Source organism: Muntiacus reevesi, chromosome 1, assembly GCF_963930625.1.
Source record: "Muntiacus reevesi chromosome 1, mMunRee1.1, whole genome shotgun sequence".
In the NCBI taxonomy this organism is placed as follows: domain Eukaryota; kingdom Metazoa; phylum Chordata; class Mammalia; order Artiodactyla; family Cervidae; genus Muntiacus; species Muntiacus reevesi.
In genome coordinates, this window is record NC_089249.1 from 88,863,991 (window position 1) to 89,152,348 (window position 288,358).

The 288,358-nt window shown below is 45.4% G+C and overlaps 2 protein-coding genes across 4 annotated transcripts; both read left to right on the forward strand.

The window, feature by feature from the left end:
• The first annotated feature begins 37,764 nt into the window (after nucleotides 1-37,764).
• IGSF3 (immunoglobulin superfamily member 3) lies at nucleotides 37,765-149,384 on the forward strand. 3 transcript variants are annotated; one of them, XM_065906239.1, is made up of 12 exons: nucleotides 37,765-37,871; nucleotides 38,599-39,191; nucleotides 102,499-102,876; nucleotides 105,304-105,714; nucleotides 110,358-110,747; nucleotides 112,122-112,181; nucleotides 114,914-115,315; nucleotides 118,749-119,153; nucleotides 133,409-133,819; nucleotides 137,479-137,886; nucleotides 143,181-143,663; nucleotides 146,242-149,384. In XM_065906239.1, exons 2-12 carry the CDS (start codon nucleotides 39,149-39,151, stop codon nucleotides 146,490-146,492), a joined length of 3,642 nt encoding a protein of 1,213 aa, XP_065762311.1. In that variant the 5' UTR covers nucleotides 37,765-37,871; nucleotides 38,599-39,148; the 3' UTR covers nucleotides 146,493-149,384. The 3 variants fall into 3 exon arrangements, with proteins under 3 accessions (XP_065762311.1, XP_065762301.1, XP_065762321.1); XM_065906229.1 differs by having other exon boundaries at nucleotides 37,773-37,871; nucleotides 38,525-39,191; XM_065906249.1 differs by lacking the exon at nucleotides 112,122-112,181 and having other exon boundaries at nucleotides 37,773-37,871; nucleotides 38,525-39,191.
• Nucleotides 149,385-151,584: 2,200 nt separating this feature from the next.
• CD58 (CD58 molecule) lies at nucleotides 151,585-202,764 on the forward strand. The gene is made up of 7 exons (XM_065902307.1): nucleotides 151,585-151,612; nucleotides 153,119-153,415; nucleotides 180,850-181,146; nucleotides 185,681-185,956; nucleotides 192,099-192,170; nucleotides 194,533-194,573; nucleotides 199,646-202,764. Exons 1-6 carry the CDS (start codon nucleotides 151,585-151,587, stop codon nucleotides 194,571-194,573), a joined length of 1,011 nt encoding a protein of 336 aa, XP_065758379.1. The 3' UTR covers nucleotides 199,646-202,764.
• Nucleotides 202,765-288,358: the final 85,594 nt, after the last annotated feature.

The following is a 288,358-nucleotide window of genomic DNA, read 5'->3' on the forward strand; positions in this document are numbered from 1 at the left end:
CCCGGAGCTTATTCAAACTCATGTCCATAGAGTTGGTGATGCTATCCAACCATCTTATCATCTGTCGTCCCCTTCTCCTCTTGCCTTCAATCTTTCCCAGCACCAGGATCTTTTCAAATGAGTCAGTTCTTCGCATCAGATGGCCAAAGTACTGGAGTTTCAGCTTCAACATCAGTCCTCCCAATCAATATTCAGGACAGATTTCCTTTAGGATGGACTTGGATTTCCTTGTAGTCCAAGGGACTCTCAAAAGTCTTTTCCAACACCACAGTTCAAAAGCATCAGTTCTTCAGTGCTCAGCTTTCTTTATAGTCCAACTCTCACATCCATACATGACTACTGGAAAAACCATAGCCTTGACTAGATGGACCTTTGTTGGCAAAGTAATGTCTCTGCTTTTTAATATGCTGTCTAGGTTGCTCATAACTTTTCTTCCAAGAAGCAAGTGTCTTTTAATTTCATGGCTGCAGTTACCATCTGCAGTGATTCTGGAGCCCAAGAAAATAAAGTTTCTCACTGTTTCCATTGTTTCCTCATCTATTTGCCATGAAGTGATGGGACCAGATGCCATGATCTTAGTTTTCTGAATGCTGAATTTTAAGCCAACTTTTTCACTCTCCTCTTTCACTTTCATCAAGAGGCTCTTCAGTTTTTCTTTGGTCTCTGCCATAAGGGTGGTGTCATCTGCATATCTGAGGTTATTGATATTTCTCCCTGCAATCTTGATTCCAGCTTGTGCTTCATCCAGCCCAGCATTTCTCATGATGTACTCTGCATGCAATTTAAATAAGCAATTAAATAAGTTAAAAAGCTTCAGAGGGATCAAACTGATCTGAAATTAAATGAACTTCTTATCTGAATAAAACTCAACACTCTTGAAAAGAACACAAGACAATGTGACAATGTAACATTTACAATAGTCAGCATCTAATCAATAACTAGACATGACCAAAACAAGAAAATATAACCTATAATGAAGGGGGAAATCAGTCAATAGAAACAGATCTCAAAATCACAAAAATGGAATGAATAAACAAGGACTTTAAAATAATCACTATAAATATGTCTAAGGAATTAAGGGGACACATGAACATAATGAAGAGGAAATTATAAAATATAAATAAATAAATCTTCTAGAGCTTATTTAAAAATAAAACCCAACATCTGAAATAAAAAACGCATTAGGCAGGCTTAACATGAGTTTGTACATTTCAGAAGAACATATCAGTGAACTTGAAGAAAGTAAGCAGAAAATATCCAAGTTAAAGCACATAGGGGGGAAAATCTGAAAAAACCAAATGAACAGATCTTCAGTAACCTATAACACAAAATTCCCAGAAGGAACAGATATGAGTGGCAGTACAGGGGGAAAAAAACTTCAAGAAAAAAAGACTGTGATCTTCCAAATTTAGTTTAAAAAATGTAAACTTACAGATCTAAAATGTTCAATGAAACCTGGACAGAATAAACTCAGTGAAAACCACACAGGAAAGTGGAAAGGAAAATAAGTAGTTTTCTACATTATATGTAAAGTGATAAAGTATTTAAAGGTAAACTATGATATGTAAAAATGTAATCTGTGAACCCTTTTTTGAGCAAACTAAAAAAAAAAAAGTTATGGCTAATAAAACAGTAGAAATAGACTGAAATACTAAAAAGTTTTCAGTCCAAAAAAAAAATAAATAAATAGAAGGGAAAAAAGTAATAGATGGGACAAATAAATCATTAACTGACAACAGCCATATCAATAATTATATGAAATATAAATACACTAAAATAATATATTAAATGGCAAATACTGTCATACTGGGTAGAAAAGCAAGGCCCAACTACATGTTTTTTAAGACTTTTTCTTTTACCATTAAGATACATATAAAGGCTACAAAAAGACGAATCAGGCAAATACTAATTTTAAGAAAGTTGGAGTGGCTACTTTGATATCACAAAATATCCACACAGGAGAAAACATGACAAAATATTTACTCTTAATAAAAAAGATAATATTACTCTAAATCAAAAAGATAAAGAGAAATATTTCATCATGATGAAAGGGTCAACTCATCCAGAAGATAAATAATATTCAAGGTGTATGCATCACAATGTAGGATGAAAATGCTGACAGGACTCAACGGAGAAACACACAAATACAAAAATGCATTTGGAGATTTTAACACTCCTTCCTCAGCAATTTATACAACAAGGAAACAGAAAATGAGTCCATACATAAAGGAGTTGAACAACATTATTATTATTGATCCTAATTGATATTGGTACAACACTCTACACAGCAACTGCAAAATACACATTCTTTTCAAATATACAGAATATATTTATCTTGGAGTTCACAGAAGAGTACGTAATAGGTCACATAATGTGTTTCAATAAGTTTAAAAACATCCATGTTACACAGAGTATATTCTCTGGCCAGGCCACATTGGAATTAAATTAGAAATCAATAACCAAAAAACTCTGCAAAATCCACAAATATTGCAACTGAAACAACACAGTTCAAAATAACCTATGCATCCAATTAGAATATATTTGGGGAAATTAGAACATGATAATTATATTTAATAGGTATATAGCTCCAGATTTCAAAATACATGGGATGCAGCTAAAGAAGTGTTTAAAAGAAAATTTGTAACTTTAATGCCTACGTTAGAAAGAAAAGAAGGTCAGTGATCTAAGCTTCCACCTTATGAAATTAAAATAAGGAGCACATTAGGGACTTCCCCTGGTGGTCCATTGCTTAAGACTCTGTGCTTCCACTGCAGACGGCACTGGCTCATTCCCTGGGGAAGGAACTAAGATACCACATGCCATGCAGTGTGGTCCAGAAAAAAAGACTAAATTAAAACTCGGAAGAATGGAAATTATAAAAATAATAAAGGAAATAAGTGCAATAGAAAACAGGCAAACAATAAAGAAAATTGAAAAATCCAAAAATGATTCCATTGGAAAAAAAAGCAGTGAAATAAAAAAGCTTCCGGTGAGACTGATCAAGGTGGAAAAAAAGCAAAAACACAAAACAAGTATCAGTGCTGAAAGAGGGGGCACCACTACAGATCTTCTAGACATATAAAAAACAAGAGAATATTATGAACAACTTTATGCCAATAAATTTGATAAATTAGTTGAAATGGACAGTTTCTTCAAAAACACAAATAACTAAAACCGACACAAGAAGAAATAGGAACTCAGAGTGGTCTTACATATGTTAAAGAGATAGGATTCATCATTTAAATCTTCTGATAATATAAAGTCCAGGCCTAGATGGATTAAACAAGGAAGCATCAAGGGAAGAAACAGTACCACTCTTAAACAACATCTTTCAGAGAAAAAACGAGGAGGAAACACATCCCAATTCATTTTACAAGGTCACCATTGCTCTGATACCAACACTGGACGACGACATTAATAGAAAATTACACATCAGTTAATTAAAAATAAATAAAAACCGCACCATTTTTAAACAAGAAAACTACAGATCAACATCTCTCATGAACACAGATTTTAAAATCCTTAAAATATTAACAAGTCAAATCCAGGAATATAATTTAAATGATAATACATTATGACTGAATGGGTTAATTTAACGTTTGAAAATCAATCAATATAACTTACTATATTAACAGAACAAAGGTGAAAATTCATACAATCATTTAAATCAATGTAGAAAAATCATATGATGAAATTCAATGTCCCGTAGCAGTTAAAAACAAACTTCAGCGAAAAAAAAAAAAAAAAAAAAACATACCTCAGTCTAATAAAGGAATCTAAAAAATCTGAGCAAACCCTACAGTTTAACATTGAAAGACTCAATACGTTCTCACTAATAATAAGTTTAAGGCAAAATGTTTACTCTCTCCCTTCTTCTCAACATCATATTGGTGTCCCAGCCAGTGGAAGAACACATGGAAGAATAAACAAAGAGACTTACAGACTGAGAAGACAAAAGTTAAACTTTCATTCACAGAGGACATAACTGTGTACCTAAAAAATACTAACAAATCTACAAAAAAATTTCCTACATTAATAAGTGAATTTATAAGGTTACAGAATACAAGATCAGTATACAAAATAAATTGAACATATTTCTGTTATACTAGCAACAAATGTGAAACAGGAAATTTCAAGTGGGATTTGCAATAGCACCAAAAATGTAAGATACTTAAGAATGAATTTAACCAAACATGTATGTGACCTGTACACTAAAAACTACAAAAAAGAAAAGAAAAGAAAACCCTCAGCAACAGAGGGGGCAAACACACCAATAGGCAGGCTCTGGGTCCCCCAGCTGGCCCCCACAACTACTTCAAAGGAACTCGGTGCTGTGTGATCCCAGGATCAGGGAAAACTCTGGGTGGGAGGAGGTGGCTCTTGGTGTTAATACCTGTGAATCCTCCCAACTCCCCAAAGCCTAGCCCTGACGAGGCCAAGGCAGCTCAGAACTGCCCTGGAGCTCAAGGCCCCTTGCCTCTGAGCTCTTTGAAGTCCATGGCAGAGCTGGCATCCTTCAGTTCCCGCATTGCCTACGCTGCATCCAACCGAGCAAGACATCATTCCGAGCAGCACCATGGCAGTTCCATGGCTGTTGCTGGGTGTGTGTCCACCAGGGTTTGCAGCCCTCACCACAGAGAGCTCAGCCAGCAGGAGAACCCACCTGGCACCACATGCCCCACCCTCCAGACTGAGCCCATCCCACAGTCTTTGCAACCCCAGGGACTGTAACCCACCAGGTTCATCTGTCCATGGAATTCTCCAGGCAAGAATATGGAGTAGGTTGCCATTCCCTTCTCCAGGCGATCTTCCCAAATCAGGGATCGAACCCGGGTCCCACCACTTTGCAGGGAGATTCTTTACCATCTGAGCCACCAGGGAAGCGTCTTTCCCCTGGAGCTGCTGACGGAATTCCCCAGCACCAGCAGATGCTGCCCCGGCACTTAACGCTGCAGAGTTCTACCAGTGCCTGTGAGCGGAGATACTCTACTTCATCCTCTTCTATCCAGAGGGCCCTAAGGCGCAGTACCTGGCAGCCAAAGTCCTAAAAAAAGCAGCCATGGAAGTTCCACACCAAATCCACAATATGGTTCCAGAGGCACGAGGAGCCCAAAGCCATCACTGTTGAGTTTGGGCAGGGCACCTCTGTCTGTTGATAGTCCGGCTAGGAGAAGTGGCCTCTACGGAAGAAGGAAGGTTTCACCTTTGAGTACACTCGTCCCTCCCTCCACCCCACCCCTCTCCCTGGCATGCTGATTCTTCTGCCCAGGTGAGGGCCCTGGCCTGGAAAATTGAGGGGAGGTCCAGGCCATGGGAGTCCCCCTCCCTTAGAAAGCAGGGAAGGGGCCCGAGGTTTCCCCATCCTGATGCCGCAGGAGCAAGGGCTCTCCCCAGTTAGGGACACTTTTCTGGCAGACTTATTTTCATTTTGGAAAACATTTATAAATAAAAAATTTATGAGAGAAAAGGAAAGAAACACCATGCTTGTGAATTAGAAGGCTCAGTATTATTAAGCTGTCAATTCTCTTTAAATTGAATCAATACAATCCCAAACAAAATATGAGCAGATTTTTAAAGAGAAATTGTCATGCTAAACCTAAAATTTATATAGAAATGCAAAACTAAATTGTATAGTAGCCAAAACAATTTTGGAAAAGAGATTCAAATTTGGAGGACTGAAACTATCTGAGTTCAAGGCTTGTTTTAAAGCTACTGTAATCAAGATATATTGTCTACGGCTACTTTCTCACTATAATGGCAAAGTTGAATAGCTGTGACAGGGACCATATGGTTCACAAATCCTAAAATGTTTACTATCTGTCCTTGTACAGAGTTTTCTGACCCTTGTGATGCTGCTGATGCTAAGATGCTTCAGTTGTGTCCGACTCTGTGCGACCCCATAGACGGCAGCCCACCAGGCCCTTCTGCCCCTGGTATTCTCCAGGCAAGAACACTGGAGTGGGTTGCCATTTCCTTCTCCAATGCATGCATGCATGCTAAGTTGCTTCAGTCGTGTCTGACTCTGTGCAACCCCATGGACAGCAGCCCACCAGGCTCCTCTGTCCCTGGGATTCTCCAGGCAAGAATACTGGAGTGGGTTGCCATTTCCTTCTCCAAGGATTTTGTGATAGATGATGTTTATATATAAGACATACTCTTATATACAATTCCTGGTCCAATAGGTATTATTCCACCAATTTCTCTGTATATTTCTTTTATAGCACATTAGAATAATTTTAGAAATAATCTTTAATCCCATCTAATATATTGAAGAATATAAATTATTTGTAAATTATGATATCTTATAATTAACAATATATTGTTTGCAATATCCCTTACAGCTGCTCACAAAGCTGTGGCTGAAAATGCTCTTAGCAGGATGAAAATAATTGAACATTAAATGTGTATAGTATGTAAATATGTAAATTAGGCATAGTACTATTAGGCCTGTTTTTTTTAATATTTATTTTAATTTATTTATTTGACTGTGCCGGGTCTTAGTTGCAGCATGCAGGATCCAGTTCCCTGAGCAGAGATTGAAACCCACCCCCCCTGCATTGGAAGAACAGAGTTTTAACCATTGGACCACCAGGGAAGTCCCTAGGCCTGCTCTATAAATGAGTAGCATTTGCGATTGTTAGAGCCTGCTCTAGGTGATTAGGAAAAGCAGACCAATGAATGAGACAGTGGGATGATTAGGTACCAATTGGAGATGGACTGGATATAGGTAGGAAAAACAAGTATTGAGAAAAATAGAGCTGAGTGTTATTGTGAGTCTGAGCTTTTAGATGTAGTTGCTTTTGACCTCATGGGACAATTGTGAAGAAATATTTATTTAGTTGTCGAGAGCAGAAAGGCTATATGTGATCAATTAGCAATTGCTTAAAGCAATGTGTTTCAGTTTAATGAACTTGCCAGGTCATCCTGCTGGAATGTAGATTGATTCAGTAGTTTTGGGACAAGTCCCAAGTTTCTGCAGCTCTCAGAAGTTTCCAGGTGATTCTGATATGGCTGATTCAAGGAGCAAGCTTTGAGTAGCTAATAGAAATTTATGTGTAGATTTCTTCTGGAAGATAATGGGAAGGTTGAGATAGCGAGTGATTTTTATGCATGGAAGGAAGGACTCTATGGTCTCTTCTAGGCAAGACTGTAAAGGGCCTTCAGTCTTAAGAAAATCTTAATTCAGAGAAGAGGAGGATTCAGGGCAACCAAGGAGACAAAAAATTAGAGCTGTAAGGGAGGAAAAAAAGAATCAGGAGGATTTAGTTGCATTAAGGCATAAGTGGCTTAAGTATTCCTATGGAATACTGAGCTTCAAGTAGGAGGTTAGTGGAATTCCAATATATAATTCATTCATCACATTATCCTCCGTCATCTTTTTTCCAGTCTTCTCTTGGCTGTAGTAATGTTGATGGATTGTCTGTCAAAAGCTTATCCATTCCTTTTGTTAAAAAGGCTTCTCCTTATCGATATGAGGTCCATGAGAACTGCCATGTTTTTATATGACGCCATGCCCCCTCCCTACAGGTCGAGGCATGAACATTGGATCCCAGTTGGGTCAGTCATAGTTCTTCCCTGAGATAACTTTGGCTTCCCAAGTGGTGCTAGTGATAGAAAACGCACCTGCCAATGCAAGAGACATAAAACGTGCAGGTTCAATCCCTGGGTGGGGAAGATCCCCTGGAGGAGGGCATGGCAACCCACTCCAGTATTCTTGCCTGGAGAACCCCATGGGCAGAGGAGCCTGGCGGGCTACAGTCCATGGGGTCACAAAGAGGTGGACACAACTAAAACGATGTAGCACGCATGCATGAGATAACTTGAAATGGGACTTGATCAGGGCAAAAGTACTTCATACAGAATTGTTTATAGTGGTAAAGGTGTTAGGTACAGAATCTGCTAGTTGTTGTCAGCCATGCTAGAACCAGCACAGAGGAAAATTAAAGACAAGTGATAGAAAAGAGCCCTGGCAGTTCTCCAACTCTTCCAACTATTCCCAAGCCCAGCTACACCCCCTTTCATTCCCCATGATTTGGTTATTAAACACTCCCTTCTGTGACCCTGAAAATTCCCCTCTTGCTTAAGTGAGTTTGAGTCACTTTCAGCAGAACTCTGACTAATAGCCAGCAAACCTTTTCCCAACACGTTTCCCCGTGTACACTTCCCTGGGGCTTCTGCACCCCGTTGACTGAAGCCTTCCCCAGGCGCTTCCCCAGCGTGACACCAGGCCAGAACCAGCTTCTGGACAAGGACCATAAACCCCAGCATTGGTCTGGATGGGTGTGAATGTGTCACTGAACACCAGTGTACCAGATCCATGTGTTCATGGCAGCAGCCAAAAAGAGCCCACGAAAGTCTAATATTCAGCTCACTGGGCCTCTCCTGGCAGATTGTTAAGACCCCGGGGCAGAGCTTAATGTGCATGACTATTTGCGATGCACGATTTCCATTTAACTCATTTTGACTAAATTAAATTCATTTTGGAATTCTCAGAGTTATTGCTTGTTGATTTTTCCCCACTCCCACTTCATATTCTAGGCACATGCGTGCTTAGACCCTCAGTTATGTCCAACTCTTTGTGACCCCATAGACTGTAGCCTGCCAGGCTCCTCTGTCCACAGGATTTTTCAGGCAAGAATACTGGAGTGGGTTGCCATTTCCTCCTCCGGGGGACCTTCCCAATCCAAGGATTGAACCCACGTCTCCTGGGTCTCCTTCATTGCAGGCAGATTTTTTTTAACGTGCTGAGCCTATGAAGAAGCCCATTTAGGTACATTTCCCCAAAAACTGAAAGCCACCCCCATCTCTAGGTTCCTCAGTGCCTCAGATCCCTGCAGAGTTTTCTATCCCTTGGCAGTTTGCTAGGGTTTCTGGAATGAGTTAGCTCCTTCACTGCTGGGAAATTAAAAACACACACATACACACACACAAAACCAAAAAATAAAACCTGGTATTCTACAAAAAGGCAAAGAATTTCCCGCTCCCTCCACCATCTCCAACACACACACATACATACACACACACACACACGCACACACACACACACACACACACACTCTCCAGGCCTGGCTGAGGGCAAGAAACCCATCTCCCACCACCCTTCCACAGGCAGAAACGCTGGCATTCGTAAGCTGTCACTCCGAGGAAGACAGCAGCTGTGTTATTCTATGATTTATAGAACAGATTTGCATTTCCTTGCCTTTGAAGCTTGCCTATAATCTGCCACATAAATATTTGAAAGACAGGATGGTGGAAACAGACCTAAGCAGCTTAATCGAACGCTTGGCAGGTAGAGGACTTAGGCTGGTGTTCATTTCCAACGCCCCCACTGCCCCAGGGCCTCTTGGTGAGTGTGTACAAAATTGAAATTCAGTGTTTAAACCCAATCCTACAGTCAAAAATCCCACTTGAAGGAAAAGCCAGAAGAATGCCATTGGAAAACAGGTTTCATTTCATGTCTGGTCTCTTGGGCCAAAAGCCCATTTGGCTTCCTGAAACTCGGCTCCAAGGAACAGGGGGCAAGGAGTAGGAGCTTCAGGCACTCCAGAAGGCCCACCTGTGGAAATGGGGTGATCTGAGCCCCACCCTTCCCTGCAGCAGCCCTGAAGCCAGGTCAGAGGCAGAGCTGGGCTACAGAAAGGTGGGAGAGATCGCTACGCCAACACTTCCTCATGGCGCGGAGCTGGCACACCCAGCAGCAGGCTTGTCCTGCCTCCACTTGTGGGAAGAGCAGCTGGGCCGGCCCTGCCACGAGGGGAAAGCCTGTGGGCCCGTGGGAGACACAGAAAGCAGTTCTATGTTTACCTTGCCCCTGTCTGTTCATACCCCATCCTCATGTCCGCAGGGAGATGTGGCCAAGGAAGTCTCTGCTACACAGTTTAGGCAGACACCTCGGGTGGGTCCCTCATCATCGTCACGGTGGCTTTCCCTCACTTCACAGGCGGGGCCCACAGCTGAGCCTATTGTCCTGCGGCCTCAGCAGCTGTGCCTCTGACCTGGGAGGGGCTGCAAGTCTGGGCAGGAGAGGCTTTGGGAAGCCGGAGTTGTTGCCAATGATCTGTTTCCAGCCGGGGGGGAGAGCCGGGTTGGGTTCCAGGAAGAACATTTGATCAGCCATTAGGCACAGACCTTGCTTCTGCCAGACACCTCATTCCTGCCTCAGGGCCTTTGCACTTGCAGCCTCTGCTCCAGGACTCCTCCTCCTCCTGACTTTCCCCCAACCTGTGCTCCGTGTTCGTCAGATGTCACTTTCTCAGAGAGGCCCTCCTGACCACTCAGGCCACTGTAGCCCTTGTTCTCTCTCTGCTCCACCGCCCTGTTTATTTCTTTGTTGACACTCCCAACAATCTGTAATTCTCCTATTTATCTGTTGACATGTTCACTGTCCTCTTCCCCACTGCAATGGTAGCTCTCTGCAGGGAGAGGCCTTTTGTTTCTTGTTCACAAGTGTTCACAGCTTCCAGCACCATTCCTGCTACATGGTAGGCACCTAACACGTATCTGTCGAAAGAATAAATGAATGAATGGACGCCTCTGCAGCGGCTCTGTGGTCACTTATCCACAGTAACCGTGCCCCTATGCTTCTCCCTTTTCCCCGGAACCTCAGTGTTGTCTGACAGCCTTTGCTGCTCACTAACATGAGTTATGAGCTGCTATGGTGTCCCTTAACCCAAGCCAGTAATTGGCTTCAGAAGGATAACTGACAGAATTTTGACCAGAAACTTGAGCAGAAGTCTATTAGGTGAGGGCCCGAGGTGCTGAAAAAGGTTTTTCCTTCATTAAAAAAGAGCAGCAGATCCTGTTGTTTGATCTAAATACCATGCCTTCTGCAGCTGAAGGTCCAGGGTCCTCCATGGCACTACTGAAGAACAATACTCCCTGTTCTGGGGCAAAATAAATGTTCTCATTTTTAAGTCACTGTGAGCGGTGTCTTTTGTTACTTGGTGCCAAAGGCTTTTGAACCATAGAGACTATGGCATATGCTGTTCCTCGGTCCTAGTGGCTGCCCTAGGTGGAGTGTCAAGTGGACATGAATGAAGAACTAGTCTTTCCTTACCTCATCCATACAACCGACAAACTTCATTGAAAACTTCTGTGCTGGGTTTTGTCCTGATGGTTCAGAGACGAAGTCTCTGACCTCCCAGTGCAGAGGGCCTGGGTTCGATCCACAGTCAGGGAACTAGATCCCACGTGCCACAGTTAAGAGATCTCATGCCGAAGCTAAAGATGCTGTGTGCTGCCACTGAGGATTCTGCACAATGCAACAAAGATTGAAGATCCTGCGTGCTGCAACTAAGACCCGGTGCAGCCAAATAAATACACATTTTTTTTTTTTTTAAAGAAAGAAAACCTCTATGCTGGGAAGAGAGATGGATGAGGCAAGGTCCTGATCCTGAAGGAGCCTAGAGCCCGCAGGAGGAAGGCTTGTGAACAGACTGGCAATCCGAAAGGTACCTGCTATGCAGGGATACATGAGATGCCACTCGGGGCTGAGAGCAGGAGGAACAGAGCGTCTGGAAGTGGGAGATGGGAGGGTGACGACAGAAGAGGTGGTATGCGAACGAGTCTTGAACGAAAAGCATGAGCTGCCCAGATGGACAATATGGCAGAGGGAACGATAATATCCCACATTCCAGAGAAGTAAAACCATAAGTGGGGCCACTTTTAAAATACGTACAATGAGCCGGCACTGTGCTAAGTGATTTAACATACATTCCCCCTCTCATCCTAAGGATGTGCATTCAAGGCAAATATTGTTTTACTATATGAAAACTGAGGCTCCAAATAGTTGGGACTTACTCAATGTCATGCAGCCAGAAAGTTGCAGAGTCAGGTTTCGAACATGGTGTATCTGGCTCTAGATCCCATATTCTTTCTATCATCCATCCCAGCACTCTTCCTGCAGAAACGAACCCTACACAATTGTATTTCGACCCAGTAACCCACATGTGAAAGAGACACAGCTCCGTGAGCAGAAACAAGAAGCAATTGGTAGAAGGTGTGCTCTGGATGGGGTAGTGATGAAGTGGGTGTTTGACAGAGACAGAAAGAAGAAAAGAGAATGTAGGTGACCTGGAAATACCTCTCTCTCTTATACTGGGTTTATTTTAAGACTCTAGTCGGGGTTGCCATCTCCTAACAATTTCCTTATAAATCACCCTCGCAGCTAAATATTATCCTAAAAATTTACCAGCCCACAAATTTTTGTTAACCAGTGTGCTACAAATATTATACAGATAGCAAACTAAATAAAACACATCAGTAGTTAAAACTAGCCTCCCTGAAATGGTAAGTGGCCTTGGGCTTACAGGGACTCAGCTTTGAGAAGACGGCCTTAAATAATGAACAGGAAGATGAAACAGACACTCTGTCTCCAGACACTGCGTGGCCCTGCAAGTTAGCACCCCAGATCCTGACGATACTCTCGGTTTGCAAACTCTCTTTTTCATGAAACAAGGGGTAGGGCAGACACCCATCATCGTAATAAAATAATGGAACCAGCTAATTTCCCGAGGCTTCAATCTCAGCAGGGAAGGATATAATATTGCAAGCCAGCAGAAGCAAACCAAGTGGTGATACAGTAGTTCTGTTTTACATTACATTAAATGTTACTATTTCTGAAGGGAATATCTGTGGAGCACTGGTGTAACCCATAGCAACCAGCTAATAAATTGTAACTTACACTGCTTCAGCTTATTGTAGGGGTGGAGAACAGCAGGAAAAAAAAGACCAAAATAAAAAAAAAAAGGCAAATGCTGGCAAAAATGCCACATTTTCCCCCCTCTTGCTACCTCCCCCACCCCACACATGTACCCCACCACCACAAATACAGACTGCATCAGCAGACTCTACTAAAACTTAAAGGGAAATGGGACAATTAGCAGCCAATGGTTTAGAATTCTTGACTTTCGTGTTTAAATATATGGTGTCTCTTTTAAAGCTCAGAAGATGTACTTTAAATGCTTCTGACTCTGTGCCCTGCGTTCACAAAGATAACCCTGTGCCTCATTTTGCAGCCTCTGTTGAGGGTGACAATTCTTAGCATCAAGGCTGCACCTGGAACTGAGCTGCTGGGCTCACCTTTTCTCTGTCTGCAAATAGCTCAAGCCTAATTGCCCCTGTACTTCAAACTCACAGCTGGTCGCTGAGCTTTACTCTTTGCTACAGTGAGCCTACTCTCCCGCCCCAAGACCAATAGATTCCTCCCACCCATTAACTCTATTCCTGGAGCCGCTCAGTTGTTTGTTTTTTTTTTACACACCCATTCAGTCAATCCAAAACTTAGGCGTTGGATTTGTGTTTACACAGGGCACTTCGTGACCTTCAGATAGTCTGTTCTTGTGCGGGCTGATCAACTGTGTAACCCCACCCCTACCCCGCTGCATCCTTGTGAACAGTGCAGAGCTTGAGGAAATTGCTCCCTGCCCTGAAATGCCCATCACGCAGTGCCTGGAAGGCAGTGACTGATGCTCATACCGCCTGAATAAGTACACCTTCTGTCTGGCCATCTCTGCTCCGCATGCCGAGGAGGGGAGTCAGGGAGTGCACCAAGGCTCAGACCACAGGAGATCCTCTTGTCTCTTCTCTTAGGGGACCAGCATAGAGGTGGGGCTTGGGATCAGGCCCCCAGGATCAAGAACCACGCACTTATAAGTGAAATGTCCTTTGGTCAAACTGTTTTACTTCTGGGGGCTTAATTTTCCCATCTGCAAGTGAGGCTACTGTGTCTGGTAGCACACATTTGGCAACAGTAACGGAAAACCCAACTGAGGACTCTAAAGGGGAAGAAACTTGTTTTCCCATGTGGCAATGGCCAGGGCAGGCTGGAGGCTCCCCTCCCACTTGCCTGGGGTTCTCTCTTGTTGGGGGGAGAGGGGTTTCCTTTCCTCCCCACCTTCTACACACCAGAGCATGTCTCTCTACTGCGGTTTATGCATTCATCGCCTCACCTAGTCCTGATCCCCTCACTCATCTCGGAAAGTCCTCTGCCTCTAGCTCAGTGCCTGGATGTGACTGTGATGAAGGGATGGGTGGGTGAATGAACGAGTGACTGATTCTAAACAGTCTCCTTTCTTATTGAAGGAAAAGGAAATTAGGGGAAAATAAAAAGCTGTAATATGTGTGAAAATGCTCTGTAAACTGCAAAATGCTACAAAAACTTAAGGAAATGTTATGAGTATTCATTATCACAATCATGAATCTTCCTGCTATAGGAGCAGCCTCTTGGATACCTATGAGTTCACCAAACTGTCAGTGGGGGGTTTTGATGGGACAATTGAGGGGAGACTTTTTTTTTTTAATCTGGGAAAAGTAGATGGTTTTTGGCTTCAAAATAGAAAAAAGACTTTAACACCCACAGTGTAATTATTAATTACAAAGGTCAAAAGTTGTCTTTACAATGGAGAGAGCTAATAGATGTTCCCTTAGCCAAATTATTAAACTTGGCATCACAAACATTGAGGGTAACTGATGTTGTGGCCTCCTGTTGTGGGCAGTGGGGTTCATGGAGCTTCACCTTGTAGTATTCTTGCCTCAAACATTCAATCTAAATATAATGAAGAAGAAGCAATCAACAAAACCCAGACCGTGGGACATTCCACAGGACAACCAGCTGAACCCTTTGATAATACGGTGTCATTAAGACAAAGAAGTTGAAAGGCAGAGGTCTCTTTCAAATTAAAGGAGATTCAGAAGAGACAAGAGCCAAATTGCAATGAGTGAACTTGATTGGATCCTGGATTATAAAGATGCTATAAAACATTTTTTAGACAATTGGGCTCTATATCGGATACTACTATTGCATTAATGTCAAATATCTTCAGTATGATAATGATATTTTAGGAGCGTGTCATTATTCTTAGTGTTACATAGTGAAGTGTCATGGTATCTATAACTTACTTCAAAATAGTTTAGAAAAAAAGCCCCCACACAGACACAAATACACTCATGATAACACACAAACCATCCACAACAGTCAGGCACACACATACCCGAAAGGAAAAAGCAAATGTGGCAAAATGCTAACTAGTGAGGGGAGGGGTACATGAATATTCACTGCACTACTCATCCTAGTTTTCTGTAGCTTTGAACTTTTTCACTATAAAATATTGGGCAGAAAGACATCAGCAGAGAGCATGAAAATCCTATTTACTCATTTAGACATTATTCTAGTTAGACGTTTACCTTTCATTCATTTCTATTCTCTCAGTTTTCATTATTGCCCACTTGTCTTCAGACTCCTTTTACGTAGGCTAGAGTAGAAAAATTGGGAGACTATATCAGAGCCCACAAACGTGTAAGGAGACATCATTCTTTCAAAAACATCAGCTGGGCTCCTGTTCTGTATTCCTGCTGTGCCTCCTCCCTCTCTCTCTTTCTCCCTTCTCTTGTCTTCCCACCAGTGACCTCAAGTGCCCTATGCATTTAAATGGCCTTGGTCCCTGCCCTCCAGCCCTGCATACCCTAGATAAGACTTCCTTTGAGCAGGAGCAAGCAAAAAAGCAACTAGTCAGTCACAGGTCCAATGCCTCCCTCCCACAAACCCACACCCGAAACTTGAACCCAAAAAAGGACAGTGAGCCTAAAATTTAGCCTTAGTTTATCCAGTTCACAATAGGGGTGGGGGTGGGGGTGGGTGAGATTGTGGTGGAGGGGGGCTCTGAACTGAAAGCTTTGTCTGGCCCTGACCGATGAAATGTAGATCAGGCCAAGTCCAGGATGCTAGACCATCTGGCAGACTTTCTAGGAAGGGCTGGTCCCTGCTGCTTCTTGTCCCTGAAGCCGGAAGAGGCCAGTCTGTCCTACTGGCCATTGACAAGTGGCACTCTGCCCTCTGGGGTGTCCAGTCTTGGCTGTGCTCATTTATCAGATCCACACGCCTCTCTGGGATCTGGCCATCTTGTCACTATTCCTCACCTTTCCTCTGCTACACTCCTGCTCCTCAGGCAGGACTGGATTTTGCCATAGGCAGAACCAGTGTGGGCCGGATGATGCACTCCGGCGCCCTGTATCACTGGATGTTGCCCCCAATTTTAGGACTGTCAGGCCTGATTTATCCATTAGGCATAGTGGACAAAGTTCCCTAGGCCTGCAATACTTTTAGGGGCCCACAAAAATGTTTAAATTTCTTTTAACATCAGAGGGAAGAGAGTGAGCATTTAGGGTCAAAGGTTATAATCTTTATACCAATACAATCATAAAATATAATTTGTAATAATTTTATAGAAGAAGCCCTGCTCACTTCACTACCCCCTCACCCCTCACCCCTCACCCCTCACCCAAGGAAAGCATGTCCAGGGCCCTGGAAGGTCATGACGCAACCTTGGGGGCTAGGTTGCCCCACATCCCTCCCCCAAACCCAGGGAGCCCAGAAAGATGAGATCCCAGCACCTCAGCGCCTCTGTCCCAGTTGCTTTGCTCTGCGGCAGTGCCTCATCCAGCTTTTCCCCACTGCAGCTCTAGGACTCCTGCTTTCATGAATCTGCAGCAAAATGAGACAAATAAGAACAATGTGATGAGTTCTTCGCAAAGTTAAAATTATACCAAGTATAGGACAATCCTTTTTTCTGAAGTTATGCACTTCCAAATTCCTTTTCTTTCTTTTTTTAAAGTTCGGGTACTAAAAGGCTATTTCATCTATAAAATTATGAAAATGGCAGACGATATTCTGAATGATCATTACCTCCCCAAGTGTGAAAGTTGGTAACCCAGTAGTGGCCCTGCCCTCCTGGATGGTTCCATGAACATTGCACTGTTCTCTGCCCAGCACTGGCTGAGATAACCTGAGCCTGTTTTCAAGACTTGCCTCTTCGGACTTCTCTGGCAATCCAGTGGTTAAGATTTTGGGCTTCCACTGCAGTAGGTGTGGGTATGATATCTGGTCAGAGGAATTAAGATCCCCCATGCCAAAAGGCACAGCAAACAAATAGATAAATGCAGATTAAAAACAAAGAAAGAGTTACCTCTCATGGCTCATCCTCCAGGATGTCTTGCCTGGCCATGGGCTCTAGGCTCCTTACGGTCTCTGCTCTGTTTCCACCCCACTATATACTTCCTCTTGTCCCGTTAGCATTTTCTCGACCGTAGCCACAAAGAGACATCTCCTGGAAGGCAGGCTTGCGCCTTACCTCTGTCTGTCTCCTCCACTTGGCATCCTGCCTGGCATACAGTAACTGCTCAATCAATCTTTGTTGAATAAATGAAGAAATAGGTTAATTCCCAGAAAAATTAAGTTAATGGATAGAATTTCTCCAGCTTTTTGTGTTTTTTTTCTTCTCTACATTTTTATTAAATCTTTGGCACCTGTTATTGCTTGTCCACTGGCCAGTGCTAGCAGATGACAGAGAGAATTAGCAAGTAGCGAATGAATATTAATGGACCCAGACATAGCCGCCAGTGCTGAGCTTGACAGCTTGTTTTTTCTATGGACAGGTGTTTGAGCTTATGGTTGTGGTTTTATATTGTGTGTTAGTGTCTGGAAATTTAATTAAATTTAACATTTCTAAGCAACTTAAGCATATAGGAGCTAAATACATGATTTTGTGCTAAACCATAGGCTGTATCTTGAACTCAAACACATCACTATTTCATGATGTTCTTCAAAGGGTACCATGATCGATAGGAGGAAAGTGAAAAGTGTTAGTCTCTCAGTTGTGTCTGATTCTTTGCAACCCCATGGACTGTACCCCACCAGGCTCCTCTGTCCATGGGATTCTCCAAGCAAGAATACTAGAGTGGGTTGCCATGCCCTCCTCCAGGGGATCTTCCTGACCCAGGGATCCAGCCCAGGTCCCCTGCATTGTAGGCAGATTCTTTACCATCTGAGTCATGGGGAAGCCCTCCACTGTATAAAACATTAGAGTCTAAAAAATAGAGAACCACTGTACCCCTGATGTCAGCATGGGCTCTGGGGGCAGATTTTAAACAGAATGGGGACTCCTTTCTATTATAGGGAGTTTAAAAGGGGGTGGTGTCAAGGAAGGAGGGTTGGAAAGGTTTGTACAAGGTGAGGATAAATGACCTCCCTCCCACTGCTTGGGTCTAAGAATGTAATTCTCTCATTTGTTCTTGCTGAGGCTTTAAGTGCATCTATGTTAATTAATGTCTGTGAGTATTGAGGGTGTGGCAAGTAATTGAAACAGTTATTATTGGGTAAAAAATGGAACAGGTTTTGGTCCCTTTACTAAAAATGGATCTTCCCATACTCGGCTCTGATTCTGTCACCTGTCTATTGAGAAAATTTCCAGAGCCCGCCATTTGCAAACTAAGCAGACCCTCATTTCTTGGCTTGGTATTTATTTATTTTTTAAATTTTTATTTTATATTGGAGAATAGCCGATTAACAATGTGGTGACAGTTTCAGGGGCACAGCAGAGCACCTCAGTCATATACATACATGTATCCATTCTCCCACAAACTCCCGTCCCATCCAGGCTTGGCTCGGTATTTAAGGTGTCTCAAATCTGACCCAGTGTAATTTTTCAACATTATTTCCTCTCCTTCTCTACATGGGCTCCATAAGCCAGCTGATCCAAATGTACTACTTGGCTTTCCAGACCAGTTCCCTTTAGATTCAGTTCACCAGACTCTGCCTTTCCTGGTACAGTTTCCTATCTTTCCCAAACTGGGAAGCTCTTCACACTGTCTCCAAAAATCCTACTACTTTTCAAGACCCAGCTTCTATTCTACTTCCTTCATGGAGACTAACCCAGTTTCCCCCAACTGATATTATCAATATCTTTTTTGACCTCCTATATCTCTTTCAAGGCACTTATATTCTGTTTCCTAGAATAGTAATTTTTGTATTTTATTATCCCCTTCCCCTAATACAGACACACATAGATTTGTTATGAGCAAGTTACAGTAAGGGAGTTTTATTCATCTGTGTCTAACACTGTGCCTGGCACATTGTTCTCATTTTATCGATATTGCATTGAATTGAATTGATATCCTCAATACGGCCATGCTGCATTCTGTATCTATTTTGCTGATATACTGGGTATTGGAATTCTTCCAGTGGCAAAACACAGATGAACCAAGACGAAAAGGCAGCATCAATAAGGAAAATAGATAATAATACCTCACGTATTAAGATGTCAGGAGGTAGGGAGGCTCCCAGGTTGAATTCAGTGGCGTCTTGAAAGAGCTCCCCTGTTCCCTGTGGACCATCCTTAGACCTGGCCTCAGTGCGACTGCTACAGTCCCAGGTTCTACACACAGACAACCCTGGGAAGCTAGGAAGAGGAATCATTCTGCCCATGAGTCTCTCTCTTTTTAAGCTTTTTATCTTGTACTGGAGTATAGCCAACTAACACTGTTGCGATATTTTCAGGTGAGCAGCAAAGGGACTCAGTCACACGTGAACAAGCATCCGTTCTCCCCCAGACTCCCCTCTCATCCCAGCTGCCATATAATATTCAACAGAGTTCCCTGTGCTACACAAATAAATCCTTGTTGATTCTCCATTTTATTTTTTTTAAACTTTTTGTTTTGTACTGGGGTGTAGCTGATTAGCAATGCTGTGATAGATTCAAGTGAAGAGTGAAGGGACTCAGCCACATGTATACTGCATCCATTCTCCCCCAAATTCCCTTCCCATCCAGGCTGCCAGGTAACAGTGATTGGAGTCTATGTTGCTATTCAGTAGGACCTTGCTGGTTATTCATTTTAAATATCACAGTGTATACATGTCCATCCCAAACTCCCTATCTCTTCCTGTTATCCTTTCTCTGGCAACCATAAGTGCCTTTTTGAAGTCTGTTTTTGCTTTGTAAATAAGTTCATTTGTATCATTTCTTTTTCAGTTCAGTTCAGTCACTCAGTTGTGTCTGACTCTTTGCAACCCCATGAATTGCAGCACACCAGGCCTCCCTGTCCATCACCAATTCCCAGAGTTTACCCAAACTCATGTCCATTGAGTCAGTGATGCCATCCAACCATCTCATCCTCTGGCGTCCCCTTCTCCTCCTGCCCTCAATCTTTCCTGGCATCAGGGTCTTTTCAAATGAGTCAGCTCTTTGCATCAGGTGGGCAAAGTATTGGAGTTTCGGCTTCAGCATCAGTCCTTCCAATGAACACCCAGGACTGAGAACTGATCTCCTTTAGGATGGACTGGTTGGATCTCCTTGCAGTCCAAGGGACTCTCAAGAGTCTTTTCCAACACCATAGTTCAAAAGCATCAATTCTTCTGCGCTCAGCTTTCTTCACAGTCCAACTCTCACATCCATACATGACCACTGGAAAAACCATAGCCTTGACTAGACCTACCTTTGTGGACAAAGTAATGTCTCTACTTTTTAATATGCTGTCTAGGTTGGTCATAACTTTCCTTCCAAGGAGTAAGCGTCTTTTAATTTCATGGCTGCAATCACCATCTGCAGTGATTCTGGAGCCCAGAAAAATAAAGTCAGCCACTGGTTCCCCATCTATTTGCCATGAAGTGATGGGACCAGATGCCATGATCTTAGTTTTCTGAATGTTGAGCTTTAAGCCTACTTTTTCACTCTCCTCTTTCATCAAGAGGCTCTTTTAGTTCTTCTTCACTTTCTGCCATAAGGGTGGTGTCATCTGCATATCTGAGGTTATTGATATTTCTCCCAGCAATCTTGATTCCAGCTTGTGCTTCATCCAGCCTAGCACTTCTCATGATGTACTCTGCATATAAGTTAAATAAGCAGAGTGACAATATACAGCCTTCATGTACTCCTTTTCCTATTTGGAACCAGTCTGTTGTTCCATGTCCAGTTCTAACTGTTGCTTCCTGACCTGCATACAGGTTTCTCAAGAGGCAGGTCAGGTGGTCTGGTATTCCCACCTCTTGAAGAATTTTCCATAGTTTATTGTGATCTGCACAGTCAAAGGCTTTGGCATAGTCAATAAAGCAGAAATAGATGGTTTTCTGGAACTCTCTTGCTTTTTTGATGATCCAGCGGATGTTTGCAATTTGATCTCTGGTCCCTCTGCCTTTTCTAAAACCAGCTTGAACATCTGGAAGGTCACGGTTCATGTATTGCTGAAGCCTGGCTTGGAGAATTTTGAGCATTACTTTAGTAGCGTGTGAGATGAGAGCAATTGTGTGGTGGTTTGAGCATTCTTTGGCATCACCTTTGTTTGGGATTGGAATGAAAACTGACCTTTTCCAGTCCTGTGGCCACTGCTGAGTTTTCCAAATTTGCTGGCATATTGAGTGCAGCACTTCCATAGCATCATCTTTTAGGATTTGAAATAGCTCAACTGGAATTCCATCACCTCCACTAGCTTTGTTCGTAGTGATGCTTCCTAAGGTCCACATGACTTCACATTCCAGGATGTCTGGCTCTAGGTGAGTGATAACACCATCGTGATTATCTGGGTCATGAAGATCTTTTTTGTACAGTTCTTCTGTGTATTCTTGCCACCTCTTCTTAATATCATCTGTTTCTGTTAGGTCTGTACCATATCTGTCCTTTACTGAGCCCATCTTTGCAAGAAATGTTCCCTTGGTATCTCTAATTTTCTTGAAGAGATCGCTAGTCTTTCCCATGCTATTGTTTTCCTGTATTTCTTTGCACTGATCCCTGAGGAAGGCTTTCTTATCTCTCCTGGCTGTTCTTTGGAACTCTGCATTCAAATGGGTATATCTTTCCTTTTCTCCTTTGCTTTTTGTTTCTCTTCTTTTCACAGCTATTTGTAAGGCCTCATTTCTTTTTAGATTCTGCACAGAAGGGATCTCATACAATGTTTCTCATTCTTTGTCTGATTTATTTTATCTTATGAAGATCTTTTCTAAGAGACTGCTAGCAGGTCTCCCCTCACATGTTATTGATCAGAAATTGCAATACATGTCCAGCCCTAAAACAACTGCTGGTAAAGGGAACAGAATTATCTTGATCGACTCACGCTAATTAAGATTCATAGCATTGATTGGGGAAAAGATACCCCCTGGGTTGAAGAACATGGTCCCCACAGAGCTGAACAAAACTGGGTTTTGTGTCATGGAGGAATTAAAAAATGGCTTTGTCTGGGCACTAGAGTTCCCGCCAAAGTCACTTGACATTAGGCTATACAAAGCCTGGCTCTCCCAGAATCCTGAGCTAGTCCTGGAAAGTAACAGGAAAGATGAGAACCTTCACTTCCCACAGATATATCATATAATGGCCACCATTCATTTCTACACATCTCCTTCTTGACCTTCTAACACCTCTTCCCTTATCCTCAAGTTCAGCCAATGACCTTGCTGAGGAAACATGAGCAGTGAAATTCCACATACTTCCACCAACATCTACTCACCAGCTTACATCAGTACCCATGTATTCTGCCTTTCTTTCCGTGGTATATGTGACCCATTCTTGTTCCCAGCTAAGACCAGTGCCTTTACTTATACGCTGCATCTCAAGAACATCATGTGGCAAATCTGTCTCCTGTATCACTTGATTTTCCTCTCTCAACTAAATCATTCCCATCCATAAACAACATGCTCCCAACCTTAAGACATCCTCCTTGACTGCACATCCTTCTACCACTATGAACGCATTTCCCTATTTTTCTTTCCCTCAGAATCTCTCAACAGAGATATCTGTAGCCATGGCTCCAATTCCTCTCTTCCCACTCATTCTTCAACTCCTTGTAAGCAGGCTGCCACTTACCACTCCACTAAAACTGTTTCTCTCATGGTAACTAAAGACATTCCTTGACTAAATCCCATGATCAGTTCTCAGTTCTCATCTTATTGAATCAGTTAGCAGTGTTTGACATAATTGATTTATTCTTTCTACCAGTAACACAATCAGTTATTTGGCTCCCAGGACACCATACATGCCTGATTCTTCTCCTTTTGCACCAGTTGATCCTTCTCAATCACATTTGCAACTCCTTTTCCTTTCTAGATGTTCTGGTGTCCCAGAGCTCAGTCCTTGGACTCCTCCTCTTTTCTACTTATATTCACACCCTTGGTGCCTTTACCAGTCTCATGGCATTAACTACCATAGATAACGCTGATGATTCTCAAGATGTGTTTGCAGCCTGGAAATCCCCTGGATTCTAGACTCAACTGCCTACTTGACACCCCAATTTGAATGTCTATGTGTGTGTGAGTGCTAAGTCGCTTCAGTCGTGTCTGACTCTTTATGATCCTATGGACCGTAGCCTGCCCAGCTCCTCTATCCATGGGATTCTCCAGGCAAGAATACTGGAGTGGGTCATCATGCTTTTCTCCAGGAGAGGAGAATTCTCCAAGGATTGAACCTGCATCTTTTATGTCTCCTGCACTGGCAGGTGGGTTCTTTACCATTCATGCCACCCATAAGACATTTCAAATTTCACAAGATTATATCAGTTAACTGTTATTTGTCAGAAACCCTTAAGCTTAGTGGCAGTTTGGACTGGACCAATGGATCATTCATGAGACTCAAGTGCTCTGGAGGTTTCACTGGGACTGGATGGTTTAAGATACCCTCACTTATGTGTTTGGCCATTATTTGGAGCTCTTGGTTATCCTCCCCATGCCTCTCCAGCAGGGCAGCCTGGGCTTCTTACATGTCTGAGACAGTCTTTGAAGAGGGCAAGCTCCAGTGTACAAACCTCCATGCATGACTCATCGGAACTATTGAGGCAATAGTCTCTCACAATGTCCAAAACAAAACTCATAGCATTTACTCAAAAGGGCAAATTCATCCAGGCCCCAAATCTTACAGACGTTCTAGAACTCCTCCCTTATTTTCACACTCCTCATGGGATCCATCATCAAAATTCTGTCAGCTTCTCCTTAAAAAACTATATCCTGAATCCAACGCACTTCTCACTACCTCCTTTCTACCACTGGGTCAAGGCTACCACCACCTCTCACCCAAACTACTGCACTGGACTTTTACTGGTTTCCCTGCTGCCACTCTGACCCCACTGGTTTATTTTCAACCCATCAGCCCAAGCACTGCTATTAAAATCTTAATCAGATTGTATCACCCCTCTCCATAAAACTCTCCCAAGTTTTTACAAAGGTCAACAAGTCCCTACGTGACTGCACTGCCTGCTACCACTGTGCCCTCCTGCACACACGTACCTCTACCTCTCTGACCTCATTTCCAACTCTCCTCCCACCCCCGTTTAACTGCAGCCACACCAGCCTCTGAGATGCGTCTCCACCACACCTGGTGCACTCTGGCCTCAAGGCCTTTGCACTCACCATTCCCCCGCCCAGAATATTCTTCCCTCAGACATCCACAGCCTGGGCTCTTCAACCTCCTTCAGTGCTATATTTTCACATCACTTTCCAGGAGGATTGGTTGTTCAATTTAAAATTGCAATCCCACCTTCCATCTCCCCACTCCAGCACTCTTATACCCTCCCAGGTTTTATTCTTTCCACAGACCTTCTCATCATCTGACATCCTGTTTTACTTACTTGTTTCTCATCTCCTTTTCCTCCGAGAAGGTTAACTCCACGAGAGTGGAGTCTTGTTGTTGTCTGTTTTGTTTCCCCAGCACCTGGAACAGAGCCTGGGATTTAGTAGGCGTCTAATCGTGTTCGTTAAATGACTGAATTCATTGAGCGTTTGCTACATGCTACAGATTTCCGTCAGCATCTTACCCCTGAACGCTGTGCTGACCCTGTGAACGAAGCATGATGAGAGCTCCTCACAGGAACCAGGTGCTCTTATCTCCATTTTGCAGATGAGGAAACTTTTTTCTTGCATTTTCTTACAGATCAGGAGTGGGGCTGGCAGTTCTCTGTGGGGTGAGCCTTCCACCCGCCTTGCTGGAGTCCCATGGTTATTCTCAATCTGCAGTGTGTATGGGAAAAAGAAGGAAGAAGAGAAGGAAAAGAGGAAGAGGAGAACAAGAAAGCATCCAGAGAGAAAGCGATGAAGGAGGTGGTGGACGTGGTGGGGTCCAGAGCCGTCCAACTGCCTCTGGCTTGGACAGTAGGACACGGGACCACCGGGGAAGACCCATGGGAGGAGGACTCCTGCGTGCTCCCTTCCACGTCCGCAGCTCATGGTGCTTCTTTAAAGCTGTCAACGAGATCTGTTCTGGTTTTCCTTCATGGTAAGGACTGGATTCCTAGGTTGAAAACAAGCCTTTTAATAAGCAGCAGTGGCTGAACTTTGAGAACAATCTAACCCACCCCATCTCCATTCCTAGGAGGCTTTGCTCCTTTTTTTTTTTTTTTAATTAATTTATTTATTTATTTTTTAAATTTTATTTTATTAGTTGGAGGCCAAATACTTCACAACATTTCAGTGGGTTTTCTTTAGCCTCCCCCTCCCCACAGCGGGCCTCAGGCAAGATCAGGCCTCCCTCAGATCTGGGGTGGAGCTTGCAAAGGGTTGTCAGCCCCCACCACCGCACAGACCAGAACGGCTCTGCGGTGGGTGAGGATGAAAGAGAACCTCTGGCTGGCTGACATCTGGCAGCCAGGAGTGGGCTGTGGGCTGGGAGAGCCCAGCTGAATTCCACAGGGCGGCCATTGTTGCAACGGAGGCTACTTTGGTCTTGTGACTGATACACACACACACACATTAAAAGAAAAAAAAAATTTTTTTTTTAAACAGTCTAGGACCAAGACAGACGGCTGTGGTTGATAGTGTCTGGAGAAAAACAGCAACTACTGTGTTTTGGGTTATCATATGACATCTCACAAAGAAAGGGGCTTTGTTCTATGATTGCTTTCTTTAGTCAATTAAATGTGTAATATCTGCCATGAGGTCCCCGCTGTTTAAGTAGAGATACTGCAGATATATGCCTCAGAGACATGTGTGGTTACTTATTTTCAGGGTCTCTTTCTTTCTGTTTTCCTTTTTTCTTTGTCTCTCTCCCCCTTTCTTTCTTTGTCTCTCTCCCTTTCTCTCTCTCTTCTTTTCTTTCTCTTCTGCTTCTTCCTTCATTCCTCCGGCTTCCCTGTTTTTCTTCTTTGATTCATTCTCTCTTTTTCAAGTTCTTTTCTTCCCTTTCTGCTGCTCCCCATTCCCCTTGTCCAAAAATAGAAAATTATAAGCAAAGAAAAGTAGGGAAAGAGGACAGGGGGTCACAGAAGTGGTGTAGAAATCACAAGTGATTATGAAGTAAGCTTGTTAACATCCATGTTTGGTCATTTGTGCTGTGAACTAAAAACACATACATGGGCTCCTAAACACGGTCAGCTTCGCCCAAAGCCTTACTGGAGATGCTGTCCTTCATTGAGTCCCAAGGGCCATGAGGTCTGGACTAGACAAAACTTGGGGAATTCCAGGGAAATGGGCAATGGAAGAGAATACAGGTGATAGAGGTATATGGCCCTTGCCAGAGGACTTTGTGGATGGAGCTAAAGAGGAAGGCTCTTGGGCACAAGTAGAGACAAAAAAGCTGGGACTTCCCTGGTTGCCCAGTGGATAAGAATCCATCTGCCAGTGCAGGGGACACAGGTTCAACCCCATCCAGGAAGATTCCACATGCCACGGGGCAATTAAGCCCATGTGCTACAACTACTGGAGCCCATGCGCCTAGAGCCAGCGCTCTGGAATGAAATGAGAAGCCCACACTAGAGCAGCTCCTGCTCACTGCAGCTAGAGATAGTCTATGGACAACAGTCAAGACCCAGCACAGCCAAAAATAAATACATAAAAATTTTTAAAATCTTAAAAAAAGAAAAGACAGAAAGCATGAAAACAGGAATACACAGGTTTTTTTGTGGGGAGAAGGGTTACACTGCAAGGGGGATCTTAGTTTCCCAACTAGGGATTGAACCTGTGCCCCCTGCACTAGAAGTAGAGAGTCTTAACCACTGGACCACCAGGGAAGTCCATCGAAAATACAGGTTTAAAAGATGCTTTCCAAGTTACCAGTTGCACATGGAAAGTGAGGAGTCTAAAATTAATCCCTATGTTCTGACTTACATGATCGAGTGAAAAGTAGTATCATTAACTGAGGAAATTGATGAGAAAAAAAATAGTTCAGAGGGTAAAATAATGAGCTAAGTTTGGGGCATGTTCAGTCTAAGGTCTGGTGACATCCAGGCAGAACATTTCAAAAGGCAGTTGGCTTCATTGGGATAAAGCTCAGAAAAAAGAACTGGGCTGAAAATTACAATTAGGAAGTTGTCTACTGAGAGAGAAGGAGAGATCATGTGTGGATGGGGAGAACAGGGTCATATAGAGAGTACACAGGGGTAGGGAGTTATTCTGACATTTTCCTCACATCCCATGCCCAATCCGTCAGGAAGAGCTGTCAACTCTCCCTTCAAAGTATATCCCAAATTCACCTGGGACTTCCTTGGTGGGGCAGTGGCAAAGAATCTGCCTGCTGATGCAGGAGACTCAAGAGACGCAGGTTCAAAAAAAAAAAAGAGAGAGATGCAGGTTCAATCCCTGGTCCTTGGAGAAGGAAATGGCAAACTACTCCAGTAGTCTTGCCTGGAAAATTCCATGGGCAGAGGAGCCTGGTGGGCTACAGTTCATGGGGTCACAATGAGTGGGACGTGACGTAGCGACTAAACAACAAACACTTCTTACCACCTCCCTCTCCCCCACCCTAGACTAAGCCTCTATCATCTGTCACCTGGACCTTGCAATGATCTACTAATTGGTCTCCTTGTGTCTATATTTCCTTCCCTATAGCCTATTTCCTATACAACAACCAAATTAACCTTTAAAATGTAAATTAAATCATGTCACTTTAATGCTGTAAACCTTCCAATAGTTTCGCTTGACGCACGGAATAAAACCCAAATTCTCAGAACTTCCCTGGTGGCCCAGTGGTTAAGACTCGGCCCTTCCAATGCAGGGAGCAAAGTTTCGATACCCTGGTCAGGGAACTAAGATCCCATATGCCAAATGTCACAGCCAAAAATTCTAAAAGAAAGAAAAAAAACAAACCATAAAATTCCCATCCCCCTTGTGATTTGCCTGGGCCTTCTTTCCTGAACTCATCTTCCACCTTTCTCTCTGTCATGCTCACTCTGCTTCTGCCACGCTGATTTTTTCTCTCAAATCTGCCACAGGACCTTTGCACTTGTTTTCCTCTCACCCTGGGCTGCTCTTTCTCTAGATCTTTTTACAACCTCCAGTTCTCTGACAAAATTTTCAAGTTTTAATTTTATTTTTTGAGAAAAGTAAGCATAGTTATTCTATTGGCTATGTCAGAGAACTCCAATATCTTAAGGATTTGTGGTCTGTTTTAATTTTCTGCTGATTCTTACTCATATGGTGTTATTTTCTGGTTATTTCTGATTACACGTTGAAAATGTCACTTTAAGATAATTGAGGCCCAAGGTGATAGGATCTGAAAGGATTGTTATTTGCTTCTAGAAGCTGCCTGGTGCTGGTCTCCATCTGTAACCCCTTTAACAGAAGTTCTAGGCTCAAAGTCTCCCCAGCTTCAAGCTCAAAGCCCCCACCTTCTTCCTGAGCTTTAGCATTTGTCCCCCTTGGCTTTTGAGGCCACCAAAATCTCAGCTCACTTTGGCAGATGTTATTGCACATTCACAGGTGTCCTCTGAATAACAATAGCTCTGAGTAGCGGTTGTCTTCTTCTCCTACCTTTTGCCTAGTAATTCCTTGCCGCTTTGATAACTCTATTTTTAATACTGTTTAAATTTTGTCCAGGCATTTTAGTTGACTGTGGGAACTTTGGTCCAGATATCCTGGTCTGACACCAAAAGCGGGAGCCCTTCTTCTCAGACCTCTTCCCTGAGTCAATTTCGCCTTCAGATCTCCATGCAAATATCATTTCTTCAGAGAAGACTTTCACAGCCATCCCATGGAAAATAGTCATCCCCATCCCTGAACTCTCTGCTTTATATTCCTTCATAGAACTTATTATCACCTGACATTGGTCACACATGTACCTGCTTACTTGTTTATTGTCTATCTCTCTGACTGGAATTTATTTACTCATTCATTCAACAAATGTTTATTGAGTACATTCTTTGCGTCAGGCATTATGGTAGGCGTTGAAGCATACACTAGAGGACAAGGCAGACCAGATTCCAGCCCATGGGGAGCTTACATTCTCAGGAGAAAACAGACAATGAACAGAAAAATCAAAGCAAGGTAAATTCCCCTGAGGATAGGAAGCAGGCCTGGTTTCTCTAGCACTTCAGGGCATAGAACAGTGCTTTGTGTTAACTGAATACTTGCTACATTAAAAAAAAAAAAAATCCTTGTTCCAGTGTTATTTTTCAGTATTATTTAATCCCTGGTGTTTCAACTGTATTGTTGGTTGGCTGCTTTTTTCCTCTTAAATATGTAGCATTTGAAGCATATAAAGGGTTAAATAGACTTGTGTGTTAGCCTGGAAATATAATCACCATTTATTATTTTATTCTTATAGGGAAATATGTTCTGAGTTTCAAATAATTAACTTCCAAGTGAACTTTTGGAAACTGTCAGCTAGGCTCATATATATTTGGGTGAGATTTGCCAATGTCTTTGCACTCTTTTATAGAAACAGGCTACATGCCAGACAGATCAGGCCAAACAGCCTGGGTGATCAGTGGAATAACAGATGTCTCAGAAAGAGCACCCCCACATCCAGAAGGCTCTGTTCTGCTCTAAGATCATGGTCCATCTCATTCTTTGAATCTTAGATCTCTGGTGACACACCTTCCCCTGTAAGAGACGAGGCTCTATGATCAAACTAACATTGTTTTTTTACACCAGAGAGGCCAAGCCAAATTCTTTAGAGTCTTCCACCTGGGCAACAGCGTGCTTGAAAGTGGCAGCCAGCCCTGGCAGCCAGCCTGGCTGCTCTGAGACACTGAGAAAGTGAGAGAGAGATTGGGGTCAGACAATCTAGCTCAGAGGAATCACTCCAACACAAGTGCCATGGCATTCAGCCTGAGCTCAGAATCTTTGCCTGCCCACAGGCGCTGGGTTATTTCCATTCTTTAGCAAAGGGAGGGAATGCAGACACAGAAAAGCACAGGCGGTGAGCCAGAACTGAGTGTAAAAGGCCCATCTAAGGCTGTTGTTGGGTTAAAAAAACAATTAGGATTTGCTGAGACTTTTGGAAAGGAGGAATGAAGAGCAATGAAATGCTCAAGGCTTGGGGTGAGAAGGATGCGGGGGCTGCTCTCGAAATGGTCAGGGTTAGGTTTAGGTCAGGACTGGTCTTTTCTGATGGCTCAAAGGGTAAATAATCCGCCTGCAATGCTGGAGACACAGGAGACGCAGGTTCTATCCCTGTTTGGGAAGATCCCCTGAAGAAGGAAATGGCAACATTCTTGCCCGAAAAATTCCATAGACAGAGAAGCTTAGCAGTCAACAGTCCAAAGGGTCGCAGAGAGTCAGACATGACTGAGCAAGTAAGCACACACACGCAAGTTTAGAGTAGAACAGTGGTAGAAAGGATGAGCTCTTCTACTTTTTTGAGCTAGGTGTCAAGCTATTGTAGTGGAGAGTCCTCCCAGCCAAAATCAGAAATGGACTTAGAGGAGATGGCATCATGAATTTGTGAAAATTCATCATAGAATTTTGAGCTCGAAGAGCCCTTAAAACTCACCTAGTCCAGTTTCGCAGCAACACTTGGAGATGGAATTGCCCGGTTGAGGCCGGAGAATCTGTATTTTAATGCTGCTGGAGAAACTCATGCACGGCATTTTGGGACCTTCTGACTAATCTGACCACTCTCATTTTACAGAAGAAATTTGGGTCCAGAAACGTCAAAAGACAGCATAAGCAGTAGAGTCTGGACTGAAAGCTAGAATTTCTGGCTCCTGGTTTGCGGCTCCTTGGACTGTGTGAGGTTCATGATGAGAGACGAGAGTAGCTAATGTGTACTGAGAACTAAGTACCAGGCATTTTGCTAAGTTCTTTCTTTAAAAAAAATTTTTGGCCACATTGTGCAACATGTAGGATCTTAGTTCTCCGAGCAGGGATCAAACCTGGGCCCCTCTGCGTGGGGAGCACAGAAACTTAGCCATTGGACCACCAAGGAAGTCCCCACTAAGTTCTTTCTATACATCAGCTCGTTTAATCCTTACAAGCTCCTTGTGAAGACAGGCGCTATTGTGATCCCTTTTTACAAACCAAGAACCTAGGGTGAGCGAAACGAAGTAACTTGACCAGAGTTGAGTGTCAGTAAGTATAGATCACACAAACCCAGGCATTCTTCTCCAGACCCACTGTTCTCTGTCGGCCGGAGAATAAGCGAGCACAGCTGTGGGGTTTTGTGGAGGAAGGAGAATGTTTGCTGAATAGAATCTTATTTTTTCCCTGTGGAATAAACCAGCCTTTGGAGTTCCGTAATAAAAGGAACAAAGTAAAGTCTTAGTCGCTCAGTCTTCTCCGACTCTGCAATTCCATGGACTATAATCCCCCAGGCTCTTCTGTCCATGGAATTCTCCAGGTAAGAATACTGGAGTGGGTAGCCATTTCCTTCTCTGGGGTATCATCCCAACCCAGAGACTGAACCCAGGTCTCTTGCATTGCAGGCAGATTTTATTTTTTTTACCATCTGAGTCACCAGGGAAGCCCATAGAAAGTGAAAGTCGGTCAGTCATGTCCAACTCTTTGCGACCCCATGGACTATACAGTTCATGGAATCACAGGCCAGTATACTGGAGTGGGTAGCCTTTCCCTTCTCCAGGGAATCTTTCCAACCCAGGGATTGAACCGAGGTCTCCCGCATTGCAGGCGGATTCTTTACCAGCTGAGCCACCCGGGAAGCCCAAGAACACTGGAGTGGGTAGCCTATCCCTTCTCCAGCGGATCTTTCCGACCCAGAAATTGAACCAGGGTTTCCTGCATTGCAGGAGGATTCTTTACCAGCTGAGCCACCAGGGAAGCCCGTGGGGCTTGGGGGGCAAATTCAGACTCTTCTCTATCACTAGATGGCACCCCTGGGGTGCTGAGCATTCGTGCATGCTCAGTCATGACCGACGCTTTGCAACCCGATGGACTGTAGCCTGCCAGGCTCCCTTGTCCATTGGATTTTCCAGACAAGAATACTGGAATGGGTTGCCATTTCCTTCTCCAGGGGATCTTCCCAACCCAGGGATCGAACCCACATCTCCTGTATTGGCAGGCAGATTCTTTACCACTGAGCCCCCTAGGAAGCCTCTCTGAGCACCCACCTGTGGAGAAAGTTTTAGGGGGCTACCCCTTTGCCAGCCTGATCTCAAGATATTAGAGTCAACTGTATTTTTTAAAGACAGATGGTGCCTTGCATAAGCTATTCCTAGTCTTCAGCTCTGGGGATCCTCACCTGCGTAGAAGGGTATTCACCGAGAAGGAAGCTTCTATCAGGAGGGCTGTTTAGTGGCACTTTGAGCCCTGGCTTGGCTGTTCAGTGAGTTGGGAGCAGTGCTGTTTCCACCAGGATTCCTGACATATTAGGAACAATTAACGTCACTGCTTATGAGCACACAGTGTCAGGCTATCTTTAAGCAAAATGCCTTGCCCTCAACTTTCTTTCAGTTGACAAAAGACAACTAGGTTAATGCTGCCTTTCTTTTTTCCTTTCACCCCCCCCCCCTTTTTTTAAGCAGAACTTTCTATCAATTATGGTTTTATATTAGTCTTTTTATTGCAGCCACAAAGGGTTTGGAGACGTCAGAGAGAACAGATAGAACCACTTGTTCATGTTTTATCCACAAACAAATTTGCTGCTGTTGTGCTCTGCAACAACATTTATTTTTAAACACTGGCTTCCAACGAATACAATCAGGAAGAATTCAACTAAGGTCTGGATTTCCTGCTTTTCCTGAAAAGTAAGAAAATCAGGCAACACTGGACCTTTGTTCCTGAGAGCAGCCTTCTGCAGGCTTCAGCAGGGTCTGTCTCCCTGAGGGGGAAGATTACGGTCTTCAGAAACGTTCCAAATATTCGCCCGGTTCCAGGCCAGTCCAGATGCACGCGGCTCCTGTTTAGCCTGGGAACTGGACAGATTTGCTGACTGGGGACTTCTGTACTCACTCCTCCTTGGGTGCTTCTCCTCCTTACGACTTGAGCCTTTCTCTATGTGAGAACTATCTCCTGAAAGGGCAGCTCTGCAGCGCTTACTTAATACTTGCTTGCTCCTCCGCTCAAAGGGCAAAGTCATTCTTTTAATTGTACTTTACTCTCCCCACCTTACAGTTGGCACTGTCCTTTGAAGGTCTAAGATGGTCCATTAGCGTGGAAATTGGAAAGATACGAGGCTGGGAGCCGGCCACAATGTACCTGGGGTGGAGATGGAAATCCAAAGTTGACAGATCACCCAGAGGGATGTGATACCATGCGGGGCCCTGGGGGGCTCCTGGCCACAAGATCTTGTGCCCCTATTTCTTTGATTCTAGGAAACAGCCTTCATTCAACCTCCATGATCTTTCCTGAGTTCCAGTGGGCAGATTTAATCTATTGTTAATTAGGGAAGGGAGGGGATGCGAGATCAGGGAGAAACAGTAAGAGCAGCCTTGGGACAATGTCCTGTTTCCCCATCAATGGATACACACAACATCTTTGAGCTATTTTGCAGATACTGATACCTCTTGCAGGTGGGAGAAGTTATGGTATGCTGCCCTTAAGCATGTAGACCCCAGACTAGTTGGACTTGAAGGCTTATGATGTTGACTCCTACTTACCTTACCACCAACCCTTCAGAAGAATGTACACAAGCTGATCACACCCTCTTTTACTATAAAACTGTCATTATCTTCCCCAAGTTGGGATCTTTGGTTTTGAGGGCATTAGCCTGCTGTGTCCTCCTTTGCTTGGCAAAGCAATAAAGCTATCCTTTTCTACTTCACCCAAAACTCTGTCTACAGGATTTGATTTGGCATTGATCACAGGGGTCTACGTGGTAGGAGGTGGACTAGATTGAGAAGGGATAATTGAGTATAGGGTTCAAGGATGGAAGAAGTGGCCTGGGCAGAGGCCTGGGGAGAGAGTGCTTAGGAAGTACGGCCTTGGAGAAGGAGTTGGGCAGCCTGGTAGGGTCCGACATCTCTGTTGCAGACTTAGGTGGATCTTCTGGAAGATTCCTTGACTCTCCTGTTTCTTGCTCCCCTCTGAAACCAAGTAACTCAGATTGGGACCCACGGTCTTTTAGCTGAGATCACACACCTGGTTTCAGGATTTAAAGAAGTTGCAGTTATTGATGTCTCATCTCAGAAAGAATTTAGTGAGAGACAAAATGATAGGTAAGAAGTGGATTTATTTAGAGAGAAACACACTCCACAGATAGAGCATGGGCCTCCTCAGAAGGAGAAGAAAAATGATGGGTTTAGTTTTCATGAGCTGGGTAATTTCATAGACTAATGAGTGGGAGGATTATTCCAACTATTTCTGGGGAAGGGGCAGGGATTTCCAGGAACTGGATCACTGCTCACTTCTTGGCCTTTAATGAATGGCTTCAGAACTGTTATGATGCTGGTGGGTGGGTCATTTAACTTGCTGATATGTTACAATGAGAATATGCTGAGGCTCAAGGTCTAGTGGAAGTTGACTGACTGCCATCTTGAATTAGTGGTTCTACTCAGTTTATGTCATGTCCTGAGCTATGCCATTCTTTTAAACTTTGTGCCCTGCCCCTTTTCCTCCTGTTTTACTTCCATATCTAGAACTCCAGAAAATTCCATTGAATTTATTTTCAAAATGCTTTCAGACACCACCCATTCCTCACAACCTGTATCTCTACTCCTTAGTCTGAGCCATGGTCCTCTCCCACCCTTTCAGTGTCCATCTTCCACTTCCACTTCCCAACACTAAATTGTCCCCAAGCCTGCAAAGTTGAACAGGATTTAGCCTCTGCAACCTCCCTGCTCATATTTCTCCTTCTCCTTCTCTCCCATGCCATTTCAGGCACATGAACACACCTTCTATTATCAAAGCATGTTAAGGAGCCAGTACTTGCTATTCCCTATGTTTGGAATGCTCTTTCTCTAGAAATCTCCATGGCTTATGCACTCCTTCTAATCAGCGTGCTTGTATGCTAAGTCACTTCAGTTGCAGCAGACTCTTTATGACCCCATGGACTATAGCCCTCCAGGCTCCTCTGTCCATGGGATTCTCCAGGCAAGAAAACTGGTGTCAGTTGCCATGCTCTTCTCCAGGGGATCTTCCTGATACAGGGATCGAACCCGTGTCTCTTATGTCTCCTGCATTGGCAGGCAGGTTCTTTACCACTAGCGCCACCTGGGAAGCCCTTCTAGTCAGCTGCAGCAGCAGCTGCTGCTGCTAAGTTGCTTTAGTCGTGTCAGACTCTGTGCGACCCCATGGACTGCAGCCTACCAGGCTCCTCCGTCCATGGGATTCTCCAGCCAAGAGTACTGGAGTGGGGTACCATTGCCTTCTCTGCCTTCTAATCAGATCCCTGCTCAAATGTCACTTGCCTTAAGCCTCACACATACACACATAATTCCCTTATCTCACTTTTCCTCAGAACACACACTGTGTCATCTATTTGTCTCATTGTCTGTCTTTCCCCTGAGAATGTAAGCACCATGAGAGCGGAGAGTTTTCTTGACACATAGTAGATGCTCAGTAAATAAAAGGTCTCTAGCAGATAAGGAGAAATGAGAGATGCCGGAGTCATGGTTATCTTGGGGGGAAAGAGGTAATATTTAACACAAGAAGAGATTTTCCATACAACACTTGGCAGATGTGATGAAAATTTAATTTAATTCAATTCAGTTGAAGTATTTATAGTGTAATTATTGTATGCAGATCACAATGCCAAGAGTTGTTTGGGATAAATGATAATTAAAGGGCAGATCCTGCCCACAAGAAATTTACAGCCAAGAGAGAAGGGTGAGGGCAAATAAGACTCCTTAGTTATTTTTGCATGTCCTTCATTGCCTGCACCCTGGAGAGGGGAGGGGTAATTAACTTTTGTTGGGTTTTTTTTTTTTGTATCAGTGAACTATCAGACTATTTCTTCACTAAATACTTTTACTGTCATACTGTCCAGTGAGGTGAAAAATACCTTACAAACCCATATCCATTTCTCACTTTGGAACTCCACTCTACCATCATCCCACCCCAGTTACTTTTTGGACATCTTCATTGCATGCCTCTTGAATATTTCTAATGCAGTACATCCACCCTGATCCTACATATTCTCATCTCAGTTGCTGAGATTGCACTGGTTTTTCTTCCCCATTCCTCACCCTCAACCTGGTATTCCACAGAACCTAGCTCCTGACCCACTCATTCTTCAATTTCTATGGTCCTGGCCACCATCATCTCTTGTCTGGAGATGGCTAGCCTCCCGTAGAACTCCCCTGCCCTCCATCCTCCACACCTAGGCCAGAGTGGTCTTTCTAGAATGTACATCTGGTGTCAATACTACCTGATTCAAAATTTTCAGGGGATTTGCTATGGCTCTGGGCTATAGTTGAAACCCGTTAACACACCAGACAAAGCCCTCCAGGTTCCGACACCTGATTTCTTCTCTTCCTATTTCTTGTCGCTTTCTTCTTCTTCTTTTTTTTTTTTTTTGTTATTTTTGGCTGCACTGGGTCTTCCTTGCAGGATGCCGGCTTAGCTGCCCTGAGGCATGTGGGATCTTAATTTCTTGACAAGGGAGTCTACTGGTGCCTCCTGACAGAGTCTGACACGACTGAAGCGACTTAGCAGCAGCAGCCGCCTGCATTGGCAGGAGATTGCATAACCACTGGACTGCTAGGGAAGTCCCTGTCACTTCTTTCTTACAGACAAGTTTGGTCCTAACAAAGATTTCTGATACCCTAACTGGACCACTGTCTCTCCACTCTGGCCCCCCGAGATTATTGATTCAGTGGCCTGTCAGCCCTCCCCTCCCCACTTTCTCTGCCCCTGGTGCCTCCTTCTGCTCCTTTAGACTCTACCTGGTGCTCATCTCCTCTGAGAAGCCTTCCCTGCACCCGACCTGATCAACCCTCCACCCTCCTCATGCCCTGACCCCTCAACACAAGTTCAGGGACCTTGCAGGGGCTTCTTCAACACTCTACTTTTCTTGCCGTACCTGTTCTATGATCTCCTTACTAGACTGCAAGCTCCAAGAGGGCAAGACTGTCCTATTCCACGCTGGTCACCTTTAGTCTGAGCTCACCCAGTGTGTATGTTGGACAAGTTTTGAATGAACGAAAATGTGTTTGCTTGGAGTGTTCCTCATAAAATAATTATAGCTTACATTTTACTGAGTGCTTAAGATGTAGCAGGCACCATCCTAAGTGTTTTACAAGTGTGTCGTCTCATATAACCCTATTACGCACAGGCCATTTCCTCATATAACAGGTGGGGAAACTGAGGCACAGGGCTGTTAGATAACTCAGCGGAGATCCGCAGCAGGGAAGTGGAGGAGCCGGGGTTAGAATCCAGACTGCTTCCAGAGTCCAAGTCCATCGCAAGGTCTAGGAAATTCTGTCTCAGCGTGAAGTGCAGTGTGGGGATCCACTACATGAGCAGATTCAAGTCTCCTGCAAAGGGCTTTGTTTATGTTTCCCGGGGAGGGGACGCGCTCCCGGCCGCCCTCTTGCAGGCTCCGGGGTCCTTTGCTGGGCTTTGGGAAGGGCCTGTGCATACTGCCGGTGGCGGGTAGTGTGTGCGTGAGCTCCCTGATTAACTTTCAGAGCTGCTCGGTCCCCACGTCAGCTGCGCCCAGGTTCTCGGGTGGCCTTGGCCACCCGCACGTGCGGGTGAGGCGCCACCAGCCGCGCGCGGAGCCCCCAAGCCGGCCCCCAAAGCTGTAGCCGTTCTCCGCGGGTCGGGGGGTGGGGAAGGGGTGGTGGGAAGGGGCGGGCCCGGGGGCGGTGCCTCTCGCCGAGGCCACCGCCTTCACCCCGCGCTCTACTAGCCCGGGTGCCGCGGGCAGGGCGGAGGGGGCGGGGCCTGGGGAGGGGCCGGAGCGCGGCTGCCGGTGCCTCTGCGGGAGCAGAGGAAGGAGGCTGTGCGTCCCCAGAGGCGTGCGCCGGGACGGAAGGACAGACGGACCCACGCGCGCGGCGAGAGGGCCGGTGGCGAGGTCGGTATCCGGTGGGCGCGCGGGCGGCGCGGGGAGGGGCGGCAGCGAGGGGAGCCGGAGCCCGGGGAAGGGTTGCGGGAGGGGCGGCGGCGGGCCCGGCGCCGGCTGCGCTCGGGGGTAGGCGCGAGACCCCTCCCCGGGCCGGTCGGGCGCGCGGCGAGCGCGCCCCGGCAGCGAAAGCGGAGCCCCGGTATCTCTTCTCCCTCCTCTTTTCTTTCCAGTCAGCGAAAAATAAACACCCGGGAAGGTAAAACAATAGCGGGGCCACCTGGGACGCGGCGCGAGCCGAGCTCCCACGTTCGGGGCGGGTGCCGAGGGTGGAACCGGGAGTGGCGGCCCCGCCTCGGAGCCCCTTCCAGATTTGCCCCCGCGGAGGGTGGGGCTACCCGCGGCGCCGGGGCTCGGTGGGAGGCGGAGGGAATTCCCTGGAGTGAAGCATTTGGTGAAAGTATTGTGGGAACGATCGGGCTTCCCACGATTGCTCTACTCTGGCGGGGAAACTGAGGCGGAGGCGAAGGTAGCGACTTAGCCAAGGTCAGACCGTAAAGGTGGACCGTCCTGATCCCGGATCGGTACCCAGGTGTCGCTCAGTCCCTCTCGGTTGTGCGGCGGCCGTGCTTGCCTCGGATAAATCTCTGTTGTGTTTGTTTTAGAAATCTGCTGGCATTGTGGGACCGCTTCAGGGCTGCCGAACGAACGCCAACTTGCTTCGTTGTGTTTCGGGCAGGTCTGGGGCAGGTGGCAGCCCCGTCATGGATGGAGACGGACTTTTTGATGAAGAAACCCGAAGCAGGTGATGTCAGCTAGGGCGATTTGGCTGTCAAAGGTTTTGACAAAACCTGCCGTGTTCCCTTTCGGGGAATCCGAATGAGGGAGATTACAGACACCTTCACCGGGAAGCCAAGGACATTTCTGTATAATCAGTGGATGAAAGGATTTTCTCAGACTCTCTTTTTCCTTTTCCTTGAGGATTAAACCACCGCAATCTACAATTCCAGTGGAAGCCACAAGGCACAAGATGTGGCAGGAGCCTCGAGCGCCTTCCGAATTGTTCTGGACCCTTCCTTTGGCATAGAGGAGTTTAACACTTGCCACCCACCGCAACTCCCCGCCCCCACACTCCTTCCTGATGAGCTCCTTAACCTGTTCTCATTCCCTGAATTGAGTTCTAGTTCCAAAACTGTCCTCTGGAGCTATAAGTGGATTGCCAGAAAAGAGAGATTAAGAGCTGGGAGAAGAGGAAGCGCCCTGTGTTGTGTCTCCTCTTGGCTGCCGACATGAAGTGCTTTCTCCCGGTGCTGAGCTGTCTGGCTGTGCTGGGTAAGTGGTGGTGCTTATCAGCGCGATCGATGGAAAGTTTAACCTGCTCCTGGTTCCTGTAATTCCTTGTGGTTCTTTCCCATCAACGCTCGACTTTGGGGGACCCCAGGAGACGGCGGTGTGTGTCACAGGTTGGAATAGAGTGCCCAGAGCCCCATTTCTGACCCGGGAGGCATATTGTTTGTTGTCTTTAAGAAGGACATTTGCTGTCCTTGGTGTCTGTCCTGGGCCTTGCTGTGGGGCCCACCCCTCCCGGACCCTCCTCTCCTCTGTCTCAGTCAATGTTTAGGCACTTCCATGTGGATTATGGATTGGTCTTTTGTATTTTACAAACATGGTGCTTCAGTGTCTTCCTCTTCACATCTGTGTTGCTCCACGTCAATTCCTAATCTGAAGTGGCGACATTATTCCCACTCTTGGGAAAGTTGGTTTGGAAAGTTGACAGTGATGGTGGGTTTTTTGAGGGGGGAAGTAGGAATGGGTGGAATAAGGGTTGAAGCTTTGCCTCATGTGAGTGATCTGTAGGAAAAATGTTTGAGGGTCTAGTCATATGTCCCCTCCCCAAGGAAGTTAAGATCATAGTTCTGGGAGGAAGAGAGACTAGAGGCATGGTGCCTGGTAGGGGCTGTGCTTGGATTGGGTTTTGTGCCCCCACGGAAGGTCAGGATGCTTGGATTGGATGGAGAAACTCTGGCTTGAGGCGAACCCTTGACACCTTTCTTAAGGATTCTCTCCCATTGAAGAGCCCGCCCCACCCCGACCCCCCAACATTCTCAGATTCAACAGTGCTTTCCATGCCCTTGAATGCTGTCTTAATCTTAAATACAGTATCTTGGGTTGAGGATAAGCTCCCTGGCCAGAATGTGGTACATCCTCTCCATCTCCTTAGACTTCACAGGTGAGCACACCCTCTGCTCTCTGGGTACAGCTCAGTCCCCTGTATTCAGAAGAGGGCATCACTGCTGCTTGTGGTGTTTCCATCTCAACATCTTGGTGTCTTGCATTTATGGGACTTGTGACCTGCTCCCAGTGGAGATTGCTTTCATGCACTGTCTACGCCCTTGCAAGAGTTCACAGAAGGGCAGAAAGAGAGTGGACTTTGGAGATGGGAGAACCCGAGGTCAGATCTCAGCCTGACAGTGATTGATGTCTGAATCTCAGTAAAATCGAGTGATACCTCTAAGGATTGTCCTGACAGTTAAAGGTTATAAGGTATTGTAAATATCTTGATTGCTTTGAAAAATGTCTAGGGCATGTAATGTATGCCTGTGTGTGCTCAATCGTGTTCAACTCTTTGGGGCTCCATGGACTGGAGCTCACAAGTTTCCTTTGTCCATGGGATTTTCCAGGCGAGAATACTGGAGTGGGGTGCCATTTCCTTCTCCAGGGGATCATCCCAACTCAGGGATCAAACCCAAATCTCCTGCATTGCAGGTGGATTCTTTACCATCTGAGCCACCTGGGAAGCTCAGAATTGCTGGGAGAGCTTTAAAGAAATTTCGATGTCCAGGCAGCAACCCCAGACCAGTTAAACCAGGTTCTTTGGGAGGGCGACCCAGGCATGTATCTTTTAGCTGTCCTAGGTAACTCCAATGTGTAGCCGAGTTAGGGAACCAGCGAGTGAGAGTGAGTTCACCACGGCCAGCTCTGCACTCCCCTCCCCAGCACTCACACAGACACCCAGTCTGGCGGCAAGTTTAGTCAGTCTTCGGCTCAGGCGTGGGTCAGTGTCTCCCTGTCTCTAATGTGCTCAGGCGGAATTAAGAAGACGGATAGCTCTCCATTCACCAGTACTCAATATTGTATTGGTATTTGCATTTCACTTAGTGTCTGGGTTTAAAATCAGTAATTAGTGACTCATGTGGATTCAAGAGGCAAGCCGGGAAAGCCCTCCAGGAGGCTTGGGTGTGGGGTGGATGGTGTGGCTAAGGCAGGAAAGAGGGCTGAGTGGAAGGGTGGGGCCCAGGGCAGGAGATGGAACCACCCGTGGGCAGACAAGGAAATGTGACATTTGTGCCTTTTGTTTCTCCTGACTGCTCCAGAAATGTGAGGCTGCCAGCTGGTCCCCCTGCTGTTCCCCTCTGGGCTACTCTGTGGAGTGGAGCTTGGGCCACTTTTGCCTTCTACTCCCAGCCTCAAGCGTGAACAGGTGCTATGGAGGAAGATGACTGGTGCTGAAGGGGTGTGGTGGCAGAAGACCACACCTGGGTGAGGGTGGGGAGGTTTCCAGCTGTGGAGGGCCCTGGTTTTTTTGATCCCTACTGGGGAAATCTCGCCTTTTCTCATCATTCGATGACTGGCTGCATGGTGGGGAGGGGGCATGACTACTACTTTTTAACCTTGGAGACGAGCAGGTCTTTGTGGAGGGAACAAAACCCAGGTGGGGGTCTTATATCCCGCTTGCAGCCTGGTGTGGTCTGAATCACGTGTCAGCATTCTTGCTGTGTAATGAAAATTAATGTGTAATATGAATTGAAAATAGCAAAGCTGCTCAAGGTTTTGTGTCCAGGTGGGTCACATGGCTTGGAATAAGATTTTATTTGTAAAAAGTAGGATCAGGTTAAGTGTTCTGCAAAATGAGACTGATCCAGGTGCTGCCAGCCTCCAGAAGTGGCAGTTTGAGTTAGAAAACCCTGTGACAGTCTGTAAGGGGTAGACAGGGTAAATCCAAGATGCTTGTCTCTCCCTCGCCATCATCAGACCCATGTTTTCTGCTCCCTTCCTTTGCCACTGTCCAGGATTTAGGTCGAGTTTCTCCTTTTCTGCCTGCCTGGGTACCAATTCCTGCCCCCTGGACCACTGTGTCTTATTTCTTCCTTTTGCACCTCTGGGTGCCCACCTTACTAGGGAACCATCAGCTGCTATGGCTACCCTTGTCCCAATTCTAAAGCCATCTTAAGCATGGGCCTGACTGAGCCACGAGGATAGTGAAGTTTCCGCTACTGAGAATGGATAGAGCCAGAGGGGTCGAAGAGGAGAGAGAGTAGGGGCTGGTGTGGATGTGGCTTGAGTGTGAAAGAGGGAATGAGGAGACTGCAGCTGTGCCCATGCCTGGGAGCAGCCTACATGAGTGACAGAGACATGGGAAGGTGACCACAGTGTGGGGAGACAGAATAGGATTTGTGGCTGCGAGAGCAGGAAGGGAATAATCAGGAAAGATGAATATAAGCTTTAGGCACATAAAGCACATTTTGATTTTGCATAACCATGAAGAGTTATGCCTTCTAGACCAGTGCTGATGTTGCAAACAAGATGAAATAGCTTTGAAAGTGTTCGCAGTGAAAAATGTCCCAGGAGACTGGGACATCCCCGGATGGACACACACAACTAGTGGATGGCTCATGGTCATTCTTGCTCTTCTCCAGTGGGAGAGAGTTTTCACTTGTTAGAGTTTGAAAAGCCTCTTGTTTGAATACCGTGGCACTGAGGAAGCCATCACTTCTTTCCCACTTAGGGAAGGCTTCTTAGGGGGGAGAGGCCAGAGAGTGCTTTCAAAAGAGATTGAAAGGAACTTTGATGTTCTGGTGGGAGTGAGCTCAGAGGCAAGACTGGGGTGATCAAAGGCAGAGGAGAGGGAGGAGGCAGAGGAAAGGAGCACGGTCGCTAGGGGCATCGACGAAAGGGTTCCGAAGGAAGAAGACGAGGATTGTGATTTATGGATGAGCCAACACCACTGTCCCAACAATTTTCCCAGAGACAATGCCTTTCCCGTTCCTGGGCACCATTTGACAAGGGTGCCAGAGAAGGGAATTCTTGTCAGGATTAGTCTAGCTAAGATGCCTTTCAACTGTATGAGTCATTGAGCCACCCCTGGGTACCCAGGGTTGTGTTAAGATGTCCTAGTCTCCTATGTTTGTCGTTGCAGCAAGAGAATAGTAGAATTACCACCTCTCCAAACTCTAGCCCTTACTGTGAAGCAAGTCCTTTCTCTTTGATTCCTCAGTCTTGCCAGATACAGACCTTATATTATCATCTTTTTGTAGTTGGGGATATTGAGGTCCAGGAAGGTTAAGGAACTCACCTGGAGGTAGATGACTGTTTACCTCTTTACGACTGTTGTTTAGTTGCTAAGTCGTGGCTGACTCTTTGCGACCCCATGAACTGCAGTGAAGGACAACCCCCTGTTCTTCAGTGTCTCCCAGAGTTTATTCAAACACATGTTCATTGAGTCAGTGATGCCATCCAACTGTCTCATTCCCTGTTGCCCCCTTCTCCTCTCGCCCTCAATCTTTCCCAGCATCAGAGTCTTTTCCAGTGAGTCAGCTCTTTGCATCTGGTGGCCAAAATATTGGAACTTCAGCTTCAGCATCAGTCCTTCCAATGAATAGTCAGGGTTGATTTTCTTTAGGATTAACTGGTTCGATCTGCTTGCTGTCCAAGGGACTCTCAAGAGTCTTCTCTAACACCACAGTTCAAAAGCATCAATTCTTTAGATGACTGTACTAGCTTGAAATGGTGCTCCACAGAGATAGGAACCCAGTCCCTTTCTGTCTTGTTTCAAGTGCGTACCTTTGTTCTCAAGATCATCTCATGGTCCAAGATGGCTGTGCTAACCCCAACCATCAGGAAGGAGGAAAAGAATTGGTAAAGGGTATGCCCTCTTAATTTAAGGACATTTCCCAGAAGTGTTCCCCTCATTTCTGCTTACATCCCCATTGGTTAGAACTTGGTTACATGACCATAACTTTGCTGCAAGGGAGACTTGGAAATATCCTTAATTCTCAGTGTCCAGTCAAAAACTGGGGTTCTCTTGTTATAGGGGAAGAAGAGACCAGATTTAGCAGGGACAGGTGCTGGTCTCTGGCACACTTACAAAGCTAGGAAGTGGCAGAACAGGGTTTTGAAACCAGGACCACTTGGTTCAAATCCCATATTCTTTCATCCTACAAGTTGCCTGAGTATGAGGCCCTTCCCCCAGCCTCTTAGAATCCTTATTGGGAAGACAAGAGCTAGATAAACCAGCTGTTACGTGAAGCAACATGAGTCAGCATGTAATTGGACACCCAGAGTTGTGGTTTTAGTGGTAGTATTGTAGTGTTTATAGAATGCTTAGATGCCATCACTGGTAAACACTTTCTCTAGCATGACCTTCTGTATAAAGTGCTTAGAGACCATCTCTGTCATGTTCACTACTGTAGCCCCAGAACTCAGCCTTGTGCCTGGAGCAAAGTAGCTGTTCATTTAATTTTTTGATGACTGAATGATTTCACAAGGTAGGTGTTGTTTCCATATCAGCTCCCTTGATCAAGATGAGAAAATTCAAAACTCAGGGAGTTTAAATCATTTTGCTCAAAAGGAAAGAGCTCGAAATTGACAGAGCTAAGATTTGAATCCAGCCTTGTCTGGCCATAGTGCATGTGTTTTTACTCCACCAAACAGGGGTTATTAACCTTTTTTGTGCCATGGATCCTTTTGGCAAGCTGCTGAAGTCTATGGACCTCTTCTTAGGATAACATTCTCAAATGCATAAATAAATAACGTAGGATTAGAGAAAATAATTTTTTTTTAAATACCCTCACCAAAATATTAACAAAAACAAATTGATATCATAGCACTAAACTTCTTTAATAACACATTAAATAACAAGATCTAACAGTTGTGTAATTTTGGTGTAGTGAAGGGTGCAAATGATATTTTGAGGTATCTGCATCCATTGTGATGTGATATGAAAGTATGTATTGTGACAGAGTCACAAGTCTTGAATATATTACCATGATACTTACCTACATCCATAATCAAAGGAACAGCTATTTACTTTGTTGTTGTTTAGTCGCTAACATGTATCTGACTCTAGCGTCCTCATGAACTGTAGCCCGCCAGGCTCCTCTGTCCTTGGGATTTTTCAGGCAAGAATACTGGAGTGGGTTGCCATTTCCTTCTCCAGGGGATCTTCCCAACTCAGGGAATCAAACCCATATCTCCTGCATTGCAGGCGAATTCTTTACCGCTGAGCCACCAGGGAAGCCCCAACATTCACTTAAGAGATTAGCAAAAGTAAGGATGCAGTTTTTTTCTCATTCAAATTCTTCTATCTCCTGAATTCTGTCCACAGACCCCTGTGAAGTTCAAAGTAAAGTTCAATGTAATGAGTGGTTGTCAGCAAAAACCCTGTGGAAGAAGTCTTGGGCTGGGCTTTCAGAAAAGGGTGGGCTTTGAATGGGGAGGGTATTCTCTTCCCAGGGGAGTCCTGCTAATGCAGAGGCGTCAGCAGTCATAATGATGGCAGAGTGGCCCTTTAGGGAGTGGATAAATGACTGTCAGTGGTTTTAGGGACCAGTCCATGTGGGATGATGCCGGACACAGAGATTTGGTTTGGATTGTAATTGAGTTTGGGATTTGGGCTTAGACTGGGTCCCTGGAGCCCAGGCAGACCACTTCTAGTGAGCCCTGGCCTAGGGACTGGGTGACGTGGCTCTGCTTGGTGGGCTCTCACGGCCCCTGGCCGCGTGCGGTCTGAGCTACGGCGCCTTGATTAGTGTCTGTGGGTTCCCTTGGGGGTTCCTTGCTCACCGTGATTAGACACCTGCTTCTTTGCTGCTTCACCGTGAGCCCAGCTATTCCTTGTAAAGGCTTGGATTTTAATGTAAGGAAATTTAGGACACCTGTGTGTGAATGCCCCTAATTTTCAGAGAAATGAGTGGTTGCATCAAAATCAAGCTTGTGATTTGTAGAAAATCACATTTTGCCAAATTCCCTCATCAAGACCCCTTTATCTAGTGACTGATCATGGACCCCAGTGGCAGACACTTAACAAAGGCCGTGGCAGTGGGCCTCCCTTAGCTGGAACCCCAGTTAAGTGGGATTTTGTTTTTATTTTTGAACTCCCCTTTCAGGAAGGTGAAAACCCCAGGATGGCAGCAGCAGGGATTGATTCTAAAAACTGGCTTCCAGGTCAGTGTCAGCCCAGTCTCTCCATCTTCCACAACTATAATTATCGTAGCAGAAGAGAAGGGTGAGCCTAGGGGCCCTGCAAGATCTGAATCAAAGATTAAATTATATTAACTCCACTCAGGCTGGGAAGTGGTCAGATGGATCTTAAAAAGCTTTATAATAGGCTTTATGGTAATGAGAGCTGAAGCAAAGTTTCTACCCAACCCACTCATGAAACTCATCCGAATACTGTGTTTCCCTTGGTCCAGGTGATCCAAGTTTTGCACATGTTCCTGCCCTTGAGGAGGTGGTAATCTAAAGCCGGGGGTTTAAAAAAAAAAAAAAAAAGGGTGGTAAATCACTTTGCAAGTGGACAAGAAGACAGTGATATATACGACAGGCTGTCCAGGGACGGTTGTCTTATTGGGGAAGGAGAGGCCAGGCACGTTTGTTCTTGCTTTCAGCTAAGCAGGAGGAGTAAAGGGAATTCTTTGTCCAGGGAAGGGATGTGACTGGAGCAGCCCTCAAATGCTCAATCTGGAAAGGTTTTCTGGATGGGCTGGAATTTTAGGCTTTGTTTTTTTTTTTTTTTTTTTTTTAATAATAAGTGAGTGAGATCCTGGCAGAATTGTGGAGTGGAGGACAGCAGGACACAAGGGGATGCTTTGAGATGACTTCTTATTTGTTTATTTATTTAGCTGCACTGAGTCTTAGTCGTGGCATGTGAACTCTTTCTTAGTTGTGGCATATGGGATCCACTTCCCTGACCAGGGATGGAACCCGGGCCCCCTGCTTTGGGAGCACGGAATCTTAGCTCCTGGACCACCAGGAAGTCCCGAGAAGACTTCTGAAGGGGTGGGGAAGCCCTAGTGTCAGTGGGCCTGGGTCCTGAAGCTGCTGGTTGGAAGAATTGGAGTTGTCGGTTGGTGTAGGTATTCGGGCCAGAGACAGATGGCAGATACCAGCGAGCTGTAGATGTGTGTAGATGGGAGAAGTGACAGAGAGGGTAGGGGGCATTACTGGAGGTGGGGGTCCTGAGTGGAAGTAAAGGGGACCTGTTTCTGTACCGAAGGAAGAGCTTTTGTTCATCAGAACATCATCAGAGCAAAGACAGCCTAACAAAACTGAACTCAAAGAGATCAGTGTCTAGTCTTCTTGTGGGGACCTCTCGCCATCAGTTTACAGGTCCCCAGACCTTTCCTTTATGAAAGCAGGGAAGAAATCTGATACCAGCTATGTGTTCTTTTCCATTATAATTCTTTGATGTAGTGGGATCTGTTCAGGATTGCCTTAAGTTGGTGTCATTTTCAGGTATTTGATTGTTTTGTTTGTAACACCCATTTCCGCTTACTCTGGGGTATGGTCTGCTCTTCCTTTTCCACGGCGACCTCTGCAAACACCTTCTCTGCTCTCAGCTGGGCCTTGGATCCTGTTTGTATTGTTGATAATGGAGCCATGTCGTGAGATGGGCTGCCTGTCTTCTCAGGGATCCTTTTCATTAACTCCCCTTACCCCAAGAGTCCCATAAATTTGAAATCTTCTGTCTTCTAGAAAGGCAGCATTTATTAAGTAGTATTAATCTGTTTTTTCTACATGATAAGCAGTGTGATCCCTCACATTTGGTACAGTAGTCCGGTTTTAAAGCAAAATTAGCTTGGTGCTCACACATAGCCTGGATCCATTAGGTACCTTAGCCCTGTGTCTGTACCTTAGGGGAAGTGGTATCATGGTTAGGTGTTTTTGAAACCTATAAGGTGGCCAGCTTCTCCACCCTCAAGTGTTACTTTGAGAGCTGTAAGGAGCTTGGGTAACTTAACCAGGATGTGTTTGCTCCTAGGTAAAATTAACTGATTGCATTGGCGACCTTGATTTGACTTTGGTAGGAAGGGCTTTGAGGAGGAGGAGGAGGAATGGGAGACATTTGTGTGAGTAACTATTTGTTGCTGCAGGGCAAACCTTTCACACCTGTCCTGGCCAGGTACCCTCCCCCCCACATTTTCTAAAGACCTCCAGAGAAGGAAACTTTGCAACCTTTTAGATGCAACACATACATTGGGAAGGAAGTCTTGATTTTCACTGATTTAAGTCATAATTTAAAACACCAGATAAAGTGCTTCAGGGTAAAATGTTATATGAAAGAAAGGTGATGAACTATTGGTTGCAGTCTCACAAGATAGCTTATATATGCTTGCTTTATTTCTTTGACTTTTAATTTTTGGATGGCGTGCCATATGAATATAGTTCTGTTGTAAAAATCTAGCGAGTACAGACAGAAAGCTTTCCTGGTGGCTCCGATGGTAAAGAATCTGCCTATCAGGTGGGAGACCCAGGTTCCTGGGTCGGGAAGATAGCCTGGAGAAGGAAATGGAGAGCACCCCACTGCAGTATTCTTGCCTGCAGAATCCCATGGACAGAGGACCCTGGTGGGCTGCAATCCATGGGATCACAGAGAGTCGGACATGACTCAGCGACTATCACTTAGGAGCACAGACAGAAAGTAAAATGTGGGAGTTCCCCTCCCTGACCCTTGTCCCTCATTGAGTCTGAAATACATTCTTTATAGTTTGATACACTCTATTCTCCCAGGCTTTTCCCTATCATTTCTATTCATATACTCACACAAATATAGATTTTTTGACATAAATGGACTCACAAGAACATATTGTTCAACAACTTGATTCTCAAGGAGTGATTTATTCCACTCTTTTTTCAGTCTTAATTTTATACCCTTATCAGAACTGATTCTGTTATTTTATAGCTAGTAGAAGCTGTAATTGGTGAAGTCATTAGGGAACAGCAAGTCTTACTCAATAGCCATATAACAGAATAATTTTGTCTTGTGGTATCAAGAGCAACAGTCATAATGAAAACACTGCCCTTAAGTTTTAATGTACTTAAGAGAAATAATTGACTTGTTTATTCTGAATATTTTCTCTAGAAACACATACATTTAACAAATTAAGCACACCCATATTTTATTGACTGTCTTAGTTATAATCTTGAATTAAATAAAGCCCATTTAAAACTTGTTGAGAGGACAATTGTAAATACTGGATTTTGTGTCCAAGTCAATCAATTGCTGTTATTTGTTCATAGACTAGGGAAAAAATGAGAAGTTTTTCTGCATTTTCAGCTCCCAAATGATGCTTCCATTTAGAGTGAACTGGACTGGAGTAACCTTTAAGGTTGCTGGCTACCAGACATTCAAGACTTTAACCCAAAAGAAGATAATTTTTTTTTCCTTTAGTCCTGCTGGAGCAGCTATTGCTGTAAAAAGATTATCATTTCAAAGCATTGGATTACTTCTCAAGTTCACTAGTATGAACTTTCTTTAAAACCTCGGGAGCAAAAAACAGATTTCTTGGATGGTTCACCTTTAGACCTGATTTTTAAAATAGTTGCTATTTTTGAGGGATGGTTGTTGGAGTCACATATCACAGCCAACCCTTCTTAAACGTCAGGGTTTGACCTGCTGCCACCCATCCAGAGAGCTCTGTTGTGTTACAGTCTCCTTACAGTCCTTTCCTGAAAAGACTTTCATCTGTTCCTTCAACAAATACTTGAGTGCCTTCTACAAGCACTCATTGTTCTGTTATCTCAAATACCAAGAACTAAAAGCTAACATCATAATGACCATTTTAAGTAGTCACCTGGTATGTATTTTAATCTTTGATAAATAGAAACATTAACTAAAAACACCTCTGACATTAGGGAACTCTCTTCTGTCCCTAAGGTAAAGTCTTTTTCTTGCTGTTTCTTAAATCTTCTTGTTTTGTTCTCAACTCTTCTTTAGCAGCCATGAATTACACATATCCTGGGCAGTCCTGGTGAAGAGCCCTTTAGAAGTAAGAGATCATGCCAATGCTGGTGGGAGACTGGGGCTGGGGGGGAGTTAAGGGCAAATTCTTTGTTTTGAAAATACGCAAATATCCCGAGTCCTAGATTTATGGCATGTCTTCATTAACTGATGGGAATTTTGTATTGGAATTGGGATGTTCATACTTGCCTCTGAATTCCTATTGTTGCAGTGCTCAGTCACTTAGTTGTGTCCAACTCTTTGCCACTCTGTGGATTGTAGGCCCCCCAGGCGCCTCAGTCCTTGGAATTTCCCAGGCAAGAATACCAGAGTGGGTAGCCATTCTCTTCTCCAGGGGATCTTCCCCACCCAGGGGTCGAACTGTCACTAGCGCTACCTGGGAAGCCCACCAGAACAGACCAAAAGAGAACTAGAATGATCACATACTTTGCCATCAGATAGGAGATAGCATCCATACCAGACTTCCTCCTGAGGACTTTGGTGTTGAGGCTGTGGTGACGCTAAGATTGGGCCTATCCCTGGTGGTTCGAAAGGTACAGAATCTGTCTGCCAATGCCAGAGATCTGCATTCTTTCGCTCCCTGGGTCAGGAAGATCCCCTGGAGAAGGGAGTGGCAAACCCACTCCACTATCCTTGCCTGGAGAATTCCATGGACAGAGGAGCCTGGCGGGCCACAGTGCATGGGGTCCCAAAGAGTTAGACACGACTGAGCGACTCCACACACACACCTGGTCCTCACACCCAGAACCTGGGGCTGTCTCCACTGTTGTTTTCCTGAAGCTGCTGGGTCAGCTCAGTGGGAGGCAGGTGGGGCAGACTCTTCCAGGTCTGCTCCTTCTCAGAGGCCCTCCCTTGACCTGGGATGACCCCTGAGCAGCACTGGTCTGCACTCCTCTCTCCTGTCCCTACTGTTTCTCCCCACTTCATCCCCCAAGTCTGCAGGTCCTTCATCCCCCAAGTCTGCAGGTCCTTCATCCCCCAAGTCTGCAGGTCCTTCATCCCCCAAGTCTGCAGGCCCTTCATCCCCCAAGTCTGCAGGTCCTTCATCCCCCAAGTCTGCAGGTCCTTCATCCCCCAAGTCTGCAGGTCCTTCATCCCCCAAGTCTGCAGGTCCTTCATCCCCCAAGTCTGCAGGTCCTTCATCCCCCAACTCTGCGGGTCCTTCATCCCCCAAGTCTGCGGGCCCTTCATCCCCCAAGTCTGCGGGTCCTTCATCCCCCAAGTCTGCAGGTCCCAGGCGGGTTGTAAGCTCTGCCTGGTGGCCTTGGCCTGAGCCCCATCGCAGGCGGTACTGCTCCTGGGACCCCGTGTGCCGGGCCACCCTTCTCTCCACCAGCAGCCCTCCTCAGAAGCCTTTCTAGTTTTCCCCAGGGATTTTGTTCTGCGTTGATTCTGTGTTGGTCTGGAGAGGGATGGTCTGTTGGGGATTCTGCCTCACAGATGGACACGTCTGTTAGTATATTAGAGGAGTGATTGTGCAGATAGATTTGTTCTCGGCTCATTCCCAAGCTAGACAACCCTCTGTGACACTGTTTAGAGATGATCTGCTGAGCAGTTTCTTAATGTCTTCTGATGTTCCAGTACAGTAAGATAGCTTGCTGACGAGTTTTGCAATCTGTCTGCTGGTATTGCATTACAGGAAAGCCCGATTGCGTTCGGAGCTCCGGCCGAGATCGCCCTCCTTCCCTTCATCAGGATGGGGGGGTGGCTTTTAGCTGGGTGTCCCTGTACCTCTCAACTGGGAGGAGAGGCAGTCCTTTTCTTTCTCACACTCTAATCTGAATCCTGGTCCATCCACCCCACTCCCCACCCTGAAAGGGTGGATTTCTAAGAAGGTGGAAACTAGGTAAGACAATGATTGTGCCTCTAGACTTGAATTCAGTTTTGAAAAATCTTCGCAGATCTTATGCACAATCCCCTTCTTTTAAAGGGGAATTATTTTGGAGGTGAGGGAGAAACTGAACGCCTGCGTGGGGAGAGAGTAGAAGGAGGCCTGGAAAAACTCTCCCAGCAGAAGAAAGAGAGGCTCTGGGGTACGTCACCTTTGTTTTAATTAAAACACTGTGCAATACAAACATTTGCCTTCCCCTTCTTACCCCACCGCAGAAGAGCTGTAATTTCCCATATTTGGAATCTTGGGAGGGCCAGGCCACGTCTGAGGACAAGGCCAGACTCAGTCTATGCTTTGGGGAAAAGTAAGTAACTATAAGCGCCAAGAGGGCTGTGGTATTTACGGCGCATCTATGGTTAATGTATGTGCTTCCTTGTCATCATTTATTCAGCAGCCCCTGATGTCCTGGAGCTGATGCTGTGCCCATCAGTAATCTGACTCTTGTTTTCTTCTGCATATTTTCCCGTTTTCAAATGTGTAGGCATTCAGCTTTAATCAAGTAGGCTTTGCCTCTGTCATCTGTAACGGGGATGACTGAAGTCATGCGGAGGATTTTAAGTAACTAATCTCTTAAGACAGTCAGAGCATAATCTCCGCTGGTCCCTGATCATCCTGCCTGCATCCCAGAGATTGGCGAGGTTCTGCAGAGGAGACCGGATAGGGCCTTGGCATCTTTTGGAGAGACTGGGCATCCTTCTTGCTGGCGACAGGTTTTGTTTGCCTTTGGCATGGGAACAGGGCCTGCTGATCATTTGCTGTGTCAAGAGAGTTCAAGATGTTCCATGAATGTGACTAGTGTTTTACCGAATCTCTGTGCTGGTACAGCTAACAATGACAGGCTGAACTCGTGTGAAGATGCCGCCCAAGCTCATTGATGTCTGTATAACATGTGCAGGGCTGGCTCTCACGGAAATGCAACAGAGTAGACAGGAGGCCTGCTGGTTAGTGTTGTTCACTGATGTTTTTAGTAAATTACGTCAGATCAATCAAAAGATCAGGGGTGCAGGGTCTAAAGTTCTCATGTGCTTTGCTTGGAATTCCAGTGTAACTTTATAGAGGTGTCATGTATTAGACTGAATTGGATTACAGCTGCTTTCCCACTTGTCACTTCTTTTTTTCCTCCACCCACTTTCTTTCTTTCTTTCTTATTTATTTATGGGTTTATTTAAATTTTTTTAACTTTTTATTCATGTATTTACTTGGCTGTACCAGGTCTTGGTTGCAGCACATGGGATCTTTAAGTTGAGGCATATGAACTCTTAGTTGCAGCATGTGGGATCTAGTTCCCTGACCAGGTATCGAGCCTGGGCCCTCTGCTTTGGGAGCACGGAGTCTTAGCCTCTGAACCACCTGGGAAGTCCTTCTACCCACTTTCTGAGGTTAGCTCTAGTTCTCACTACCACAAGTGTCCTGTAGAAGAATTTGGTGAATATTACACCCTGTGCAGTCTTTGCTACTTTCTCTTAATAGGATGGTAAAATCCCTAACAACATAGACTAATGAGAGAAGATTAGTTTGAATTAGGAAAGTGTCTGAGTTACCAAATATTTCTCGAGAACTTCACTGTTGGTACTTTAAAGTAAATACCATAACTCAAGCTAGGCTAACAGAACACCTAATAAAGATCCTTGGGGGATGCTGCTTTAAGAGAGAAACAAGAATGATTTGCAATTAACATACCAATTGTTTATGTAAGTGGTGTTTTTGAGATACTGGGATTGTGCTTGAAAACAGTTTGTTCTCTTAAGTATTTTAAATAGGGCCCATGAAACCCCATGTGTATGCTGCTGGCAGTTTATATGTGGTGTGAGGACCTGCTTTTCAAGGACCTAAATCAGAATTATCAGCAATATCAGAAATCCCAAGTTGGTGTAGTCACTGACCTTTAACTTCCCAAAATCAGTTAGATCAGTTAGCCAAATGTTTCCACAGCACCAGCACTTGTCTCCTGTAACACAAACTAATAAGTTTAACAATATGTTTGTGTGTTATATGGAGGAGGCGCAGCCATCCTTGGGTGGTTCGTGTGTGTGTGCATGCTAAGTTGCACATGCAACTATGATCTGGCTTCCCTGGTGGCTCAGAGGGTAAAGAATCCACCTGTAATGTGGGGGACCTGGGTTCAGTTCCTGGGTCAGGAAGATCCCCTGAAGAAGGAAGTGGCAGCCCACTCCAGTATTCTTGTTTGGAGAATTCCATGGACAAAAGAGCCTCGCGGGCTACATGGTGTTGCAAAGAGTCAGACACGACCGAGTGACTAAGCACACACATTTTACATATAATAGTATGGTATGTGTCAATCTCAATCTTCCAATTTATTGCTTCCCTGCGCTTCACCCCAGGGTAACCATAGTTTGTTTTCTACATCTGTGAGTCTAGTTCTGTCTTATAAAGAAGTTCACTTGTACCCATTCTTTTAGATTCCACATATCAGTGATATTTGATATTTGTCTTTTTGTGTCTGACTTACTTCATTCATTGTGACAGTGTCCGAGATGACTTTTTAATTAATAATTAGACTGTAGGTTCCTTTGGGACAGGAATTATGGCTCTGTAGTTGGTCCTGGGGTCCCAAGCCCGTCCTTAGCCTGTTGCCTGGCATAGTGTAAATATTAGGTTGAACAGTGTAAAATTGCCATGTTTAGAGGTCAAAAACACTCAAATATCAGCAATTAGGTCACACAGTTCAACCTAATATTGTGCTATCTTTGTGTATTGAATGTTGAATACGTGTCATAATTGATGAGTTCTTAGATGCCTGTATTTAACACAGTTTTCTTTCCTTTAAAAAAAAAAATTTTTATTTACTTGGCTGTGCCAGATCATAGTTGCAGCATGTGACCTCTAAGCGTTGCAGCATGAGGGATCTAGTTCCCTGACTAGGGATCAAACCCAGGCCCCCTGCATTGGGAGCGCGGAGTCTTAGCCACTGGACCACCGGGGAAGTCCCCAACACAGTTTTCTGTAGCCAATGAAATCCTGGCTACAGTATTTGAAAAGGAACTCTAAAACTTCTAATAACTAAAGACTTGTGGACTCGTGATGCAGAGGTAGGGCATCCATGAGACTTTAGAGCCTTGGATTCAGTAGATTTTCTCTGCAGTTCTTGGTGCATTTTCCAGCCAAAGATGGAGGCATGTGCCTTGGGGTCTGGAGTGCTGTCCGTCGCCTGGAGAATCAGGGAGAGTGTGCTGGAAAGCTGGGCTGGAAGGCAAAGACAGGAATAACGTGGCCCGAAGAAGGCAGAGAGACCCATGAGCCCTGCTGAAGGAGCCGCATCTGATCTGAGTGAAGGGAACTCTTGTTTTCCCAGCCCAGACTTCCTGTGCTCAGGTGTTCATGGGCCACGGGTTTGTGGCGCCACAGTGTGCTCAGTGACTGGCCACTACAGACCTCGCTGGGAGCCTGCTTTGTGCCTGAGCCCCTGCGGGCTGGATGTAGACCCTGGCCCGGTGGAGGCAAGGGTTGAAATGAGGAAAGAGCCCAGCTGGGCCCTGCTGGGAGAGGCCCAGCACTCTGGCCTGGGGCCTGCTCCCTGGCTGTGGAACTGGGAGTCAGGCCCATGCTAGGGTTTGGACTAGGGCTTCCCAACCTCCTCTGCTAAGTACTTTTTTTTTGCATCTGTTTGGATTTCATGGCTCTCTTTCCAGTTTCTATGCACAAATGTCCAATTGTGCCACACTATTATAATGCTCACTGTTTTCTCACACCCACAGGATAATTCCTCGTTCGGCTCAGTTCCACCACTATTTGTCGAGCAGCCATATGTGCCAGCACAGGATGGGGGTGGCAGGGGAGGGGAAGCACAGAGATGGGTGACGCTGGGTCCTGCTGTGGCAGGCACTGTTGGTTATCTACATGGCACCTTTTTTTTTTCCCTCTCTCTCTTCTTGTTGACAGAGCCCTGATTTAGTTTGAATGTCACGCCTCCCTTCTCGACCCCCATCCCCCACTCAAGGAAAAGTGGCTCTGCTTCCAGCTCTAGGGTAAAAGGTGATTGATTCAAGCCATGCCCATGGTCTAGATATGGGCATGTGAGATATGCCCAATCTCATATTAGCCAATGAGATATGAGAAGTCCTCTGGGGAGGGAAGGGAGTGGATTCTGGGAAAGATGTCTTCTCTATTAAAAGTAAACACAGAAGGGGCAACGTCTTCCATTAGATTCTTGGAAATGAGCAGCCATTTTGTCACCATGAGGAAAGCGAATCTGTTGAGGCTGTCAGAGGGGAAAAGATGGGAAGAAACAGGGTCCTTAATGACAGAGCCCCTGAAGGCTGAGTAGGCCGATCTTTGCACTTTCTGTTGTCACTGGGTCAGCCATAGGAATTATAAGCAGATAGACTAGGGGCTCACCAGAGAAAGAGAACCAGGCATGGCTTTCTTGACATAAGAGAAGTCATTTTTGGCCTGGGTTATTTTTGGATCTAAGCCTGGCCACAGTGCTTGTTCTGGAACAGATCTCAGTAGTTAATGATCACAAGAGAACAAAAGAATGCAAGAACTGTTATCAGGCAAGAGAAGTAAGGGTAGCAAAGATAGTATATCAGTTAAAAAGACTCCCAGTTCTCTTTCAGTAGTGAAGATTAGCCTGAAATGCTTAACCTCCAGATCAGCTGGAATCTAAGGGATAATGTTGTTGTTGTTCATTCACCAAATCATGTCAGACTCTTTGCGACCCCATGGACTACAGCTTGCCAGCTTGACTTCCTTATCCTTCACTATCTCCCAGATTCTGCTTAAACTCATGTCCATTGAGTCAGTGACACCACCCAACCATTTCATCCTCTGTCACCCCCTTCTCCTCCTGCCCTCAATCTTTCCCAACATCAGGGTCTTTTCCAATGAGTCAGAGCTTCACATTAGGTAGGCAAAGTATTGGAGCTTCAGCTTAAGCGTTAGTCCTATCGATGAATATTCAGGGTTGATTTCCTTTAGAATTGACTCTTTTGATCTCCTTGCAGTCCAAGGGACTCTTAAGTCTTCCCCAGCACCACAATTTGAAAGCATCAATTCTTTGGCACTCAGCCTTCTTTATGGTCCAAATTTCATAGAAAGACTATGACAAACCGAGGCAGTGTATTACAAAGCGGAGATATCACTTTCCCAACAAAGGTCCATAAGGTCAAAGCTATGGTTTTTCCAGTGGTCACTGGAAAATACAGATGTGAAAGTTGAACCAAAAAGGGATGATGGTGTTGACCTTTCCTAATCCTTGTGATTTCAGTCCACTAAAACTTGGACTTTCAAGCCTCCGTGAATATGTATGTACTCTTAGCTTAAAACTAGCCTAACTTTGCTGTTCAAGGTGACACTGCCTTGGGAAAGACCCCCGGTGTTCTCCTTACTTGCTGCAATAATAATTTCTTTCTTCTCCTAATCTTTGGCATGGTTGTGTTTGTCTTGGCTCAGCATCCACCAAGAAGTAAACCCAGTTTTTCAGGTAACAGAATTGATGTTTCCCACTGCTTACAGTTGAAGGCAACCTGTATTAGATACTCCCTCAAAGGAGCAGGAAATAGGATTTATTCTTATAAAACAATAAAAGTTTCTTTCTCTTATAAAACAAGGTGGGTCCTCATCACAAGGCACAGTGTTTGGAGCCAGAGCTTACCCTTGTGGTAAAGCAGAGGAGAGAGAGGTTAAGTATGTTAGTAGGAAGGACTCGAGTGGGGAGATTGTATTTGAATGGACCCTGAGGGAGGATTAGGATTTGTGTAGAAAGAGTGAGGAGCGGGTGGCATGAACAGACCTGTGGAGACAGGAGTGGATGAGGCTCTGGCAGAGAACAGGGAGATTATGTCCTAATTCCACAGGCAGATTCTAGAGCACTGCAAATTGCAGGCTTAGAAGGTGACCCTTGATTTATGCAGTGTGGGGATTGTGGGCTTTTGAGCAGAGAAGAAACTAAGAAAGCGGCCGTTGGAAGGAAGGATTTGGCAGGTCGATCAGAGGGAAGAAAATAAAAGCTGAATGACCGGTTTAAGCTCCTGGAATGATTCAGTTATTAGTGATGAGATGTGAGTTGAAAGCAGGAGGACATGGCAGAAGATATCAAAGGAAAATTGTAAAGGAAAGTAACTGTTAAAAGAAGGGAGGATTGAATGAAGGGGTAATTGAATCTTACATCTAGAAGATGACTGTAAAAGTTTGAGTGTGATGACTTGACATAAAATGGAAATTTGGAAGAGGGGATCAAATTTAGGAAGATGCTGTGTGGGGTTTGAGGTAATGATGGAAGCTCTAAGTAATGAGACTTTGAATTCATATGAAAATAGGGGCTTGACCTTGGGAATGAGAGGTCAGGACTTCAGATGAGGTGGTGGAGGCAACAGCTCACCAGGTGTACACACCTTCCTTCAAACTTTGGCAGATTTGTTGAGGCCGTGTGACTAATGTGAGCCAATAAAATGGGTGAGGAGGTAGCAGGTGTCATCTTCTGGCCGAGGCAGCTAAAAGCCTATATTCCTTCACTTCTTCCTCCCGTGCCATAGCACTCTTGGGGTCAGGGGCCAGGGGCTGGGGATGTGGCCACAAGGGGAAGAGAGCCATTCCTCCAGACTTGCATTGCTTCACCTTTAGTCAGGGAATCCTTGTGGAATCCTTCTAGAGCTGCGACAGGGTGGCCCTCTAACTGCTATGTTTGTGAGCTGGGTAAATAAGTGATCTTTAGGTTATACTTTTTCCACCGACTTCTGACTTAATTTGCTCAGAGATCTCTGTTGGAGGGGCTAGAGCATGCTGGCCGACTTTCCTTCTCTGGGGCTCTTGGTATTTCTGGAGGGTGAATTTACTTACCCCCACCCCCTGCCTCAAGGCCCTTTAGCTTTCCAGGGAGGGGATCCCTGTCTCTGAGCCATGCCAGCGAGATGACTGCTCTGCCCGCTGGTCACCAGGATGTCAGTGGCTTTCAGAGGGGAATGTTTTGGTGACTGGCATCTAACTGGTGACCAGCTTGAGCATCTCAATCACCTGGCTAAAGGTGAGAGCTTTGGGAAAAAGTTCCAGACTTCCAGACTAGACTAAGAATGAGGTCTGAAGTCCTTTTCACCTTTCCTAGTCTGAAAAGATTCCAAATGTGCTTTGCTTAAAGGCTCAGGAGTGCCGAGCTGGCCCTGAGAGCACAGGCGCACTTTGTTCGGGGCTGTGTGCACTGGCCTGGCTGACTCAAGTTGTTTTCCTAAGGGCAGGGGCCCGGTGCAGAGCTGGGAGGCATTTGGCATCTGGTTTTCGTCAGGCAGCGAGTAAAAGTGCAGATGCTGAATCTGATCTTGCTTTAAACAAAGCACAGTTAGACACAAAGGAAGGGCCTTTGTGCAGGACCTCTTCTGCTTCGATGTGATCTCTGCTGTTTCCTGTTCTCCTTTTACTGGAGACTTTGACTCTACAGATGCTTAGAAGAAAACCCTTCAGACCTGGGGACAGCTGGCCTGGGCCACTGGGGTGTTCCTCTATGACTTGAAAATTTAAAGACAGCGAGGGACTCATTCTCTGTTTCATGGAGAGTTGATATTTTTATTTTTCCTCCGCTTTCCGCAGACTAGGGCTGTCATATATATTTGTGAATGATGCTTTGTTCATGGGCTCAGTTTACACACGACTCTCCCTGCTCTCTTTGACAGGCCCAGAAGGGCCGCATCTAGTCCCAGGAGGAGCTGTCTGTCAGCCTGGCCTTTCCTTCATCCATCAGTTCATCCAGTCATCCATCCCTCCATCCACCCGACCATCGTTCGATAAGCATTGGTTATTGAGCCAGCACTGTGATTTGGAGCAAATTGCTTAACTCTTCTAAATGCCGGTTTCCTTATCTGAAAATAACGGGAGCCACTCGTTTGGGTTGTTGGGTGAATTTAGTGGAATCATCGGGAGAGAGTCTTCGTGTAGGAAATGCCGTATAAGTTGTAGTGATTGTTCATCGTTGTTCGGGACCAGGGTGCCACCCTCATCAGCTGACGGCCGCAGATTGCCTTAGTTAGGCAGACATGTCACTTGGAGATTGGATTTAAGCCTCAGTACATAGTGGTGAGCCATAAAGGCACAGCAACCTTTGGACCACTTTGTCACCTCCCTCGCACTATCTTGCTTTTCTTGTTTCAGCCTTGGCGGGGCCACTGTAGCTCAAATCTCCGGGCCTTTGACCAGATGGCCCCTGGGTGTTCCCCAGCTTTGGGGTTCATGCTGAGGTGGCTCTAAGGGGTCCTCCCCGCGTTGTCTGGGAGCCCCTGCCTGGATCTCTCCTGCCCTGCCACTTCACCTCTTCACCACCTGCCACATCCCTGCTTCTGGTGTCACTGCAGTGTCCACCACTGTTCCTTCTTCCCTTCTCCATCGCCTCAGCACCTGTTCCTCTTGGCACTGCTGTCTCTTGCCTGTTCTTTAGGGTCTCCATTTGCATGCTCTCCTGGTACTTTACTCGGGATTTCCAGGTGGCGCTCTGGTAAACAATCTGCCTTCCCATGCAGGAGACATGGGGTTCAATCCCTGTGTTGGGAAAATCCGCTGGAGTAGGGAATGGCAACCCACTCTAGCATTCTTGCCTGGGAAATCCAATGCACCGAGGAGCCTGGCGGGCTACAGTTCATGGGGTGGAGAAGAGTCAGACATGCCTGAGCAACTGAACACAGGCACACCCGCTACTTTAGGGAGCAGTGTTGACGTCCTCTGTGCACTGTGCTGGGTTTTACTCTAGAGCGGGGGTCCCTGTCCTCCAGGATCTAATGCCTGATGATCAGAGGTGGAACTGATGTAATAAGAACAGAAATAAAAGTGCACAATAAATATAATGCACTTGAATCATCCCCAAACCATTCCCCACCGTCCCCATGGAAAAATTGCCTCCCACGAAACTGGTCCCTGGTGCCAGAAAGGTTAGGGACTGCTGCTCTAGAGAACCTGCACTGGCCCTGTGAGTGCCAGGCAGAGAGGATGTAATTAGATTGTCCTGGGGAAAGGGAGTTGTTCCTCACTGGGTGGTGGGGACGGTTTGGGGAGATAGTGGCCTTGCCTACCTGGGTGAGACCTGAAACAAGGGCATGTAACAGGCAAGAAGACCTGCCAGGCTTTCCTGAGGGAGCTGTGGTTTTGTTCCCCGTTTCCTTTGGTGCCCAGCTTAGCTGTCTACCCTCTCTGCGTTTCACCTCTGACTGCTCATTTGATTCTGCCTCTGGCAATCCTAGTTTCCTGTGGATGCTTTTCTAGGGCCACTTTCTGCCTCATTCTAGCTCTCTTCAGAGAATTGAGGAAGCTCCCGCCTTCATTACTTAGGAGCCAAAACTAGCCCTGTCTTGGCTGGAAAGTATATTGTGCTTAGAGGAACTTTCTAAGTAAAATTAGACCTGGTAGAGAACCCACACCTTGAATTTCCAAGCTTTTAAAGTTCCTGGAAAGTCCTTTGGATCCATTCTTTCTTTTTGACCCCTCCCCTGCCCCAAACCCCACCCTGCCTTACTTCTGAAGATCCCAACGGTGGCATTTAACCAGGAGCCAGGCAGAGGAATGCTCTGTCCTGGCGCCTGTGGGAAGTGATGGGGAGTGGCCAGAGCTTGTGCCCGAGGTTCAACAGATGGAAATGAACCGCAGCGTGTCACAAAGGAGACTTTGTCCTGCCCCGGCCTGGCTCTGTGCTTAAGCTGACGGCTGCATAGGGAGGTGATGCAGTTGTGGGAAAGCACTCTGTGACCCCTCGTTAAAGCAGAGGAAATGAGAGGCCTGCAGGCCACAGCCAGGCTGGCCTTGAGCAAAATGGCCAAGTGCTGGGCTCCGCCCCCAGCCTCTGTGCTGACTTTGGTCTCAGCCCTGCCCCCAGCAGGCACATCCATGACCTCCCCCGCCCTCCTCCACGCTACCGGACTGTGGTCTCTGTCGCTGTCCCTCCTCAGCGTTTCAGCTCCTCACAGGGGCTCCAGTTCTTCCCTGTCCGGGGTTGGTTGAAGGCCTGTGGATCAGTAGATCGCTCACTTACGCTGAGGGGGGACGCAGAAGCTGACCTTCGGGAGCCCCACTTCGTGCCGGCTCTGCGCTTTCACTGCCATCCTCCAACTTCACCCTTGGAGTTTCGAGCCAGGGGACCGTGATGCAGCCCTTGTACAGATGGTACAGTTGAGGCACAGCAAGGCTTTGTGATTTCTCCAAGTCACAACCAGCCCAGGCCACTTCTTTGAACCCTAGTTAAGCAAAAGAAACCTAGTATTGTTTTAATTCACGTGATGATGGTATAATTTACATACAACAGAATTCACCAGCTTTAAGTGTATACCTCACTGAGTGTTGACAAATGTAAACAGTCATGGAAACCACCATCGCAATCACATATAGAGTGTTCCCATCACCCCCCAAAATCCCCTCCCTACACCTCCAGGTCTGCCAACCACTGATCTGATTTCTGTAACTACAGCTCTGCCCTGTCCAGAATGTGGTCCACATGGAATCCTGTCATATGAAGCCTTTTTTTTTTTTTTTTCATATGAAGCGTTTTTAAAAAATTTTAATAATGTTTTTTAGTATGAAGCTTTTTGAATCTGACTTCTCTCATCAAAATGCTTCTGAGATTCATTCATGTGATTGTGTGTGTCTGGCTCATTCCTTTTTATTGCTGAGTAGTATTCCATTGCATGGCTGTATCACCATTTGTTTCTCCACTCCCCAGCTAAAGGACATTTGATGTGTTTGCAGCCTGGGGCTATTATGAATAAAGCTGCTTTTCTGTGTGTTATGTTTTTGTGCGGACGTAGGTTTTCAGTTCTCTCTAGTAAACACCAGGAGCAGGATTGCTGGGCCATATGGTGAGTGTGTGTTTAACTTTTTAAGAAGCTGCCAAATTGTCTCCCAAAGTGATGCGCATCTCACATTCCCATGAGCAGAGTGTGAAGGGGACCTGGTACATTTGATTTTGTACATTGGTACATCTTGGGCCTTTCTGGTTATCCCATAGGGTCACTTGCCGCTGAGGTGTTAGTGCCTGTTAGTCACATTAATGAGTCCTCAGCCTGCCCTTGTAAGAGGGGATGCCTGGAGAGGTTTCCAGTTGATGCTGGAGAGGTTTTCCCAAGGTGCCCTCCAGTCAATCAGGGCAGCCTTCTCCTCTGACAGCCCCATGCCTCATGGACATCCTCTGCTCACTTTCCCCTTGGACCTCACCTGGTTAACAACTAAGAGTCACCTGTGGACTCCCCCTGCTGTAATTGGGACCCCCCTGGCAGTGTGGACCCTGGAACATTCCACACCTGTACTGCTCACTTCCCTGGCCATCATGGCCCCAGGAGGATGGCTCCAGGCCAGTGCTGGAGCAGAAGCCACTGGGAGCCGTGGGCAGGCTCAGCTCTGGTGGGCCGTCTGCTGGGGCCCAGGTGGCTGTGTGGGGGCTGCAGCTTCATAGGCATCTCAGGACTGGAGCTCGCTCAGGGCGCTCCTGAACAGGTGTCTAGTGACTGCAGGCTCCTGGATTGTCTTCTTATGTGCTGAGGTTTTGACCGAGCCAGTAAACAGTAGAGGCGGGTGCAGTTTGTGCTGATGTGACCTCCAGGGGAAATGGAGAGGAGGAGTTTGAGGACCTGTGGTTGGGTGTTAACTTTTTTCTTTTATTTGTGGCAACATGCCCTGAACAGTGTTCATGGTAGGGGTCCATGGAAGGAAGCACGGGTCATCCTTTCTAAAGCAGTGATATCCGGAGTGAGAACATGTGGCTGTTTGTCCTGTAGCACATGCACTTGTGAATCGGGGTCACAAGTCTGGGGAGATCAGAGCCCACTGGTGAACCTGCCTCCAGGGCCAGAAAGAGCCCTGCCTTTGGATTGGGAGGCCCTGGCTGTTGCCCTTTCCCTGACTCCTGCTGATTTGATGACGTTGGGTGAATCCTTGAGCCCTTAGCCCTCAGCTTCCTCGTAGTGGAGTAGGAATAGCATTCCTGTTGCCTGGGGATTTTGATGCCCATGGGGAAGCCTCCTGAGTGTGTGAAGGCCCTTCTTACAACCATGACCTGGCCTCGGCCCCCTCCTCTTCCCCTTTCTTAGATCTGATTGTTTCCTGGCACCCTCAGGAGGACCAGGAATGGATGGGTGCTCCTGGGGCAGGCTGCCAGGCAATGTCTGCTGAGAATGGTCAGGGTCTGAGCACCAGGCCTGGGAATTTGCTGCTTGCTCCCTTAGATGGGCAGGAATAAGGTGCACAAAAGAAAAGGCAGCTATTGACAATCAGCCTGGAGTCGAGGACACAAAGAACTGCAGGGGAGTGCGTCAAGGCCTCTGAAGGTCCTGCCATGAGTGCCCACCAGATGAGACCTCAGTGACCCTGGGTGTGAGCAGCACTGACGCCAGGATTCCAGCACCAGGAGGATGCTTTTAAAGGGGGAGATGCAGAACTTCCCTGGTGGTCCAGTGGTTAAGAGTCCTTGCTTCCATTTCGGGGGGCACCGTTTTGATCCCTGATTAGTAGTGTTAGTCTCTCAGTTGGTGTCCAACTGTGTAGCCTGCCAAGATCCTCTGTCCATGGGATTCTCCAGGCAAGAGTACTGGAGTGGCTTGCCATTCCTTTCTCCAGAGGATCTTCCCAACTCAGGGATCAAACTCAGGTCTCCTAGGTTGCAGGCAGATTCTTTACTGTCTGAGCTACAGGGGGAAGTCTTGGTTGGGGAACTAGATCCCCCATGCCATGTGGCCAAAAAAAAGAGAAAAGGTGAGGGAGGCGCTGTGGGAGAGATGAGAGCCCTGATCTGGGAATCTGGCTTCACTAAGCCCTGTTGTTGGGAACTGGTCAAGGGACCTTGGACAGGTTGACCTGAGCTTCCTCTTCTGTAAAGGAGGGGATGGGACCGGACGGTGGGCTCTCGATCACACTGCCTCGGCAGAGGAGCTGGCGCCACGACCTTGGCCCCTCTCACTGTTCACACTGTGCTTTCTGGACCCCCAGCCTTGGCTACTGGCTGGCAGATCCCTGTGGTTTGTGAATAATTGCTTCAGGGGCAGAAGTGGGGGAGTGAGGACTGCGAGTGGAGACATGTGGGAGACACAGTTTCCACCAAGGTCAGAGGATTTCAGGCAGCAACTTGCAGAGGAGCTTGGAAACGACTTGGTGAAGCAGGTTTTGCCCTGGGCTTGCTGGCAGGTGGCCCTGGGGGCCCCCTGCTGACACCTGCCAGCCTGGGCTCCCGAGGCCTGGTTGGTGCTGTGATTGATGACACTGCAGTGGGGCCTCTGCCTTGTGCCTGCCACGGCCACTACCTGCCATTCAAGATGCTTCAGATACCGAGTCCCGGTTCTGAACCACTGGCTGTACCTCTGGTTGAGACTTTTCCTTTTCCACATTTCCTTAATCCAGTTGAGCTAATCTGCCTCTTCCTGTGTGATAAGAATGTTTAGTTCTCTGGTCAAATTTTGCTTGGTCTACAATCCCACTCTATGTTTCTTTGGGGTTTATCTTTTACATCCTAGGCATGCTGACCAGTTCTCTTACCTGGACCCTTTGCCCCTTAAGCGTGGGGACTCAAGTTTACCTGCTTGGAGGCATCCAGAGCTCTCATATGATTCATCATGATTGCAGTTTCTCTCAAACATGCAGTATGACCTCTTATCCTTACTGAAGTCATTCTAGACTTAAAAGCCAATTTTTTTTCATTAAAAAAATTTTTTTTAATGATATAACAGGTCACATCATTTAACCCGTTACATCATTTAATCAGTTTTCACATATTAAACAGCAAATTTGGGAGTATGAAAACAAATGTTCTATAGTTGAGAGTAAAATTTCATGAAACAAAAACTTGAGTGATTTTTGAATGGTCCTCATTGTATCAATCATACATGTAAAATCTGATAACATTTTATAGGTATTTCTGACTCCAAAGTCCATACCCTCAATTGTCCTGCCACTTAACCTCTGAGTATCAGAAGAAGGAAATGACATTTTCATGTACCTGAAATAAAGGTTGTTTCCTTCAAAATAAAATAAAATAAAATATGATAACATTTTATTAGGTAATAACATTTTATTATTTGTGAAGCGTCATCAAAAACACTAATTTTGTAAATAATGTTCCTGACTTGAATCACAACACAATTGAAAGCTCCTCTCCAGCTTCCCTTTGTCCTCTGCTCCCTGCAGCTCCAGGCTCTGCCCTTTCTGAAGGCTGCCGTCCGTCCACTGTCACAGAGGCGCCTCTTCTTCACATTTTCTTTGCTCTGGATGCTGTAACTGCTTTTCTGTATTTTAATTTTTTATTGTGGAAAATATCAAATATAGACTAAAGTGGAAGAAATAGGATAATGAACCCCTACACACCCATCACCCAGTTCTAACGATTACCAGCTTATGGCCAATCTTGTTTTATTTGTACCCTCTCTCACTTCCCTATCCTTCCTGTATTATTTTCCAGAAAATCCAAGGATCACACATTCTATTCCCATATGTTGTGGAAAATTCTTGCCCACTGAGCTGCATTTATTAGTTATGTTGTTGTTTTTGTTCAGTCTCTGTCATGTCCAGCTCTGTGCGACCACATGAACTGCAGCACGCCAGCCTTCCCTGTCCTTCACTGTCTCCCGGAGTTAGCTCAAACTTAGATCCGTTGAGTCAGTGATGGCATCCAACCATCTCATCCTTTTGCCTCCTTTTCCTCTTGCCCTCAATCTTTCCCAGCATCAGAGTCTTTTCCAATGAGTCGGCTTTTTGCATCAGATAGCCAAAGTATTGGAGCTTCAGCTTCAGCATCAATCCTATTATTTTCTCATTTAAAATTAATTTGCAGAATAGCAAGGAGATAACATTTCATCCCTGTCAGATTGGTGATAGTGTAATAGATGAACAATACCAGGAGTTGAGGAAGATACAGAAAGAATACTTAAACACTGACCTTGAGGATATGAAATTGGTGCCCCAGTGTTGCAGAGCCATTTGGGCCAAGTCTCCTGTGACTGATGATACCTCTAGACAAACATTTACAGGAACATTTACTGCTGTGAAATGTTGGAAAGCTCTGAAAAGTTCATCAGCAGAAAAATGAATTTAAAATTTGTGATACATATGATGAATATTCTTACAGTGATCTATGATCTGCTGCAATCAGAATGAATTCACTAGAGTGACATATGTCAACAAGGATTACTCTCAAAAATGTTTTGCCGAGTAAGAAAGATGCAAAAGAATGCTTACAGTGTGATGCCATTTTAAAAAGTTTTAAATCGTGCCAAAACTATGTTTTTGGATACATGCATATATAGTAAGAGCATAAAAATGCATGAGAGTGATAAATACCAAGTTCAGGGTGTTATTTCTGGAGTTGGTGGGGGTAACAGAATTGGGAAGGGAGTGAAATCAGGGACTTGATCAGTGTCTCTAATGCCTTCTTTCTTGGAAGAAAAATCTAAAGCCAGTGAGGCAGAATATGAGGATTTGACAGTCTTTTTTGTGTACAGGTATTTATTATTCTCTATATTTTCTATATGTTTTAAATACTTCCTCATTCAAAAATTGAATTTAATTGTTTTTCATTTGATGAGCCTGAGATGGTCATTGTGTCACCTGATGTTGTCAGCATCTAAACTGAAGCTAAACACACTTGTCCAATCCTGAGAAAATGCTTATTTTCTTTGTCATTTGGTGATACTAGGTCACAGATTGCCCCCTAAATTTAATGGGTTTCTAGAAGTCCATGACTCCATGTATTTTCCAGATGCTTCTATTGATAGTTAGAAAAAGCCAAGTAATGAAGCCCAAAGGATATGACTTAACAAGCTTACAGAAGAAGCAGTTGCATTGTATTTTCTTTTTCCTGTTGGAGAAGGTGAGGACAGTGAGAGAGAGGCTGAGGAGGGCATCCTGCCTTGCCTGTATGTGGACTGGTTCTACAAAGCCTGCATTTGGTTAACACTTGTCTCTACACCTGGTTTGCACTGAAGTAGGGTTCACAGGCCCTCGGAGAGGGAGGGTTTAGATAATGAGAAGAGAAGTGGTTGATCTGATGGGTCACAGGATTAAGGGCCCATCTCTAAGCGAGACAAGGGGCTTCCTGGGTGGCTCAGTGGTAAAGAATCTGCCTGCCATGCAGGAGCAGAGTTTGATCCCTGGGTCAGGAAGATCCCCTGGAGGAGGAAATGGCAACCCACTGTACTGTTCTTGCCTGGGAAATGCCTTGGACAGAGGAGCCTGGTGGGCTACAATCCATGGGGTTGCAAAAGAGTCGGATGCGACTGAGCATGCACCCACTATAGCTAGACAGACTTCTTCAGATCTGGTCCCTTCACCTCATCTTCATCTCTGCTCACTAGCCACCTCCGTTCAGCCCTGCTTCCAGCCAGAGCCCTCACCAGCCCTCTCGGTGAACTCACCCTTTGTCCTCTGGCTTTGCACGCGCCCTGGCTTTTCACATGGCATAAGTACCGCCCCATACCTGTTCCTGGGCTGCCTGCCCGACTCCTGCTTCCCAAGACTCAGATCCAGGTGACCTCCGTGGGACACCCTCCCTGACTCTCTAGACTGACCCCGCCTCCCCCAGTACCTGCACAGTTGGCTCCTTGTCTGGGTGCTGCTTAATTCCACGCTTATCTCCCACACTTATCATGCATGTGGAGTGGTTCCAGATACAGACTCCATGTCTGCCCTGGGCAGATCACTTAACCTCTGAGTGCCACTCTCATCTGCAGATGAGGATGAGGATGAGGACAGCAGCTGCCTCCTGTTGTTGTCAGGGCGTGGTGTTATGCTGTGTGCTAGGCATTTATAGCCCGGCCTGGCAGGGTGGTGTGGTCATTGTTTTTCTGCTTTCTTCTCTTCTTCACTTTCTTTTCACTCTTCCTCTTCTCTCTTCCCTCCTTCCTCTTTCTTTTTCCCTTAATTGTTTCGCTCTTCAACACTGGAAGATGGAAAACATTGGAGGCAACACCAAGTGGCTAATAGCAGACAGGTGTGAATAACAGACAGGTGTGAATAACAGACAGGTGTGAATAACAGACAGGTGTGATTGACTGATAGCAGACTGGGGGGTGAAGGCAAATTTTGGAAGGGCTGGTGGGAGTCAGAGATTAGATAGACGGGGGAGAGGGGCCAGAATTTGGAAGCCTTGAGGACCAAAAGGAGGAGTTTGGACTTGAAGGGATGGGCCAAGTGGTGGGCCATTATGCGTTTGGCAGAAAACTGCTGCAGGGGACTTAAATGGCAATGGACTGCCTGGGGCAGAGGGGGAGAGTGGCAGTAAGGAGACAAGTTTTAAACTTTGCTAAAGAGCTTTCAGATTGAAGAGAAGACAGGTGGATCGGGCTGGTAACGGTGGTGGAGGAACTGGAGAGGTTCTGGCGAGGAAGGGACAGGGCTCAGGTGAAGGGGTGGAGGAGGGCAGGGCGAGCTGCAGCCTAGCCCTGAGATTTCTCACCAGTTCCTCTGCAGGAAGCCACAAAAAAAGGGAAGATAGCAACAAGAACATTTTTTAAGCTTTATTTTTACTTTTAATATGTGTGGAAGTGTGGAAGTGTTAGTCGCTCAGTTGTGTCCGACTCTTTGCAACCTCATGGACTGTAGCCCGCTGGGCTCCTCTGTCCATGGAATTCTCCAGGCAGGAATACTGGAGTGGGTTGCCATTTCTGTTTCCAGGGGATCTGCCTGACCGAGGGCTTCAACCCGGGTCTCCTGCGTTGCAGCCAGATTCTTTACTGTCTGAGCCACCAGGTGTGGAGTGGCTTAGAATTTGGCATCAAATTAGTGTATTTATTGATAATACCTACTGTGGATGCCAGCAAGAGGCACCGTGATCTCATATACTTACAGGCAAGACAGAAGTGGGGAAATAATATTCCCAAGCATCATCGTCAGAGTTCTCTAGCTGGGTTAGGTGTTGTAGGATTCCGTCCTAGACCTTTCTGCATTGTTCTAGTCTATTTTGATGAAGACAGAGGTCATACTCTTCCAAATGATTTAAAGTTATGTATATGACTTTGTTTATTTATTTTTTTCATTTTTTTCCATTTATTTTTATTAGTTGGAGGCTAATTACTTTACAGTATTGTAGTGGGTTTTGTCATACATTGACATGAATCAGCCATGGAGTAGTTACATGTATTCCCCATCCCGATCCCCCCTCCCTAAAGTTATGTGTATGACATTAAAACAAGAAAGGACAGCAAGAGTGTATCTTGATCATGAAGGAGGAGATGGGTTGATGGGCTGAATCCCAATAGGATGGACAGAGATACTTGCAAGGTTTTGAATCCAGCAGCCCAAATGTGGGAGTGAGAGGCTGTGGGAAGGATGGAGGGTTGATGCTGGCAGGCATCAACCATGTGATGTGGCCACCAAACACAGCTGTCTTATCTGCAACTAAAGGAAATGTGGTGTCTAGAACTGGGGTACGGTAGTCTACATGCCCTGTGCTGGCCAGACCACGTGTCAGAAATGAAGTTCTGGGCCACACCCTTGGTGGGACAGAGGTGAACTGGAGCCTGTTTGTGAGAAACAGGGAAAGAGACCAAATCCGTGTCATGCACGGCCACAAAAGGTCGCCAGCTATTCAGCCTGGGATTCGAGAAGCTGGAGTTTCTAGGTGGCAAGCTCCTTGAGGGTCAGGATTATTCTGCGCGTCTCTTTGTAGCTTTAGTTCCTGCTTCAGTGTCCGGTGCCTAGAATGTACTCACCCATTGAGTGGATGAGTGATAGACTGGGCTTGTCCAGGATCCTGGAGCCCACTTTCAGTTCAAAGTAAAGAACTTCCCAGTAGAACTTTCCCACAGAACTTTCCCGCCTGGGCTGCTATCAGTGGTGACGTGTCTCTGCCAGGAGAGGGTCTGCAGACACAAGGAGTCAAGTTTAGGTGGGTGGTTAGACCAGTGGACCCCAAGAATCTCTCTTTGTTTACATGAGTCAGGACTTTTTGGTGGAGGAGAGTAAGGGGGAGTGGGGAAAAAAAAAATCTGTGATCACTGAGGGTGGCCAGGAGCAACTAGATTTGTAAATGAATCTGCTGGCAAATTTATTTACAAGGACACCCCCCCTCAAAGTGCTTTTTATAATTTCTAGATAAAATGCCCTAATTTGAAATTAGCATCAAGTGGAATTTAAGTTAATAGTGTGAATTGCAGTCCCATCTGCTTGGCTTCATGGCCCAGTAGATCTGCAGAGCCATTTGTCACAATTTGTTTTAAAGCCAGGAAGAAAAATACTCCTGGATACTATCCAGAACTTCTTGTGGAGACGCTGTCTTTGGAATGTGGAAGGGGTGGGTGGCGAGGACGCTACCCACTTGGGCAGAAGGATGGCCATGTGCTGGGAGCCAAGAGACGGGGGTTCCAGTTTCCCTCAGTGGCTTGCTCGTGACCTTAGGGGAGCTGCACAACCTCTAGGGTTTCAGTGCCTGGTGTGGAGGGGCCTGGCAGACCAGGGCTGCTTCATGTCAGGGCTGAGCCGGTTGACTGGTCATTCTTTCGTTCATTCAGCTAATAATTTTGAACTCCTGTTAAGTGTCAGGCATCATTCTCGAAGGGCTTCCCAGGTAGCTCAGATGGTAAAGAATCTGCCTATGATACTGGAGACCTGGGTTTGATCCCTGGGTCAGGGAGATCCCCTGGAGAAGAGAATGGCAATCCACTCCAGTCTTCTTGCCTGGGAAATCCCATGGACAGAGGAGCTTGGCAGGCTACAGTCCAGGGGGACGCAGAGAGTCAAACATGACTGAGCAACTAACACACACCATTCTCGAACCTGAGGACTCAGCCGTATTAATGCTTTTTCTAGTGTAAGACCGAGCACGCTAAGAACACCACCATCCGTTTCACTAATGTTACTGGAGAGCAGCGTTTCCTCCAGGCATAAGAACCGTGTGCGGGGAAAACTGTTCTGAGCTGGGGAAGGTTGTGACCAGCCCTCCCACTGATGTGCTTGAAGCCTGAAGGGGAGCTAGGGCTGACTGAGAAGTGTGTGAAGATCAAGCTGCGAAGGCTTGGCCAGCTGCACAGATGCTTCTAGAGGCGCCTTTGAGCATGGGAGGAATCATGAATCTGGGATGGGGCATTCTTCCCAGGACAGGTGGTTGTGGAGTGTGGCTTTCAGCCGCATGAGGGGTCCCGCTTTGTTCAAGGAGAGGCTGAGGGAGGCCTCAGAGTGGGTGCGGGCTGATGTCAGCCCCTGTGAGGAGGAGAGCTGCAGAGAGGATGCTCCTGGAGAAGAACCCATAGATTTAGCCCATAAGCAGTAACCGGGAGATGGGTTAAGGTGAGGCCCTGATTTAAGGTGCTCCGAGTCTGCGAGGTGGGTGAGTGCAGAGATAAACGCTGGTGCTGGGCAGGCAGCATGCGGGGAGAAGGTGACTGACAGCCCAAGGCGGTGAGGAGGGCTTCCCAGCAGCGATGACAAATGAGCTGGGCCTCCAAGTGTGACCCGGAGTTGGTAGAGTGTGGGGGAGAGAAGAGGCCATTGGACCTTGGAATCTTTCCAAGTTGAGCTCCGTGTGGTGGGTGGAGGCCAGGGACCCATAAGCAGAGGGTGTTCATTTGATCCTTGGAATGCTGGGGGTAGACTGCTTCAGTTCCCCCCAAAGGGAATGGTCATCCCTGTGTTTGAGGATGAGAATTCTTGGTGCTCAAGCTGCCTGGAGTCTTTTCTGGATGATCGCGGGTGTAAAACAAACAAAATAGTCCTTTCTGCCCTGTGTGTGGGGAGGTGGGAACGATGAGGGGTAGGGAGGTGGCTGATGCAGCCCTGGGTAAAGACCTGGGAAAATGGACGTAGACATGGGTGCAGAGAGGCGAGGAAGGACTGGGTCTAAGAGCTCCTATGGATACAGAGTTTAGGGACAGTTCCATGAGTGGGGTGAAATTAAACGAGAGGAGGAGAGCCTGGACTCCTCAATGCCAGGTAGAGAACTTAGGAAGGCAGACATCAGTGGGACAGTTTTGGAGGAATAGATGTTATGGGCAGACACAATGAATTTATTTAAACAAATTTTGGGAACTGGAAGCTCAAGGGCTCAGTCAAGCTCAGTGCGTTAGAATCAGTAAGAAGTGGGAACCTAAAGTGAATTTGAGATCGGTCTTTGGGATTCCGCTGTTAGAGGTAGGTTATCAGTTATCTAGTGCCTTGTAATCAGTCATCCCATCTCAGTGTCTTAAAAGTTATTTTATTCTCTTTCAGGAATTGTCTGTAGCTCAGGACTCCAGGAAGGGCTTGGCTGGTGGCTGAATCTTGGTTCTTTCATGGGGAGGTGGTCAGCCAGTGGCTGGGACTGAGCCAGTATTGACCTGGAATGGCAGGGCTACCATCTAATTGTTTTTATGGAGTCACTTCTGGGTGCTAGCTTGGGATCCTCAAGACGGGGTGCTCAGCAGTCAGGCTGCTTATGTGGCTCTCAGAGCTCCAGATGAAGTCACAGAGGGTCACTGCTGCCACAGTCATGCGTGTGTGTGTACATGCTCAGTCGTGTCTGACTCTTTGGGACCCCCTGGACTGTAGCCGCCAGGCCCCTCTGTCCATGAAACTTTCCAGGCAAGAATACTGGAGTGGGTAGCCATTTCCTTCTCCAGGGGGTGCAGTCATAAGCCACAGTCATAAGCACAGCCAGATTCAAGGGGAAGAAATACAGATCCCATCTCTTTATGGGAACAGTGTCGAAGTCACGTAAGCAGAGCTGGTGGGATGGGAGATCGTGTTGCAGACAACTTTGGGAAAGACTGCCTGAGCTCAAGTGCTCCCGGAACAGATGAACTCCCTGATAGTGTGATGAGGAGCAGAGGGGACTGGGGAGTACGACCCGGGTGGGCGACCTGAGTCTCTGGGCAGGGGGCAGGAGGGGATGCAGCCAATGATGGAGATGTGGGCAGGGGTGGAGGAGGAGAACCAGATGTTCTGGGCGCACAGCTGGGCTTGCTGTGAGGACTCCAAGGCAGACAGGAACAGTGAGGACAGGAGAGCAGTGGGTTTGGCCAGGACATATGGCTCTTGCTTATCAGTTGTTTTCTTCACTAGTTCCAGCCCTCTGCATCCCCCTCCGCTTGCCCCATTTCCCCCTTAGCTTTCGAAATGACATTTCATTAGGACAAGTTTTAAATTATCATTGTCTCTTTTAAAAATTGTTTTCCTTTTTTTTTTTGGTACGACGTGCATTTTTGTTCGTTTATTTTTGAATAGGTAGCACAACCACCCAATTAATTAAAAAGGATGGCTTAGGAGGTAGACTGTGAAAATAGTCTGCTTCTCATCCCATCCCTGCTGAGGTCACTGATGTTAGGTTTCACATTGTTGTTCAGTTGCTCAGTCGTGTCTGACTCTTTGTGACCCCATTGACTGCAACATGCCAGGCTTCCCTGTCCTTCACCACCTCCCTGAGTTTGTTCAAACTCATGTGCATTAAGTTGTTGGTGCCATCCAGCCACCTCATTCTCTGTTGCCCTCTTCTCCTCCTGCCTTCAATCCTTCCCAGCATCAGGGTCCTTTCCAGTGAGTTGGCTCATCGCATCAGGTGGCCAGAGTATTGGAGCTTCAGCTTCAGCATCAGTCCTTCCAATGAATATTCAGGACTGATTTCCTTTAGGATGGACTGGTTGGATCTCCTTGCAGTCCAAGGGATTCAAGAGTCTTCTACAGCACCACAGTTCAAAAACATCAATTCTTCGACACTCAGCCTTCTTTGTGGTCCAGCTCTCACATCTGTACATGACTAGTGGAAAAACCATAGTTGTGACTGGTTTCATAGGTATTCTACAGAAATTATTGTCTCTGACTTGCTGCTGTGATGCTGACTGCAGACTTCTGCTCCCTGGCGTCCATTTCAGCTTCCATAGCAAGGAATGGGGTAGAGAGGGCGGCGCTTCACGAGCCGGCACCTCCTCTCCAGACCAATCCCCCCACCTTCACAAGAAGTCAGGGCCTGCAGATTCAGGGCTGACCTCAGCCCTGAATTTTGTTCAGGCTTTTCTGAACCTATAATTTTAAATGTTGCTTCTAATTTAAGTCAGATTCCTTTCATGGTGGCTTCATTTCTGCTTTGTGTGGTTTCTAAGTGTTCTTTTACTCCTAAGATAGTGATTCAGATATTTCGTTCAGTTCTATCATTTACATGTAAAATTTCTTGAAAGGGGGAAAATATATAATTAGGGGGGGTCCTGGGGCTTTGGATTTTTGTATCACAAGATTATACAGTCTGAAAAGGGACTTTTGGTGGAGAAGGAAATGGCAACCCACTCCAGTATTCTTGCCTGGAAAAGTCCATGGACAGAGGAGCCTGGCGGGCTGCAGTCCATGGGGTTACATGACTGAGCATGTGTGCACGAGGGTGGAGGGAGATGGGTTGGTAGCAATAAAGTGGTGGAACTAAAAAAAAAAAACAAAAAAAACCTTGAGCTAACCAATGCTTAAGCTATGTTAATGAACTATGTATTTACCCTAGACTCTGTCTTTCTTCAAGTCAGTTCCGCCTAAGACTCAGAACTGACTTGACAAACCAGTGTGTTTTACGCATGCAAATGTTCTCTTAAGCTATGTTAATGAGACTATGTTTTTGCTTGGAAACCTGTCTTTCTTCAAGATTCATGTTGATCGTTTATGGTTTATGGCCAAGACAACTCACCTGTGCCAATGTTATCTCAGTGCATGATGTGGGTGAGGGGCCTGGTTCCAGTCTCTGAGTTTTGAGACATTTCCTTCCTCTAATCAGCAGTCTGCTAGTAGCTGTGTATCATCTGGCCAAAGACTAGCAGGGGGCACTCTTCCTGCCCCTTTCTGATGTCTGTGTCAGAAGCTTTCTCTATCTCTTTTGTACTTTAATAAAACTATGTCACACACACACACACACACACACACACACACACACACAAAGGGACTTTTGGGATTGTCTAGGTGTTTTCCCTTTTGTGTTTGTTTGTTTGGGCTTAAAATTAAAAAAATTTTTTTTCTGCATATAGGGAATTTAGCACTAGAGAGGAAGCTAAAATATTATCTAAAGTTGCTTTCCCCACAAAACAAACCAGAAAACCCAGACCAACTCTGCTGTACTTCCTGGTGGGGATGGTCACTTGCTGAGACCTCTCAGTTCCCTGGAGCCGGCAGTGGGGAGTTCCTGGCCCAGCTCTGGACAAAAATGCTCGAACCTGGGGTATTCCAGATGATTTGCGCGTGGAGACATTTGATGCTGTGTGCAGGCCTGGGGCTGACTGCTCCTTAGCCTAGTTTCAAAGGGACAGGTTGCCACTGAACTCTGCACAGGGCCGAGACACAGCTGATAGAAACCCAAGGCTGTGTCTCTGCAGTGCGCAGCATCGATCCGGAGCGTTTGAGGCTATTTTTTCTCTCTGAGTGTCCACAAAATTCATTACTTTACAATGAGCCTGTCAAGGAGAGCTGCAGTGAAGAAACGCTCCTCTCTGCTCCCAGGGCCTCACACTTCTGGAATTTTGCCTTAACAAGCGAATCAAATATTCTATAAACGCACTAATGGCATGGTCGCTACCCACCAGGAGTTAGAACTTTCTCAAAGCCGCTTTCTATCCGTTGCCTCACCTGTTACTCACTGTAGCTCTTTATTTTTTCTGGATTTGCTTGGAGGTTCTATGAAAACGGGATTTATGTAGGTTCTTGCTCTCCAAATGTCCTCTGCCCCCCTGCCCCCCCACCCTCATGCACTGGGGCCTGTTCTCTGGGCTCTGCAGGTGTGGTCAGTTAATCGTGTCAGACAAGGATGGCTCTGCATTAATGAGTACCATCTCTCTTCCCTCCCTGGAGGATGGATTTCCTTTAAAGTCCTCCCTAACTTTGGGAAAACAGAACTATATGGCTGAAAAAGGATTGCTGGGCAGGATTAAAAACTAATCCTTCAGCATCCACATGCCCATTTGTTGCCTTCTGGGTTTGTTCTCTTCTCCACCTGCAAGGGCTCCTCACTTGTCACATTGTGTGGTTAAGTTATTCCACAGTGATCTTGAAAGTGGTTTCTGAGATGCTGTTTCAGTCCTGGGGGTATGTCACCGTGCAACGGCAGTCCACTGTGCCAAGAGGTGCCGACAGCCCCTGCCCACCGCCACACCAGGTCCTTGGCTCATCCAGCCACCGCACAAGGCAGCTGCCTACTCCAGTTATCAGCACCAGGTGGGCTGGAGACCTTTGGGGATGGCCAGCGTTTTCTGATTTTCTCCATGTGCAGTTCTAGCCAAGTGGTAACCTTCACAGCTATATCATCAGAGCCTATGTTACTGGATCGCTTTCTATTTTGAATGTTGGTTGTCTTTCCTCTCTCTATTAATCATTCCTTCCTTGATTAGGTTGCGGGAGTCTAGAGTCCTTGACTGCTTTCCAGGAGCAGGCTCTACCCTTGTTGACTTCTGCTACATCTTGACCTTTGTGGTGATGATGCCCCCTTTGGGAGCTGTGGGGTCTGCAGCCGTTGGAGATGTTGAGGATGGAATGCCAAGTATTTGGGAGCAGCCCAGAATTCACTGTCTTCTGGCAGCTTTCTCCAATTGATCGCTGGTTTCTTACGGCCTAATAGGCTCCTCCTGTCTGAGTGCTCACCATCCATCAGCTATGTGACTGGTGTCTGCTCCCTCTGTCCTGCCAGGGGCTGGCTGGAGGAGATGATTTCTAGCTGTACATGATGGGGTGGTCTGGAGAGCTGGATGGGCCCAAGGATAAATTCTCTGTCCAACGATGACATCATCCACGTCCCCCCAAGCCTACCCCTCCTCTGTCCCCATTCTGCATACCCACCCAGTTGCCTAAGATTACAGGGGTTGTTCTGGACGGCTCCCTAGACATCTTCGTGCACTCTTGACTCCTGACGTCATTTCCTTAGAATTTTTCCTGCCAGACCATCCCTCCTCCACCCCCTGGGCTCTGCTCTAGCTGGGACCTCAGCAGCTCTCATCTGGATCACTGCTGGAATCTTTGCCAGGACCATCTTCCTGAGACATGATTCAGAAGGTAGATTGATTGGTTTTCTCTTATTTACACCCCTCCCCATTGCCTATGGTCCATGGGCCAACATCTCTTTAGCATGGCATTCAGCCACACCCTGACCCCCGCCTTTCTGCTGCTTCCTCTTGGGCTTCCTTTGCCCCTCAGGTTCCTCCTCACCTGTCAGCAACCAACTGCTGCATCACTCTGGCCGCTCTGGCTCTCTCCTGGAGGTCTGCGCACAGCGCGGGCTGCTCTGTGCTGAGGTCCTGCGATATGTCATCCTGCCCTCAGCTAGCAGGGATGCCCACTCCTCTTAATTAAAACCTGGCTCAAGGGAACTCCTTCTCTGAAGCCTTTCTTGACTTCCCCTGGTTAGAAGGTACCCTTTCCCCATGTCCTCCAAGCGTCCTTGACAGCCCGTCAAGCATATTGCAGCCTGCGTGTATGCATCTGTCTCCCCCTCCTAGACTGGGGGTTTGGGTCTGCACAGTGCCTGACAAAGAAGAGCACCATCCATATTTGTGGAATGAATAAGAAAGCTGGCTCTGCGTCCACTGACACCAGATTTCTCTGAGCCTCAGTGTGCTCGTCTCATCTGTGAAATGGGGACAGTACACGTCTCTCATGAGATGGCTGTGAAGTTGAAATGAGCTGACACCTGGAGAAAAGTTGGTGTGGGGCACATTTGGTGAGTGCCTGGAGCTGAGCAGGGACTCAGTCCTGCTTGTCCACTTCTGTTGACAGCAGGGAGGAAGCCTCAGTTTCAGGACGAGTCTCATCCTTACCTTGTATTTCTATCTCCTCTCAGAGTGGGCTTCTCATCTTGTCCCTATTTGGAGAATGTGCCCAGGGCTTCTTATCGAAGGAGGGCTGGGTTTGCCACCATAGGGCAAAGGTGTGTGAGCCCTCCTCACTTTGTGGGAGCCTCAGCAAGTGTTTGGGCTTCCCTGGCGGCTCAGACAGTAAAGAAATCTGTCTGCAGTGCAGGAGACTCAGGTTCAGTCCCTGGGTCGGGAAGATCCCCTGGAGGAGGAAATGGCTACCCACTCCAGTATTCTTGCCCGGAGAATTCCATGGACAGAGGAGCCTGGCAGGCTACAGTCCACAGGGTTGCAGAGAGTCAGAAACGACTGAGTGACTAACACGTTCACTTCACTTTCAGCAAATCTCCAGAACCCAGATCTTGTTCCTCCCAAGTTTCTCCAGTGCCTTGGATGGTGCACCTACTGCGTTCAGTAGGGATTAAAAAACAGCCCTGTGTAGCAGTGGCTGCCTGCATGTTAATGCCTGAACTTCTTTCTCAGGATTTCTCCAACTCTCTGTCACTCAGGTACCTTCTTTGTACCCTGGAAGGATAAATTTGTCATCAAGGCTCATGGTATCTGTTAATGCTGCACAGAGGCATCTCGTTGGAAGAAGCAGAAGAGATAACGTTAGACAGATCAACCTGAAATGGAAAGTTTAATAACTTGGAAAGTAAGGAGTTTTAGGGCAGTGACTAAACAGCTTTCGAAAAAAAGGAGATGAGGTCAAACCTGTTCAACCAGGCCCTTGAGCAGAACATAGCTCAAATAGAAGGCAACCGATCACCCACGTGATGCAGCACACACCTGCCAGGCCACGTGGCCAGTCTGGCCCCGGCGCATTTTGGCAGTAGTTTCTATCTCAGCCCTTTCCCCTATTTTACAGCAACCCCCAGCCCTACCCCCACCCCCACAACTTACACGGTTTCTGGCCTGCCTGCATTAAAATGTTCACCCCTCTTGACTGCTTTCTTGGACAATGAGGAGGAAGGTGATATGAGCAGTGACTTAGGACCATTTGTCCTCATTATAAGCGTAATGCATGCAGAGCACAGAATGGTTAGGAAACTCCACTAAGTGCAGAGAAAACAGTCATTTGTTACCCTCTTGCCTTCTAGCATTTTCCTGTGTGTCAGCTCAGAACTTTCCCTACCCATGTGTGTGGGAGTGTGGGGGTGTTTTTCTTTACAAAAATACTTTCAAACCTTTTTAGAGCCTTTTCCTCCTGTAGCTTGGTAATGAGCCTTCAACAGTGTTGACATCCATCATTATTTTTCTCTGTGATTTTTAATGGCTGCATAATATTTCACCACATAGGGAAGTGCTGTAATTAACCCAGTCTCTAGGTAGGCCTGTTCCAACTTCTGGGAATGCCCCAGGATGTGTTGCACTGTTTATCTACCTCTTGGAAGGGACTTGCACTCTGTCTGCATAGCCCTCCACATTCCAGTAACGTGTCTAGGTTCCTTCTCCTCAGTTCTTTGTTTAGGGCTGTTACAGAATTAATCTCCACTGTCATGGTTCTGTCTTATGCATCTGTGCCCCCATTAAGAATAAGTAGGGCTCACTGCCCACCACCTCTTCACAGTCCTGCTCCAATCATGTTCCTCTAATTGAATTGGGAACAATATGCAACCCCAGGGCTGCCCACAGAGGAGGGCAAAGAGCTAGTGACTGAACCACCACCAAGGAAAATTAAAGCCGAGACAGGGGGCGTGGCCAAAAATTGATATTCTATGTAACTGGTGCGGGGGGGTGGGGGGGTGGAGAGGGAATCCCCAGAGCCATGTCAATGCACTTAACTCTGAATTTTTAGTTGAGTGTAGATTTCGATGTTTTATTAGTGTGCTAGATGCATTAATTCACACTTAAAGCAGAGGGTGTTCCCTTCCCTGCGTGGACCTTGCTGCTCTGAGTAGTTATATGCCAGATTATGGAGTGCAGATTGTATCTGGTCAAGCCTAGTGGACCTGGGTGGGATGAAAATGTGTGTCATGCGCACGTGCATGCGTGCAAAGTTGCTTCAGTTGTGTCTGGCTCTTTACAAAGAGCCTGCCAAGCTCTCTGTCCGTGGGATTCTCCAGGCAAGAATACTGGAATGGGTTGTCATGCCCTCCTCCAGGGGATCTTCCTGACCCAGGGATTGAACCCGCATCTTTGGCATCTCCTGTATTGGCAGGCGGGTTCTTTACCACTGGTGCCACCTGGGAAGGCCGTGTGTGTCATGATTGATGTTCAAACCTGCAGTTTGGGAGGGCTGGTTAAGAGTTGATCAGCCATTGAGGTTGCTGCTGGGGAATTTGCATCAAGAGGCATGGGGGGAGCTGCCAGTGAGTGCAGCAGCAACAGTAGGTACCTGTAGGCTGTGTTTTTGGAGCCCAGAAACTGAGGCCAAGGATAGGAAGCACCTCCTTGAAACGTGGAGTGGAGCTGTCCTGAGGACAGGGTCTGAGTCACACAAGTTTTTCAGTCCTGGGCCTCCAAGGCTTAGCTGTGCTGTGATCATACTCTCGGGGTGCTCTGAACCTCCACTCTGCATGGTACTCCCCTGACACACTCCCCTGACACACTCGAGGTGGTTGAATGGGCTCAGCTTCCTGTGATTACCCTAACAGGCGGCCCACATGTGTCGGAGTTGGTTGTGGTTCAGGAGGACGGTCATCTCCGCTGCTGCCCTTCCTGTCCTGTGCAGACAGTCCAGCTCCCAGAGCTGCCCGCCCTTCTCCATGGGACACTGCTTGGGAACCTCTGGAACCAACTGTCCAGGGCTTCTCCTCACCTTGGAGAAGTGGACACTGGGAGCCTGTGCGCTGCTGGAGTCATCGACTCACACCTCCGTAATGTTTACAGAAATCTCTCATGGCTGAGCGCCGCCCAGGCACCGATAGTGACACAGTCACTCACTGTTTAGGGGCCTGGAGAGGCCAGGGGACCTGGAGGAGGAGAAGGCTAGGGGCAGGGGCCTTGGGTGGACTTGAGAAGAGCATTCATATATCACATGAAGAGGCTTACAGGGGCAGATTGTGCCTCGGAGTGGGAAACTGGTGTGAGGTCCCCTGCAGACCGCCGGTTCACAGCTGGGTGCCCCTTGACAGTGAGATAGCCCCCACTTTCTAGTCCGGGGCACTGGGAGCCAGAAGGCGGGGCAGGTGTCAAGGGACATGGCAGACTGACCCCCTTGTGAGCTTCCTGACGCTGCAGCCAACCCTTCATAATATGTCTTATTCCTGATGCCGCCAGGGAAGCCCTATGGGAAGGCCCTCTGCTTCCCCTCTGCTGCATCCTGACGCTTCCCGAAGAAGCCCATTGAGGTTCAGGAAGGACCTGGGCTCAGTGGTCCTCTTCCTGATGGGACCTGCCGGCTTCCAGGAGGAAGGACAGGAGGACTGAGTGTGAGGGCAGCTGAGGAGAAATCCTTCTGCTCTGTGTGAGGGGAGGGTGTGGCGGAGAGTAGAGAGACTATTGTGAAGCCCAGCAGACACCTCTTGAATCAGACTTAGAATCTGGAGCAGCTGAAACACCTTTGGTCCAAAAATGCAGCCTGAAATAGCAGCAGTGGCCACAGTTCTGAGATGTAGGCTTGTGAGAAGGACCAAGGCATTCACTGGTTCTGAGTGATGCTCTTTTACTAGCACTCACGGTAAGCTTATGGCTTCTAGGCCCCTGGACTTGGCAGGGGCTGTTGTGCCATGAGGCCACCTTGTTATTAAAAAGAATCAGCCTGACACTCGGCCCACTTCTGTTATCTTTGAGACCGGATGGAGGGAAACAGTGGTCAGTAGATCTAGGGTAATTACAGGGAGAGCATTTACAGGCAAGTAATATGATTCTGTCTTTTAAATTTTTTTCCCCTCCGGAAAGCAGAAGGCAAATGCTGGTACTTTTATTCAATTATAACCATTTTCCATTGGGTTTGCTGCCTTGAACCCTGATGGAACTGGGAGAGGATCTGTCTCATAGCCATGGGCATGGTTGGCAGGGTTACAGGGCTACCCGTTGGTTGCCTGTCCTTCCAGATGTTGTTTCCATGCCATCCTTAGGTTGGGGTGAGGGGTGATACAGATGAAGAATATTATGGGGTGGGTAAGACTCTGGAGCATTATCCCTGCCTTTTAGGGAGAAGAGTGGAGGGTATTGGCAAGAGGTGAGTGACGGGAGGGGGGGACCCAGGTGGAAGAGCAGGGAGGTGTGGTCTTTTGGGCTGGTCCTCATGCCAACTGCATCGTGGGATGAAAGAGCCATCCTGGAAGTACCCATGTCTTCCTTGTTGTTTAAACAGTCAAGGATAGAGGAGCTGGAGGATGTCATAATTCAGGTGAGGAAAGGACAAGGAGTTGAAGGCACGTGAAAAAAAGAAGGGTTTGTTGGTTATTGCCAAAGCAAAAAAACACAAAAGAAACCCCCTTCCCCCCCGCCAAAAAAAGCACCCTAAATATCCACCAATATGAGGATAAATAAAATGTGGTGTAGGCTTGTGATGGAATACTATATACAGCTATATAAAAGAAGACCCAGAATTACATTCAGTCTCAAAAATGCTGAGGTAAACTAAGGAACATCTCTGTGTGGAATGATGATGCTTATGTAAAAAACTGAACAATAGGGTATGTTTTCAATGGTTTTATATATATTTTTATTAAGTATTTTTAAAAAGTCAGAAGTGATCCATTTCTAATTCTTAGCAATACCAACCTCTGGGAAAAGGAGGGGAAAACAGGGTTAGATCTGGTAATCAGAAGAGATTAAAGGTTTGTTATGTTGTAACTAAAATTTTTTAAAGTTTTGTCTAAAGTAAGTATTAGAATGTTTAAAAAACTTTTGAGGTCATAGTTTAGCAGTCCTGTAAGGTAGCAGCTTCAGCTGCAATGAGTGAATTAGGCAACAGCTCAGACTACCAGGGGCTTATTAGCTAAATGCCCTGGGATGTGAGGCAGCCTAGGGGCTCAGCTGTGCAGATGTCATGGAGATCAAAGTTGGTTTGGGATGAAGTGATTCATTGCATTTGCAGCCCTCTTTGTTCTGGAGCTGGTAGTCACACTTTAGAAGAAGTGGCATCAATAATTTAACATTTATTCATCATTGTCTCTAGAACATCTCTTTTAGGTACCACTGGGGGACTTCAATTAAAAAAAGAAGGAAGAAATAAATGAGTGATATTTTTGTCCTTGAACTTACCACCAGGTCAGGCCCTCGTCTTGTCTCACCTGATTCTTAATTTGGTCTCCCTGCTTCCAGCCTTGACCTCTGCCCCGTCCTCCACCTGCCCCTTGGCTGATGATTCGGAAACACAAATCTGATCTGTCTCCTCCTCCCCTCTTCTCGGCTTCCACTGTCCCAGAGGAGGGCTTTGACTATGCGTGTGCCTTTCAGGGCCTTTTCCCTCCTGGCTCTGATGTGCCCCACAGTCGCGTGACCCTAGAGACCTTGGCACACCTCTTGCTAATTCTGGGACATATTGCGATGTTTTCACATGACGTGTACCCCTCCTTGCTTCCTTTAAGACCAATGTTACTACTTCTGTAAAACCTTTTTGGCCTTCCTTTCTCTCCTTTGGAGAGGTGTTCACCTTGTACTTGGCACCTCACTGTCATCACAGCCTGTTGTATAGTATTAATTAGTTACGTGTATTTCTTTGGGGAGTTATGTTTTTTGTTTGTTTTTTAAGTGTTTATTTACTTATTTTCTTTTGGGATTGTCAGCTTAGGATAAAACTATGCCTTCTTCATCTCTCCTTCACAATCTCCATGCTAGTCCCCTTCTTGTAATAGGTATTCAGAAAGTGTCGGCTGAAAGTGTAGCAGAGTTCTAGTTATCTTTGCCATGTAACACGTTGTTCCAAAACTGAGTGACTTAAAATAATCACTTTATTATGCTCACAGAGTCTGTGGGTTGAAAATTTGGGCAGACATAGCAGGAGTGGCTTCTCTCTATTCCACAGTGTCTAGGGCCTCGGCTGAGAGGATCCCGAGGATCACAGTGGCTCCAGGCTCAGGCCGGGAACCTTGAAGTATTGTTCCTGCACTTGCCTGGCTGGTGGTGCTGGCTGTTGATCGTGAGCTCTGCTGGGACTCTGGATTGGAGCACCCTCCCCATGGCCTCTTCATGGACCTTGGACTCCCTCACAGCATGGCAACCTCAGGACTTCTTCCTTGATGGCCTCAGGTTGCAGAGTGGAAGCCACATCGCTTTTTATGACCTAGCCTTAAAAGTCACACCATGTCACAAACCTGCCCAGATTCAAAGGGAAAGGGATATATTTCATCTATCGGTCTTGTTGCAGAAGAGCATGTGGGACAGGAGATATTGTGACTGCTGTGTTTGGATAGGGCTTCCCAGGCAGTGCTAGTGGTAAAGAACCTGCCTGCCAATGCAGGAGAAATAGGAGAAGTGGATTCCATCCCTGGGTTGGGAAGATGCCCTGGAAGAGGGCACGGCAACCCACTCTAGCATTCTTGCCTGGAGAATCCCATGGACAGAGGAGCCTGGCAGGCTATGGTCCATGGGGTCGCAGAGTCGGAGACTACTGAAGCGACTTTGCCCACATGTGCGTGTTTGGGTAATAGTGGGAGAGGTTAGTTCACAGCAAGAGCTCTTATCACAGACTGCTGTTGCTACTGGGGCTTCCCAGGTGGTGCTAGTGGTAGAGAACCGGCCTGCCAATGCAGATGTAAGAGGCACTGTTTTGATCTCTGAGTTGGGATGCTCCCCTGGAAGAGGGCACGGCAACCCATTCCAGTATTCCTGCCTGGAGAATCCCCACGGACAGAGGAGCCTGGAGGGCTATAGTCCATAGCATCGCATAGAGTCTGACACGACTGAAGCGACTTAGCACACACTACTGTTACTACTACAAATGCAGGTTGAATGCATATTGAGCACTTACGACGGGCCAGGCACTAAGGGTCTTAAATGGACTAAATCATTTATGCCTTCAGCAACATTATGAAGAATACATTACTTTAGAGGTGAGAGGGTGCTGAGGCGCAGAGAGGTTAAGTAATCAGCCAGAGTCTCACGGCTATTGCCTGCGCTGGAGAGATCAGGGACAGAGAAGATTCCAGAAGTAGCTCCATGCTTCAGGTCTGCTGCTGGATTGTGCGACTGCACATATCACGTGGGTGTCGATGGCTGCTTCAAGGGATGTTTTGATGAAAGTAAGACCTGGATGCAGGTCTTTATGCTGGTGGTCTAGGGAAGCTGAACTGTGAGCCGTCCTGGCTCTGTGGCTCCACTATGTTTGGACCTTGGTCAGGCCGCCCTTGGAGGGCAGTGACATTGACCATCCTTGTTAAGGTGTTTTCCATAGTGTAGGTGTCTGCAGCCTGGCTTCAATAACCCCTCCCCCACCCCAACTCCTGCCTCAGGTTCTGATTCTATATGGTGAGTCCCTAAGAGGATGTACCTATAGGGTTGCTGTGAGCATTAAAAGTAATACATACAGCTCACTGTCCGTAATCAGGGCCCAGCAAGTGCTGGCTCTTGTTGGTAAGGGCCAGGCTCTATATCTATCTGTCCCCTGTCCAGAAAGGGATCAGATATTCTTTTTAGCTCATGTTCCTTCTTATCCTTCCTTGGCTGAAGCCAGAAAGTCGGAATCCCCAGCCTTGTCATTGGAGTGGCCTTCCTCACTGCTGTTTTGGGAGCCTTTCTGTTCTGTGAGGTCCGTGGAAGGCATGGTCTCCACTCCATGGTTGGTTTGTTTGGCATTTTTAACCTGAGACCTAGTCTTCAGTACTGAGTTGGCAAGGAAGCTCAGTGGGTGGTTTGTCATCACTTATCACTGATATTCACTAGGCATGTTCAGTACGAACCACAGATTCAGAAAACCATTAATCATGTTCTTTGTCATGGAGAAAGTGATTTCACCTGGAAGACCATTTCCTCACCTGGTAAATGTGGCTATAATGAAATCCACCTTGGAGGACTTCACTGATGGTCCAGTGGTTAAGAATCTGCCTTCTAATACAGGGGATACAGGCTCGATCCCTGGTCGGGGAACTAAGATCCCACATTGCTGCTGGGTGAGTGAGCCAGCCTGCTATAAAGCCCCCACTCTGCGGTAAGAGAAGTCTATTTGAAAAGATGAAAAATAGATAAATAAGGCCAAGAGATATTGAGATTAGCAAAATTAAATGAAATCACTTATTTGTTGTTAGGATCAAATAAGATAATGTATGCAAAGAAGTTAGGATACTGCCTGACACACGAGAGTGCTTATCATCTTTGTCATTAACCTTCATTTTAAAACAAATACTTGCTTATTTTTAAAAAATGGTAAAATAGAGGAAAGGAAAAGAGAGGGGGAAAAATCATTCACCACTCAGATTTAGCCCAGTATCAATGTTTTGCTTGGTCATTTTTCTAAGTAGAGTATTTTTTTTTTTTAACATAAATTTATTGCCTGTGCAGTTTTACATTTTTAACTGAAATTCAAAATGTTCTCTTTAATGGTTTTGTACTTAAAAAAACTTTTCCTGTTTTTGGATTGGTACCTATCTCATGTTGATAGAACCAAGAAGAAATTTTTAAATATTCATTTGGTGACTTTCACAGTAGTATTTGATCTCTAGGATTACTTCTGAGAAGGGTATATGGTGTATTACATTATTCCCATTTTACAGATAAAGAAATATCCTTATGTGGCCGAGTCACATGTAGAATTTGTAAAAGCTGTGTGCTGATCTTACATTATTCCCATTTTACAGATAAAGAAATATCCTTATGTGGCCGAGTCACATGTAGAATTTGTAAAAGCTGTGTGCTGATCTTACATTATTCCCATTTTACAGATAAAGAAATATCCTTATGTGGCCGAGTCACATGTAGGATTTGTAAAAGCTGTGTGCTGATTGAGCTCTGAGGATTATAGAGGTCGCAGCTGGAATAGATGTGGGGTGGTGAGCTAGATCCTTCTGACACTTTGACACGCTCACTTACGTGTCTTGAACTTAGACGTTAGATCCTGTGCTCAGAGGCGTGAGTCTCTCAGCCCAGGCGTGTTCCAGAAATGCATGAGAAGCTGACTTTCACAGGCACGGTAGCCGCCCCTCCCTGCTCACTAACTCCTGAATCATACCGCCCCTAGCCAGGTTGTCTAGGACTCAGCACAAAAGAAGAAGTGGGAGCAAACATGAATGAGCAGTATCTTGAAAAACTAGCTAAGCTATATCATGTATTTATGTGACCAGAAACTGTCCAAACTCATCTGAAAGGACATAGCCTTTCCCACTGACTAATAATAGATTCGTCTTGTCGTGTCTGACTCTTTGCGACCCCGTGGACTGTAGCCCACCAGGCTCCTCTGTCCATGGGATTCTCCCGGCGAGAATACTGGAGTGGGTTGCTATTTCCTTCTCCAGGGTATCTTCCTGACCCAGGGATCGAACCCTGGTCTCCCGCATTGGAGGCAGACGCTTTAACCTCTGAGTCACCAGAGAAGCACTGACTATTTATTGTCTAAAGCAATGATTCTTAATATATATATTTTTTTTTCCTTCTGGATCTTGAATCCTTTAGAGAATCTCTTGAAGTTTATGGAACTCTTTTCTAGAAGAAAACACACAAATTCATGTAATATAATTCTTCATTCCATTTTAAGACCCATTGGTGTCTTTATCATTCATATGTTGGTACACAAAAAAATTACCTCAAAACTAAAAGGAACAGTAAATTTTTCTCACTTTTATTGTAAATGTAAAACTGCTCTAAAATAAAAATCTTGATTGGAGAAACTGTTCTGCTGAACCAGTAGTTACTGCAACTGTGAATAGAATTCTTAAAGCAAAAACAAACCAAAAACCCAGAGTATAAAATAACAGTAAGCATTATTCTCTCATACAGTTTCTGTGGATCAGGATAGCTTTAGTTCTGGTGCTGGGGCTCCCAGGGAGGGTGTAGTCAAGATGTCCTCTGAAGCTGCAGTCCCTGAAATCTTGTCTGGGGCTGGAGGAGGCGCTTCCCAGGTGGCCTAGTTACATGGCTGGTTGTTGGCACTAGGCGTCCTGTGGACCTGGTCATAGGCCTGCTTTGGTGTCTTCGTGACATGGCATTTGGCTTTCCTCAGGATCTGTGAGCCCATAGAGCGAGGGTTTTTATGTCCTTTTATGACCTAGCTTTGGAAGCCACACTCCATTGTTTCTGCATTTCCTGTTGGTCACATCTGACGGCTCTATTAAGTGCAAAGGGCAGGTCTGAGGGAGTAGCTCTCCAGGTGTACCACCTCCCGGCACTTTGACCTGGAAGTTCTCCTGATCCTGTCATTTGGGGTTTTATGCAGAGCAGTGGGGGCAGTGTGTGGTGTTACTGCATAGGCTGATTGATTAAATCTTTGGCCACTGGTGATTAAACTCTACTTCCAACCCCTTTCTCCTCCTTTGACGTCAGAGGGTGGGGCTGAAAGGTCCACCCCTCTAAGCATGACCAATCCCTCTGAAACTAGGACTCACCTTGAATTACCTCATTAGCATAAACTTCTGTTTGTTCTAAGAGGCTCCTTGTGAAAGACAAAAGACACTATAACTCAAGAAATTCCAAGAGTTTTAGGAGCTCTGGGTCAGGAACCAGTGACAAAAACCAAATACATAGTTTTTATTGTTACTGAACTTGAGTTTGGCTGCTTGCTGCTTGAAAGCCACGTGAGAGATGAGTGTGGTTGGAAAGGAAAGGTTGCTCTATTCAAGAGGTTGATAACCTGGGGAGATGACATTCATGCCCAACTCCCAACTCTGAAGTGATCATGAAAGGGAAAGTCACTGGGGAGCAGGGGTGGTCAGAGTCTTCTTTATCTTCTGCTGTGTGCAGGCTTTCTTCTCATTGGTTAGAAAGAAAAAAGAAAGTGAAGTTGCTCAGTCGTGTTCGACTCTGATTGGTTGGTGGTGAGGTCATAGGGTGGTGCTCCAGGAATCTCCAGCATAACCTGAAGTTACCATCCTCTACCTGGGCGGGGGCCTTGGTACTTGTGCTGTGTGTGTGCTTAGTCACTCAGTCATGTCCGATTCTTTGCGGACTCCATGGACTGCAGCCCTCCAGGCTCCTTTGTCCATGGGATTCTCTAGGCAAGAATACTGGAGTGGGTGGCTATGCCCTCCTCCAGGGGATCTTCTCAACCCAGGGATCGAACCCAGGTCTCCCACATTGCAGGTGGATTCTTTACCATTTGAGCCACCAGGGAAGTAGGATGGGGGCTTAGTACCTGCAGAATTGAAAAGTATTGATTTTTTTTTTAGTTTGTTTGTGTTTTTTTTGGTTTTGCCACATGGCATGGGCTTCCCTGATGTCTCAGATGGTAAAGAATCTGACTGTGATGCAGAAGACAGAGGAGATGCAGGTTTGATCCCTGGGTCGGGAAGATCCCCTGGAGAAGAGACTGGCTACCCACTCCAGTATTCTTGCCTGGAGAATTCTCTGGACAGAGGAGCCTGGTGGGCTATAGTCCATGGGGTCGCAAAGAGTCAGACCCAACTGAGCGACTAACACACAAACAACAGCAGAAGTATGGGGGAATCTCAGTTCTCTGACCAGGGACCGACCCCTGTAGTGGGAGTGTAGAGTCTTAACCACTGGACCTCTAGGGAAGACCCTCAAAGGTATTGTTTTTGCGTAATCCTTGAGGAAGAATCCAGACCCTGTCCCTTGGTGGTACTATTGCTTCTTGACTGTTCCTTCTCAATTTCTACATTTCTCTCCCTTCTCTGATTGTTGTTTAGTCTTTGCAACCCCATACTATATAGCACGCCAGGCTCCTCTATCCTCCACTGTCTCCCGGAGTTTGCTCAAATTGGTCATTAAATTCTCTGATTAGCAACTCTTTGAATCTGCCCTTGGGAATCCAGAGAAGGTCAAGGAGGCTGGATGAAACCTATTTCCTATGAATGAGAAACAGGGGATCTGAAAAGGATTTGTATCCAGGAGGACCCCATAGAGTCCTGCTCTGTTTCATTATTATTCATATATCACATTAGTCAAAACAGAGGAAATTTCATACAAATCATGCATTGTTTTTATTTTGGTTAAATGTTTTTTCCTAATTATACTGTTTGCAGAGGTCTGAGGGAAGAAGTGAAAATGAAGAAAATAAAAATCAGTTGCCATTTCTTTCACCCAGTATTTTCTTTTTAGTCCTTTTTTTTGTTTATGAGTTTCTTTTCTCTATAAAAATTTGTTTCTTCAGATATAATTAACATATAACCTTATGTTAGTTTCAAGTGTACAACATAATGATTCAATATTGTATGTATGGTGAAATTGTTACCAAACCAGACTCTGGTCTCCTGCCAGATGCATGCTACAAAGCCAGTCTACTGACTGGTTGTGGGGAGGGAAGCACAGTGTTTATTGCCGGCACCAAGCAAGGCCACTAATGCTCAAAAGATCCAAACTCCCCACTGACTTTCAGAGAAGGGGTGTCAAAGGCAACATTAGAGGTGAGGGTTGCAGAATGTGTGATCAGCTCGTGACCTTTCTTCTCAACGGTTGGTAGGGTATTGTTTTGGAAACCTTAACCATCAACCTTACAGTTCTAACCAGTTTGGGGTCTAGTGCTTGCGGTCAGCATATAGTCTCCATCCCATCTTAGGTGGGAAGGGTCTTGGTTCCTGCAGAACAACTCAAAGATATGCATCAGATTGCTCTGTGCATCTCTTGGGGAGAAAGTAGGAACCCAGTGTCTCTGTTTTGTCTCTGCACCGTTGTTTAAGCTATCATTACTTGTCTTGCTAGACTGCTTTTCCTTTGTTTCCACATTTCCTCACTTCTCTAACTAGTTACTGCTTGAGTCTGCTCTTTGGAACTTGGGGACGTCCTAGGGAGACCTAATGCCTCTTTCTATAGTCAAGAAATGGGGGACAGAGAGGGGCTTTTGTACCCAGGAAGGCCCGGCAGGATCCTGCTTGGTTTCAGAGTGATTACCTCCACAAATCTAGTTAATTAATGTTAACTATTTAACTACATTGCTACACGTAGTTACAGAACTTTTAAGATTTATTCTCCTAGCAACGTCAAATATACAGTACAGTATTGTTAACTGTAGTCACCATGCTATAGATTATATCCCTAGGACTTGTTCATTTTGTAACTGAAAGTTTGTACCCTTTGACCACCTTCACCCACTTCCCACTTCTCCACACCTTAGCATAACACCCCCTAGGTCTATCATGTTGTTGAAGATGGTAGGATTTCCTCCCTTTTTATGATTGAATAATGTTCCGTTTTATTTATATACCATATGCTGTTTATTCACTCATCAGTTGATGGGTACTTAGGTTACTTCCATGTCTTGGCTGTTATAAATAAGGCTGCAGTGACCACAGATCTTCATGTATGTTTTTGAGTTAGTATTTTTGTTTCCTTCAGGTAAATACCCAGAAGTAGAATTGCTGAGTCTTATGGTAGTACTGTTTTTAATTTTTTGCACAGCCTCTGCATTATTTTCGATAGTTCAGTTCAGTCTCTCAGTCATGTTTGACTCTTTGCAACCCCATGGACTGCAGCATGCCAGGCTTCCCTGTCCATCACCAACTCCTGGAGCTTACTCAAAATCATGTCCATCTAGTCCGTGATGCCATCCAACCAACTCATCCTCTGTTGTCCCCTTTTCCTCCCACATTTCAATCTTTACCAGCATCAGGGCCTTTTTCAATGAGTCAATTCTTTACATCAGGTGGCCAGAATATTGGAGCTTCAGCATCAATCCTTCCAGTGAACACCCAGGACTGATCTCCTTTAGGATGGACTGGTTGGATCTCCTTGCTGTCCAAGGGACTCAAGAGTCTTCTCCAACACCACAGTTCAAAAGCATCAATTCTTCGGTGCTCATCTTTATTTATAGTCCAACTCTCACATCCATACATGACTACTGGAAAAACCAAAGCTTTGACTAGACAGACCTTTGTTGGCAAAGTAATGTCTCTGCTTTTTAATATGCTGTCTAGGTTGGTCATAGCTTTTCTTCTAAGGAGCAAATGTCTTTTAATTTCATGGCTGCAGTCACCATCTGCAGTGATTTTGGAGCCCCCCAAAATAAAGTCTGTCACTGTTTCCATTGCTTCCCCCTCTGTTTGCCATGAAGAGGTGGGACCAGATGCCACGAACTTAGTATTCTGAATATTGAGTTTTAAGCCAACTTTTTCACTCTCCTCTCTCTCCTCTTTCACTTTCATCAAGAAGCTCTTTAGTTCTTCGCTTTCTGACATAAGGTGGTGTTGTCTGTGTATCTGAGGTTATTGATATTTCTCCCAGCAGTCTTGATTCCAGCTTGTTCTTCATCCCGCCCGGCATTTCGCATATAAGTTAAATAAGCAGGGTGACAATATACAACCTTGACGTACTCCTTTCCCGATTTGGAACCACGCTATTGTTCCATGTCCAGTTCTAACTGTTGCTTCTCTGACCTGTATACACATTTCTCAGGAGGTAGGTAAGGTTGTCTGGTTTTCTCATCTCTTTAAGAATTTTCCACAATTTGTTGTGATCTGTACAGTCAAAGGCTTTGGCATGATCAGTAAAACAGAAGTAAATGTTTTTCTGGAACTCTCTTGCTTTTTCGATGATCCAACAGATGTTGGCAATTTAATCTCTGGTTCCTCTGCCTTTTCTAAATCCAGCTTGAACATCTGGAAGTTCATGGTTCACGTACAGTTGAAGCCTGACTTGGAGAATTTTGAGCATTACTTTGCTAGTGTGTGAGATGAGTGCAATTGTGAGATAGTTTGAACATTCTTTGGCATTGCTCTTCTTTGGGATTGGAATGAAAACTGACCTTTTCCAGTCCTGTGGCCACTGCTGAGTTTTCCAGATTTGCTGGTATATTGAGTGCAGCACTTTCACAGCATCATCTTTCAGGATTTGAAATAGCTCAACTGGAATTCCATCACCTCCACTAGCTTTGTTCGTAGTGATGCTTCCTAAGGCCTGCTTAACTTTGCACTTCAGAATATCTGGCTCTAGGTGAGTGATCACACCATCGTGGTTATCTGGGTTATGAGGATTTTTTTTGTATAGTTCTGTGTATTCTTGCCACCTCTTCTTAATATATTCAGCTTCTGTTAGGTTCATACCATTTATGTCTTTTATTGTGCCCATCTTTGCATGAAATCTTCCCTTGGTATTTCTAAATTTCTTTAAGAGATATCTAGTCTATCCCTTTCTATTGTTTTCCTCTATTTTTTTTTTTTTTTTGCATTGATCCCTTATCCCTCCTTGCTATTCTGATCCCTTCTTGCTATTCTTTGAAGCTCCAAATTGAAATGGGTATATCTTTCCTTTTCTCCTTTGCCTTATCTTTTCTTCTTTTTTTTTTCTTCTTTTTTTCCATAGTGTCTGCACCAATTAAATTCCCACCAGCAGGACACAAAGATTCCCTTTTTCCACATCCTCGTCAGCACTTGTTATTTCTTGTCTTTTTGATAGTAGCCGTTCTAATAGGTGTGAGATGATTCCTCATTGTGATTTTAATTTGCATTTCCCTGATGATCAGTGATGTTGAGTATCTTTTCAGGTGTCTGTTGGCCGTTTGCGTGTCTTCTTTGGAAAAAAATAATCCATTCAGATCTTCTGCCCATTTTCTCATCAGAGTGTTTCTTTGCTGTTGAGTTGTATGAGTTCTTTATAAGGACTTTGTTTTTTTTTTGAGCAATTTTGGGTTTACAGTAAGATTAAGAGGCAGATGCAGAGATTTTCCATATACCCTTAGTCCCCATGCATGCATAACTTGCCCCATTATCACCGTCACTTATCAGAGTGGTAAATTTTTAAACCAGGAATATATTAACATACCATAATCATCCAAAGTCCATAGTTTATCTCAGGGTTCACTACTGGTGTTATACACTCTGTGGGTTTGGACAAATGCATAATGGTATGTGTCTATCATTGTAGTATCATACAGAGTATTTTCACTGCCCTAAAAATGTTTGTGCTTTGCCTATTCATATACCTGCCCTCCATAGTCAGTGATCTTTATGGAGACTGATCAGTCTCCATGGTTTTGCTTTTTGCAGAATGTCATTTACTTGGAATCATACAATGTGTAGCATTTTCTGATTGGCTTCTTTCACTTAATAATATGTATTTTCAAGTTCCTCCATATCTTTTCATGGGTTGATTGCCCATTTCTTTTTATTGTTGAACAATACTTGGTTGTCTGGATGTATCACAGTTTATCCTTTCACCTACTGAAGGACATCTTGTTTACTTCCAAGTTTCAGCAAATATGAAGAGAACTGCTGTAAATATCCACATGTAGGTTTTTGTGTAGATAGAAGCTTTCAGTTTCATTGTGTAAATGCCAAGGGGCACAAGTGCTGAATTGTATGGTAAGAATATGGAAGATACCATGAAACTCTCTTCCAAAGCGTCAGTACCATTTTGCATTTCTACCAACAATGAATGAGTGTTACTGTTGCTACACATCGTTGCCAGCATTTGGTGTTGTCAGTGTTCCGAATTTTGGCCATTCAAATAGGTGTGTAGTAGTATCTTGTTTGTTGTTTTAATTTGCTTTTCCTTGATGATGTATGTTGTGGAGCATCCTTTCATATGCTCACTTTCAATCTGTCTATCTATTTTGGTGGGGTGTCTGTTAAAGATCTTTGGCTCATTATTTAATCAGGTTTTTTTCCTTACTGTTTTAAGAGTTGGTTTTATATTTTGCATAACAGTTCTTTATCAAATATGTCTTTTACGAATACTTTCTCCCAGTCTGTGACTTGTCTTTTAATTCTCTTGATATTGGTCTTCACAGAGGAGAAATTTTAAATGTTAATGAAAGCCAACTCATCAATTATTTCTTTCATGGATCATGCCTTTGGTGTTGTGGCTAAAAAGACATCACCATACCTGAGGTTATCTGGACTTTCTCCTGTGTTATCTTCTACGGGTTTTATAATTTTGCATCTTACACTTAGGTCTATAATCTGTTTTGAGTTAATTTTTGTGAAGTGTGTAAGGTCTGTGTCTAGATTCTCTTTTTCTTCTTTGCATGTATCTAGTTGTTTGAACACTATTTGTTGAAGAGACTATCTTTACTCCATTGTTTTGCCTTTGCCTTGTGTCAGAGATCAGTTGAGTAAATTTATGATGCTAATGTAAGTGATTATTATGCTTTTAACTTTAAATTCTCATTTGTTAATTATTTGTTTATATAAAAGAAGTTGACTTCTATATTAACCTTTTGTATCCCACAATCTTGCTATAATCAGTTATTAGTTCAGTAGTATTTTGGCAATAAAATTTTTTTAAAATTTTTATACAGGCAATCATGTCACCTACAAGCAAAGAGTTTTATGTCTTTCTTCCCAATATATATACCTTTTAATTCTTTTTTCTTGCCTTATTGTAAAGGAATGGCAAAAAGGGACATATTTGCATTGTTCTTGATCTTAGTGGGAAAGCTTTGGGCTTCTCACTGGTCAGTGTGATGTTAGCTAAAGGTTTTTTGTAGGTAGTCTTTGTCAAGTTGAGAAAGTTTCTATTCCTAGTTTACTGCGAGTTTATAGTGTATGAGTGTTGAATTTTGTCAAATGCTTTTTCTGAATCTGTTGATATGACCATGTGGTTTTTCCTTTTTAAAGTTTGATATGATGTATTACATTAATTGATTTTCCAATGTTGAATAAGTATACCTGGGATGAATCTCACTGGTTCTAGTATATAAGGCTTTTTATACTTTTTGGATTTGATTTGCTAATATTTTCTTGGGAATTGTTGCACCTGTGTTCTTGAGAAATATTGGTCTGTAGTTTTCTTTTCTTATAATGCCGTTGTTGATTTTGGTATTAGGGTAATGCTGGCCTGATATTAATAGAATGAGTTAGGAAGAGGTATTCCCTTGTTTCTGCCCAAAAGAGAGATTGTAGAGAATTGGTATAATTTCTTCCTTAAACGTTGGGTAGATTTCACCAGTGACCCCATCTGGGCCTGGTGCTTTCTGTTTTGGAAGGTTTTTAGTTATTGATGCAATGTCTTTAATAGGTATAGTGAAAGTGAAAGTCGCTCAGTCATGTCTGACTCTTTGCGACCCAATAGACTGCAGCCTGCCAGGCTCCTCTGTCCATAGAATTCTCCAGGTCGGAATACTGGAGTGTGTAGCCTTTTCCTTCTCCAGGGGATCTTCCCAACCCAAGGATCAAACCCAGGTCTCCCTCATTGCAGGTGAGGGTGCTGAGCCAGCTTTACCAGCTAAGCCACCAAGGAAACCCATACTGTCAAGCCTATCCTTAATAGGTATAGACCTATTCAGATCATCTTTGCTTCTTATGTGAGTTTTGCAGATTGTTTATTTCAAGGAGTTGGCCTGTTTCATCTAGGTTATCAAATTTGTGGTCACAGAGTTGTTCATGCTGCTGTTGCTAAGTCACTTCAGATGTGTCCAACTCTTTGCAGCCCTGTGGACTGTAGCCCACTGGGCTCCGCTGTCCATGGGATTCTCCAGGCAAGAATACTGGAATGGATTGCCATGCCCTCCTCTAGGGGATCTTCCCAATCCAGGGACTGAACCTGCCTCGCTTATGTCTCCTACATTGGCAGGCAGGTTCTTTTACCACTAGCACCACCTGGGAAGCCCAGAGTTGTTCATAGGTTTCCTTTACTATTCTTTTAATCTCCATGGAATCTTATAATTCCCTCTCTTCTCTTTCATTTTGGATACTAATAACTTATAATCTCTTTTTTTCTTTGTTAACCTAGCTAGAGGGTATTGATTTTATTGATCTTTTTTAAAAACACCAGCCTTTGGTTTCATTGACTTTCTCTATTGATTTTCTGTTTTTAATTTCATTGATTTCTGCCCTAATTCCTTTTTTTTTCCTGCTGCTCTAAATCTTATTTATTCTGCTTACTTTGGATTTACTTTACTCTTCCTTTCCTAGTTTCCTAGGTGGAATCTTACTGATTTAAAGTTTTCCTTCTTTTCTAATTTAATGCTATAAATTTTCCTCTAAGCACTGCTTTCCCTGAATATCATAGCTTTTGATAAGTTCTTTTTAATTTTCATTTAGTTAAAAAATTTATTTCTCTTGAGATTTTGTGTGTGTGTGTTATTTAGAAGTGTGTTGTTTAACCTCCGCATATTTTGCTATTTTCCAGTTATCTATTATTGATTTCTAGGTTAATTCCATTTTGGTTTGCCAGCAGATATTATATCATTCTATTTTTTAAAATTTGTAAAGGGTGGACTTCCCTGGTGGTCCAGTGGTTAAGAACCTGCCTTACAATGCAGGTTCGATCCCTGGTTAGGGAACTAAGATCTCGCATGCCTCGGAACAGCTAAGCCCTTGCAACACAGCTAGAGAGCCTACATGCCACAACTCTGGAGCCCAGGCACCACAACTAGAGTCTGTGTGCTGCAGTGAAAGGTCCCACGTGCCACAGCTAAGACCCAATGCAGCCAAATAAATACATAAGCAAATGAAAACAAGTTACTAAAAATTTTTTGTTAAGGGGTGTTTTATGGCCCAGAATGTGGTCTGTGTTGGTGAATGTCCTATGTGAGCATGAGAAGAATGTGTATTCTGCTGTTGTTGGATGAAGTCCGTAGATGTCTATTGTATCCAGTTGATTGAAGGTATTGTTAAGTTCAGTTTGTTCCATATGGATTTTCTGCTTGCTGATTCTGTCCATTTCTGAGAGAAGGGTGTTGAAGTCATCAACTATGATAGTGGATTTGTCTATTTCTCCTTACAGTTGTCTCACTTTTTGCCTCATGTAGTTTGAGGTGGTGTTGTCACATGCATACATAGTGAAGAACTGTTATATCTCCTTGGAGAATTAACTCTTTTAATCACTATGTAATGTCCTTCATTCCTGATAATTTTCCTTACTTTGAAGTCTGTCTAAAATTAATATAGCTACTCCAGCTCCTTTGATTAGTATTAACATGGAATATTTTTCTCCACCCATTGACTTTTCTTATTTTTGTTTGCACTGGGTTTCATTGCTGACTGCAGCCTTTCGCTAGTTGCAATGAGTGCGGCTTTTCATTACAGTGGTTTTTCTTGTTGCAGGCCACAGGCTTTAGGTGCAGATTTAGTAGTTGTGGTGCACAGGCTTGATTGCCCTGAGGCATGTGGGCCAGGGATTGAACCTGTGTCCGCTGAATTGGCAGGCGGATTCTTATCCACTGTACCACCAGGGGAGTCCCACCCGTTTATTTTTAATCTCTGTGTCTTTATGTTTAAAGTGGTTTATTGTAGGCAAGATATTGTTGGGTCGTGTTTTTAATCCATGCTGACAACCTCAGTCTTTTAATTGGTACATTTAGATTGTTGACCTTTAAAGCGATTATTGATATAGTTGAATTAATATCTACCATTTTTGTTAATTTTTTTTGTTGCCCTTGTTTTTCGTTCCTATTTTTGTTTCCCACTCTACTGTCTTTTGTGTCTGTCTAGTTCTTTTTATACAGTTATGTTTAATACTTGAATTGTTTTAATTTAAAAAGTGACACTTGCTTATTGCAAAATAATTCAGAGTACAGAAATGTCTAAAGAAAAAATATTATTTATAAAAAGAGGTGATCCCAGCCCAGGGGAACCTTCTGTTGTGGGCTGAGGGAAGATGAAAGGTGCAGTGGAGTCAGGGGATGCCTTGGCCAGGGTTGGGGACCTGGGTCTTTTTGAAGGTAGCAGTGTTTAAGAAGGGCTTCCCAGGTGGTGCTAGTGGTAAAGAACCTGCCTAGCAATGCAGGGGACATAAGAGATGCAGGTTCGATCCCTGGGTTGGGAAGATCCCCTGGAGGAGGGCATGGCAACCCACTCTAGTATTCTTGCCTGGAGAACCTCAGGACAGAGGAGGCTGGTGGGCTACAGGCCATAGGGTTGCAAAGAGTCGAACATGACTGAAGTGACTTCGCACAGCACAACTTTAGGAAAATGAGATCTGGATAGCAGGGACAGTGCCCGGAGAAGGAAACGGGGAAGGTGGGGGGTATGGAAGGGGAATTAGACTGCTGAGAAGAAAAAGTTCACTTCTATTTCTATGCAAAGGTCCACTTCCTAAGAACAGCATTATTTTCAGGTTTCAAAGGCCTTTTCTGCGGTGGGAAGGAAATTAAGGAGATATTTAATAAGCAGGTGCAGCTGAATGTGTGTGGTTAAAGTACAATCTACTATCTGTTTGTTTATTTGTCAGGACTGTTTATAACCAGCTTCCGACAGGAGACAAGTTGTTTTGACCCTGGTGCCCTGGCTCATTCAGGCCACTTAACACTGTTTACCTTTCTGTGGAATAATGTGTATGATCCCCTGATCTAGTGCTTCTGTAAGGTCTGTAACTAGAATGAGCTCAGCATTGCGTCACCGCAGCCAGTATCTGATGGACCTCAGCTGCTTTCTATTGCCCATTCACAGGAGGAGAATAAAACTTTCTTGACCCAGATTGGCGAAGGCAGGCGTTCAAAGCTATTGAGAACCTTAAATCAGGATCCGGTCTTTCGTTTGAGCCCCTGGCTGACACTCTGTCGATAGAGATATCTTGACACTGCTCTGTGTTGAGTTTAGGAAAAAAAAAAACCCTAATGCCCAGGTTTCTGCACACCAGATCAGTTACATGGGGTGGGGTCCAGGCCCTGTTGTTTTTTAAAGCTCTCTGGGTGATTCCAGTGCAGGTCTAAGATTAAGTCTTACCTTAAAGATGCTGGCACGTCCTGACCTGCCTCCAGTCCTCTTTGTAGCAGGTGGGGATGGGTTGTGGCTATTTTGTCATAGAACACTAAAATGCAGGGAGACCTAAATGTTGTGAATGTAGTTATATTGTTTTCAAAGTTCTGCATTTCCGGAGTACTTCAAACACTTGGCTCAAGTGTCGTTATATATATATATATATATATAGTGCTTAGTCGCTCAGTCATGTCCGACTCATTGTGACCCCATGGACTGTAGCCCGCCAGGCTCCTCTGTCCATGGGGATTCTCTAGGCAAACATTTTAACATACTGAAAATAACTAATGAGCTGTTTATCAATGATCTTGAATATAGTAGTAAATGCTGTCAACCAGAATATGTCAAGTAAATCCACATACCACTTTGATTTGATTTGCCACCCTCCTACCCCCTTTTTTACTTTCCTTGCTTCTATTGCTTAAGCCAGGATGGGATTCCATGTAAGATTTTGTTTGGGAGAAAAGATTCTGCACAAATAAAAGTTTATAAGCCACAGGCCTTTCCTTGTAAGGTCTGTTTTAGATTAGATCAGTTTGCTTTAAGGCCCAAGCATCCCCCAGGCTGGGCTTCGAGCTGCTTCCCACTAGGATTTGAGCCATCCCAGCTGTTCCCCAGCTGGATCCACTTCATATACATTTACACTGGGGCAGCCGTGATTGCCTTTCAGAGGGAGAGTGAGGGAAGTTTTCATGAAAGTGGGAATGGGCTGCAGCTGTGGGTGGAAGTGGGTGGCCCAGAGATGGTGTCATTGTCAAGAGGCCATTGGCCTGACCTTGAGGGATCACTGGCCAAAATCCTGTTCCCTGTGGATCCAGAGCTATAGAATGTTCCAGCCAGGAGAGGCCTGGGTTAGCAGCTCTTCCTTTGTTGTTGTTCAGTTGCTATGTCATGTCTGACTCTTTGCAGCCCCATGGACTACAGCACACCGGGCTTCCCTGTCCATCACCAACTCCCAGAGCTTGCTCAAACTCATGTCCATCGAGTCGGTGATGCCATTCAACTATCTCATCCTCTGTCATCCCCTTCACCTCCTCCATTCAATCATTCCCAGCATCAGGGTCTTTTCTGATAAGTCGACTCTTCACATCAGGTGGCCATAGTATTGGAGTTGCAGCTTCAGCATCAGTCCTTCCAATGAATATTCAGGGTTGATTTCCTTTAGGATAGACTGGTTTGATCAAGCAGTTCTTCTTTAAGGACTAATTAGGGGCTAGGCCCTATGCTAGGGGCATTAAAATCTTGTCGTATTCAGTCTTTTTGATAACTCTGTGAGGCACACATGATTATCCCCATTTTATGAATGAGGAAACAGGCTTCAAGAGGTTAAGTCACTTATCCAAGGTCACAGGTAATAAGTGACAAAGCTAGTCGCACATGCTAGTCCCCTCCAAAGCCTTCCTAGAAATCATCTTGTGGATGAAGAGATCAAGGTCAAGAGAGGACAAGCCGCTTGTCCAAGGTGGCACCACCAGCTCCAGTTCCTGGCAAAGCTACAACTAGCCCTTACCTGCCACAGGGCCATGTCCCCTCCCGCCTTCTCAGTGGTTCAGGCCGAGTCAGTTGTGCTGGCATGGAATGAGAAAGCAAACTCACTATCTTTCTTGTCCCCAAGTCTGCGAGGGGGGACCATGTTAAGAGCATAGAGAAGGCAGGCAGAGGCCACTTGGAGAAGCAGATCCCAGCCAGGAGGTGGGGCAGACGCTGGTGAATCAGAGCCCAGTTTCCAGGGCAACCTGGAAACTTCTTTGACTTGGGGCGGCACTGACAGTTGCCCCTATCAGCGATGTGTGGGCATCTGGGCGGCAGGGTTCTGCGTCAATCCTTCCCACTGCTGTTCATGTGAATGCCTTTAGGAGCTCAGCTCCACCTACATGTGTGGAGGGAAGAGGATGTAAGGAATGTGTCCGTGGTGGCCTGGGAGTAGCTACCTTTGCAAATAAGGGTGCGGAACCAAAGAAAGGACCCAAGACTCCCTCCTTCCAGCTCTCTAATCAAGAAAGGAGCATTTAATTTCAGCCAGATTGCAAGGTGGTTGCTTTTGTTTTCCTCTGAATTTGTGCCAAGGATGCAACTTTCCCTGCTCATTTTATTAAAAACTTTATAAAGAGCATTAATAAATAGATATAAAACTGCTGCCTAAATGACAGAGAGACTCAATGAAATTCCCAAGGGTCAGCCATTGAATAAATAACAGGACCCATGTCCTTGCACGATCACTTTCCCATATATGCAAATTAGGGACAGTGCCTTACCACGGGATGTTTTAATTAATATTTATAAATCACAGAGCGCCTCAGAAAGGGCCGCTAAGTTATTTATATTATTATCATGTCACTTGAGTAACAAACCCTTTGTAGAGTGCTGCCTGCTTTGCGTTTTGTCTGAGCAGTGAGAGAGCCTGTTGTGTGTCTCCCCACAGGTGTCGCGGCAGCACAGCGGCTGGTCGCCATCCAGGAAGGTCCCTTGTACCGCACAGAGGGCTCTCACATCGCCATCTGGTGCAATGTGAGCGGCTTCCAGGGGCCCTCTGAGCAGAATTTCCAGTGGTCCATTTACATGCCCACGGCCCCTGAACGTGAGGTCCAGATCGTCAGCACCATGGACTCGTCTTTCCCTTACGCCATCTACACGCAGCGTGTCCACAGCGGGAAGATCTACGTGGAGAGGGTCCGGGGGAACTTGGCCTTGCTACACATCACCGACCTCCAGGCCCGGGATGCCGGGGTGTACGAGTGCCACACGCCCAGCACCGACGAGCGGTACTTCGGGAGTTACAGCGCCAAGATGAACCTCGTGGGTAAGGCGATAACTGTGTCCATGTGGCCGGTGTTCTGCCTGAGTGTCGTCGTGAGTCTGAGCTGTTAAAATAAATCACCATAGACTGGACTGGGTGCTTAAGCAACAGGCAGTTATTTCTCAGTGTTCTGGAGACTGGAGGTCGTCAGGGTGCCAGTGTGGTCAGTTCTGGGGAGGGCCCTCATGGGGATTGCTGAGTATTAATTTTCTCTTGTCTCCTTACGTGGCAGAAAGGGAACGAGAAGGCTGTCTGGGGTTCCTTTATAAGGGCACTAATCCCTGAATCTTTTTCCCTGACAGTCTATGCTTTCAATGCAGGGGATGCAGGTTAGATCCTTGGTTGGGGAACTAGGGATCTGGTTGGGGAACTGCCACATGCCAGGCATTGAGGTCAAAATTTTTTTTTAAAGCAGCACTAATCCCATTAATGAGAACGTCATCCTCATGACCTAATCACCTCCCGAAGGCCTCATTTCCAGACACCAACACATTGGGGATTGGGTTTCACCACAGGAATTTGGGGGACGGGGGAGAGCATAAACATTCAGTCCATAACACTAAGTCATTTCTTTCACAGTACAGTTTTATTTGACTCTTTAGGGCTTCCCAGGTGGCGCTAGTGGTAAAGAATCTGCCTACCAATGCAGGAGACGCAAAAGACGTAGGTTCAACCCCTGGGTTGGGAAGATCCCCTGGAGTAGGAAATAGCAACACACTCCAGTACTTGTGCCTGGAAAATTCTATTGGCAGAGGAGCCTGGCAGGCTACAGTCCGTAGGGCTGCAAAGAGTCGGATACGACTGAGCAACTGAGCACATAACATAGCATTTGACTTTAAAAGAAGAATCCAAAGCTCCCCAAATATTTTAGAGGTCGCCAAGTAGCCATAGGTGAAACCAGTTTTGTGTGTTCACTTGTAAATAGAAGGTTGAAGCTGCAACTTGAAGATCTCATGCAGATGTTAAGAACTTAAGAGGAGGTTAACTGATCCTCTCTAACTGATGAAAGGGGATATAAAAATATAAGGCAAGGGCACTTGTGGTTGATAAGCGGAAGAACTGATGAGGAAGATGAAGCATATGTCATCTGCAGGAAGAGGCCAAACCTCCAGGAAATAACGGGCCTTTAGGTGGCACCTCTGAGCCGCCGGGGGTGTCAGGAAGCAAGTGTGGTGCAGGACTCTGCTGAGACCTGGAGTGGGTCTGTGTGTCCTTTGCTGTCAGAGCGAGGAATTGTGCACCAGCTCTTTGTGTACCAGTCTCCTTTAACCCCTGTGCTCCCCAGATGATGGAGGGAGCTGGAGGAGGGAGGGAGGAGGGAGGGAGATTTCCATGAGGATGCCTTGGGCCACAATGTTTCCCAATGTGAAGGATCAAAAATATCAAGGCCATTCTATTTTTCTGTCCAAGTCATAATTTCCAGGCTTAATTAAGATAATAAAAACTAGAAGTCAAAATTTCCACCCTTCAAATCAGAGAAGGGTATGGTGTTTAGTCTCCAGAGTAAAATGCTGACCAAGTGACCACAGAGGTAATCTTATCGCTTGCCTGACTCATCCCCATTCCATGGCTTCCTTCCAGCCCACGAACATGTTGACACATGAGTTATATGAAAATTAAACCTACTAAAAAATTGAGGACCCTGCTGTTTCTCTCTACCACAACCCGTTTTTTTTTTTTTAAAAGAAGAAATAACTTTTCTAGAGCACTGCATTGCTGACATGAGTTGGGGGAACATGGGCATGGAGTGGCTCGAAAGGAGAAAATGAGCAAGTTGTATAGAAAATGTGACACTCCAACTTCCAGGAACTCCTTTTGTTTGAAGATGAGTCAGTAGCCAAGTTAAAGTTTCTGAAAGCAATTTCATCTTGAACAGCAAAATCTTATTTCACCTGACATAAAATTTCTTTGACATGTTATTTTCAGTGAGTTCATTTATTGTGTAAAATGAAATGTCTACAAACATTATTTTATCAAATTTTAATTGAAGTATAGCTGATATACAATATTTCAGGTTTACAGCAGAATGATTCAGTTACATACACACACATAGGCACATATATATACTTTTTCAGATTGCTTTCTGTTATAGGTTATTATAAGATATTGAATATAGTTCCCTGTGCTATACAGTAAGCCCTTGTTTTTTTCTATTTTATATATAGTAGTGTGTCTTTGTTAATCCCAAATTCCCAGTTTATCCCTTTGCTCCCAACTTTTTATCTGAGTGTTATTGAAGTACCAGACAGGAAGCATAAGTGCCAAATAGTTGCAGTCCAAATGCAGACAGAAGTCTTGTTCTGTTTCTGTGCTGCCTGGGGTCCTCCGCGGCCCCACGGAACTGCAGAAGCCCAGGTGGGCTGGCACTCGGCCCTCAAGTGTAGGATCTGTGGCCTAGTGACTGTGCTTGGGGCGGTTCCTGTGTTGCAGTGATCCCGGACTCCCTGCAAGCCAGCGCTGTGCCCCAGACTTTGCACAAAGTGGAGCAGGACCCCCTGGAGCTCACATGTGATGTATCCACGGAGACGCTGCAGCACAGCCACCTCTCGGTGGCCTGGCTCCGGCAGCGGGGCGGCGAGAAGCCGGTGGAGGTCCTCGCCCTGAGCCGAGACTTCGTGCTGCAGTCGAGCAGCGACTACGCGCAGAGGCTGAGCCTGGGGGAGATGCACCTGGACAAGCTGGGAAGCACCACCTTCCGCCTCACCATCTTCCACCTGCAGCCCTCGGACCAGGGCGAGTTCTACTGCGAGGCCACGGAGTGGATCCAGGACCCGGATGGCTCGTGGTACCCCATGACCCGAAAGCGTTCCGAGGGGACCGTGGTCAACGTCCAGCCCACCGGTGAGTCCGTCTGGCGGGAGGTGGTGCAGGCTCCTTTGACGACTCTGCAAGTACTCCGGGTCCCAAGGGGCCAGGTGTCCCCAGCCCTGACCCTCTCTGACTGCTCTCCCAGCCCCTGAGTCCAGCTGGGCTGCAGATTAGAGCTGACAGCTGTTGGTGGCTGCTTCAGCTGGGCTCGGGGCAGGCGTACTGTGGGCGCTCAGTCCACTGGTTTTGCTTGGAGGGTATGGTTGTGTCGGCCCGGAGATGCAGGAAGTGCCCAAGGGTCCTTGCGTTGCTGCTCACCTCTAATGAGGGGCTGCCATTGTTCTGACAGTCAGAGGTGTGATTTATGGGAGGTGAGCTGGGGTGCCTGAAGTACAAGCTGTGGGGGGAGTTCTCTTCAGGACCTGTCTCTTGACTCTGCTGCCCCATTTGCTCCAGTTAAATGGTGGTTGTCTTGGTCTCTACATAGCTCTCTTGCCGCTTGTTCTTCTGCCATTCTGGGACTGTGCTTCTGACTTACCTAATAGCACGGATGCCCAGGCTTGGGCACTCCAGATTCTTGAGTCAGGCTTCCAGGGTGGGACCTGGGAAGCTGAGTTTTCAGTACACTTCCACTGTAGACAGTCTACGCTTTGTCAAGTACAGCTCTAGAGCCAACAGGGCAGAAGCGATTCTCTGGGTGCCTAGTGGATGTGAGAACTTTACAAGGAGGGTTAGGCTCCTGGAGTGGGAGCACCTTATCTGTTCTGTAGGATCCAGGGTATTTAGCGGCTTCTGAAACTTCCGGTACTCAGAAATCCACAGAAGGCGCTTTATTTCATATTTATCCCTTCCCTTCCTGGCTGGTTTTAAGAGCAGCTTCAAAAGTCTGGGCCACATTTTGAGTCTTAATGCTTTTAAATTAGGTTGCATCAGTTAATCTTCTTTATTTTAATCTTGCCAATTTGGAATGAGGATTTTTTTTTTTTTTTAACTTGCCCAGCAAATATATCCAGACTAAGCAAAGGGAAAACTAGGTGAAAAAAAAAGAAAGTCGATGACTTCACTCCATGTCCCAGTGATGTTCTGATTCTGTGGTTGTAGCCCCAGTGTTGCCCTTCTCTTACTTCATTTCAATGAACATTTAGTAAGTCTCTTTAGCATGGCAGGTGTGGCGATAGGCATCGGGGACTCAGAGATGAAGAACTCTCGGTCCCTGCCTTAGGGAACTGCAGATACGAAAGCCAGTGGCTGAGTGGAGGGCACTGAGTGTGATGATGGTGTGGTGGATGGGGTGCTCTGGGGACACAGTGAATATAACTCTTCTGACAACAGCGTTTTCCCTGGATGGGGTCGTTAAAGCAGATTCAGGAAAACCAACACATTTGGTGACTTTGAGTTGAGGCTTGAAGCTCGAGCAGGCATCAGGAGGAGAAATATAAAGGTACAGAATTGTTTGTCATGTTTGGCAAGCACAGAGAAATCAAGGGTAGGCAGGTGTTGAGTTCCAGATATGAGTGGTGAGAGATAAGTGATAGGAGATAGAAAGATGGCCTGAAGCCCCATCTGCTGGAATGTGAGCTTGGCTTTGACTCTGTACTCCAAGCATCTCAGGCTGTTCTCCTTGGATTCTTAGGAGCCCCGTAGAGGTGCCTGAGCAGCTGCTTTGTGAGTAGATGGGTGTGCGTGTTGGTGTGTATGGGTGGACATCATGGTGGGAGGTGCTGGAGGAAGGCATGTGAGGCCTACAGTGTCCCCTCCTTGCCTCAACCAAATGTTTTCTATATCGGGCAATAAAAGACTTTGTATGCGAAAAGGAAGACCCCCTCTCCTCTGCCCAAGCAAAGTCTGAAAACCACTGCTGTAGACACTTGGAGCGGGGAGTAGAGATTTGTAAAGAATTCAGTGACACAATCAGACTGGGTTTTAGAAAGGAAAGACCATGGAGGCCACCTAGGGTTGACCTGACAGATTGGATCTGAAGTCAGGAGACCAGGGAGGGAGGGGCTGATGAGGCCACAGCTGGGTCAGTGGCACTGGCCCGGGAAGGGAGCAGTGGGTGCTAGGGGCAGCAGAATGGAGAGCACTAGGCAAGGAGGAACCCAGCTATTGGGAGCCCTGAGGCTGGGGCTCAGGGTGATTCCTTGAATCACCTGATAAGGAGGGATGAGGTAATGTGCCAAGTCATACTTGAAAGCCTCTGCTTCCCCTTTAGTGGCAGCACTGGTTGGCTTTTCTTTTGTTCTTATCAGTTTTGGTCAAGGAGTCCATCCTGCAAGCAGACTCTCATGGAGATGCTCCGTGTGTGAAGCAGCCAGCATGTCATCAGACATAGAGCTCAGTTTGAGGTTGAACTTGGGACTGATGAGGCCCCAGGAGAAGCCCATGGGATGAAATTGGGAAAGGACCCAGGGGAACTGTGGCAGTGAGAGGTGGTCAAGGGAGCAAGTCCCAATGACAGAGAAACAGAGTGGTCAGGCCAGTTGGCACGAAGCAGGAAGAAAAGTGTTATGAATACAAAGTAGGAGAGCTGGTCCAGAGGCTAAAACTTGTGTGACAAAAGCCTTCGGTTATGATGGGTTGGGGGGTAGGGGTGTTACTGGAGACATTTGCCCAGTCAGTGAAGTATGGGAGGTCAGAAGCAAAATTTCCATGAGCTAAGGAGGGAGAGGGGATTGAAAAAAGCATGAATCAGTGTATGGAGGTTTAATTGACTAGGGAAGAACAAGGACAAATTGCTGGGCAGAAAGGAGGAATCTCATCTTAACTTGGCAATGTGAAGGCTTCACCATGCTACGAGGGGGAATCCCATGAGATCGGAAGAATCTAAGGAAGACTGCTACAGTTGCAACCAGCCTCACTCTGAGGAAGTGGGAAGTCTGAGGTCTGGGGCACCTGTTTGTAAGTCTTTGGTGGCATTTATGTGGAAGGGGCGATTTTTTTGTTTGTTTGTTTAAATCACTGATATTGAGTTATGTTACTGCAATGTGGTTGACCAGAAAGCCAGTGTCTGGCAGCTGACATGGGTTCAGTCCCATGTGGGTGTGTGTGTCTAGACAGAGGCTGGCAGAGTGAAACCCACATCTCTCAGGTTGGTCTTTTGGGAGGGGAAGCGGAGGCAACTGGTGTCACTTTGGAAGTGAGACCCTAGAGTCATTGAGTGTAGTTCACTTTGTCAGCAAGTTTGGGTAATAAAAGGAAGAGGTTGATTCGCTGGAGAAATTGGGTATTTGGGGCAAGACACTGGCTCCGGTGGGAAGGGAGGAGATGGAGAGCCTGAGGAATGGGAGGGTACAAAACGAGAAGGGGAATGTGGAAGCAAGTGCTCTTGTGATTCCTGTGTTTTTAGGGAAATGGGATTCTCATCTGCTTGAATAGTGCATGGGATGGGGGATAGGAACAAGGCAAGGTGGGATTTCCCTGGTAGTCCAGGGGTTAAGACTCTGTGCTTCCAACACAGGGGGCGAGGATTTGATCCCTAGTCATGGTAACTAAGATCCCACATGCGACCCAGGGTGGCCAAAAAAGAAAAGAATGAGACAAAGGCCCTAACAGTAGAGGTAAAGACTTGGGAATGCCAGTGTAAGGAAGACAGTTGAGACTGGAGCTTATGATTCTACAAGGAATTCAAACATGCCTGTGATGAGATTCTCCCTTCCGTGTTCTCTTTAGAGGAACAGAGCTGGAACTGGGAAGAGAAGGACTTGGGCAGTGGTTGAAACTATAGCCTCCCCTACCCAAGGCTCTGTGGCTCTGTTTCCAGAAGCTTCTCCAGCCCTTCACTCCTTTACCCCCTGCCACCAGTGCCTATGAGACACGATAATTGTCTCATGGCATTGAGAGATTCACCATTACATGGTGTGCGGGACAGTTAGTGGCAGGGAGCCCTTCTTTGATCGTTGCCCTGCCCCCTCCCCCCATTCCTGATTAAGCTTCTGGTTCTTTGAAGGGTGCTTGTGTTCATTGACTGTTTTAGAGGTCATGTGGCTGTCAGCGGAAGTAGGTACTTGCCCCCTCCATCTTTCTAGAGATTTGATCTGACGGATGAGGGACTGGTGAAAAGACATTCGTTTTCACTTTTCCTATGCAATTTTGTTAGGGATTGTCTTTTTATTTCCAGTATTCACGTGAGGGTGGAAGACATTTTTCTCTCTCTCCATAAATAGACATTTACTTCTCTCTCCAGATAGATAAATAGACTGAGAGAAAGAATATTTATTAGGATTGGGGTCAGCACCTGGGCCGCTGGGTAGTTTTGTCTCACAAGTCTAGCAAGGTAATGTCTATAATATCTACTGAAAATATTTGTACTCCTGACGCTTTGACAGAGTTCTGGGCATATAGATCAAGGTTGGACCTTTGTACTCTGCTGTGCAAGTGAAATTAGGAGTGATATTGCTTGCTGATCTCTGGGAGTGTAGTCTAAGGCATTATAAGCTGCAGACAGAGCTGCATCATCTTGATTGGAATTAACAAGACTCTTAAACTTTCTGGGTCTGGCTACCTTTAAGTTTCCACTGAGATAGTTGAGAGTTTTTCTCTTAAGACAGGGGTGGCAGTGCCTTTCCAGTAGTCAACTCGGTGAGAAGGTGGTGACGGTGGAAATTTGCTGATGCAGCTTGGAGCGCGGGGGCCCTTGGTCACCCAGAATGCATCCACCTTGTTATTTGTTTTCTCAGACAAAGAGTTCACTGTTCGGCTGGAGACAGATAAGCGGCTGTACACGGTGGGAGAGCCGGTGGAGTTCAGATGCATCCTAGAGGCGCAGCACGTTCCTGACCGTTACTTCGCTGTCTCCTGGGCCTTCAACAGCTCGCTCATCGCCAGCATGGGGCCGAACGCCGTGCCAGTCCTCAACAGTGAATTTGCCCATCGGGAGGCCAGGGGCCAGCTCAAAGTGTCCAAGGAGGGCGACAATGTCTTCGTGCTGAAGATCTACCACCTCCGCCAGGAGGACAGCGGCAAATACAACTGTCGTGTGACGGAGAGGGAGAAAACGGTAACCGGGGAATTCATCGACAAGGAGAGCAAGCGTCCCAAGAACATCCCCATCATCGTCCTCCCCATCAGTAAGTGTACGGAGGGGCCTCTTCCTTTCCCTCCTCCTACTGGTCGGGTCCAGGAGCTAGCATCATCTCAGGGAAGTCTGGGGAGAAGAGAAGAGCTGTGGGGAGGGCAGGGCAGGTTCATTCAGCTGGCAGAGAAAACCAGTTACCCCCTCCTTTCTCCAGCTCACCTGCCCACACTTAGCACCCCGCCCCCCCTAGTCGGCAGAGCATCAGGTGTGTGTTTGCAAGCTGGCAGGGGGCCTAGCAGATCCGAATGCTAGCAGCTCTGTATAAACGCCAACAGTGCCGGCTCAGCTTGGAGACCAGCCAGGACTCCTGCACAGCTGTTCGTGCCCATGTGGGAATTAAATCCCAGAAGCAATGGGTGGGTGCCTGTCTTGAGACCTCACTTAAGAGGGTTGGTCTTTTATGGGAAGATTTTAAATCCTAAAATGCATTATTAGCAAAGATTTGCTCTCTGGGTTTGAGGGTGTAGGGACCGGCATTTCCCTAATTGTCTCTTCACTTCTGGAAGTGGGTTTTTAAAAGTCAGTGGATGGGACCTCTCACATCATCCTGGAGCATAGGCTTTTAAAGCTTAGCTCATTTCCGGGGGTGGGTGCTTAGGTGGGCTCCCTGCCTGCTTGTAGCTGGCATTGTCTGGGTGGGTATCGGTCAGGACTGGGGGATTAGGGGACTGCCTATGTTTTCTTATCTTGGATTTAATCATTCATAGTATCAGCATGTCCTTATTAATATCTCATTTCTCTCATAGTTTTATTTTTAGTAAAAGAGAAAGCTTAGAATGCTCTGATTTTAAACAAGATGGTGAAGTTTTTAAACTAACCTTTAACCCTTTTCTCCACTCCTCAAACTGTTCTGTCTCTTAGGCCTGTAATGATTCCCTTTACATTTTTATTTACACTTTGACATTTTTAATGCAGTTTCAAGTGTGAAGAAAAAAACAGACAACAGGGGTCTTGCTGCTCTTTTTTTTTTCCTTTTCTTACCAACAGGATGGCTTCTTTTGTGCTTATTTCTTAAAAAAATTGCTCTCTGACACACATCTCATTGTCTTGAAATTCTTTTCTTTCTTATTGCCCCCTGCAATGCCTAGCATGGTGCTTTGCATAGGGTAGATGCTTGCTGAATATTTGTAGAATGGAATTTGTTGAATTGGATGCCCCTTCTTTACTATTTTCCTGTCGGTCTGCGCTTGCCTTAACCATGGACTCCCTCCTTTTAAATCTGCAACTAATTCCTCATTGTTCTGTAAGGATCCAGTGAAGGGCAGCCACACTGTGTCCTTCCTCTGTTTTTTGTACTAAGCAATTTCCCCCATCCCCTTCCAAGAACTTGTTTGATGATCTGTGGCCTGCTATATTGCTTTTCCAGCAGATAACTGGGTAGTTAAAGTCCCCCAGCACCACCAGATCCTGCCCCAAGGCCACTTGGGTAAGTCTACCAAAGAACACAGTGAATCACATCGGTAATGGTGATAATAAAAACTTGGATTTTAATGGCGCTTTTCCTCCCAAGAGCCCAAAGTGCTTCTGCGTATATCATCTCCTCCTCTGCTCCCAGTCCTCCAATCCAGTAGTATTCTGTTCATCCTCTGAGTGAAGAGACCAGAGCACCACACAGGGAAGTGGCTAAGCCGGTTCCGTTTAGTGGTCAAGCTTGCATCGCATTAGAAATGCCTGCTTCTAACTCCAGATCCACCGCTCTGCGCTTAGCCTGTGCTCCACCATCAGTCTCCTGATTTGGAATTTCGTTGTGACCATGCACTTAGATTCTCATTAGTTCTGTCCTAGTTTTCATTTAATCCAGAGAGTTTTAAATTGCTGGCTGCCTTTTTCTCAAACCTGGAAACACTTGTAAATAGTCTTAATGGGCAGTTAGCTTTGTGTCTGTATTTGCTTTTGCCTGGGCTGCAGAATGTTTTTTTTTCCCCCTTGTAGTTTCACATCTAACTGCGTGGTTTTTTCAGGCTTGCTCAAACAGCAGCCCTTGTAACAAATGAGCCAGGGCTTATAGGAGAGCCCATTAGGATGAGTGTAGGGAGTGGGAGCAGTGGCCTGTTAGTCATTCTTCTGCTTAAGGCAAGAGGAGACTTTTTTTCCATTGATGCCAAAGTTGCCCTTCTTTAATTTCTCACTTTGAATTGATAGCACTGGAAGTGAGTCATTAATGAGTCTTTAATCTAAAGAGGAATATTGTTACTATTAACAATGATGAAAAATAATTACCCGATCTGATACTCTCAGAGTCATGACCTTAAGAAGTAGAACTATTGGTACTTCCATTTTGCATATGAGAAATGAAAGCTTGTGTAGATTAAATAAGAGCCCCAAGACTGCAGGGTTAGGAAACAGTAGACTTGGGCCTGGAACCTGGTCTGTCTGCCTCCAAATCCTAGTTTTTAGCCATGAGTGCTGTAGATGTAAGCTACTCAGGAGCTCTGTCATCACCATGAATCATCTTGGTGTGGCTCCTGGGAAAATTCCTATTCCCCACTTTGTCCATCGAGATCTTTTTTCACGGGAAACAAGCTTATCCAGAATGGGTGGCCAACATGTTCACTATAGCAAGAGCTCCATGCCCGGGCTCAGTGCTCATCTTTGCCTCTTTCTGCCTGTGAGGAGAACACAGGGCTAAGACTGATTCCAAATGCATGGTTGTGGGTATGCTTTTACCCTCAGTAATTGGGTATGCCCCTTGATCTGGGATTAGATTGATTGATTGATTCAAAATTGTTGTATGTGTTTCATGTGGATGGTGCCCAGAAAATTGGAGCCGAATCAATCTGGTACTTTCTGTTTTTTTATACCTTGCTTTTTGAGCTCTATAGATAATTATACAAAATAATATATGCATAATCAAGATAGATTAAAATACCCAAAGTCTTTATGAAAAACAAATAGTTAAGGCGAATAGTAAAATTAATTATCATGATGACCAGTTTTTGAAAACATATGTATTAGGTGATTTATAGACATTGGCTTATTTACTTTATAATTTAAAAAAAATTGCACAATGTAAATAACACTCTTCCCACCCATCCCATTGAAGAAGGCATGTAGAGCTTAGATAATTCCACTAGAGGAGGTCAGATAGCTAAGTGAGTAGCGAAGGAGTAAAGGGAGTGGAATCCTTATCCTGGAGTTTGATTGACAGAAAGTCAAGGTCGAGAGTAGCAGAGCCCCTGGGCTGGAGGTGGATGGCCATGGGAAGGCGAGCCACTGCCTCTGGCCTGTTCCTCTGTGTTGATGAAAGCCTGAAAGGTTGTTCACCACTCGCTCTGTGAAACGAGGCCATTGCTGCTGCATTATTGCTCACAACCAAGGAAGAAAGCACGTGTTGTCCTCCAAATACTTCCTGTCACTTTTTTTTTCTATTTCCTAATATTGTCCTAAAAGACTCAAATGACATATATGAATGTTCAGCTTTTATTTGACTGCTGTAGCCCTCAATGATGGGAAGATTAGGTGAAGTAGAATTTTCAAGCTATTTAACTCACTGAACATCCAAGTCAAAAATTCTTAACCCTGCTGAACACATTCCAGTCATCCCATCAGACTCTGAGGGGGATTGGTTCCAAGACCACCCCAAATTTGAGGATGCTCAAGTCTCTTACATAAAGTGGCATTTTGGATTTATGTATAACCCACACTCATCATCTCTAGACTACTTATACCTAATACAACATAAATGCTATGTAAAGAGTTGCCAGTTTGCCAAAATTCAAGTTTTGCTTTTTGGAACTTTTTGGATTTTTTTTTTTTTTTTTGGGAATCTTTTCTATCCACAGTTGGTTGAATCCATTTATGTGGAACTATGGATATGGAGGGCTGACTGTACCTGGTGAATTGTTTTATGCCCTAAGGGTAATGTTTGATGACGTATCTCTTATGTTCTGATCCAGTCTCAGGTCTTAGGCCCTCATTGTCCCACATGTTATCTTTGCACCCAGCAGAGGCCGTCCTAGGTTATCAGATCTAAAATCACAGGCAGCAACCCCAGAGCCAGCCAGGACTCATGGCAGCAAGCATCAGAGAGCATGCATTCTCCCAGGTCCCCTGTGCCTGAATAGAGCGACACTCACACCCCCTTCTCCTGTGACGTCTGTGGGGAGGGCACAGTGGAACCCAGAAAGCCCCAGCGTGGCACTCTCTCCCTCTCCCCAGAGAGCAGCATCTCGGTGGAGGTGGCCAGCAACACCAGCGTCATCCTGGAGGGCGACAATCTGTACCTTTCCTGCAGCATCCGGACGGTGGGCCGGCCTCTCGGCCGCTTCTCCGTCATCTGGCAGCTGGTGGACCGTCAGAACCGCCGCAGCAACATCGTGTGGCTGGACCGAGACGGCACCATGCAGCCCGGAGCGTCCTACTGGGAGCGCAGCAGGTTTGGGGGCGTCCAGATGGAGCAGGTGCAGCCCAACACGTTCAGCCTGGGCATCTACAACAGCAGGAAGGAGGACGAGGGCCAGTATGATTGCCACGTGACTGAATGGGTGCGGGCCGTGGACGGCGAGTGGCAGGTCGTGGGGGAGCGCCGGGCCAGCACTCCTGTCTCCATCACCGCTCTCGGTAAGTAAGCTCTGCCGTCTTTGGGTGGGACCGTTGGGGAGATGCTCCCATATCAAGACCCTTCTGGGAAAAAGTCACTCGGTTGTGTCTGACTCTTTGCGACCCCAGGGACTACAGCCCGCCAGGCTCCTCTGTCCACGGGATACTGGAGTGGGTTGCCCTTTCCTTCTCCGGGAATCTTCTCAACCCAGGGATCGAACCCGGGTCTCCTGCACTGCAGGTGGACTCTATACCATCTGAGCCCCCAGGGAAGCACATGGGAAATGGACGGCACCTTCCAAAGGTTTTGATTGAAGAAAGCATTGACAAAGCGTGGATGGGGTTCAGGGAACCAGCAGGGGTTCAGCATGGTGGGCCCAGGGGATGGGTGACAGCTGGGCAGTTACTCCTGGGTCTGGGTGGGAGGAATAAAGTTGTAGAGGAACAAAGGCCACTGCTAAAACTAACCTGGAAGAACGAAAGCAGATTCTCTCCCTCCTGCACCCAGACCCTCCTCTCCAGGGGCTCAGTCCTCTCGGCAGTTTAGAGCCTGGCAGAAAAGGGTAGGACAAAACCTTTCACCATTTATTTAGCATTTACTACCCTTCCTGGCTGAGTGTAAATGCTTAAGCTTAATTGTCCCTTAGAATCCTCACCTAGCTTACAAGTAAACACTGTCATTTTACAAGGAGATCCTGAGACAGGATAACTCATTTGCCCAGGGCTATGGCTTTTATATGACAGACCCACAGTCTTGAACCCAGGAAACCAGCAATCTGCCTTAAAATTATTTCCAAAGCCTGTGTTTTTATCTTTTCCTCCATAAGGCTCTTCCTAAAGAAAGCCATTTCCTGATTAGCATGAAATTAAGATACCTTGATATTTGCTAAAACCAGGGTATATTAGATTTCCTTCTCACAGGGTAGTTAAAGAGGCTTCCATCAACATTTATCTGTCTAATAAAATCTGTATATTACATTTTACAAGACCAGTCAGCTACTTTGCTGGGAAGGTGCCTTGTCATGTTAGGTGTTCCTGTTTGCCACGAGACTGTGACATCCGTTGTCCTCAGCGATTTCGCATCCCACCCCTGGACCATGCTCAGCTTCCTCGTTGATAGGGCTGCTGCTGTTTCTGGGCAAACCCCACTGGAAGTGGCAGCCCCGAGTGGTTTTGCCCTCACCAAAGTCCTGTGTCACCACCCGCCCCAGATCAGAACTACTTTTCCTTTCCAAAGCATAATCCCAAAGATTGACCTGCTTTCTGCGCTCATCATGCAGCTCAGATTTCTGTCTCTGGAAGCCTCATCTAGTGGTTGAGTTTCCTGTTCAGCTCAATTCCTGAGCCTCTGCTCAGCATCCCCTGTGAACATATGAGAAAGGAATCTGTGAGGAGAGTCCTGAGTGTCCAACAGGGGGAGTCTCTCCTGTGCTGTGAGGCTAAGAGTGTCTGAGGGGTGGTTAGAGTTAGAAGTAATTTTATAGCATCAGGTTGTCCTCTGAATTTTTTTTAAAACCATATATATATATATTTATTTTAACTTTTTGGCTTTTCTGGGTCTTTGTTGGGTCACAGGCTTAGTTGCACCATGGCATGTGGGATCTTAGTTCCCTGACCAGGGATCAAACCCAGTCCTCTGTATTAGAAGGCTGATTCTCAACCACTGGGCCACCAGGGAAGTCCCTGTCCTCTGAATTTTTTCATATTCATCGTATGTCTGTGGTTTCCACGGCCAGGACTCACCAAGGGATTCTGACCTAACTCTGCCAAAAGATTTCACTCTGTACCTTGTCTTTTACCAATGGAGTTTAGAGTACTTTCCTTTATGTCTTTTTTTTTTTTAATCAAACTATATATGTAACAATATAGTATCACTGTATTACTATATATGTAACAAAATGCAGTAATACTGTAATAGTACCTTGGAAGGTACTATTCCAAGTATTTTACAAATACTAACTCACTTAATCTCCACAAAGACCCATTTTACAGGTGGGGAAATAGAGGCAAAAGATTACGTAACTCATTCAACATCACACAAGTAGAAAGTGTCGAAGTTGGGCATCTGGCTCCAGGGTCTGTGCCTTTAACCTAACCACTGCCTTAGGCTTCCCAGGAGTAAAGCCACCTAATAATGCCCCTGAAATCAGTGATACACATGTCTGTAGTCTGACTGCCTTTTACTGGCAGCCTGATAGTGGGCAATTTATTTATCCTCTCTGGGCCTCCTCTGTTTCTCCATCTGTAGGAAAGGAGTGATAAGCCCACCTGACCTGCAAGGTTGTTTTGAGGATTCAGTGAAGTGAGGTGAAAGTGCAGCAGTTGGCACCATGCCGGGCACATAGATAGCGCTCAGGAAATTCTGGCTGCTCTCAGTTTTAGCACCATAACCAACGTGTTAATGGTCCGTCATACTCTCAGGGCTGACAGGACTCTCATCACCCATCTGGAGGAGTCAGTATTTTGGATTAGGGATGCTGGAATATGGACAGACTCAGTCTAGCACACCTGCAGGGCCTACTTCGCTCAAGGTCCCCCCTTCTGAAGATCAGTCCTTCCTGCTGTGGGTCCTTTGCTGCCTCTTTCCCCTGGATTCCATGAGGAGATGGAAGTCAGACTGGGGAGCCAGCCCGAGCTGCCCTGCCCAGGGAGCATGGGCACCTGCCTCCTGCCTCCCACTTCTCCACCACAAGTGCGCTGATGGGCCAGGCATGAAGGAAATTGGCACTGGGCTTCTTTCTCCTGTTTCAGCATGGAATCCAAGCTGTCTAGGGACGGTCCCACCTCCATGTACTCAGTCTCTGCTGTTCAGGGGTGGGGTGGGGTGGGCATTGACGTAACACAAGTCCATGTGAAGGTTTCATTGGGAAGGGTTTGCTAGTGCTGCTTAAGGAGAATCACCGCCAGCCTCTTTCTTTGAGGTCCTGTGAATTGTTGGGTTTGTGTGTCAACACGCTAGCAGAAGTAACACTGGCCTGGGCATCAAAAGAGCCCCCTGTTCTTTACATCTGTGTCTCTTTTGCTGTTTCACACAGAGGGTCATCGTTACCATCTTTCTAAATTGCATATATATGCGTTAATATACTGTATTGGTGTATTTCTTTCTGACTTACTTCACTCTGTATAATAGGCTCCAGTTTCATCCACCTCATTAGAACTGATTCAAATGCATTCTTTTTAATGGCTGAGTAATATTCCATCGTGTATATATACCACAACTTTCTTATCCATTCGTCTGCCAATGGACATCTAGGGCAAAAATCACTACAATATTGTAATTAGCCTCCAATTAAATTGGTTAATTAATTTAAAAAAAAAAGAGCCCTGTGTGTGAACCTTTGTTCTGTTAGGTTTCTCCAGGAGCCCTGTCACTGCATCCCACTGCCCTGAGGAAGGCAAGTGTGTGTCTCCATACAGATAGATATGTCTATCTACCTCTCTCTGCTCTCTCCAGAAACAGGCTTCGCGGTCACTGCCATCTCCCGCACACCGGGGGTGACCTATTGCGACTCCTTCGACCTGCAGTGCATTATCAAACCCCATTATCCCTCCCGGGTCCCCGTGTCAGTGACGTGGCGGTTCCAGCCGGTGGGCACCATCGAGTTCCACGATCTGGTGACCTTCACCCGGGATGGAGGAGTCCAGTGGGGGGACAGGTCTTCCAGCTTCCGGACCCGGACAGCCATCGAGAAGGCGGAATCCAGCAACAACGTCCGGCTGAGCATCAGCCGAGCCAGCGACACGGAGGCGGGCAAGTACCAGTGTGTGGCGGAGCTGTGGCGGAGGAACTACAACAGCAGCTGGACGCGGCTGGCCGAGAGGACCTCCAACCTGCTAGAGATCCGGGTGCTGCAGCCAGGTAAGGGTCCCGGGCGGGTCCCACATGCCTCTTCCGGCTGATGAGATGCAGGGAGGCAGGACGAGTCGAGTGCTGAGCCCTTGGCTGGGCTGCTCTTATTTCCCAGCTTTCTAGTTTGAGAAATTTCAAATGTGCAGGAAGCTACAAGACTCGTATTCCCTTTCTGTGATGACCAGTTGTTCACATCTTACCAAGTTTGTTTCTCCCTCTGTGGGTCAGATTTTGTTGGTTTTGAGCCATTTAAGAGTAAGTTGCCAACATCAGGACACTTGCTCCTAAATACTTCCAGTGTGGGTCTCTGAAGATCAGGACTGGGTCCCACCCAACCACAATAGCGGGCTTCCCAGGTGGTTCAGTGGTAAAGAATCCGCCTGCCAATGTAGGAGACGTGGGTTTGATCCCTGGGTTAGGAGGATCCCTTGGAGCAGGAAATGGCAACCCACTCAAGTGTTCTTGCTCAGAGAATTCCATGGCTCCAGTCCATGGGATTGTGAAGAGCCAGACACGACTGAGCACACACACACTCTAGAACCACAACAGCGTTGTCAGACTCTGGGAATTTAACACGATTATAGAACAGTACCAGCATTTTGCCAGTTGTCCTGAAAATGCCCCTTATAGTGTTTTCTCCTTCCAAACCCGCATCGAGTCACGGGTCATGATCGTATTTAGTTGTCGTGTCTCTTTAGACTCCTTTAATCCAGGACACTTCCCCAGACGCTTATATGAGTATGTGTTTGTGTGTGTGTGTGAAGATGTTGATATCCATGAGGTATGCAGGCCAGCTTGACTGTTTTGTGGGAAGCTCTGTCTCTTAATGTCACCTCCTATGATCCTTGCCACAGTGATGTGAACAAGGTACCCATTGTCCCCTGTTTACAGACAGGAACCTCAGAGGCAAAAGGGAGAATAACAGGCTCTTACTGAATGTTTGCTTTGCACTGGGTGCTTGGGATTATTTTATGAAAATTTCACAACAACCCCAGGAAAGGTTAAGTGATCAGCCCAGGGTCGTGTAGCTGGTTAAGGGAGCCATGTTCGAATCCTTTCCCCCACGCTGTTTCCTTGACCTAGGCCCTGTCTTCCTGCCCTGGATTTGAGCACTTGAGAGCTCCCTTCTCCCGGGCAGGTGGAATCTCTCTTGCATCAGGTTGCAAGGACACACTTGTTTGGGGAGCTTTAGTCAGGGGGCAGTGTGCAAATACTCTCACCTTAATCAGGCCCTTCCTCTAACAAGAGGGTAAGTTTGTGCTGCTCTTAACGGTTTTCTCTGTGTCTGTACCTGTCTCCATTTAGGTTGGTGGCAGGCAGAGGGTGGAGCCTGGCCCTGAGCAGGAGAGCACCAGCAGCCATGCAGTGAAGGGTGGGGTCTTTGCAAAGACTTTGCAGAGATACCTCACCGACTTTGCAAAGATGGTTTGAACACCTTGCAAAAAGAGTGTTTCTGATTGCTCACAGCCGTGGTGTGCGCCCAAACCCGGTCTGCTCCACGGCTGCAAATGATCACAGTGTTTGTTATTTTCAGCAACGTGAAGTTGCAAAACGGCAACATCTGGGCTTATCCTTCACCTCTTCCAGCCCCATAGCAGGGTCCTGTTTGGAGCTAATGACTTGAATAAGCGATGGGATGGTTCCCTGGCCAATTAGAGCTGAAGCTTGGACAACACGATGCTGGGGAAGAGGCTGTTCTGCTGAAGTGGATTTGCAGGTTAATGGGGGGTTAAGCAGAGACCCTGTTTTGTGTGAACCCTTGTGGTGGAAAATACTGAGGGACCGCCTGTTTGCCTTTCAGTGTAATTGCATCCTTTGTGGTCTCCTCTGTCCTCACGGTCAGATTGTGAACCCCCTCAGTGCCTGTCACGTGGTTCCAGCTCCAGAAGGCAGAGGAAGTACTGACCCTAGGACCTTGACTGGTGCTGCCTTTTCAAATAAATTCCTTTTACTTGCTTGTTTGTCTTACTACTTAGAAGCTAAGATGGAAGTACTTAAGGAAAGAAAAAGGAATTCGTTCATTGAATATTCTAGTTATTTGAATTTGGATTAATTCTGGTGCTACTAAAGGGAAGTAGGGCTTCTCAGGTGATAAGAATCCACCTGGGATGCAGGAGACATGGGTTCGATCCCTGGGTCGGGAAGATGCCCTGGAGAAGGAAATGGTAACCCACTCCAGTATTTTTGCCTGGGAAATCCCATGGACAAAGGAGCCTGGTGGGCTACAGTCCCTGGGGTCGCAAAGAGTCAGACATGGCTTAGCAACTGAAACAACAACAGCTAAAGGGGAAAGAAGACAGAAATGTACTAAATACCTCTTGGGTGCCAGGCTTTGTGCTTCGTTCCTCTGTTTTCTTTTCAAATTCATCCAGCAGTGAAATAGTATAGTTGTCTTTATGCCCATTTTGCTAATGAGGAAACCTAGGCTCCCAGTGTTTAGAGGCCTTTATAGGGACAGTTTGCTTGTCAGATGGAAAACAGATTGGAACAAGGAGCCTAGGTTGCTCTGATATCCATGTATCTCCATTTTCCATTACATCATTTTATTGCCCCCTGGAGAGTTAGGGGACCTGGGATCTGCTCTGAGGGCTATATATTCAATTCTCACATGGCTTACACTGAGTCAGTTTGTTTGTGATTTCACCATGAAGCGAGAACAAGCAGCAACTGGCATGGGAGACTTGGGAGGGAGCAAGTGCCGGGTGCTTGGTCTCTGCTCAGAGGTGCATGGTAATGCACTTGGCTGGCCCTCTGGGGGCCTCAGAGAGCAAGGTAGGAGCTGAGGCTGAGCGTGCGCAGCTCCCGGGAGGGACTACGGCACCAGAGAGGGCACATCCCCCTTAAGTGTTCTGATCGCTCCTTATCAAATATTTATGCATTTAGCACTTAATATTTTCCAAAGGGCTTTGTGTTCATTTTTACTCTTTTCCTCACACACCCTGGTTGTTACTAGAGCTTTTATTTGGGGAAAGTAGAAGTGGAGAAATACCGGAGGGCTGACCAGGTGCTGGAGTGTGTATTGGACACTTGGTGTAGATGGCCCTCAGTCACCTTTCCTGCAGCCTTGGGAAGAAAGTACTGCTTGTTCATTTTGTAAATGGAATATCTGAGGCTCCGAGAGGTCAGGGCTTGCCAGAGTCCAAAAGCAGTGGGAAACAGGGGTGGGAATCCAGGTATGAACTGCCTTAAAAAGCAGTTGGAGTGGATGAAAGGGAGACTTTGGCCTTTTTTAGACCATATATCAGAAATTCTTTCTTGGACTTCCCTGGTGGTCCAGTGGTTAAAACTCTGTGCTTCTACTACAGAGGGCACAGGTTCCCTCCCTGATCAGGGAAGTAAGATCCTACATGCTGCATAGTACAACCCCTCCCAACCCTACTCCCCCAAAATCCTTTCTGCATTCAGTTAATCTCATTTTCAGAAGCAGTTTCTTTTTGTAGAGTGCTTTGTGGAGGTATTTCATTACTGGTGGCTGAAGTAGTAACGGCAGTAGTGATATCAGCTGATCTCTACTGAGCATTTCTGGCGTGCCCATCACCACCCTGAATGGTTTATATACAATAACGCTCGATATTCTTAGTCCATGCAGTTCCATGAGGGGGTGCTGGTTTCACCCATTTCATAGGTGAGGAAACTGACATAGAGGATAAATAAATTACCCAGCGATCCGTAATAAGTGGCAGAGGCAAGATTCAAATCCAGACAGGCAGTCTGGCTCCAGAGTCCAGGCTCTTAATTTTATTTTATTATGGTATTTTTTCCCCACTCTCAGGAATCTTCTTTGGTAACATATACTTGGATTTAATCCATCCTCTCTCTCAGGTTTGCCATCCCTGAGCCCCTTTAGCAGATTCTTAAATTTGTTTTCTTCAATTGGAATCACAAAGTCCCTGTAGAGGTTCCTCCAGACACAGTTTGCTAATGGTGAAGGAGTTTAAATTGTGCCTCCTTGAACACCTCTGTTTCTTCTCACTTCTGCCACCAGATGGCTCTAAGGCTTGGGGACACCAGAGCTCCATCCAGTGCTGGCTTCTCTTCTTTTGACTCTGCTTCCAGACTCTGCTTCCACATCGTGCCTCTCAAACCGTGGGTTCTTAACCCTGCTCTGGTGTTTTCCATAGGAACATCATCGCCCCACCCCCTGCCCTTTGAGAAGATGCTTTTGTTGAATATGCTTGTTCCAGCAGCGTGAAGTAGAAACCCGGGGACTGCTGGCTCACTCACGGCAGTCCTTTTATCAGCTCTCTACAGCTGGTGTCATCTGCTCCCGAGAAGACTCTGTATGCTCTGTGCCCTAGAACAGTCCTTGTCAGAGCCACCGACTGACCTGGCCACACCACGGCTCTTTGTTTCTTTGAAATCCCTGGCTGGATGGCGTGATAAACATGTTGTGGCTCCAATTATTAACCATTCTAGATGCACGCTTCATGTTCCAAATGCACATCCATAAGGAAATCTTCAAGGAACACCATCACCCCTCCTGTCTTGTTGATTTAGCTTAGCCTTTACTACCATTGAAGGCAGAGTGAAACACCACAAGGGGCATTTAAGCAGGACGTTTAAGCCAGTTCAGCATATTTGATTCTTAGCTCTTAATCAGTTATTTTTCCTTTTAATTTTGAAGCATTGCTTTGCTTCCTTCTGATTTTCTTGAACACCCGAAACACCCTCCAATTACATATCCCTAAATACAGAAGCAATAAGGGAAATGTCAGCACTCATTTTCCAAATATTTACAACCGTTATCTTGGTCTGGCTATTAAATATTGCACATTGAAATTGACAAAGCAATAAACAAGCCTCTAGGAGGACAGCCTCCGGTGTAGAAAGCCGACTTGTCAGTGGGTGTATTCTGCGGGGATTTTGCTGATGGGCAGTTGGGATGAATATTTAATACCCTCTGGATGCTGCCAAATCCGTTCTCTCCAATTTCTCATTGCTGACCTGGCAGGTTGGGCGAGCTGAGGGCTCTTTGCTTTGACTTCCGTGAGTCTGGGACCTGTGACAGTGGCTCTGCCTGGCAGAGTCTAGCAGGTGACAGGCTGTCCTGTCCTTCAGAGGGGTTGGCCCCTCCTTTCTTTCAGGGGAACCTGAGGTTCTCTTTCCATCTTGTGCGCCTGTGGCATCTGCCCGCTGGGTGTTGGGAGAGAGGGAGTAAGCATGAGAGCAAGAGCCCTGGAGGAGGCCCCCCCCTCCAGGCCTTGTTGTCATGGTAACACCAGGTGCACCTGTTTGGAGTCAGTGAGCAAGGGTCAGTGCTCTGTCTGCAGACAGGTAAGGCAGACAGGGCGTGTCTGGGTTACCCTAATTAGCTGCTTCTGCCTCCTGACTTTTGCTGGTTTCTCCTCGCTCCTCCCTCCCAGGGCCTTCTACGAGCGTGTTTGAGCACCTGCTGTGTGCCAGCTTCTGTGCTAGGTGCTGTGGCTGCAGTGATGGGTGTGTCAGGGCTTGCCTCTCAGGCTGGCCAGAGGCTAGTCCAGGGGACAGGCCATAGGGTTGAGCGGAGAATCAGTTTGCATGGGGGTGGGTGGCAGGAAGGAGCAGCAGGGCTTTCAGGCTCAGAGTTGTGAATAAAGAACATTACAAGGGAGGCAGCCGCGTGCTTGTGACTGAAGCCTAGCGTTGGGGAGAGATGGGGTTGGCAGGGGCCAGGGGAGCCCCACTTCTACAAGACAGCATGGAGCATCAGAGTTCATGAAGGTTAGAAGCAAGGACAAACCAGGCAGCCTGGGTTTGAATCTTGGCTCTACCACTTATCAAAGTGTGACTTTGAGCAAGTATCTTTATAGAACTGGGAATGATAATATTTATTGCATAGGTCTGGTGAGGACCAGATAGTTAATATTTATAAAAGGCTTAGAGCAGTGCTCAGCACATAGAAAGGATTGTGTAATTGTGTGAAGAAAAATACTCTATAAACTGGGCAGATAAGACTTGGGACCACACTCATTATGTTCTCCTTTTTTTAATAACAGTTGTGGTAGTCCCTTTCCTACTCTAAAATAAAATTCATATGGTCACAGACAATATGACTTCCTACTCATGTAATCTTTAAGAATTGTTGCTGTTGTTGTTCATTGTTGAGTTGCTCAGTCGTGTCCGACTATTTGCTACCCCATGGACTGTAGCACTTCAGGCTTCCCTGTCCTTCACCATCTCCCGGAGTTTGGTCAAACTCATGTCCGTTGAGTCAGTGATGTTACAACACCCTTAGTGGCAGAATGGAGAAATTTTTTTAAAAGTAGTTTGTAATAAAGCAATAAAATCTAACACATCAGTGCTCAGGGGGGTTACTGTGGGAGGATTGGTCCCCGGTTCATGTTGCCGGGCAGAGGCCCTGCTCCCCACCCCATTGCTCCGCCTGATTGGGTTGGTGGTACCACCTGTGAGCAGCATTGTTGTCTGGACCAGTTTCCAAGATCCTGAGCAACTCATGAGATAATGCTGAACAGAGCAAAGGAAACCCCTCCTTTGATTTGCCTAGCGTATGTCAAAGCTATGAAAAAAAAAAAACAATAAGCATTGTGTTGCTAGCCAAAGGAAAAGTGCTAGGTACTAGGCACAGAGTTTTCACTTCGATGAATGTCATTTGAAAGTCACACGGGACACGAGGCAGAGACCTCTTGCGCAGAGTCAGCCCAGGTTGGTTTACAGAATCTACTGGCTTTAGTCCATCTCATATTCTGTACCCCCTGCCCCCCGATTTCCCTGGTTTCCCTGAGGGCCTTGCTGTCCTGTTGAGAACTGCTGTATGGGGAGCCGCAGGCAGGCCCTAAGCTGGGAGCAGCGAGGTCCTGTGTGCAGCCTAGGAGGCTCTCCCTGGTGAGACTGAGGCTGGAGTATAAGGTCTGAGAAGGAGACAGTTAGGGGCTCAACTAGGGTATGAGCGAGCTAAGGTGGTGTTAAGGCTGTAGGGACTCTAAGGTGTAACTGCTGACTGGCAGGTGCCTTTGCCCCCTCCTTTCTTTTTTTGGGGGTGGGGGGAAGTTGGTTGCAGAAGTCTCTGGCCTTAGTTTTTTGTTTTAATTTACTTATTTCTGTCTGAGCTGGGTCTTCGTTGCCTTGCGAGGGCTTTCCCAGGCTGTGGTGGGCAGGCTTCTCATTTGGTTGCTTTTGTTGCAGAGCACAGGCTCCAGGTGCATGGGCCTCAGTAGTTGCAGGCTTCTGGCTCAGTAGTTGTGGCACAGGGGGCCCAGTTACTCCGCGGCATGCGGAATCTTCCCAGACGAGGGATTGAACCCGTGTCCCCTGCATTGGCAGGCAGGTTCTTATCTACTGCACCACCAGGGAAGTCCCCCTCCTTCTCTGAGGATGGATGGGACTTGCACATACATGCACACACAAAAAACACACACACACACACTTCTCCTGCAGCCCTTCCTTCCTTCTCTCCCAGTCTCCTGGCTGACTTACGTCCCTCAATTGGAAAAATCCCTGCCGTCCAGCTACTGCCCCCTGTAGTCATAACATGACTGATGACTGTCACAGATCTCTAACAAAGACAGAGCCGTCCCTCTCTCCTTCTGCTCCTCTCTGCCTGTTTGCTACCCTCTGACTGGCTGCTCACACCACTGCGCAGAAACTGCTATCTCCAGAGTTACCTGCAGCCACCTCGGTGCCACACCTGTGATTTCTCAAATTTAGTGCATCAGAGTCACCTGGAGGGCTCCTGAACCCGCAGGTTGCTAGGCCGCGGGCACAGTGTTTGTGAGTCCGTGTCTTCACCCCACGCGATGCCGATGTTGTGGGTCCACAGGTGATCAGAGGCCTCAGAGGGAGACTCTCCAGGTACAGAAAGAGCCTTTCTCTCCAAGAGGGTACAGTCCAGCTCTGGGAGCTGGGAAGAGCCTGGTATCTGTGCAGGCATGTGCGGTGTGGGAAGGACCTGGCCTGCAGCCTCTCACCCAACTTCCTACCTTTTCCTCCTGCTGACTCACGGTTGAGGATTAACCAAGTCCTCTGCGTCTTTTCTTTCACCTTTGTGTTTATTGTCTAATTCCATTCCATTGACTCAGGCAGCGGAGTCCAAGGTTTCTCAGGCTTTCAGGTGCGTTGGAACCACCTGGGGATCTTGCTTAAAAAAAGGCAGGGTCTGGTGCGGGAGGCCCGGGGTGGGCCCTGTGCATCTGCATTTCTAACAAGCTTCCCAAGTGACATGGGTGCGGCCAGTCCACAGACAGTACTTTCCGTAGGAAGTGTGCAACTTATGATTGGCAGTTCTTGACTTAGTAGGGAGCTTTGAATGTGGGATTGAGCCCAGACACCAAAAAGAAAGGGGAATGGTGAAAACATCCTGCATGTTTATTGTATACCAGGCTCTGTGCTAATCTCTTTCTATAGAATATTGCTTTTTAATCTGCATGACATTCCTCGGAGGTGAATGCTGTGATGGTTCTCATCTTGCAGATGAAAATGCCTCCGGTTCTTAAGGGGGCTGGGCTCTCCCCACCCCATGGAGGAAGGTGGTGCCGGCTGGCCGCACATTGCCCAGGGCAGTGCCGGGTAGGATGCGAGAGTGTTTCCTAATTACTGGTGCAGGCTGCCATCTCCCCTGGGCTTCAGGAAAGGTCCTTCCTGTCCTTGAAACGCGACAGGAAATTCAGAATGTAGACGAGGAGCTGACCCCTTGCCCACCTGTCAGACATGCACCAGATTTCAAAAATGCCTCTCTTTCAAGCTTTTCGACACTTCACAATATTTTGACGTGGAAAGGAGAAAAAAAAAAAAAAGAAATGCTTTGAAACATTTCTCTTCCTTGGATTCTTGTTCTCAGACCATGTGACTAGTTGAAGTTTAGTCATAGGAATACAGTTTAACATATGCAGTTACTATAGCAATGGAGGTTTCCTTAGTAACAGTTGCAAAAATAATCTGGCCCCAATTAATAATACATTTTAAATCTCTTTCTATTCTACACTGAACAACCCAGTTTTTTTGGCCAAGCACCAGATAATTCAGGTGGTGTCATTTGCTCTGATACAGATATCATTTGCATGCAGTGAATCGGGTTGGAAAGGAATGAAAAGGGAGCTGGTTGTTTCAAGTATTAGAGGCATCGGATCTGAAAAGTCGACTGGCAGGCTAACGTGAATCTAGTTTCCAGAGCTTGGGTGCTTGTTGGTGAAGCCTGCCCTGGATTCCAGCGCCCTGGGGGACTTTGTGCGTTTGACGAAGGAGAAGGCAGGAGACTGGGCTTGTTGCCCAAAAATGAAGCCGGAAGGGTGGGGTTGTGGCCCAGGGGATTTCTCCCAGGTTATTTCAATCACGTGTGTTGATGCCTTGAGAAGGTCTGTAGGTATGTGAATTCGGCTTCGTGAAGAGTGTCACCTGATTTAGCACCGGAAGACACAGCCTGAGAGTTGCTTTTGTGGCCATGGTATTGTGCATCGGACTGTGCTGTACTTAGCTTACTGAGTCCTTTCAGTCACTCAGAACCTTTGTGGCTTAGCCAGGTGTCCAGGTCACAGTTTGGGGCTTTCAAAAGTTTCAGTTGCCTTGGGGCATGGGACTTGGACCTTGATCCTGCCTTTCCACTCTAAGCTCTAAGAGAGCCAGCTGGCTGGAGCTGACAGAAGAGACCCAGGCATGACCAGTGGACTCAGTCCTGTGTCTGGATCAAGAGACTGATCCAGCAGGGATGCTGGAGACAGTCCCAGGCCAACCTGCCCTGGCCTTCCCTCTGGGCAGGCTCATTGGAGGAAGCCCAGCTTGCTCTCCCTATCCAGGGTCTGTGCCTTGTCCTGAATTTCTTTCTTAGCTGATTTGGTCCTCAACACACAAAGTATAAAGAGAAGGGTGAGGGTAAAATGATGCTTTTACTTTTAGCTTCCTAAGGGAAACTCGGAATTGGGATTTCTTCCCCCCTCTTTTTCAATAAGGGGAGGATGGTGAGTAGGGGAGGCAGAGCCAAGTATAAAAATGATGAAGTGGGTGAGATCTCCAATTACCTTCATAAGATATATTTCATTACACTGTGGCTTCTTGCCACTTTAAAGGAGAGCCCAGTAATTAATTAGGTAGGGTAGATCAGGAGAGAGGGGAAGGGGAGGCTGGAGTTGGCTCTGTTCTGTCCCATTGTTCATCATTTTCTTCTCCACCTTCTCTTTCCCCCTCCCCCAGGAAGAGCACCCCAGCATCCTCCCACCAACTGCTACCGTATTTTTCCAGCTCACTTTCATTCACTCACGCATTGTCAGGTAGCATTTAACAGGAGGCTCCCTGTGTGCTGTTTTGGACCTGTCAGGAATCCTCTGTCCCTTATTAATTCCTGAATATTCAGGAATTAAGAGGAAAGGCAAGCCTTTCCCGGGGCTGAGGAATCCAGGCATTTCCTTTATTAGTTTTTCAATATGGTGATAAGTACCCTCTTCCTTCTTATGAACCATGCAGTAAAAGTGATTGTTTACAACTCTCTCTCTTTAATATGGATCGCCTTATGTTTTGGAAGTCTGGAATTTTAATCTTTATCTTTGCTGAGAATAGCTACCTTGTAAGACAGTATATATGCCCAGACCATGTTGATTGAAATACCTTTGCTCCATCAGAGCTTGGGTCCCCGTGTTTGTCTTTCTTTCTTTCTCTCTCTTTCTCTATTTCTGGCTGATTCCCTGGAGCGCGAAGGCCGGCTGTGTAACCCAGGGAATATTAGCCTCTTTTCTTCTTTCACTATCTCATCGTTGACTCCAGGCCACCAAGTTCCGGTCCATTAAAGGACCAACAAGTGGCGCTCATTTCATTATCCTTCTGGTAAGCTGTGAAATTTCTTCAGAAATACTGAATTTATTATTTCCCACATTATCAGCTCACAGCCTATACCACAAGGTGAGGTTTTTTATATAGATGGGACTAAAAACCCCAAAGCTTCATTCTGGTCTCTTAAAGATATAAAGTCTCTTATACTAATTTTCAATCTGCTCTGCCTACACCAGCTATGAAAAATCCCATACTGCCAGGCTAAAGAAATCATTAGTAATTGCTCAACTTGTAGACCCCTACATCTTCGACCCATCGCACAAGGTATTAATCCTCACGGTTTGCAACCTAATGAACTATGACAAATGGATGTAACTCATTGCCCTGAACTTTTTCCATCTTCTTTCCTACACGTCTGTATCGATACAAATTCTTCTTTTATCTGGGCCACACCTCTTCGCGGTGAGGCTACACGACATGTTATCACTCACTTATTAGCCTGTTTTGCTGTAATGGGAACACCTAGTTGTATAAAAACAGACAATGGCCCTGCCTATATTTCTAGACACTTTAAACAATTTTTACAATCTTTTTCTATTAAACATATTACAGGTATTCCTTATAATCCACAGACACAAGACATAGTCGAACGAACACGTCACACACTAAAGTTACAAATAAAAAAAATTTAAAAGGGGGAATACACAGGAACACTACTGTCTTCCTTATCTAAAGCAGACTTTACTAGATTCCAACATAAGATATTTTCTAAACCCATAACTATTGTTAATACAGCTTTATTTGTTTTAAATTTTTTAAACCTACCACAGGGAAATGTTTTAACAAGGGCAGAAAGACATTTCGAGGAATTGAAGGACACTTCTCTTCCTCTGCCCATATGGTACCAAGACGGGTTCAATAAACAATGGAAATCTGGGAAATTAATCTTACAGGGATACGGATATGCTTATATTTCCCCAGATGGATCCAACAAACTCACATGGCTTTCTCCTCGGAAAACTCGACCCAAGGGGGCCCCCGGCATTCAAAATGGAGACGAAGCAACAAGAACCTCAGGAGGAAGAAATTCCAATACGGGCCATGTTGGCTCTAAAGATCTTCAGAAAGCACCACCCTTGGCGACATCAACCCTATGATCTCCCCACTTGGGAACAAATAAAAACCCTTACTAATCAAGTTAAAAATCTGGTTTCTCAACAGGAAATGCCTCAGAGTCCAGAAAACCTTATCATTATGCTGACCAGTGCCACCCCTGCTCAAGCCGAATTAATAAATCAGACTTAACTGGGCTTACTTACCCAATCCCCCTTTATTACAGGTCCTAAAATGGACAGAGAAAAGACCGATCCTATCAACCAATGACTCCACCCATATGCCCCCTCTCTGGAACCCTCACACCCTGGGGAGGAGGGAAAACTAATTAACATTTCTTTAAACTCCAATACTTTGGCCACCTCATGTGAAGAGTTGACTCATTGGAAAAGACCCTGATGCTGGGAGGGATTGGGGGCAGAAGAAGGGGACGACAGAGGATGAGATGGCTGGATGGCATCACCAACTCGATGGACATGAGTTTGAGTAAACTCCGGGAGTTGGTGATGGACAGGGAGGCCTGGCATGCTGCGATTCATGGGGTCGCAAAGAGTCGGACACGACTGAGTGCCTGAACTGAACTGAGGCTTTGAAGTCCTTCCATTGTGCCTGGGCTCAGGGAAATTATGCATAAATATCAGCCGACAAACTTGGGTTTTTGTCCTGCCTCCAAAAGAAGACCTTCGGGCTTTGCTTGGGTTGTTTACTGTGAACCATGTTCACACTACTGAAACTTTAGGGAAAGAACAAAAAATATTATGTAAAGGGCTACTAATGAAAAATTACCATGACAAAGGACTTCTCGGCTGGCTTGACAGTGGAATGGCACCCCTTCCTCCTCGAATCGTCCTTGATAAACAAATTGGGCCTGAACAGTGGGACCCATGGAAACTTGCTGCCGGCGCCGAAGAACTTGGGACTTAGACCGGACACTTCACAGGGACCAGTCGTGGTCATAGTAACTATTTCTTTCGCTATAATCAGTCATATTTTATACAAGCCTGTGTCCCACTTCCTTTTGTTATAGTCATAGGAAATTTACAATTTAATAAAACTTTACATTCTGTAACTTGTGTTAATTGCCAATTTTGTGTTACTCCTATTCACTTCAATCATAGTACCTACAACTGGGAACAAATCAAATTTCATTTACATGATAAAGCCTCTCTGAATGTACAGTTACTGCAAAAGAAAATCTTTAAAACTTTTTCTAAATGGCTACCCTCTACCACTAATTTGGAAACTTTAGGTGAACAAATTATGCGGGCTAGACCCATGAGGATGGTTTCAAAGTATTACCCACAACATCGGGTCTGGAACTGTAACTTTGGTGATTGTCTTGATAATTATATTTGTTGTTTGTCATCTCCTTTCTATAAAGTTGGCTAATACTAATCAAACTCATTTGGTCAGGACCGTTTTTTTTTTACAAATATAATAAAATAGGGGGAATTGTCAGGTAGCATTTAACAGGAGGCTCCCTGTGTGCTGTTTTGGATCTGTCAGGAATCCTCTGTTCCTTATTAATTCCTGAATATTCAGGAATTAAGAGGAAAGGCAAGCCTTTCCCGGGGCTGAGGAATCCAGGCATTTCCTTCATTAGTTTTTCAATACAGTGATAAGTACCCTGTTCCTTCTTATGAACCATGCAGTAAAAGTGATTGTTTACAACTCTCTCTCTTTAATATGGATCGCCTTATGTTTTGGAAGTCTGGAATTTTAATCTTTATCTTTGCTGAGAATAACTACCTTGAAAGACAGTATATATGCCCAGACCATGTTGATTGAAATACCTTTGTTCCATCAGAGCTTGGGTCCCCCTATTTCTCTCTCTTTCTCTATTTCTGGCTGATTCCCTGGAGCGCGAAGGCTGGCCGTGTAACCCAGGGAATATTAGCCTCTTTTCTTCTTTCACTATCTCATCGTCAACTCCGTACCACCAGGTTCTGGTCCATTAAAGGACCAACAACATATCCCAGAAAACACTGAGTGAGTGAGTGCTCTCCGAAGCCCAAATCTGGGGTGCAGTGATGGGACCGTCTCCAGGCAGGACCATCTTACTCTTCAGAGCACCCCTACCTTTAGCCTCACGAGGGACACGGAGCAGGCATACTCTAAACAATATGAGTAGTTGGAAGCTGTTAAACTTCTTCAGCAGAAAAATGCTATGGGCCGGTGTGTTTACCAAATCTCCCTGGAGGCTCTGTGATGGGGTTAGCAGCCAGGAGACCAGGAGAGAGTGAGGACCTGAGCTGGGGGCAAGGCAAGGCAGAGGCTGTTTGGGATGAGATGGGGTCCATGCTGCTGTTCTTAGGCCAAGCCATGCTTTGAGGGAAGCCCATCAGCGTTGGGTCCTCTAGGAACTATGCTGGACGGGGAACCTGGAGGTGGGACCTAAGACAGGCCACGTTTCCAGGAGTATGTGGTGATTCTGCTAAAGCGCCCCCTTTTGTTTGCAGTGACAAAGTTGCAGGTGAGCAAATCAAAGCGGACCCTCACCCTGGTGGAAAACAGGCCCATCCAGCTGAACTGCTCAGTCAAGTCCCAGACCAGCCAGAACTCCCACTTCGCTGTACTCTGGTATGTCCACAAGCCCTCGGACGCCGACGGCAAGCTCATCCTCAAAACCACCCACAACTCCGCCTTTGAGTACGGCACCTACGCCGAGGAGGAGGGCCTGAGAGCCAGGCTGCAGTTTGAGAGGCACGTGTCCGGGGGCCTGTTCAGCCTCACTGTCCAGAGAGCCGAGGTCAGCGACAGCGGCAGCTACTACTGCCATGTGGAAGAGTGGCTGCTGAGCCCCAACTATGCCTGGTACAAGCTGGCAGAGGAGGTTTCCGGGCGAACGGAGGTCACTGTGAAGCAGCCAGGTAAGAGCAGGCGTGCAGGCAGCCCGGGCAGTGGGCTGAGCACAGAGAGACTGCCTGGGGGTGGCAGGGCTCTGCAGGGTTCATGCTGGACGTACGCGTGGCACAGAGTGTCATCCTGGGGCACTGCGGGCCCACCCACTTTACATGGGTCCTGGTACTGATGGCAAATTCAGAGAAGCATTCTCGACTCTACTGTTGTGGACAGCATCTTCACCAGGGAAAAGCCCGAGGGATGGCTGGGAGTCACCAGGTGCGGCAAGGCAGGGTCCCCGGTGTGCCTGGATCTCTGGCTGGTGCCAGCTCCATACCCAGGATTCCTGCCTGGAAGGCATTTTCTAGTTTCCTTCATCTGCTTCCCCCTTCTTCCTTTTCACCCAGTCCCAGCCCAGAAATGAGCCCTTCCTGTCTGAACCGAATCAGCCCTTGGCCCCTCTCAGATCCTGTAAGTGTGGCCTTTATCCTGTTTATACTCTGCTCCCTGGTAGCTGTGTCTGACCTCTGCGGGCGCAGTTCCAGGGAGGGAGCGCTGACTGCCTCCGCCCCACTTGGTTCCACTTTTGAGTGGCCCTGGTCCTTAGAAAGTCCCCTTCCCTGTAATTTCCCTCTCAGGTGTTAGGTCTGCCCCAGAACAACCCAAGATTAGTCTGAGTCATACCTTTCACATATGTGAAGGGATCCCCTTCTCCTTGTTGAAAAGTTCTAGTTCTTTGAGCTTCTCACATAACGTGGCCTTAAGCTCCCTCTCCATCCCTCATTCCTGCGTGCTCTGTAGTTCATTGTTCCCACTACCTGTGCTTCCCGATGGGCTGTGGGGTGCTGTGTTGCCCCCCTATGCCTTTGCGTGTGCTGCTGTCTCCTGGAGGCCACTCCCCTGACGCTTCTCCCCCGTCTTTACCCCATTCCTAAAGACACCTCTTCCAGGAAGCCTTCTTCCTGGAAGAAGCCTTCCCTGGTTTCTCCTATGCCACCAGGGGTTCCATAGAAAATGCATAGTATAATCACTGTTTTCATTTCTTCTCCACTATACTGTAAGCACTTAGAGGACAGGTGCTGTGCCTTTGGATCTCCAGCCACTGGCATGACACCCTTAGTAAATAGTGGTTGAATAAGAAATGAATGGATGCTTTTCCTGACACCCCAGGGGCTTTGTACTTGTTATCTCTTACCCTAGAACATGTTAACCATAGATGTCCATCTATCTCATTTTTCCTCAGAGATGCATTCCTAGCTCATTTTAACTAAAATGGCCCCCTAATCACTCATTGGAAAAGGCCCTGATGCTGGGAAAGATTGAGGGCAGGGGGAGAAGGGGACGACAAAGGATGAAATGGTTGGATGGCATCATTGACACAATGGACATGAGTTTGAGCAAACTCATGTTTGCACATGAAGCATGAGACAGTGAAGGACAGGGAATCCTGGTGTGCTGCGGAACATGGGATCGCAAAGATCCCGCTAAGACACGACTTAGCAGCTGAACAACAGCAACAATCTCTCCTTGTCTCCTTTCTCCAGCCTCTTCACAGCACGTCTCCACTTGGAACAGCTCTTTGTATATAAGTCATTATGAACTACCTGTTCGTATGTGGACATTCATTTATCATCAGTTATTATGTGTTACTTGTTCACTATTTATATATTCAGGCAGGAAGCCCCATGAGTCAGCACAGGTCCTATTTTCCTCACCATGCTATTCTCACGGCTTGTCTCCCAGGAGACCTCCGTAAAAGTTTGTTCTGGAAGCAACTGGAAGCAGATGCAGAAGTCCAGATGTGGCCTGGCCCAGGCTGAATGCCATGGGGCTGGCACCCTCCTTTCCTCAGGATACTGCATTTCTCATGCCACCCCGACCCTGGGATTCTCATCTGCCTCATGGTCCTCGCCTTCTGAGGCATAAAACGGGAAGCTCCGTCTAAATGATTCCTGTTGGTATTTCCAGTGACCTACGCCCTGCCTTCAGGCCAGTCCCAGGGGCTTTTGAGAACTGAAGATTGCCATTAGGCCCACAGATGTTCTCTTGGGTTTCTGTTCTTTGTGTCTGTTTTCAGTTCTGACCATTTTCCCCGTGGGGAGGTCATGTTCACCCCTCCCCCACCACATGTTTCCTCTTAGTCATCATTCCGCCTTTCCCTTTTCTCATTTGTGCTGAAACTGAGAAGTTCTTGGTAGAGCCTAAATTTATCAAGGGAATTTCCCTGGTGGGGATTACAGACTCTCAGCAGCAAGCTAACTGGGGCACAAGGGCTGGAAGGATCCTTGTCAAAACACAGCTAGTGAAATCTCTGTTTATGGGGGATATTAACACTATAAACAGAAAACTCACAGGACACAGATTAAAACAACACATTCCCCTTTTTCAGTTGAGATTAAAAAAAATTTTTTTTTTTGGTGTGGACCATTTTTGAAGTCTTTATTGAATTTGTTACAGTGTTGTTTTTGTTGTTTGCATTCTTGTTGTTCGGTCCTGAGGCGTGTGAGTCTTAGCTCCTCAACCAGGGATTGAACCTGCACTCCCTGCACTGGAAGGTGAAATCTTTACCACTGGACCACCAGGGAAGTCCCCAGTTGAGATTTTTAGTTTATATGTTTTTTTTTTCCACTCCCTTACTTCTTCGAGTACCCCCTACCCCCTTTAATAAGAAAGCATACACTCATAGAACTTTTGGAAAATACTAAGAAAGCACAAAGGAGAAAATAATCTTTCCACTCTGAGACAACCAGAGTATGTATATATTTTTAGAGATTGGTTATTTAAAATATAATCTCAGTTGTTTTTTTTTTACCTTTTATTACAAAAGTGGAATAAACGTGCACTATAAAATATTGTGACAATGTTGAAGTGGAAAAGTGAAAAGTGAAAGTTCCTCTCCCTCCCTGACTCAGGAGGTGTTCTTTCCAGGGGCTTCTGTGCATTTACAGTTTCATAGCTTTTTAACCCCTCTAGTCCAGAGAGGCTCTTTGGGCCCTTTGGAAATTGCAAGGATGCCATCAAAGCATACCATGTTTAATGACCTTTTTCTCTGGAGAACAATCCGATTGGCTGAGATTTCAAACCACCATCAATATCAGTCTTTTCTTTACTGATGTTAGATCAGTTCTGCTCCTATCTTGAGAGGAAACCCTTATGGTTTTTGGTTTTTTGGGTTTTGTTTTTTTGGTAGAGAAAGTAAGAACTGCAATTCTTAGGACCAACTGCTGTACATATTAAACTGGCTTTCCCCTGCTATTCTTCTGAGGTTGATGGCTCAGCATATTCTAGCCATAATGTGGTCAGTTTTAAAAATTTGCTGTAACTTCCAGCAGGGTTCTCACCATGCCTTTTCCACCTCTGCCCTGCCGCCCCTCCAGTTGGCCACGCTCCTCATGCTCTGCTGTCAATTGGACATGGAGTCATCTACTGTGCATGCCTGTCCTCTCCTAAGCATCTGAATCTATGAGTGTTATAAATTAGGGGGCAGCTGCTACTGTAACACCAAACTCCTTGAAACTCGGGAACTCAGACCCATGATCAAGAACTCAGAGTGTTCGGGTACACGCTCGAGCATGCTGCTGTCCTCCTGTCTTTGGAAGAAGGCGTGCACTCACGTCCACTGGGAAGGGTTGCGTGCAAGTGGCTCCTTGTTTCCCTGTTGGTGACATCTCTTTCCTCACCTTTGCAGACAGCCGCCTGAAGCTCAGCCAAGCGCAGGGCAACCTATCGGTCCTGGAGACACGGCAGGTGCAGCTGGAGTGCGTGGTCCTGAACCGCACGAGTGCGGCCTCGCAGCTGCTGCTGGAGTGGTTTGTGTGGAAGCCCAACCAGCCAGAGCGGGAGACCGTGGCCCGCCTGAGCCGCGATGCCACCTTCCACTACGGAGAGCAGGCAGCCAAGAACAACCTGAAGGGCCGGCTGCACTTGGAGAGCCCGTCCCCCGGCGTGTACCGGCTCTTCATCCAGAACGTGGCGGTGCAGGACAGCGGCACCTACAGCTGCCGCGTGGAGGAGTGGCTGCCCAGCCCCAGTGGCACGTGGTACAAGCGGGCCGAGGACACCGCCGGCCAGACGGCTGTTCGCGTCACGCGCCCAGGTGAGGGCTAAGCTCCCCAGGCCTCCCCTCCCTTCGGTGCTTCCCCTCTGACTGTGCTATTTTCTGCGCTGCGTAACATTAATTTCAAAAGGAACTCATTGTTAATTAAATTCATACAATTAATTAGTTACTTGCAGTTAAATGCATGAGCATTTATGGTTTGCATTTGCATTCACAAGTATCTGAGATCTTTTTTTTTCCCCTAGTGAGTGAAAAACTGCACATCTGGCTTTGGCCTAAGGTGATTCCATTTCTTAACTAGAATAACATTTGTCACTTATTCCAGAGCCTGGAATATTTTTTTAAATTTATTTTTAATTGGAGGATAGTTGCTTTACAATACTGTGTTGGCTTCTGCCATACAACAGTGTGTATCAGTCATAGGTATACACATGTTCCCTCCCTCTCGAACCTCCTCCTACCCGCCACCCATCCCTCCCCTCTAGGTTGTCACTGGCTTGAGCTCCCGGTGTTATATAGCAATTTCCCATTAGCTTATCTGTTTTATACATGGTAATATACGTTCAATGTTACTCTCTCAGTTCGTTCTACCCTCTTATTTCCCCGCTGTGTCCGAAGTCTGTTCTCTAGGTCTCATCTCTATTTCTGCCCTGCAGATAGGTTCATCAGTGCCATTTTTCTAAATTCCATATATGTGTGTTAATATATGATCCTTGTTTTCCTCTTTCTGACTTACTTCATTTGAGTCAGTTCTGGTGAAGTGGATCAATCTAGAGCCTGTTATACAGAGTAGTGCTCAACTGCTTCAGTCGTGTCCGACTCTTGTGACCCCATGGACTGTAGTCCACCAGGCTTCTCTGTCCATGGGATTTTCCAGGCAAGAATATTGGAGTGGGTTGCCATTTTCTTTTCCAGGAGATCTTCCTGACCCAGGGGTTGAACCCTCATTGTAGGCAGTCTCCTGCATGGCAAGTGGATTCTTTACTTATTGAGCCACAGGGAAGGCCAGATACAGAGTAGAATATTTTCTTTTCAGAGTACATTCAGATTCAGACAGTTGGCAAAAATCTTGAAACAGTATAATCTTGTGGTTCTGAAAATTCAGTTTGTGGATTTTCAGTGGAAAAGAATTGATTCACATGATTTAAATAGAAAATGAAGTAGCTGCAGCCTTTACACTCTCACTTCCTAATAATTTTATTGGTGCTAATGACTATTCTGTGCAGCCTCATGCTTTTCTTTATTGTTGGTTCTAAAGTGCCCAAATGTGCATAATTACTGGGTAGAATTATTGTTCCATATTCAAACACATAATTAAAGCAAAGATGTGTAGGATTCCTGTGTCCTCTGAAACACCATGTCATCACTCATCCCTATCAGACCACAGGTCAGTTAAGGACAGTCCCCTGAAGGACTTGGGACAGAAATGCACTGGGACCTGTATCCAGAGGAATGTTTTGTCTTTTGTTCTGAGCATCCCAGGGTTCTGTTTGTGGTCACTGGTGCCGATGGAAGCTTTCATAATGTTTTCACCTCTAAGTAGAGCAGCTCTTTTTGTTGGTGGAATCCTGGAGCCTCACGGTTATGCCCGCCCCACACATCATGGCACACACTTCAGCGAGCAGATACAGCCTTTGTTACAGGAGAGGGACATTATCTCTCTCCTCCTGTCTTACCCAAGCTGGAGAGGGAATTGCCTCTGCTTTGAGATGTATCTCCCATGGGCTTTCTTCCCCTTCCCCCCTTGCCTTGAATGTGCTGCATGTTTTTCCCAAAGACAAACGGTAGATAGAGCAGCTGAACACCGTCTCCCTCCTCCTCCCACCCATTTTGTAGATCCCCACATGAGGCCCCAGGCAGCGTGGGAGGAGGCAGCCAGCTGCACAGGGGGGCGGTTCAGGTTCAGTCCTCGCCAGGGCCCTGAGTGTAGGTTTTACTCTGGAGAGAGCCGAAGCCTAAAGAGAAGTGTCAGCACTGCCAGTGTGTTGAGCGGGCCGAGTGGTTGGTGCCCAGGTGTCCTTGGGTGCTCACAGTGTCCCCCTAAATCTGCAGCCTCGAGTCTGCCTCCTGTTTAGCCAGTTGAGTACCCGGATCAACCAGCTGTCTGCCTGCCTGCCTGCCTGCCTGCCTCCCTCCCTTCTCTGATTATATAAGGTGATCATACTAATAACAAAGCGTTTGGAAAACAGAAAAATACAGTTCTGAAATAACAAATTATCTGTAGGGACTTTCTTGGCAGTCCAGTGGTTAAGTCTCCAAGCTTCTACTGCAGGGGGCGCTGGTTCGATAGCTGGTGGGGGAACTGAGATCCTGCCCTGTGGTGTGGCCAAGAAAAAAAGGCTGTAATCTCACTGTCTGTATATCTTCATGGACTTCCCTGGTGGCTCAGTGGTAAGGAACCTGCCTGCCGAGGCAGACGATGCAGGTTCAATCCCTGGGTTGGGAAAATCCTCTGGAGAAAGAAACGGCAACCCACTCCAATATTCTTGCCTGGAGAACTCCATTGACAGAGGAGCCTGGTGGGCTACAGACCATGGGGTCGCAAAGAGTCAGACACAACTTAGCAAGTAAACAACAACATATCTTCATATTCCCTCTGTGTCTCTCTCTCTAAATGAAGTCAGCATCTTATTGTTTTATGTGATTCCCCACTCCCCCTAGCATTCTTTCGTGAGCCTTTCCCCATGTCATTGAAAGCATTTCATGACCACCATTTTTATTGCTTGCCTAAGATTCTTTATGTAGATGTACCTCAGAGCTTTTTCTTCTGATAAAAGTTGAACATATAGAAGACTGGCAATAAAAGAGCTCTTAGAGTTGAGTTAAGAATCTCCTTGCATTGCTTATGAAATATGGAAACTGAAGGAACTCAGGGTGGGACTATCGCTGAATAGATTTGTAGTTGTGTTTGGTTCACCAGAGGAGAGGGGAAACCACATTCCTCCCCAACACGGGGCGCTACAGACCAGAATCACTGGTTTAGGTCACAGCCTGGAAGTATCAGCATGACCTCTGGGAGGGGCAGGGACAAACTTTTTTCTTATAGCTTAAACATGGGAAAGTAAGGAAAGAGTGTTAAAGGCTGACCAGGGAGATGGTTCCGCCTCTTCTAGAAGGGGACAGATGCAGAAAACCAAATTGGTAGAGAGGGATGTTAAGGGAACTGGGCTTGTGGGAAGGTGAAAATTAATTTTATTCAAAAAACTTGTGTTGAGTGATTAACGTAGACAAGGTACTTGAGTGTTAGTCCCCTCCAGGCTCCTCTGTCCATGGGATTCTCCAGGCAAAATACTAGAGTGGGTCGCCATTCTCTTCTCCGGGGGATCTTCCCGACCCAGGGATCAAACCTGGGTCTCCTGCATTGCAGGTAGAGTCTTCACGTTCTGAGCTACCAGGGAAGCCCCTTGAAGGGGCTCTGAAAAGTTGTGAGCCTTAGAATAGAAGACAGAAAGGGAGACTAGATGGAAGAGGCCCTTCTGGGGAACTGAATGTTCACAGCCCCTGACCACCTTGCCGGGATGGGTCCAATGCCTCACTTGGGCCAGCACAGCCTTTCTCTGTTGGCACATCAGCTGTGTTCCCTGAAGGGATAAGCTGATGAGTGAGACCCCTTGAGTTGCCTGCAAACCGATTTCCTGTCCTGCCACTTTCTGCCGTCTGGCCCCTCCAGCATCGCCATCATCACCCCCCACCCCGCCCCCCAACTCATCCCTGATGATAGCTGGGTTTATGCGCCATGCCCACCACCTATAACTGGTTCCTAAGCTTTGTGTTCAGTGGTGCACACGAGATTCTAGATGTGCGGAGGGGAATGTGGAGGGGCTTAGCAGAGCCCCAAGGAAGTGGCAGCAGCCAGCTTTGTATATTCACCTGCAAGCCAATTCAGCGAATTCATTGAAAGCCTAGGACAGTACTTGGGAAAAGCTCCTGTTTGGTTGTCATCCAAGTAGAATCCGATTCGGTCTATTTTTGTTGATGCTACATTGGCATCTTTCATGAACATTTCATAAACAGAGCCAAAGGGAGGAGGTAGGGAGTGAATTACTTGTTTAGAACCTACTCTAGAGAGTCCAAACCTGCCAAAGAAACAGATAGAGCCGTCCGGTGGCATCTGTGGGATATGACTGACTTGTTCAGTTATCTCTCAGTGGTTGGACTGCATCTCCCACCTCCACTGAGAGGACACTGTCCATGTTATCCTCCTGGGGATTCCATGCTTGGGGTAAGGAGCCCTTTCAGGTTTATTGTCTGTTGCTTGGCTTCAATCCTTGGAGAACGTTTACCTCCTTGGGTTTCCTGTGCTGTAGCCAACAACCGACATGCACACAGTTTAAATTCAAAAGCTGCTAAGGGGGTGAATTCATTTCCATTGTGCTACCATAACAGAGTAGCACAAACTTTGTAGCTTCAAACAACAGAAATCTGTCCTCTCATAGTTGTGGAGGCTGGAAAGGTGAAATCAAGGTGTTATCAGGGCTCTGCTCCTGAAGGGAAAAGTCCTTCCTTGTCACTTTCAGCTTCTCATGGTCCCATGTTCCCTGGCTTGTGGCTACATCATTCCAGTCTGTCTCTGCCTTTCTATATCCTTCTCCATGTGTCTCTGTGTGCCCTCTTCTCTCCTGATATGTAGGCCTGCCCCAAATCAGTTATGAGCACATCTTCACTAAGTATATCTATTTCCAATTTCCAATTAAGGAAATTCAGAGAATCCAGGTGGACATGACTTTGGGCAGAACACTATTCAACCACTACAAGGGGTCACAGTGAAAAATGTGCCCCTCTCCCTCTGGATTCCTATAAGCATCCATGTTACCAGCTCCTTGTGAATTCTTCCACAGGTATTCCAAGCAAATATAAACAGAATAAAACGTATATTCTATTTTCTTCTATGGGGCTTCCCAGGTGGTGCTAGTGGTAAAGAAACCTACCTGCCAGTACAGGAGATTCAAGAGAATGCGGGTGTGATCCCTGGGTCAGGAAGATCCCCCTGGAGCAGGAAAAGGCAACTCACTGCAGTACTCTTGCTTGCGAAATCCCATGGACAGAGGAGCCTGGCAGGCTACAGTCCGTGGGGTCACAAAGAGTCAGACACAATTGAGTATCTGAGTACGCACACACATTTTCTTCTGCAGAGAGATATGTGGAGTACACAGTGTTCTGTACTCTAACAATTTTTCTTGAATTTCCTTCCTCCTCTCTGTACACAATGCCCCCGCATTCCTTTCAATAGATGCATGGAACTCTCTTGTATGTGACTGTATTCCTAGAACATATTTAATGGTGGACACTTAGTTGTTTTGAGCAGAAATTAAAACAGCCTCGTCTCCCCCCAGATGCTGCCCTGCAGGTGGACACGGTGGTCCCCAACGCCACGGTGTTCGAGAAGGCAGCTTTCCAGCTGGACTGTAGCATCGTGTCTCGCTCCAGCCAGGACTCCCGCTTCGCCGTGGCCTGGTACTCCCTGAGGACTAAAGTTGGAGGAAAAAGGGGTAGCCCTGGCCCAGAAGATGGGGAGGAGGAGGACGAGGAAGTGGAGGTGGATGAAGAGGAGGAAGAGGACCCCACAGAGCGGACCACCCTGCTGAGTGTGGGCGCAGATGCCGTCTTTGGCCCAGAGGGCAGCCCCTGGGAGGGCAGGCTTCGCTTCCAGATGCTTTCCCCGCTCCTATACCGGCTCACCGTGCTGCAGGCCAGCCCCCAGGACTCGGGTAACTACTCCTGCCACGTGGAGGAGTGGCTTCCCAGCCCTCAAAAGGAGTGGTACCGGCTGACCGAGGAGGAGTCGGCCCCCGTCGGCATCCACGTTCTGGACACGAGTAAGTTTTTTCAGTTTCCAGGGGAAGGGATCACTGTTGATCCTAGCTGTCTGCAGGAAAAATCAGAGCTTGATGGGGGACTGCTCAGCAGTTTTCTTGCCTGTTACGGGCAAGAAACATACCAGTTTAGATTTGACATACCAGTTTAGTAACTGACTCTTGATTGACCTAGCAAAAAAAAAAATGGGGATAGGAATTAAAGTGATCATATACCCTCTAATCTTTATAATAAAGTTGATGCTCCATCTGGTTAAATTTTAGTTAGATTTTATTATATGTGTATATATTTGATGAGGGTGAAAGAGGAGAATGAACAAGTTGGCTTAAAACTCAACATTCAAAAAACTAAGATCATGGTATCTGGTCCCATCACTTCATGGTAAGTAGATGGGGAAAAAGGGGAAACAGTGATAGATTTTATCTTCTTGGGCTCCAAAACCACTACAGACAGTGACTGCAGCCACGAAATTAAAAGATGCTTGCTCCTTGGAAGAAAAGCTGATAAACCTAGACAGTGTGTTAAAAAGCAGAGACATCACTTTGCTGATGAAAGTCCATATAGTCAAAACTACGGTTTTTCCGGTAGTCATGTACGGATGAGAGAAAAAGCTCTGATTTTTCTTGTACCGTAAAGAAGGCTGAGTGCTGAAGAATTGATGCTTTTGAACTGTGGCGCTGGAGAAGACTTAAATTGAGAGTCCCTTTGACAGCAAGGAGATCAAACCAGTCAATCCTAAAGGAAGTCAACCCTGAATATTCATTGGAAGGACTGATGCTGAAGCTGCAGCTCCAATATTTTGGCCACCTGATTCGAAGAACTGACTCACTGGAAAAGACCCTGATGTTGGGAAAGACTGAAGACAGGAGGCGAAGGGGGCAGCAGAGGATGAAATGGTTGGATAGCATCACTGACTCCATAGACATGAGTTTTTGCACAAACTCCAGGAGATAGTGAAGGACAGGGAAGCCTCTGTGCTGCAGTTCATGGAGTTGCAAAGAGTCAGACATGACTTAGCAACTGAACAACAACAACCACGTACAGGTATGTTGTTAGATGTTACCTTGTGACTCATTAGAATATCCAAGTTTGTCTCATTTTGGCAAATCAGCAACATAAGGGGAAGAAGAAAAGAAAATGAAGTCTAAGTACCTCACTGCCTTCTTGCTTTTTCTCAAGTTCCTAGGTCATTTTTATTTTGGAGGGTGAGGTGGAGGATTAAGTGGATTTTGCAAGATTAGTTGGGAAGACCAGCCTAGAAGGGCAGTGATGTTACAGGACATCTGGTAAGAGCTTAGCAGCAGCTCTATTATCCAGCAGCTGTTGCTTCAGAATGGTCCAGAACTCAACGTTTCCATCATACTGACCTGAATTATTGGTTCTAATGAGGAACTCTTTTGAGTGAGCTTCTGTCAAAATATGGAATTGATCAATCTAAAATGGTGTTTGTTACAGTAGAATTAGCCTGTGATGTAGAAGTTAAAAAACAGGCTAGAAATTTCAGCTTTTTTTCCCAGCATGACATTGTATCAGATAATTCTGAGTTTCGTCAGATAATTTTGAGTTTCATCAGCTTTTTCTTTTCTTTGATAACTTCCTGTTTATTAGATAGAAGTTATGAAATTGAGGTTTCATTGGTCAAAAGTGGCTGATATCACCAGTCTCATATACTTTGGAAATCTGATACATGTAAGTGTGTATTACATTTTCTTAATAATGATGAACAGCAGCTATTCAGTAGAAAGAAAAAAAAAACCACCCAACCCCCTGAATCGTACTTTAGACCCTCTGAAGATCCGCTGAATAACCCACTGTCCAAAAGTACAAGGAAAAGTGTTTAGACTGTATTTTATCTGCCCACTGTGGCTCTCCAAATTTAGTAAGCTTTATAGAACACAGAGATCATCCAGTAGCCTTATTTTACAGAGAAAATGCAGTCTCCTAGAGCCCAGGCTCCTGTCCAGAGCAGTCCTTGATGGGGTGGGAATTGTGAGGTTTCATTCTCCTCTGTATCCAGGAACAACTAACACTGCATTCTGTGCAGCCACAGATACACTGCAGACATGTGTAAGTGGGCCATAATGACTTTTTAATTGGTAACATTAATCAAATAACCATCATTTCTGGTAAAACTGCTCTCAGAAGCTGGTAGGTAGAGATTGTGTTCTATCCCAAAGAGGGACATTGGCAGCAGAACCAAAGGCAAAGTGACATGTAAAACAGAACCAACAAGGAGATTCAAGCTGAAGTGGAGCTAGCGTCTTCACCATCTCAGATACAGTTGAGTCACAATCAGTAAATTACACTTTCTCATGTGACTTTCCAAGTGGTAATACTGACTCACAGTGGGAAATGGAGGCCTGGCTTTGTTTGAACTTCCAACTATGAATTCAAAGAGACACGAGTGTGAGAACAAGAGTACATGGGTCGTCGCCCTCCATTAGTGGCAAGAGGGGAAAGATAGCGTGGGTATGGGAGTTCTGCCACGTCACTTCTGTGGATCTGGGTGGGGTCTTCAGGAGTGAGCAACCGTCCAGGTTCTCAGCCCTCATGTCTTGTCTCCCTGTCTGTCCTTTTCAGGTTCCACCCTGCAGTCCATCATCTGCTCCAACGACGCACTCTTCTACTTTGTCTTCTTCTACCCTTTCCCCATCTTTGGCATCCTTATCATCACCATCCTGCTGGTGCGCTTCAAGAGCCGGAACTCCAGCAAGAACTCCGAGGGGAAGAATGGGGTGCCCCTGTTGTGGATCAAGGAACCACACCTCAACTACTCCCCCACTTGCCTGGAGCCCCCCGTGCTCAGCATCCACCCAGGAGCCATAGACTAAGGGGCCTTCAGGTGATCAGAAACCACGGAGGAGCTGAGGCTCTCCTCACTGCATCTTGCTCTACCACCAGACAGCGGACAGCACCCGACCTGTGGGGCGCTCTCGCAGGACACAGTCAGACTTCAGAAGTGTTCAGTCGCCCATTGTCAGAGGCAGACTGCCTCTAGGTGGCAGTCTTGGTCGGTTAGCTATTTTCGAGCAGATGGCGCCATCCTGCCAGTTAGGTTTCTTGTTTTTGTTTTTGGTAATGTGGTGAGTAGCTCCCGGTGCCACGTCTACTCGCTGGTTTATATAGTATTCTCAGATATAGATGTTACAGGGGTTCTTATTCTTTGTAAGGGACTCTTTTTCAATCCCTTTTGTTTACCCTTTTTGGATTCCATGATGTTGTGGATGAATTACTCTGAAATACAACTGATGGCAAAAGGAAGGACAGACTTTATAGCGCGAAGGACTCTCTTCCAAGGCTTTTTTCATTTTTGCACACTTGAAAATGCCACCCATGGATCAAAATATACTCCAAATTTTTTACTTCCTTAATGAGACTTGAAAATTATGTGTAGTATGGGCCCAATTTGTATCTTATCTTTTCCCTCAGCTGGAGTTGTTGGAACCACTTTGTAGTCAAGATGAAAGCATTGAATTTAGCTTCAAAGAACTGTGTATGTACAAGATAAATCCTGCATATAAACCCCACTAGGAGTAGATAGTGCCCAGCCCAGCCTATCTGTCTGGGGGGGCAATAGGCTTCATCCTATCCTTGCCAAAAAATAAGCAGACTTGGTTGGAGAACAAGTCAGAAGCTCTGAACAGTACACACTTTGCAGGTTAAAGTGGGCAGAAGGTTACTCTTAGCAGCTACTGACTTTCAGATTGATCAAAGTCAGCAATTAGTGAAAGAAGGAAATAAGGCTGGTTGTTGGCTTGGTCTGTTCTGCAAGGGCAGTCTCTGAGAACTGTTAGCAGGTGGGCTTTTGTTTCCAGGTGCTTTATCAAACTCTTAAGGGCAAGTGGCCAGTGAGCCTGGAAAGGGGTCAGCAACTGAGCTGAATACACGGGGCCCAAGCAGCCACCACATCCACCATCGGAAGGCACAGGGGCCGGCTGACAGCTTAGGTTCATGAACACTGGGACAGTAGCCAGCAGTGATTTCCAGAGCCTGGCATTGGAGAACAGGGAGGAATAACTACCTCCCTGGAGGTATGAAGACTACGTTTTCCTTCTTCCTTCTGACCACATCTTTCTCAAAGATATTGATGTCTTTCTTCTTCGCCATTTGACCTGCATCTCACTGCCATAAGAATATCTGCCCAGGGGAAGCCCAGATGCAGCCCTTTGTGATCCTTATGGATTACCCCATCTCAGCAGAACGTGATCACATACATGGACTTTGTACCCTCCCCTTTCTTAGATCTTATTTGTGGCTTTAGGTGATTTGGTTGTTTGTTGTTGACTTTTTATTTGGATGACCCTTAAAGCCTGGTGAAGCCAATGTCACCTGTTATTTTTCACTTGTTGGGCAAGATCCTGGGCTCCGGAGCATCCTCAGTTGCAAGTGCTTCCTTTTACTCTCTCGATGAAGATGTTTTTGTTTTTTTTTGTCTTTTGCCTGGCTTCCTCATACTTTGCTGGCCACAAGTGCCGTCTCCCTTCCTTATGAACTTGCAGCTTGAATCCCAAGGGAGAACCTACTTGGGGAAAAAGTGTCCAGGAGTTCTGGAACTAAATCTAACCTGAGAGATTAGTATGGGACCCAATCCTGAGGCTGAACAGATGCCACGGGAGGCTGTGGGATTCCAGGCCACAGAAATGCTGATTCCAGGCCATGGATGCTGATCCTTACCTGGGTGCTTGGCAGGTGCTTTGATGTGTCATAGCCAAGGGGAAGCAACGCCGTTGCCTGGCTGTTTTCTGAAGGGCTTACATAGGCTGCGTTCTCTCCCTCCCTGATACACCAGTCCTCTCCCGTGACTCTGTGTAGGCATCACCACCTTATCCCACCAATGCCTCACATGCTCATCCCCGTTTCTTGTGCTGCATCAACGCTATAGAGGTACAGAACAGGCGCAGTGGTGAGGAAATAAGATGGCCTTTGGCACCATTTCTTCAGGTCGGGGTGTGGGCTTTCGATGGGAAATTGCTGGCCCCGCATTTATAGACTGAGTCAACATGAGAAGATGATGTACTTTCCATCCGTCTGAATGGAAAGATGCTGGAGGGCTGGCTGGAACTGGGACATGTAATGAAGACTTGAGTTTGAATAGGTTTACGGAAAAAAGAAAAGCCAGTGCTGCATATAAGTGAAGCACTTGCAGATTTGAAAGGAAAAAAGAAACCGAAGCCAGTATTTTAATAATTGTTTTTTTTTTTTTTTTCTTGTGCATTTTCTATTGTGCTAGGGGGTACCATCAAAGGGTGAGCTTTTCTGCTTTCTATGAAAATCCCAAGGACCTTCTTTTTTGGCCATTTCTGTGGATATGTGGCATCTGCTGAGTGGTAATGCTGGCCTCCAGTGGCTGGGAGACCTCATTGCAAGTTGCCTACAGGAGAGACCCAGAGAGGAACGGCCAACAGTTCTGTTGACTTATCTGCATCTACAATATTGTATTAATAAAAACCAACACTGTGCTAGGCCCATTCCAGGACATGGCTATGACCACACCCTCTTTCCCTAGGGGGTTTCTGTAGCAAGTTTTCATGTTTTTTTTTCAAACAATGGTTTCTCTGCGTTTACTGTTGAAGAAAAAAAAAAGTAGGGTAGACAGACTACCCATGCATGATGTAGAGAGCTGTTGATTTGTTTTTTGTTTGTTTTTTTAAAAGAAAACTATTTGTAAGATGTTGCACTAAAATGTTTTATATACACTTCAGAGACCTGTAGTAAATTATGTTGAAAATACGGCTGTTTATATTGACTGAGTCCACTGTCCTTCTTTCTCGTCACTTAATCAGCCACTCTTGGCTCTGGAACTGTGCTCTGGGGGCCTGGAGTTCTGCGTCTGACATTGGCTTGCTAAACTCAGGGTTTGTGAATTGTGGCCTTTATTATCACACCCCACCCCCAGCCCAAGTGGCACCTTTGTATACAGGATAAAAAGCAACCCCTCCTCAAGACACTTTACTGTCGGCTGCTAAAAAATGTATATTTATATATATGTACACACACACACACACATATACATATGTATATTTGACAGAGTAAATGTATGTGTATGTATGTACATATGTGTGTATATACACACACACACATATATACATACTCATACACACACACACACACACACACACACGAAAATGGCAATCCACTCCAGTATTCTTGCTGGGATAATCCCATGGACAGAGGAGCCTGATGGGCTATAGTCCATGGGTCACAAAGAGTCCAACATGACTGAGCATGCACAAGCATACATACATAGACATCTACCCTGACTGTCAAGACCAGAGTCGTCTTGACATACCCAGAAGCCAGATGGGCCAGCTCAGAATCTAGCTTTCTTTTGGGTGGGGGTGGGTGGGGTAGAAGTGGGGAGACAGGACATGGCAAGAGGAAACTGATAGAAGAGCAGGGGCTGGGGACAAACTTCTGCTTGGACTTGACAGCAGGACCTCACCACCTTCCTCCAACTCTAGTCCAGTCCTGACCACAAAATGCTTAGCACACCTCTTCCAGGACAGAAGAAAACCCAAGAGCTGTGGGTTCCTGTGCAGTGAGCCCACACAGCACACCCGTCTCTGTTCCCTGCACAACTCAAATGGGAGGTCTGGGGTTGGGGGGAGTTCCCCACATCTGCAAATTGGGAAGAATGACAGCATGATGAAGGCTCCAGCAGCGACACGTGGTTAGTCAGAACCCAACTGTAATTCTTCAAAATTCACACAATGTGCTGAAGGAACTAGATGGAGGTAAAGAGCAAAAGGAGGTACTTCCTTTTTTTTTTTTTTTTTTTTCTTTTCTTTTTCTTCTTTTTAAAACTCAGGCCTTTCAAAGGCTTTTAATATGTGCTTTCCTCTGCTCCCCAGCCCCATTTGCTGCATGCTTATCAACTTCTTGCAGCTGCTGGCTTGGCCAGGAGTTGAAATGTGACTGTTTATCTCCTGGGTACCCAGAATGGTTCCATGTTAAGTCTTATGTATTATTTTTGCCTAATTTTCTCCTAATGCTATCTTTTCTGCCGGGGAACATTTGAAAAAGGGAAAGAGAATATTACGGAATAAAAATTACCCCGACACATACACACACCCTCTTGGTGCTAATCTGCCCAGTGTTTATTTAAATAAAGTGAACGTACACTTCCACATGGGGGCAAGGACCATTTTCATGTATGCAGGATTAGGAGCAGTGTTTTGCTCTGTCTGTCTAGGACTCCTAAGCTTCCTGGGTGTGGTTCCGAGTTTGGCAGGAACTAGAGCTAGAGACCAGAGGGTAACATGCTGGGAAGAGCAGCAGCCCATCCATGCCACACAAGCAGACTGAACAAACCCTCCTTTCTTCTCCATGATTCTTTACAGTGACAAGCAGATAAAACTGGACCTCTCCACACCGGTCACAGGATGTAAAATACATCCAGTCCTCAGTAGATGGATAGGGCCTTTTTGGCCATCTGCCTGATGCATTGCAGGTCCAGCCTTTCTGAGCCACGTTTGATTTATCAAGTCTGCTACTAGGCATATATCTAAAGTGTATATCTAAAAATGTTTGTTGGAACCACAGCATGTCTCCTAATGAAAGAACTGACATCATTCATTTGGCCAGAGACATGGGCAACCAGAAGACTTAATGAACCATTCCTTACTTGGTACCTGGAGACCATGACCTGGGGATGCTTCCCAACCCCAGGTGACTTGGTGGTCCTTTACTCAGAGGGGGTCCCTGCTCAGAGGCGGTTGACAGCTTTCGCTGGCCCAGTCCAAACAGCAGTATAGCTGCCCATCCTATATGAAAGGGTAAGAGTGGTGCTGTGGACTTAAGCTTGGTTGGACTCCCAGTTCTCTGCCTTGCTGTGTGTCCTTGGGCAAGTCATTTACCTTCTCTGAGCCTGGGTTTCCTAATTGTGAAAACAGGGACATCAATAAGATTAAATTAATGCAGGCAATGCACTTAACACAGGGCTTGGCCCATGGTAAGTACTCAATGGATGTTTGCTGTTATATCACTTCCCAGCTCAAAACCTTTGAGGGGCTCCCCAGAGTTTAAAGGTCTGACTCCATCTTACCTTTCCAAGTTAAACTGAATTCTTACCAGCCCAGAGTAGAGGAGAAACTTGACATTCTCACTTTCTGTGCTACACACTGTACCTGCCTTATGTTCCAAGTCATCTTCAGATGATAGGGAATGCCTAAGGGTAGCTTAGGTATGGTACATTGGTCCCAGAAATTTCACAGACATAGACACCTTTTACAGTTTCATGGCCAATTAGAGAAATAATTTATGGATACTTACAGTGTAGTTCAAGTATCTTGAGTGGTTTTGGGGTTCCCACCTGAGGATGATGGCAATCACAGCAAGAATAAAGCACATTTCCACTCTTTCACAACTGGCAAACAGGTTGGTGTTTATTAGGACAACAGAGAATCCAGTTCATGAGTTCAGTTCATGGGAGGAGTTTCCTGCTCACATGGTAAGGAAGAGTCCCCTGAGCCACGGTGGCTGAGCAGAGGGCACTCTGGCGCTTCTATCTGAAAGAAAGGGAGCTGTCAGGGAGGCCCATGCCAGGAGCTGGTTCTGGGAATACAGTGGTAACTGAATCAGCAGGTGGATTTGAGGCCAGAGGACTAGCCAAAAAGATGGAGAGTGCAAGTGCCCACTGCAGCTTGAGGGACAGAGATTTGGGGAGGCCAAACACTGAGGGAGCAAACAGCTCTGACTCCTCCGCCTGAGGGCAAGCCCACCGTTGAGAAGGAGGAAGAGTGAAACAAAGCAAATGGAGAAGGGAGAAACCCGAGGCTGGAAATCCCAGCTCAGAGTAAGGGAGTGCTGGGGTGGGAGTCATTCTTAAGGAAAAGGTGACTGCACTGGAATGAGGAAAGATAGGCACTTGAGAGGGGTGGGGAGGTTGGGGCTGCACCAGGGAACGCTACACATCCTAGCAGCTAACATGTCCCGTTTCCTTTCGTTTTAATATTTGAGGAAAGAGTGGTTCAAACAGGCTGTTTTTATCTAGAGTCATAAAAGGGGAGTGTGTGTGCTACTTGCTCAGTCGTGCCTGACTCTTTGCGACCTCATGGACTGTAGCCTGCCAGGTTCCTCTGTCCATGGGACTCTCCAAGCAAGAATACTGGAGCGGGTTGCCGTTCCCTTCTCCAGGGCAATCTACCCGACCCAGGGATCGAACCTGGATCTCGCGCACTGTGGGCAGGTTCTTCACCGTCTTAACCGGCAGGTAAAACTTCTGCGCGGCTGCAGCTGCTGCAAAGCGCTGAATGAATAAAGCGCTTCGGAACCTCCGTGTCCCACCAGAGTTCTCCTGTCACCTCCCGACCAGGGGGGCGCAGCTTTTGGGAAGCGACAGTCCGATACCCCCAGCTGCTGCGGGGGCGCCTCCATCGCGCTCCAGATGCCAAGGAAAAGCGCGGGAGGAACGAGGATAACCCTGGTTGTAGAAACGCACGCCACTTTTGCTAAAAAGCTCCACAGAGCAAAGCGGGTAGCGGCGGAAAGGCAGGAACGACTGGGACCCGAACCGAGTCCGCGAGAAGAGGAAAGGAGCGGCTCCCAGACTGCATCCGGTGCCAGCCCGCCGCGCGGGAGGCGGGGCGCGCGAGGCGGGGCGGGGCGCGGCGCTCAGTGGGGCCGGCCCTCCGGCAGGCCGAGCTGTGTCGCTGCGGCCCATTAGCAGAAACTGCCCAGATCGCTATGGCCGCAGGGAGCGCCCCTGGGTGGACCGTGGGGGTCCTTGGAGTGGTCTGCCTGTTTCTCAAATTGGGTGAGTGGAGGCCTCCTCCGGGAGCCCACGGGGACCGGGAGCGCGAGGTGTCAGTGACCCCCGGGCTCCGGGCCCGGTGGACGGGCGCGGTCCCAGGCGGCTGCAAGTTCGGGTGGCGAAGGTGGCGGGGGGCACGTGCGCGGGACCTGGTCGTGTCATCCACAAATCACCGTAGGGTGATCAGTTAAAACTTGCTCCTCAGGCTCTGAGGTCTGGGAAAAAGAAACCAGACTCCGGCTCGTTCACTTCCCCTGCGCGCTTTCCTCCCTTTGGGAATCCTTCTTAACTCCCACGACCCCCGACCCCCGCTTGTCTTCCACCGCGTGTTCTTCTGGAAGGGGTGCCTTTTCTGCGCGACCCCAGTGACTAAGTTACTACTTCCCGAGGCGCAATCGTCCAGAACTTGAGCACATCTTTTTTTTTTTTTTTTTTTTTACTGCTTCCGCAGCCTGCGAGCTTGTCCTGGGCGGGCCTCCACTGGCAGTGGATCGCGCTGTGTGCGCGCGCGCCGGCTCCTGCGCTGGGGTGGGCGCGCCGCGGCCAAAGCCAAGTGCAACCGCGCCTGTTCCGCGGCCGCGCCCTGGCTGATGGCGGTGGTTGAGAATCGCCTCGCAGCAGGAAGCAGAGGGCCTCGATTCGGAGTTTCTAAGTAGTGTGGCTAGTGCTGCTTCCCCTCCCTTCCGAACAAAGAAGGACGGAAGTGTGAGTGTCTAGGACTATGGTCATCCTTTTCACACTTCAGTTAAATCGTCACGACAGCCCCATAAGATAGGTATCTTCGTCTCCATTTTTTTACCTCCTCACCCACATTATCAACCTCTCCCCACACAGGCCCCTAGTTAAGTCACAGCCAAACCCCTGGAACATAGTAACAGCCCCCTTAACTAGCACTTGGAATCCCCCTGCTGGCCCTTTAGCACACAGACCTGATCAGCCTTTAGTCTCCTCTCTGTCTTCAGAGTGTATTGAGTGTCTGTTGGATGCATGCGTCTATGGATACAACCTGGGTGGGGGTGGGGGTTGTGGGGCTCGACATATGCTCAAATGTACCTACAATGTAAGGCACAAAAGTAAATGTTGTAAGAGAGGTAAATATAAAGTGCTGCGGGCGTGCAGAGGGAAGACAGCCACATCTTTGGTGAAATCAAATATCTTCCGTGAAGCAGAAACTTGGAAGGGAGGGAGTTTGAACCTAGCCTCTGAGGACAGGTGGTATCATGCCATGATGTGGGAAAAGATGCCAGGAGGAGGAGATCAAGAAAGAAAGAGGAGAGTGTAAACTTTGGCAGTAGGGCGCCATCAGTGTCCCTGGAGAGTTGGTGTGCCGGTGGGATCTTGAGGCCCCATGGGGTACCCCAAAAGTCCCCTTTGGGAGCTGGGATTCTCTCCTGCAGGCAAAGGAGACCTGTTTCTGGGCCTGACAGGAGCAGACCCATCCTCTTAGAATAATCTCGCAGCAATGAAGAGAAAAGATTGTAGTTGAGAGGGATTGGAGGCAGAGGGGCCAGGACAGGTACCATCACAGGTCCCAAAGGCTGTGAGGGTTTCACGGGCCACAGGTGTCAGCACGAGGAAGAAGCACATACCGAGCTTGAATGGATGAGGTAAGTCCTTCAGATGTGCAGGTCTCTCCCTGGTCTCAGAATGCACCTTTGGCCACCGCTGCCTGTTGCTATTCTCTTTTCCACTGAAAACTCAGTCTACCCATCTAGTCACACCTCTTCTAGGAAGACTCTCTAAACAGTCCCCTCATGGTGGTCTCTCCCACCTAATTCATTTATTTATTCAGAGGTCATTTGGTTCTGCAAGCATGAATATTACCTTCTCTGAATAGGCTTTGCGCTAAGGGAAACTCGATAGCTCTGCAGATAGTGAGCCCTTTGGGTACCAAGCTGGTCTCAGTGGGGAAAGCTGCCTAACAGTGATGAACAGTATTGGAGCTCAGACCCTGGCCTCACCCCTCACGGTTAAAAACTTCTCTAAGTTACCTCACTTCTCTATGACTCTGTATCTTTGCCTTTGAAGAGAGAGCACCATCCACGTGAGAGAAAGGATACTAACATCTGCTTCATAGAATGATTGTGAGCATCAGTCATTCAACATGTACTTACTGTCAGCTCTGTGTCAGCACAGGGAAGCTTACCATTATTAGAGCGGGGGAGAGACAGTGAAGAAAGAAGGCAGTGAATGTGTAGTTGCTGGGTGGTGGTGAACATTTACTAATACAGAGATTAGTAGTGCAGAACAAGGGAAATGGAAGTGGTTAATAGTTCTTACTAATTTTCTTAAATTTTGGAAAACTTAAAATCTTTAGAATAGTTGCAAAAACAGTACAGTGAACACTTGCACGCCTTTCTCCTTGAATCACCAGTTATTAACATTTTATCACATTTGGTTTACTTCTCTTTCTTTGTAGAGACAAACATGCACACCTACCCAGTTACTTTTTTGTTGTTGTTTTTTGCTAAACCATTTGAGAATTGCAGCTCTTACAACACCTTAACCCTAAATATTTCAACATAGGTCTTGTAAGAATAATATGTCTCCAGTAAGCCCTGGCACCATTTTCAGAGTCAGGAAGTATAGCATTGATAAAAGACTGTTTTCAGATGGGGTCCAGAGGCCAGTCCTGGATCATACATCAAGCTTGGTACTCATGCCTGTCTGTGCTGTGCTATACTTAGTCGCCCAGTCCTGTTTGACGCTTTGTGACCCCATGGACTGTAGCCCACCAGGCTCCTCTGTCCATGGTGATTCACCAGGCAAGAATACTGGAGTGGGTTGCCATGCCCTCCTCCAGGGGATCTTCCTGACCTAGGAGTTGAACCACGGTCTCCTGCATGGCAGGCAGATTCTCTACCAGCTGAGCTACCAGGGAAGCCCCATGCTTTTTTAATCCTCTTGAATCTAAAAATCTAAACTGTTGCCAACATCTTTCTTTTTTTAAACTTTATGACATTGCTCTTTTTGAAGGGTCTGGACAAGTTGTTTTATAAAAATGACCCTCCATGTTGGGGGTGCATGCTTAAATTCTGATGTGGACTTTCTGAGCACAGGTATACATCTCATCAGGGTGCAGATGCAGTCCATTTGCTGATTATCAAAGATGTTAATGTCGACTGTTTGGTTAAGGTGAGGTCCATCAGATTTCTCTCTTGTAGAGGCAAGTAAATATAGAAGTTAGGTGGGCTCAGTTCCTAACCACTTCAATAAAGTGAATATTGCAATAAATCAAGTCATATGAGTTTTTTTTATTTCCTAGTGCATTTAAAAATGACATTTACATTATACTGTAGTCTAAGTGTGCCATAGCACTGTGTCTGAGAAAATGTACATACCTTAATTAAAAAAATATTTTATTGCTAAAAAATGCTGACTACTATCTGACAATGCAGAGTTGCCACACAACTTCAGTTTATGTAAAAAGCACAGTTTCTACAAAGTGCAATAAAATGCAGCATAATAAAATGAGGTATGTCTGTAATATGTGATTCATTAAGTAACACTTAGAGATTGAATATCTCTAAGATTGTTCTCCAACAATCTTTCACCCAGTGTTTTAGCACCTAGTGATCATTCTTCCCCGAGTCCATTATCACTAAATTGTTGCAGATGGAAGTTTTCTCTCCGTATTTGTCTATATACTGTATTGACAATCTTCAGTAACAGAGCTTTTGCACCTCCCTTTTTATTTTATGTTTTAGTACTAGTAAGGACTCATGGGTATCATTTAAGATAGCATTCCTGTCACTATCCATTCTGATGCTTGCTGATTCTGAATTTGGTCACTGGGAACCCCTCCAAGCTTCAGTTTTGAGCACTTCCCTCCTTGCTGGCATAGAAAGATGTTCTGGACTCATATTTTACCTTTCCTGCCTCAGCCTTGGACTCATTAGATTCCCTTTTTGTTTTAGTGGGAAATGGTATTTAGAAGTTAAGATCTGGGTGCTAGATGTGCTTAGGGCTTCCCAGGTGGCTCAGTGGTAAAGAGTCTGCCTGCTAATGAGGAGACATAGGAGACACGGGTTTGATCACTGGGTTGGGAAGACCCCCTGGAGAAGGAAATGGCAACCCACTCTAGTGTTCTTGCCTGGGAAACCCCGTGGACTGGAGGAGCCTGATGAGCTACAGTCCATGGAGTCGGGAAAAGTAAGACGTGACCGAGCAATTGAGCGCACACGCTCTGGGTGTGCTCAAGGCTCCTGAAGTCACAGCTTCTAGGCCTTCTCAGTTCTCAGAGCTAGGAAATAGCTTTCACAAAGTCATGCGTTTATCTTGTAACCACAAAGTAATCCAACAATTCAGTTCTTCTGTTTCCTCCCTGTTCTGTATTAGTATCTTCCTTCACTACAGTGAGAATTCTATTCTTAGTAGCATTAGTATATTTGCCTAATCTCCATTAAACACAAACTAGCTCCATAATTCCTGTGCCAATACTACTACCAAGCACAAGTTTTACTAAATACAGTTCAAAATTTTTATTCTTCCATATATTCCACTAAATATGTACAGAACACTGTATTTTCAAGTCACTTGAATTAATTCTTAATTTTTCGTCTGTGTGGTTATGTTATCAAATGGATACATAGTTACATCAATGTGTTTCTATCTATTCAATTTTAGGGTTTCCCCCACCTTAATTTAATTTTACAATATGGAAGCTGTTAACAGGGTTCAAATCAAAACCAAACACAGCTGGCCTTCCATATTTGCAGGTTCTGCCTCTGTGGATTCAACCAACCACAGATCGGGAATATTCAGGAAAAAAATTCCATAAACTCTCAAAAAGCGAAACTTGAATTTGCTGTATTCTGACAACTATTTAAATAGCGTTTATGTTGTATTTGGATGGCATCACCGACTCAATGGACATGGGTTTGGGTGGACTCCAGGAGTTGGTGATGGACAGGGAGGCCTGGCGAACTGCGGTTCATGGAGTCGAGAAGAGTCGGACACGACTGAACGACTGAACTGAACTATGTTGTATTTAACAATTATTCAAGTAGCATTTACATCGTATTAGATATTACAAGTAATCTAGAGATGATTTAAAGTATATGAGAATATGTGCATAGGTTACTGTGCCATTTTTATGTAAGGGACTTCAGCATCCTCAGAGTTTGGTATCCGCTGGGATCCTGGAACCAATACCCTGTGGATACTGAGGGATATCCATTTAAAAAATGCTCAGAAATTCTATTCCATCCCTCTCTCTCCCTCCACAACATATCATTTGTTTGTTTTTGTCTTTCCTGTTTCTTTTTGTAGATACAAACAGATACATACGTTTGTTTCTAACTTCCTCTTTCAAACAATAGTTAACATACTCAATGTACTCTCTTATATGTTGTTTTTGTCACTTAACCACATGTCTGGAAAATCATTCCATATTGGTTCATAGAAATCATACTCATTTTTTTTTTTTAACAGCTGCATAGTGCTCTGTGGGGTGGAGGAATGATATTTCATTCAGGCGCTCTCTGGTATTTAGTAGTTTACGTAGTGTAGTCAGAGGAGGTCTCTTTTAAAGGGAAAACAGTTGAGTGTAGACTTAAAAGGAAGTGGTTGAGGAGGCCAGGTGACTGGGAGAGCAGTATTCCAGACAGAGAGGAACCTGAAATAGGTTTCAAACATTTAAGGAACTTCGAGGAGACCACCGTGCTAGAGAGTAAATAGGAAATTAAATTGTACAAGTAGTCAGGGCTGGATTCTAGAGATAAAGTTTTGTGGGCCCTTAAAGACTAACTTTTTAAATTCCCAGTGAAGTAGGAAGTCTCAGAGAGTTTTGAACAGGAGTGAAATTGTGATGACTTGAGTGTTTAACTGAATTATTCTGGATGCTGGGTAGAGAATAGTCCTTGCTGATGAAAAATGAAAAGCAGGGAGACCAGTTAGGAGGCTGTGGGAACAATGACTAGCTGGGCGTGGGTAAGAAATGATGGGGTGGGGTGAGGAATAGGAACTGTCAGGGTGTGTTTTGAAGGCTGGGCTGGCAGGGTTCAGCAGTGGAGTGCATCCGTGGGGTAGCATATGGACAGGACCTAGGTAGTGCTGGGCGAGTAGCAAGCTCAGAAATAGGAACTGTTGTTAGATTGCTCTTATTAGCAGAGCTTGCCTTATTCTGCTCTTGTTGACCTAATCTCTCCAACTTGATTTTAGGTCCTTGTACACAGGAACCAAGTCATATAATACTTAATAAAATGTCTCTTTCATTGATTTATTTTAGTTTTTTTTAACAGTACAGATTGTTAAATCTGAACATTAGATGGTAAAGTATTGGTCAAACATTTCTCCATTTTAAATTCTTATGTTCTCTCACACTGTTATGTGCGTGTGTGATAAGTCGCTTCAGGTGTGTCCGACTCTTTGCGACCCTATGGATTGTAGGCTTCTCTGTCTATGGGATTTTTCAGGTAAGAGTACTAGAGTGGGTTGCCATGCCTTTCCCCGGGGGATCTTCCTGACCCAGGGATTGAACCTGCGGTTCCTTTGGCTCCTACATTAGCAGGTGAATTCTTTTACTGCTGAGCCACGGGGAAGCTCATTGTTATGTGAGACTTATTCATACACTTTGTTTGACTTAAGGTTTGGAGAGTCTGTGTGTTTTTATTTAGGAAAGATATTTCAAGTCAAAATAATGTTGTGTATTCCTATTAAAAAAAACCCAACTAGCTCCAGTATTATAATGGGGTGGATATAATAGTTGCCATGAATTAAGCACATGCTCTGTGCCAAGTGTTGTGCTTAGAGTTTTAAGTTTTTGTTTTCATTTAATTGTTGTACTAGTTTTATAAGGTAGAGACTGTTAAAGAGGAGAAAAATAGTTGAGGTATGTTGAGTACCATGTCAAAGTTCACACAGCAGAGAAGTGATAGAACCTGCTAGCACTTACTCCATGACTCAAAGTCCATGTATTTCCAACCCAAGAATAGATTACCAACTTTTCCACCCTGTACCATGTGACTTGCGGGATCTTTCCCCAACCAGGGACTGAATCTGGTCAAGGCAGTCAAAGCCTAGAATCCTAACTGCTAGGCCACCGGGTAGTCCAGATAGGCAACTTTTTGATGATTGGTATAGCCATAGTTGATATCTTATAACATGTATATATTGCCCAATGTAATGTTGTCATGTCAACACATGTCAGAGCATGTAAAATGATATAAGACAGCTAATTACCAATCACATAGATTGTATTCAATATTGTAATCTACAATACAGAGGTGGAGGAACTTTCTTTGGGCCATGGAATTAAGAATGGTGGTTTATTTATGTATTCATTTATTAATATTTTGCCATAATTATACTGTTTTATACATCCACACTTTACTCCTAAATGCTTTGGCATAAACCCAATAACATAATATTTATAAATTAACAATATTTTGTTAATATTGAATTTTGTTAGTATTGAAATTAACAGTAATTTCATAATATCACTTAACTTCTACTCTTATTCAGATTCCTTCAATTGTCACAAGAATGTCTTTTAAAATACCAAGATCTAATCAACTTTCACATTTTTGCATTTGCTGCTTTTTAAAAAATCTTTGACAGGTATCTTAGGAATTTTGAAAATGACTTACAACTACTTTTAAAGAACTGCATCTGGGGGTTTGTTTTGTTGCCCTTTTTACTATAATTTTAAAAAATTGAATTGTTTAATTGTACACCTTATTACTGTTATTTGTTTTTTCCCTTTTTAATTGACTTACAATATTACATGAGTTTCAGGTGTAAACATAGTGGGTCAGTATTTTTATACATTACAAAATGATCACAATAAGTCTAGTTACCACCTGTCACCATAGAAAGTCATTACAATATTATTGGCTATTCCCTATGCTGTATGTTACATCTCCATAATTTATTTTTTTTTCCCATTTTTATTAGTTGGAGGCTAATTACTTTACAATTTTGTAGTGGTTTTTGCCATACATTGACATGAATCAGCCATGGATTTTCATGTATTCCCCATCTCTATTCCCCCTCCCACCTCCCTCCCCACCCCATCCCTCTGGGCCTTCCCAGTGCTCCAGCCCCAAGCACTTGTCTCATGCATCCAACCTGGGCTGGTGATCTGTTTCACCCTTGATAATATACATGTTTTGATGCTGTTCTCTCAAAACATTCCACCCTTGCCTTCTCCCACAGTCTAAAAGTCTGTTCTGTACATCTGTGTCTCTTTTTCTGTTTTGCATATAGAGTTATCGTTACCATCTTTCTAAATTCCATATATATGTGTTAGTATACTGTATTGGTCTTTGTCTTTCTGGCTTACTTCACTCTGTATAATGGGCTCCAGTTTCATCCATCTCTTAGAACTGATTCAAATGAATTCTTTTTAATGGCTGAGTAATATTCCATGGTGTATTTGTACCACAGCTTCCTTATCCATTCGTCAGCTGATGGGCATCTAGGTTGCTTCCATGTCCTGGCTATTATAAACAGTGCTGTGATGAACATTGGGGTGCATGTGTCTCTTTCAGATCTGGTTTCCTTGGTGTGTATGTCCAGAAGTGGTATTGCTGGGTCATATGGCAGTTCTATTTCCAGTTTTTTAAGAAATCTCCACACTGTTCTCCATAGCAACTGTACTAGTTTGCATTCCCACCAACGATGTAAGAGGGTTCCCTTTTCTCCACACCCTCTCCAGCATTTATTGCTTGTAGACTTTTGGATAGCAGCCATCCTGACTGGCGTGTAATGGTACCTCATTGTGATTTTGATTTGCATTTCTCTGATAATGAGTGATGTTGAGCATCTTTTCATGTGTTTGTTAGCCATCTGCATGTCTTCTTTGGAGAAATGTCTGTTTAGTTCTTTGACCCATTTTTTGATTGGGTCATTTATTTTTCTGGAATTGAGCCGCAGGAGTTGCTTGTATATTTTTGAGATTAATCCTTTGTTGCTTCATTTGCTATTATTTTCTCCCATTCTGAAGGCTGTCTTTTCACCTTGCTTAGAGTTTCCTTTGTTGTGCAAAAGCTTTTATGTTTAATTAGGTCCCATTTGTTTATTTTTGCTTTTATTTCCAATATTCTGGGAGGTGGGTCATAGAGGATCCTGCTGTGATTTATGTCGGAGAGTGTTTTGCCTATGTTCTTCTCTAAGAGTTTTATAGTTTCTGGTCTTAGATTTAGATCTTTAATCCATTTTGAGTTTATCTTTGTGTATGGTGTTAGGAAGTGTTCTAGTTTCATTCTTTTACAAGTGGTTGACCAGTTTTCCCAGCACCACTTGTTAAAGAGGTTGTCTTTTTTCCATTGTATATCCTTGCCTCCTTTGTCAAAGATAAGGTGTCCATAGGTATGTGGATTTACCTCTGGGCTTTCTATTCTGTTCCATTGATCTATATTTCTGTCTTTGTGCCAGTACCATACTGTCTTGATGACTGTGGCTTTGTAGTAGAGTCTGAAGTCAGGCAGGATTGATTCCTCCAGTTCCATTCTTCTTTCTCAAGATTGCTTTGGCTATTCGAGGTTTTTTGTATTTCCATAGAAATTGTGAAATTATTTGTTCTAGTTCTGTGAAGAATACTGTTGGTAGCTTGATAGGGATTGCATTGAATCTATAGATTGCTTTGGGTAGTATAGTCATTTTGACAATATTGATTCTTCCAATCCATGAACACGGTATATTTCTCCTTCTGTTTATATCCTCTTTGATTTCTTTCACCAGTGTTTTATAGTTTTCTATGTATAGGTCTTTTGTTTCTTTAGGTAGATATACTCCTAAGTATTTTGTTCTTTTTGTTGCAATGGTGAATGGTATTGTTTCCTTAATTTCTCTTTCTGTTTTCTCATTGTTAGTGTATAGGAATGCAAGGGATTTCTGTGTGTTAATTTTATAATCTTGCAACTTTACTATATTCATTGATTAGCTCTAGTAATTTTCTGGTAGAGTCTTTAGAGTTTTCTATGTAGAGGATCATGTCATCTGCAAACAGCGAGAGTTTCACTTCTTCTTTTCCTATCTGGATTCCTTTTAGTTCTTTTTCTGCTCTGATTGCTGTGGCCAAAACTTCCAAAACTATGTTGAATAGTAGTGGTGAGAGTGGGCACCCTTGTCTTGTTCCTGATTTTAGGGGAAATGCTTTCAATTTTTCACCATTGAGGGTAATGCTTGCTGTGGGTTTGTCATATATAGCTTTTATTATGCTGAGGTATGTTCCTTCTATTCCTGCTTTCTGGAGAGTTTTACTCATAAATGGATGTTGAATTTTGTCAAAGGCTTTTTCTGCATCTATTGATATAATCATATGACTTTTATCTTTCAATTTGTTAATGTGATGTATTACATTGATTGATTTGCAGATATTAAAGAATCCTTGCATTCCTGGGATAAAGTCCACTTGGTCATGATGTATGGTTTTTTAAATATGTTGTTGGATTCTGTTTGCTAGAATTTTGTTAAGAATTTTTGCATCTATGTTCATCAGTGATATTGGCCTGTAGTTTTCTTTTTTTGTGGCATCTTTGTCTGGTTTTGGAATTAGGGTGATGGTGGCTTCATAGAATGAGTTTGGAAGTGTACCTTCTTCTGCAATTTTCTGGAAGAGTTTGAGTAAGATAGGTGTTAGCTCTTTTCTAAATTTTTGGTAGAATTCAGCTGTGAAGCCACCTGGTCTTGGGCTTTTGTTTGCTGGAAGATTTCTGATTACAGTTTCAATTTCCTTGCTTGTGATGGGTCTGTTAAGATCTTCTATTTCTTCCTGGTTTAGTTTTGGAAAGTTATACTTTTCTAAGAATTTGTCCATTTCTTCCAAGTTGTCCATTTTATTGGCATAGAGCTGCTGGTAGTAGTCTCTTATGATCCTTTGTATTTCAGTGTTGTCTGTTGTGATCTCTCCATTTTCATTTCTAATTTTGTTAATTTGGTTCTTCTCCCTTTGTTTCTTAATGAGTCTTGCTAAGGTTTGTCAATTTTGTTTATCTTTCAAAAAACCAGCTTTTACCTTTGTTGATTTTTACTATGGTCTCTTTAGTTTCTTTTGCATTTATTTCTGCCCTAATTTTTAAGATTTCTTTCCTTCTACTAATCCTGGGGTTCTTCATTTCTTCCTTCTCTAATTGCTTTAGGTGTAGAGTTAGGTTATTTATTTGACTTTTTTCTTGTTTCTTGAGGTAAGCCTGTAATGCTATGAACCTTCCCCTTAGCACTGCTTTTACAATGTCCCATAGGTTTTCGGTTGTTGTGTTTTCATTTTCATTCATTTCTATGCATATTTTGATTTCTTTTTTGATTTCTTCTATGATTTGTTGGTTATTCAGAAGTGTGTTACTTAGCCTCCATATGTTTGAATTTTTAATATTTTTTTTCCAGTAACTGATATCTAATCTTACTGCATTGTGGTCAGAAAAGATGACTGGAATGATTTCAATTTTTTTGAATTTCCCAAGGCTAGATTTATGGCACAGGATGTGATTTATTCTGGAGAAGGTTCCATGTGCACTTGAGAAAAAGGTGAAATTGATTGTTTTGGGGTGAAATGTCCTATAGATATCAATTAGGTCTAGCTGGTCCATTGTGTCATTTAAAGTTTGTGTTTCCTTGTTAATTTTCTGTTTAGTTGATCTATCCATAGTTGTGAGTGGGGTATTAAAGTCTCCCACTATTATCGTGTTACTGTTAATTTCCCCTTTCATACTCATTAGCATTTTCCTTACATATTGCGGTGCTCCTATGTTGGGTGCATATATATTTATAATTGTTATATCTTCTTCTTGGATTGATCCTTTGATCATTATTAGTGTCCTTCTTTGTCTCTTTTCACAGACTTTATTTTAAAGTCTATTTTATCTGATACGAGTATTGTGACTCCTGCTTTCTTTTGGTCTCTGTTTGCATGAAATATTTTTTCCAGCCCTTCACTTTCAGTCTTTATGTGTCCCTTGTTTTGAGGTGGGTCTCTTGTAGACAGCATATATAGGGGTCTTGTTTCTGTATCCATTCAGCTAGTCTTTGTCTTTTGGTTGGGGCATTCAACCCATTTACATTTAAGGTAATTATTGATAGGTATGGTCCCGTTGCCATTTACTTTGTTGTTTTGGGTTCACGTTTATACAACCTTTCTGTGTTTCCTGTCTAGAGAAGATCCTTTAGCATTTGTTTAAGAGCTGGTTTGGTGGTGCTGAATTCTCTCAGCTTTTGCTTGTCTGTAAAGCTTTTGAATTCTCCTTCATATCTGAATGAGATCCTTGCTGGGTACAGTAATCTAGGATGTAGGTTATTCTCTTTCATTACTTTAAGTATGTCCTGCTATTCCCTTCTGGCCTGAAGGATTTCTATTGATAGATGAGCTCTTATCCTTATAGGAATCCCTTTGTGTGTTATTTGTTGTTTCTCCCTTGCTGCTTTTAATATTTGTTCTTTGTGTTTGATCTTTGTTAATTTGATTAATATGTGTCTTGGGGTGTTTCGCCTTGGGTTTATCCTGTTTGGGACTCTCTGGGTTTCTTGGACCTGTATAACTATTTCCTTCCCCATTTTAGGGAAGTTTTCAGCTATTATCTCCTCGAGTATTTTCTCATGGCCTTTCTTTTTGTCTTCTTCTTCTGGGACTCCCATGATTCAAATGTTGGGGCATTTCACATTGTCCCAGAGGTCCCTGAGGTTTTCCTCATTTCTTTTGCTTCTTTTTTCTTTTTTCCTCTCTGCTTCATTTATTTCCACCATTTTATCTTCTACCTCACTTATCCTATCTTCTGTCTCCATTATTCTACTGTTGGTCCCCTCCAGAGTGTTTTTTTATCTCATTTATTGCATTATTCATTTTTAATTGACTCTTTTTTTATTTCTTCTAGGTCCTTATTAAACATTTCTTGCATCTTCTCAATCTTTGTCTCCAGGCTATTTATCTGTAACTGCATTTTGGTTTCAAGATTTTGGATTATTTTTATTATCATTATTCTAAATTCTTTTTCAGGTAGATTCCCTATCTCCTCCTCTTTTGTTTGACTTGGTGGGCATTTTTCATGTTCCTTTACCTGCTGGGTATTTCTCTGCCTTTTCATCTTGTTTAGATTGCTGTGTCTGGGTGGCCTTTCTGTATTCTGGTGGTCTGTGTTTCCATTTTATTGTGGAGGTTTCTCCCAGTAGGTGGGGTTGGACGATTTTCTTGTCAAGGCTTCCTGGTTAGGGAAGCTTGCGTCGGTGTTCTGGTGTATGGAACTGGATTTCTTCTCTCTGGAGTGCAATGGAGTGTCCAGTAGTGAGTTTTGAGATGGGTCTATGTGTTAGGCATGACTTTGGGCAGCCTGTATGTTGACACTCAGGGCTATGTTCCTGCGTTGTTGGAGAATTTGTGTGCTATGTCTTGCTCTGGAACTTATTGGCTCTTGGGTGGTGGTTGGTTTCAGTGTAGGTATGGAGCCTTTTGGATGATCTCTTATTACTTAATGTTCCCTGCAGTCAGGAGTTTTCTGGTGTTCTCAGGTTTGGGGCTTAAGTCTCCTGCCTCTGGATTTCAGTCTTATTCTTCCAGTAGTCTCAAGACTTCTCCAACTATACAGCACTGATAATAAAACTTCTAGGTTAATGGTGAAAAGATTCTCCACAATGAGGGACACCCAGAGAGGTTCACAGAGTTACATGAAGAAGAGGCGAGGGAGGAGGGAGATATAGGTGAGCAGGAGGAGAAAAATGGGGGACTCAAGATGAGAGAGACAGATCTACGCAGTTCTCTGTTCCCAAAGTGTTCTCCGTAGCCCAGACACCCACAGAGATTCACAGGATTGGATTGGGAAGAGAAGGGGGAGGGAGGAAATAGAGGTGATCTGAGGGAGAAAACGGAGAGTCAAAAGTGGGAGAGAGTAATCAACACACTCCTGAGTAAAAATGGGTACTGAATATTGGATTCTTAAATGTCCAAAATTGATATCAAATACTGAAAAACAAAGATTAAAAATCTAGAGTAGAGGTTAGACTCTTAGAAATACAATATTAAAAACAAAAACACAAAAAATTTAAGAAATATATATGAAGTTCAGTTTAAAAATAAGGCCTCTTTTTTTTTTTTGCAAGGTTATAGTGAAATGAAAATGAAAATTAAGGGGTAGTAGAGGACTTTAAAAGAAAATAAGAGAAAAAGAAAAAAAATTTTTTTAATTAAAAAATAGTAAAAATATATGAAAATTAAAGTTAAGGAGTAATAGAGGAGTAATAGGGAATTTTAAAAGAAAATAAAAGAGAAAAAATTTAAAAAAAATTTTTTTAAATTAAAAAACAAACAAAAAAAAGTAAAAATATATCTAGGAATTTCTCTGGAGCTGCTGCAGTCAGTGTGGGTGGGTTCGGTTCAGTTTCAGATCGCTCCTCGTTCCAGCTTACACTTCTCGATATCTATAGGCCCCTTCCAGTGTAGCCGGTGTTAACCACAGGGATTTTAATCTGTTGCACCGGTCCCTTCTGAAGCGGTCCCCTTTGTTTATTTGGCTTCTGTTTGCAGGTCTCTTCAGTGTCTAATTTCCCGCCCTGACAGGGGGCGGAGGTGGTCCCTTGTTCAGGTAGCTGGTTCAGTCCTGCTGCGGGGAGGGAGGGCGCTGCAGACAAGTGTCACTGGCCTGTGTGGGGCGCACTCGCAGTGTTCCGGCCACACTGGGTTTGCCCCCGCTCACGGTGTGTGCTTTCCCCGTCTACACTGCTCAGGCTCCAGGCTGCTCTATATGGAGCGGGCCCTGCGTGGCGTGCGGTTCCAGTTTTCGGGTTCTCCACAAAAGCGCAGACTCGGTTGGGCCTGCGTTTTGTGCCTTCCCCGCCGGAGCAGCTCGGGGCAGCCAGGCGCTTGACGGGCGCACTCTCCCTGGTGCGGTCCCAGCCTCAGTTTCCGTGCCCGCCGGTGCTGTGCGCCTTGTGTGTCTGTTCTGGGGAGCTGTCTCTAGCCGCGACCGTCCCAGCAGATGTCAACCATCCAGAATCTCAGGAAGTCTTTGGTTAGAAACTGGGAGCTGGTTTGCAGTTTGGTAGTGGGTGCAGTCTCTGGGACTGAGTTTGCCCCTTTTCCCTCCCCACTGCCTCCTGCCTCCGGCGGGGATGGGCTGATCCGCAGCCGGTTAGCTCTTCTCTGGAATTGCTCGGTCCCTTTGTTCTGCGAACGGTCGGCAGTGTGATCGGGCAGGTTAATTTTCTCTCTCTCTCTTGCTATCCCCCAGTTTAAGCTGCTATCTCACGTTAGCTCCCTCCAATTGCCCTCAGGGCATTCCGGCCCGGTCCTTACCCTAAGCAATGCCACCCGCTCCTCTCCCTTCCGCCCCGCTTGCTGGTGGCAGATGCGGGCGCCTGGGGTACTTTTCTGCTGGGAGTTGCTTTTAGGCATGTAATCTGTGGGTTTTATTTATTTTTCCTCCCAGTTAGGTTGCCCTCTGAGATTCCAAAACATCCCCCGACCCGCCAGTGTGAGGGTTTCCTGGTGTTTGGAAACTTCCTCTATTATAGACTCCCTTCCCTGGACGGGTTTCCGTCCCTAGCTCTTTTGTCTCTCTTTTTATCTTTTATATTTTGCCCTACCTCCTTTCAAGATGATGGGCTGCTTTTCTGGGCACCTGATGTCTTCTGCTAGCGGTCAGAAGTTGTTTTGTGAAGTTTGCTCAGCGTTCAAATGTTCTTTTGATGAATTTGTAGGGGAGAAAGTGGTCTCCCCGTCCTATTCCTCTGCCATCTTGGCTCCTCCCAACTTATTTATTTTATAACTGGTAGTTTGTACTTCTCAACCTCCCTCACCTATCTCACTCACCCCTCTACCCACCTTCCCTCTGGTAACTACCCTACCTTTCTGTGAGTCAGTTTCTCTTTTGAATGTTTGTTTTTAGATTTCACATATAAGTAAAATCATATGATATTGGCTTTTCCCTGTCTCACTAATTTTACTTAGCACTATACCTTCTATATCTATCCATGTTCTATATCTATCCATGAATCTAAGCCAAGATTTCATTTTTATGGGTGAGTAATATTCCATTGTTTATAAATACCACATCTTCTTTATTCATTCATCTATCAATAGACACATAGGTTGCTTCCGTATCTTGGCTATTGTAAATAATGTCTCAATGAATATTGGTGTGCATGTTTTTTCTAATAAGTGCTTTTTCCTTCTTTGGGTAAATTTACAGAAGTGAAATTGTTGGGTCATATGGCAGTTTCTATTAATTTTTTGAAGAACTGCCATACTGTTTTCCAAAGTGGCTGCACCAATTTCCCTTCCCACCAACAGTGCATGAGTTTTCTTTTCACTGAATTCCTGCGAACTCTTGTTATTTGTTGCCCTTTTGCTGATAGCCATTCTGACAGGTGTGAGGTGGCGTCTCATTGTGGTTTTGGTTTGTGTTTCCCTGATTGTTAATGATGCTGAGCATCTTCTCATATACCTGTTGGCCATCTCTGTCTTCTTTGGACAGTGTGTATTCGGGTCCCCTGCCTATTCTCTAATCAAGTTTTTGTGTTAATTCCTTCTAGTGTAGTTTTTGAACTTCAGTTATTGTATTCTTCAGCTCTGTTTGAATCTTTATATTTTCTAACTCTTTGGTGAACTTCTCACACTGTTTATTCTTCTATTGAGTTCATTGAATTACCCTAAAGTCTTTATCAGATAAATGGATTGTTTATCTCCACTCATTTCTTCTTTTGGGGTTTGTCATTTTCCTTTGTTTTATATTTCTGTCTCCTCATCCTGCCTAATTCTCTGGACTTTTTCTATGTAGTGAGTAGGCCGGTTATGGTTTCTGGTCTTGGAGAGGTGGCCTTGTGTAGGAGATGTCCTGTTTTCTTTTCAATCTCTTTCCCTTGTGCTTTGTTGGTGTTCTTCTCAATGCTTCTTGTGCCTGTGCTGGTGAGCTCTTAGCCCATCAGCACTCTCTCCTTCCCCTTTGGTAACTAGACCTATATGTTCTAGCGGTGCCCCCATATGGGCTGCATGCACCCTTCTGTTGTGGCACAAATACTTCGGGCAGCTGACTCCATTGACTCCCCTGACTCCACTGGCTGCCAGGCCCTACCTGGTGTGGAAGCTGCTGGCCTGCGTGGGGTGAGGCTGGGTCCCAGCATGACTTGCGCTAATGTTTTTAAATTAATACAAGCTTTGACGGTAGGCATTGCTTTCTCTGTTTAAAAGCAGAATGTTTGCCTGCATGTATCAGCCCTTGTTTGCACAAGTTTTCTGTCTTTTGATTTCTTCTCATGTTGTTTTCTCTCGAGTACAGAAGGCTTTTTGAAGTTTTTACTGAAGGGCACCGCAGCAGCACCTTAGATTCTGCAGTTACAGATAAAAGCTTCCATCTCAGGATTGAAGGTGAAACCAGGATACAGCCTTTTCCATTTGCTCAGACAAGTTTGAATATGAAGTGTGACTAAAATAATGATCCCATCCCCAGAATAGTGCTGGAAGACACTGAAGCAGTTCCTCTTTGGAGATAGCCTTCGGTACCCGCCCATCAGCCTCAAAGGAGAATGTCCTATAGCTACTTTATGGGCATGGGATTCTGTCCTTTGGCCTCTTTGTTTTCAATCTCTTTCCCTTGCATTTGTTGGCCTTCTCCTTCTCCATACTGCTTGTGCCTGTGCTGATGAGCTCTTAGCCCAAGGACTGTGGGGCTCAAAATGAAACAGTGAAAGTGAGGGCACCTCTTGCCCAGAAACACTGTAAGAAATTCATGTCTGCTCTCTGCCTGCAGTTGGAAACTGTCAGTTCAAAGGTCTATCCTTTGTGACCTTGTTCTATTTTATCAAGCAAGTATCCATCTCAGGAAACCAAATTATTTTGATAGGCTTGTTCTGAGGAAATGAACCCATTTTGGTTCCTAGTGACCTTTACTTTTTTAAAAAAAGTATTTATTTGGCTGTGTCAGGCCTTAGTTGTGGCATGCAAGATCTTTGTCCTTTGTTGTGGCCTGTGGGATCTTTAGTTGAGGCATGTAAACTCTTATTTAATTGTGGCACGTGGGATCTAGTTCCCTGACCAGGGATAGAACCCAGGCCCCCTGCATTGGGCACACAGAGTCTTAGCCACTGGTCCACCAGGGAATGCCCCCTAGTGACCTTCATTTTCCCTAATGTTCCCTGAATGTCCATCAAGATCAGTGTCTGAATTTCCGTCAGGCTTTCTGGTCTCTAGTTTCTAAATGTTTTTCCCATGTAACAGTTAAAAAGTAGGAAAAAAAAAAAGTTTAATGTGCATATTCAGATTATAATAAGAAATTCATATTAATAAGAAACTAATAAGGCTGTCATCATAAATTAGTTGTAATAGAGTTTCTCAACTATGAACTGAGTACTTGGAAAAAATAATAGGGATTATAAAGAAATTTTTAATGAAATAATCAATGGTGTATTGAAATACCTTTAATCAGACTTTGGTGAATAGATTTAAAAAGACTTTCAGAATCTTAAATAGCTCTAGTAAGAACCTTATTCTCCAAAGCATGCTGTAGGTACTATCCAAGACAAGAACAGTCAAATGCAAATGTGATTTTTGAGCATGATATGATGTGGGTATCTTGAAAGAGCAGGCCAGAGTAATGCTGTTAAGTAGAAATATAATATGAAGCAGGTAAGATTAATCTTAATATATTTTATTTATCCTTACACATCCACAATATTTTCATTTCAGCATGTAGTTGATATAAAAAATATTAATGAGAGATTTTACATTTCCCTTTTCGTACTTAATCTTCAAAGTCTGGTATGTGTCTTATACTCACAATACAGCTCAATTTGGACTAACCACATGTCATGGGCTCATGAGCCACATGTTGCTAGTGGCTGCTGAATTGGACTGCACAGATTGACAGGGAAACATCCTGGGGAGAGAAGCATTCTCAAGGGCAAGAAAAAGGAATAAAAAGAAGAGCATTTTAGCATGACAGGAGACAGGAAAGCTCAAAAGGAAGTTGGTTTAAAGAACAAACATCTTAATTCTGGATGAACTCATCTAGGAGAAGAGAAATAGCTTGAGAGCTGAGAGCACATGTGAGGCGAGTTCTGTGGAGTTTCTGCTACTGGGGAGCCTGTGGGGTTATTGTCTGTTGGCAGGCAGGGGGCTGTAGTTTAAGTCTGAAATGGTGGTATAGCTAAGACCAGGAGATTTCTGCCTTTGGAAATCATGGAAACAGAGAAATCACCAACTGGGACTGCATGTAGGTGGAATTGACAAGGAAAGATCTAGGCATCTCACACTGTAGCTAACAGTACAGGCTCGGGAGCTGGCTGCCTGGATCTGGACACTAGCTCTGTCATGGACCAGCTGGGTGACTGTGGTCAACTTTTGGCTTCTGAGCCTCTCTGAGCTCCAGTTACCTTTGAATGCTCTTCCCCATATGCTCAAGCTCATTCCTGTACTTTTTCTGGGCCCTGCTCACATGCCAGCTATAACTACCTCACATATAACAGTAACTTCCCTTCTCATTATTAATCATCCTCCCCCATATGCTGCTTCATTTTTCTCAATAGCACTTAATACCACCTAATATACTTTTTCATTTAATGTTTTCCTCCCCTTCCCCGACTCCCAACCCCCACCAATAATATAAACTCCAGGAATAGTACTAAAGGAAATCAATCCCGAATATTCATTGGAAGGACTGATGTTGAAACTGAAGCTCCAATACTTTGACCACCTGATGTGAAGAGCCAACTCATTGGAAAAGACCCTGATGCTGGGAAAGGTTGAGGGCAAGAGGAGAAGGGGGTGACAGAGAAGGAGATGGTTGGATGGCATCATTGATTGAATGGACGTAAGTTTGAGCAAACTCCAGGAGATAGTGAGGGACAGGGAAGCCTGGCATGTGCAGTCCATGGGGTCCCAAAGAGCTGGACACAACTTAGCGACTGAACAACAACAGCGTTGTATCCAGTGAGCATATTTCCTATGCCAGAACTGGGGCATGGGGCTGATGAATAGAATTCTTGTGGACTTCACAGAACAGATTATTCGATATCACAGTGACCACGACATTTGAGGAGGGTGGCCACTCTCTGTACTGTGAGCATGTGTGCCCATGTCTCCAGAGACTTAGTTTCCCAGCTGCCACTGTTCCACTACCCCAAGTGGGTGTCAACTGAAAGTGTGCTGTGGTGCTGAAATGAGAGGAACAAGGTCACAGTCATAAGCTCTTATCTGCCGGAGAAGTCCAGCTGCTCACTTGGGTACAAAAATGCCCAGGCCTCTCCTATCTCCTGGCTTGAATGACTCTTTAACTGAATTGTCGTTATGATGTCATACACACAGGGGGAAATACCAAGATTTATATGTTTGGGTACTGAAACTTTAAGGGGATTTTTTTTTTTCTACTCATCAAATGAATTTTTGTTTTAACTGCTAAAATCTGCAGCCATGTGGAACTTGAAAAAAAATTTAGGAAGAAAAGGAAGTATTTTAAAATCATATTGTTCGTTTCTAAGAAAAAACTCCAGAAAAAACCTTTCTTCAAAATCCAGAAGGCTCGTTAGCTTGTGTTTAAATAATGGAAGTGAAAAAACTGCATGTCCTCAAACCTCAGACTAGGTGTTAGCATTGATTAAGGGCTGGTGTCTGGAGTGGGTATGCTTATCTGGTGCAGTGCCCTGAAGCCCACAACACGTGGTAGGTGAAACCTAGCTAAACTTGAAGGGGATGGGGAGTGGGGAGCTGACAGACCCTCTGGTCTTGCTTTGGTGCTGGAGGCAGACAGTGAGGAGGAAAGAGATCTCTTCTGACTGCGTATGAGGGGTCCCAGGTCATTTATTCTGCAGCTTCAGTTAACCATCTCCACCTCTCCTTGCCGAGTCTTGGTTCTTCAGCCAGTTTCCACAATGATATCAGTTCAGTTGCTCAGTTGTGTCCGACTCTTTGTGACCCCATGGACTGCAACACACCAGGCTTCCCTGTCCATCACAAACTCCCGGAGCTTGCTCAAATTCATGTTCATTGAGTCAGTGATGTGATCCAACCATCTCATCTTAAGTTGTTCCCCTCTCCCCCCACCTTCAATCCTTCCCACTATCAGGGTCTTGATATCCACAATGATATGGGGTCTTGCAAAAAGCTCAGGATTTGGGGTGACTATTAAATTTTGTGATTCTGTCAGGAAGCCCTACGTTTTGTATTACATTAAAGTTATATTTAAATCAGTTTAGTTAATTCACTCAAAAAATATTTATTTATTGAATGTCCTTTATGTGCCAGGCAATGGGGATGCAGCAGAGATAGAGAATGACCCTGTCTTTGGGACTGACTTGACTAAGGGCTAGCCCTCCACTGAGATTGGAATTAGTTGCCAACTAATTCCATTAAATTTGACGTTCCATAAAATTTGATTTTTATGTTCACATAAAATTTGAACATCACCATTTCTTGGAACCTGAGGAGATCTGGCAGTTTCCACGTGCCACATGGGGAAGAGCTGAGGAGCCCCTCTCTAGATGAGCCAGACGTGCTGGGACTGTAGTCTCCACCTCTCCTTTTTGTATCACACCTGGCTCATCCATGGCTTCTCTGCTGAACTGCTGGCCTCTATTTCAGGGTGTCATTTGCCAGTTCTCAAAGGCTTCTCAGGGGCTCCTATGAGTTTGTGTCCTATGACTTCTTTGTTTGCTCCTTGTTTTCTCCCTGCACACCCCCTCTAGCTTTTCTTCCTTCCTGCATTTGCCTCTCTCTCTCTCTCTCTCTCTCTCTCTCGTCCTGGAGAAGGCAGTGGCACCCCACTCCAGTACTCTTGCCTGGAAAATCCTATAGACGGAGGAGCCTGGTAGGCTGCAGTCCATGGGGTCGCGAAGAGTCAGACACGACTGAGCGACTTCACTTTCATGCATTGGAGAAGGAAATGGCACCCCATTCCAGTGTTCTTGCCTGGAGAATCCCAGGGACGGGGGAGCCTGGTGGGCTGCCGTCTATGGTGTCGCACAGAGTCGGACACGACTGAAGCGACTTAGCAGCAGCAACAGCTCTTGTTCCCTTTCCCTCCTTACTTTTTCACATGTCACATATTCCTTGCCATCAGATGTGAGAAGTGCACACTCTTAGACCTTCCTTTCAACTTAGTTTCCCTTGGTCTTTAATTATGAAGACCTGTCTTATTTCCCACTGAATATCTAAAATTATTTATTTTTTTAAAAAGCAACAGCATTGTGAAACTTGGGTTTGAATTTGGGTTCCCATGTAACATTTTGAAGATCTGGACTCATTGATATCTTGCTCAAGCAAACCTTCTCAATTTCCTCATGTATATGAGGATGGGTGTGGAACAGGGCATGGTTCTCTGAGATTCTGTCCAGCCCTGACATTCAGTGATTTGGGGACCCCTGAGTTTGTGCCTTACCTCTAGGCTTTAGAGATGTCCTTGACGCCCAACTAGAATGGTTTGACTTTCTCATTCCCAACAACTGCTGTTCAAATACATTCTAGAAATTGCATCCTGAGATACCCTATATCATGTCACTGTCTTTAATAACCTTATATCATATAGCAAGCCAAATCTGAAGGGGTTCCCTAGATGGCTCAGGGATAAAGAATCTGCCTCCCAAAGCAGGAGACTCAAGAGATGCAGGTTTAAACCCTGGGTTGGGAAGATACCCTGGAAAACAAAATGGTAACCCACTCCAGCATTCTTGCCTGGGAAATCCCATGGACAGAGGAGCCTGGCAACCTATAGTTCATGGGATCGCAAAGAGTTGGACATGACTCAGTAACTGAGCACCCACATACAAACCAAGTAAGAAGCAGTGGTGAAGAGTCAGACTGAGTTCAAATCCAGTGTCACTACCTAATTAGTCAGTTAATCTTTTCATGCCTGTCTGCAAAACAAGGTCAAAACAATATCCAGCTTTGCTTTATCCAGCCTGGCATTTCACATGATGGACTCTGCATAGAGGTTATTAGCAGGGTAACAATATACAGCCCTGACGTCCTCCTTTCCCAATTTGAAACCAGTCCATTGTTCCATGTCCTATTCTAGCTGTTGCTTCTTGACCTACATTCAGGTTTCTCAGGAGGCAGGTAAAGTGGTCTGGTATTCTCATCTCTTTAAGAATTTTCCACAGTTTGTTGTGATCCATGCAGTCAAAGGCTTTTAAAAACAATACCTGCTTAATATTGTTTTTAAGAGGATTCTCTGAATACATATTTGTAGAGCTCTTCCAACTGCCCAGCAGATTGTAAGTGCTATAGAAGTGTTTGTTTAAATAAACTAAGAATAACAGTCAACCTGAATCTCAGGACTCAAATAAAAATGAGCAGAGGATTTTGTGGCTGGGAGTTGAGGGGGGGAAGGGGCCTATTTCATTAACCCAATAGTTAATAGTGACCATATTTTCTAAATAAAAAAATCAGGTCACTTTGTCTGAAAACATTTGAGTTCCATGTTGGACTTCTAGCCCTATGAGAACTACCAAAACTGGGTGTAATGATGATACTTTGTAAGACTACAAGAGTCTGTGCAATTGGAAATTACCACTCTACATATTGGTACTGCTGCTGCTGCTAAGTCGCTTCAGTCATGTCCGACTCTGTGCGACCCCATAGACGGCAGCCCACCAGGCTCCCCCGTCCCTGGGATTCTCCAGGCAAGAACACTGGAGTGGGTTGCCATTTCCTTCTCCAATGCATAAAAATGAAAAGTGAAAGTGAAGTCGCTCAATCGTGTCCGACTCTTAGCAACCCCTTGAACTGCACCCTACCAGGCTCTTCCGTCCATAGGACTTTTCAGGCAAGAGCACTGGAGTGGGGTGCCAGTGCCTTCTCTGACATATTGGTACTAGGTACCTTCATATCTTACAAAGAATAGATCATTCAATATTCTTGAAAACAAATAAATCTCCAATAGTTAAAAAAAAATTCTCTCTAGTATCGAGTATCTGTTTAAGCAATCACTGATACATTCTTCCCCTCCCTCTATCTCTCTCTACTTTGCAACAGCGAAAAGGCAGTCTATGCCCAGTTCTCACACAGTCTGACAGTGAATCATTGAAAGAACAAGAAAGAAGACCCCATTGAAAGCCAACTTCGTTTCAGCCGTTGTGTAGACTCTCAGTCTTATTTATTTTATTATGATTATTTTTTCTCTCAGCCTTATTCAGACCTCAGAGCAGTCTTTTCTGGGAGCCATTATGATTTTCACTTTAGGCTGAGGAAACAGCATGGCAGGAACGTTTAAGTATTTATCCTGAGTCCATCTGGCTTGAAAGTTGGGGCCCTTTTCATTCTGCCCTCTGACATAGTAAGGTAAGCATCCCAGTGGTCCCATTTCTGACCACCCACTGTTATCAGCAAAGTAACCAACTCACTGCTGATTCCTTTTCTTAGCTGGTGTTTGCTCATTCATTCATTCGTTCACAGTGTGTGACCTTGAGGAAGAAAACTCATTCTCCTTTCTCCTGTTCTTTTTCATTGGAAATGATTGTATTCATGACTTACTTTAAGATCAGTCTTGGAGGTGCAACAGAAAAGACTTTACTATATAGGAAGGAAAGGGTAGACTAGCCTCTGCAAATGTGATGCTTCCCAAACCTGTACCTTCCCCTGTGAACCCCAGACCTGTGGACCCAGGACAGCTCCATGTGGATGTCTTATCAGTTGCTTATGCTTAGCATCCATCAGTCGGTTGATGGCTGGGTAAGGACAGGAGAGGAGCGATGATGAAGCAGGTAGAGGAAGCAGTGCCTCCAAGAAGGCAGGCCCTGAGTCAGAAGGTGCTTGTCATGTGGGAGGAAATAAAAGCAGTTCCGAATGGCCGGAAGGAAGAGAGCAAGAGGGGAACGGGTGGGGAATGAGGCTGGAGAGGCAGACAGGGATCAGATCACAGTGCCTGACCCTTGTGAGTGAGTGAGGGGCCAGGTCAGGTCAGGTCTGTTCTGGTCTGTTTCCTCATCGGTGAAACAGAACTAGCAACATGACTGGACAGGAATGTATAGAGGATTAAAAAGGGACACAAGAGTACGTAAGCATGTAATGGCAGAGGGTAAGCACTCACTAACATTTTCTCTCATTTTTCTTGGTTCCCTGTCATTGCACCTGTGAAAAGGGGGTGATTTAATCGTTGGGATTTCTTTCAGCTCAAAATGACTGTGATTTTTTTCTCAACTGATCCCCCCATTTTCCACCATTAGCTCCATTTCTGACTTTTCTTTTTCCTGTGCTCAAGCCTAGGAAACACCCTCCTGCCTCACGCCCCCCCTCCCCGCCCCCGCCCCTGAAAAGGCAGAGGCAGCATTATGCGGCCAGGAAGATGCGATTGAACCCAGACCTCTTCTCTTCTTCCACCACCCTGCTTACTCTCATCCTTTTATTCATTTACAAGACATTTCCAGCCTCCACTGTTGTGTGTGGATAGACTCTCACACCTCGAATCTTACTCCTGCTCATGCCTTTTCACAGGCTCTGGTTGGGTGGGAGGAATAGTGCTTGACCAAGAAAGCCAAGGAAGGATGCTGGGGTATTGCTGGGTCCTAAAAATCCTTGCACATAAACAAGGGGGTGTATTTGCTTCTTATTTGAAATTGTTGGGCACAATTGCCCACAATTGCTCTATTTAATATTTTTTAGTTTTTCTTGTACTCTTTCAGTTATTCTGATTGCTCCTCCAAATATTTCAATCAGTCAAGTTTTAATTTGTCTTGAATGTCTTTCCCTTAACAGCTGCTTTTCTCTCTTAAGAAAGTCAAGTCTGGAGCAAGATGTTTTTAAGCCCATTTTGCGGTATCAAGAATATCCCAATCTAGTAGTGATAGTCAGTGTTTGCCAACTGGATTGATGTGGAGGAGGTGGAAGGCTCTGATTTGAAGCATGAGTCAGTTTCTTTGCTGTAAATACTCCCACTGTGGTGGATTTCAAGCTATCAATCAGACTTTACCGAATGCAGTCCGGCAGGGATGCTAACTGTTGGCTCCAACGTGCCATTGCACTCAATCCTTGAGACCTTAAACTTCATCATATCCCCCAACTTTCTTCTTAGTCATTCTGATTTCATTTAGTGGTCAGCCAAGAAAGAGGCCTGACAGTCACAATTAACTCCTCTCATCCAGTCACTAAATCCTGTTCATTTCTCTCTCAAGTGTCAAATCTGTTCGCTTGTTCATTCCCACTGCCAGCAGCCTAGTCTGGTCTCCCGATCCACCATTCTTTCATTGCTACCACACTGACCTATTTTCTGGCTTCTCTGTCTCCACACTTGTTCAGCAACCAGTGTCCACCCTGCAGACAAAGTCAGCCTCCTGAAATTTAAATTACATCATGCCAGTCTTCTGTTTAAAACCTTTCCATGACTTTCCCTTGCAGTTACAATAAATTCCAAATCCTTAGCTTATCTTGCCTGACTCTGCCCAGCCCCTCACTCCCAGATTCTGTGATCTGGGCCCTGGCTGCCTCTCCAGCCTCATTCCCCACCGCCTTGCTCTCTTCCAGCCATTTGGAGCTGCTTTTATTTCCTCCAGCACGCCGAGCACTTTCCTGACTCATGCCCTGACTCCTGTCTGCTGGATCATCTCTCCTGCCCCTCCACTTATCTCGCCGACTCCTCTTATCTGCCAGTGCTTTTTGATCCTGTGTCAGGTCAACACGATCTCCTAGCAAAGGCCCCTGACTGGGTGGTTCTCCTTGCCCACTCAGTGTCTCCTCCCTTGAGAGCCTGGAGCGATGACTGTCTTGTTTGCCACCCTTTGCCCAGCATGGCCCACAGTGCCTGGTATGTAGTTGATGTGAAAGTGAAAGTTGCTCAGTCGTGCCTGACTCTTTGCGACCCTGTGGATTACACATTCCATGGAATTCTCCAGGCCAGAATACTGGAGTGGGTAGCCTTTCCCTTCTCCGAGGATCTTTCCAACCCAGGAATTGAACCCAGGTCTTCTGCATTGCAGGTGGATTATTTACCAGCTGAGCCACCTATGGTGCTCCATAAGTGTTGAATCCATTTCTTGGATTTAGGCAGACCTCAGTTCCCTATTTTTTTTTTTTTCAAATTTATTTAATTTATTTATTTTACTTTTGCTTATGCTGGGTTTTCATGGCTGGGCGCCAGCTTTCTCTAGTGTGATGTGCAGGAGCTTCTCTTCGTTGCAGTGTGCAGGTTCATTGTGGCGACTTGTCTTGCTGTGGCACACCGGCTCTAGGCAAATGGGCTTAATAGTTGCCTCGCATGGGCTTAGCTGCCCTGCACCATGTAGGAATCTTCTCGGACCAGAGATTGAACCTGTGTCCCCTTGCATTGCTGGGGGGATTCTCACCCACTGGACCAAAGGGCCACCCACCCCGTTTCCTATTAAAGAATAAACTCTACCGGGTTAAGCATGTTCTACTTCCTGTAGTTTTTATCAGCAGTTTATCAGCTTAGTATAAAAAGTAGTTAATAAATAATTTTTACCACTAAATGTAATCATTTTCCCCTCAAAAAGGCATCTTGGAAGATAGTTTCCTATTTTTGATCAAGTCATATTATTTTTCCTAATCAATTTCTTTTTTTTTTTCTCTCTAGATTTCATCAGCTGTCAGTCCCGAACTATTTATGGAGCTAAAGATGGGAATGTAACCTTTTACACTTCAAAGTTTCAACCGTTTACAGAAATTACATGGAAAAGGGGGAAGGATAAAGTTATAGAATGGGTTGAACACTCTGAACCCGAAGCTTTTCAGTCTTTTAAAAGTAGAACTTATTTAGACACTGTGTCAGGTAACCTGACCATCACCAAGTTAACAAAATTAGATGAAGGTGTTTATGAAATTGAATCCCCAAGTGTTAAAGGTGTCTCTGTGTTCAACCTCAGAGTGATCGGTGAGTATCCCTAAATTTGTTTGTTTAAATAACAAATTTCCAAGTATTTTAAGAGACTAATATTAACTCGTGGTTTTTGGGAAATAAAACAATGAGTTATATCGCCTGTTTTCAGGGTTTTTCTCTCTTTCTGGTACCCAGGAGCCACTTTTAGCTCCCTGTCATCCTCTCAGTGAAGAGAGGATGTGACTGAGGTCGAGAGAACAGCCCAAGTTGGCCACAGCTGCTGGCCACAGCGTCACTTGTCTTGCTGGGAATGTTCTGAAAAAGGGTGTAGTGGCGACATGAACTCAGAACCCTTTGAACACTTGTGAACTGGAGTTCCTGCTTCCTCCTGCACCCCACACAGGTGGTGGGATTTTATTTTCCCTCCTCTTATCACTTTAAACTGGAACTGGGGATAGGATTCAGGTTCCTCTGTGCTTCTCACTAATGCTTCCTGGTTACGCTCTTTCCCTCATCTCAAAAGCACTTGCCTTGTTACAGGCTTCCAGAGGCTGATGGCTACACCTACATGTTTGTTTTTTTCCTCCAGTTTCATTGAGAAATAGTTGACATTCATCACTGTACAGGTTTAAGGCATATAGCGTGATGGTTTGATTTACATGTATTGTGAAATGAGTATCACAGTAGGTTCAGCTAACATTCATCTTCCCTTGCTGTTCTCAAATGTTCTAGTAATGCTTTTGTCTCATAGCTGCCTTTTCTGTGCTGCAGCATAGCACAGCTCAACCCATTCCCATCTCTCCCCTCTGATGCATCACAATTTCACTCGTTTTATCCGAGGTGTGAGTATAGTTCTAGGCCTACTTCCTCTAGGTTAAAGGCTCTGAGAAAGATCCAGCTGGTGACAAAGTGTGTACGATGGTTTCCAGGGGGTGAAGAAGAGAGGGTGCAATATAGCAGCTTAAGTCTGAGTTTCCACCTCCTGTTTGTGGTGGCCTCAGTGGAACAGGATATGATGACTAACGGGATGAACAGCCGTCACTCACCAGTTCAACTACTGAGTGTTGGAGACATTGGGAGGAAGAGAGAATTTCTCTCTTGGTCACCACTGTAACTTCAGAGCCTAGCAAAGGACTTAAATAGGTAATAGGCACTCAACAGGTATGGAAGCAATTGATATGGATGGTGGGATGTACAATTGATAGAAATGGGTGCCCTCAGACAGGGTGACTGGTTTGTCCAGGAGATTATGAACTTCTTTTAGATAAGTGAAGCTTGTTAAGGTGCACAGGCATCCCATTAGAAGAACAAGTTGATGCCATTGAAGAAACAGGATCTTTAAAACCTGCAGACTGGGGATCTGGCATTTTAGAGGGCAAACAAAAAGATTGGCTCAGAATTTAAATTAGAATTGAATGCATCTTAAGAGCCCCTTTATCGAGTTTATAAAACTGAGTTCAAAACAATTTGTTTCTCTTTTTAAAGCTTCATGAAATGTTTAAAAATATAATTTAATAATTAAAATTTAAAAATTGCCTGCTAACTCAACAATGGTGCTCAATTCTGATAATTAAGCCAAGTGGACAGTTCTTAAGAAGCTCAGCAAAGGCCTGGGGAGGTGCAAGGTGCAGGGCATGTGAGTTTCAATCAGGAAGCCGTGAGTAATATTGGCCATATTAAATGTGTTGACTTCAGGTTCTGGTTTGGGAATCTGGGTTTTAGCCTATGGCAGTCAAGAGCCATTGTATCTCATACTGGACCAGAGAAGTGCCTTAATGAAATGTATTTTTGGAAGGTTAATCAGATGGTAGCAACTTATGATGGATTAGGAAGAGGAGACCCTAGGTTGGAAGCTATCATGATCATCCTGGTAGACAGAGGTGTTGGTAGCAGATGTTTGGAAAGGAAAGAACCAGAAGGTATTTCCAAGTTAGAGTTAATAAAATTTAGATTTTGGATATAAAAATATATATCTGAATGTCAAAATGATTGGTCACACATTTTTTTTTTTTTTTAAGAAATAAGGAAGTCATACTTCCATGAGGGTTTGTTAAGACTGAAATAATAAGACTCAGTAGCCTTCTGGAGACACCAGACCCTTTCAGAAAAGATATTTTAGACAGGGGGATTTCCTGGTACCTCCTCAGTTCAGGGCATCTTTGTGCTTTTCTAGAGGTGAACATCTGGCTTTCCTCCTTCCTTCAAAGTCCCCTTAAAATTGCCACCATCAACATTTCATAGTTCTTCCCCATCCTCTTACAACCTTTATTGCATGGGGGCTGGTAATGTTCATATATATAGGATTAACTGCTCTGTCCTTAACAAGTATGGATTGGTATATGACTTTTTATTAAGGGGTATGTATGAAAATGTAATACGTTACAATAGAAATTTCATCAGATATGTGTAAGAAATTGTCATTTCTTACAGAATAGTGAGCTCTTGATTCATTAACTATATCAATTAACTGAGTTGTCCTAGGGAGGAAGTAGTCACATTTCTTGCTGGTTGCTTAAGGGACAGATGTAACTAATGTTTGTTAGATTATAGCTGCGGTAAGTCCTGTGGGCAACGAGACATTGGCTGAGTGTAGTCAGTCACTCAGTCATGTCCAACTCTTTGTGACCCATGGACTATATATAGCCCACAGGCTTCTCTGTCCTTGGGATTCTCCAGGCAAGAATACTGGAATGGGTTGCCATTTTCTCCACCAGAGGATCTTCCCAATGCAGGGACTGAACCTGCATCTCATGTCTCCTGCATTGGCAGGAGGGTTCTTTACCACTGGTGCCACCTGGAAAGACCCAACATTGGCTGAAGTAGATCAATAAACTAGAATCTGTAACAGAACATGGTGAACTTTTCATCTTCCAAAGTGAAACTCTGTACCCATTGAACAGTAATTCCCCTTTCCCTCCTGTCTCCCTGTTCCCTGGTAACCATCATTCCATTTTCTGTCTCTTTAAGTATTTGGCTACTCTAAAAACCTCCTATAAGTGGAATTGTACAAGATTTGTTCTTTCATGACTGGCATATTTCACTTAGCATAATGCCTTCAAGATTCATCCCTGTGGTAGCATGTGTCTGAATTTCCTTTCTTTTAAGGCTGACTGCAAATGTGATTTTGAATGATCATGATTAGGATGGTCTATGGTTTTCCAGTAGACCATGGGATTCTGAAGTGATTATTAGAAGAGGCTCTAGGTTGCTCCTTGAGCACTGGGTTCAGCTGTCATTTCTGCTTAGGACCTGTTCTTGGCCAAATCGTGAAGCATTGCTTCTGGGCCTTTCCAGTGTCTGCTCACCTTCCATATCCCTTTTCCCTTGAATGCACACTTTACTGATGCCTGTTCCTGCCACAACTCACAAGGTGTCACCCTGCTTACTGATAGCAGGTACTCTGCGGTGAATACACACTCATATGTGGTGTGTGTGTGTACGAGTTCTTTTACTGAAAGAACAAATCTTAAGACAGCATGTCATTAATGATATGAGCTAGATTAAACCTAAAACTTGAAGAAGCCCCAAGCAGAAAGGGAAGTCATGTGTGACTCGGGTCTAACAAGACAGGCTGGGTGTTTTATTTAACTGAGCCAGAAATAACTCAGGAGGAGAAGACGAGGGCAAGATGAGTTGTACATATTTATTTTTTAGATTTATTAGTTAGAACTTGGGTTCCTTTGTCTTAGAAGATGTTTTAAGTGACAGTATAGTATTGCATCATCTTGATGAACTTTAATTTGCTTTTTAGCATTTACAAGGTATTGAAATTTTATTATCCACATGCAACTTATAAGGTATTGAAATTTTATTATCCAAATGTGTCTATGACCAATTTCTGTATATTCGATATATTTTTACCTTTTTTTCTCAAATTTCTTATGATTGGTTTTAGGTGGAAAGGAGAGATGCAAGAAGGTATATGAATTAATAAATAAGCCAGTGATTGATAGGGTCAGCTGATTAGCTTTGAGGCTTTAGAGAGAAATGATGGTGCATCATGACTTGTGTCTTACTCATCCTCAAAGGCCCACCTGCCTTAGCCAGTCGCAGGTGTTTCTAGAAGAAACCTGGGGGTGATGCCTCTAGACTGGCAGGTGTGTGGCATGTGCCACACCCTGCTCTACCTCTGAGTGGGACCAACCCACAGTACCGCTCCTCAGAACCTTTAGCAAACTCATTTGAGTCAGATGTCTTAGAATTCAGCCTTTTTCAGATTTTAGAAAAGTGATATAAATGATCTCCTCTGTGTGTGTGAAGAAGCACTTCACTTAGTTAATGGGGAGCACCTTATACTCAAGCAGGTATTTTTAGTAAAACATGATAACAAATATTTGTGAACAATGATTTGACTTTCAGACATCTTTGGATTTCAAAATTGAGGATAAGGGATTCAGGGCCCGTACCTGCACTGAACTTGAGCAGGTAGATCTGATCCAGAAGAAAAGAGAATTTTCCCCCTTGGTGCTCAAGGAGTGGTCTGCTTATCTTTTCAAGCTCATAAGGAAGTTGGGAGCTCTTTGTGGATTTATGGATGAGGAGTTTAAATATTACTCTCTTCTGTACTGAACATCTCTTTTTTTTCCAGCACCTCCTCCATCACCATCAGCATCTTGCTTTTTGACTGATAATGGAAGCATTGCTCTCACCTGTGAGATCATGGGATTTGGCTACGATACCGATAGAGACCTCATGCAGTATTCGTGGGAATGTCCTTCAGCAATACAGTGTCACCGTGGCTCAATTTCAACTGAAGCGTATGTCTCACAGGAAAGTGATCTTTCACAGAGTGTTCACTGTATCGTTAGGAATCCATTATTCAGAACAACAACTTCCATCACTTTGTCATCCTGTGTACCAGGGGGTGAGTAAGTGACTGCATGGGTTACGGTAGAGGTCCTATATACAATTGGGGTTCATAGACCACTGGTGATTCGTGAATTTCACACCACAGATTAGTGGCTAACATTTACTTCGCAAATTTGAAACATAAAATGATTTATAATTTTCACAGATACTTAAAAAACTATTTTGGTTTGTTTGACTACAGAATCTTAGTTGCAGAACACGGAATCTTTAGTTGAGGCATATGGAATCTTTAATTGCAGTATGCGAACTCTTACTTGCAGCATGTGGAATATAGTTCCCTGAACAGGGGTTGAACCCAGACCCCCTGCATTGGGAGCACAGAGTCCTAGCCATTGAACTACCAGGGAAGTCCCACTTTTTTTTAGGTATAAATCTAGTATTTTTTAGTACTTTGTGTCAAGCACCATTCTAATACATATGATAATTCTGTTCCCACACAATCTAATAATTATCCTTATTTTATGGGGGAAACCAAGATGTCATTTGGAGTTTAAGGTGCTTGTCCAAAGCCACTAGCCAGTAAGTGGTAGAACCTGATTTTGAAATCAGGCCATCTGGCTTCACAGCCCATGCTCTTAATTATTCACACTTATTCACTGCTTCCTAATATTCTTCATAAGCACTATTTTCTTCAAGATTGCACATGTGCCACAAGAAAGTGCATTCAATATGCTTGTCTAGACTAACACTTGGTTAGTAGCGTGACAATCCATCTCAGCTATGGTCTTTTTATGTTGCCTAAGTATCATGTATATTTGTAATTTACAATTCTCCTTATCTATTTTTTTATACTGTACCTCCAGTTTACAAACAGAAGGGTCAGTAATTTGAAAGTGGTTCATTAAAACCTGAGAGATGAAATGTATAGTAAATACTGTATTTCAGGACAATACCACAATTGTAAAGTATGAACGGGATTCTAGGGCAGACAGAGAATGTGAGTCTCCTCAGGCTGGGGCAGGGTGATTCTGTGAATAATTTTTTTTCTAAACAAATGAAACAGAAAGAGGCAAAAAATAAATATAATGATGTTGGTTTGTAAATTGGCCCACTGAATATGAAGGGCAAGGAGAGACTGAAGAAGGAGGCAGCCACTCCAGATTAGTGGTGGCAGGTTTAATAAGCATGGAAGCTTACTTAGGAGGCTTGTCTTGGGTGACCTCAAGAGGAATAGACCTCTGTGTCTGCCTGCCAAATCTTAGAATTCATATAAAGATCACGATTCAGTCACATAGACCATCCTGATGGTCTCACAACTCTTACTTTACAATATTGTAGTGGTTTTTGCCATACATTGACATGAATCAGCCATGGATTTACATGTATTCCCCATCCCAATCCCCTCTCCCACCCGATCCCTCTGGGTCTTCCCAGTGCACCAGGCCCGAGCACTTGTCTAATGCATCCAACCTGGGTTGGTGATCTGTTTCACCCTAGATAATATACATGTTTCGATGCTGTTCTCTCGAAACATCCCACCCTTGCCTTCTCCCATAGAGTCCAAAAGTCTGTTCTGTATATCTGTGTCTCTTTTTCTGTTTTGCGTATAGGGTTATCATTACCATCTTTCTAAATTCCATATATATGTATTAGTATGCTGTAATGATCTTTATCTTTCCGGCTTACTTCACTCTGTATAATGGGCTCCAGTTTCATCCATCTCATTTGAACTGATTCAAATGACTTCTTTTTAACGACTGAGTAATATTCCATGGTGTATATGTACCACAGCTTCCTTATCCAGTCATCTGCTGATGGACATCTAGGTTGCTTCCATGTCCTGGCTATTATAAACAGTGCTGCAATGAACATTGGGGTGCATGTGTCTCTTTCAGATCTGGTTTCCTCAGTGTGTATGCCCAGCAGGGGGATTGCTGGGTCATATGGCAGTTCTAATTCCAGTTTTTTAAGAAATCTCCACACTGTTCTCCATATCTCACAACTCTTGAAGTTCTCTCTCTAGGCTGCATCCTTAAGAACAGTTCGCATGGTGGGACTGGCTCGGAGCACGTACATTTCAAGCACAGGAGTGGTTGTGCTGGGCTTCTGATGGCCTGGGTCCAGTTCTCCAGTCAACTCACAATCACATCCTTTTAACAATATCTTCCAACAAATGAATATGAACAAATTTGAATTTTATTTGGCTCCTGAGCCATTCTCCCTAAGTTTCCCCCATATTGAAGTTTTAAAAAACTTTTCAAGTAATGACATAAAGCCATTGAGGTTATGATATCATTTTCAGACAAAGCAATGTGACTTCTCCAGTAATAAAAAAACAACAAATGCTTCCAGAAAAAGTACGAAATGGCTTCCAATTTGTAACTGATTGGGTCTCTAAAAATGGAAAAGACCAAGCCCACAGAGGTGTCTGTCGAAGCTTTTATACAAGTAACACAATTGCCAAGAATATTAAAAAAATGTTTGCAGAGTTAATAACAGTTTTTATACTGGGAGCAAACATTCCTTCATTACCTCCACTTATTGGGTTTTGCATAATACCCAGGGCGTACAGCGTGGAAATGCAGTTTGTGTGCTTTACACTGAGAAGAAGAAACAAAACCAATGCGTTTTTGGCTTTGACATGTTTGCGGTGCACACAACCGGCATGGAGACAGAAGTTGACTGTCTACAGAATGAACAAGCAAGTTGAAATCTTGAAAAGCTTCAGGTGCTCAAAGAGTCAATGTACTTGAAGGAAATCAGTTGAGTTCAGTCGCTCAGTCGCATCCGACTCTTTGCGACCCATGAACTGCAGCATGCCAGGCCTCCCTGTCCATCACCAACTCCCAGAGCTTACTCAGACTCAATTCCATTGAGTCGGTGATGCCATCCAACCATCTCATCCTCTGTCGTCCCCTTCTCCTCCTGCCCTCAATCTTTCCCAGCATCAGGGTCTTTTCAAATGAGTCAGCTCTTCACATCAGGTGGCCAAAGGAAATAATTCTATTTCCTTTGAAATATTGAAGGAAATATTATTACTATTATTGAAGGAAATAATTTCTAAATAAAATCCTTTATAGAATTATGTGGGCTATTTTAAGATTTTCAAGCGTTTTGCCCTCTCACAGTTTTCATTTAACCTTTGCCCTTAGAATTGAATGCTCAAGTAAGATGCTTTTCCCTGTTGATTCCTTGAGAAGAGATTGTCACAGTATCATCCCTTTCATTGATACAAAATTTGTTGTTGTTCAGTTGCTACATCATGTCCAACTCTTTGTGACCCCATGGACTGTAGCACACCAGGCTCCTCTGTCCTCTACTGTCTCCCAGAGTTTGCTCAAAGTCATGCCCATTGAGTCGGTGATGCCATCTAACCATCTCATCCTCTTTTGCCCCCTTCTCTTTTTGCCTTCAATCTTTCCCAGCATCGGTCTTTTCCAATGAGTTGGCTCTTTGCATCAGGTGACCAAAGTGTTGGAGTTTGTTTTAGCAACAGTCATTCCAGTGAAAATTCAGGGTTGATTTCCTTTAAGGTTGACTGGTTTGATCTCCTTGGAGTCCAAGGGACTCTCAAGTGTCTTCTTTAGCACCACAATTCAAAAGTATCAATTCTTTGGCACTCAGCCTTTATATATGTATCTAATTCACTGTGCTATATCCCTGAAACTAACACAATATTTGTAAGTTAACTATACTTTAATTGAAAGCAAGGATAAATGATTAACTTCTCTCAACTAAAAAAAGTAATAATAATAATTGAAGGTAGGCAGCCTTGGGCACATTGCTGCTTTATGCAGTTGTCAGAAACCCAAGTATGGTCTAGCTCCTGCCACCTCCCCTGCTGTCTCAGGAGTGGGACTCAGGGAGGGAAAAATAGTGTGTCTTACCCCTTCCAGGGAGACTTTTGAGAAATACCACACAACCCTTCTTGCATCTCATTGCCCAAAACTTGTCACATGGTTAAACCCCACTACAAGAAAGGCTGAGAAACTAATTTTTTAGGTGAGTGGCAGTATGCCCAGCTGCAAATCTGAATTCTTTTACTAAAGAGGAGAGAATAGGTATGTGGGACAACTTAACAGTTCCTAACCAGGGACCTCTCAAATCAAACCAGTGCCTATTCATTCTAACCCACCTGTGCTCCAACTAAGAGGAAAGGGTGTATGTTCATATTCTCATTCATTCATTCATTTTCTATCTCCTCTTCCCTTTCCTCCCCTCCCCTCCCCTCTCCCTTGTCTCTTATAGATGTTGTATTTGCTGTTAGTGACCCTACCCTCTCCCTTAGCAATGTGTGGTGATTATTTTGCCATATCCTCTGTGTTGGTGGATAGAGTCCACCTGATGAAGCATCATTATTTTCTGTTGTGGACACTTTGGTGGTTTTATCTTTTTGATATTGTAAGACTGTAGTAAATATCTTTGTGCCTTTTTTGGAGGGAGAAGAAAGGCACATCACTGATTCTGTCTGTAGGTTAGCATCTTAGAGATGGAATTGCAGAATCAAAGGACATTAGCAGGGATTCTAATAGGTTAATGGTAATAGCTAACAGGCTTCCCAGGTGATATACTGTTAAAGAATCCACCTGCCAATGCAGGAAACTCAGGTTCAATCCCTGGGTCGGGAAGATCCCCTGGAGAAGGAAATGGCACCCCACTCCAGTACTCTTGCCTGGGAAATCCCATGGACGGAGGAATCTGGTGAACTGCAGTCTATATGGTCACAAAGAGTTGGACGTGACTGAGCAACTGAGCACACAGTGACTAATCACTGTTCTTATGTGTATTGATTCAATTAATGCTCACGATTGCCCTAGGAGGCATGTTTATCAGGTCAAGAGAAACCTGAGTCTCTGAAACATTAGATCACTCACTAATCCAGCGTTGTGGCAGTGATTCAGTGAGACTGTAGGCACATCATTTAGCAGTGTCAGCTGCTCTATGGTAAACATTTCTAAGGCTTGCTGTGCACGGCTGCCACATTGCCCTGCCAAGCACACGATGCCAAGTCGTGCTGCCAGTGGCAGGATGGGATGGCCAAAAAGTGAAATATTTGCTGCTTTTAACAAAAAGCACTGGACCTGATATGTATCAACCTTGTGCATATAAATTTATTTAGAAACACAGTCAATTCTCTTTATTCACAGTGAAAATGAAGTGAAGGTCGCTCAGTCATATCTGACACTTTTTGACCCCATGGACTGTCCATGGAATTCTCCAGGCCAGAATACTGGAGTGGGTACCCTTTCCCTTTTTCAGGGGATCTTCCCAACCCAGGGATCAAACCCAGTCTCCCGCATCACAGGCAGATTCTTTACCAGCTGAGCCACAAGGGAAGCCCAAGAACACTGGAGTGGGTAGCCTATCCCTTCTCCAGGGGATCTTCCCAACCCAGGAATTGAACCAGGGTCTCCCACATTGCAGGCGGATTCTTGACCAACTGAGCTATCAGGGAAGCTACTTCACATAGTTATGTTTTATTAAGTCACTGTGAACACAGAATTAGTGAATATTGAATCATTACTCCCAGGGGAGATACAGGGTTAGGTTCCTGCAAGTCTCTGGTCACATGTTTGAAAAGGAATCAATATAGAACCTTGTTTTACGTGTGTTTCTGTTTAAAGACACATTATTTAATATACGTGATTAATGCATGAACGGTGAAATTCACAGCCAGCAGGACCGTAACTGATGCCTAAACGAAGCTTATCTAACGTGTATTCTCTCTGTGACGCACATGGCCTGCTTGTGCTTGGGAAATGCTGTGTGTCTTATAGAGAGAATACACGTGTTAAATAAGCTTCATTTAAGCATCAAGTATGGTCCCTCTGGCATTTCAGCACTGTTTTTGAGGGCCAGTTTAGACAGTGAAATAAGCAACAAAAAAACACAAAATGTAGAACACGTGGCACTAAAGAGATCACAAATAGGATTGTGTAAATAGGATCGTGTCTACAGTACAAGGGCCAAAACACGAGGGCAGAGTTTCGCCTTGAACCTCAGTTGGGAACAACAGTTTTCAACATTTTGTTGCCTGTGTTAGCGTATGACTATGAAAGTTCTGCAGGTATTGGTTTGAGGAATACAAATACATTTTAGCAAATAGGTAAATCGCAAATATGAAATCTGCATATAAGGAGGATCAGCTGTATCTGTTTTGGTCAGTTCAGCTAATTGTATTTCTTTCTTTTTCCCAGGTAATTCAAGGCATAGGTATGTGCTTTTTGCCATACTCCCAGCAGTAATATGTGGCTTGCTGTTTTTAAAATGTACGTATACTTTTTTTTCCTTAAAAAAAAAAAAGTTTTCAAATGGGAATTGGTTTTTCAAAGGCCAGAAAATGACTAATTTGAAGATGAAAACCAAGTTTGACATTTTAGTTGTTTCACAAGACCTTTTTTGTTGTACTTGTTGGCTGGGGTTGCTGAGTGTGTTGGGTTCCCTGAGATTCTGTTATCCTGAGGTGGTAGGAATCCTTGGGCCATAGAGAGCATTACAGGAATGGGAACACAGCCAATAATACTTGGGACCGTTCCACAGCCTCCTGTCTGTGGTCTGCCTCAACGTACGTTACACTTCTGGTCTCCAAGCCAGACTTTGCAAAAAAACCCCAAAACTCTTCCTCTTGGCTGCTGTGGTCATAATTCCCATGACTTACAGCCCATAAGCAAGACCGAGGTAAGAAGGAGTTTTTACTGAGTCAGGTGATGTGGAGAGGGTACAGCCGACACGGCATTACCTGTGTTGCCGTCCCCAGTCTCCTGAGATCTCGGGCCAGTCCAGAGGGCGACCCGTATGCCCTGGAGACCTGGCGACCCTGGCCCAGCCTGTGCTTTCCTGGTGCAAGAAACCCCTCCTTAAGTCCCAGAGGATGCTGACCAGTCTGTAAATTTCAGACTAAGGGTTCTTGAAGCCCTAACAGTTTCCTTCACCAAGAGGAAATTTACAATCTGTCACTCCCATAGGGATTGTTGAAGAGTAAGCTTTCCGTAAGGTGAAGGCATCCTGGATCCATGTCATTTCATACTCGTGTCTTGAATCAAGTTCACAAACTAGATTTCAGTTTCCCTAGACCTGCACTGTTCAGTACAGTGGGTACTAGCCACATGTAGTAATCTAAATATAAAATTTAATCAATGAAGATTAAATAAAATTTAAAATTTAGTTCCTCAGTCGTACTAGCCACATTTCAAGTGCTCACAGATGGCTAGTGGCTACCACGGTAGACCAAATAGAGAACAATTCCATCACTTCAAAAAGTTCTATTATAGGCCAGTACTGACCTAGTCTGTTTTGGGGTATTGGCCCTAGAGTGTGATTTCCCAAAAATACCATTTCTATATTATAGGTTTCAAATGCCATGAAGATCTCTAAGTAGTCGACTGTCAGTCAACTGAATCTCCTCTAAACAAGTTATAAAAAAATCAGCTAAAGAAGGTTTTAAGGCATCATTACCATCAGGGAACTCAAGTGTTCTTTTAAAAAGTTACTTTTAATCCCCAAATAGCAGTAGTATAGTTAATAATCTCTTTAACAGATTGGTACCCAGAAACCAAAATAATTTTCTACTCATATGGTTTTTTTGGGAGGTGGGGGTAAGATGTCTATATCACAACTCCTGAACCTAAAAAAAGAGCCCTGTGTACCCATATAACTCCAAAACAACTGACTGACTTAACTTATTAAAATAAACAAAAACAAACCTTTATTCAATGGAAGGAAACTTACCCCAGTGATCAGTACTGATGGCACCATATATTCACAGCCCCCCCCACCCCCGCAAAAGTAACAAATAATTACTTCAGCAAGCATCTCAATCCTAAAGCCATTAATTGAAAAGACGAGGTATTTGGCATGGAGCCATCAAAACAGGAGAGAGTTGAATGTAAACAGCTCCATCAGCTAGTTGTAGTTGACACTTCTACAAGCTCATTCAACCTTGTGAACTCAGCTGCTGGATCATTAGCATGGCTTCGGGCTAACTGGTGCCTTTGATGGGCAGGAAACTGAGGGATACAAGTGAGACGGTATCTTAACATCCAAACTGGTGCTGTCCAAAATGGGAGCCACGCGCTGGTGAAACTGTTAAATATGAGAGTCCAAACTGAGATGAGCCATCAGTATAAAATAAACATTAGATTTGTAGGACTTCTGATTTAAAAAGGAATATAAAGTATCTCATTAATAATGTTTATACTCATTATATGTTACAGTAATATTTTTGATATGTTGGGCTAGTTTATAAAGTTAATTTCATCCATTTCTTTTTACTGTATCATGTGGCTAGTAAGCATGTATAATTACTTATGTGGCTCACATTATATCCCCATTGGGCAGCGCTGATCCAAAATATTCTAGCCTTCCCTCCATCTTTAGCTTCATGCAAAGTTGCTATAGAAAAAAACATTCGTCAACAGTTTTTGTTTTTCTATCATCTGATGACCGATTTTTGAACAACTCTTTGGCTCAACTCAGTAGCCAATTTGATGTGAGCATTTAGGAGAGTAGGAAAGACCAGCTCAATAGGGCTGTGTTCTTGAGTTTTCCCAGTTCAGGCCTCTAGCCAGCAACCCCACAGTTCAGCTTTTCTTTTCAGCTCTTTAATTGAGACAAAAATGTCTTCATTTGTAGGTTTTCTGGGACGTCGTAGCCAACGAAACACAGGGACCTAGGTGAGTAACCCATAGATTGCTCAGTGGGCACGTTATGTATCATGTATTAAAAGCAGAACAACCCCCATGTAGAGGGCCTGTTCCTAGGGAGCCCGGTTCTACTTATCTGTCAGTTAGTTGCCTTGAACAATAATAAGTAACATCAGCAGATTACTCACCACAGTACATTAAGTACCAACCAGTCACTTTCCATGTAACATCTCATTCAACCCTCTCATTGAGCCTTGCATGGGGGTATCTTTACAGCTTGTTTAGAGATATCGAATGGAAGACTTGGAGAAGTCAAGTCACATGACTCATAGATGGTAGAGCTGGGATTCAAATCTAGGTCTTCAGACTCCATGGGTTATCCTGTTAACCACCAAAATATACTTCCTTCTTCTTCCATCCCGGGAAAATGGAGCCAAGGATAAGGTTTACTTCAGGAGCCAGGGTCAGAGCTGGGTCTGCATCAAGAACAAAAGATAGGATCCAAACACAATGAATGGTGGCCATGGGTGAAGGAAGTTGCCTTAAGGAGATCCAGAAGCCCCTGTCCTGGCAGAATCCCCATGGTCAGGAGGAAGAGTAAAGCTTAGGGCTGGAAAGGGTGGGTTTGGGGGTGGTGAGTCACCCCTTTTGGGTCAGCAGATGTTGATGAGATAGAGGTTGAGCCAGGCCAGGATATTGAGAGAGAGCTACCAAGAGGTTCAGTGATTTTTTTCTGGGAAACCTTTGAGGATTTTTGAGCAGAGCTAGGCTTTGGGATTTTCCCTGGGTTGGGAAGATCCCTGGACAAGGCAGTGGCAACCCACTCCAGTACTCTTGCCTGGACAATCCCATGGATGGAGGAGCCTGATAGGCTACAATCTATGGGGTCACAAAGAGTCGGACACGACTTAGCAACTTCACTTTCACATGCTTTGGGAAGACATCTGTATTGGTAAAGCATACAGTGAATAAATACACAAGAGGCAAAACATGGGGACACTGGTTAGTAGATAAATGAAATAATCTAGCCAAGCAGAAGAGAAGCTGTATTGGTGTGATTGTGGCACAAATGAAAGAGGGATAGATTTCAGAGAAAGTGTGGATATTGTATAAACAGAGTCTCAGCAGAGAGTGCAGTCTGGCACCTGGCTCCCTGGGGTTCAGTGGCAACTCCATCTCTCATAGGACTCGGACAAGTCAATGAACCTCACTGCACCTCAAGTTTCTTCTGTGGAAAATGGGCATAACAATAGTATAGAAATAATGATAGTTTAGGTCATAGTAGCATAGAAATAACAATATGTACAAGCAAGGTGAAAGTGAAAGTGAAGTTGCTGAGTTGTGTCCGACTCTGTGCGACCCCATGGACTGTAGCCTAGCAGGCTCCTCCGTCCATGGGATTTTCCAGGCAAGAGTACTGGAGTGGGCTGCCACTTCTTTCTCCAGGGGATCTTCCCAACCCAGGGATCGAATCCGAGTCTCCCACATTGGAGGAGGACTGGCTCATAATGGTGCCCAATAAATGTTAGCTAATTTGGTTATGACTCTTCTTCAAGAAATTAGCCAAAAGCAACAGGAATTTCAACCCTTGGCAGCACTGACAGATATAGCAGGAGTCAGATGGACCCCTTGTTTGGGAAGGTGGACCTGTGCTCAGACTGCAACCCGAGTTTGAGGTGCAGGCACATCACGTGGGTAGAGATATCCAGCACCTAATTGGAGAAGTCGCTGTAGGGGCTGGGGCTAAGGTTACAAGTTGGGGAGCATCTTTGTCAGGACAGTAACGGATTCCCAGAGCATCTGAGGTCACCAAGAAGTAGGAGCCGGAGGCCCTCAAGTGGAGGGCGCAGTGGAGGAGTCCAGGAGGAGAGCCAGGTGGCACCCTGTTATGGGTGATCTGTTATGGATCCAAGAGAAGAGGCCATACATTAGAGCTTCAGGGAGGCAAAGGAGGGGGGTGGTGGTCAAGACCTTTGGCTTGGCTGAGCAAGTTGGCTAGCTTTCATGAAAGCCGCTGGGTGAGTGGTTGGAGTAGGGTGATGGAGCCATCACTGCGTGGCAGCGAGGGCCTGAGAGCAGTGGTACTGTGGGGACCACTGGGTGGGCTGGGAGATTTTTTTCTCTCCAGCTGCTGGCCAGAACAGTGACCAAGCCACCTGGCCAGTCAGCTACTGCAGAAGGCCTGGGGCAAGGGATTCTAGAAGACAGCTCAGCCAGCTGCAGGGTGTAGGCTGGGAGAGGGTACTGAGGCCACCAGGGGTTGGCGGGCCAGGAGGCCCCGTGGAGAGGCTAGAAGGGGATCGACCGGCCGTGGATGAGGTGAGAGGCAGGTGTGCTAGCAGTGTGGGGGCAACAGAAGAAGACCCGGAGGCTATGGTCAGAGGTGGGATGTTCAGACTTGAAGCAATGCTCGTGAGGGCAGGTGAGGGTGAGAGCCCAGGCAGGACCTCTGCTAAGATCCTGATGGTAACAGTTGAGGTGTGGCCTTCATGAACCATGACAGGGGATGTTGTTCATGGGAGGGCTGTTGTCCAGGGCCACTGAGAAAGGTGATGGGGTAGTCCAGGCCTCAATCCTTTACCTGCTCCTTTATTCTTTCAACAAGCACTCTTACGGAGATGACTAGATGGCAGGCGCTGTGTGAGCTGATGGCTTGAGATCAGTGTACCCAGTGAGGCTGGACATTGTATAAGATTCAGAGAAAGCATATGTTAGGGCTCCTACCTCTGAGAAAGTTATGGTCACACTGGGGAGAATGGATGGGGATGTAAGAAACAAAGACTTAGGCAAGAAGCCCATGGTGATGGGCCGGAATGGATGATCAGGGCTGGGCAACCAGCGAAAGGGAGGGGAAGAAGAATAATCATGAAGACTTTGAAAGGAGTACAACGTGAGCTAGATCTTCAAAGCAAGAGCAGAGAGGGAAAGGCATTCCAGCTGGGAGAAGCAGCGGAGGTGGAGACATAGCAGGGAACCAAATATATTATTGTTAGTGATAAAGAGGTCAGCCTGCTTAGCATCAAATTGAAGAGGTGGCAAAAGAGACCATATTTGCAAGAAAATCTTTGGAAGTCAAGAGCATTAAAATGAGTGATATGGGAGTAGGGAGGCATTTGAAGGTTCTATGGCAGGAGAATTTTGCATGAACAATCTTGCCTTGGGATGATGAGCTAGGAAGAGAAAACTGACATCTCAGGGTAACATCCTGAGGAATAAATAGGTAGCTTAGGGCTGTGTGTGGGAGAGGAACTTACTTTTCTTGGTATATTTTTGTTGGCTGTTCAGATTTTGTATTTTGTATGTTTCTTACCTATTTAAGAATGCCTTTTAGATTTAAAGAGCCCACTGTGGCAGCAGAGGGGGGTTCCCTAAACTCAATTATTAAAGGGTTAACAGATGTGGTGGAGGGGCAGGGCTGGGGCAGGTATGGGGGAGGTGGGGACAAGCATAACCAGGAAGAAATGCAAAATTGTCACCTCTCTGTGAGTAGCCATGTACGGATGTGAGAGTTGGACCATAAAGAAGGCTGAGCACTGATGCTTTCAAATTATGGTGCTAGAGAAGACTCTAGAGAATCCCTTGGACAGCAAGAAGATCAAACCAGTCAATCCTAAAGGAAATCAACCCTGAATATTCATTGGAAGGACTGATGCTGAAGCTCCAATACTTTGACCACTTGATTCGAAGAGCTGACTCATTGGAAAAGACCCTGATGCTGGGAAATATTGAGGGCAGGAGAAGAAGAGGGTGACAGAGAATGAGATGGTTGGATGGCATCACCAAATCAATGGATGTGAGTTTGAGCAAGCTCTGGGAGATAATGAAAGACAGGGAAGCCTGGCGTGTTGCAGTCCGTGGGGTCACAAAAGAATCAGACATGACTCAGAAGCTAAACAACAACAAGGTTCTTAGTAAGGAGAATGCCTATTTCCTTTACCTAACCCCTCTGATCCCAGCACTAATTTTTTCTTATTGTCAAATTTCTTTATTTCAACTTTCCCCAAACTAGAAGATATAAAACAAGAATTTGTTGTGGTTTTAATTTGTATTTTCCTAATAACTAATGATCCTGAACATCTTTTCATGTCCAGCACTAATTTTTTATGAACTCCGGTTACCAAAGTCATGCAAATCTTTTGGAATTCTCGTCTGATCTGGTCCATGGAAATACAGACTGTGGGGAAGACAAAAAAAAAAAAGCCATGAAATGATCTTTTCTCAGTTTGAAGGAGCTTTTTCAGGCAGGGCTGTAGCTGAGTTGATTTCCTCTGAGTTACTCAAGGGTGTTCTGTCATCACCATAAAGATGAGTAATCAGGAAGAGAAGCTGAAAGAAGAAAACCACGGCCAGGATATTCTTGTGGCAAAGGAGATGACTCTTAGAAGGGGTGACAGTTTACCTATGGGTCTTACAAGCTCAGGTCTGTTCTTTGGAGATACCAGGATTCAATTCAGCATGAAGAAAGTGAGCTCTAATCCTTCATAAAAGGAGTCATGTCATAGGTTCAGTAATTACACTAAAGTCATTATTCTACTCACGTGATCAGCAGGTCTACTGTCTCAAGCCATTCAGCACATGGCAAGATGTCAAATAAGTTCTCTCCCATCCTACACGTGGCAAACATCATAATGAAAATAATAACCAAGTAATATTTAGTACAGGAATGACACATCTGATAAAAAAAAAAAAACTCCATCTTAAAGTAGCGAAGGGAAGTTACTTTTAAAATGACAGTGTAACTAGAAAATATTTGAAGAAACAAAGCAAAAGTTAAAATCCTTGTATGTGTCACACAGAAGAGTAAATGTCAGATGAAAAACAAAACGCAAAAAGCACAAGTGTACACAGAGCAAGACTGAGTTGGTCTGAGAAGCTGGGACTCTGAATTTGTGCTGTGCGCCAGGATAGCACTCCTGGTAGATCTCCAGGTACCATCCCATAAGGACCCAAGACCAAGCTCCCTCCATCTCTCCTCCCTAGAACCCTTGCTTCTGATGGGTTTGTTACAAAAGGGCTACCTGCATTAGAATAAGAGGGTCATTTAGATCATACACTGCAGCACAGATTGTGTTTTATTCTAATATGAGGTATTTCTTTTATAGCGCCTGTTGTGTGGTAACAGAAGATGAAATGGAACACGTGGTAATTAAGTTATTTCAATTGCTTCGGGAAGTCATCCAATGTACCATTCATGTATTACCTTCTCCTTGGGGAAACTTTGAAAGCCTGCCTGAAATTGATCATTTATAAGAAGCAATATTTCCTAGAAGAGACAAGGACTAACACACAACAGGCATTAGTGTCTACACTGAACAAAACTAGATACTATCTTGTTCCTTAATTGTTTATTATAAATTGTATTTTTCTAGAGATGTAAATCTTTGTAAATAATGTAAGTATGTATATACATGATGAAGCAGCTCCTAGAATTGCCTTTATCTTCCAGACTTTGGTCCCCACGTGGTTTCCCTGGCCTTTTCTGACCCCATCTATCACCAGTCAAATCCCTTGTATCCTCTTTAATGGATGCTCACGTCCCCTCTCTGTTCTTGTGAACCCTGGCAGCTGTCCTCTCTCGTGCGCCTTGTACAGTGGGCTCAGGGGGGGCCGGGGCGTCCTCCTGGCTCAGCTCCGCTTCCAGGCCTTTGCTCCTTCTCCAGCTCTGATGCTCACGCCAGCAGACCCATAGCACCCAATAGCCCTTTTCCGAGTTATCTTTGTTATTCCTCTTGCCATGAAGATTTTTAACACCAGGTGGAAACCACTCTCAAGACTGCCCCTTTCAGAACTGGAGTGTTTTCAAAACCTGCAACTTCCAATACCCTGGCATGCTCTCCCCCAGGGATCTCAGCTTCCTTTCCCAGCACTGCCTGGGCCCCTCTCCTGGCCTCTTCATTAGCAGTATCGCAGCTCCTCACTATCTTAGCACTTAGCAGCCCCTCACTAGTGATAGCATGCCCCCTTTGCTCGCTGTCTTCCACACCACGCCCCCAAGGGGCCCTAATCCAAAACTCCAGCAGTCCATCCAGGACCTGCAAGCTGGCCATCCTGCCCCTTCCCTGCCCCTCTGAGTCCTCCTTCTCCTCACTCTTTGGGGTCTCCAGTGTTCATCAGTGCAACTCCACCCTCACTCTTTACCGCTACACTTGGCCAAACCCCAGCTGTGGTTATAGTCACTTGTACTATTTCCCTTCCCTCCATTCAAACTGCTGAACATCCTGGAGAAAAGCATACCACCTGGCTGATGAGTTTCACTTCAAATGACTGCACACCTCAAAGGGATTCCCAGTGTTTCTCAGATGTCCTCGTTGGGTCATGCTGGTCTATTCGCTGCTTCCTCGTTGCTCTTCTTACACCCATAACGCTGCGTCCTCATTCTCAACTTCTCATTGTGCTTCCTATATCACTGAAGAAAAGCACTGAGGAGACCTCTCTTCCCAGTCCCCACCCTCCCACACTTCACACCCAGCTGGGTCAGCACCCATGTGCCTTGCCTCCCCTCCTGCTACTGTGGGTGAACTCTTCTCACTCCTCCTAAAGCCAGTCTCTCCACTTGCCTTAGTCTGCTTGGGCTGCCATAACAAAATACCATAGACTGGGTGACTTTAAAAACAGAAATGCATTTGTCCCAGTTCTAGAGGCTAAGCCCCAGATCAGATGCTGGCCGGTGTGGTTCCTGGTGAGGTCTCTTCCAGTCTGGCTCTTCCCTACGTGGCAGGGAGAAGAGCTCCAGGATCTGTTCCTCCAAGGGCACCAGCTCTGGTGGACTGGGGGCCTCCCCTTATGACCTCATTTAACCTGTATCCCCTCCTCCCAGGCCTTACCGCCAAATACAGTCACCACAGGAGTTAGGGTTTCAACGTGACTTTCAGGGGATGGATCATTCACACTGCTTCTGCATGGGGTCCCATCTCCCCGCATCTACATAAGGACATCACTCTTGTCTCTGTTCACCCCTCTCTCCCATCATCAGCTCGTACCTTTCTGTGGCATCATACATACTGTCATTTCTCATATCTTTAAGAAAAAGCAAAATACTCTTGACTATACTTTCCCATCCAGCTCTCGTCTCACTTTTCTGCTCTCTTTTACGAAAAGTTCCTCAAAAGAATGATCTATACTTTCTTTTTCTGACTCTTCTCTCCCCATTCTTCCTTGAACACTGGTCAGTCAGGGTTTCACCCCCACTTCTTGCCAAGCTTACCAAGATCTTGCTGAGCTCAAACTTGCCAGGCCCTCTTGTAAGATCGGATGGTCAGTTCACCGACCGCTTCTCATTCTGCCTGTAACCACCATCTGAAGCGGCGGAGGGCCCCTTACATATTTTAGTGCTTTCTAGGTGCTAGGTTGGTCTTCCCTGATGACTCAGTGGTAGAGAATCCACCTGAAATACAGGGAATGCGGAGACACAGGTTCAATCTCTGGGTCGGGAAGATCCCCTGGAGGAGGGCTTGGCAACCCACTCCAGTATTCTTGCCTGGAGAATCCCATGGACAGAGGAGCCTGGTGAGCTGCAGTCCCTGAGGTTGCAGAGAGTCAGACATGACTGTGTAACTTTGTACACACACATACACACAGATACACACACACAGGTACACACACACAGGTACTAGGTTCAGCAGGGTATTCAAGATGAAGGAAGCTCATAGTGTGACAGGGCAGGTCACTGTGATCACTTGTGGGATGTATACCCCGTCCTAAAATGGAAATGTATGCAAAGGAAGAAGGTGGTAACCATGAGACCCAGCAATCCCACCCATTGGTATACACCCAAGGAAAAAAACACATATGTCCAGACAAAAACTTGCACATGGATGTTCATATGTCATTATTCACAGCAGCCCAACAATGCAAATACTCCAAATACATATACATGGGTGAACAGATCAATAAAATGTGATCTATCCATACAATGGAATAATACTCAATATAAACGTTAATAAAGGTCTTTAGTAATGCAAATGTTTGATGATATATGGTAAAGAAAAGGTCATTCTTACTCTAAGTGGTGGGCAGGGTGGGGAGGGAATACTGACTGTGAAGGGGTATGAGGGCTTTAGGGGAGTTAACATTGTTATTTCTTGACCCACATAATATTTACAACAGAGTATACCTGTGGTGTGTTTGTATAACATTAAACAATGTTTTTCAAAACTCAAAATACTGAAGTTCTGATTCATGCTACAAAGTGGATGAACCTTAAAAATACATTAAGTGCAAGAAGCCAGTGTGCATCGCCATGTGTGAAATAGCTGGTGGGGACCCGCGGTAAGGTGGAGAGCCCAGCTCAGTGCTCTGTGGTGACCTAGAGGGGTGGGACTAGGTGGTGGGAGGGAGGCCCCAGAGGGAGGGGATATATGTATGCATACAGCTGACTCACTTCTTTGTACAGGAGAAGCTAACAACATTATAAAGCAAATATACTGGACAGGGAAATGGCAACCCACTCCAGTATTCTGTCCTGGAAAATTCCATGGACAGAGGAGCCTGGCAAGCTACAATCCATGGGGTCGCAAAGAGTCAGACACAACTGAGCATGCACGTATCCCAGTTTTTAAAAAGAGATCACATGTTATACAGTTATACAAAATTTCCGAATAGGGCTGGGAGGAGAATGTTGGGTATGGGGAGGGAGTGATTGCTCATGAGTACAAGGTTTCTTTGGGGGGACGATGAAAACCTTCTAAAACTGATTGCCTACTCTGAAGAGACTAACATTATTGAACTGCACACTTTAAATAGGTAGATTGTATAGTTTGTGGATTATGTCCTAATAAAACTGTCATTTCTGAAAAAACTAAGGGACTGCAACTTCCCTGATGGGAAGACTCTGAGCTTTAATCAAGACACGGAGCAGTTAAGACTCTGAGCTTCCACTTCACGGGGCACGGGTTTGAGCCCTGGTTGGGTAAATAAGATCCCTCAAGCCTAGTGGCTGGCCAAAAAAAAAAAAAAAAAGAAGAAGAGGAAGGGGACTAGCCTCCTATCCTGAAGCAGGACTTCCCCATCAGCTTCTCAGCCTGGGCTCAGCTCTTTGGAGGCTGAAAGTCTATGTATGGAACTTCTTCCTCTCAGGACTCTAACTATGCTTCTCTACCCGGAACCCAAAGTTACCAGGTCAAAAGACAACTTCCTGTTTGGAAGTTCCAGCAAAGAACTAGCTTCAGACACTAGCCGAAGTGAATCTATGAAAGCCCCTCAAAGCAGAGTTGAATTTGGGATCTTGAGACAGGCTCTCCCATTGTGTCTCCCTTCTCCCTCTTCAGCCAGGCTCTGCCCCATGTACATGTCCCCCAGTCATCTGCCTTCTTCTGCACTCCCATTTCCACACTGCCCACCCCTGTCCTCCTTCTGGGGGTGTCCTCTTGCAAAGCCACTGGAACCTCCTTTCCACCATCAACTGTCTACCCTACAGCCTCAGCCTTCAGCCTTAGGTTTTAGCCACACCCATCTCTGCATCTTGGCCCCTCTTCCCAGAAACTCTGTCTCCACTGGTAGTCCTCTCCAAGGGACAAGCAGGTCCTAGAACTTTCCTTGTTTCAGAAATGAGACAACTGACGTGCACTTGTCTGAGGTCAGTCAGACCAGGATTCAGCCCAGGCAGTGTGGCCCCTGAGGCCTCTTGACCACCAACCATACTGTGAAAAGACGGGTGCCTGTGGTCTATTTTCCACATATAGATAGGGGTCCTTGGAAATGCTTTTCCAAGTTTTATGTTCACTCGAAGGAAAATTTTATCCATAATTTATGTATTCTCTAGAGAGAGGGCTTGCTTTTAACCACTTGTGTTGACTGCCTATCAAAGGCACCAAATATTATACTGAGTTCTACTTTCTAGATTCAAAGCTGCAGGGGTCCTCAGAGGTCTCATTGGTGGTTTAGTCACTAAGTCGTGTCCGACTTGCGGCCCCATGGCAGGCTCCTCTGTCCATGGGATTCTCCAGGCAAGAATACTGGAGTGGGTTGCCATTTCCTTCTCCAGGGGATCTTCCCAACCCAGGAATGAACCCAGGTCTCATTAGACAGATGAAAAGCCTGGGGCTCAGAGAGGGAAGGGAACTGGACCAGTCACTCAACAGCTAGTCCAGTGAAAGGGCCAGAAGCAGGAGCCTGAAAATCTCAGCCTCGGGTCCAATGCTTCTCTGTGACACCAGGGTTGTCTCCTAACATCCACCCTCAGTTTTTTTAACTCCTCACCAAGTGTCAAGTTTATACACCACCCCCAGGAAGCATACTGGCCACTGGGGCCATGTAGTCAGAGGCCTGACTCAGCTCAGCACCCTGTGAGGGGTTGTGGCACATGTCATCTTGGGGGGTACCCATTCCTCTGGGTCAGAGTGGAAGGAGTGGATGATGAGGAAGTGAAAGCAAAGTGAGCGAGTGTGTGGGTTGCCCGGGCTGCCTGTGTTAATGTCTGACGCCTGCGTAATAAGAAAGCCCTTCCTCTTTTACCAGGCTCTTCCTCTTCTTGGTCTGTTTTTTTCTCTCAAGATTTCTTTTTTAAGGTTCCTTCCTGGGGACTTCACTGGTGGTCCAGTGGCTGAGACCCCACACTCCCAGTGAAGGGGGCCCGGGTCTGATCCCTGCTCCAGGAACCAGATACCACATGCCACAGCTGAGAGTTTGCGTGCTGCAACAAAGACCCGATAGAGCCACATAAATAAATAAATATTAGGGGGGAAAAAATCGCTTCCTGAAAACGGAAAACGAATGATCAAAGTAGTAGAATCATTGAAAAGTGTCCCAGTCAAGACCACCTCCCTCACCAGTCTCCTGCGACCCTCTCACGTCTTACATCTTTATCTTTCTTAAAAATGTTATTTATCTTACTTATTTTTGGGTGAGCCGAGTCTTCTTTGCATCACAGGCTTTTCTCTATCTGCAGCAAGCAGGGGCCACTCTCCAGTTGTGGTGCACGGGCTTCCCGTGTTGTGGAGCACGGACTCTAGGCCTGTGGGCTTCAGTAGTTGCCGCACGTGGGCTCAGCAGCTGTGGTTCCCGGGCCCTAGAGCACAGACTCAGCAGTTGTAGCCCATAGGCTTAGTTGCTCTGTGGCATGTGGAATTTTCCTGACCCAAGGACTGAACCCATGTGTCTTGCTTTGATAGCTCGATTCTTTACCATTGGACCACCAGGGAAGCCCTCCTTTCCCTTTTTAATATTTGTTTTTACATGTGTTTTTTATTGAGGTGACATTGGTTTATAACATTACATAAACTCATGAGTACAGCATATTTCTACCTCTGTAAACCCTGCAGCATGCTCACCTCCAAACATTTCATTTCCATCTGTCGCCACACAGTTGATCCCCTTTACCTATTTTGTCCTCCCACTTCCCCCAACACTTTACCCTAGTGTTAGTCGCTCAGTTGTTTTCATGCGACCCCATGAACTGTAGCCCACCAGGCTCCTCTGTCCTTGGAATTTCTAAGCAAGAATACTGGAGTGGGTTGCCATTTCCTTCTCCAGGGGACCTTCCCCACCCAGGGATCAAACCCAGGTCTTCCGCATTGCAGGCAGGTTCTTTACCATCTGAGCCACCAGGGAATCCATTCTCTATATCTTTCTGTTTGGTTTGTTTATTTATTTTTTGTTTGTTTTTATATTCCAAATAGAAGTGAAATCATAGGTTATTTTCTTTCTCTGTTTGACTTATTTCACTTAACATAATAACCTCAAGGTATAGCCATGTTATTGCAAATGGCAAGATATCATCTTTTTCCATCATGTGTGTGTGTGTGTGTGTATGTATATCTATATATATGTGTATACACCATATCTTCTTTACCCATTCATCCATTGATGGGAACTTAGGTTGTTTTTAATCTCTTGCCTATTGTAAATAATGCTGTGATGAACATAGGGATACATATATCTTTTTGAACTAGTGTTTTCAGATTCTTTGGATAAATACGCAGAAGTGGGAGAACTGGATCATAAACAAATGGAACTATGTCGATCTAAAAAGCTTCTGCACAACAAAGGAAACCATCAACAGAATGAAAAGACAACCTATCAAATAGGAGAAGATATTTGCAAATCATATATCTAGTATGGCGCTAATATCCAAAATCCATAAAGAAATCATACAACTCAGCAGTAACAACAGCAAAAACACATACCCAATTTTAAAATGGGCAGAGGAGCTGAAAAGACATTATTCCCAAGAAGACATACAGATGGCCAACAGATACATGAAAGAATGCTCAGCATCACTAATCATAGGGTAATGCAAATCAAAACCACCGTGAGATATCACTTCATGCCTGTTAGAATGGCTGTTATCAAAAAGGCAAGAAATAATTTGCAAGTGTTGGTGAGAATGTGGAGAAAAGAATTCTCATACATTGTTGAGGGGAATGTGAATTGTTGCAGCCACCATGGGGAGAGTATGGAGGTTCCTCTTACTCATTTAGGTGAATGTAGTTCAGGCTGTGAAAATTCTGGAGGCCTGTTGGGAAGGGATGACTCATAAAACTGCTTAGCTGACGTGCGTCTACTGAGAGCATTCATCTACTGAGAAACAACCCATGTAAGATCCTACAGCAAAAGAAGAATGTGTGCTCCTATATGTGCAAGTGTTTTCTTAACAAGTCATATTTTTCCAGAACATTAAAACAGCTTTTAAAAAATGAAAAAAAGGAATTCCCTCCAATCCAGTGGTCAGGATTCTGTGCTTCCACTGTTCTGGGCCTGGGTTCAATCCCTGGTCAGGGAACTAATATCTCACAAGCTGCACAGTGTTATTTAAAAAAAAGAAAAATTGAAAAAAAAAAAAAGAAAAATTGAAAGGTTTTAATTAAAACCTAACATTATTTTATTTATTTTTTAAAAATACTCGAACTATTTTTATTTCATTTTATTTTATTTTTATTTTTTAATTTTTTTCCCATTTATTTTTATTATTTTTATTATTGGAGGCTAATTACTTTACAATATTATAGTGGTTTTTGCCATATATTGACATGAATCAGCCATGGATTTACATGTATTCCCCATCCCGATCCCCCCTCCTACCTCCCTCCCCACCCCATCCCTCTGGGTCTTCCCAGTGCACCAGCTCTGAACACTTGTCTCATGCCTCCAACCTGGGCTGGTGATCTGTTTCACCCTTGATAATATACATGTTTCGATGCTGTTCTCTCTAAAGATCCCGCCCTCGTCTTCTCCCACAGAGTCCAAAAGTCTGTTCTGTATTTAATTTAAATATTTTACTTATACCAACCCCAGAATTAATTAGACTGTTACTTTCCTGGCTTTAATGAAAGAAACTCATAAAACTTTCAAATCCTTCTTCTTTGCTTACTTTATTTTCAATTCAGAACATTGCCGTGTTTGAGAATTCCTCTTGATCAAGTGACAATCTTAAATAATTTTCGGTTTAGCTCACTGCAGTTTCTTTCAGATCATGTCTTCATTTAAAAATTTGAGATTTTGCTCACCACAGAGTTTTTGGCATTAATTTTGATTTTTCAAACGATTGCATTAAATATCCTTATTTAATTGCTGAGCTTTTTTGGTTCTCCATTAAGTTTTGTACCCAAACTGAGTGCCTCACTGACCTCTCCCTAGTTGCAGCCCAGATAAGAACCTTCTGAAAACACAAGTATCATAGGAAGGGGAGAAAGGAAACCAGTTTGACCATTCAACAGTGAATTCACTCAGTCATGCGTATGTCCATCCATTCAAAAATCCATCCATTTTATTTCATTCAACACACTTATTGAGTGCCTGCTATGTGCCATGTACTGTTCTGGGCACTTGGGATATAACAATAAACAAAAGAAATGAAAACCTGCCTTCATGGGCCTGCATTCTAATGGAGGGGAATAGACACTAAACAGGATAAATAAGGAAAGTACAGCACTAAGGGCTATAGAGAAAAATAAAACAAGGAAGGGATAGGGAACACCAGAAATGGGGAGGAAAGGCCTTGTTTGTAGAGCTTGGAAAAGATGAGAAATTGATCCCTGGTAATGAGTACTCCCAGCCGAGGCCAAGGTGAGGGAAGGCCCACTGTGACTACAGAGGAGTAGAGAGGCCCATTTGTTTTGTTTGGCCCTCACGTGTTAACCATTTGTTTTGGATTTGGATGTTTTTGGGTGGGCATGGCTTTATCCACAGGCCCTACTCTCCCCTATTGTCTTGCACTCATTTGGTTCCTGGCTTTGTGTACCAAGCCACAAAGATAATTGCATACTCTAACTGTGTCCTGTAAGCAATAGAAAGCCACAGGTCAGATGGACAGGGCAAAGGAGATCCAGCCCAACCTGTGTGGGTAAAAGAGTAAGGTCAAGCACCCTCAACCCTCAGGTCATTCAACATAAAGTCACAGTCCACAGAGCCAGAGTGGGGGTGATCCCCAGAAGGGTTGGGGTTGAAGTTTTCTACCAACAAAATGAGAACTCAAGAGTCAGAAATGACTTGAGTTATAGAAAGTAAAAGACATGAAGTTTCTTTTAGATCTTAGCTTGTGGACTAAGTCATGTCCACAAGAATGACATTTATCTGGCCTCTCCTGTGTTCCAGACATCTTTGGACCCTAATCTCTAATTCTCACCATAGGTGATTCCTCTTCAACATTGGGCTTCCCTCGTAGCTCAGTTGGTAATGAATCTGCCTGCAATGTAGGAGACCCGGGTTCGATCCCTGGGTCAGGAAGAAACCCTAGAGAAAGAAATGGCAACCCACTCCAGTATTCTTGCCTGGAGAATCCCATGGACAGAGGAGCCTGGCAGACTACAGCCTATGGGGTCACAAGAGTTGGACATGACTTAGCGACTAAACCATCACCACCACCATCACTGCTCAAGCTAGATGTGATTTTCCAATTCTTATTCTCCACTTCTCAGATGACAAAGCTGATGCTCAGAGAGATAAAGTGACTTGCACCAGGAAGTACAGTGAAATTCTGGTGATATTGCATCCAAATCCCCTCTATCTGCCTCCAAAAGGTTAGGCTCCTTTTTGTAAACCTGGCTGCTTGTTGTAGGGGTGGAGTCCCTCATGCCATCCTGTTGTTACAAACACCATATAGGATGTTCAGTTCAGTTCAGTTCAGTTCAGTCGCTCAGTTGTATCTGACCCTTTGCGACCCCATGGACTGCAGTATGCCAGGCTTCTCTGTCCATCACCAAATCCTGGAGCTTACTCAAACTCATGTCCATCGAGTCAGTGATGTCATCCAACCATCTCTTCCTCTGTCATCCCCTTCTCCTCCCATCTTCAATCATTCCCAGCATCAGGGTCTTTTCTAATCAGTCAGTTCTTCGCATCAGGTGGCCAAAGTATTGGAGTTTCAGCTTCAACATCAGTCTTTCCAATGAATATTTAGGACCACTGCTGGCACACACACCAAGGAAACCAGATCTGAAAGAGACACGTGCACCCCAATGTTCATCGCAGCACTGTTTATAATAGCCAGGACATGGAAGCAACCTAGATGCCCATCAGCAGACGAATGGATAAGGAAGCTGTGGTACATACATATACACCATGGAATATTACTCAGCCATTAAAAAGAATGCATTTGAATCAGTTCTAATGAAGTGGATGAAACTGGAGCCTATATACAGAGTGAGGTAAGTCAGAATGAAAGACACTAATACAGTATATTAATGCATATATATGGAATTTAGAAAGATGGTAATGATGAACCTATATGCGAGATAGCAAAAGAGACACAGATGTAAAGAACAGACTTTCGGACTCTGTGGGAGAAGGTGAGGGTGGGATGATTTGAGAGAATAGCATTGAAACATGTATGTTATCATATGTGAAATAGATCGCCAGTCCAGGTTCGATGCATGAGACAGGGCGCTCAGGACTGGTGCACTGGGATGACCCTGAGGGATGGGATGGGGAGGGAGGTGGGAGGGGTCTGAGGCTGGGGAACACATGTACACCCATGGCTGATTCATGTGAATGTATGGCAAAAACCAGCACAATCTTGTAACTAGCCTCCAGTTAATGTTTAAAAATTTTTTTAAAAAGAATAATGAACATCAAAGAATAGAAGTTAAAAAAAAATTCAGGACTAATTTCCTTTAGGATAGACTGGTTGGATCTCCTTGCAGTCTAAGGGACTCTCAAGAGTCTCCTCCAACACCACAGTTCAAAAGCATCAATTCTTCGCTGCTCAGCTTTCTTTATAGTCCAACTCTCATATCCATACATGGCTACTGGAAAAACCAAAGCTTTGACTAGATGGACTTTTGTTGGCAAAGTAATGTCTCTGCTTTTTAATATGCTATCTAGGTTGGTCATGGCTTTTCTTCCAAGGAGCAAGCATTTTTTAATTCATGGCTGCAGTCACCATCTGCAGTGATTGTGGAGTCCCCCAAAAATAAAGTCCGTCACTGTGTCCATTGTTTCCCCAGACCAGATGCCATGATCTTAGTTTTCTGAATGTTGAGTTTTAAGCCAACTTCTTCACTCTTCTCTTCCACTTTCATCAAGAGGCTCTTTAGTTCTTCCTCACTTTCTGCTGTAAGGGTGGTATCATCTGCATATCTGAGGTTATTGATATTTTTCCTGGCAATCTTGATTCCAGCTTGTGCTTCATCCAGTCCAGCATTTCTTATGATGTACCCTGCATATAAGTTAAATAAGTAAGGTGACAATATACAGCCTTGATGTACTCCTTTCCCGATTTGGAACCTGTCTGTTGTTTCATGTCCGTTTCTAACTGTTGCTTCTTGACCTGCATACAGATGTCTCAGGAAGCAGGTCAGGTGGTCTGGCATTCCCATTTCTTGAAGAATTTTCCACAGTTTGTTGTGATCCACATAGTCAAAGGCTTTGGCATAGTCAATAAAGCAGAAATAGATGTTTTTCTGGAACACTCTAGCTTTTTTGATGATCCAATGGATATTGGCAATTTGATCTCTGGTTCCTCTGCCTTTTCTAAATCCAGCTTGAACATCTGGAAGTTCACGGTTCACATACTGTTGAAGCCTGGCTTGGAGAATTTTGAGCATTACTCTGCTAGCATGTGAGATGAGTGCAATTATGTGGTAGTTTGAGCATTCTTTGGCATTGCCTTTCTTTGGGATTGGAATGAAAACTGACCTTTTCTAGTCCTTTGGCCACTGTTGAGTTTTCCAAATTTGCTGGCATATTGAGTGCAGCACTTTCACAGCATCACCTTTTAGGATTTGAAATAGCTCAAGTGGAATTCTATCACCTCCACTAGCTTTGTTTGTGGTGATGCTTCCTAAGGCCCACTTGACTTCACATTCCAGGATGTCTGGCTCTAGGTTGAGTGATCACACCATATAGGGTGTACACAGATGAAAATAATCCAGAAACATTCATCTCATGTGAGCCTCTGTGAATTAAATAGTATCGCCGCATTTTGCCAACAAGGGAACATGTGTAGTAATGTAAGATGACATTCCCAAAGTTACACAGGCAGTTAGGGGATTTGAAGGTGGGCCAGAGTGCTCTCCTAGCCCTGCATCAGCTGTCCCAAGACAAGGTTGTAAGCATGTGGTCTGCTCACCCCAGACAGGCCACTTGACCCAGATGTTTTTCCATATTAACAAAAACATTCCAGGATGTATTGCAGGAAGAAGGCTGCAAACCTCCATGACTTCCACACCCACATGCTACCTTATACGTTCCAACCATAGAATAATCGACAGAGAAATGATCAGAGGGCTGGATGTGATCCAGCAGGGATTACCAATTCACAGCACAGAAGGGTTTTCAATGAAGTTCTGCCTCTGGTAACTTACTGGCCAGGATCCAGTGAAATGTACTGAGTGCTGCTCCCACGTGAGGGTGCACATTGAATCTGCCACCAGAGGGTGCCCACACCTTCCAGGAGGCCACACACAATGACGTCTGCCTGTTGATGTGAATGTCACCTACAGAGAGATGTATTTATTCGCAAGTCTGTCTTATGCCAGTTGTACCTTAACAAATGTCACATAAACTGAGGAAATGTGAATAGGAGAGAAGGAGAATCATTGTTTCTGTAAGAACCCGGGCGACAGTTTTGGAAAAAACAGTAAAGCTGAGATCCTAAAATAAGTTTATTGTTGAATTGCGTGTAGGCAAGACAACTGAATAGATTGAGGGGAAGCATAATATCTAAAAGATTCCTGTACAAACTTATTTTCCAAGTGTCTAGGTTCTCACTGCGCTCTACAGAAAGAGAAATTAGAAACTATAGGACAAAGCACTAAACGTGTGATTTTTGTACATAGGGCGGAATAGCAGAATAGGGCAGAACCCCCTGCAAAACAGACTTATTCTCAGTGAAAAGATCTTGGCTGTCTGTGAAACTACTGGTGAAGGAATGCACCTTTGGTTGCTTTAGGTTAACAAAAATACATAAGATGTGTATGTATAATTTAAAATTTTCTTCTTACATCTACTTACACAGATGTTTTTACATTAATACATAAATAAATACTATACATATGTTATGTGCTGTGCTGTGCTACGCCGCTCGGTCATGTCCAGCTCTTTGTGACCCCATGTGCTGTAGCCCGCCGGGCTCTTCTGTCCATGGACTTCTTTAGGCAGTAATACTGGCGTGGGTAGCCATCCCTTCTCCAGGGTATCTTCCCAAGCCAGGGATCAAATCCAGGTCTCTTGCATTGCAGGCAGATTATTTACCACCTGAGCCACCAAGGAAGCCCCTATTAAACACACACACACACACACACACACACACACATATACACACACATAAATTTAAGTGCAGTCTTTTTTTCTTTTCCTTTTTCTTCTGATTGGGTTCTCTCTTCCTTTCTCCCATCTCTCTGCTGCCACACAACTATCCTCTCCTCCAACACCATAGTGACCGCTGGGTCAGGATGCTGCCATGTTCTTCTCCATGCTCATGTGTATTGGCTCATTTGCACAGTAGGGACCTGGGGTAGGGAGGGTAGGGGGAGGGAGAGTAGCATTATTTCATATTTAAAATGGAATGATTTAAAATTTTATAACCAATTTCCTGCACTTTGCTTTTTCTCATCAATTATTCATGGAAATCCCTGTGAGTCACGGGACATAGCTCCAATTTATTCTTTTTAATGGCTGCAGAATATTCCCTGGCATGTCATAATATATTCAACAATACCCTTTTCAAAGGGCATTTTCTCTGTTTCCAGATTTTGCTTATTTTCCACCATAAAAAGTTCATTCTACATCCTTAAGCACATAGCCATACATTCTGATATTTTTATTTCTATTGGGTATTTTCAGGAACTGCTAGGCAAAAGGCATATGTTAGGTATTTTTAATTTTAATGGATGGTGCCAGGGTGATTTGCAAAAGCTGTGGAATCCAAGAGCAATGATTAAAGTAACCTTTATCCCTGCATTGCTACCAGCAATAGGTATTGGGGTGGCCAAAAAGTTCATACGTGTGTTTTTTCTATAAGACGGTGTAGAAAAACCCAAACAAACTTTTTGGCCAACCCAGTATTATCAGTGTTTTAAAACTGTGATCATTGTGTTAGAAGTAAAGAAGCAGCTCAATGCTATTTACATTTACATTTCCCTGATTACTAGAGTCTGACATTTTTTTCATATTTTTTGAGCATCTGCACTTGCTCTTCTGTGAATTGCCTATTTTTATTCTTTTGCAAATTTTTATTCTTTTTTTAAAGAAAATAATTCATTGCTTCAATTAATTTTTTGCAGCTAGTCCATCAGTTTCCACTCCCTGTCCTGTTGGATAAGACTGAAAAATGTTATATTGCTATGGTATGTTGTTGTTATAAACCTTTAAAAATGGACAGAGGACATGAAAGTTGCAAACGGGTATGAAAAATAAAATGGTAAAGAAGAGGTTAGAACCAAAGGAAAAAGGAGGGGGTGAAATAAGTTATCAGGATGCTTGAGAAGATACAAATGACTAGCCCTGTGGTACTCAAATTGATATGTGGTAAAAAACAAAAACAATAAAAAACCCAGAACCACAGTAGAGGAGAGTCAGGTGCTCAGGGGACATACACACAGTCATGCACATACACATACACAGAGAAATTCATTGAACATCTGCTATGAGCCAGTCACTGTGCTAAGTACATTGCCTGCTGCATCTCAGCCCTCACTTGGAGGTAAGGCAGTACTACTATTCCCATTACACAGATGGAAAAGCAGAGATTTGTAGAAGTGTAGCAACATGGTTGAATTTGCATTGCCAGTAAGTGGTAGAACCAAGATTTGAAGCCAGCTATGCCTGACCCCAAGACCTTAGCTGATAGATGACGGGGCCTGAGAATTACCTAGGAGCAAATGGTGTGGGCAAGGCCAGAATCTCAGAGCTTGGGCCTACACTTGGGTTCCAAGCTCGGCCAGGAAGGGTTACAAGTGGGATAAAGCCGCAGCCTGGTGGGGTAGTTTCCCGAGAAACTGCTGTGGTCAGAGGGAGAGGTTTCAGCCCTTTGGCTGACTGGGGCAGGCAGGCGGGGCTGGTGAGCCCCACAGAACACTGCCCCGGATGAGAGCGCCTCTGGGTGAACTGACTCACCCGCATCTTACACCACACCCGTGGCAGCAGTAATCACTGGCAGACTGAATGTCACTCTAAGCTGAAGGATGGGCTTATTTAAGGAACTATTAATGACTCAATCCCCAGAAAGAAAGAGCAGTCTTGTTACCACTGAACTCACAAGTGCTCTGACTGTAGGTCCTTTCCTCAACTCTACCTTTGGGTGACAAGAACCCCTTAGGCCTTAGGGCAAAAGAATGAAAGGGCAGAGGAGCCATGCTGGCAAGATGCAAAGAAGGATGCTCAGAGGTGGATGAGGGGGCCATGGCCTCCAGCAAGTCAGGGGATGTCCTGAGCCTGGTCCTACCTGAAAAATAATGATAATACTAATACTACTCTCCCGTCACCCTACAGTGGGTAAGAGAAATCACTGTAAACATCAAGACCCTATGTAAATAGTAATTCTTATGAGGAGCTGGAGTGACAACACTAAAAAAGCCTTGAGTAACCATAGGATGAAAAGCTATCACCAACCTAGACGGCATATTAAAAAGTACAGACATTACTTTGCTGGCAAAGGTCCGTCTAGTCAAAGCTATGGTTTTTCCAGTAGTCATGTATGGATGTGAGAGTTGGTCCATAAAGAAAGCTGAGCACCAAAAAATTGATGCTTCTGAACTGTGGTGTTGGAGAAGACCCTTGAGAGTCCCTTGGATGGCAAGGAGATCCAACCAGTCCATCCTAAAGGAAATCAATCCTGAGTATTCATTGGAAGAACTGATGGAAGAACTGTTTCAGTTCTTCAGAACAGTTTCAGCTGAAGCTGAAACTCCAATACTTTGGCCACCTGATGTGAAGAACTGACTCTTTGTTAAAGACCCCGATGCTGGGAAAGATTGAAGGTGGGAGGAGAAGGGGACGACAGAGGATGAGATGGTTGAATGGCATCACCAACTCAATGGACATGAGGTTGAGCAAGCTCCAGGAGTTGGTGATGGACAGGGAAGCCTGGCATGCTGCAGTCCATGGGGTCGCAAAGAGTCGGACATGACTGAGCAACTGAACTGAACCGTAGGAAGCAGTTGAGAGATCCCCTCTCCCAAGGTGGACCTGAGCCTGGTTGTTCCAGCCAGAACCAAAGGCGGAGGCGCCCTTGCTCCAGCCCCTCCTCACAATGCCAAGAATATGAGGATGTTAAATACAACTATATAACAGGGGGGCTTCCCAGAGCAACCCCTGAGTTAAATTCCCTCCCAGTGGGCCTGGCCCCCAGAGCATCTGCCCTGGAGGTGTTTCTGAGAATCTGTGAAAAGTCTCTTTGGGGTTGAATCCAGCTGACAAACATTCAGATCTCAATTCTGCTTACGTGCTGAAGCCCCTCCTGACCATCAAAGTCTTCTTCTGTCCTGGGATTCTCCAGGACATGGAGATTGGGATTCTCCAGGTAAGAATACTGCAGTGGGTTGCCATTTCCTCCTCCAGGGGATCTTTCTGACCCAGGGATCGAACCTGTGTCTCCTGTGTCTCCTGACCACTAGCACCACCTGGGAAGTCCCTCAGTGGTGGAGTAGCAGTAGCTATTCAGTTGGTTGTGAAACATCAATGTGCGGAAGAGGAGGGCAGAACACAACTGGGGCTCCATAAACACTTGCTGAGTTTGAATTCACAGTTTAGCTCCATTCTTCAATTCGGCTTTCTCCGTCTCCAGTGGGAGGAGGGGGCGGGGAAGGAGGACAGATGATCTGTAGGAATTCTACCACCTTTCCCACCCTGAGAGGTGTGCATCTTCCAAAAACAAGGCATCTGGGACTCAAAGAGCGTCAGCCATCTACCCAAGACCTGACCTTTTGAACCTGGGTCTGACACTCAGACCTTTGCCCTAACATAGCACCCACAGACTATTCACATCTACAATCGTTGTTCTCATGGACAATGAGAAACTCCCCAGGTTCAAAGCACATGCCAGTGAGATAAGTTTCAAACACCATCTTTGGCTGTTCAAAGGCTCTGGGGTCATCGGTTAAACAATCTCTTGGATGACTCTGGATCACCATTGTGTTTGTTCTTATCTCACTTGCTGCACCCCAGGCCTGGGCTGGAGAAGCATAAAAGCACAGAGTCCAAGAGGCCATCCCACCTGGCCCCTCCCTCTAGAGGGAGGAAACTGATTTCCAGAATAAGAGCCCAAAGTCACCCAGTGAGAAGCCTGAGCTCCTGGGCCTCGCCTCCCTGAGACACACTGGTTTTCTCCTCCCTTCCGGCCCTGGGCCCCTTTCTCTGAAGCAGGGGTCAGAGACGCAACACTAAGGCCAAGGGCGCATCACTGCATTTCCCTTTGAACTGTGCAGCCAAGCCACTGGACCGCCACTTTCTTCTTCCAGTTCAGGACACCTGATTGCTGAGAAATTATGTTTCCATAGAGAGTGGAGATAAAAAATATTTTTGCTCAGAAGTCTGAGGTGTAAGAGGCTTCCTTGGTGGCTCAGCGGTACAGAATCCACCTGCAACACAGGAGCTGCAAGAGAGACACGTTTGATCTCTGGGCTGGGAAGATCCCCTGGAGGAGGGCATGGCAATCCACTCCAGTATTCTTGCCTGGAGAATCCCATGGACAGAGGAGTTTGGTGGGCCCAGTTCATAAGTTTGCAAAGAGTCAAACACAACTGAAGCGAGTGAGCACACACATACTGAGGGGCAAAGGCAAGACACAGCCAGGAGAAAGAGGACAGTGCGTGAACTCCAGGCTCATCATCACTGTCCTTCCCTGCCCAGCCCCGGTTCCTCCCTCACTCCTGCAGCCTCTACTTCCCGACCTCCAGCTGGCCCTTCCCCCTTGGGTCCTAGGTCCTGCTCTCTCCTTACTCTTTTGACGTTAATTTCTTATATTCTGGACATGAATAAGGTCTGTCCTTTTTCAAGACTGTCATGTATCATGGTATAACAATTTACTCAGGAATTTCACACATCAAGGCTAAAAACCCATTCTTGCACTGACTGACTGTGTGACTTTTGGAAACTCAGTCTCTGGACGTGTTTCTTCATCTGTAAATGGAGAACAGCATGTTTCTGACAGGTCTTATGTCAAAACCAACCTAATACTGTGTGTACTCAGTCATCTACTCTTTGCAATCCCACAGACAGTAGCCCGCCAGGCTCCCCTGTCCATGGGAGTCTCCAGGTAAGAATACTAAAGTGGGTTGCCATTTCCTTCTCCAGGGGATCTGCCTGACCCAGGGATCAAACCCGCGTCTCCTAAATTGCAGGCAGATTCTTTACCACTGAGTCACCTGGGAATCCCAAGAATATGGCAGATGGTCACATTTCTTCTTCCAACAATCCCAGGTCTTACATGTCCACTAGATGTGGCCATGGTGCCCCAGAGCCCACCTGGAGGGGGCCCAGAGGGCTGCTCTGCCCCTGCATGTGACGGAGGGACCCAGCTGCAGCCCAATTCCACTGCACCAGCTCTGTCGGGAGTCAGGCCGGGCATGCCTCCAAAGCCATAACAATTTTCAGAGTGCAATTTTTCATCACAGTCCAAAGGGGCCCACAGAGGCCCCAGAGCAGAGGATGATAAGGTGGAATAGAAATGTTCCTTTGAGATTTGGGTCCAACTTTCTGCTGTGTCACTAGCTAGCTCTGTGAATCTGAGCAAGTCATTTAAGTTCTCTCTGTTTCAACTGCAGAAAGTCATTAGTAATTCTTCCCTTCCCTCTTCCTCTGGCCACCACTTTTCTTCAGCAAATATGAATTAGGCACCTAGGCATTAGGGATTTAGAAATGAATAGAAAAATAAAATATCTCCATGATGGCATCATTGAACTCATCATCTGAGAGGTATGTTAAGTCAGTACATGTGGAATTCCATCCCTGAGGAATGAGTGCTCTGCAGGAGAGGGTCATGGTACTCAAGAGTAAAGTAATGCTCAAAATTCTCCAAGCCAGGCTTCAGCAATATGTGAACTGTGAACTTCCAGATGCTCAAGCTGGTTTTAGAAAAGGCAGAGGAACCAGAGATCAAATTGCCAACATCCGCTGGATCATCAAAAAAGCAAGAGAGTTCCAGAAAAACATCTATTTCTGCTTTATTGACTATGCCAAAGCCTTTGACTGTGTGGATCACAATAAACTGTAGAAAATTCTGAAGGAGATGGGAATACCAGACCACCTGACCTGCCTCTTGAGAAACCTGTATGCAGGTCAGGAAGCAACAGTTAGAACTGGACATGGAACAACAGACTGGTTCCAAATAGGAAAAGGAGTACGTCAAGGCTGTATATTGTCACCCTGCTTATTTAACGTCTATGCAGAGTACATCATGAGAAATGCTGGCCTGGAAGAAGCACAAGCTGGAATTAAGATTGCCGGGAGAAATATCAATAACCTCAGATATGCAGATGACACCACCCTTATGGCAGAAAGTGAAGAGGAACTAAAAAGCCTCTTGATGAAAGTGAAAGAGGAGAGTGAAAAAGTTGGCTTAAAACTCAACATTCAGAAAACTAAGATCATGGCATCTGGTCCCATCACTTCATGGCAAATAGATGGGGAAACAGTGGAAACAGTGGCTGACTTTATTTTGGGGGGCTCCAAAATCACTGCAGATGGTGATTGCAGCCATGAAATTAAAAGACGCTTACTCCTTGGAAGGAAAGTTATGATCAACCTAGATAGCATATTAAAAAGCAGAGACATTACTTTGCCAACAAAAGTCCATCTAGTCAAGACTATGGTTTTTCTAGTGGTCATGTATGGATGTGAGAGTTGGACTGTGAAGAAAGCTGAGCACTGAAAAATTGATGCTTTTGAACTGTGGTGTTGGAGAAGACTCTTGAGAGTCCCTTGGACTGCAAGGAAATCCAACCAGTCCATCCTAAAGGAGATCAGTCCTGGGTGTTCATTGGAAGGACTGGTGCTGAAGCTGAAACTCCAATACTTTGGCCACCTCATGCGAAGAGTTGACTCATTGGAAAAGACCCTGATGCTGGGAGGAATTGGGGGCAGGAGGAGAAGGGGACAACAGAGGATGAGATGGCTGGATGGCATCACCAACTCAATGGACATGAGTTTGAGTAATCTCTGGGAGTTGGTGGACAGGGAGGCTTGGCGTACTGCGATTCATGGGATCACAAAGAGTTGGACACAAGTGAGCGACTGAACTGAACTGAACTGAAGAGGTAATAGGGAGCATTGAGGACTGTGGCAAATTGGAGAATCCTTCTAGGGGGCACCAGCTCCCTAGTTTCCACCACTGGCTTTAACACTTAGAACCAGTGTTATCTGACCTTTCTAGAAATACTGGGGATCCTAATTTATAATTGTGGTGTTTAATTCCAATTAAAAAAAAAAACCCCTCACAAACAATGGCAACAGCCAAAACTAACAGCTTAATGAGACACACTAAACAGGTCCTGGAGTGAAGTTGGACTGAAGGAAAGGCAAACAAAGCTTCACAAAGGCCAACTGTTCTCAGGAGTCAGACACACCCCATGGATAAGACTCCAAAGGCACAGGAAAGGTCACAAAGGCCTGAAGGAAGCACTCCTAACTCGTTCTATGAAATGGCAGCATCGTGAGAGCATGCACACACCAGCCTTCCTTAGGGAGGGTTTGGAGTAGGACAACAATCATTTAGTTTCACGTGAGTGTGTGTACTGGGACGATTACTCCAAGATGACACTCCCAGCCCAGGAAGTGAGCTCCTGGGAACCTGAGGGCATTTCTGAAATGATTCTTAGGGGCAGCAATACCACCAGTGTCCACTGGAGGGCTCTCTCACACCAGTGATGGTGTTGCTGTCTTTGGTTCTGCAGGAAATGGCAGTCCTGGGAGCCCTCTCCAGAACTCCATGCAAGGCCCTCTCCAGAACTCCATGGGAGGATTGCTGTGGCTCCCTGCTCTTCAACAGTGATGTGACTACCTGTTAACTTTACAGAAGCCAAATGTGGATTTGAAAGGACTGCTTTCCTACCAGCTAGTCAGCCGGTAGCCTTCTCTGTGCACAGACAGCCCTTGAAGATATTCTCTGCACAATGAGGACTTTTTCTTTTCTTTAATGAATTGTGGCACTCGGGGTGCTTCCTTGCAGAGCACGGACTCTAGTTGTGCGCAGGGCCTCCAGAGCACAGAAGTTCAGTAGTCACAGCATTTGCAGGCTTAGTTGCTCCGTGGCAAGTGGGATCTTAGTTCCCAGAGCAGGGATCCATCCTGTGTTCCCTGCATTTCAAGGCAGACTCTTAACCACTGGACCACCAGGAAGCCCCTGCTCATTTCACGAGACTCTTAGAAGTGCCTGTGCAGGTCAGCCCGGCTGCTTTCAATGCCTGGTGTCTCTCTCTGAGGCTGCACCAGGGACCTGCTTACTGCCTCCTTCCCTGATGGAGCTGATCAAAAGGGAGACTCCAGGCTTCAGAGATTGCTCTTTCCAGAGCAGCTTTGTCTGGTCCAAAATTCCCATTAGCAGTGTGACCTTGGGTAAGCCTTAACCTTTCCAGTCCTCGGTTTCCTCATCTGTAAAATGGAATAATTACTAATCTCAAAAAATGTTTCCAGTAAGAAGTAGGAATGTGTGTGAAGTACTTTAAAAGCTGGAAAACCTGTGAGTCATTTATATTAGCACTTTGAAGCAGGTCTTGGTAAATGTCTTCTATAAAAGGCCAGATAGTAACTATTTTAGGCTTTGTCAGCCTTTTGGTCTCATTGTATGCATGCATACTCAGTTGTGTCCGACTCTTTGTGACCCTATGGACTGTAGCCTGCCCGGTTCCTATGTCCATGGGATTCTCCAGGCAAGAATACTGGAGTGGGTTGCCATTGCCTTCTCCAGAGGATCTTCCCAACCCAGAGATTGAACCCATATCTCCTGCAGTGGCAGGAGGATTCTTTACCACTGAGTCACCAGGAAAGTTAGAGTCTTTTGCAACTGCCCGATTCTGCCATTACAGTCTGAAAGCAGACACCTAGACCAGTGTGGCTATGTTCCCGTACAATCTCATGTCACAAAAACAGGTGGGGGCTGCATTTGGCTCAAGGGCTGTACCTTGCCCAGATTTACAGTCTGTATTTTGTAAGGCCTGTGAACTAAGAATGGTTTTTATATTTCTAAAGGGTTTTAGGGGGAAAAAAGCAGAGGCAACAGAGACCAGACTGTAGGTGTCTCAGAAAGTCTAAAGTATTTGCCGCCTGGCTCTTTGTAGGAGTTGACAGAGCTGAGCTCTTTAGTGTCCCGTGCTTCTCTTAGCCCAGGAGCAGCAGCTTCGTCCCTGGGGGTGGTGGGACCTGGCTGGTGCATCACAAGAAGACAGGCAGGAGCCAGGTTCTGGGGCTTTGAGTCACCCTCATGAGGGAAGCTCTGGGGCTGGAGGCGGGAGAGGAAACGAGGCCTCCTAGTTCTCTTTTCCGACGTCTATTTCGGATGGGCTTTACGAAAGCAGATCAGAAAAGATTCCAGCAGAAGATGACCAAGTGAAGGGGCTTTCACTTCCTGAATCGTCTCTAGCGTGTGAGGCTGCGCCGTGGTCCAGGACTGCTGAGTGTCTGTGAATGGGAGCTCTGAGTCATGGGATTGCCCCACACTGGGGAGGTGGGCCCCTGACACGGAGACCAGACGAGGGGCCCCCTCAGGCCTGAGACCTGCCCCCAGAGCCTCAGTGCTGCTCCTCTGCTTTAGAGTCAGTCACTCAAAGCAGCGGAGGCGGCAGATACCAGGCCCAGAGAGGGCCCCTAAGGAAAAGAGACAGGGAGGAAAGCAGTGGAGTCCGTGAGACCTCGACCCAGGGCAGCAGGGCCTTCTCTGGGGCCGGCCCGGGAGGCTGGGGCCTTGGAGGTGTGTGTGTCTGTGTGTGCGCTGGGCAGAGCAGAGAGGGGCGTGTATCACAGCTGCTGTTGGTTGCGTTTTCACGCCTCTCTCCCCTCAGCTCTCCCACTAACTCCAAGACAAGATGCTGTAACCTGGCACCACTGAGTTCCCCGTTCACCAGCAGGAGCCAGTGCTTCCTCCTAGTCTCCTTATGGCTCCAAGAACAGACCTGGTGCCAATCAGACCCCAGAGGGTCCCCTAAAGAACAGTCCTGGAGAAGACTTCATTTATTGCTTATTTTGTGACTAAAACTGATAGAGAGTGACTGCAGAAAATTCAGAAAATATAGACATGCATAAAGGAGAAAATGTACAGGATGATTTTAGACTGAAAACCAACCTGATTATTTCAGGAAATAGTTTTATTTATGGTCCAGGGGCGATACACGCCCCTGGACCATAAAGAAGGCTGAATGCCAAAGAATTGATACTTTGAAACTGTGGTGCTGGAGAAGATTCTTGAGAGTCCCTTGAACAGCAGTTAGATCAAATCAGTCAATCCTAAAGGAAATCATTCCTGAATATTCATTGGAAGGACTGATGCTGAAGCTTCAGTACTTTGGCCACCTGATGCAAAGAACCGACTCATTAGAAAAGACCCTGATGCTGGGAAAGACTGAAGGTAGGAGGAGAAGGGGATGACAGAGGATGAGATGGTTGGATGGCATCATCAATACAATGGACATGAGTTTGAGCTAACTCTGGGAGATGGTGAAGGACAGGGAAGCCTGGCATGCTGCGGTCCATGGGGTTGCAAAGAGTCAGACATGACTGAGAGACTAAACAACAACAAGCTATGTGCCAGGCACTGTTATCAGTGCTGGGGACACAGTGTGAACAAAACTAAGTCCCTTTCCTCCTGAAGCTTATGTCCTGGTAGAGGAGACACTTCGCAGAGCAAAGGAAGGGACTGGAGGTTGATGGAATGGGGCACCATTTATGGTATGTGGTGGTCAGGAAAAGAGGAAGCAGTGAGGCAGACATCTGGGGGGGAGAATGTTTCAGGCAGAAGGAACAGAGTGTGGTTAGAGCCTGCCTGTATGTTCAGCCCACAAAGGCAACAGTGTAGCTGGAGCAGATGAGCAAGGGGGCAGCCAGGCAAGGATGTGTGGGGACCTGTGGGCCATGGTGAGGTCACTTTATTGACTGTGCCAAAGCCTTTGACTGTGTGGATCACAATAAACTTTGGAAAATTCTGAAAGAGATGGGAATAGCAGACTATCTGATCTCTCTCTCTTGAGAAACCTGTATGCAGGTCAGGAAGCAACAGTTAGAACTGGATATGGAACAACAGACTGGTTCCAAATAGGAAAAGGAGTACGTCAAGGCTGTATATTGTCACCCTGCTTATTTAACTTCTATGCAGGGTACATCATGAGAAACGCTAGGCTGGAAAAAGCACAAGCTGGAATCAAGATTGTCGGGAGAAATATCAATAACCTCAGATATGCAGATGATACCACCTTTATGGCAGAAAGTGAAGAGGAACTGAAGAGCCTCTTGATGAAAGTGAAAGAGGAGAGTGAAAAAGCTGACTTAAAGTTCAACATTCAGAAAACTAAGATCATGGCATCCGGTCCCATCACTTCATGGGAAATAGATTGGGAAACAGTAGAAACAGTGTCAGACTTTATTTTGGGGGGGGCTCCAAAATCACTGCAGATGGTGATTGCAGCCATGAAATTAAAAGACGCTTACTCCTTGGAAGGAAAGTTATGACCAACCTAGATAGCATATTAAAAAGCAGAGACATTACTTTGCCAACAAAGGTCCATCTAGTCAAGGCTATGGTTTTTCCAGTAGCCATGTATAGATGTGAGAGTTGGACGGTGAAGAAAGCTGAGCACCAAAGAATTGATGATTTGAACTGTGGTGTTGGAGAGTCCCTTGGACTGCAAGAAGATCCAACCAGTCCATCCTAAAAGAGATCAGTCTTGGGTGTTCATTGGAAGGACTGATGTTGAAGCTGAAACTCCAATACTTTGGCCACCTCATGCAAAGAGTTGACTCATTGGAAAAGACCCTAATGCTGGGAGGGATTGGGGGCAGGAGGAGAAGGGGATGACAGAGGATGAGATAGCTGGATGGTATCACTGACTCAATGGACATGGGTTTGGGTGAACTCTGGGAGTTGGTGATAGACAGGGAGGCCTGGCGTGCTGCGGTTCATGGGGTCGCAAAGAGTTGGACACGACTGTGCGACTGAACTGAACTGAAACGGAAATCCAATGTAGGCTCCTGAATGAAAGAGCAACCTGACCAGCATTATGTTTAGAAAGAATTATTCCGGACACTGGGTGGAAAATAGATAGTGACTGGGACTGGGGGTTGCTGAGGGTGGGAGCTGGAAAGCCAGACAGGTGATTGCCACAGTGTAGGGAGGACTTCTCTGGTGGTCCAGTGGATAAGAATCCAATTCCTGGTTTGGGAAGATTGCACATGCTTAGAGCAACTAAGCCTGTGTGCCACCACGGCTGAGCCCGATTGCTGCAACTACTGAAGCCTGTGCACCTACAGCCCTTACTCTGCAGGGGCTTAATGAGAAGCTTGTGCACTGCGACTAGTGAGTAGCCCCCACTTCTTGCAACTAGAAAAAGCCCACTCATGGCAACAACCATAAATAAATCAATAACTTTTTAAAAAATAAATAAAATGTATCCACCCATACAGAGGTGCTTGGGTTGTTTCCATTCTGGGTCATTAAAAAAAAAAAATTAGCACCAAGAGGGCAAGTTTTCCTTCACCATCTTAGGGAACCTGGCTGGGTCTGAAAGTTAAACTGACAGAGACAGATCAATGAAAGACAAGCATATGCATTTTATCAGTATTTTACATGAACATGAATGTCTTCACAGGAGAATGAAGACCTGAAGTGACCAGAAAAAGAAGTTTCTAGGCCTTTTAGATAAAGAAATAATACATTTGTGAAGAGTTGACCAGCCAAGGGGATAAACTGTGAAGCACTAACAGGGTTTGTTTATACTGCCTCCTGGGCCCTAAATTTCCTGTCTCTGGTGATAAGGACGCCTTCCTTCCTCCTGGTACAAGGAGGGTCCTTTCAATGGGAGATTTATCTCCTGCTTTCAGGAGGACAAAAGAGGGTCAGGGTGTCTTTTGCACTGGCTGTTTCTTAAATCCTAATTCAAAATGACCTATAGGTCACAGTGGCATATTTTGGGTGACACATTCTGCTCCTCTTTAGAGGTAACACAAAGCTGAACGAGGGGAAGAGGCCGAAGAGGGGGAGGTAGAGGGGAACCTGAAGCCCCTCCCCATAGGCTTCTGCTCTTTCCTCCTGGTGGTCTCTGAGGTCCCACGGTGGAACCCCAGGGCACAGTTTGCAAATCACTGCATTGGAAGGTCTCTAAGGGCCCTGCCATCTCAAGACTCCTGCGGTCTTGTGCAAGTTGGGTCTCTACCATCCAGGCTTCTGAAAGTGTGAACTTGAAAACTGGATGTGGGCAGCCCTGTGCAGGGACCATAAGGATGAGTAAAACAGCATCTGCTCCAAGAAACGCCCCAGCTGGGATGGGAGCTAGGAAGTCACACCAATGACCAAGGACACTGTAAAGGGCCAGTGACCCCAGTCCCTGCCTCTCTTCCTCGTACCCCTGGGCCAGTGGGTCCCAAGCTGGCTGGTCTTGAGGTTGCCTGGGGAACTTTGTATACAGACTCCCAAGGGCTCCTACAGAGCTTCTAATTCACGTGGTCCAGGTGGGGCTGGGAGTCTGTTATGTTAAAAAAACTCCCTGGGGGAAACCGAGTTACTGCTGGGTTTCAGAAACTTGGGAACCCCCTGCCCCAGTCTCCTTAGCTGGCTCCCCACACTTGAGTTAACTCTTTGACATCTTACCTCAGAACATCTCTGGGGCTTCCCAGGTGGCGCAGTGATGCAGGAGATGCAGGAGACATGAGTTTGATATCTCGGTCAGGAAGATCCCCTGGAAGAGGAAATGGCAACCCACTCCAATATTCTTGTCTGGAAAACTCCATGGACAGAGGAAGCTGGTGGGCTACAGTCCATGGGGTAGCAAAGACACGACTTAGCAACTGAGCACACATGCAGAACATCTTTCCTGGGCTGAGCTATTGATCTGTGAAACCACTTACTGGCCTGAAATACCCCCGTAACACAACCAGCACTGAAGAGAATATTCTTATTGAGCATCACAAGTCTCACTGGGGGGAAATGGTACAGGTGGGGTACAGCATGCTGAACGGGTGGGACCCTAAAACTCATTCCAGAACCTGAAGATAATTAGACACTGGCAAACAGAAACAGAGAAGAAGGGGAGGGTGGGGGAGGGAAGGAGAGAATGCATCGCACCTGAATGAACGGTCATTTTCTCTAAAATTATCCAGAAGAAAAAAATATATCAGCAAAACCCAACCAAGAGCCATCAATGAAAAAGATTTCTCTGAGTCAGACTTCTTTCCTGGAAGCTGTAAACTTTATCCTCCAGCAGCCATTAATCGAATATGAAGCCCCTTAAGCTTCCTAATTGTTCTTTTTCAGCATCAGCTGCTTTCCTATTAACCTTTCAATCTTTCCCATAATGCAGTTACTCCAACTCCAGCCAGACTTGGTCCAGGCACTCCAGTCGCCCAGGCCTCTTCTCCTGGCTGGGTGCCCCGGCTTTCCACTTCTCTGTGCTCTTTTCTTTCTTTCCGTCTTCCTTCCTTTCTCCCTTTTCTTTTTCTTTCTTTCCTCGCTTTTCCTTTCTTTTTCTCTTTCCTTCTCCCTCTCCCTCACTCCCTCCCCTCCTGTGAAGCAGCATCTGGAGAAGTGTCTGACTCCTGGATCCAGGCTGACAGAGCCTAAGGAACCTATTTTGCAAACAGGGCCTGGTGCTCTTTCTCCTCCATTATTTCAGAGGAGGCTGTCAGTGGGAGACTGTAGCCACCCGGCCTGTCAGGGCTGATCAGCCTCAGGCTATTTCTGTGGCTCTTGGTATTCCAGCTTTGTTTTTCCTTTCTCCCAGAAAGAAATTATTTCTTTGGAAAAAGACCAAGCACCTCACCCAGATGCTCAAGGGACATTTGGAAACTGGCAGTCTTGGGTTCCCCCTTGTGCCCCTTGAGGGGTGGAGGCCACCTCTCAAGGCTCTAAAGCCAGCCTGTGGTCCGTCTCCGGAGCAACCAACTCAGAAACAACCCTCGGTGGTCTCTGCACCATCTGAGTTCCGGCCTCTCCTTCGAGCAGCGAGTCAGTTTCGGAGCGTGCCCTAGACTCCTTCAGTAACGGTAGTAAGCGTGAGCGGTGAGGCTGGGCAAGGGCTTTTGTCCCATGGGCGATGCCACTGGGGCACTTCCTCTTCTCTTACAGTCAGGGCAGGGCCAGAGGGAACCTCAGTGTCACTACCCACACCCTCATCCCACGGGGAACAGAGGCCTTCTCTCAAGCTGGGGCTGCAGAGGGGCTGCGACTCGTGCGAGGGTTTCTCCGCACCCACCGGGAAGGGCAAGGGCAAGCTTCCCCATGGGCCCTGGGGTGACAAGCCTGGGGTCAAAGGAGTATCCCCGACTGAGACCCATGGGCCAAAGCCAGCTCTTCTGCAGCCCCACTGCCAGAGGGATCCAGGTTCGGTGTTTGTTCTGGGCATTCACCTGCTGAGGACACCTTGCCAGCGCGTCCTCAGGCCTCAGGGGACCCGCCCCCGCAACAAGGGAAACAGCCCTGAGGGTGGGGAAAGGCAGGCCCCTCCCACATCCGGGTCTTCTCTCCCGCGTGCCCACGCAGAGCCCACCCCCTGCACCCACGCCCGAACCGCTTCTCTGGTGTGATGGAGCCTGCAGGGGGCAGCACCTCTTTCCATGAGCGGGCTCAGCCATGGTGTGAGTGCTGGGAGAGCCACGCTTTCACTGCTGGGCACAGGGTGCCCTCCCTAGCAGCTGCAGCCTGCATGCCCGGCGTTCTTCCAGAGAGTTTCTGGAAAGTGGCGTCCGTCCAGCTCCAAGGTTGATTTGCACCTGGAGGCCCGCTGACTTCTGCCCCTTTCTTAGCAGAGGGGGACGTGTCTGCCAGGTTACTCCTATCACAGGGGACTGAAGGGCAGGTTCCGGAAAAAGGAGGTTGGACCCCCAAATCCAACGTTGCCTTCTTCACCCGGTGATCCAGCACACCTCTGTTCACCTACAGCCACACCCAGCAAGAGGGGGCTTCACTGGCCCTGCGCTCCCAGGCGCTGGATAAAGGGACGTTGCCCGTTTGACAAAGGGATAACCCCAAATCTACACTCAGGTTTGTAAGCTTCAGTTCAGTTCAGTCGCTCAGTCGTGTCCGACTCTTTGCAACACCATGAATCGCAGCACACCAGGCCTCCCTGTCCATCACCAACTCCCGGAGTCTACCCAAACCCATGTGCATTGAGTCGGTGATGCCATCCAACCATCTCATCCTGTGTTGTCCCCTTCTCCTCCTGCCCCCAATCCCTCCCAGCATCAGGGTCTTTTCCAATGAGTCAACTCTTCGCATGAGGTGGCCAAAGTACTGGAGTTTCAGCTTCAGCATCAGTCCTTCCAGTGAACACCCAGGACTGATCTCCTTTAGGATGGACTAGTTGGATCTCCTTGCAGTCCAAGGGACTCTCAAGTGTCTACTCCAACACCCTCACCTAAAGAGTGCTCTGGAAGGGTTCTAGGCTCTCCAAGGCAGGAGGAGCTGCCATTAGGCTGGGCGGTCATACGTAGCCATTCATATAAAAATGTAGAAGAGGGCCTCTGGCCACGTTCAACCTAAGCCAGTCCAAGACCTCGGGGGTGAACGTTTCCCTGCGTTTGTCCCAGGTGACAGGCAAATGAGATGAAAGAAAAACTTGAAACAGGAAACTGACTTAATACCCACAAAAAGAAAACAGTTCTAAATAACAAAGCACTGCTTTTTCATTCTTTATCAGCTGAGGGTATTTCAGGCAACTGAAGCTTTAGAGTTTTTCCCTTTCATTCATTTGTCAAAAGTTCAAAATGATATCCAGAGCTATACAATTTGTTTATCACTCCGGGCTTATTGATCCTCAAGAAGTAAGACTGAGTAGGTTTAATCGGACACACTTGGGGGCTGAGTCTGTCTGCTTTCTGGGAGTCGGGGAGTAGCATCTATCAAGGATTTGTGGTCAGCAGAGCTTCCCTGGTGGCTAAGACAGTAAAGAATCTGCCTGCAATGCAAGAGACCTGGGTTCAATCCCTAAGTTAGGAAGATCCCCTGGAGAAGGGAAGGGCTACCCACCCCAATATTCTTGCCTGGAGAATTCCGTGACTGGAGGAGCCTGATGGGCTACAGTCCAAGGGGTCACAAAGGGTCGGACACAACTTAGTGGCTAACACTTGCACGTGTGTGTGTGTGATCAGCAGAGCCTGGCCTGGGGTCTGTGGGAGGGCGCACACAGTTGGCCCAGGTGTGCTCTGATGGGGCCAGAATGCCATTGGGAAGAGAAAGTATAGGAGCTTGATAAGAAGGAGGCAAAAAAATAGCACAATGAGAAACTAAGCAAGTGATTCCATTCAGATAAATTAAATGCAAACTCACTACAATTGGGAGGTTAAGATTGAAGAAGGGCTTTTCAGGTGTGGTTAACCACAGGGTGAGGAAGCGAGCTCTAAGCTGGACTTGGAGGCAGAAGAGAGAAGGTAGGGGAAGATTTTCAAATCTGGGTGGAGTGGTTAGTGGTGGGGGCCGTGGTGGGGTGCAGGTGTGGGGGGCAGGGTATGGATAAGTGAAGTCACACACACAGTGTTTTGGGAGGAAAAGGAGCAGAAGGACAAGAGTGACCTAGAAAAGCCAGTCACTAGTCTAACAGGTCATGCCGGGAATTCTGTTACACCTTATCCCTCCCCCACCCGCTGTGTGCAGCGGTTCTGCTTCTCTGCAGGCAAGTCTGTGCCCGGGATGGTATGATAGTTTCCATAGCAACCAATTGTTCTGCCACAGAGATGGGATTCTGACTCCAGGTGGGTTCTGAACAGAAGTAACAGATGAAACCACCAAGTCACAGAGATCTAGTTTTCCAGTAAGTGCCCCTGCTCATAAAGAAGAGAAAATGTACCAACTCCAAGATAAATGGAACAGAGAGAGCAAATGCTACATTTTACAGAGGCATCGGCTGTTTGCTGCAAACAACAACTCCCTAATAGGTTCAACACAAATGATGCTGGCAGGGGTGGGGGAAGCCAGAACAGCCTCCAACGGGCTGCGGATGAAGGGTGTGGCTGGGTGGGAGATGCACAATGCCAGGTCTGGGAGGCAGAGAGGAACACCTCAAATGTGTCATCTGAACCTTGCACATGTTGTGGTTGTGAATCCTGCAGGACTGAACAGGATGCCAGCATCCCCGCCTGCCTGTGTGCATTCTTCCTCAGAGGATTCATCAATGCTAGCTAGAGTTAGCCGTCCAAGAACAGCCCTCACTATTTAGAAATCACTGGGAGAAGAGTCAGGTCTGAATTACAAGGTCTTTTAGAAGCAAAGCAAGCATATTACTACTCTGAAGGCATGACTGAGGCAGTGCCTTTGTGGTGGAATCAGAGAGTGGGGTCCAGTCTGATCTCTGACTCACAGATGACCCTGGGCAAGTCACTGCCCTGTCTGGGTCCTCATCTTGTAGACTTAGCGCCCTCCAGACACAGCGCCTTTGCTAGTCCATACTTCCAAGTCTACTTCAGGGACCTCCAGGCGGGGGCTGAATTGTGAATGTCATTTTATTTATTTCTTTATTTTTGACCATGCTGGGTCTTCAGTGCTGTTTGGGCTTTTCTCTAGTTGCAGAGACCGGGGGCTTTTCATTGAGGTTGCCTCCCCTGTTGAGGAGCACAAGCTCTAGGGTGTGCAGCTTCAGTAGTTGTGGCACGAGGGCTCAATAGTTGTGTTTCCTGGATTCTAGAGTATAAGCTCAATAGTTGTGGCACACGGGCGCCTCGCTGCTCCACGGTCTGTGGGATCTTCCCAGACCAGGGATTGAACCCGTGTCTCCTGCACTGGCAGGCGGATTCTCTAACACTGAGCCACCAGGGAAGGCTCTAAATTGTGAATGTAGATTGATCACCTGCATTGAGAACAGAACCACCACCATGAACTCAATTGCCATTCATTTCCACTTTCAGTTAACAGCGATTGACCACTGTCTATATGGCGATCACAGGGCCAGTTATAAGGAACCAAGGTAACAGGTGGTGGCACATTTGGGGTCCTCCCAGCTGAGTGAGGTAGACAGACAGGTGGCATGCTCAGAGCCAGGGGTAGGTCTGGCCCCCGGGTGTGGGTGGGCAGTCCAGGGGCCAGGATAGGGCATGTGGTGGGCCACAATGCTCTCTGTGCCTGGAGCCTGCCTGGGAGGAGAGGCAGGAGGAAAGAAGGAGGGGAGGAAGCAAGATGTGTGGAGGGGTGGTGCTGACTCTGAAGACCCAGGGACCTGGGGGTGGGAGGAGGGGTGAGAGATGGGAGCAGACAGGCCATGTGGCTGTTGGTGCTGGAGATAAACAAGTGCTCAGAGAGGAAGGATGGTTAAGTTAAGAGGAAAGGAATCAGGCAGGATCCCAGGAAGAAAGAAATGAGATCTGGGGTTTGTGCTGGCAGATATGTCCCTAGAGGAGATTTGAGGTATTGGTGGTGACCAGTATGGTTAACCCTCATCACGGAGTCCTGGGAAGGTGCTTGGTGTGAGCACCTAGACTTGGAAAAGGGCCAAAGGAACAGGCAAGGCTGTCAGAATGCCTGGACCACTCTGCCGAGCCTCAGGGCCCAGTGGGCAGGGTTCCCCACACCACCCTGTGCCCCCTGCCCAGGACCGGCAGGAGGTTGAAGGCGTGGGTTTAGTGCAGGACAATGGCTGTCTCCTCTGAAACCTCCAGAAGGTTGGGGAGAGGATTATAGACTGTGATGCAAAGATGAGTCTTGGCTAAAGAGCCAGAGATAGCAGCCCTTGTCTGTGTTTTCTGTACTTCTTTACCCAAGAGAATCACAGAGGCTTCCATGTTGTTCAGTTGCTCAGTTAGGTCCTACTCTTTGCAACCCCATGGACTGCCGCACACCAGGCCTCCCTCTCCCTCTCCATCTCCCAGATTTTGCCCAAGTTCATGTCTGTTGAATCGGTGATGCCATCCAAGCATCTTATCCTCTTGACGCCTTCTCCTCCAATACTTTGGCCCCTTGATGCGAACAGTCGACTCACTGGAAAAAAGACCCTGATTGGGAAAGATTGAAGGCAAAAAGGAGGAGACTCCCATAGCCTCTCCTAAAAATTAACCAGGTAATCATTCAGTACCTGTTATTATTTGTTATGCTAAGCCTTCTCAGGGCTCTACAAGGCTGTTCCCCACACACTTGAGTTTACAGCACAACTGGGAGTTTATGAATGCACTTGCAAGCTTCAGTGAGCTGAACTACAGTCCCTATGAAGGTTGAGCTTGGAGCACAGGCTGAGAGGGTCAGAGGGCAAGAGAGAATAGGGGAGAGATCTCTTGAAACTATGTGCTCAGGAACCATTCATGGGGAAAGTGCATTTGCAAGGGTCTTCAAGGGTGAAGATATGGAGCGAAAGAGGTCAGAATAAAACTGAGTTTGGAAGCACGTGGAGAGACAAAGCTTCCAGAAGCATCTGGTCAGTGGCCAGTACCACTGGCCTTGCCTTAGAGGAGGTGTCAACGAAAACAATAAACGATCGATAATGAGAACAGAGAAGAGTTTTATTTGAGCCAAACCGAGGACTAGCCCAGAAGCCTGTTCTCCAAATTATTCTGAGGAACTGCTCTGGAGAAGCAGGGTTTTCAGCACAGTTTTATATCTTGTCAGAACAAAGAACATTAAACAAATTGGGGACACATGTCTTCAAGTTTTCAGAAAAACAGACTAGCATGTACACATGCAACACATACAGTATGGCCTTGGCACCTGGGAAAGGAATCTTATCATCAAAGGAAGAGGCGTATTTAATCTTTATTTCTAACATTGACATTCCTTACTTCTGGCCAGGGTGCCCTTTTCTTTAATGATTAAAGCGGAATTACCACGTATGTTTGATAGGCCACAAACAAGCTATTGTAGTTAGCATAAAGTTCAGGTTAACTCATGTATAAGCCAGAATGACTTCCCTGTATCTCAATGTGTGAACATTTCTTTTATCGGAAGGCTGGACAGCAGTGTGGGAAGGACCCCCATTTCCGGCATTGGAAATACCCTTTAATGTCAACCTAGACCCAGGTTTGATTCCTCAGTCTGCCACTTGATAGCTGGCTGGGCCTGGCCAAACTCAAATTCCATGCTCCTAAATTTCCTCGTCTGTAAAAAGTGAAAGGTAAAAATGTTTCTGTCAATGTGGGAATGGAACTAAATGTGACCACAGGCAAGGCACCCAAGCTTTTAGCAGGCCTGCAGGATCACTGATCCCTTCCTTTCCTGGCCGGCTGAGAAGCTGCATTTGAGACCGAAGAGGAGAAACATTGCAGAAATCTTCTGAATGCCCTTGTGGAAGTAAATACACAGACTGATCAGTGGGGGAAAATATGTTCTCTTGCAGCCTGTGGGGTGAGTTGACCATGCACACTTGTCTCCGGATATTTGACTTCCTGAGGCTTCCCTGAACAATACCATCTCTGTCTTGGCACTGCTGACCAGCAGTCCCATGAGAACCAGGTTCTCATCACATGTCCTTTTCCTGGAGTGAGTCACTAGAGAATTGGGCTGTAGTCATAACCTTCACCGGCTAAGAGAGGTTAAGTGGGTTGGAAGGAACAAAAACACAGACTAGTTTGGTGCTTCATGTTCCCTTCCATCAACATTTTGCCCCAGGCCTTAACCTTGCAACTCAAAAAAGTTGCATGGTATAATGAAAGAGAAACTGACTGACCCCCTTGTAATCCACACACAAAGGGCTTTTCAATAGCCCGTGGTCACAAGCCTTATCTATTGCACTAAAATCTAGCCAGTTAGAAGCTGGAGTCAGGATGGGTGCTCCTAGTAAGACATCTCAGAAAATTGGAAAAGGCGTGAAAACTTTTTAGATTGGAGTATAGTTGATTTACAATGTTGTATTAGTTTCTCCTGTACAGAAAAATGACCTAGTTACATCTACATATTTTTTTCATATTCTTTTCCATTATGGTTTATTACAAGATATTGCATTCCCTGTGCTACATAGTAGAACCTTGTTTACCTATTTTATATATAGTGGTTTGTAAGGAAACGCCATTTTGATACCTTTCTAAGGAAAAAAGGTGACATTGAACGGGGAGGGGGGCGGGTGGAATCTAAATAGCAGATGGAACGTGTAAAATTTAAACTTTGAAAATTGACTGCATGTCTTCCTTCTTGGGTTGTGTAGCATAAAGTGATTTTGAATGGCCAGCATAAAAATAAACACACAATCTCCGTGTAACCCCTATGACCTCATATTTCCCCAAACGTGATGTTTCCTTGAGAACGAATGGTGCCTTTAACCTGGACAGCTCGTGCAGTGGAGCAGAAAATAGTAGCCAGGAAGCTGGGACCGTCTAAGTACTGCCTGACACTATGACCGTGTGATCTCGGGCAAGCCACCTTGCTGCTCTGGGACTGGGGTTCCTCACTGGGAAATGACAGGTTTGTCTGGATAATTGAAAGTTTCCTGTCATTGCCTCACCCCCACCCCCACCGCCCCGCGCAAAAAGCTTTGGTGTTCATGACTACGCACACTTGATCCTTAAAAAAAAATAGGAGGAATGACAGGCATCCTTACTAGTCCCACTCCATTCCCTCAGGCAACCCCTCAAACACAAGCCCAGAAGGTGCTCCCTTTTTGTAGAAGGTCTGTACCTACATTTGTAAATGCCGATGGAGTCTGAATGTTTGCTCCCCGAGTGGTGTGAATGGTCACCCTGGCTTTCTGACTTCCAGCAGGTTCATAGGTCATTGTGTGAGCTGTTCATGTTCACACCCAGACCCCATGTGCTCTGCTTCCGTGGAGCACTAGTCCTGCTCTGCAAATCCCGTCTACAAACATTTTTTGTGACTCACCGACATGGCAGGTCCTAGAGCCAGACGCCAGCAAGCATGGCCCTCAGCCCTGTTGGAGGCTCACGCTGGTAGGGAATGCAGAAATGCTTTCAGTCCAAGCCTGATTGAAGCAGGAAATCCTGTGACAGTGCTTGGGAGGGTGGGAGTAGCTCTCGCTTGGGTGAGGGTGCCTGGAAGAAGCAGGCTTTGATCTGAGCTTTGTGAGACAGGTAAGATCTAGATAGGTTGAGTGAGAAGGGAAAAGATGCCAACAGAGGGAATAGCAGAGCCAAGACAGGGAGGCAGGAGGCACAGTCATAGCCTCAGAGGGGTAAGCATCCCTTTCCTGTGGAGCTTCACATGTGTGAGGGAGAATGGTTTAGAAATTCAAGCAAAGGCCTAGTCATAGGAAACCTACAAGATTCTAAGAAATTTGGGGCAGGATCTGGGAAGCCATGGACATTCTTGAGCAGGAATGTGTCATGCTGGGACCTGTGCTTTATAGGAAGAGTGATGTGTTGGCTGCAGGGTTTGAAGGAGAGCGACAGTGCAGGCAGAAAGAATGATGAGGGATTATTACAGTCACCCAGATTGGTGATCATGGAGGCCTGAAGTGCAGTGGGGAGACCAGGACAGGCAAGAACCAAACTTTGGAAAAGAGCTGTTGAGGTAATAGAGTGGGGATCCATGTCTGGTGGGATGTGGGGTTTGTGCCTCATGCTGAAGCAGAGAGAACATTCAGGAGGGAATACAGCCACCTGCCCAGCCTGGATTTAGGGTAGCTTATCCTGGGAGTTGTTGTCTAGAGGTACCCTGAGGTTAAGAAGTGAGCAGGCCTGGAGAAACTGACCTACAGTGGTAGAGTCTGTAGGTCACCCCCGCCCAAATATCTGTTCTTCCTTTCCTAAAAATGTTACTGTTGTTTCTTTTGGTTATTTTATTTATGTTGTTTATATTGATTATTGTTTAATCACTAAGCCATGCCTGACTCTTTGGCGACCCCATGGACTATAGCCCGCTGGGTGCCTCTCTCCATGGGATTTTTCATGCAAGAACACTGGAGTGGGTTGCCATTTCTTTCTCCAGGGGATCTTGCTGACCCAGAGATCGAACCTGTGTCTCCTGCAGTGGCAGGTGGGGTCTTCACCACTGAGCCACCCAAGAATGGAACCCCTAGTTTTTAGTTAGACACGTGTCTCCTATCCCTGCTTTGAGTCAAGACCCTTTCCACTTTTCTTCCATCTAGGTGTGGTCATGTGACTACATCTGACCGGTTGATTTGTAATCAGAAATGTTAGACTTCTGGTTTCCTGCGGGTTAGAAGGCAATACGACTTAAGAGGATTCAGGTCACATAGGTTAAAATCATATTTGAACCCTGCCCTTTCTGAACTTACATCTAGATGACCAGGAACCCATTTGCAGAAAATCTTCACTTTGCCAGTGTCCATTGTTTGCATCTTAAATGTTTTTACATTCAGGATGTTACCTTATCCCTTTATTTTTACATTCTAGGGGATACCTTGTCCTCTGTTCTAACTGCAGGGACAAGTGCAGATGAATAGCCCCAAGTGGGGCTGATGTCAAAATTCAGCTACTGGGGAGGATGGAGGATCCCAACCCTGTAAAGGACGCCTAGAGGTGAAGCTGGTTTTAGTAAGGAGATGGCAAGATCAATTCCAAGCCTGCTGAGTTGTAATTCTAATCAATGACTGATAATATTTAATATGTTTTGAGTGCTTACTCTGTGCCTGGCAAGGTTCTAAGCATTTAACTGCCTCACCTCACAGCTACCATGTGAGGAAGCTGCTAATATTACCCTCGTTTGAGACAGACTGGGAGCTAAGAGGTGACGCCATTTGCTCAGTGTCTTCCAGTTCCCAAGTAGCAGCGCTGTCACTCAACTCCAAGTGTTTCTGATGCCAGGGCGGTTAATCATTAAGTAGTTGTTCTTGTGTGCCTGCTAAGTCACTTCAGTTGTGTCTGACTATTTGCGACCTTGTGGACCACAGCGTGCCAGACTCCTCTGTCCATGGGATTCTCCAGACAAGAATACTGGAGTGGGTTGCCATGCCTTCCTCCAGGGGATCTTCCCCACCCAGGGATCAAACTTGCTTCTCTTATGTCTCCTGCATTGGCAGGTTCTTTACCACCAGCACCACCTGGGAAGTCCCATAGTTCTCAGGGAGTTGTTTTCTTTTTTTTTTTTTTAATGTCTTCCCCACAACCTCCTTCTTAGAACATATCTCTTTTCTCTGATACTGATTCCATACTTGGTATGGAATTTTATCTGAGAAAATTCCTGCTAGCAGGCTGATACATTCCCTTTCCCAGTTGACAGTATTTGAAGCTGAAACTCCAATACTTTTGGCCACCTGATGCAAAGAGCTGACTCATTTGAAAAGACCCTGATGCTGGGAAAGATTGAAGGCAGGAGGAGAAGGGGACGACAGAGGATGAGATGGTTGGATGGCATCACCAACTTGATGGACATGGGTTTGGGTGAACTCTGAGAGTTGGTGATGGACAGGGAGGCCTGGTGTGCTGCGGTTCATGGGGTCACAAAGAGTTGGACACAACTGAGCAACTGAACTGAATTGAAGCTTGACGGGCTTTGCAGGGGCATGTTGACAAATCCACTAGAGTCGGGTGGGGGTGGGAGATTTGTAGCATTTGCCAATTTTCATGGTGTCAATGTTCCTACCAGAACTGATTTCAAGCTGCTATGGAAGCTTGTACAATTTCTGGATATTTAATTGTGGATTCTGGTTCAGCCTGCTCCAGCACAACTTTGAGGCCCAGAGAACTGTACTATATAGCTAAAAGCACATCCATCCTAGCTGGGAATTCTCGGAATCTACAGCCGGGCCAAGAATGCAGACACTGGGGGGCTTCCAGGGCTCTTCCAGGTGTACTTTGAGGGGGTCCTTGGCTGCTTCTCCCTGGAGGTCTGGCCCTGGGCACTCTGGGGGGGTCTTACTGTGGCCCGTGGGCTCAGCAGTCCCTGGGCTCATCTGTCACTCTTCCTCCGGAGGGGTGAGCTCACCTCCTGAAAAACAGCCCCATGTGAGCAGCAGGTGGCAGCATTCTCACATTCTCACAACACTCCGCGTCCAAGCAAAATGAGGAGCCTTTGTTCTGAATTCAGAGGTGGTGTCACCAAGAGAAAGGCCCAAAGGGGCAAGCTAATTGCCTGTCCTTAGCTGACCTTTGACTAAAGAGCCAGTAGACAGGCTCCCACAGCTTGATATAATGAAAGTGACCTTCGAAAATGACAGAGACTGCCCAGTCTCGACACCACTGCCTGCCCACCCTAGGGGCTTAGGTTTGGCATCATGGAAACAGGCACTGGGGTCCTTTCAGGAAGGGAGCTAAGGGCCAAGAAGAGGTTTCCAGCTCTTCCTTAGAACTGCCGCTGCCCCAAAGCCACACTGTGCTATGGCTTGTCTACTTGACTCTGCTAGATGGTCAACTCCTGCTAAGGTGACCAGCTACCCCAATTTGCCTGGGACTGTCCCAGGTTCAATACTGGAAGTCTCATGTCCTGGGAAGCCCTGGTTCTGGCAAACATGACAGTTGACCACCTGAACTCCTGGGCCCTGTCTTTGCCTGACACACAGTAGGTCCTCCTTGTAGTGGTTGCCGCTGCAGATGAGGGTCCTGAGAGAGAAGGGCAACGTGGAAGTTGAGTGGGATCATGGAAAAGGAAGTGTTAGTAGCTCAGTCGTGTCTGACTCCTTGTGACCCCCTGAACTGTAGCCCGCCAGTTTCCTCTGTCCATGGGATTCTCCAGGCAAGAATACTGCAGTGGGTTGCCATGCCCTCCTCCAGGGAATTTTCCTGGCCTAGGGTTCAAACCTGGGTCTCTCCAGGTTTTGCAGAGTCTCCCCGGGTATGCAGGCAGATTCTTTACCATCTGAGCCACTAAGGAAGCTGACCAAATCCAACAAACAAAATTTGATTTCATTTAATTAAAAAAAAAAACTTGCTCCCTTTGCTTTTTATCAAAGGAGAGGGCTGGAATGCATGAGGGGAGACTCCAGAACAGTCCCTTTCTTCTCCTCTCTCCCTCCCTCCCAGTTGCCTCCTTCCTTCTCCTCCTCCCTGCAGCACATCTTGCATCTGGCACCTGACACAGGGCCCTCCCAGAGTCCACAGCAGAGAACTCTGTGTTCCAGGGAGGGGTGGGGCGGCTGCAGGGGAGGGCGGCAGGGGCAGGGAAGCGGGCAGGCCAGAGGAGGGGTGAGGCAGGCAGAGGCTCTTATGCCCTAGAAATGGAGGAGCAACGAAAGTGGCCCAAAAGAGCCTGAGGTTCACTGGAGCCGTCAGCAGGTCTCCTCAGCTCCAGGCAGGTCCTCCTATGGCTCGAGCCCCACTGTGATGTGGCTTATCTCCTTTGTCTCCACTGAACCCTCTAGACAGTTCACTTCTACTCCAAGGGGCTAACTCAGGGGAGTCAATCTCTGCAAACACAACATGCACTATGGCTTGAATCAGTGCAATCACTATGGCTGAATCACTTTGCTTAAACCAGTTAAAAGATGTGCAGATTCTTGGGTCCATTCGCAAACAACTTCTTTCAAAAATTCAACCAGCCACAGCACTTAACCCAGGACCAAAAAGGAGATCAAACCAGTCAATCCAAAAGGATATCAACCCTGAATGTTCTTTGGAAGGACTGATGCTGAAGCTCCAGTACTTTGGCCACTTGATGCAAAGAGCTGACTCATTGAAAAAGATTCTGATGAAGAGAAAAACTGAAGGCAAAAGAAGGGGAAGGCAGAAGATGAGATGGTTTGATAGCATCACCAACTCAGTGAACATGAATTTGAGCAAACTCTGGGAGAGAGTGAAGGACAGGGGAGCCTGGCATACTGCAGTCTATGGATGGGGTCACAAAGAGTCGGATATAACTTAGCAACTGAACAACAACATTGACAACAAACAAAGTACCCACCACGTATTTCCAGATTCACTGATTCATGACAAACATCAAGAAGACTGCTGTTGTCCGCATCAAGGAATCTGATTAAGCTTGAACATATTCATTGGCCACTGATACGAATAGCATTATAACATCAAAGAAATTTAAAATATCTCAATGTTGTTTTTAATCTTTGTCAATCTGATAGGTAGAAATTTTACAAACATATACTCCTTCTGGGAGCGTGATTCATAATAACTACAAGATAGAAACAAACCAAATGTCCATTAACAGATAAATGGATAAACAAATTGTGATATATAAATATAGTGTAATACTATCCAGCCATAAAAAGAAATACAGTACTGAAACGTGCTAAAAAAATTTTTGCAAATCCTTCTTCCCTGGTCTGGACATTGGGATAAAGGAGAAACCACTCACAGTGGCCTGCCAGTTCTGCACAGATTGTTCCTTGTCAGTTCTCCAACCTTATCTTGTCCTGCTTTCCCCAGCACTCACGGTGGAGTCACCCTGGCCATCCACCAGTTCCCTAGAAATACCACACTCTGTCCCGAGTTATAGTCTTCATTCAGGCTGTTCCCATTGCCTAGATAAGAATAGCAGGTAGAGGCTTCCCTGGTGGTTCAGTGGTAAAGAATCTGCCTGCCAGTGCAGGAGACATGCATTTGATCCCTGGTCTGGGAAGATCCCACATGCCATGGAGCAACTAAGCCCATGCATCACAACTACTGAGCCTGGGCCCTAGAGCCCAGGAGCTGCAACTATTGAAGCCAGGTCACCCTACAGCCCATGCTTCACAGCGAGAGAAGCTGCCACCATGAGATGCCCTCACACTGCAGAGAGTAGCCCCTGCTTGCAATAACGAGAAAAGCCCACACAGCAATGAAGACCCAGCATAGCCAAAAATATGTAAATAACTAAAAAAAAAAAAAGAAAAAAAAAAGAATAGCAGATGGGATCTGGCTTAGAAGGAGTGGTCCTAGAAGCCACTGTGAGAGGGTGAAATTGCAGCTTTAATGGGAAGGAAGAGAAGGGACCTATCATCAAACTGGGGAGCAAGGAGAGACTGCACTTTCAACATGACAGGTATTAGCTCTTCTGTCAACTTGGTACTAAGAAATATAAATTTCTCATAGGCTTTTTGTTTTAAAATTTCTGAATAGTCCACTACTCCTGACGTCAAAATCTATTGATATTGATTGGTTGATATTTATACTCCCACGGTGGAGTCAGGGTGACTCCACCGTGACAAATTAATGCAGCATAGCCCTGTTCTAGATAAAAATTGACCTTACAGGTGAAATCCTGCCACCTCCTGTTTCCCAGCCAGACTTTGGATTTACTGGGGCCTGAATTAACCCTAGGAGCTCAATAGGGACTCTACAGACTTGATAAGTATTATTAATAGACATAATCTTTCTCCTTTAAAGAACAAAGAACAGGAGTTTGAGTTATTTTCAGCCACAAGATAAAGGTGAGTGGATATGGGCTTTATTGAAGAAATGCTGGGTTTATGACATGGAGTTGACCAGGTAAACTAAATCCTAGAATAGAGTGCACAGCAACTCTGGTTATTAAGGCATGGATATCTCCAGGTCTCCAGTGCTTTGGGGGGATGGTGAGAGCCTTTGCTGGTGTCAAAGAAGAGCCTTCACTTCATCTCCAGGCTAGAGGAGTCTTAACTGTTCCATAGAGGCCATAGCAGCTGAACCCAGTGGAAGGCACATGATGATTGCCCGAAAGGGCTGTGGGCACAGAGGAGATGCCCATGCCAACTCTTCACTGGTGCGTTATCGAGCCATGAAATGATCCCCATGGAAATGGGTGTGCCTTGTCTATCTACGAAGCAGTCACCCTTGGGGTCCTGGGGATGGGCTGATCCCTTGGATTTGTATGGCCTTTGTTCCTTTCAAAGAGTCGGTGTCTGTAACTGCTTCCTTTCCAGGCTAGCTCCAGCCATGTTCCCCTTATCCTCCTCAGAGGAAGAAGCTGAGCATTTGGGAAGAGGTCCAGTGTCTGGGGTCCCAAGGCAGCCTCAAGGATATAGGGTCATGGTTGCTCTCTGCTTTCATCTGTTATCTAAAACTGTAGAGTTTCCAGGTTGCCCTGGGTGAGGAGTCAAATGTTAGGAAGTGAAGGTCTGGCTGTGGGGAGGGGAAGATGGAAGGAAAGGCTCCTCCACCCCACTTTGGTTTCCCTACACACTCCCACCTCCCGCCCTGGGCGGTCTTATCCTGCTCCTTCGTGTCTGTGCCTGCAGAGGCCCCCGGATGGCCTCAGCCCCACCAGCACCCCACCCTGGCTGCCCTTTTCACCTCCCCTGCCACTTGCTTTCCTGTAAGAAACTCCACCCTGCCCAGAACACGGAGTTCAGTCCAGAGTTTGGGAGGCAGACACTGGGCGTGAGAGTGGAGGGCAGTCAGAGCCGGAAGCGAGGAGGAGAAAGGACTGTTTGATTTCTCCCTTGGGCGCCGTCGCTCCCACCTGTTGTCAGAGAGCCAAGGGGGCAGGGTTTTTAATGAAATGACATCTTGCTGGCCGTGTTTTGGCGATCATTTGTAACCACCTCCCCTTCACCTGACCTGGCCCCTCTGCTTTGATACCACCAGTGGGTGCCAGGCACGGGGGCTAGGGATTTATGCTATACTGGACTTGGCCATCAAGGAAACTGCTAACAGTTACCGTGGGTATACAAAGCAGGTGGTAGAAATATGAACGCTCCCGTCTGGGATTTGGAAACATGGTAGTTTTAGACAATGGGTCCCTTCCTCCTTAGAGGAGCCCCAGCTGCCTCTTCCCATGATGCCACCTAGGCATGTAGGGTGGCGACGGGATGTTGAGACCATGACTTCTTTTTTTGATCAATGGGCTTCTCATCATGTAATCCTGCCTGTCCCCACAGGTAAAGGTCAGAAGGCCAGACAGCTTGCCCTGCAAGACCTTTTCTTTCTTTCCTTCTAAAAAATATTTGCTTATTTGTTTAGCTGCACCGAGTCTTAGTTGTAGCACTCAGAATCTTCCATCTTCGTTGTGGCATGCAGAATTTTTAGTTGTGGCATGCGGAATTTTTACTTGCGGCATGTGGAATCTATTCTTAGTTCCCTGACCAGGGATAGAACCTGAGCCCCCTGCATTGGGAGCACGAAGTCTTAGCCACTGGACCCCCAGGGAAGTCCCAGGACCTCTTTCCTTAAGGAAACATGGTCTGGGGCCCACGTGAAGCCCTGGGTGGGTGGGTAGGGACTCAGGACCCACTGGTGAGTCCCTGGGCCAGCTACTCTGTAAATGGTTGTGTTGGAGTCAAGTCCATTTACCAATGGTTTTAATGTGGACAAAGAACTGAATAGATAAATCAATATTAGGTATAAAAACATATTCCAAAATGCAATTGTAAAATGCAATTGTGAATTAGGTAATTCTTTCCTCTGCTGGAAATGTAAGCCAGGTTTCCTCTGGTACGCAAGCCAGGGGTTGTAGTGGAACTTTGTACTGTTTTCTGATCACAGAGATACTTTAACCATTACAGGGCATCCAGAGCCTGATTCTCTCTCCTCTGCCTTTAGGAAAGCTACTACATGTGACGGTCCACAGGATAGTACGTGGCGTTCTGTAAACTTGAACCACCTGGTCCGTGATGTGATTGATAAGAGCAGATGCAAGGACAGGAAAGGGAATTCAGAGACCTGTTATAACTGACAGGTGATTTCACTAAAGGCGAGGGTGTTTACACAGAGCCAGCTCATGATTATACAGAATATGAAATTATTATAATACATCCTGATAAAAACAATCAGCAGGAGAGGAAAAAGCCTAGCTTGGCAGGACTGATTTACATTGCAAATATCTTTCCCTTTGGCAGTTTAGCCACCGTCCCTCAGCCTATCTGTGAGCTGGCCTCAAGGACTTGAGGCACAAGCATGCACAGAATGGACACCAGTTCTTGTGGGAGCATCTGGATGGCCAGGAGTGGGGGAGGGGACCAGTGAGTGTAGTCTCCAGGGGCTTGCCTCAGCTGTGGGCTTGAGGGTGGGAGGAACTGGGTCACATCCTTGCAGAGCCAGGTGAAGTCTTGGCAGAAAGGAAGCACATGACTGATGCCCCTTCTCAAACTGTTTGAGAAGGCCCCCCCATTGCAGAGGGGTGCTGAGACATATGACACATTTGCAGCTGCTGAAACCATTAGTTAGATGCAGGGCTGGGATTTTTTTTTTTAGTTTTTAAATTGATTTTTAATTGAAGGATAATTGCTTTACAATATTGTGTTGGTTTCTGCCATACATCAACATGAGTCAACCATCGGTCTACATGTGTCCCCTCCATCTTGAACCTCCCTCCCACCTTCCACCCCATCTCACCCCTTTAGGTTGTTACTGAGCCCCTGGTTTGAGTTCCCTGAGTCATACAACAAATTACCACTGGCTGTCTATTTTTACATATGGTAGTGTATGTTTTCATGCTTCTGCTGCTGCTAAGTTGCTTCAGTCATGTCCGACTCTGTGCGACCCCATAGACGGCAGGCCACCAGGCTCTGCCGTCCCTGGGATTCTCCAGGCAAGAACCCTGGAGTGGGTTGCCATTTCCTTCTCCAATTCATGAAAGTGAAAAGTGAAAGTGAAGTCGCTCAGTCACGTCTGACTCTTAGTGACCCCATGGACTGCAGCCTCGGATTTTCTCCGTCCATCGGATTTTCCAGGCTCCTCCGTCCATCGGATTTTCCAGGCAAGAGTACTGGAGTGGGTTGCCATTGCCTTCTCCATAAGTTTCCATACTGCTCTCTTAATTTATCCTATTTATTTTGGCCATGCTGGGTCACTATTGCTGCATGTGGACTTTCTCTAATTGAGGTGAGTGGAGGCAGCTCTCTAGTTGTGGTTTGTGTGGGCTTCTCATTGCAGGGGCTTCTCTTGCTGTGGCTCACGGGCTCTGGAGCGCAGGTTCAGCAGTTGTGGCACACAGGCTTAGTTGCCCTGTGGCCTGTGGGATCTTAGTCCCCCAAGCAAAATTATTAGTCACTCAGTCATGTTGGATTCTTTGTGATCCCGTGGACTGTAGCCCGCCAGGCTCCACTGTCCATGGGATTCTCCAGGCAAGAAGACTGGAGTGGGTAGCCATTCCCTTCTTCAAGGGATCTTCCCAACAGGGATCAAACCCAGGTCTCCTGAATTGCAGGCAGATTCTTCACTGTCTGAGCCACCAGGGAAGCCCTTAGTTCCCCAAACAGGGATCAACCCACATCCCCTACATTGGCAGGTGCAATCTATATCACTGGACCATCAGGGAAGTCCAGGGCTGTTTTGTTTTGCTCTTTTATGAAGGTTAGGTGTTTGGTGAGCCCCCGGGCCCTAGTTGCACAGCTTTTCTTTCTGCATATTTTTCTGGGGAGAAAACACATCCCCTAGTTGTCAAGCGCCCATGACTTCCCATAACACAATGTAAGCAGAACATTCTGTTCACAGCCACTCCCAGGAGAACACTCATTTTGAACTGACTCGACCCAGGTTTCTACCAGTACGGCCCAGGGCAGGAGGACTGCCACCACCGCCCCCCACTGCGCCAAAGCTCTTAGGCCTGTTTGATCCAATGTAACCCATGGAATAAAACCCCATCAGCCCCCTTCCCCCTTTCTCCCAGCCCTCCCCTCTTCTTCTCTTTCTTCCCTTTTCCTTCTCCAGTTTTGCCTTCTCTCTTCCCTTCTCACTTTCCTCCTCCCTAACCACCCCTCCCCCATGCTCATTCCCACATCACTTTCCTGTTCACCTCTCTTGTGATATTGACTTGACATATTAATCATTACAACAGCAGCTAAGAATTCCATCACGCTTCATTAATCCCGAGGAAAATACCATGTTAGCTGATGAGCCCTCTAGGGTACACTCATACATTCTTCCCAGGGTCCAGAACACTGGAAATTTCTCACTTTCTCCTTGTCACTGAACAGGAGGCCACTGTGGGAGGTCACAGTGAGCCAAGGTGGGGGATTGGCAAGGCGAGGGTGGGAATGGGGGGGTTCCAGTCCATGAAGGCATTGGTCACTCATCATGGACTCTGGTAGGCCTCAGGCTATTCAAGGACTCCTGTTGTGGAGGGTGAGTTGTAAAATCCCATCAGGGTGGCCAAGGCCAGAACAGTGTGACTTTAATAGGGTTAAAGTTTGCCCTTTTTACAGCTTTTTTATGATAAGGTTCTTAGTCACATGAAGGAGAAAGAACTAGAGTGGATCTGTCCAAACTTAGCTGGTCAGACCTTAGGTGTGATCATGCATGGCCTCCTGCCAGATGCCCCAGGGTGTCCTTGGTCATGCTGTGGGTCCTGCTTTCCAGCTAAAAGTTCTGCCCTGCATGTCAGAAAGCCCATTCACCCAGCTCTAGCCATTCACCCAACTCTCCTCTAGGAAAAGTGGATCCAGGCAGCGATTTCAGACTGGGAAGTATCCTCAAGACAAGCAGACTTATTCAAGAGAAACAAAGGACTCATCCCCTAGCCAAAGGTGTCGCCTGATCTTGTGCTGTCATCCAGCCATCACCCATAGTAGCTGCAGGGGAGACAATTCCATTCCCAAAACACAGTTGGGTTTGGATGCCTTGGTTAATATCCTCCGGCTTCCCTGGTGGCTCAGACGGTAAAGAATCGGGCTGCAAGGTGGGATATGCAGGTTTGATCTCCAAGGAAGATCCCCTGGAGAAGGGAATGGCAACCTACTCCATTATTCTTGCCTGGACAATTCCATGGACAGAGGAGCCTGGCAGGTTATAGTCCATGGGGTCACAGAGAGTCAGACACGACTGAGCGGCTAACGCTTTCACTTTCCAGCCTAGAGTGTGCTGTTGTCCCTCTCCATCTGTCCATCCTTCAGATGGCCCCTCCTTTGGGAGACCTTCTCAAACTCTATCCTCATTTTCTGGCCTCAGGAAGAATTCATCTCTCTCCCCCACCTTCAAAGAGCTTAGGCCGTACTTCTCAGCAGCACCTGCCCCGGTGTAAGGTATTCCTTGAAACACGCCTTTGGCCCCACTGGACTGTGAGTGGTCCATGCAGGACTCATCTGGGCCTTGTTTGATTTGAGTAAGCAAGCTGGTACCAAGTAGATGTCCATAAACGTTGAATGAAGGTATGATTTCGCAGAAGACCCCTGCCCTTTTTCTATGTAAGCAGCCTAAATGCCATGTCTTCTATGTATGGATCATCTTTGCTCACAAAGAATACTAAAAAATGTAGTTTATTTTTTTTATTTTAAAAACTGAAGTGTAGTTGATTTACAATGTTACATTGTTTCTGGTGTACTGCAAAGTGATTCAGTTGATATGTCTTTGATTCTTTTACATTGTAATTTATTACAAGTTATTGAATACAGTTCCCTGTGCTATATAGTAAGTCCTTTTTGATTATCTATTTTATATATAGTCGTTTGTATCTGCTAATCCCAAACCCCTGATTTATTCCTCCCCCACCTTTCCCTTTGGTAACCATAAATTTGTTTTCTATGTCTAAGAGTCTGTTTCTGTTTTGTGAATAAGTTCATTTGTATCATTATTTTTAGATTCCATGTATGAATGTTATCATATGATATGTATCTTTCTCTGTCTGACCTCACTTAGTATGGTAATCTCTAGGCCCATCCACGTTGCCGCAAATGGCATTATTTCATTCTTTCTTATGGTTGAGTGGTATTTCACTGTATATATGTGCCACATCTTCTTTATCCATTCATCTGTTGACAGACACTTAGATTGCTTCCGCGTCTTAGCTATGGTAAACAGTGCTGCTATAAACATTAGAGGACATGTAACTTTTCGAATTAGAGTTTCTTCCAGGTATATGCCCAGGAGTAGGACTGCTGGAAAAGTATAGTTTCTAACTAGGTGACTAGTTTGTTGAAGGTTGGGCCTTCCCGGTGGCTCAGACAGTAAAGCATCTGCCCGCAATGCGGGAGACCCGGGTTCAATCCCCAGGTCGGGAAGATCCCCTGGAGAAGGCAATGGCAACCCACTCCAGTACTCTTGCCTAGAAAACTCCATGGATGGAGGAGCCTGGTGGGCCACAGTCCATGGGGTTGCAAAGAGTCGGACATGACTGAGCGACTTCACTTTGTTGAAGGTGGAATTTGCATCAGTCCTTGAATCCATAGCATCTGCCATAATATGTTCATTAGTGTAAATTTGCATCAGATGGTCCTGTCTATGTCTGTTATGCCATAATGTTGATCACTTGCAAACATATTTCCTCAGGGTAGACAAGTCAGATTAAACATATTGAGTATGTACCTACTATGTGTCCGAGCTGACAGTAGGCCCCACAGAAATGCACAGTGAGAGGTCCCTCCCTATTGGGAATAAAGTCTAGGTGCTGTGGAGATGTGGTCAGGTGTTAAATGCATGTGAGTTCCTTATGTGCCTGCCAGCTTTGAGCTTCTGTGTGGGGCTACTGCGAGGAAGTCACAGCACGTTCCCTGGAGAAGCTCCTGGCCCCGCTGGGGAGTTGAGCCATCCACAGCTGGATGAGCTCCAAACACACCCAAGCCTTGACTAGGTGTGCACAGGCCCCCAGCTGCAGCCACTATGTCATAGTGTGCAGATCCCCTGGGGACTTCCAGTCTGTGAGAGGAGGAGAGGGGGAAACAGTGTAGGGCAGTGGAGACCAGCAGGAAGGAGGACCTGGCCCATTCCTGATTCTCGGAGTCGGTGACTTCAATGCCGCTTTGTTTTTGGATACAGCTGGAATTTTTCTTTCAGGCCTGAGATGGATATGAGCCATTAAGGCTGCTATGAGTGGAGTGGATTCTGCAGTGAGGCCCTGGGAGCACTCTTTCAGGGCTCCTTAGATGAGGGGTACCCTGGCCTAGGGTGGACTTCTTGGGGTGACTTTGGACCAGAGTGGACCCTACTTAAGGCATATTCGTGCCTCAGGACCAGCCAGAACTATGCTTAACCTCACAACTGGGAGAAGGAGCAGTGGGTGACACCTCCAGGGTGGCTGGTGCTGAGGGGGGGAAAGAATCACCCACACGTCAGTTCACACTCAGCGCCCCCAGCCTCAGCACTTTAGTCCCCAGCATGAAAGCTTGTTATATGGTGGCCAGGGAGCAGGTGGCGTGGGGGCTCAGTGCAACATCTGGGAACTACCCTTCCACAGTTGTTCCACTTGGCTTTCTCATGCATGAAACCTGAGATATTGGAGAATAGTCTGGTGAGGGGGCTTGGCCTCCCTCGGGGCCTTGGAGGGGCTGTGGATGGTCTCCTGTGTTTGCCTTGGAGCCTGGACAAAGGTGAGCTTCCCTGGTGTCAGATAAAGAATCTGCCTGCAATGCAGGAGACCTGGGTTCAATCCCTAGGTCGGGACTATCCCCTGGAGAGGAGCTTGGCAACCCATTCCAGTATTCTTGCCTAGAGAATTCCATAGACAGAGGAGCCTGGCGGGCTACAGTCCATGGGACTGCAAAGAGTTGGACACCACTGAGTGACTAGCACACTCAACATGCTGGACGAAGATGGTGATCGGGAAGGGTCCAAGGACACAGGCACCCACGTGGAGAGGGATCAGGCTGATATTCCTGCAAAACACCCTAGGGATCAGGCTGACATTCCTACAAAATGTGCTCTCTGCATCCCAAGCCCTCCAGAGGGGGCAGGAGATATCCCTGGACACACCCCTCCTGGCCTTGTGTGCCCTTGGCTGCACTGGAGAGGCAGGTCGCCTTTGCCCCCCGCCACTCCCCGCTCGTGAATGAGGCTCGTGACTCACATCTGCTCGGCCAGGCAGCCGCAGTTAGGGGAGCCTCATTCAAATGCCAGGCAGACGCAAATAGCACGCTCTGCTCGCCTATGAATAGCCTGCCCAGCTGTTCTGCAGGAGGCCAAGCCGCGTTCTCATCCAAAGTACATTTGTTCTTATTTATGAGCTGCATCAGACGCCATCGGCAGCCTACCTTTGGCCCTTCAAGGCCAGCTTCGTGCATGTTCTTTGTTCCCTCAAGTCTCACCAAGTGAAATATTAACTGTTGGTGGGACAGAGGGCCTGGGAGCCTCTGAAGGCAGGGTTGATGCAGAAGGATACCTGGAGGGAGGGTTGTTCACTGACCTGGAATTTTCCATTCCTCTGAAGCTCACATGATCAGGGCAGTGTTTTCTGCAAGCCACAGAGCGAAGGTGGGTGCCAAGTGGCCGGTGCTTAGGCACTGGATGGTGGGTGACCACAGCTGTTTATAGCATCATGGTCACTGGTCAGACTGATCTTGCCCATGCAGGGGGTCGTGGAAAGGATCAGACCCAAGAGCCGGGAGACCCAGGGTTCAGCCTTGGCTCTGCCTCTGGGACAGCTTGGAGAGTCTTGTGGGAGAGGCTAGTCGTCTCAGGGCTTCTTTTCCCTTGGATGTAAAAAGAGAGATTGGAAAGAAGCGCAAAATCTCCTTTCTGACTCAGACATTTTCTGCCCTGGATGCTGAGACCCGTGAACTCCACTTAGAGCTAACTGTGGTAACATATTCCATATGTGATTTTCATAACATCTTATGGACAAACTCGAATGTACTTTTTGGCCAACTCAGTATTTCTCTCTCATCTTTGAGAATGTACTAGGTCAGCCCTCCACTCCCTTTGCTTCTCTCTCCTTTCCCTTCTCTCTATCTGCCTCACTGCTGTACCTTCCCTTTATCTCACTTCTCTTATCCTTACCTTAGAGCTGAGGACATCACCTTGGAAGCTGAAACACAATCACGTGTCCTCTGTTGACCCAAGTCAAGTGGACCCATGTTTCACTTTCCAGCTTTACTTCCAGGCTTCCCTGGTGGTTCAGACAGTAAAGAATCTGCCTGCAATGAAGGAGACCTGGGTTCCTAGCTATGTGATCTTGGCCAAATGATTTGTCTGGGTGTTAATTCCCCATCTATCAAAAGGGAATTGTATTAGGGTTTGGGGAAGAGTTATACACAATATCTCATACACGCAGCCTCCTTAAATACAAGCCCTTATATGATTGGAACTTAAAAGCTGGTATACACAAATAACTCATTCTTTAGTCTCTATTTCTGCTAATAGGGATACTCTCCTCCTATTTCTGGGCTTTGAACTTGATGTCACCTTGACCTTTCTTCTGGCCTGTTCTCTGCAATTAGTATCTCTGGAAGCCTTCCTTACAGCATCCCTGGGCTTGGCAGCTGTGAGGAGAAGACCTGAGGATCCAGAGCTAAGCAAGAGCCTCAGCCTTCTGTGGAGATGGTGCTATCTTTGGGAATCACTGGAAGATTTCCTCATGCAAGTGCTATCCTGGGGGGAATTAGTTCAAGTCTTGGTTGATTAGTCAGGATTCCCTGGAAGTGGGTGTGGGCTTCACTAGTGGAGGTCAAATGGATCAGACTACACTCTCTTTGAATTTGCTATTGACCTCCTTACTGTCCAGAATCTGGCCTGGTGCAGATTTACATTCCCTGGGCCCTGAAGGTTGTCATGGGCCCTGTCATACCATGTCAAGTCGTGTCTTTTAGAGTGACATGAACTTGAAACGTGTAGGGAAGGTGGTTCCAGATAGCTCACATAATGCTATGGGGAAATATTTTAAAATTACTTCCTTTGAAAGAGCTTCCCCAGCTCTGTGGGCAGGTAGAAGAATGCAAACTGGATTTCAGCACCCACTTACCTCCCACCCCCCAGCCCTGGCCCTGGCCAAGAGCCTTTATGGAGGGCCCAACCTACTCAACCATAACGGGAGACCTGACACTCATTGATTAGATTTCAAGTTCCAGGAAGGTATGGTCCCTTATCTCTTTCATCGGTGAAGCCTGAATACTTAGCCAAAGTCTGGGCACAGTGAAGATGCTCACTAAATATTGTTGAGTGTTGAATGAGTGAAGGTAAGGTGACCTCTTGCTAGGGATGCTTGGTGCAATTGATGCCAATAGGGTGAGGTAGTTAAATGCATGTGCTTTGGAATCAGATAAAACTGAGTTTGGATTTTGCTCTACCTCTTAATAGATGCATGGTTATAACTTCTCTGTGTTTCAGTTTCCCCATCTTTGAAATAAGCATGTCACACCTGTCCAAGTAGTGCTGTGGTGAGGGTTTGCCAAGATGACATTTGTAAAGTACCTACATCAGTGTCTGACAAGAGGTTACGTTTTAATTGAGGCTGCCGGGAGAGCACTGGGGATGGGCATTCCCCAGGGCCTCCCAAATCTGAACGACTTTATGGCTGCCAGAGCCTGGAGCCTATCCAGTCATTCTCAGTGGGGATCTCAGATACGGATTGAGGTGGCTTGCGGTCACAATGATTGCTCACTCCTGGCACCTATCCCCACACACTTACTGAGGCTTCAAAACCCATTAGGCTCTCAAACATTCAGTGCTTCAGTTTCCCAGAAAAAGCATGACTTATGTTGGCTAGATTACAAATATCTTCTACAGTTTACTGTTTCCCATTATGGTACCCCTAATTGCTCTTGCACTTGGTCTTGGAGATTGGCCACCGTCATTTAGTTGATCTCATGCTATCTGCAAAGGCAAGGAAAATAATGGCCTCTCTACAGGACTTTGCCCTCCCACGAGCTCAGGGACCACAAACCTTGCCTGCTGATGTGGAAAAGCAACCGCCCTGGCTTCTGAGGATGTTCAGCTGAGAAATACAATACAGACACATATTCACTGGTGCAGTGTCTGTGCTTTTAGAGTCCACAGCACTGTCTGAAAGAGTGCATCAATACATTTCACCCTTTAGCAGGGTTGCAAGTGGTAATTTGTAAAAGGCTCTGCAGAGATACTGCAGAAAAGTTGGTGAAGAAATTCAGATTAGAGGGAAAATGCAGGAAAGACTTTTTTTTTCTTTTACTAGTGACTGCATGTGTCTATGGAGACCTGAAGAGTGTCTTGAATGTATTAAGGCAAAAGTCTGCAATTTAAAAATGTCACTGTTGGCCCATTTACACCAATTGATCTGGGACTGAAGTGACTTTTCAAGGGGGTGGGGTGTGATAGGGTCAAGGGCTGTAAAGGGGGAGTCCATGGATTAATGGAATGAACACAGGCATGCTCAGTCACTCAGTCCTGTCCTACTCTTTGCAACCCCGTGGACTGCAGCCCACCAGGCTCCTCTGTCCATGGGATTTCTCAAGCAAGAATACTGGAGTGGGTTGCCATTTCTTTATCCAGGGGATTTTCCTGACACAGGGATAGAACTCACATCTCCTGCAGCTCCTGCATTTGGGAGGTGGCTTCTTTGCCACTGAGTCACCTGAACTTCTCATTGAACACAGGAGTGCGGGTCAAAAACCTTATAAACCTTATTTATAAAAACTTATAAATCTTGTCCCTGATTGGTCATACCTTTGGTTGATGTGACATCACCTGCCAGTGCCTCCGTTTGTCTGTTTTTTGCGAGCAACACAGGGGTGTGTGGCCATTGTCAGAGTTTATGGTTTGAGTGTATGCCCAGCCGTGGTGGGTGGGAAGCCACAAGAGATGGGACCATCTGATCTGCCTGCAGTCAGCCAGGGCAGGCAGTCCATATTCTTGTTCTACAGCCTCTTTTCAGGGTTCAGGGTCCTTTTGAGGGAGGAAAACAGAAGAGAGAACTGTGGGGGAATTGGGGCCTACTCCAACACATGGCGGAGCTGTGTTGATGATCCAGCCAATGAGCATGTCTTTGCTGCCCAGACAGGATTTCACAGGTGTTCAAGAGCTTCTTCCCTCATCACAAGGCAGTTGTGAATGAAGGGGAAAGGGGAGGAAGATAGGGAGGACTGCAGAGAACACACAGCCCAAGTGTGGATGTTGGGGTGAGAGGGTGTTGAGGAGAGAAAGAGAGAGACTAGGGGAGAAGCAGAGGTGAGAGGTACTGGAGGGGAAGGGAAGGAAAAGTGGAAGGGGAGGAGGACCAAGGAAGCAGAGTGAGCCTTAAGGATCAGCAGTTACTCAGCCTAGATCATAACTGATGTCAAGCTCCTGCAGAGAACTTTGAGTATCCCCTGAAACACAGGTCCTGGAAGACAGATCCCTGGGGCCTCTGGCAATAGGAGTAGTTACAGAATTCATGGGGGTAGCCAAAAAAAAAAAGAAAGCCTCAGTAAACAAAATAAATGGCATCCCAATGCAATTTTTAAATAGACTCTATTTTTTTAGATCAATTTTAGGTTCACAGCACAACTGAATAGAAGGTATAGAGATTGCTCCTATACATCATGACCCTACCCATGCATAACTTCCCACGTGATTAACACCCCCACCAGAGTGGTATGCTTGCAATAACTGATGAGCCTACACTGAAACATCATCATCATCTAAAGTCTATGGTTTCCATTAGGGTTCACTCTTGGTATTGTACGCTCTGTGGGTTTTGACTAATACGTAATGACATGTATCCACCATTATAGTATCATAATGAGTCGTTTCTTTGCCCTAGAAATCCTCTTCACACTCCAGGATGTCTGGCTCTAGGTGAGGGATCACACCATCATGATTATCTGGGTCGTGAAGATCTTTTGTGTCTTCTTGCCGCCTCTTCTTAATATCTTCTGCTTCTGTTAGGTCCATCCCCCTCCGTCCTGTATTGTGCCCATCTTTGATTGGATATAACCAGTGTCCCGTAAATACTTTGCAGTAACTAAGGCCTATTGATTGATAGCCTGGGACAACTGGACACTTGGCCCAGGCTTTATTCAAGAACTGAGATCTCCCTTTCATCTTCTCTGTCTGGCCAGGGGCGTCCATGTGGGCTGAACCCTTGAGGTATAAGAGGTGTATTTTTCACAATGTCCTGAATTGCCACTGCCTTTTATTTTAACTTTCAAAATACAACTTTGAGGAATTAAGAACTGTTACATAATTGTGGGGGCTTCCCAGGTGGTTTAGAGGTAAAGAATTCACCTGCAGACCCAGGAGATGCAGGTTCAATCCCTAGGAGGGACGATCTCCCTGGAAGAGGAAATGGCCACCCACTCCAATATTCTTGCCAGGAGAATCCCATGGACAAAGGAGCCTGGCAGGCTACAGTCCATGGGGTCACAGAGAATCGGACACGACTGAGCGACTGAGCATGCATATAATTGTGGACAATATCAATACAATGATTAAGAAGCAGCTTAAAAATATGCTACTTGAATATATCCTTCCCATTTCAAACAGCTATACTGAGTAACAGATACCTTAGTGAAGCAGTCATATTATTATTCATTAATCAGCAAAGTTTCAAGAGTATAAATCTGATAACATAAAAATTGTGGCCTTAAGGTAGAGGGTCATGAAAGAGTAGATTCATCATTTTAAGTCCTGGGTCCTCTGTTTACCTGTTATAAATCCCTGGCCAATTTTCTTATTCTCTCTGGGCATTTTCTCATCTGTAAAATGGAAACAGTGTGATACCTGACCTGCTTACTACACCAGAACTATTGTGAAGATCAAATGAAATCATAGAAGTGAAATATTTTTCAAGTCATATAGTGCTGCACAAATATATTTACTATTATTAACTGGAGTCACAGTCATATAAAAAATAAGATATGAATAGTAATTACATAGGATGCAGAATTGCTAGATTTCTAGGATTATGGGCGTAGCAGTGAAAGTCCCACTTCATTATCCTATGTCCTTCAACCCAAAAACTGAAGAGCATAGAAATGGGAGAAACTTCTAGGACTTAAATAGGTAAAAGCTATCTCTAAGGGATATGCTTAGCCATATGTAGTTGTAAACCAAAATGATGTATGTGACTGAACAGTCTGGGAATACTCAAACAGAAATCAAGGTGATCTTGCTGTAATTTAAGGAAGATAGGCCTGAATATGATTACAAATCAGAAAGTGGGAAACTAATGGCTTATATGTCATGTTACTGTATCAACTGTGATGTGACACTGCTTCCAAGAAGGGGGTGTCTACAGGGAACCCCCATCAGAATTACCTGGAAACTGTGTAAGGGTAGATGTGGGTTTGTTAAAATGCACTTTCCAGGATCCTACATCCCAGAACCATGAATCAGAATCACTGGCAGTGAGGTCGGGAAATCTACCTTTCAGATATACCCCAGGTTCCAGAGCAGCTATTTTGTAGAGTCTGTTTGATAACCATCCACTTAGAGGCATCTCCTCATCTTAAGGCAAAAGCAACTTTGGAAAGATTTCAAAAGAGGAAACAAATGATATAGGGAAACTAGAACTTGTTTATAAAGGAAAATTAAAGATGTATACCATAGTCTAGATGAAGTCATGACTATGACTCCTTATAAATATTTTAAAGGAACAAATTCAAGTGGTAGAATCTAAATGTTTTATTCAGGTACTAGATGGCGTAAGTAGGAGTAACAGAATGACATAGACAAAAGCACTTGGGCCAGACATCAAGGAAAACATCCGATAGTGTAAAAAAAACTGTTATAGAATCATTTCACATGGTTAAGTCAACCACGGTATCAGTCCATTCAGTGGAAAAAAACAGTTGGGCAGCCTTTGAAAAAACAACCAAGAGAATGCTTACATTCTCTCTCTCTTCTTTTTAAATGGTTGTTTTGATGTCTGAAGCTTTGTTATTCCTAAGTCACAGGAATCAAGATGATTCTTAATAAATGAAAATATGACTCGTCAAAAATGTTTGGGACAGGAAGTGCCTACTGGTTCTGGCTGAGACTAGAAGGAGGAAAAGCAGAAAGTTAGAATAAAACTGCCTCGAGCGAGCATCTGCATCTTGCCTTAGACCCCCTGCTGGAAATGGTATGAACGTCAAAGAAACTGATTTTATGCTAGGCTCTGTCTCACTTAATCTGCATAACTTGGTCAGGCAGGTGTTATTATTCTCATTTCATGGATAAGGTAAGTCAGGCTTAAAGAGTGTGATTAACTAGGAAATCAAAGCCTGGAATTTGAACTCTCATCTATATGACTCCAAAGTCCATGCCTTTTCTCCTCCAGCAGTTTTTGGGTACAAAACACTATAAACCTCCCTAGTATTTCTTTCTGTACCTAAAGGTGACAAAATGAGCTAAAGAAGAATGACGCCTATAGACGATCAAACTCTCTTCAAGCAACCTTGATATTGGGAAGCTCTATGAGAAATTACTGTACTTGTCTCATTTCAGATCCAGTCATTGTCCATAAAACTTAATGATTTTGAATACTGGTAAAATCAGAGTTGGGCTTCCCTGGTGGCTCAGTGGTAAAGAACCTGCCTGCCAATGCAGCAGAAGTGGGTTCAATCCCTGGGTCAGGAAGATCCCCTGGAGAAGGAAATGGCAACCCACTCCAGTATTCTTGCCTGGGAAATCGCATGGACAGAGGAGCCTGGCGGGCTGCAATCCATGAGATCAAAAAAGAATCGGACACAACTTGGCGACTAAACAACAGCAAAACTCAGAGTTAATGGGGCAGCTAGTGGAAGGGAATGCCATTTGGGCTATCGTTCAAGCCAAGATCTCAGAAACCGAAGCAATAATGACAGAAATGTGTCCTTCCCTTGACCATCCCCCTCTTTCCTCATCTTCCTCTTCTAACTCCACCTTCAACACCAGCACCAGAACCACTACCATCACCATCACTTGTTCATGGTGAAAAGTTAATATCACCTATTTAATGTTCACAAACTTTATTCCCCACCACTCAACCCAAGGAAACCAAATCAGTGTTCTTTACTGGATACTTCTCCCTTTCACACCAGCCACACTTTGGGAGCATGAAGCAGATTCACTACACCAACAGAAAAATGAGACCAACCACAGTTCCTTACTCCCACCTCTGCAAAAGAACAAGTCATGTACCAAATCCCTATGGCTTCAGAATCCCTGTAAACAGATATAAAGGGAGCTCAACTTTCTTCGTGCGCTCTTAGGCAGCCCTGAAGCTACAGAATCACTGGGTTAAAGAGTGTCTGGTAAGCCACAGACATTATGGAGCCGATCTGTCTCCACACATCTGGCCCTGAGTGGGAGCTCAGAGATGTGGGCTAAGAGGGTGCCTCAGAACTTGCCTTGCACGTAAACACATGACAAATATAGTTCTGCAGCAAAGGCTTTAGCTCCACTGGGACATCTCCAACTTGAGAACCTGCTGACATAAACAAGGGGAGAAGCTTGGTAGCAAGTCAGAAAGCTTGTTGTTGGAAGCTGCAGCCTGGCTTGGACAACCATGATTCTCCACAGCTCCCTAATTGTGCCCTTGTCGGGATGGCCTGGGAAGCCCTTGAGGAGCCCCTGGGGCTTGTAACCAGCTCTGCTTAGGTCAGAGCTCCAGATAAATAAGCCCCCTTGGGCCTGCAGATGTGTAAACAGCTCTGCACTGACATTCAAACATAAACTCAGTATTCAAGCACCACCAGATCTCAGATCCAGGAGTGCAGAAGAGGGGCTGGGCCTCCATCTGTGCTCAAGGAGAGGGCCTAGAGATAGGCTGCAAAATGTTGGGTGATTTATCAGTGAGCCAAGGATGGATGATATGAAAAAGGGGAGTCCAGTGGGGAGACGGGCATGGAAGCAATTCTGACATGGGGACATGGCTTAGAAAGGGAATGTATTGTCTACCGGGGTTGCTCCAGTAAAGACAAGTTTTGCTGACAAAGTAGAAAGAGCGTGAAAGAGAAAGAGATTGGAGAGGGAGAGAGAAGACAAGAGGCAGAGAGTAAGTGAGCCTCAGTAAAGAGCCAAGTGAGCCCGTCAAAGTGCCTTTCAAGGAACTTACTATTGTAAGGGGCAAAGGGAAAAGGTTGTTCTTTGCCTGAGTCAGATTACAATAAGAAACTAAGTAGAATTAGGGTGTAATCCCCAAATACTGGGGTGTTCTGATCAATAACACAATAAAAGGTTGAAGGTGAAATCTGATGAGGAAGGCACATACTGAAAAAAACTCGGCTGTCACTGAGTCTATGTCTCCACATCTTGACATTTTAGGTAACTAACCAAGTCAGCAGAGGAAGTAGTTTAAATATGACTGATGGAAATTTCTCTATACTCTGTGTCAGCTTTGTGTCTTGACTTCCCATTCTGGCATGGTTGGTGTGACACTTGTTCCTACGTCTTCCCCCAAGTGTCTCTGATGCCTTCAGTCCTGCAAGAAATTACACTAAGTCCTGTTCTTCCCACATTGTGGTTGCCCTCAAAGGGAGAGATTCTTCCTTCCTAAGTGGGATCCCCAGCTAGGATCCCTCATGTTGCTCAAAGAGATACTGACTTCTGAATGTGACCCTGCAAAATGTCTCTTTTTCCAGCTCAGCAGACTTCCTGCCCATCATTTTATTTTCTGTTCTCACTAGTCAAGCTTCTAAGCAGAAAGGAGTAACAAGCCTTCCTGGTTTCATTCAAAGACATGGAAGAGTGTGTCTGAGGACAGAATGGGACATGAGAGAAGCATGTAAAGAGCTCATAGTTCTTTAATTTCCCACCAGCCACATAAAAAGGTTGTGTATTTTCTGATTTTAACAGTTTCCAATTACCTGTCATTGTGCAAAGGAGGCACATTAGTGAGGTTGACAGTAAAGTGAGTTTCAAAATGTCCATAAATATTTTTCACTAACTTCACATGAGACTGTAGCTGGGTTCCCATAGGAAAAGGAAATCCTCCAATAATCAGAGGTGAAAACTCTTCAGGTGAAGAGGTTAAGAAAGTGCCACTTCTGTGACAAACAGATTAATGTGTTATTCCTAGCAGATTGTGCCTGCCTGGAATCTGGGGATGTGGGACAGAATGATACAAAGAAGAGAGTACAGGATGTGGAGTTAAGCAGGTTTGGAGCTCAGCTCTGTCTCTTGTGTAACATTACCTGTAACATTAATTTTAAATTAAGACAAATTTGGACTTCGCTGGTAGCCGAGTGGAAAAGAATACATCTTCCAATGCAGGGGACATGAGTTCGATCCCTGGTCCAGGAAGATTCCACATGCTGTGGGGCAATTAAGCCCATGGACCACAGCTACTGAGCCCGTACTCTGGAGCTCTCTAGCCGCAACCACTGAGCCGATGTGCTGCAACTACTGAAGCCAGCACCCCAGAGTCTGTTTTCTGTAACAAGAGAAGCCACTGCAATGAAAAGCCCGCACACTGCAATGGAGTAGCCCCAGCTCACCGCTACTAGAGAAAGCCTGCGTGCACCAACAAAGACCCAGTGCAGCCAAAAATAAATTTTTAATTAAATTAAATTCTCTGTGCTTCAGTTTTCATACCCATGAAAAGGGGATCATCATACCTATTATGTAGGGTTAGTATGAGGCTGAAATGAGATAATGTTGCAAAGTACTTGGTATATAGTAGGTACGCATAAATGATGCTTAGTCTTACCTAACAACTCTCTTTCCTTTGGAGATAAGAACTAACTTGTTTTGTGCAGTACTGTGCTGTATGCTGCTTCCTAGCTACAGACCCTACATATCATTACAGCTACTATTGACTAGGACATAAAATGTCACAGTCAGGTACCTAATAACTCTACCGATGATACTTAACAACAACTCTGCCCAGTGAATGTGCATCTCCCAGTTGTATAGATGAAGATACAAGGGCCCAGATACTCAGATGACACTCTCTTGGCACCTGAGCCACGCCAGGGTGTTCATTTGTCTCTCAGCTACTCTTCTGGGTCATGGAGGTTTCTTGCATAACATAGATTTACAGTGGCCAAATTGAGCAAAAACTACAGGATGCCCAGTTAAACTTGAATTTCAGATAAACAAGTACAATTTTAGTATAGATATGTCCCATGCAATATTTGAGACATACTTACACTGGAAAGCAAATTTGTTGCCCTCTGGCCACCCTACTGAAATTCCACATTCTCCTCCTCTTAGGAACAACCACACCTGGAAACACTGGTCGGTGCCAGCCTACTTCTGAACAATGGTACCTCCCCTACAATCTACACTGCCGGCATGTTCTCTTCCTCCGAGTCACTGAAGTGGATTTAAAATGACCATCTGTGCATTTTCCTTAGAAATGAGGCTTTCTGCCTTTCTTTCTGCTAAGACCTGTAGCTATTTTCTTTGCTGCTGCCACTGAGAACCCCCAATTCTACCATGCTCAAATTGGCAAATATTTAATATGTTCAATTTTAAAACAGTTCCAATTCTCTTTTAATTAGATATTTAACTTAATTGGCTGCTAGTCAATGATCTCAGGATATTTGTTTTCAGCTTGGTGAGAATGGCAGAGGGACCATTTGTACGTGTAATACCTGGCTGGTTGTCCTCATTTTTGGTGATGCCTTTCCTCTTACTGCTCCTTCTTAATGCCACGAATATTGCCTCCTCAGCAAGTAAAATATCAGGCCTAATTAGGAGATGTTCTGATGAATCCCCTTCCATGTTGAAAACACCCAGAGAAATACTGAAGATAGGAGAACAGAGGGTAATCCAGGGCAGGGAATTCAGGAAATCGGATGCCCGTTATAGAACAATCAAACTTGGATTTGACAATCGGGAAGCAGGTTCCTGAACTGCCTTGGGGATGTGGGAGGCTGGGAAGGAGGGTCAGGCTGGCCCTTTGGCTGTGTCAGGGGAAGGGAATATGAAGTGCTTGAGACCAGTGCCCATGAACTCACTTCCAAATAGTATCTATGATTCAGATTTGTGCCTCAGCAAAGTTATAAATTATTATCTGGTATGGCTTTTTGCACAAACCAGCTCTTATGAAATATGAATGCCAAAGGTCAGGCCCTCAGAATCACTTTGTGTAGTTTTGTATCCCTGACTTAACTAGAACTGGCCCTTTACCAAGTGACCTCTCTGTCATAGTCCAATGTTACATAGTAAAAAAGTAGAACAGCTGAGGCTATGCTGAGATAATACATTAATCCTACTACCTTTTGCCAAGCACGTATTATATGCCAGGAGCTCTCCATTCAACTCTGCATAGTGGATAGGGCGCAACTTCCTGGGTTTGAACCTTGATTCTGCAACTTACCAGTTGGATGACCTTGGAAAAGTTACTTTATGTCTTTGTGACTCAGTGTCCTCATCTATAAAAACAGGGGTGGCACATAGGAAGTACTAAGTGTCTGGAATACATATTATTTGGCATCTGTGGGACCAGGGGGTAAATGGAAGCCTCATTTCTCTGAGAAGAGCCTGGAAGGGAAGGAGTACATCAACCAAAGAAAAACACACCCTAAAAGGTGCAAATTAAGTTTTATTGGGAACCTTCCTTAGGACTATAACCCAGGACTATAACCAAGCAGCCTCTTGGATGGCTCTGAGGCACTGCTCTGAAGAGGTAAGGAAGGAGTCAGGATATACAGTTTTTACTGAAAACAAAACCATGTGGTTTAACATGAAAAGATTATTGCTAACCACAGAAAATGACATCTCAAGGTAATGATTTTAGCACTTTGAGTGGGAAGATGCCAGAGTCTGAATTCATTGAAATTATTCCTTAGATGTACATCTTAACTATCTAGGGCCAGTATCCAGAGCACAGAATGTTTCCTGCTTTTCTCCATCCTGAATTCCCTTCATGCTATGCTATAAGGGGAGGGTAGCTGCAGTGACCGATGGCTTGATGGTGGGGCAGCATTTGTTGTCTACTGGAATGGCAGGCCACATTCCCTTTCCACAAGTGTGACATAGAGGCAGGGAGCAGCCCAGGGGGGTGACGTCACTGACACCATGAACATCTCACCACAGAGCTGAGAATCCAGATTAGCTCTGATCTGAGAGCCTCTTGGGTCTGCAGGCCCAGGACTCTGCTCTGAGGATGGGTCAGGAAGCCCATCCCTCCAGAACTGGCTTCTGCAGGCTCTGATGCTCCCTCTCTTCCCTGTCGGGTGGGGACCTATTACTGAACCAAACTTGGATTCGCTTCACAGTATGCGGCAAAGCCAATTTACTGATACCAGGTTGTGGCAAAGCCAAGTATAGTTTCTTATACTGCAGTTGCCAAGCAAGAATAGGCAGTTCATGCTCAAAAGACCTAAACTTGCTGATGGCTTTCAGGGAAGGGCTTTTAAAGGCAACATTTGCCGTGAGAGTTGGAGGGAGCATGACTTTCTTTTGATTGGTTGGTAGGAAGACAACAGAGTGATAGTTCAGGAATCTTAACCACTAACCTTCTGCTTCCAGGAGTCTGATATCTCCGTGCTTGTGGTCAGCATGCAGTCAGCATCCTCTATCTGGATGAAGTGGAAGTCTTAGCTCCTGAGGAGCAACTCAAAGACCTGTGTCAGATTATTCCGTATATCCCTTGAGGATGAACTAGAACTCTGTTTCCTTGCTGAACTATTTTCTTGATTGCTTTCCCTGTTTCTACATTCCCTCACTTTCCTAATTAGTAACTGCTTGAATCTACCCTTTGGAACTCAGGGAAGGTCTAGGAGACTAAAGCCCTTTTCTACAAACAAGAAATGGGGAAGATTGAGGGGCTTTTATACCTGGGAAGGCCCTATAGGGTCCTGCTTGGTTTCAATCTCCCCGCTTTCTTTGATACTCCTTAATCTTGAGGGGAACTGGGAGCAGGACAAGAAAGAGAATAAAGTTTGGGATAGGTTAATCATAAATTCAGCAGGGGAATTCAGCTTTATGGGGATTCAGTTTCAGACCCAGTGTTCTAACATCTCAGCACACAGGTCTCATGAGAGTGGACCCCTCATCTGCCTTCTTTGGGGAGGGACATCAGGGGAGTTTAGCTATCAGGATGGGATGCTGTCCTTCATTGCTGGGGGCCGGAGTGGGGACTGCTATGGGCTGAACTGAGAAATTTTAAGTCCGAAAGACTAGGATTGGGCAATTAGCCAAATCAAAGGGACCAAGAACAGAAAAAAGATCCTGGGTACAAAATCAAGAATCTGAGAACCAGGAGATGAGAACAAACCCCAAGGGGGCTGAGAGTTAAGAGAGGGTGCCTTTCTTGGCTCGTGTGGTTCGTGGATGGTTCAGCTGAGCTCTCAGCAAAGAGTTGAAAGCCAGGGTTCTCCTGAGGCCAGTCCCTCAGTTCCCACACTGTACCCTGCCATCCATGGAGCCCAGTCTGGGAAGAAAGAGATATTACTACCTAGCCTTTCCAGACTCCCCCGGTGGCTTAGTGGTAAAGGATCCATCTGCAACCCCTGGTTGGAAAGATTGCCTCAAAGAGGGCATGGCAACCCACTCCAGTGTTCTTGCCTGGAGAATCCCATGGACAGAAAAGCCTGACAGGTTACTGTCCATACGATTGCAGAGTCAGACACGACTGAATTGACTGAGCATGCACCTAGGCTTTTAACATCCTGACATTAACTTCTTGCATCCTCAAGTCAGTTGTCAGCCATGTTCCAGATATAGCGATGATGGTTTCTTTTTAGCGATGCACTGAAAACCGTAATTAATCAATTCTTCTTGGGTGGTGGGGAAACACCCCATGCAACGGTGTGATGGGCTGGAGTCAGGATGAAGAGTAGGACCAGTGGAAGGTAGTGTCCATTGGCCACCTTTTTTTTCAGCTCCAGACTGATTGCAAGTGCCTGGAAGAGACTCCTGGCTGGCTGAATTAAGATGGGCAGATCTGAACAAGGGTCTTGACTGCCCCTTACAGTTTATCTTGTTTTGTTTTTAGAATGAAACATGGCCCTCACAATTTAAAAATAGCATGGGCCTGATTCAATAGTTGAATCAGTGACAAAATGTGGACATAAAACCAGTCTTTTGAGTTTTCCAAGCAGGAGGCATACTTTGGATTGTACTTGCCCCATTTCTGATGGATCTCACCCACCTGCTTCTGTGCTGCATTGGGAATTTGCCACTTCCTTCTATGCCCCTGGGTTTTCCAAGCCTTAAAAAAAAAAAAAAATCTCAATTTGCTGCAGACTGGGGCAGAGGTGGAGGTACCTACCAAGGATGTCTCAGGGTTGTCTGTGACCCCCCCCCCCAACTACCCCCTACCCCCTGCCACCACCATGGGCTACAAACTAGTCCCAGAACTGTTTTTTGTTTTGTTTCTTTGTTTGATCTTGGCCAAGCCATGGGGCATGTGGGATCTTAGTCCCCCAACTAGGGATCGAACCCCTGCCCCTTGCAGGGGAGGTGTGGGGTCTTAACCACTGGACCTCCAGGGAAGTCTCAGCACTGTTCTTTATTCTCTCTGGAGCACAGAGGGTGACCTCCAGGGCCGTCTGGGTGTCAGGCTGTTCCTGGGAAGGGATGAGGTGACAGAGGGTTGGGATTCCACTGGCCCTGCCCCAGCTGAATGCCATCAGCTCAAGTGCCCAAGCGGAACAGACGGGAGCCCAGCATATGACTTGCAGCTGCGAGGCATTTGTTGTGGAAACAGAATCGCAGATGGCCGTGTGGCCCTTCCTGCTGAGTTGTTCTCTTCACACAGTTTTCACAGGGGTGACGGTAAGAGTAGCCTGTGCTATAAATAAGCTAATAAGCTTCTGGCAGCTGCTGTCCAGCTTTCTGCCTTTGTCTGGGAGCGTGGACATACTGGCTGAGACGAATGAGGAATGGCAGGGTCTCCCTGGAGGGAAGGATTGAGGTCCTTTTCTTCCAGCCCTGGGGTCTGGAGGCCCTCTCCCCTCCTCCCTTGATGCATGGAGGCACATCTGGCCTTACCCATTTTACTGGCCTTACCCATTCTCCCTAGTCACTTATTATCATTCAAATTATTAATATTGATATTGTCATGAATCATCTCCCAACTCAGAGGTAGATCACAAAGGTTTACTGAACCCTGGCAGCCCGGGACAGTTCCGGGTTTAGAAACACTCTTGCCAGCTAAATGTCTCCACTCAGGGCCCTTCCCAACCTGCCATCATGTCACCCTGAGATGCTCCCTCTTCTTTGACTTGTCTGCATTCAGAAAACTCTGGAGGGAGTCGTGGGCCACACTGCTGGGCAGTGCCTGAAGAAACAGCAGGTGGGGGGAGAAGTTAGTATTAAGAGAAACCTCAACTACAGGCTCCATGGAAGAGAACTCAGCAGTATCCAACAAATTCTAGATGCACTGACCCTTCAGCCCAGCAATCCCACTTCTAGGATGCTATCCCAAAGATACGTTGGTGAAAAATTTAAGATGATACTCAAGGCCATTCATTGACTCCTTATTAAGAGAGTAAAAGACTGAAAATGAACCAAATGTCTGTTGATAGAGAATAAACCATGGTGTGTCCTCTAAATGGAGCATTATGCAGCTGTGAAAAGGAGTGAAGATGATTCAGTGTACTGTTGTGCAGTCCATCTCTGGGATACAATGTTAATTCAAGCTAGAAAAAAATATGCAGCATTTTCTCTTTCATTTAAGGAAAAGAGGGTATGGATATTTACACATATCTGCTTGTTTCTTTTTAACTAATGGAGGAGAAAACGGAGAGGGAAGAGGGAACTGAATCAGGAGTGGATTGATAGAAAACATAATAATGCTTAAACTTCAGAATTCCTTGCAAGTACAGACATTTTTCAAGACCCTAAGAGAAGCACTAGCAACTGCTTACTCCTTCTCTTGAAAAGGCATAAAAATGTACATACAATTCCTTCTTCAGACAAGCTTCTATTGTGCCTCAGATACAGGAAATGACCAAAAGTGCTTGAATGTATGCACAGAATAGAATATGCTGATGGTAAGTCAGCCCCACCATGTATCACTTTTGATCCTAGCTCTAATGGCTTGGAGAAACAAACAACCCACGTCTTCTTCCACATACCCTCTACCCAACTTTCAAATATTTGAGCATAGCACTTTCTCTTTTCTGATAGTCTCAATGAGTCTTCCTCATGATAAGTCATTGGGATCTCCTTTCAATCCTGATATTTTCCTCTGAACAAGTTTCAGTTTTTCTCCAACTGGTAAGAAAGGCAAACACCAAAATGGCACCATAACTTCAGAACTGTCTTCAGAATCCAAACACATAAAGATGTTATCTGAGAAAGCTAACCTTTGAGTTTATGGCCATAAAAGTTCATTTCAATGTACCTATTGCTCTCACTGGAAGGAAAGTTATGACCAACCTAGATAGCATATTAAAAAGCAGAGACATTACTTTGCCAGCAAAGGTCCGTTTGGTCAAGACTGTGGTTTTTCCAGTGGTCATGTATGGATGTGAGAGTTGGACGGTGAAGAAAGCTGAGCACCGAAAAATTGATGCTTTTGAACTGTGGTGTTGGAGAAGACCCTTGAGAGTCACTTGGACTGCAAGGAGATCAAACCAGTCCATCCTAAAGGAGATCAGTCCTGGGTGTTCATTGGAAGGACTGATGCTGAAGCTGAAACTCCAATACTTTGGCCACCTTATGCGAAGAGTTGACTCACTGGAAAAGACCCTGATGCTGGGAGGGATTGGGGGCAGGAGGAGCAGGGGATGACAGAGGATGAGATGGCTGGATGGCATCACTGACTCGATGGACATGAGTTTGAGTAAACTCTGGGAGCTGGTGATAGACAGGGAGGCCTGGCATGCTGCGATTCATGGGGTCGCAAAGAGTCGGACGCGACTGAGCGACTGAACTGAACTGATTGCTTTCACTCATCCATTCATTTGTTCACTCATCTATTCATTTATTTAATAACATTTATTTGGCACCTGTTACTTGTAGGCACTAAGTCAGATCAGGGGACATACAAAAATGAATAAAGTCTATCCCCCTGTAACTTTGGAAAACTAAAAGTTAGAGCAGCCAAATGACCATCCTCTTGCACCCCATTTTCCTGTGACACCATTATACATATTCCAATGGCCAAACTGTGAGTCCTTCAGAAGGGCAAGAATATTAACTACCTGAGCAACTACATCCCAGGCATTATAATAAATATTTAACAAAAGGCATATCATCAACCTTACAACGACCCTCCAGGATAATTGTTGATACCACTACTTCATAAATAAGAACTCGAAGCTCAAAGGTTAACTGACAGGCCCAAGGTTACACAGCAAGAGGAAGGTTAAGTCCCAGGTTTTCAGTGAGTCCTTGGGATGGACCGACAAGGGAGGATCCTTGGCTTTGTGGAGGAAATAATTTAAGAGTGAGCCATAGTAAAGTGAAAGTATTAATAATTTATTGAGAGATACAGATTCCATAGAAAGATTGCAGTCCATCTCAGAGGCTGAGAGCAGCCCAAAATAGGGGGTAGTTTTTATGGGCTGGGTAATTTTATAAGCTAATGAGTGGTAATTTTATAAGCTAATTATTCCAGCTATTTTGGGGAAGGGGAGGGCATTTCCAGGAATTGGGCCACTGCCCACTTTTTGGCCTTTAATGGTTGTCCGGGGACGTGTCCTGTGGGTCTGCTGCTTAGCGTATGCTAATGTATTACAGTGAGCATATGGTGAGTCTCAGGATCTACTGCAAGTTGAATCTTCTGCCATCTTGGGTCTGATCAGTTCTAATCAGTTTGTCGCATTCTCAAGGGCTATGTCATTTTTTTAATGGTTGTGCCCTGACCCCTTCCCTCTAGTCTCAATAGAAGTGGGGCGGGGGGAGATATGGGTTAATTTTGGAAAGGGTGGATAGGGTTTAGAAAATCTGGAACTTGGGGCTCTGTGCAGGGTGGAGGTAACTTACACAACCAGAGTAGCGTGTGGGTTTAGGGCACTTGCCAGCATGAGGGTCAAATGTGGGACCACCAGGGGTGTGTCTGTATATTGAGGTTGAGTGGGAGGGAAAGAGGCTGAAGACAACCTTAACCACTTTGCTCAAAACCAGGCTGTGTTTTGTGAGCTGTAAACAAGGATTATTTGTTTTGACCTAAATAACCAGTCTCAGGGACTCCAAGACTCTGTTTTTGTTTTTATGTTTTTATATCATTTAAGAACCTATTTTGTTTGATTGAGCATGGGTATGAAATAAAATGCTAGATCTAAAATACTGCACTCTAGTGGAGTAGTCCCAGAAGCATGGCTCTTGATGACCCTTGGGGCAGCCTTACTGAAACCATCTACCACAGATTGGGACTCGAACCCATGTGCTGGGACTCAAACCCAGCTGTTTGGGACTTGAACCCCTGAGGCTGACTCAAACCCAGCCAAAACCCACGGTACAACAAGCAAGCAATCGCAAAGACTTATGCACGTCCAAAGTACTCTGCAGGCTGAGTTTCCAGAAACCAGCTCTCTTCCAAGGTTATTATCCTTGGTAGTGGTGGGCTCCACAAGCAACACTGACATAATCCATGGGTTCAAGTCTCAAGAGAAAGCAGCAGAAACAAGAGGGGTCCTGTGGCATTGCAGCATAAGACTCGGACAGTGGAATTTCCATCTCCACCAATCTGTTTACCCACTTGTAAAATGGGGAGGTTTTACAGGTTAAAATGAGAAGAGGGTAAGTATTCAGCCTAGATAGTAACTGCTCCATAAATGTGGCTGCTAGAATCATAATTACTCTTCTTTAGATTACTGTGCATGCAGCACTGGTCTATTTCATCCATAATGCTTTGGTTTTTCTCCACTCTCCTCCAGCATACTTCTAGGGAGAGAGAGAAGAAGGGAGACACTTTAGGGTTCATCCTTTATGGCCTATGAAACTATAACACTGGTTCAGAATTAGCCATCTTCCTGCCCTTATCTTCAGAACCAACCTTCAAAGAAGATCTAGCTCCAGATGTGAAACTTGTTTCTGCCTCTAGCTTTATGACCGGTAATCTCTTTGGACAGATTACTCCCCTCTCTGACTCTTTCCTTCTTTATCTGTGCAATTCCTATCTGATAGGAGTGTTTTGAGGATTACATTTCTATCTGGCCAGAAAAAAGTGAAAGTCTCTCAGTTGTGTCTGACTCTTTGCAACCCCATGGACTTAGTTCATGAAATTCTCTAGACCAGAATACTGGAGTGGGTAGTCTTTCCCTTCTCCAGGGGATCTTCCCAACCCAGGGATAGAATCCAGGTCTCCCACATTGCAGGCAGATTCTTTACCAGCTGAGCCACAAGGGAAGCCCAAGAATACTGGAGTGGGTAGTCTATCCCTTCTCCAGTGGATCTGCCCGACCAAGGAATCGAACCAGGGTCTCCAGGATTGCAGGCAGATTCTTTACCAACTGAGTTATGAGGGAAGCCCAATCTAGCCAGAGCAAGTGCTCAATAAGCAGAATTAGTAATTAGCAGCATAATTAGAATTAAGGCTCATTTTAGGCAGCTAGAAATATTAAGAGATAAGGAATATTGTAAAGAGCAATATTGCACAGGAACCTGGAATGTTAGGTTCATGAATCAAGGCAAATTGGAAGTGGTCAAACAGGAGATGGCAAGAGTGAACGTTGACATTCTAGGAATCAGCGAACTAAAATAGACTGGAATGAGTGAATTTAACTCAGATGACCATTATATCTACTACTTGAGCAAGAATCCCTTAGAAGAAATGGAGTAGCCATCATGGTCAACAGAAGAGTCTGAAATGCAGTACTTGGATGCAATCTCAAAAATGACAGAATGATCTCTGTTCATTTCCAAGGCAAACAATTCAATATTACGGTAATCCAAGTCTATGCCCTGACCAGTAATGCTGAAGAAACTGAACGGTTCTATGAAGACCTACAAGACCTTTTAGAACTAACACCCAAAAAAGATGTCCTTTTCATTATAGGGGACTGGAATGCAAAAGCAGGAAGTCAAGAAACACCTGGAGTAACAGGAGAGTTTGGTCTTGGAGTACAGAATGAAGCAGAGCAAATGCTAATAGAGTTTTGCCAAGAGAACGCACTGGTCACAGCAAAAACCCTCTTCCAACAACACAAGAGAAGATTCTACACATGGACATGACCAGATGGTCAACACCAAAGTTAGACTGATTATATTCTTTGCAGCCAAAGATGGAGAAGCTCTATACAGTCAGCAAAAACAAGACTGGGAGCTGACTGTGGTTCAGATCATGAACTCCTTATTGCCAAATTCAGACTTAAATCGAAGAAAGTAGGGAAAACCACTAGACCATTCCGGTATGACCTAAATCAAATCCCTTATAATTATACAGTGGAAGTGAGTAATAGATTTAAGGGACAAGATCTGATAGAGCGCCTGGTGAACTATGGACGGAGGTTTGTGACATTGTACAGGAGACAGGGATCAAGGCCATCCCCGTGGAAAAGAAATGCAATAAAGCAAAATGGCTGTCTGAGGAGGCCTTACAAAAAGCTGTGAAAAGAAGAGAAGTGAAAAGCAAAGGAGAAAAAGAAAGATATTCCCATTTGAATGCGGAGTTCCAAAGAATAGCAAGGAGAGATAAGAAATCCTTCCTCAGCTATCAATGCAAAGAAATAGAGGAAAACAACAGAATGGGAAAGACTAGAGATCTCTTCAAGAAAATTAGAGATACCAAGGGGACATTTCATGAAAAGATGGGCTCAATAAAGGACAGAAATGGTAGGGACCTAACAGAAGCAGACGATATTAAGAAGAGGTGGCAAGAATACACAGAAGAACTGTACAAAAAAGATCTTCATGACCCAGATAATCATGATGGTGTGATCACTCACCTAGAGCCAGACATCCTCAAATGTGAAGTCAAGTGGGCCTTAGAAAGCATCACTATGAACAAAGCTAGTGGAGGTGATGGAATTCCAGTTGAGCTATTTCAAATCCTGAAAGATGATGCTGTGAAAGTGCTGCACTCAATGTGCCAGCAAATTTGGAAAACTCAGCAGTGGCCACAGGACTGGAAAAGGTCAGTTTTCATTCCAATCCCAAAGAAAGGCAATGCCAAAGAATGCTCAAACTACTGCACAATTGCTCTCATCTCACATACTAGTAAAGTAATGCTCAAAATTCTCCAAGCCAGGCCTCAGCAATATGTGAACTGTGAACTTCCAGATGTTCAAGCTGGTTTTAGAAAAGGCAGAGGAACCAGAGATCAAATTGCCAACATCTGCTGGATCATCAAAAAAGCAAGAGAGTTCCAGAAAAACATCTATTTCTGCTTTATTGACTATGCCAAAGCCTTTGACTGTGTGGATCACAATAAACTGTGGAAAATTCTGAAAGAGATGGGAATACCAGACCACCTGACCTGCCTCTTGAGAAACCTATATGCAGGTCAGGAAGCAACAGTTAGAACTGGACATGGAACAACAGACTGGTTCCAAATAGGAAAAGGAGTACCTCAAGGTTATATATTGTCACCCTGCTTATTTAACGTCTATGCAGAGTACATCATGAGAAATGCTGGGCTAAATGAAGCACAAGCTGGAATCAAGATTGCTGGGAGAAATATCAATAACCTCAGATATGCAGATGACAACACCTTTATGGCAGAAAGAGAAGAGGAACTAAAAAGTCTCTTGATGAAAGTGAAAGAGGAGAGTGAAAAAGTTGGCTTAAAGCTCAACATTCAGAAAACTAAGATCATGGCATCTGGTCCCATCACTTCATGGGAAATAGATGGGGAAACAGTGGAAACAGTGTCTTTATTTTTATTTTAGACTTTATTTTTTTGGGCTCCAAAATCACTGCAGATGGTGATTGCAGTCATGAAATTAAAAGATACTTACTCCTTGGAAGGAAAGTTATGATCAACCTAGACAGCATATTAAAAAGCAGAGACATTACTTTGCCAACAAAGTTCTGTCTAGTCAAGGCTATGGTTTTTCTAGTGGTCATGTATGGATGTGAGAATTGGACTGTGAAGAAAGCTGAGCACCAGAGAATTGGTGTTTTGAACTGGGGTGTTGGAGAAGACTCTTGAGAGTCCCTTGGACTGCAAGAAGATCCAACCAGTCCATCCTAAAGGAGATCAGTCCTGGGTGTTCATTGGAAGGACTGATGTTGAAGCTGAAACTCCAATACTCTGGCCATCTCACAGGAAGAGTTGACTCATTGGAAACGACCCTGATGCTGGGAGGGATTGGGGGCAGGAGGAGAAGGGGACAACAGAGGATGAGATGGCTGGATGGCATCACCAACTCGATGGACATGAGTTTGAGTAAACTCCGGGAGTTGGTGATGGGCAGGGAGTCCTGGTGTGCTGCAATTCATGGGGTCGCAAAGAGTCAGACACAACTGAGCGACTGAACTGAACTGAACTGAAGAAATATTCAGCACTCAAAAGGAGAAGAAAGAAAAGAAAAGCAGACTTCTTAATGTGTGCTAACCCTATTGTAGATCTGTAGTTGTTGGCCTGCAAATTCACTGAATCTAAGTCTTCCTTAGGCTGATTTCAGGGCTTCCCTGGTGACTCAGAGGTTAAAGCATCTGCCTGTAATGTGGGAGACCTGGGTTCGATCCCTGGGTCAGAAAGATCCCCTGGAGAAGGAAATGGCAACCCACTAAAAGTCTTCTAGAAAAGAATTTCATGGTGTTTGAGTCTCTGGCCCATCTTGTCAGAGAAGATGTAAATACCCCCATTTTAAAAAACTTTTTATTGGGATATGGTTGATTAGCAATGTTGTGATGGTTCCAGGTGAACCACAAAAGGGTGCAGCCACACATATAAATGTATTCATTCCCCCTCACACTCCCCCCCCCCCCCCCGATCCAGGCCACCACACAAGACTGAAGAGAGCCTCGTGCACTATATGCAGTAGGTCCTTACTGATTCTCCATTCCAAACACAGTAGTGTGTACATGCCATTCCCAAACTCTCTATCCTTATCCCTTCCCCTGGCAACCCCAAGTACGTTCTCTAAGTCAGTGAGTCTCTCTCTGCCTTGTAATTAACTTTTTGTTTTGTACTGGGGTGTAGCTGATTCAGGACTTCCCTGATGGTGCAGACAGTCAAGAACCTGTCTGCAACGCGGGAGACCCAGGTTCAATCCCTGGATCGGAAAGATCCCCTGGAGAAGGGAATGGCTACCCACTCCAGTATTCTTGCCTGGAGAATTCCATGGATAGAGGAGACTGGTGGGCTACAGTCCAGGGGATTGCAAACAGTCAGACACGACTGAGTGACTAACACACATACACAGCTGCTTTAACAATTTTATGATAGTTTTAGGTGAACAGCAAATGAACTCAGCCATACATATACATGTAACACCTCCATTCTAAAGACTGAGAAAACTGAGGATCATGAAGGTGAAGTGACTTCTGTAAGGCCTCATGTCCAGTTATCTAGAGAGTCAGGACCACGATCCAGGTCCTGCATTGCAAACCCCAGGCCTTGCTCGGTCACTCACAGCTCTCTACTCACGCTGTCTCCTGGACCACTCCAGAGCTCCCCGACCCAAGGCATCCCCCAGCTATTGAGATCACATCTTCCAAAGGCTCCTCTTTGGTTCCACTCTGCCCTCAGACTAACACTTTGGAAACCTCAAAGCTGACAAGTCCCAAACCTTGTGATTATGAAAAATTAGAATCCTGCTAGGATTTTCTTGTACTAAGTCCTCAAGTTCTTCTATTTGTACAAGAGGGAAATTGTCCGCTCCTGGGCACTATCTCTTGACAAAATCCCTGATGCCAATACACATCTCCTTTCTTTAACTTTTTCCCTGTGGTCTCTCTCTCTCTCTCTATTCTATTTTCTAGGCAGAGCAAAACAATCTCCCAAATTGACAAGATCTCTATCTAATAAATGGGGGAAAATGGTTCGTCACAACAGGGTTCAGAAGTGAACTGATTTTTCTGCAAGTTGAGACTCCTAAGATCCACTTAGGGAGTTATTAACTGAGCCTGTAAGTTACTGGCTTTGTAAAGTGGTGTGACATGTTGGCAATGCTGGAGAATCAATGCTGGTCTGAATTCAGTGGAGAAATGCAGGGCCAAGAGTGCTGGGAGGGGTTGGCCACCTAATTTCCTGGGCTTTGCAGAGCCTCAGGTGAGGGTCTGCAGTGGGCATGGAGTGCAGATGTGAAGTGGGGCATAGGACACTGCCTTGCAAACCGTTGGGAGCCCAGCAGTGCACCTCTGTTCATTGTTCATCACATGCATCAGACTTCACGTACCCATGTATTATTGATTGTCTCCTTTGTGCTGGGCAACTGCTCTCCCTCTGAGCTTCCACAGCACTTTACTTGCAGCTCATCTAAAGCACCTATTTCATTCTTCCTGGTATTACGGTCAGCTTTTTATAAACATCCACTGAGTTTTAAGTTTTTTGAGATCAGAGACTTTTGTCTTACTCATCTCTGGCCTTCGAGTCTTGGGGCAGTGAGTGCTTCGTATGCATTTGCTGAATCAATGAATTAAGGAATTGATGAACCAGTCAGTTGCTTAGTGAATATTTATGAACCATATACCATAGGGTTTTGGCAGAATAATCCCGTTTCTGGACTGGAAGCTCTGTAGCAGAGTCCACTTTATAAAGAGACTGTCCTTTGTTACTTGACTATTCCTTAAAGTAGTTGAAGCTTGTAGGCATAACTAGGAAACTGGCTGATGCAAAGTGACTATAATCTGGTAGGTGGGATTAAGTGCCTATGGTGTGGTTGAAATGATAAGAGCCTACTTTTCTTTTAGCTAAATGTTTTTGAAAGTTTGGGGAGTCATTTGTGCATGGGAATCCCCATCCTTGTTCATTCGCATTTAGAAACCAGATGATCCCCAGCTGGCCCCATGAGAGATGGCCAGTGTATGAGAGGCTGAAGCTTGAAACAACTCTCTATCTGGAATGGGCTGCCTAGGTTAAATCAATCTTTGGTAAAGAATCCACCTGAAATGCAGGAGATGCTAGAGATGCAGGTTCAATCCCTGAGTTGGGAAGATTCCCTGAAGGAGGAAGTGGCAACCCACTCCAGTATTCTTGCCTGGAAAATCCCATGAACAGAGGAGCCTGGTGGGTTACAGTCCATGGGGTTGCAAAGAGTTGGACATGACTGAGCACGCAGGCAATAAATGGTTACCTATCAACAGCCAAAGTAGCTTGTTAAAGGCTGAAGTCCACTGCACAGATGAATCTTTTTAAAGAATTGTGATAAATATATAGAACATAAAGTTTACCATAGTAACCATCTTTGAGTGCACAGCTCAGTGGCATTAAGCACGTTTATATCATCATGCAACATCCCCACCATCATCTCCAGAACTTTCTCACCTTCCCAAACTCAACTCTGCCCCCATGAAGCACTGACTCCCATTCCCTCTCCCAGCCTCTGACTTCCTTGGGTGGGAATTTTAGGCTATTGGAATGAACCCCCATATACACTTTTCACCTTCAGCTTGTACCACACCCTGGATGGAGTGATAGAAAACAATATCCCTTAATTCACCCTTTCTTTGCATATCCTCCCTCTCTTTCCTAACAAATCTTGAGAGGATGAAAATAGAATTTAATTATATTTGTTGTTTACTGAAGTCAGAGTCTTCATGTATAGGACCCTTTGCTAGAAAATTAGTTCTGAAGCGGAATTTTAAAATAACTATCAATACCATAAAACTCACGGAAGAAAACATAGACAAAATAGTCTCAGACAATAAATTGTAGCAGTAGTTTCTTAGATAAGTCTCCAAAGACAGAAGAAATAAAAGCAAAAAAAAGGGACCTAATGAAACTGAAAAGCTTTAAAAAAAAATTATTTAGTTAGTTATTTGGCTGCACCCCAGGTCTTAATTGTGACATGTGGGATCTAGTTCCCTGACAAGGAATTGAACCTAGGCCCCCTGCATTGGGAGTGTGAGGTCTTAGCTGCTGGACCACCAGGGAAATCACAAAATAGTCCCCTGTTTTGTTTTGTCTTTAAACCACACTGCGCAGCATGCAGGATCTTAGTTCCCCAACCAGGGTTCAAACCTACACCCATTGCAGTGAAAGTCCCGAGTCTTAACCACTGGACCACCAGGAAAATTCCTAAAAGCTTTTGACAGCAAAGGAAGTCATTAGAAAAACAATGACAACCTGCAGAATGGGAGAATATATTTGCAAACGATTTGACTGACCAGGGCTTAATTCTCAAAATATATAAACACCTCATACAACTTAATATAAAATAAATAAATAAATAAATAAATAAACCCAATTAAAAAAACTGGTCAAAAGACCTAACTAGACGTTTCTTCAATGAAGACACACAGGTGGCCAACAGGTACATGAGGGGAAGCTCAGTACCACTGATTATTAAAGAAATGCAAATCAAGCCACAGTGAGGTTTCACCTCACACCAGTCAGTTCAGTTCAGTCCGGTCACTCACTCGTGTTCAACTCTTTGAGACCCCATGGACTGCAGTATACCAGGCCTCCATGTCCATCACCAACGCCCGGAATTTACTCTAACTCATGTCCATTGAGTCAGTGATGCCATCCAACCATCTCATCCTCTGTCATCCCCTTCTCCTCCCACCTTCAATCATTCCCAGCATCAGGGTCTTTTCCAATGAGTCAGTTCTTCGCATCAGGTGGTCAAAGTATTGGAGTTTCAGCTTCAATATTAGTCCTTCCAGTGAATATTCAGGACTGATTACCTTTAGGATGGACTGATTGGATCTCCTTGCAATCCAAGGGACTATCAAGAGTCTTCTCCAATACCACAGTTCAAAAGCATCAATTCTTTGGCACTCAGTTTTCTTTATAGTTCAACTCTCACATCCATACATGACTACTGGAAAAACCATAGCTTTGACTAGATGGATCTTTGTTGGCAAAGTAATGTCTCTGCTTTTTAATATGCTGTCTAAGTTGGTCATAACTTTTCTTCCAAGCAGCAAGTGTCTTTTAATGTCATGGTTGCAGTCACCATCTGCAGTGATTTTGGAGACTAAAAAACTAAAGCCTGTCACTGATTCCACTGTTTCCCCATCTGTTTTCCCTGAAGTGATGGGACCAGATGCTGTGATCTTAGTTTTCTGAATGTTGAGCTTTAAGCCAACTTTTCCACTCTCCTCTTTCACTTTCATCAAGAGGCTCTTTAGTTCTTCACTTTATGCCGTAAGGGTGGTATTATCTGCATATCTGAGGTTATTGATATTTCTCCCAGCAATCTTGATTCCAGCTTGTGCTTCATCCAGCCCAGCATTTCTCTTGATGTACTCTGCATATAAGTTAAATAAGCAGGGTGACAATATACAGCCTTGACATACTCCTTTCCCTATTTGGAATCAGTCTGTTGTTCCATGTCCGGTTCTAACTATTGCTTCCTGACCTGCATACAGATTTCTCAAGAGGCAGGTCAGGTGGTCTGGTATTCCCATCTCTTGAAGAATTTTCCACAGTTCGTTGTGGTCCACACAGTCAAAGGCTTTGGCATAGTCAATAAAGCAGAAGTAGATGTTTCTTAGAACTCTCTTGTTTTTTTGAGGATCCAGTGGATGTTGACAATTTGATCTCTGGTTCCTCTGCCTTTTCTAAATCCAGCTTGAACATCTGGAAGTTCACAGTTCATTTACTGTTGAAGCCTGGCTTGGAGAACTCTGAGCATTACTTTGCTAGCGTGTGAGATGAGTGCAATTGTGCAGTAGTTTGAGCATTCTTTGGCATTGCCTTTCTTTGGGATTGGAATTAAAACTGACCTTTTCCAGTCCTGTGGCCACCAGTGAGAATGGTCATCATTAAAAAGCCTACAAATAAGAAAAAAAGTCTACAAATAATAAATGCTGAAGAGAGTGCGAAGAAAAGGGAACCCTCCTATACTGTTGATGGGAATGTAAATTACTGCAATTATTAATGGACAACAGTATGGAGGTTCCTTAAAAAACTAAAACAGGGCTACAATCCCACTCCTGGACATATATTCAGAAAAGAAGAGAATTCTGATTTAAAAAGATATATGTATCCCCAATGTTCATTGTTGTTGTTCAATCACTAAATCATGTCCAACTTAGTGAGCCCGCCAGGACCCTCTGTCCATGGAATTTCCCAGAGAAGAATACTGGAGTGGGTTGCCATTTCCTTCTCCAGGGGATCTTCCCGACCCAGGGATTGAACCTGGGTCTCCTGCATTGGTGATTAAGTGGGAGAACCAAGATTCTATCCTGAGCCTATCAGACAAAAGCCTCTCATTATAACCAGTGTGTTACTGGGTGCTGTATGAATGGCCTTGAACTTCCAAGGATGAGCATATTCTACTTCCCTGGATCCTTAAGAGACAAACAAGCCAACTTCACGGGAATGCACTTTAGCCTTCACGCCATCAGATATTCTTACTTGATGGCACTACGAGTTCATCTGGAGTTCCTTGGACACTCCCCCATAAATACCCTGTAATGGTTAACTCAGAGGGAGGCTCAGAACATCCTTTGTTGAGACTGTTTTATAAAATTAGGTGCTGGGTGTTATTTTTTCCTTTTTCTTTCTTTGATGGACTGAAGACCCTTAGCTACAAATGGTCTTTCAAACTCACTTTATCCATTCACTACCAATGGTACTATGTGCTGACAGAGGAATGTGTCTTCCTGCCCATCTGGCTTTGCCTGAGCACCTGCGTGATAGATGTTGGCAGAGAACTACACAAATTCTGCCTGAGGGACATCAGGTAGGTGTGGGCCCTCAGGGATGTCCACTTAACGAGACCGGAGCTTCAATTAAGCTTTAGGGAATAGGTCTTCCTATATAGGAAAGGGGTCCTGCAACCTCAGGGTTGAATCTGTCTAAAACCAATGAGGCAGGATGCTCCAGATGTGGAAATACAGTCCCCTGAAGGAGGTGAGCGGTCTTGGAGTGCTCTTACTAGAAAGTCCTCTGACCTCCACCTGTGCACACTCCCACCAGCTTGATCAGCGGTGGTTGACATTCCTTTAAGGTACAAGGCTTAAAATGCAATGGCTCCTTGAAAAGGCGGACTCCTCTTCACACCATGGCTACTTCTCACATGTGTGTGGAACTCCACAGTGTGTAAATCATTTGCATTAGCCTATGTCATTGTGAATGCTCACAGCGATCTGTGCTCATGTCTCAGTTCTTATAAAAAGAGCAAGAGAGGGCCTTCCCTGGTGGCTCAGTGATAAAGAATCTGCCTGCCAGTGCAGGAAATGTGGGTTCAATCCCTGATCTGGGAAGATCCCACATGTCTTGGAACAGCTAAGCCCATGTGCCACAACTACTGAGCCCAACTACTGAAGCCCACACACTCTAGAGCCCATGCTCCACAACACGTGAAGCCATTGCAATGAGAAGCCTGCACACTGCAAGTAGAGAGTAACCCCCACTCGCCACAACTAGAGAAAAGCCTGCACAGCAACGAAGATCCAGCACAACTAAACATAAATAAATAAAATTATTTTTAAGAAGAGAGAGAACAAGAGAATTAGAGTGACTTGTCCAAAGACAGTAGGTGACCGTAAGAGAACTGAGACCCAGATTTGATGGCTTTAAGTCCAGAACTCTTTCACTGTAGTGGAACTGCTTCTGACTATACACTGAGATATAAGTGGCCATTATCCCCAAAGCTAAAACTGCTAGTCGGAAGAGATATCCCCAGCCTTAGAACCTAGGTGTCTGCAGGTAGCAGATCTCCTGAAAGGATGCAGGGAAGGAGTAGGGGTAGAGAGGATGCAGGAAGGATAGGAGTATCCTAGGAGAACTCTGCCAGCTTTACATCCCTGCCAAGGAATGAGTCTGCTGTAAGCTCTGCAGTGGCCACAGACCTCCCCCTGGTCCTAAAAGCCTTTTTTAAAAAATGCTGTTGTTTTATGACTTTCCTGGAGTGTTTTCTCCAGCTAAGCAATAATGGAAGACAGTGACCAAATGCTAATTGGGTGATCCCATGGGAACTCTTCTGGGTGGTGATGTTTACAGGGGACAAGGTCAGAAGACCTGCTACTGGCTGGGGGGCACAGAGTGCAGAGTGAGCCTCAGGGGCTGTGGAGTCTGCAGCCCCTGCTGCGGGGTGTGGTCAGTTTTTCTCAGGCACAAGAGGCATGTGAGAATCGTTTACATTTCTTGGTCTGGTTGCTTAAAAGATTAACAGCAAAACACTATGTATTCTCAGCAGGAAAAAAGGGTAGAAAGAGCACCTGCCACTACACTCACGCTCACTTTCTCTTCATTCATCTATGGACGTTTCTCCATATAGCTCTGAGCTGGATGAGAGCACTGGGAAGGTGCGGGGGATTCTCCCACCTTGTCCTCAAGTAGCTCATAGTCTAGGTAGGGAGACAGATACGGCAATAAAGCAATGATATCAGAGGGCTAAACACCAAAAAAGCAGGTTGAACCAGGCAGAGTGGCAACAGAAAAGGATGTTTTGCCTCTAAGGGAGGATATCCACAAGGGCTTCGTGGAGGAAGTGTCATGTGAGTGGAGTTCTCATGTGAGTTTCAACATAAAAAAGCTGCACAAGTCACTACTCTACAATTTGATGCATTTTCAGAAATTGGAATAAACCTGTGGAAGTAGCACCCAGATCAAGAAACACACAGCATCCCAGAAGGCCCACTCTTGTCCCCTCCCAGTTTCTACCCATTGCCCCTAGCCCCCCAAAAGTAGCCATTGTCCTGGCCCTAAAGCATAGATTTGTTTTGCATATTTTAAGCTTTATATAAATGGAGCCATTCTGTATGAACTCCTTGATGGCTGAGATGAAGTTGAAAGGATAAATAGGAATTATCAGCGGGTAGGGTAGAGAAGTGCATTGCGAGAAGAAGGGGTAGAATGCTCAAAGCAGAGATGGAATAACATCATATATGAGAACTGTCAGCTTTCAGCTGTGCTGGAGCATAACAATCAAGAGGGGGAGGAGACCTGAAAGGATATTAAAGAGGAAGGCGGGGAGAGAAGGTTGTCATGGAAAACCTTCCACATCACACAAAGGCATTGGGTTTGTTTTTTAGTAAGAAAGATTTCAAATATGGAGTTGTTATTTGTTCTGAGCGATGTGTGATTTCAGAGTTTATTTTTCTTTTAATATGTATTTATTTGACTGCATTGGGTCTTAGTTGCGGCATGTGGGGCCTTTAGTTACAGCATGGGAACTCTTAAGTTGCAACACGTGGGACAAGTTCCCTGACCAGGGAATGAACCTGGGCCCCCTGCACTGGGAGTGAGGAGTCTTAGCCATTGGAACACCACGGAAGTTCAGACATTTGGTTTTTAGCCTGGAAACCTAGGGTTCCCAAATTTGACTGATCATCAAGGTCACTTGGACAACTTTCAAGGCACACAGATCCTAGGACCCACCATCAGAAATTTGATTTTTTTAGCGTTCTTCCCAAAGTGTTCTCATAATTAGCTGAGTTTGGAAATCACTTTACAGAGATTGGGAAGCCACTGAAGAATTTAAGCAAGAGAATGGGAGGATCCAGCTGGAGTTTGAAAGATGATATAGATTATTTAATGAGGAGGCTGTGGGGTAGACAAAAGATGCCCCAGTCCAAGCTGGGATGCAGTGCAGGGTTTGGAGTTGAGAGGACAATCTTGAGAGATAATTGTAGTTCAGTTGCTAAGTTGTTTTTGACCCTTTTGTGACCCCATGGACTGTAGCCCGCCAGGCTCCTCTGTCCATTGGGTTTCCCAGGCAAGAATACTGGGATGGGGTACCATTTTCTTCTCCAGGGGATCCTCCCAAACCTGGGATCAAACCCACATCTCCTGCATTGGCAGGAGAAGTTTTTGCCTCTGAGCTACCAGGGAAACCCTGAGAGATAATGAGGAGGTAGAATGAACCAAATGTGTTGATCAATTGGCCATGGAAGGTGGTGGAGTGGGAGGACCCAAGAAAGATACCCAGGTTCCTGGCTTGTGCATGAGCAAACTTAGGAGGCCGAAAAAATAACATCATATTTTTGTTTAATTAACTTATCCATAATAACTGCACCCCAATTTCTCGACATGTCTTTGTTAAATTTGTTTATTCAGCAAATGTTTTCTAAATGTCAAATATATGTATGACACTGTTCCAAGCACTGAGTCATATGTAAAAGACAGAGTCGAAAAGATCCAAATTATTGAGAACAGTTAGTGTTTGAGAAAAAATATTGGCCTTTTTTTCCTTTTCAATTTACTAAATATATTCCAGACAACAGTCATATGTCAAGTTAGATCTGAGAGGAGCACATATGAGTCAGTGATGTGGTGTGGAGGGGGGAAAGGACTAGAACCTTCCGGAGGTGGGTGATAGTGGTTATTTCAACCTTGTGTTAAAGCTTACAATACTATTCTACTCCTTACAGCAACTATGTTTACTGCATTTATTTTCTACATTTGTACAGATGAGAAAATTAATAATTCACCCTCAGTTGCACAGTGAATAAGTAATAATGCGAAGATTCAAACAGGAACACGTGTCTCACTGCAAATCAAACTGTAGGGAGAAAAATTTCCCATGTTTTCATATGAGGAAACTGAGGCTGTGATTGGTTTGGTTTTTGGCGCAAACTGAATAGCAAACTAATGGCAAAGCCCAGCTGAGCAGACATAGGTCTTAATCTGCAGCCCTGGCCTGTGACCACATGCAGTTCAACCACTGCAGGAAGCTCAGCCCCTCCTGAGCATGACCCAGGGTTCTGTAATCCACCTCTGAATGTTGTATGGATGGGAGCAGGCTGGAGGTCAGGTTTAGGATCTGGCTGAGTTTTGGGTGGTTCTTTGCTGGAGAGTCATCTACAAACCAGGGAGAGGACAGAGTGGGTCCTGCCTATCCTTTCTAAAAGGTTTGCCAAAATATAACCAGAGGCACAACCTTGACCCCAGGTTTGGGGTAACCCTCTCATGAGCTGAATTAGACTGGGGCCAGTCTAGAAATGGAGTCCACAATTAGCACACATTTCTTTGGCCACTTCTTTAGGAAAGCAAGCGAGGTTTGCTTAGAGTTGGGAGGAAGGGAAAATCAAAGAACAACTCAGCACCCGCGTTACACTCAGAGGAAACTGCAGCCTGTTCTTCTGCAGCCTGCAGTTTGCTCCTTCCTACAGCCCTCAGAGCCCTTCCTCAGAAAGAAGTAGTATTGTATGTGGAGCTCTAGGACACCAAGTTTCCTGAGGAACTTATTACAGGGGTTGTTGGAACAAGTGCTAAGGAGGAGACCAGAGACTGAATTATCCAAAACTCAGGGATTGTGGTCAGGCAGGATGGCAGGCACACAGGGCAATTTTTAATAGTCAGGGATGACATCCTGTTTTGAAAAGGGCTAGGACTCTTTATCCAAACATACAGGCTAGGGGCACCCTTTCAGAGGAGCAGGAAGGCATGATGGCCTCACATGCCCCCTCCCAGGGTGCCCTTTCATGCCTCTGCCCATTTCCAGGCAAGATCTCCTGCTGGTCACCATCACAGCAGGTCACTGAGGACACACTTCCCCGCTCCATCCTCCACTCCCAACTGGTTCCTGGAAAAATGGCTTCTCTCAGAGTACTCTGAACACACAGGATGCTTCAAGGGGACTTATCTGAAAGAAAATCCTATGAAATGATAACAGGATGAATGGATGTCAGGACAAACATCTACATCATCTGAACTGGACAAACATGACATCAAGCCATGGCAGTGGGGCAGCAATAACTTCCACTTTAAAATGGTTTCTGCCAAGCTCGGGGCTCTGTGATGACTTAGAGGGGTGGAATGGAGTGAGGGATTGGAGGGAATCTCAAGAGGGACGGTATATAAGAATGCATGTGACTGATTCACATTGCTGTATGGCAGAAACTAACAAAGCATTGTAAGGAAATGATATTCCAATTTTTTTAAGTTCAAAATAAATAAAATGGTCATTGTCAAAAATGACACAGGAAAGCAAAGAGAGTGGAGGGAGAAAGAAGTAAATCCAACTAGGATCTGGCTTGTTGGCATGTTGCCTCCCTTCTTTGTACAAATCCAGGTATATATTACATAAAAGTATCCAACATCAGGCTAATAGGAGTTTCTGAAAGAGAGAAAATTAAATCAGGGGAGAGGAGATGAAGCAAAAAAAGGTACAAGAACATTTCTGCAAGCCAAAACACATGTCTTCAGAATGAAAGAGGCCTTGGAATGTCTGCTACAATGAATGCATAAAATCCCAGACCAATGCACTATATTGTTAAATTTCTGAACAGAAGACAAAAAGAAGTTCCTGTATTCTTCTGGGGAGAAAAAGAGGTCCATGCAAAAGATCAAGAATCAGAAAGTTATCAGACATCTCAACAACTAGAAACTAGAATAAAATGAAGAAATGCATTAAAACATTGGAGGAAAAATTATTTTTGACCTATGTTTCTATATCCAGCTAAACTATTAATCAAATATGAGAATAGAGTAATTTATTTGGGGACATGAATGGATTTAAAAATAACTTCTCACTTTTTTTTTTTAAGGGTACTGGAGCATGCACTCTAGAAAAATAAAGAGTAAATTAAAAAGAAAAAAACTTGGTATCTAAGAACCTAGGTTATAGAGGAAGACTTAGAAAAACAGACATGTTTCAGTCCTGGAGAGCACTTAGTCCAGTTGGAAAAGAATACAGAAGACTTTCCTTAAGAAATATCCAGGAAAAAAATGGAAATAGATGTGTTTGAGCATATGAAAACTATTGATAGGAATTTGGTATAATTTTTAGAGGATTTAATTAAATGAAACAATGTGGAAATAGACCAACAATTTTTTTTAAAAGCAATTAACTCCAGGGGGAAATTTTTTAACAAGAAAAGAAATGTTAAAATAACTTCACAGCATAGGCATCTACTATATTCCAGACTTAATTCTGAAAGAACATGAGTCCATGAACAATTTCTGTTTTACTCATCATTGTATTTTCAGTCAAAAATGCCTGGCACCCAAGGGGAACTAAATAAATATTATTTGAATGAATGCAGAAAAGAGCTAGGTTCTAGGAAAAAGCAAAATGAAGCAGACAAGTCCCTGTTATCTAGGAGATCACAATGTGAAAACAAGTACTCATCAAACGTCTAAGCCCAGTGCCCTACTTTATTGGATTTTGTGAGTTATGAAGAGAATGAGGCATGGGAAGAGACTCCAATTACTTGGAACGTGAACTTTAGGCTGTGACTTCTGTTGGTGGTAGAAAATGTCCTAATGTGGCCAATGCTACATGTTTGAGCCTCAGGAGACGTAATTTGCAGGCAGAAAGCTATGGTGTGACAACTGATTGTATTAGATTGCCGTACCCCTCTCTTCTTTCTCTCTCTTTGCTTTAGTTTTATAATATTAAAAGGTTATTATTGTATTCAGGATACATAAAGAATACTCATATTCAACAGGAATAAAAGAAAAACAAACAGGCCAGTGGGGAAAAATGGGCAAAAGACTTGAATAGACAATTCACTGAAGCAAATATGTTGATAGCAATAAAGTGCAGGAAAAAGTATCAAGTGTCATTAGCTATTAGGGAAATGTAAAGTAAACCACAATGAGATGCAATCATTAGAATGGCTAAAATAAAAATAATAAAAACACCAACTGTGAGTAAGGATATGGAGTAACAGGAACTGTCATATACTACTGGTGAGAATGCAAAATGGTACAGCCATTCTGGAAAACAGGATAGCAATTTCCTACAAAGTTCAACATAGAATTTAGCAATTCTATTTCTGGGTATTCACCATAGAAAAATGAAAACTTGCGTTCATGCAGAAATCTGTGCATGAATATTTATAGCAACTCTATAAGCCCCCAAACTAGAAAAAAGCAAAATGCCTTTCAAAAGATTAATGTATAGACAAAATGGTACATGTAATAGAATACTCAGCAGTTAAAGAGAGAGAGAGAACAAGTTATTGATGGACGCAACAGCAGGTATCAATAGATGAATCCCAAAAGCCTTCTGCTGAGTAAGGAAGCCAGTCTCAGAGGCTACATAGCAAAGTCTGTTTCTGGGAAGATGGAGTACTTTTTCTTATTCTTCTGAGAAGTAGCCTGGAAATTATATATAAAAGAAACATAAAAAGATTCTCTGAGAGTTGAGAGAAAGGATTTTTTTCCCCATGTTAGATCTAAGCATGAGTGCTGGAGAAGCTGCACCCTAGGCATGCCAGTGGGTACAAACCAAAAAAAAGCTCTAAGAAAAGTCTGCTGTCTCTAGCCAAATGATCATGGAAAGGGCAACCTTGCAGGAGAGAAAACTCTTAGGAATTAACTGCTCTACTTCAGACACCATGGCAAAAACTATAGCTCCCACAACAGCAAATGTCAGATGTGGAGCCTAAAATCATATCCAAGGGTTTGCAACAAGGTGCCCCTCCTGCTTCCCAGTGGGGTAGTGTTAGGACTCTTGGAGAGACAGGACTTTCATCACTGTCCAGTGGTAAAAGGCCACCTGCCCCCAAGGGACTTGTGGGGGCCATGTGGGGGAGCAGTAATGAAGCAATCTGAACTCTTCCAACCAAGAAGGCATCAGTGGAGGCATAGTGAGGTGCTGGAGCTCCCACCTCTGCCCAGCATTAATGAGGAACCCCTGCCCTCAAGTGTCAGCAGAGACCAAGCAGGGAATCTGGTCTTCTATACCCACTTAGCTATAAAGAAGTGGTCCTCTTACCCTCTGTTTCCATGCTGAAACAGTGTCAGAGAAAGCCAGTTAAAACAGAAAGCTTCAATAAGACCCAGAATTTCATAGCTCTACACTCCAAATGTCCATGTTTCAATAGAAAAAATCACTCATTATACCAAGATCCATGGGGATTTCACACTGAATGAAGAGAGACAATAGATGCCAACACCAAGGTGACAGAACTTTTGAATTTTATATCAAAGACTTTAAACCAGCTCTCATAAAAATTTATTAACATGCTTGAAACAAAGGAAAACATAAACAGTCTCAGTAAGGAAATAGAAGGTATAAAGAAGAGCCAAATGAAAATTTTAGGGCTGGAAACTACAATAACTAAAATAAAAAGCTCAACAAGAAAATGGAAGAGAAAAGGAAAGGATCAGTGAGCTTGAAGATAGAACAACAGAAATTACACAAATTTGTTATTGTTCAGATACTCTGTCATGTCTGACTCTTTGTGGCCCCATGAACTGCAGCTCACCAGGCTTC

What these genes read in the sequence shown, in the direction of transcription:
- CD58 (XM_065902307.1), top strand. Translation starts at nt 151,585, where the DNA reads ATGCACTTAACACAGGGCTTGGCCCATG. An exon ending in AACACAGGGCTTGGCCCATG is followed by an intron (nt 151,613 to 153,118) that starts GTAAGTACTCAA and finishes TTTGCTAAAAAG; the next exon opens with CTCCACAGAGCAAAGCGGGT. An exon ending in GTTCAACCTCAGAGTGATCG is followed by an intron (nt 181,147 to 185,680) that starts GTGAGTATCCCT and finishes TTTTTTTTCCAG; the next exon opens with CACCTCCTCCATCACCATCA.
- IGSF3 (XM_065906239.1), top strand. Translation starts at nt 39,149, where the DNA reads ATGAAGTGCTTTCTCCCGGTGCTGAGCTGTCTGGCTGTGCTGG. An exon ending in TGTCTCCATCACCGCTCTCG is followed by an intron (nt 115,316 to 118,748) that starts GTAAGTAAGCTC and finishes TGCTCTCTCCAG; the next exon opens with AAACAGGCTTCGCGGTCACT. An exon ending in TGTTCGCGTCACGCGCCCAG is followed by an intron (nt 137,887 to 143,180) that starts GTGAGGGCTAAG and finishes GTCTCCCCCCAG; the next exon opens with ATGCTGCCCTGCAGGTGGAC.